The sequence below is a fragment of the Ammospiza nelsoni genome, chromosome 21 (assembly GCF_027579445.1).
Source record: "Ammospiza nelsoni isolate bAmmNel1 chromosome 21, bAmmNel1.pri, whole genome shotgun sequence".
Taxonomy (NCBI): Eukaryota; Metazoa; Chordata; class Aves; order Passeriformes; family Passerellidae; genus Ammospiza; species Ammospiza nelsoni.
Window position 1 is genome coordinate 3,392,181 of NC_080653.1, and position 202,301 is coordinate 3,594,481.

At 43.2% G+C, this 202,301-nt stretch overlaps 1 protein-coding gene across 2 annotated transcripts; it reads left to right on the forward strand.

Annotated features, from left to right (window-relative positions):
- The first annotated feature begins 70,381 nt into the window (after positions 1-70,381).
- CASTOR2 (cytosolic arginine sensor for mTORC1 subunit 2) lies at positions 70,382-193,980 on the forward strand. 2 transcript variants are annotated; one of them, XM_059487081.1, is made up of 10 exons: positions 70,382-70,776; positions 133,445-133,515; positions 181,968-182,161; positions 183,014-183,146; positions 184,408-184,531; positions 185,183-185,293; positions 186,629-186,711; positions 188,297-188,391; positions 193,331-193,372; positions 193,476-193,980. In XM_059487081.1, exons 1-10 carry the CDS (start codon positions 70,664-70,666, stop codon positions 193,563-193,565), a joined length of 1,056 nt encoding a protein of 351 aa, XP_059343064.1. In that variant the 5' UTR covers positions 70,382-70,663; the 3' UTR covers positions 193,566-193,980. The 2 variants fall into 2 exon arrangements, with proteins under 2 accessions (XP_059343064.1, XP_059343065.1); XM_059487082.1 differs by having other exon boundaries at positions 193,331-193,980.
- The last annotated feature ends 8,321 nt before the right edge of the window (positions 193,981-202,301 follow it).

Consider the following 202,301-nt stretch of genomic DNA (forward strand, 5'->3'; position numbering starts at 1 on the left):
AGGATACACAGGACATCCCACAGACCTCAGAACAGGTTGCTATATGTGCATTTAACTAGAAAAAGTTAAAGGTTGCACAAAAAGTTACTTAAAGAGACATTCTGAAACATTTCAAATGCAACAAAATTAACAGAGACTAAAATTTTATCAGTAAATCCTCACAAACAAAACAGTCTAGAAGAGGGGATAGAAAACCATCAAACTACTTCTTCACTTTAGCAATGCTTGGAGAATGTGAGTGCATTTTCTTTTAAAATGTTGAGCTGCCTAATTGAAATGCAGCTCATGTTACAGCCAGGCTTACTTCTGGATCACTAAGAAATTGGTCCGATTTGGAAATGTCAGGATCTGGTTAGCAATTCAAATGGCCATGGTGGTAATTACGGCTTTTCATGTTCCAGCATGTTGCACTGCATCAAAACTGACACAAATGACTAGTTTTATAATATCACAGAATGGAAATAAATGTCCAAAATGATATGAAAATGTACTAGTAAGAGATTAATAACTGTTATTCTATGAAGAAAGATGGCTCTTTTCTACCAGTATATTTTTTAAAAATGTTCTCTGATAGCATCTCTCCTTGAAGAAAACTGTATTATATTATCACTCACAAGCTATAATCATTTCTGTCAGCACTAGTCAGAATTTTTGACAGAAAAGAGGAGGAGAAATTGAATGGGTTGTGGGGAAAATAGTGCAATCCTATAAATAAGTCCAAAGAGATACCACTTAAAGGTTCCCCTCCAGCATTTTGTTGACTCTCCCAGCCAGCAGACTAGAACATTTCAAGTGTTTTATTTTGATCATAAAGTGGAGGAAGCTTGTGGATAGGGAGCAATGCATCATGAGCCATGTGCACAGCTCTACAATCTGTAGTACCAATGTGTCATTTTGAACTATGGGCCTAAAGCAATATGCATAAGGGAAACTTTTCCTCTTCCTCAGGGAAGAAAAAGGAAGAAAGGTCTTTTGAAGTCTAATACATCCCCAGAAGTCTTACAACATAAAATAAATAAAGCAAGCACTATCTTTAACAGTTCTCTTGTGCAGCAGCCACTGAGTCACTGAGCTGCCCTCCAGCTGTGGAAGGTTAAACAGAGATCAGCACTTGGTACTGCTGCACACCTATTTTGCCATCTGATAGATCACACAACACACCCTCTAGCCATATACATGACTGAGAGCACAATGAACAGGCCAGTGCAACATCATCTCAGGCTGACCTGAGCCTCAGAACGCCCATGCTTTCTCTGCAGTCTTGTATTTTCTTTCCACCTGACTAAGAGGTTGGGTGTCCTGTGTTTATCCATTAATTCATCCATATCCTCCCTCCTGTTCCTTGCAGTGCTGCTGTGTCATGAGGTTTGTACTTGTTCTGAGCAGCATCTACACCACTCCCACAGAACAGGCAGTGATGCCAGAGCTGCAGGTCCCTCAGTATATTACCCCACTGTACCCTGGTCCTGATCCCAGAAGGAACAATTATATCTGTGCTATTCATGCTTCTGGTCTCCCTTGGCCACTCCATCCTCTTAGACCAAGATGGAAGTTCTTGAAATCACCTAGAAAGGGGATCAGAGAGCTGATACAGAGTTGATCACCTTGATCAGATAAACCAGGAGGGGACACGAGGGGAAACTGATGGTTTGACACATTTTGTCCTCAGGTTCACAGGAACATAACACAAAGTGTTCAGAAGTAAGAGTGTTTCCTACCATAACCCTCAGGCCAGATTAAAATCTAACAGCAGTGAACCAGATAAACCAACAGTCAATTGTTAAGGTTAGCAGGTGTCACCAGCACTTAAAGAAAAATATAAAGGTTTCTGCCTTAAGGAATGTCTTAGGTTGCAAATGCAAGTTGTGGCAGGGAGTGTGTGTTCTATTGCCGTCTGTTGGAAGTGGGGCAGTTATCTTCTGTTCATTGGGCCACTTGTTGAAACTAGGTGGGGCAGTTTTCTTTATTTCTTTCTTCTATGACTCATCCTCCGTCCACTGATATCTTCTGTTCATGGCCAGTGAGTATCCCTGATGACTGATAAAATTCCATCATCCCGGGGGAGGAACCAAGCATTCCTATCTGGACAGAATCTGAGGTTTGGAACACCATGAGTAGCCTTATCTACTGAATTCCTAGGGGACAAGAGCTACATAACCACCACTGGACCTTCAGAGGAAGGCCAGACACAAAACACCATAAGAACTTAAACTTCTCTGTTTCTTAAAAAAACCCTCAGAATGTACTAACCAGTGACAACATGGGGGAATTCATTAACTACCATTCTACCAATCAAGCAAATAACATTTTTATCTAGGAAAAAGCCCCACATCTTACACACTCAGCAAACATTTCTAACTCTGCAAACAGGCTGCTTCTATCCAAAAATCAAGGTCTTAGTCTACAGCTGGGATACCTCAACAAAGTGATTGAAAACAAACCCATGGTGCTCTGCATAAGGAATCACACTCATGTTTCACAAGATTATTTAGAGCATTTCTTGTCTTTAGAGCATGGAAAGGAATAAGCAAAAATACTCCAGAGTCATTTTTTGCTGGGATTATTTTGGTGAACAATGAAGCTTATAAATTCACAGTAAAACAGTGAACCAGTGCAGAGACTTAAAATAGATTACAAAGCATCTACAGGCTCTCTAATTCTTCTTCACCAACTTTTTTTTTTTTTGTCTGTTTAATATTGACTTTAAAAAGTAACTACAGGGTTAGCAATGAATCCTTATGGCTTTGTATCAACCTCAATATACACAGCGTTACCTAATACTGCATTACAAATGCAACAAATATGGCATTACACATTTAAGCATGGAAAAAGAAACAAATTGCCTTATGTGAGAGATTATCTTTCTCCTGCAAAGAGCCAAAACCTGAGCTTCCTCATTCAAGCAAACTGTCACACAAGACTGGACCTCAAAGCTGACAGCTGTGCACAGCAGGTGACCTTAGTATTCCCATTATAATTTGTGAGAATATACTCAGATGGCTGCCATGATTACAGAAAAATTAAAAGTTTAAGAAATTAATTTGACATAAAAATAAAATACCTTCTCTAGAGAAGTTAGTTTTGTGTAATGTGAAACCAAGAAAGAAATTCTGAGGCTTAAACTATAAACAGCTGCAAAAAGGGATTTTTTTTCTGTACAGACTTCAGTATAAAAAGGGCCTACCTACTACATGCACAGGCTCCCAAGTGGGAGTTACAAAAAATAATTGTAGAAGTAATTAAAGAAAAAAAGGGCAAATAGACAGATTGCATTCCCAGTAGATGAAGGCTGTCTAACAACTTACAATGAACACGTTTGAAGTCAACTTCAAGTAATATGCTAACAAGAATTAAGTGCATCTGTTTCATGCTCCCTGAGAATAATGTCATCAAAACTGAATTCAAATGTTTCAAACCTACAGAGAGCCTGAGCATGTCTTTGACTAATTAAAATTAACCATGTTACTGAGGTTACAAGCTTACCCCTTTGGACATGAGCAGATCCTTGCTAAGGTCACTTCATCAAGCAAAATAATGAATGTCTGTGTTCAAAAGGCATGAACAATACATTTTTTTAATTAGCATTTTACTGGATTGAGGGAGATTTATGGAGTTATTTGAATTTTGGAAGACCCACAATAGCAGTCCTCAGTCATAATACTATGGAAACATAACAATATGCAATAAAACTTAAGAAAGCAGGTCAACACTTGAACCTTGGCTGAATTATTAATAAGCCTAAAATAGTGTTTGACATCAAACTACTCTATTTTTACTAAGGAGTATCAATTAGCTTTTATTTTATTTAAAATAAGATAAACAGAATAAAGGTAGATTTAATTCTTGTTTGATATCATTGAGGCTGTTGCATCTTCCAAGTTCCTCAAGTAAATTATAGATCTTGTTTTCCTAGGTCAAATGGAAAAGGGAGCAGAGAATTAGAACTGCTGTCTAAACAGAAAGTTCGGGGTAGTGCAACAAGTTCCAAGGCTCTTTTCCAGACTTTATTTTTCTATACTATATAATATAATAAAAATAAATCTTTTATCATATAATATATGATAACTATAAATATATATTTAATCATAGAATATAAAATGGGAAACTAAAATCATGGTACAGAAAATAAAGATTAGGTTTCTTAGACTGCACTGTGCAGAAAACCAGATTAGCGCAGGGAGGGAATGCAGTGGAGGGAAATCCTGATCCCCCAGTACCCTGCTGCACCAGGCAGGAGGTGAGCTCAGCCCAGGTGTGCAGTTTTCAGTCCCTGTGCCACCAGCTCTGCTTTCCTGTGCAATCCCTTCCCTGCTGGGAGGTGCATCTGGGTATCACAGCAATATAAAGAAGAATTTAGGTGAGAAACTGACAGTTTTAAAGGCCATTATTTCCTTTGCAAAGCATAGCAATCCATGCTAAAGTGTTCCCTGTGGGATTTATTCCTGTCTGAACACAGATTTACTCCCTGTGTTCCAACTGCCCACATGACTATAGGCAATTTTATTTTTTAGCATATTGGCATGAGCAAACTCTGAAACATACTAAATGAAAATAATCTTCTTATGTCACAAAATAAAACCCCCCTATTTTACCAGACACTGATCTGATTATTGTCTGAATAAAGCTAATCAGTGTAATTACACAGTTTAAAAGTGCACACTGTGGATCCACAGATCATAACAGACAATACTTCTCTAGGTGTCAGCTGTGCTTCAAATTTGTTAAATTAAAGTTTTATATAAAGATTTTTTTTTTTCAAAAAACCCATTGGCTTCTATTTATTCTTTCAAATTAAATTATATAAATAGAATTGGAAGAAGTTTCTTACCATTTGCTTTCCAATGAGGACATTCCATTAAAAGCTAACAATCTTAAAGATGAAGCAAAGTCATTCCATGTATTGTGGTGCTCCATCAACAAAGGGCTGGATAGGGAAATCCACAGTCCCACTCTATTGCCCTGACAAAGCTGATCAGCAGTTTGCTTGACTATTAAACATGGACCATTATCACTTAATATGACCATTGTCATTTAATATCTTAGCATTAATATGCGAGATTGCCAAAGGGTTCTAATCACAGCAATATCATTCAGGTTTAAAAAAATGAAAAGTATCCCATGAGGTATCCAGCAGCTTTTTAACAATTATTTAAACAAAACCACATCAGAATGCACTACTGTCACTCCCATAGAGACAAGGGTCAGTGCCATAGCCCTCTTCCTTTTATGTCCTGTGACAGACAAAACTTGATTTAAGACTTTCCAGGAATTCAATGTCTATGATCTGGGAATTCCAGCTTTACCTTTACCCAGTTGATCCAGCTCTGAGCTGAAGTATCAGTGATGTTCTCTTGCATACAAGTTCAGCAGCTCTGGGCTGAAAACCACTTTGACATTCCTGGCTTGATATCCCACCCTCAACAAATGCATTTGATGCTCATGTATTGCCTCCTGGCTGCCTGCTGCCACAGCCATCTGTCTGCATGGCACACTGCCTGTGGGCTGGGGGACGTGCCAGCTTTACTGGGGCACAGATGCCAAGAATAGGTGGTCTGAAATGCACAGCCAGCACATTAATTCACTGCCACCTTGTCTCACTGCCCTCTGACCCCCACCTCAAGGAAGGCAAGAGTAGCCATACAAGAAGAGACCAGGAGTCCATCCAGAGTTCTCTCTGATTCCAGACACAGGTCATTAACACGTGCCTTGAAGTGAAACGAGCATCAAGAGCTGAACAATTATGAAATAACCTGCTCATCAAAAGCCTGGAAACATTTCAGCTGTAAACATGCACAAGGGCTAATCTGTAGAAAGTGCTATAAACCCTGGAGTGAACCCTGTCATCTAGAACTGGAAATGCCTCAATGCTGTTAAACATGTAAAGCAAATTAAAGCCACTCCAGCCTTAACTCAGTGCCTTTATTTAATACACAGTTGAAATGATTATGAAACTACCCGTTTCTGTGTTTTCTTATCTCAACAATGGAGAAAAACTTTAAATTGAACTATTTTATTGCCTGAATATGATTAAGAGTGATGTAAATAGTTCTTTTGTACCTTAATTCCTGTGAAAGGTGAAATCTGAAGAATGAATGCTGGTACTTAATTTTCATGCCTGTTCCTGTCTCCCAGACTGTTTGCCATGGGTAGGCAACCAATTTACTGGGGAGGTCCCACAGCCTATGGTGAGGACAAGACACACTCCCACAGCTCCCCCAGCCCATACCAGTTCCCTTAGGTAAGAAGTTGGGTGGACTTCTATGGGATCAGGGAGGACTGTTCACCACTTTTCATTCATGTTTAAGGAGCTGGTGAGGAAAGGAGCAGTGAGGAAGAGGCTGCAGAGTACAGGGATTTAAGGACTTGCCCTGGTGCCAGGTTTCATGCCAGTGCTGAAGCAGCAAGTTACCAGGTAGAGCTTGTTACCCAGTGTGTGCCCATCTGGCTTCCAAACCAGCTGACAGCCAGGCTCTGCACTGCTGGCACAGGCAGAGCAGGGATTAAAAACTAACCTGAAGGCTAATGGCAACAACACAGGACAGATCAAATCACATGGCATTAAAAAGCAAAGTTGATGGAGTTCCAATACACACACGGGGTTCCTCTGAGGAGGTGAGATCCAGCCAGCACATACAAATACAACTGACCTTTTTGGCAGAGAAAAGGTTTTTGTAAATACATTTGATTTCCCCAGTTATATGGCACACAAAGGTGCCAATTTTGAAACACATTTGAGCCCTGAGTACAACACAACTGCTTTCCAGTCCTGAACTAGGCATTCTACCATATTTAGACAAAGCCCTTTTGAAAAAATACTAAAACACCACAGAAACCCAAACATCTCGTTCATATTCTGCTCAGACAGCAGAAATTACTTACCTTCTCTCCACTTTTCCTTATGACTTCATCTTTCTCTCTCCATATCTCTCCTCTGCTCTTCCCACCCCACACTCCTGTACAGCTTTCAGATAACCAAAGACCAGTCATGAAATACAGTCACCTATATTTTTCAAGTCAGCTACAGCAATAGCTGACTGTGCTCCAGAAAAGCACTGACCTGAGCCCAGACTTTAAAATAGCAGTGAGCATAAGTCCCCTGAACTGCATGAAAGTCCAAGTAGATTTACCACAAGAACAGGACAATGCTGAATGCCACCAGCTGAGCTGGCCCCCTTCTTCTGGCAAGAAGGGACAACATTTCAAATGAGAGCATTTCATGTCAAATCACAATCAATTTGGCATTTGCATTATTAGGTGTATAAGCAGACTACACGCACCAGACAAATATCTTTGTGCTCCACGGCAGTTGCCATTATTTATGAATGTATCTCAGCACAGCACTTTGCTGCTTAGAACTGAGCATCACTACCTGGCACTGCTCAAATGTTTCAATAGAAAGAAAATTTCTATGATAATTTATTTGTGACAGCTACAAGAACTGCGAAAAATATAGTTGTAGTTCTAGTCACAAAAAGACATTTCAAGTCTTGCCACAAGAGTTTACAGTTTTGGGCATGGGGCCAGGTGTGCTAACTAACACCAGGCATGTTTCCCACGCTGGAGCTCCCACAGCATCCCTGAGGCTCTGCCTTTCATGCACTCAGGTGCACGCCTCTGCAGAATCTTTTTTTACTGGCAGAAAAGGGATGTGCACGTGCCCTTAGTGAGCAACTGAGCTGTTCTTTAACAGAGAGGGGAAGGCACTGGCACAGCAGTCGCTCTCTTCACCTGCTTTTGACCAATGCATTAGCAGCCAGCAAACGAGAGACTCTGGGATTTTCCCAGGTAGTTCAATAGCTGACCTGGGCTGTGAGCAGGTGAGGTTCACCTAATGCGCAGCCAGTACTAAATTGGACTCTTGAACCTGAGGATGATGAAAGCAAAGCACGGCTTTTGCCCCACAGCCTTCCTCTCAACTCTGCTCCAGGTCCTCTGATGGGACAAATAGAGCTCACCTCACCCCACCTCTCACAAGAGCTCAGTCATGGGAGCTTCACTGGATTTCTATAAAGAGGTGGCAAAACTCCAATACATCCTTCCCTTGCTGACTGCTCAGAAAGCTGTTAGCACACTCTCTGGATCAGAATATTTGTTTCATTCAGTGTATGTGTTGACCTATTTATGTAGCTTTGTCAGCAATATCTGTATTTACTCCCCATTGGAAAACATGAAGAAATGCCAGAATCCTGTGTCATTTCTAGACATGTTTTCTCATATGAAAATCAGACACTTTCTGTCAAGTGATGTTCTTCAGAAGGGCTAGTACTGTGCACACAAAAAGTCCCAAGCAACTTTAACAAGCAGAGTTGCTGGACAAAGTCACAGGTGTTGCAAATTAGGCAGAGGTAAATTACACAGAGCTGCATATGACAGCCTGGTAAGAGAGCAGGCAACTTTACAGAGTGCAGAAGTTACCACTACACTATTCCAAGTCAGATTTTAATTCAGGGTACCCATTGACAACAGAGGGATGAGGGAGGAAAAAGTCACTCAAAAGAACGTATAAAGCCTCTCTGTTCAAAAGGTTTGATAAAGCAATTATTGAAACATGAGCTAAGCCCACCATGTCGTAAGAAGGCCAGCAGCCACCTGCAATTCAACACAAGCAATAGTTAAAATCTGTGCAAAAGCAGATGCTGTGTGCAAGGAGCTTTTGTTGGATCTAGACAGAGCTCCAAATATGACACCCAATTAACAATGGAATAACAGGTACCTAGTAGGACCAAAAATGTGTGTTTCCTCTCTTTCCCAAAAAATAATTTAAAAAAATTTTTAAAAAGAGACAAAACCTGTAAGGCTGAACTGCTCTGTTGCTGCTCAGAGCAGTTGGTATCAGTGCTGCAAACAGGACTGCCAAAAGGCAGCATGACTTAAGGCATTTCCTGCAGATCTGTGTTTTAGAGACCAGAAAGGAGCCCAGAGCCTTGCACAGTGGTGGCAGACTAACACCAAGCAGCAGCTCCCATGTTACCCCTGGAACACCTGTGGGCCCATGACTGCAGCAAACTCATGCTAACAACAGCATCTTTACACTCAAGGATGTGACTTCTGTACTCTATGCTTTTAAATACCTTTGTTCTTTCTTGTACTCATTAGAAATTAGAGACAATTATTAACACCTTTCTTAACTAACTATAAAAATATAATAGAAATAAATTCCAAAGTTTCCACCTAGTATTAATGGAAGCAACCCAAGTGCCACTTCTTAGCACAGTAACCTGCAACAGCTCCTGCCTTCATGTCTTGCTATGATGATTTGGATTTTGCAGCTTTTTCTCCAAGGAAAATTCCTAATATGAAGAGTGGAGAGCTAGCCAAAATTAAAATTCATGTATAATACACAGAAAATGTTCCTTCAAAGTATTATCTCCCGGGATTATTTTTACTTATACACCTCTTTCTTTCTTGTAGAGAATCTGAAAAGTTTAACTAAATACATCCAATCTCACTGGATACATTCAGACTTGAGAATATCATTTCAGTAATCATAAAACCATTAATATTAGAAAAACTGATATTACTACAGTAATACTGTGCTGATATAAGTAATTGCACTTGTTAGCATATAAGCCCCTATAAGAAAGGTCACATTACTATACAAATTGCCTTTAAAAATAAAAATTAAGCTTGTATTCCTCCTTATTATAAGAACAGCACAGGTCATTAGTGCATTTAAAGTGGCTTTAAAATCAAATCAAATTTCCCAGAGTTTTAAATGTTTTCCAGCTTCACCCAGCAATTGAGCAAGAAAGTAAAATTTAGCAACTATAATCACAAGCAACTTCATTAAAACAAATTCCTGTGGCTGGAAAAACCTAGTATAGAAATAAAATACCTAGAAAAAGCCACAATGTAGAGGTAGTAAAATAAATTTCAGGTGCTAGCTTTCATTTTTAAACATACCTAATCTAAAACAGCATGACATTCAAGACAGTAAAAGCTTAAATTCTCTTATTCTTTCAGCTGAAACAAGCTACAGAAATTGGCACAAATTTTACCAACCTTTGGTCTGAAATTATACTACTCTGGAAAGTAAATAATCTTCATTCTGCCACTATATAGTTTCTTAGTTTCATAAATATTCTTCCTAATGTTACCTCCATTTAAAATACATTCCTCTAACAGGCTTTGTTCCCAAAATGATGGCCAAAAACTCATTAAGAATTTTGAACCAATGTGAAGGATTAACAATGAAAATGCATTTGTTTATTCTGTGAGACAGGACATCCATTTATGGCACACATTGACTCTTAAATTCAATGGAAATTTTCTAATTTATATGACAGAAGTAGAAACACATAGCCAAACAGAAATTACCAGCTGAGTTTCTTAAATAAACAAAATCCTTTACTGTTTCTGCTATGGCTTCTCCCCAGATGCCCATCCATTTAGTTTCTTGTTTCAACCAGTCAAAAGTTGGGTTTTTGAGCTGGTTAGTTTTCAACACCATGTAAACTTAATATGTGCTGCCATTGAACAACAAAAGCCTCTTCCAATGACTCTTTCATTTATCTTTAGAACTCAGGAAAACTTGAAGCAGTCTAAACAGAATGAATCATTAGCATTTCCTACTCTAAAGCATCTAAAGAAAGGCATTCTTAGGTCAGAAAACAACAGATAGCCATAAGGGATGCTGTAGATATTCAGGATGTTAGCAGGAATGGCCCCAAAAGTGAGCAGCTCTGTGGCTTCCCAGGGGCCACATCACCACCACTGGTTGTTCTGGGGAATCAAAGTCTGCCTCACCCCAGGAAATGCTCAGTGAATTGTCAGGCAGTGGTTCCACATTGCCATAATCTCTTCTGCATACACAGCTCCATTCTTTACCTTCCTTGGGTCTGCATCTTGATTCTCCATTCTTCTCCAGGAAGAAGATGGTTTAGCTCTTTTGAGGCAGAGTGAGTATTTCATGCCCACATACCCAAACAGATTCCTTAGTTCTGTACAGATGAAGAAAAGTAAAACTACCAGAAGATATTCAGCATTTGTGACAAAAATTCTCATGCTCCATTCAGCCTAACCCATACTGAGGTGCTGGCCAGAACGTAAATGGCTTTAATGTCTTTTAGTTATAAATCAAAGACTACAGCAAAGATCTTCTACCAATTTTTCAGGGCATCTGCTGAGGCTCAGAAGTTGCAAAGAGGCAGATAAGTAAAACAACAAAGGCTTTTAATCCAGCTGAATTACATCAGACTCTGCAATCCCCACAGACTCTTCATATCTAGCATTTCTCATTGAAAAATCAAAATCTAAACATGGATCAAGAGAGAAAAGACATTCTTCAAGGACTTAAAATCAGACCCTAGCTGTAAGTGATTAGGGAACAAAATGTATTTTACACCTCCTGTAACAGGGATAGCCACACATGGTTCTGAGCAGGCCCCAAGTGTGCTCTGGCCATGCTCCAAGCTAGCTGGAAAGCATGGAATTATTAACCTAGCCCTGAGGAGCATCTGACAGCCCTTGTCTTGTGAGCACAGAGTGCCAGCTCAGCTTCAGTGTGAGCATGGCCCATGCCTAACTGCTGGGATGCTGCCAGCATCTAGGAATACTGGACAAATGCATAGCAACAGGGGATACTCCTGGATGGCAAATTTCTCCTCAGCCATTCCAGTAAAACTAGACCTAAAATATACAGCTGGTGTAGAAGGGAGCATGAACTGGCCCCAGGTTACAGCTCTATGGCCATGCTTGTTCTCCTTGAAATCTGAACCACTCTACCTCAACTAATGAAGCAAGGTAAAATGGTAGGTGTTAGGAAAGCACAGCTCCAGACTATTGGCTGCAGAGCCAGGAAAGGACATTCCACACTTCAAAGAAAGAGCTTGGAACACTTTCAGAGTCTACAGAGTGGACAGAAATGAATGCTACTCCATTTTAACAGGGTTTTTGGTTCTATTAGCAAGTATTCTTGGCACTTATTTTTCTTTTCAGATGGAGTTTTATTTTCAGAAACAGGTACCAGAAAGACACACAAATGTTGCTAAGTTTAAGATATTCTTTTGTATCTACACTGCCACTAGGGTAAGTGGTTTCCCCAGGGAAGGAATACCAGCACGGATGTCAGTGCAAGGGAAGGCCAGCTGGTCTCCAAAGTGTGGGCACATTGCAATGCAGTAACAATTCCACAGTGTAATGTACTGCAGTTTAAAAGCAGGCTCCTGAATTTTGGTTACAAATCCTGGGTAGGCAACAAACAGGATGGTACAACCCAAGAGGTTGAACTTGTCAGGGTTAGAGTAGGGCTTGCATGCAACAGCTGAGGATGGGGGAACCACTTCCATCTCTACCACCTCTACAGACAGCAGCAAGAGGGGGGCAAAGCAAGGAAAAGAAAAATCAATCCTAAAAAGCACAGTAGGGTTTGAAAACTTATCCATTCATTTTTACTCAAATAACTGAAAGCATGAGGTTGCTTGATATATTTCTTTAACAAGTAATATGAAAAGAGCAATCAAAACTTCTCACCAAACTGCATGAGCTGCTATCCATGCTGTTATTTGTTTGTTCATTGGAATAAAAGTTCTGTTTCTGAACCCAATTTCTAACAGATGCACTGACTCTAAGTGATGTTTCCCATGATCTTGGTATCAGGATCAAAACAGAGGTAGTCTGAGTACACACACACAAATACAGACAGACCATCAGTAAGCCACACTTACCACTAGCACATGGTGCAGCATGGAAATAATAAATGACACATCAAAGCACTTCCCAGCTGTAAAAGATACTCCTTTTTAATTCATCAGCTCATTCAACTGCCTCTTCGTTAGAGTTGATATTCCATACAAAGTAATCAGAACTCTTTTACTGGACTAAATATGAGCTAATTTGTAGCAATTTGATCCAGAAGATTTTAATAAACACCTTAATATCACCTTTTCTTTTATTAGAAAGCACTTTTATGATAAAAGCAAATTTTTTTGACTTTCAGTAATTCAACATTTGGTCCTAATGCACTTAAATGGAAAAAATACTTAGAGGTTTCGAAAAGCCTAAAATAGAGAAACATCTGCTAAAATTTAGGTGCAGCTGTTTGGTGAAGAGGTCCAACTCTAGAAAAGCCAGTATTGAAAGCTCCTTCTGCAATCAATAAAAAGTCTATTTAAAAAGTCATGGAACAGGGTGAAGTATTTGTTCAGGTTCAAAGTGATTTTGTTTTGTTTTGGTTTTAAAATACTGACATCTTTTGGTCATCAAAACTTGGATGAATTTCTTAATTTAGTGTCAAACAGGTGTTTCAGCCAAAGCCCCAACTAGGCCAAATTCCAACCAGGCCATAGCAAGAATAAAGATCCCCAAAATTGTCTAATTTTTGGTACAGGAGGCCTGTTTTATTTCCTGTTTAGCAACTATTGTCACTTCAATGGTGAACAAAGTCACTTTAACTTAAGCTTTATTACCAGCTTTAGGCTCTTTTAAACAACTCTACACAGATTTGTATGGAAAGCATCTTACACACTATTACTACATTGTTTTCTTATTGGGGGGAAATCTGAATGGCATTTACATAAAAGTCTAATTCATATGAAATTTGTATCATTTTGGCTCAGGCAAGTGTGAATGTAGACTATTACAATCCTTAGCCTCAGTGAGAAAGTAGTGTCTTTCAACGTTGTAGATTTAATTCTTTATTCAAAAACTAAATGAAAGGCACTGATAAATTTCATTTTTTCAGCAATAGCAATAATCACTAAACCTGCACCAGGCAGGTAAGATTCCTGCTGAACAGACATAGACTGTTAAAATGAGAAAGTTCCATTTGCTACTGTACTTAAGAGCTTATGTCTGCCTGCCTAATGCTATCTAGTGCCTGTGAGTGCAGTGCATACAGTACACTGCCTTACACAAACTGGAGAAGAGAATTAAAGGGCTGAATATTAAGAGATGCACTCTTCTGCTAATTACCCAAAAGAATGACTGTAGCAAAGTTAGACTGCTGCATTCCAGACACATAACAAATATTTCTTGTACTTTTTGCATAGCTTCAAATACTCCATAACATTATCGTGTAGTAGTATTGTTTTACAAGAACATGATAAAACTTATATTTCATTTCTGTTTCTGCTGGAGAGGGAACAGGCCAGATTCAAAATGTAATGCACAACCATAATGTTGGTTAGCAGAACCACAAGCTACCAAAAAGATTCAGGTGTGTTTTGATTCATGATAATTCTTGGGTTTGATCTATATCCTGGCTCATTGCATCACACATCACTGTGGACTTCCCACAGTCCTATACTCACCCCAAGTGTCCCTCGTCCTGGAGCACAAGCTCAAAGGACTTTCATCACTTCTAGTACAGTCCCATGTTCATGGTTCTCCTCCAGGGAAATCTTTAGCAGAGAGCTAAAGTTATTAAAGATAAAATATGTATTATTTTGCTGATTTTTTCAGATTACCAGCAATGAGGCAACAATATTCTTTGTATATTTTAATTAGTTGGGTCAAAAGCATATGGCTTGTCAAAGTTAACCTTACTGCTGCACAACATCTCTGTGAGTGCAAACACAAGCCAGAATATCCAAGTGACTTTTAAAAGACTTTTATGGATATTCCACTCTCAAAGGATCCTGGATGAGATCAATGGACACCAATCAAGATCATTATGTATGACCTACCTTGCCCATTTCCTTCCCTTTTTGCCTTTGAGGCTCTTTTAGTGCTCTGAATATCTTTCTGGGGAATTTCATTTAATATCTTGGCAGCACACTCAATTCCTCCTGTCAGATCCTTGAGGCAGTCCTATAAATAAAGGGCAGAATGCTTTATTACTAGAGTCAGCAAAAGAACTGAGCACAGTGATGCCCTTACTCATACACAACGTCATTAAAATGTGCACACTGTTCCTATGGTTCAGAGCGAAGGGAGGCAAGAAATTGCAACCTAATGGTTTGTTCTCTCTACTCCTAGACCTGTGTGCAAGACTCAGTATTGGGAATTCTGCTCCAGATGAGCTACCATCTCTGCCTCCTTTACTTCTCTTGACACAGCCCCACATCTTGCAGGTCTTACATGAACACATGCTTTATTTGTGATTAATGCTGACATGTAATTAGTATCAGCTGCAAACCTGGCACTTCAATTCTCAGCAAACAGCAGCCTGGTAGGAGAGGCAGTGCTGTACTGAGGTTGGAGCTCAGGGCTCCTAATCTACTTTTGCATTTCCAGCTGCCCAAAGCATGCCAGAGACATGGAAGAAGTCACACAGGAACTCCCATTCCACATCCACAGCAACTTCTGCAGCCTGTTGCATTGATCTAAAGTAAAACAGACAGCAGGTCGTTGCTAAATGTACTAATTTAAAACCAGCCTACTTCAAACAGACTTCAAAGTCCTTGCTAGTATTACAGAACAATCCAGTCAGGGATGACTTACAAAAACACATTGCAGCCAGACTCATGACTTTATCATAATGCTCATCTGATTTGTGAGTGCTCTTCCCATGGGCTTATGTGGTAGGGAAGAATTTTACTCTTTTGAAAAAGATATTTCTAACATAAGGAAAGCACTAAAATAGGACCCAAACCTGCCATTTCATTACTCAGTAATTGTAGTCCAACAAACAATAACATCCAAGACTTATACCAGTTTTAAAGAGGGCAAGGGTGCATCAGGAATTCATTTTCCCATTTAAAATTATTACATCGTTTATTAAAAAACTTAAAACTTAATATTGCATAGTAACAAAGTCCAAAAAGCATTAGCAGCATCTTACTCAGGTGCAGGAGCTTTAAAGCAAGCACATTCACCTTACAATTCCCCTTTCTGAGATGCCCAGGGGGAGAAAAGCTAGAACCAAGAGTATCTTCAACACTCCAAGGGGGCACATTATATTAAGAAATTAATTTCAAAATAGTTTATATTTAAGGCTTATAAAACTTCAGCAAAACATGATGACTTTACAGTTAACTGCAAAACTGCATATTATTCATTAGTAGCTGCTTCCAGCAGAGAGAGCAGGGAAGGAGACATGCCCCACTTGCATGAGATTGTAAAGTTATTGTAAAGTTCTCTTGCTACAGGGGAATGTGCCAATTGTCAAATTTCATTCATTTTATAACATAGTACACACATTTTCCCCAAAATGCAGCCTTAGAATGGGCATAAATTCCACTAGGCAGACTCCTTACGGGAAGAACCAACAAAGAAATGAGCTATCCACATGTATAAAGATAGCCAGCATGCACCACTGCCTCTCTAAGGCTCCAGTTTCTGTTGCAAATGAACAGAAAACAGTAACACAGGCCAACTGAGTTACTCTCACCACTACTCCCATCCTCCTGACCTCACATCCTCAACAAAATTGTTAAACTGATGCCCTTCAACAGAATTTTATGGATGAAACACAAGATTCAAGGGACAGTAAGTCCCATATCACAAATTATAACTTGCAAGGGCTTGTGGAAGGCCTCTTTAAAAAACTGCTGGGCTCTTTTCTTGACTCTCATTTCTTGCATGTTCAGCTGCTGATGTTTACAGGGGCTCTCAGCCACTGAGCAGTGAGATGTTATACATGTTATTGCTACAATACCTGATAGGTGGGGTGGGGGCTGGAAGGGAGATAAATTTTTTTCAAAATGAATGTTGTAGAGACCTTTCAAAAGTCTTACAAAACATCTCTTTCAGAGCTACCCTGCATTACCAGAGCAGCACATCTACTTAAAAGGAAAAATAATATAGAGCAGCACATCTACTTAAAAGGAAAATGAATGATCTTTCTTCTTATTCACACTTGTTGCTTTTCTGGATTTTAGTGCTGTTGCACCTCTTAGGCTGAGATGACTCCAACACACACACCCTTCACACAACAAGGCCATCAAAGACAGAATATCAGTGTGAGTATCAGTTTGAGACATCTCATCTACCACACCAGGATTTCTGCACTGTGGTCCACCTTGGGCAATTAAGCTACCACTCAACTCCTACTATAACTCTAACAAATCAAACTTACTTCTCAAATTCAATATTAAACTACACTTCCTTTCTTATTAAAATGCTTACATAAGTGTTGTGGTGTGCTGTAATGTCCCATTTTGGCCTTCCAGGTCATTTCCCCAAGTGTGCCTATACCTCTCTCCCTTCCCCCTTGCCCCCATGCTGAGTGAGTCCTGTCAATCAGGCTTAACATTCCAGCAAGGCGTCGTGTGGTTGGTCAAGTTCAAAGGATGCCCCTATGCCCAGAGGTCATTGGCCTTTCTGGGTGTCATCTTCCCCTGAGACCCTGTCACCTGGTTGGTGGCTCACCTGTACCTCCCCTCCCCCTGTCCCTGAGCTTAAAAAGGTGATCAGACCATGCGGCCGGCATTCTGTTGGAGCAGTTGCTCACGTTCAGACCTCTGTAACCATGGAATAAACCTCTGGACATTAAACCCTCCAGCAGAATCCTCTCCTTTTTCTCTTCACCATCACCTGAAGCTATTCCTCCTGAGGTAAATGGGGTTCCAACAAGCCTGGACTTGTTCAGTGCCCAGCTGCAACCACCAGCAAGCCAAGGTATCTCTGGGGTGATACACCACAGTTGCTGCCTTTGGCCCAGCAGCAAGGGTCAGACTGGCCCAGGCACAATCCAACTGGTAATATTGGGAGCCTTTTTCCAATACATAAGGAAGAAAAAAGGTGCCAAATAGCAAAAATATTGCTGGTGTAGGGCTCCAGCAGATGCAGAACAGTGTGACTTCAGTGATCATTATTCAGTGTTTACTCAATAAAACTCATTCTGTTCAGCTCAATCATTGACTGTCTGAATATATACCATAGCATTCAAATGCTGAATTTTAAATAGTAGGTTTCCATAAGGATTTCACTTGTAACACAACTTCAGCAAAATTCAGCAATAAAGTTCATAAAGACTTAATTTATGCACACAGGCATTTTTTTCACACAGACCCAAAAGAAAGATCTTTTCACTGGACATGTCTTGATGGTACATGGAAACTTCCATTTATCTTGACAACAGCTAAAAATAACAAAGTCCTCAAGGAAAAAAAAGGCTGTAAAATGATTTCTTTAGATTTGTCTGAAAAGCCAACAAAATCATAGAGATACATCAAAACAGCATATACAGCCAAAAAAACTTCAAAGGTTAGTTTAGCAGCACACAATGCAGACATTAATATTTTTTTCTTATCTGTACACACAATTTTATATATATAAGGTTTTATAGTTAAGAATTAAACCAGCAGTGTGGTCAGGTAGGCTGACTTGCATACATACTAAGGAAAAAAGAAAACACTTTTAAAATCACATACATGTGGTTTTAATCACAAGCATGCAATAACATTCCTTGCTGCCTTTGGAACAGGTATCAATGTCAAACTCAGGGCTGGAATGTCATCACTGCTGGCAGGGCACTACTGCCAGGGCACTCATATACGTAGTGGTCCCACTGACACCATCAGGTGTTGTTTATGCATGATTCAAGTCTAAATGTCAAGGCAAAACAGAAGGAGCCAGCAGGAAATACACCATGGAGAAGTGTGAGAAAGATTAGCTACACAGAGAGCACAATTCTCCCCTGCTCTTTCAAGTATTGGGATTTTGGGAGTTCTCCTTTTGTTTGGTTGTGGTTTTTTGGGTTTTTTTTTTTTTTTCTCTTAAGGAAATTTCCCTCATACATGTTAGTAGGAGACAATAATGACTGGATAATAAGGAGAGACAAACGACGTAGTCGCAGCTCAGGGGAGGGGATGCAGCTGGCTGCTCTCTCTTTACCTGGGGTGTCTCATGGGGAGCAGAGATACCCTGAGATTTTTGGACTGAGGAAATGGGATTCAGTGTAGCCCCTATCTCTCATGTTATCTCATCATTTGGAGGACAGAGACACTGTGGTTGCTGTGGGGAGAACTTGGCACACTGCAGGGTTTCATCTCCTGCTGCCTTTCTTCTACCATGAGTACAGTTCTGCTTTTAAGAGCGGCCGCTGCACTGGGACCTTATCAACACCCTACCTTACTAACAAAGGGATTGTCACCTCAGGGGGAAAACCCCAGAATCCCGAGCCTGCCTTTCCCGGCCCTGCTTAGTGCCAAGCTGTACTGCCTCACCCTCACAGCTTCACCGGCACTGCTCCAGGTTTTCACTACACTCAGTCTCGCACCCCCTGCCCACCAAGATCTGTTCCCACTACACCTGTGGAGTTTGTAACATCTCATCTCCCAGCTGTCATTATATTGCAAGAGTTCTATTGTCATTACATTGCAAGGGTTCCATATTGCTAGAGTTTCATACCTCCTTGATGTTTCTTGTAGGCATCTCCTCTAGGCAATGACCCTTCCTTACCCTCACAATAGCCAACTAACTCCAGCTCCCACCAATCCACTCTTTTATAACACTCTTCTTATTGGCTACAGGTGTGGCCTGTTAAGATCAGGCCTGCTCCTAATCTTTAGTAATTGGTTCAGCTGCAACTCTTTGGGGGATAAGATTACATTCTATACCACCTTCATTTACCCATACTGTATCCCCCTACATCTTCCACCCCGGGAATTTTGCTCATTCCTGCCATTTCAGGTAGCTGCTTCCAAGAGTCCTGCTGGGGCACCGGGATCAGCTGCCTAAGGGGTTAGTGAAGTGAAGCCTCTGCTCCATCCCTTCCCATCTTGGCTGCCATTACCGCGTGAGAGAGCTGAGGCCAGGCCCGGCCCACAGCACCCCATGCCGGCCCAGGGGACTCCTCACGCCGCCCTGCCCGCCGAGAGCCAGCAGCACCCCCTGAGCCCGTTCCAGAGCCAGGCTGCTGCTGCCCAGCCCTGCCGTTTTTTCTGCCACTGCTCAGGGTTTTTGCTACACTGTAGCCCACGCTCCTGGCCTGCAGGGACAGCAGGCAGTGCCAGCTCCAGCTGCCGAGCTCCTGCCGCAGCCCAGCTCCGCCATCCAGCCCGGCCGCCATCACCGTGCGGTGCCCGGGCCCGCCCCACAGCGCCCCCTGCCGGCCCGGGGGAGTCCCCGCCCCGTCCTGCCCGCCCGGAGCCAGCAGCGCCCCTGGCGGCCGTGCCCGGAACTGCACCCAGGCCCTTCTCTGCAGTGGGACAAGGCCGGGCTGGGCCTGCGCTACTGCTGTTTGCTTGTTTGTTACACACACATATTCTAGTAAAAGAACTGTTGTTTCCCATGTCCTTGCCTGAAAGCTCCTTAATTTCAAAATTATAATAATTCAGAGGGAAGGGGGTTACATTTTCCATTCCAAAGGAGGCTCCTGCCTTCCTTAGCAGACACCTGCCTCTCAAACCAAGACAGGAAGTTGAACATAAAATTGCACTGTAAACAGGAATGATGAAATGATCCTGATTACAAAAAAAGCTGACATTTAGGCATTAAACATACTTAAGAGAAATTTAAAATTAGACACACTTTCCTACAATATTCATATTTAAATCCTTCCTCAATTTTTTTTAAAATCCTGATTGCCAAGTTTAAAACAAATTTTGCTATACTCTGCTAAGACATGGGCCCTCTGAGAAAGAGAAAGCCAACAAAAATACACTTATATACTTCCCAATTTTTAACATGAGTTTACCTGCACATTACTTTTACTTTCCAAATCTGTATCTACTTAGGTTTTGAACTATTGAACAGCATTAATGAAACAAGTAACTTGTTTGAAAAGACTAGAAATTAGACCTAATTTTAAATATGCACTGGTTTAACAAAACTTTATAATCTGCTCAGGTGTATTACACTTGTGATTTCCTCAGTGTTTCTTTAATGATTCTGGAAGGTAATTCTCTGTTGCACTGCAAACCAGTTTTGTTCACACATTTAAGTTCCCCCACAGTGGAGTGAGCAAGTTATCAAGAGAACTAATTAGCTTGACCTTCTGCTTCCCCACTACTGAGAAATGCACCAAACAGGTCTCTTTTCATGTCTGAGCCTGTCAATTAAAGCTCAGGCGTTCTATTCATTGCATTGTCCTCAAGAATATTTACCACAAGCACAGACTATATAAGGAATGCACTATCCACTTGCCTTTTCACACTGCCAGGTAATAGCTTTGAATTTTCTTCAGAACAATGACCATAAAGAAACTTCCTTCGCAGAAGGCAGCCAAAAACCTTCAGAATTCAGAGTTCCTTAGGCAAAATTTAGAGAGAAAGATGTGTCTGGGAGGAGGAGGAATGGAAAGGGGGCAGTTTGCTACCGTCTCTGAGGTGGGGGCTTTTTCTTGGGAAGTGCAGAATGATTTTGGCTGGGGGTGAGGGGCTGGGCTTGGCCCTGACTCGCTCTTGGGATCAGAGTGGGGAGAGGTGGTGTTTTGGTGCTGGACTGCTGCTGCCCAGAGGATTCGCTACTTCTGAAGAGCTTTTGTCCTGTACTGCTTCGCCTTAATGTGGATGAAGCTTTGCTCACAAAAGCAGTAGCTGAACCTTTTCAACTCCTGACCTCACTGGGAAGGGGTTCCTCATGGAAGGAGAATCACCCAGCTGCTTGTGGCAGCCCATCTGCCACCAGCCAGCCCTGCTGTTTTCTGCCACTACTTCAGGCCTTTTTTGCCACACTTTAACCTGGCATCCCATGTCTGCCCGAAGCCCCACAACTCCTGCCACAGCTCTGGAGTTTTTGCTACACTTTGTTTGCCACCTTGGGTGTGCTCACCTCTGCTGCTCCAGCTTGCTGCTTTGAGGTTCCTGCCACAGCCCATTTCACAACCCGGAGGGGCACCGAGACCGGCTGCCCCAGTGATTTTTTGAAGCAAAGCCCCTTCTGTCTCTCATCCGCCGGCTGCGCCGCCATTACCACGTGAGGGAGCTGAGGTTGGGCCCGCCCCACAGCGGCCCCTGCCAGCAGGGGGGGGAGTCCCTGTCCTGCCCACCCGGAGCCAGCAGCGCCCCTGGTGGCCGTGCCCAGAACTGCACCCAGGGGAAGGGCCCTTCTCTCTGCAGCGGGACAAGGCCGGGCTGGGCCTGCGCTGCTGCTGCTGCTGTTAACTTGTTATAAAGCATGAACAAATGATTCTTCAACTAATTAAAGTTGAAAAGAGGGTACATTTATAACAGCGCTTGACACACGTGTGTCTTGGTTTGGAAAGACAGGAGTCTGCTAAGGAAGGCAGGAGCCTCCCCGGAAATGGAGAATGTAAACCCTCCCCACCCCTCCAAATTGCTATAAATTTTAAATTAAGGGGCTCTCAGGCAAAAAATATAGGAGCAGGAAATAGCAGTTCTTTAACAGTGAAGAAAAATAAAAGGGTAAAATAAACAATGCAGTACACTGGACCAACACTGACAGAATCAGAACACAACCTGACACCCTGTGGGTCAGGGTGTTGGTGGCAGTCCCATTGGAATTGTGGCTCAGCCCTCCTGCAGTGTCAGGGGTGGTTCTGCTGGAGCAGGGATCCTGTAGAGAAGGATGGATTCTTCCTCCAAAGATCCAGTGGAAGAAGAGACTGCTGCTGTTCCTCTGGGGAATCCAGTGGAGAAGCTGTGCTGGTGTTCCAGAATCTCCAGATTGTATCCAGGTAGGAATGCTTGGCTCCTCCCTCTGGGCTCACATCTCACAATGGAATGTTATAGTTCTTATCAGCCATGCAGTGACATTCAATAGCTGTTATCAGCAATGTCCCCTCCAGAGGGAGGTGTGATTGTGGTCACTCAAAGAGAGAGATAAGGCAAACTGCCCACTTGACAAAGGTAATCTGCCATACAGATGATAATAGAATACTCTTGCCTTGCAGTCTGGAACAATGTGGAATAATTTCCATAAACTCCTATAAACTCCTGCTCTCTATTTATCCAGAAAAGGTTTTACATCATTAGATGGCTTCCAGGACACTTTCTATGATGCCCATTACATAAACATTAGTTCTCACCTAATATTATAATTAGTTGAATATCCATTACGGCTGTGCAATTGTCCTCTCTAATTGGGTTTGTGGGCTCTGGAGAGGAAGATATCTTTCTCACGGTAAAATCTTCAGCCATGTCAAGTTGGCAGGGCTCCTTGATTTGCTGCTGACAGCCTGAACCTCCTCTCATTCTTAGAACCCAGTGGTATTTATGGTTCCTGCACTCTTACAATACTTCATCTATCAGCTGTCATTCCCAACCTGGTTTCACTTATCCCCACCTGGTTTCACAGTATATATTCTTTGCTAACTACATTTCTAACTTAACCCCATAATTCATTTAAGCTCTTAATTAAAATGCATATAATTTTCACTATCTTAGTTGCATTCCTTGCTTAACCCCTTGACTCAGTTTTACACACATATTCTAGTAAAAGGACTGTTATTTGCTTTCCCATGTCTTTGCTTGAAACCCTGTAATTTCAAAGTTATAATGATTTGGAGGGAAGGGAGGTTCCAGCCTTCCTTGGCAGGCACCTGTCTTTCAAACCAACACAGGACTCAGATAGTAATGGACCATACAGAGACTCTCAAAAGACTAATCATATCCCAATTTATTAGGAAATTCAATAATTGCTGCATTTGAATGAACTATAAATCCTCATTTCCCTATAAATCCTCATTTCCCCAGGACTCTAATAGCAGTCTTTTTGCAAATATAAGCCCTGAACTTATCCATTCAACCTCCTTTTACAAGTAAAGCAAGTCAGAAGATAAACCATCAAAATGAAAGGCAAAGACCTGAGGAATAAAAGGAGCGGGGACCCTGCTGTAAATCACCCCTCATGTTATGCATAGAACCTTATAATAGCTGAGGTTACAGGGGAATTGCAGGGGAATTAATTGAAGAAGGTTATTTTGGAGAAAAAACAAGTGTTGTCTGCATTTTTTCTACTTTAAAATAACCCTTAAGACACATACGTGAAATTCAAGCAAATTGATCACAGAAAATGGATTTTAAGACCTAATATAAGGCCTTAGCTTCCCATTGCACAGCTTCAGGTAAATACATTCATCACATCTTCCAGACATACCCTTACAAATAAATCCAACAACAGATCTTGACATTTACACTGCATAGGGACTGTCTAGATCTGCTTGATTCAAAACTCTCCACCTATTTCATCCTTGGTATGCAGAACACTCCCATTTAGCAGCCCAGATTACTCTCTTCATAAATGTGAAATTGAACTGCAGAGAATCAAAGGATCAGCCCTCCAAAGAGACTTGCTTCTTGCACTGAAGAGCAGCACAGATCCCTAAGCCATTCTCACCTGTGTCATCCATCACAGTGAAGGAGGATTTTAAGCTCATCAAATGCCTCATGGAGAAAGTCAGCATATACCAGTGGTGTTCACACAACACTCACACTAAGCTAAATGTTGTCTAAATTACCTTTTTCAGAAGAAGGTGCATCTTACTTTTGCTGCAGGAGTGCATTTTCCTCTTTTAGAGTTCAAGCACCTGACATCTTTGTGAGCTGTCCACTTGAAAATCTTTCTACTGACAGCCAGTCAGCTATCATTCTTGTGTCTGAAACACAGCTGACATAAAATGAAGTGACATTCCTCTCTTACCCAATGCCCCAGTGATCACAGATGTGTCCAAGATGAAAGAAGTCCAATTTCAGTTTCCTCTTCTGCTTGAAGGAGGGTCAAGCTTGCACCTTTTACTATTCTACCAGCCAGGAAACCTCAGAGCCTGGGAACTCACAGTCAGTCCTGGGCAGAGAATGATGCAAACTGAAGTGGGAGACAGACAGGTGAGGGAAATAAATTCTCAGTAGAATTTATTCTAATGAATTTTAGGGCTAATTTTAGGGGCTGAGTCTTTAAAGCCCATTAGAAGAACATCATGCAAAACTAACTCATTTCTATAAATCTGCACCTATATTACTTCCTGAGAGAAAAAAGGTTAATCAGTTTCCAGAAGCTTTTGGCATCAGTGAGTTTTAGATGATCAGCTATTAATTGCTGTTCAGTAAGAATACAATACAGTAAGAATACAACAAACCTTGGACAATAATATCAGGCATGAGAATTCAACTGGTGTTCAAACAGCTGAATTAGGAATGATGTCTTGTGGGTAAAGCATGGCCTGCAAACTTAAGTCTTTCCTAATTCTGTCTTACACTGTTTTAAAACTCAGGGTGGCCATCAGTTCCTCCTTCTCAGACCATTTCCCCAGATGATAAATGGAGATAAACATAACTCTGTTATAGCATGCTTTGAGAGCTACATAACAGTAAGATTACATTAGTATAAAAATCAACACCTCACAGTAGCTGACACTCCATCAAAGCATTGGTAAAGAATCACTGCACTTCAATTTAAAATAAAACAAAACCAGGTGGTTTGCAAAGTGAGTAACTACTAGCTTCGCATCTTGTTTTCTCAGTGTTTTTATAACAATCATAAAATCTGTTAGTCCAACTTGTCTGTTTTCTAATTTTCAAAATGAGAACAGACTCCAGCATTTGCTCTGGGGCACCCAGGAACTGATGCTGACTGCCCGGGTCCACAGCAGTACACTAAAAACTCTAAAGCAACCCTGAGCCCTTAAACACTTTTTTTTTCTATTATCAAAGTGACAAAAACCAAATCTTCTTTACCTTACAGAAGAAAGTAGTTCCTAGATGGGAAAAACACAACCCAGAATGTTCTTGTTGTATAATTAGAATGTAATATCTTAGAGAAACGTGTGACAAGGATACCTGTCATGACATGATGCAGCTCCCTCATGGACATTATCCACACCATCTAATGAGAAGGGACAGCCAGGATGGAGGTCAGGATGCTGGCAGCTGATGTGTTTGACAGACAACTGCATTCACATGGCCCTGTGCAAGTTAACAGGAGGGAAGTTTTACTCTGACAGTGCTCAACCATTTTAAACTAGAATTATTTTGCAGTATTTGTATGATCCAACAGGAAAGAAACAAAATATAATCTAAAAGCAACTTTGAGATTATAGTACCCATAACACTAACTACATAATTGAATGGAAAAACTAATTTGTTTATTACAACAATATTTCTTTCTTTGTAACATAAATTAAGCATATTTTTTGGCAGCTCTCTCTTGCTAGGAACAATTTTTTTACTGATGAACCTGCTAATTTTAAGGGCTGAGGCTTTAGAGCCCATTCAAAGAACATCATCAACACATTTTGTTTTTTAAGGCAGGGAAAAGAAATGTTAAGCAAGCTGCCATTCCCATTTTTCAAAATAAATCTTTTTCTCTCTCCCACAGTTATATATAAAATTAATTTCAGAAGTCACTTCTGATTTAGATGGCTGTGGAAGCAGTCACAAACCCACAGCACACTTAAAGACATTTCTGCAGCACCTCCTCATGCTGCTGAGTCTGCATGCATCTAAGCCAGGACAGCAGAGGAATTCCAAGTGCCATTATGCTGCAAAGGCAAAATGTGCTTTGCTTCCCCGGATACAGATTGCTATTCATATTGCCAAAGCGCCCTGAGAACAGGACTCTATATATCTCTAGGCAGAACATTTCTTGAATATTTACCACCTAAACAGAGATCAGCAAAACTAGAGCTAAGGAGCTGAGAGAAACCTCCACCAGGGCTCACTCAGGGTCTCCAGTGCACCTGTGAAAGATATAAGTGCAGCTAAGGGACACCGTTCTGTATTTCCTCTCCCCTTGGACAGTGTTTTTTATACAACTTGGTATCCTTCTGAAATATAACACAGATACAGTGTTAATTTTTTTTTTCATATATTTGTGGAGAAATGGCTTTAATTAAAAAAAATCTTTGCCTTTGGAAGTGTATATCAATACACATCAATACTTGCATGTATTTTAGCCATCTCCTTTTAATAACAAATGGGGAAGTGCAGTGGAAATCAAATTCTTGTCATTTGAAGGTCTGGGTCAAAAAAAAGTAGGTTTCTCCATTGTAATTTCACAATTTTTGTGTATGTAGGCGGACTTCCTGAAAATATGAAGCATTTCTCTGCAAGTCCTTGGGTCAAAAAGGTTCAATGAGGCATTGAAATTTATCAGGTACTTTTAAAAAGCAATTTCCTAGGTATTTATGGAGCTCCTGCCTAAGAACACACACACTTCTGTTATTTTGGCACATTATAAAATCATCTAGCTCCAGTACTTCAGTTAGTTATTGACTTTACACCAACTAAACTTTATTATCACTATTTGTTCATGACTCACATCTTTACAAAAAAAAAAGCCAGAAACATAAATAATACAGTTTCATGCTAACAATATAATAATTTATTCACCAATTAGTCACTGATGAAAACCAGAAGAAAAATACTCATTAGCACTTCAGTGCCCAATTTCAACCTGAAATAAAACAGTTCTCAGGCATCTCAGAAGCTGTATTTTAACAGAAGCCATAATTTTTGCCAGCAGCTCTATAAAAGGTGACACTTCCATCCATATTGTCCTCCAATGTAGCAGCCCAAACAAAAAACTACAATAATATAACAGATATTCCTTGCACCTTCTCCTCTTTCCCTCTTTATTGGGCAGGCAGGGTCTGGTTTGTCTTGAATAAATTTTGGAGCAAAGCAAGTGTGGAGATGCCAGCTGGCTTTGTCCTTGCACCAAGAACAGTTGTTTACACCACACCTTCCCTCCGTGCTGAGCAAATCCTGAGCATCAGGACCCTGGCAAAGCTTTCTTCTGCTGCATTCCTTTGGTTTTGATGCCTCGAGAGGCTCCCTAGAACAGAGGGAATAAAAGAATAAAGCAGGGATTTATTGAAAGGCCTTCAAGGATGCACCTTGGGCAGTAAAAGAGCCTGGCCATGGCTTGTTTTCAGTCTGTGAGCACTGGGAATGTATCATGTGAAAGGGAGCCTACATCCATATTTCATAAGTAATAATCAGTGAAATTAAATACAATTTTCCATATTGATACATAACACAGAATTGCTCAATTTGCAGAGCATTAAAATCTTATTTTCAGCATAGCTAGGAGAGGGTAGGAAAGAAATCAGGCCCTCCATCAGCATGGTCAAAAGCCCCAGAAATCACTGCCTGTCCTGAAAGTGAGCTTGCATAGCCTGTTCATCAAGATACTAGTGTTACTGAAACATTAGTGAGCACACTTGTGTGCTTAACTAGGCATTTCCTCATCTGGAGCAAGAGTCAGAGCTGCTGAAACCACCTCACTTCCTCTGAAATCAACAAATTCCTAAGAAATGAAGAGGATTTGAGCACCTGAACACCAGGTGAGCTCTGGCCTCAGTTTCACAGTTTTGTAAAGAGCTAAGGTGGCAGCCTGAGCAACTGTTTCATAACAAGAGGAATCTTAAAACCTTTTTTTTTAAGCATATTGGGTCTTTTTATCATGCAAGCAGTCATTTCCTGCTTGGGGACAGTCTCCAGTCCAACACATTTCCCAGTCTCCAACACAACACATGTTTTCCCAGCTTGTTCTGTATTTATTCTTTCTGGCTCCCTTGGCCAAATGCACAGCAATTTCACCAGAAATTGGTCAGACCTTCAATATCAAAAGTGGACTTATTTGCATATTTGCTTTCCTTCTGCATCAGAGAAAAAGTTAAAAACACAAGAAAAAGCATAGGAGAAGCCTCTGTCTAAATGCTCCTGGGTAAGACACAAACATGGAAAATATGAAATCCAATCTCCCTTGCTGCTTTCACCCATTTGAAGCAGAGTTTTGAACCAGCTTTTCCAAGCATTTGAGCAAGACTGCTGGCCTAGCAGCTATTGCCCTAAGTTGGATATTCTTTTTCAATAGGGAAAAACTACCAACAGATAAAGCCAAAACCAAATCCTCTCAACTCTAAAGCCTTCCTTGCCCAATCTTTCATGATCCTAGAGACTGCTTAGCTTTAAAATCACCATCACGTTCTTGTAATAGTTACATTCCACATGCAACAGATATGCACTACACTCCTCCAACCATGGCACTGCCACATGAGTGATCTTATCAGCTCTGCAGCAGTGTACTGTCCTCTGTCACATCCATTTCCACTGCACTTCTGTCTATTGATCCATTCAAAGACTGTTCCTTCTGTAGAAGAAAAAAGCCTTTTTTTCTGGCTTAGAGTAGCTAGTTCATCTAGGACACTAACAGGAAAAACTTCAAGCCACCTATTATATGCAAGTGATTTGTCTCCATAAAACAGACCTAGTGCAATGGATTGCCCCAATGTTCATTTTCTCTACACCTCTTCTAATCAGTCAAGTCAGAGGGTGCAAAGCACGTCTAAATGTGGCAGGTAAAAACAAAGAAAGGCCACATAGCAGAGGAGGCTAAGATAAATTGCATATTTACAGGAAGAATAAAGAACAAACTCCTGTGAAGAGAATGTGAAGGCATGGAAAAAAGTGATCAGTGCCTTGCAGATCACACTTGAAGAGTCATTTTCAGTTTGCTTACACAAGATCTAAAGCACTGCAAGTACGTGCAGAGTCACCACAGGCAATGGAAAGTTCACAGTGTTTTCAAAGACTGTCACTCAGGCAGGACATCAGTTACAGGGCACTGGTAAAACTTGAGTAATAAGCTCCAGGAAGATGACATGTTCAAAGGTATTAAGATGGCAGTTTTAGGCACAACCATCCTTCACATAGATCTCTGCCACCAAGGGATATTTATTAGAACTTTCAGTGTGATTGCAACAATATGTAAATTGGACTGCTGAAATGAGGATATATGGTGATGATGTATGGTAGGAGTCATCAACTAAAGATTGGAAGTGGGGATGAAAAAATGATGTGATTACTGTGGTCAGGCATTCTGAAGGTCTTGGTTTAACAGACTGAGCAAGATGTACTACATCAGAAAAGCCCTCTAGAATAAAGTTGCTCAGTAATAATAATAAAGTGACTGTCTTAAGTATTGAACTATGGAGTACAGTATATCAAAGCCACGTTATTATAGAAACAGAGACACAAAAAAGACATAAAAAATAGATGAGTTGTATGGTCTTGTTGACAATATTTTGTTAATATAGATTCTGCAAGCAGTAAAATTTATGAAAAATATCAGATTCCTCTACTAAATGGTCTCTGTTTCATCTGCATTGCTGTTCAGATGTGAAGAGTTTTTTAAAATGAGGAAGTGATTATACATTTGAGAAAAAATGTTAGATAAATAGAACTACACTAAGAGACCAATGGTCTCTGTTTATTTATTCTTTTAAAACAATTTTTCCTTTAGTCTTGTATGAGGAAAACAAGCAGAGTTCTTTTACAAAGCAAGTCCACATTCACATTATTAAGAGTAAAGATCTACTTTGTGTGAGAAAGCATGTTTACTGTCCTTCAGATTTTAATGGGGATGAAATACATGAAGTGACACCCATCCAGGAACTATCAGATCTTCTCAAGTCAATAGTCAGACACCTTAACAAACCTCTGTCTTCATAAAGTGCCAACAACTCTGTGGTGGTGTTCGCAGGGGTCCCAGGATGAGGGAAGAGATGAGAATCTTGACTCCATGCTTCAGAATGCTGATTTATTATTTTATTACATATATTATATTAAACGAAAATGATATATTAAAACTATACTAAAAGAATAGAAGAAAGGTTTTAATCAGAAGGCTAGCAAGGAAAGGAATGGAATGATAATAAAATCGTGTGACTGCTCACAGCCTCAACACCGCTGGCTGTTAGGTCATCAAGTAAAAACAATTTCACATGCTGGGTAAACAATCCTCCAAATCACATTCCAAAGCAGCAAAACATGGAGAAACTGAAGCTTCTCAGCTTCTCAGGAGAAAAGATCCTGGCAAAAGGATTGTTCATAAAATATGTCTGTGACACTGCTCTTCTTCAGAATGCCCTCAAAATCACCTCTGATACCTCATCCCTGTGCATCTGGCATCATGCACAAGACAAGCCCTGGCCACCACTGTCATACTTGTACATGAACAGGACTCACACTGAGCACAAGGTGCCACAGAGCAACGTGCTGAACAGGACAGACACTTAACTGCAGGTGAAATTAACAGCCAGGAAACTGTAATTGCAAGGAAACTGCACTGTAAAAATCCAGTGAGCGTTACAAAACAGATATAGTATAGATTACAGAGTTCACATCTTGTAGAAACAAGTCACTTTACAGACAAGAACAAATCTTCGGAAAGAGGAAGAGGTATGGTGGAGTTCTATCATGTGATGGTGTTCACAGGGGTCTGAGGATGAGGGAAGAGATGAGGATCTGACTCCATGTTTCAGAAGGCTTCATTTGTTATTTTATGATATATATTATATTAAAATGATACTAAAAGAATAGAAGAAAAGGTTTCATCAGAAGGCTGGCTAAGAATAGAATGGGAAAGAATGATAACAAAGGTTTGTGGCTTGGACTCTCTGTCCGAGCCAGCTGACTGGCATAAGTCAAATAAATCAATTATAGTGGTGAATTACCTTCCAGATCTTCTCAAGACAGACATAGAGAATTCAATCCAGATTAGGCAACTGTAAAACTACCCCTGGATTTGGTATTTCTTAGTGACATTTGGCATAACTAACCTCAGCATAATACAGGTTAAAAAGTAACTTGTTCTATGCAGAGGTCCCTTGGAGGGCCATATTCACACAGCCTAAATTACACTCAAGTCCCTGTACTTTATATTTTCTAAAAGCACACTGTGGTTTGATAACTTATTTCAGTCCCATGAGTTGTCTTTTCCAGCAGCTGCTCCATCAATGGATCTGTCATCACTGACAAAACACAAGGAACTTAAGGGATTTTAAATCCATCTCTTGATAAAGTTACATGATGAGATTTCTGAGATCATCTTTTAAACACAATGGGCAATGACTACTGCTGCACTACTGCCTACCTGCCTTTCCAGAGTCTTCAAGAAATGCCTTTTTAAAAGATTTCTTAGAATAACTGTCATCAAAAAGAAAGATGCATAACTGCATATTCCCTTTAAAACACAAGCAGAACCTGAACTCTCTTGATGCTGAGATCTCTGCAGTGAATCTACTGTAGTATAGCAGGTTTATCTGTTGCATCCTAGGCCTGAATGAGGAGGAAAAAAAAATAATGATAATCAGCACCCTCATCTTCAATCAGCAGCATGTTCCAAGATCACAGGATCTGAAATTCAAATGATCAAGAGGCCATTAGAGACAGTACAGATTTAGTAGATATATGTTCATCCTAGTCTTATTGGGATGGGGGGACTCACCAGGGGAAGGAGGAGGAAATACAGAAGTGTTAATTCCAAATAAATAGAAAATTGAATATATTTGACCATATTCATCCTTTCACAGAATAGTTATGTGTCCCACTAAAAGTATACTTACTAACCAGTCTTTAATGTTCATGTGGGCAAAAAATACTGACAATAAATATTCCCCATCCAGCTCTAACTTTAATGACTGCTATTTACATCAATAATTTTGCTTATAGGATGAGAAGCTACTCCAGAGTTCTCTCCCTGTAGACAAACCTTTACAAGATTTTCCATTCCACGTGGACTGGTCATACATTCTCCTCCAAGGGAAAAAGCCTCCAAAATGCCTTTGCTGCCCACACTAGCATCAGAACTGAAAAGAGTGATCTTGCAGTACAGACTGCAATGTGACCTCTCCAAACCAAAAATCTATTCCTCTTCAAAGGGCATTTCTAACACTTACTGCTGCAAAGACATGAACATAATCCTTATCCATAAAACCATTCAACAAACACCTATATATATATTTCCAAACAACTAGAAGAAAATTCTAGGAATTCCTTTAATTTCCATATGTAGTCATCAATGATCAGTGTCATAAAGATCAAAAAACATACTTTTCAACTGAAATTGGACTAAAATGTTCCATCTGCAGGCTTTGGGACTGTGTTGTCACAGTCACATCACATTATTTCCATCAAAACAGCTGGAGGTTTCCAGTGTAGGAAGAAATTATTATGAAAAGTGTCAATGTGTCACACTGTGATTAACTTCACATTATAGCATTTGACAAGTAGCCAGCTCTAAGTCTCCACCAAGAAAAAGGGAAATGGAGAGACAACACACATGCAAGTCACAAGAGAAAATAACAGTTCACCCACTGCTGTGTGAGCAGATTTTGACATTGCTGACTGATGCCACAGTTGTGAAACACTTCTGGAGTTTAATAGTTTTGGTAAAAGGGTCTTCATGCATGAACAAACACAGTTTGCCTTGTCCTGACAGTGCATGTACAAAAGGTGTCTGTCTAAAACAACATGCTCTGTAATTATATCTTCAATGAATGCTGCAAGTATTTTAGGAGGTAGCAGTCACAATTCATGGCAGGGATGAGAGAAAATTTCCCACCTGCCAAATGCACAACAAAGAAACAGAGTTACTGTGACACCTTTCAGACCTAAAAGGCTCAGTTTAATGACAGTGGTAGGTACAAAGGACTACACACATCCCTGAAATTCCTGGACCAGTGACTTCCCAGGGTATGTCCTCACAAAGAAACAAAGGTGTGGTAATAGCCTCAAGCAGGTGTATTTCTTTGGTTTATTATGGTAAATTATGGTTTTATCTACTCCATTAACCCATGTCATCTGACCAGCTGTGTTAGAAAACAATAAAGCAAAAGACAAGACAATAACAAGACAACAACCTGGCTACACATTGTCTAAAACAATCACAGGTGCCTTCATCTACATCCTCCCCCCATTTTTGGGAAATTCAGGCACACAGAGCTCCCAAGCCCTCAAGCTCAGAGACAGAGATGGACACAGTGTTTGACTTGGAGAAGGCTTCAAGCTTTAGAATAGAATAGAGAAACAGACACAAAATAAGAATAAAGATTTGATGTTTAAGCAGAAATATGTTTTAAGCAAGTAGATATAGGCCTCATATAAGTGGACACATATACTAAGCAAGACAGTAGAAGATTTTAGAGATTAACAATAGAACTTGTAGAGTTGATAAAAAGAAGATACAGTAATAAGTTTCTGTAGAGTTATATGATTGGGTACAAAAAGATGCATTGCAGTAAATCATGCAAAATACAGCAATTAGCAATTGGGTATGAAGATGCTAGTGAGCTTTGTGGAAGCACATGATTGGACAAGAAATTTATAAAAGACATTGTAACTAGAATTATAACAGTTTTCTGATGCAAGGCTTCTAATGTGATAACTTTGGATGTAACAACCTTACAGTCTCACCCTTCCATTAGACTGATTTTGCAATTAACCATCTTTTGAACACCTCATCAGGCCATCCCATCCTTCTGTATCCCAGACAAGCAGGCACATTCTGCTCAGTCCAGAGCATGCTGAGTCTGACTGTCCTTTGGAGGCACAGCCAGAGCCTTGGTGCCTTTGTTCCAGAGCCTGCTGTGCAGTGTCAGGAGGCCCTTGGCTCCTGCCAAAGCCTGCACACCCCAGTGAATTGTTGTGGATGTGCCAGTTCAGTCAGAGACAGATTGTCGTGGTTTGATGCTGGCTCAATGCCAGTGCCCCCATAAAGATATATTATCCCTTGACCACAGCCTCCCAAAAAACTCACTTCCTTATCAAAAAGGACACAGAAACAGGTCACTTTCAGAAACAGGTCACTTTCCCAGGCATCATCCTGGGGAAGTTGTGTGAAGCTCAGAGAAAAGAATTAAAACAATTCTTATCTTAATCTCTACACCTGTGTTTGCGAACATGCAGAATGTTTGTATGTGGTGTTTATGGAAAGAGACTCACAAGAAGGTGTTGTTCCTAATTAAGGGTGTGAGAGGTGTTGTTAAGAACCAATCAGATTCTGGGTGAACAATCCTGTCTATAAACATCTGTAGTTTCCTAACAAAGCTCACTTTTGTGCCTACTAATGACAGGAGTTAATGTCGCTTTTCTTCAGCCTAACTCAACAGTGTCAAACCCTTCTCTGGTTCACAGCTCCAAACTGCTGACTCAGAACACCCACACAGGTCCTGGGCCAAAAAACAAAGCTCTGAGGGGAGTTTTCTTTTCAGGAAACTGCATAACTCAGACTGCACACCAAAGAATGCCAGGCACGAGTAGCACAAACTACTCCACAGCCTGGAGTGCCAGGATCTCATTTTTCCATTTCACTTGGCACTAGGAGCACCATGCTATCAATTTTGAAGGTAATAATTTGTGAAAGTATTTGGAGGGGAAGCAAAAAAGCAACTTAGGGGACTTCATCAAAAAGAACTGGAATACTTTTAAGCTGGAGTCAAGACAAGGAAATGATACAAAACATATGAGATCCCAAATCCTAATTTCACTTCTAGCAGGCATCTCCTGTTTGTACAGTCTATTCTGCAGCTACTCATGGTTTATTAAATTAATGGAAACTCTGAGCTTTAGCATATGTTTAATAGCTACAGTGTGCTTTTTTGAGCAATGATATTACTTTCCTACTGTATAGAAAAATACACATGGATGCATTTATGTATGTCAAAAATACCCATGCAGGCTTTGATATTAAACAACAACACATATCATCCTTGGTCAAACAGTACGTTAGGCTGTAGTTAACAATGTAGAGGTAAGCTGGTTCCTCAGAACCTAGAAGAATTCCAAAAAACAAACAAACAAACAAACAAAAACAAAACAAACAAACAAAACCAAACCAAACTAAGCAGAAACCCAAAAAAAACCCCAAACAACAACAACAAAAATCAGTTACAAGGAAGACATTCCTCCACAATTAATCAAAACCCAATAGGCCACTGGTCCTTCCACAGTATGGCTGTAACATCAGTCCATAACCCAGATGTCCCTCATACTCACACAGCTGGAAAGATGTGTGGAACACAGCAGGACAAGGGGAAATTTTTCACCTGTGTTTCAGTCAAAAAATTGTCACTAACTAGACTAGGCAGGTTTTGGCTAACACTCAGTGATAACACCCAAGACAAGAAATCCAAGTTCTAATCCTCAATATGTGCCACCCAGAAGGATGAGGCTGACATCATTTGCACATTTGGAAGGTGCTACATATTGAAATGAATAAAGTTGTTTCCAGCGCACCAAAAGCACTGCAGAAATTTAATTCCTTACTCTAAAAGTACAGGTACAGGGTAATCACAGGTGTTTTTTAACTGTGGGTTTGCATCCAAAACAGCTGTATCCACAATCTGTAGTGAATTAGTGTTCCCCAGTGGCAGGAATGCTGGGCAGGTACGTGTTGCACACTCAGACATGGGAACACCATTGTCCTAGGGTAACGTTGTGATGCTTGTATCCCCATTCATGTTGGATATGCTGGATATCATGTTCTGTGCCTTCAAGACTGGCTCTGAAGAGTGAAAGTTTTGTTTTCGTTTCTTATCAGCCAGTCCCCCACGGCTGGCGGACACACAGACAGAGCAGTGCATGGTGCTGCTTTTGCTTTTTTGCTTTTGCTCTCTAGCTCTCGCTTCTGCTTTGCTTCTGCTTGCTCTTGCTTTTGCTCATTAGCTAGTTTAGCTAAACAGTCCAAATTTCTTCCTCAACTGTTTCTCCTTTCCCTTTTTTGGGAAACCTGCTCCGGGCTGGGCCCTGGGAACACCGAGAGTTTGCACCTTGTGGCTGCAGCAGCTGCCCCAGCACAGGAGGGACTGAGAACAGAGCGACCACCCCCAGAGAGACTTTGTGTATTTGTCATCTTTGTCAGAGCAGTGACAGAGTGGTGGCATCTGGTATTGTTCATTCTGTGTGCTGGGGGTGCTGTGCCTGTTAAATAAACAGGTTCTTTCCACTTCTCTCCAAGGAATCCTTCCCAAACTTGTTGTGGGGAGGGGCTGTGTGGCTTTGCTTTCTGGAGGGGGCCCTTTGGAGGTTTTCTCCCAAATTTGCCCTAAACCAGGACAACCATCCTGTCCCCCTCCCATATTACATGCAGCGAAGGCATAACATTGTACCAGGACACAGGACAGGCACAGAGGGGCAGGGTCAGAGCAGCACACCAGGGAAAAGCAGCTCTGTGGCAGTGAGGCATGCTCACATATGGCTCCTCCTGTGAGCCAAGAGTGACACCTGCTGGGATCCAGGCTGGCCTCACCTCGGGGCTAAGGAGAGTCCAGTTAGTGTGGGAACCCAGGAAATTCCTCTGGCTGCCCTGCAGGACTCGAGACCCTGCCCAGGGGGCTCAGAGACCTTGGCACAGAGCCCAAGACCCCTGTGCCTTTGATTCAGCCCTTGGAAAAAACAATTACTAACCTTTATATGAAGAATTACAAGCCACGAAAGTTTAAGTAGAATGATAATGAATTTATCACAGGGTGAAAAATAGATTTTTGGGGCTTTTAGAATGGGGGTTCAGGGGGCAAGATGGAGGAATCTGGGCATGTCCTGCCTTTCTTGTTCTTCTTCTTCTTCTTGGCCTCCATCTTCTGCTGTGATGGTGGCACTGACAGATTGGTTTAGAGTAGAAGCTCACTGTCTAACATAGGTGATAGGTATTGGAAAGTAATTGTAAATATTGTACGTGTAGTTTTCAGTATAAAAAGTTAACACTGCCCTGGGGGCAGGCAGAGTGCCTGGACTGCCTTGTTGAGCAGACCTCGGCCGGACAGGAGAAAAAAATGTATAGATAAGAAACAATAAACAACCTTGAGAATGAGAAATGAAGAGCTCTGACTCCTTCTTCAAGTGCCAGGCTGGGAAAAGAGACTTTCTAACACATCTCAGGGTCACTGTGACCAGCACAGAACCCGAGAGGCCAGGAGAGCCCTAAGTGACAGCACTGAGAGCCTGAGCTCCTCCTGCACACACACACACACACACACCCCACTGCCTACATCCAGAGGAATCCACACACTCAGGAGGCTTCTAGACCAGCTACGCCACATCACACAACTCAGCAATGGCACACCACACCAAAACTGCAGCAAAAAGGAGCAGTCAGTGTTTGTGTAAGGAATAAAGGACAACTGAGTCCACTTCAGAGCAGTGAAGGGGACAAGAAGCAGAGATTGAAAGGTCAAAGGCATTCACTGCCATCCTTCCACCTGTCCCAGATGACTTTCAGGGACAGTGATACCACCCTAGAAGTGAAACAGAGAACATTGCTGCAAGGAAAATAAAAACTGCTGGAATTTTCCTCACTGAAAATGACATGTCTGTGATCAACACAGTGCCAGTCTTGAGAAAAGGTTACAAGAAGTTCAATATCCACATCTGCTCTGAAGATTTCTAGAAAGATCAGCAAAGAAAAATCATTTTGTGCAGTAAGTAACAGAGAATTAGGTTTATATTGTATTGTGACTGAGTGTTCCTTATCCTTAGATCTCAACCTGGGCTAGCTCTACAGTGCAGCTCCTGGGTGCCTCTGTGGGCCCTGCAGTTAACACAGGCTTTGCAGTGGCACGAGGGTTAGTGAACACAATTTAACTAACACTGTGAACTTACTCCCTGCCATTTTCCTACAGCATCAACCTCTAACTGATTCTGTTCTCTGTGTTTTTGAGGTTGGAGATCCCAGACTGAAACTCAGGCCTGAGCATTTCCCATTCCATTCCACCCCATCCACTCCCAGATATCAGGGAAAAATAGGAGTTGGGGAAAGGGGGAAATAAAGTAACATCCAAGAAAAAAAACCTCAGCTTTGCATTCTGCTGCTCGAACTTCATCTGCTCAAAATAATAGAGCATTGCTGCCACCTTGTGCTTTGAGAGATGTCTGCAATCAAGGGGTTTCTTTCATGTCTTACTTTTTTAAACCACTAAACCAGAGCTGCTCCTTACATCGGCACATTGAGGACAGAGGGTGAGCAAAGCCCCCGTGTCCCCACAAAGGGGGGACGTTGCCTTTCACCAGAGAGCCCAGCCCAAAGCACAGAGCTGCCTCCCCTCCCTTCCAAGGACAAGGGCACAGCCAGAGCAGGAGGCTCCCAGGGCCCTTCAGCTGCAGACACAGCATCCACAGGGCCAGGCATCCCCAGCCCCCTTCACCAAAGGCACCAATGATTTGGTGTGGTGGTGTTACAGGGGTCCCAGGATGAGGGAAGAGACGAGGATCTGACTCCATGTTTCAGAAGGCTGATTTAATATTATATTATATATATTATGTTAAAACTATACTGAAAGAATAGAAGAAAGGATTTCATCAGAAGGCTAGCTAAGAATAGAAAAAGAATGATAACAAAGGTTTGTGACTGACCGAGACAGTCCAAGGCAGACGGACTGTGATTGGCCATTGATTAGAAACATTCACATGAGACCAATCACAGATGCACCTGTTGCATTCCACAGCAGCAGATAACCATTGTTTACATTTTGTTCCTGAGGCTTCTCAGCTTCTCAGAAGGAAAAATCTTAAGAAGACAATTTTCATAAAAATATGTCTGCAACAAGAAATTTATTTCCTCTTTGATATTCCAAATTGGGTCTAGCAATAGGAGAAGGTCAGAGTTTGGGCAAGCAAGGTCAGTGCAGACATGGCTCAGATCCAGCCCAGCTCTGCTGTTTTGCCCTCACTTCAGTTAAAGGCAGTCACCAGCAGGACAATTCCTCAACATGCTCACTGAGGAAGATCCTGCAGCTGTTCCCAGTCCAGAAGTTGTTCTGACAGGACCTACAGACAGTCTTTGTGTCTGGAGAAAAACCCAGCATTGCAGCCCAGCCCATCCTCTGTGCGCACACAGAGCAGATGTATTCTGACAGCCACTCACGACAGCAGCTTGGCTCTTCCCTGCAGCTGTCAGCACTCGTTGTTGTAGTGTGGAGCCCCCAGTTCAGTCCTGGAGTGAGAGCCAAATCCATGGCTGCAGCACAGATCCTGTGGAAATACCAGCACACAGTCAGTGGTCTGAAAAGTGAATGTTTTGCTCAGATATATCCAGGGCAGGCATAGTGGTTGGACCTCTCCAGTACAGACCACAGTGCAATATTTGAAAGAAAAATTATAATTTTATCCTTGCCACCTGCAAAGGAGCAACACTGACAAAGCAGTGGCACCTCTGACACAGAAATATCCTACCTGATACACAATTTTGCTGTGCTACAAGCTCCAGCTTACTTTTTTCATTACAGACTTCAGTTTTATTATGTAACTACATAGGTCCTGTTCAGGTAGGTCATTCTGAGCTTAAATAACACATTTGTCTCCTACAATGGGACAGGAGTAATGGATATTATTTTAGTTATGGATTAAGGGTGCTAATAGAATACTTCATCTAATCCTGTTTTCTAAGCAGCGTGGCTACTTACAGTCTCAAAATTAACTGTGTCATCAGAGTGGTTTCATACAGCACCAGGCTCCTCCTGGTTTGATTCCAATGTCACAGATGTTGTGGTTAACATCCACCACTGATAATCTGATTAATCCTGCCCTGAGTGGTACTGAACACACTAGGAATTAATTACCATCAGAGGGGTGAAAGGCTGAAGGTGTTTGGAATTTAAATTTGGCATGTTTGTACAAATAAATCAGAGATAAACGAATACATCAAAATACCTTAGTGCTTGAAATTGATTTGCTTCTGTAGAAAAGAAATTAAATTCTGGATACAAACCAGTAAGCACCAACAGACATAATACAGATTTTCATTACAAGAAAGGCAACAACTTCTGCTTTCCCATTTCAATTACCGTCATAAATTCAAGAACAGCTACTTGAATACAATCCTTAACTCCTATTGAGTAGTATGGGATACAGGAGCAAACATTTTATCAGTTGGTGTTACTGGGGGTACAACTGGGGAAAAGTGCTCAATTCTGCACAGCTGTTCCTTGTCTGAATTGTCCCCTAAATATATGGGTCACACTGTGATCCCTGTAACTTTAATGTACCACTCCAATCATTTCTGTCACAGAGAAATGGTGGGAAATTGTCCATCCCAAAGCATGTGGACAGTAAGATGAATAAATTGCAATGACTGACGTGGTACCAGTTGACACAGAGATCACAGGGCAGTCACCAACTTCTGTCAGGCTGGGTTCCCTTGAGTTTCAGCCAGCAATGAGGAGTTAAAGCCACTCCCAGCCCTTCAGAAAAGCCATTCAGTGTGAGGATGTACCTTAGCCCTAGGCCCTGGAAATCTTCCTATCAGAAGCAAAGAACTGAACCCAGTATTTCTCACAGAAATGCACTGAAGTACACTATATAGCAATATAGTGTATAGCAAATCTACTTCCTCACATCAAACTTGGAATGGAAAACAAAGGTTTTCTGGACCATGGTATTGCATGCTGTAGATCAGGGAGAGGACCCACAAAGAGACCAGTAATTTATACATGCCAGGCTGTCAGTCTCTGCACAGAATAAAACACAGGAATGAAGCTGGTCAGGGCACTTGGGAGGCCACACTTCTAACATTATTTCATCAGTTGCTATAAAATTCAGTAGTTTTCCAGCACACTCCATCTTCAGCAGATGAGCTGTCCTGGTGCAGCTCAGCACCAGCCCAATGTGCACAGCATGCTCACTGAGAATAATGAGAGACCTTCTTAGGCAAAGGATTTCAAGGTACTTGTAGACCCCACCTTCCATCATCAGCACAAAGAGAACCTGCTGCAGATAGGTAACAATAACAAATTATTTACTGTTCCAATTTTATATTTGGCCTAATTTAACAGCAAATATACAAACACAGCAGGATCATGCACTCAGGCACCACCCCTTCCATGGGCAACCTCTTAATTTCATAACCAACTTTTGTCCCATTGACCTCATTTAAACACATAGAAGTACTCAGGAAGAGAGCTACAGTCTGAGTGCAGTGTTCTAGCCCTTCACTGAGGCTATCAAACAATCTGCTAGAAGAGGGTAGAACCTGCAGAAAAACAAATTACATTCCAAAAAAGAGAAAAATAAATACAACACACTCTGAATTCTTGCAGTCTCGGGTTGCTGTTGATAATTGCTGCCCTGAGATGTGCAGGATGTCTCTGCTTCGGCCCACGCGGCTGAAGAATGAGTTTGGACTTTTCACTTTTCGGTCTTGAGGTTGTTTATTAATTCTTATCTATAAAATTTTCTTTCTGCCCAGCCGAGGTCTGCTCAGCAGGGCAGCCATAGGCACTCTTTGTGTTGTCCTTTTATACTACAAAATATGTATAACATATTTGCACTTAATTTTCAATACCCATCACCTATGTTAGACAGTGCACTTCTACTCTAGACCAATCCCAAAGTGCCAACATCACAGCAGAAAATGGAGAACAAGAAGAAGAAGAAAGGCTGGACACGCTTAAGTTCTTCTATCTTGTCTTCATAACTCTCATACCAAAAATCTTAAAATCTACATTTTCACCTTATGATAATTTTATTATTATGCTATTTAAACTTCTGTGACTTTCAGGTCCTCATACAAAGCTGGCAACTTGCTCCAAGGGTCAAAATCAAATCCCCAGGTGTTCTGGGCTGTGTGCCAGGGTCTCTGAGCCCCCTGACGGGGTCCTCAGCAGCTCTGGACACCCAGAGGGATGCACTGAGTTCCAAAATTGCAGCACCAGCATCATTTTGCTTCAGTCAGAGCTTAAAAGCCTCACCTCAAAAGCTACTTTCATCTTTCAGAAAATGCATTTTAAAAAACCCCAACAAACTAACAAAGCCTGCATAGCACTGCCCAGCCCTGCATCCCACAACCCCCCAGAGATTTAACCCCCCATGGTACTTGCAGGCAGCTGTCTGTCTGTCCTTCCATTAGGGCCATAATCCCAGCAACAGCCAGGCTGGATGAAGCTGCTCCTGGACATAAACTGCAAACTGCTCCAGGAGTGAAAGGACACTGAGGGCGTGTCTGCTGTCACTACATCAATTCCTCCCAGTTCTCACTCCTGTAGCAAGCACATCTCTTCACATGAGGACTTCATCCCTGACCCAACCTGCATTACTACAGGTAGAAGCCACAAACTAAAGCTCAAAAACTTCTGTTTCTGATCTATCTTCAAGTCAGATAAATACAACAGCAGAATTTCACTTAAGCTTTTCTTCTAGCTGCAGCGATCTGAGGAGCAAAATACAGCATTAATCTGTCCAGTCCAGACCTGCTTTCAAACACATATTTCCTTCACACTTCAATCCATACAGCCATGGCTAATAACACTCATACATCAGCAATTTCCTTCCTGTGGTTCTCACTCCTCTGGGGGCAGGGAGGGAGACCACAAACTATTTGAGAGATATCCACAGAGTGTCTGAGAAAACCTGGTTTCTGCACACCTTACAGGAAACCACTTATGGGCCCATAAAATTTTAGAGGAGAGGCTCCAAGAACCACTACTGTCCACTGTGATATTCCAATGATAGAGAAATCTCTGATTTATGACCTCAAACCCCCACATTATTTTACCAGCTTTGCCCCTTCAGCATAGCAACAGACAGGATTTGTCACTGTTGTGGGCCTCAGTCTCTTTACTAAACTAAGGGGGGGGAAATTGCATTTTTTTTAAAGATCTAAGATTAAGTAAATGTTATTTAAAAGGTATATGTTGCTACTGTTCTGCCTTTAAAGTTCACCTCTGTAAATCTCTTCAGTACATCAGATGAATTGAATTCCTGAGTCTCCTGTAATCAAACCCTGGAGCTCAGCACTGGAAGCCACACATTTACGTGGAACTATCCCGTTTGCCGACATAGAAATAATTGTTGTGAGGTTGGTTTAGTGTTTCCACACTGGGGGCAGAACACCACGATACAGCGTAAATATTAATGTAGTTGGTGACAGTTACATGTTCTGTGTTTGCAGCAATTGACATACAAATCACACAAAACAGGATCACATAAAAACAGAGCAGGGACAGAATGCAGAAATCATTGGTCAGCGGAGCAGGGGAACCATTATGACACCATTAAGGCAAAGCTTCCCAAGCAGATTTGTCCTGTCAACACAGGGACAGAAAGAGATGATTGCATATCATCAGCAGAAATGATTATGTCAGCAGAAATATTCAGTTGCTCCCAGCTGTTGGGCAGAATTTATCAATGATATAAACCTTGCATACCTTCAAGGATGCCTTGCTAGTTCAGGTCTTGAAGGATGTTGTTTCTTCAAGTAAATTTGCTAATTTATTATTAAGATCTTGTTGAAGAACCAACAAGCCATTGTGCTAGCTAGTGTCCAAACACAGATTTTTTAACATTACTCCTGTTTCAGCAAGCATACAATCACTGGTATTATATTATATTATATTATATTATATTATATTATATTATATTATATTATATTGCACTATACTATACTATAGTGTGTGTTTATCATACACAATTCTTTCATGTTTCATGACCTGGCTTTTACATGGCTTTGCTTTAAAAATTTCTACTGCTTCCTGGAAGAATCCCACAGAAGAGCTTTTATATATGCTTATGACTTTTAAAAATGCATGACTTCATTAGAAGAAGTCCCAATTCTAGTCTGTAGAAACATGACCCAAAATCAGTTAAAAATCAGTGGGAGCTTCCCATGAGTAGTCTGGGCCTGGAAAAGCCTTTACCAGTCATCTAACCTTCATTATGCTACACACAATTTCTACAACAAATGAATCCTCCTGGCACTGTCTTATCTCTTGTGTTTCTTCAATTTCTACCTTTCTGAAAGCTTCTTTTGCTTTTAAATATAAAGGTAAAAATCTGGTTTGACCTCATTCTCTCCAGAAAGGAGACTGGACAGGCTATCAGCACCAATCATGTTTATGTCCTTCCCCTACCCATTGCCTTAGCTGCTGCTTCCCACAGGGCAAGGAGCTAATTTCCCAGTTTTGCTCAAATCAGTGGTTTTAGTGCACAAAGCTCTGACTGAGCCTCTCAGGGTGAGCAGGACACAGGTCACAAGTTGCCTGAGCTGTGAGCTCTCAGGTGTCACGCACTGGGCAGAGCCCATCTTCCCAAAATTCTGGGGTGTACCTGTTCACACAGGCAAACCCAGCAGGATTCCTGCAGACAGAAATATGCATCCTGAGCAAAACTTTTAAAAGAGTGGCACTACAACTCCCATCCTAAACATTTAGGCTAACTTTGGCAAGCTATTCAAGATCTCCAGTGGTAGAGTGCTCTGCCTTTCCAAATAATATAATTTGCAGCTCTGCTATGCCTCCCACAGCTGTGAGCAGGGCCACAAAGGTGCTTATGCTGTTCTAGCTACTCTCTTAAGGGAAACAAAGAGGAAAAAATTACTACTTGAAAAACAGCAAGCCTGTATAATGCTTTCAGGGAATGTTTGCACTTAAGCCTCACCTTTGTTCTTACCCTGCAGTAGAAACAGTACTTACAGTTTAAAACACTTCATTCAGCATAGAAACTTGAAGCCAACCTCTTTCAAATGCATATTAGTGTGAAGGGCTTCACCTGGCCATGGCATTGTGAAAGCTGTGGGTTATGCAAAACCATTCTAGCTTGGCGCCAGAGGGGTTAGTGCCCAGGGTTATTGCCCAGGCAGCCTGCTGTTAACTCCAGGCTGTTTCCCCAAACACTGATGTAGCTACACACAGCTATACACACCTATAGGTTATCAGGGTCAGAGAATTTGAAGTAAAAGTCATTGATGTCACACCATTCTGACCATGGTGTTCCCTCTGCCTGAACCTGACCCTCAGAAAGCTCTATTGATTAACATCAGGGGTTGACCTGCAAATCTATTACATATCTATTGTACATCTCTGATACTGCCTGGGTAATCTTCACGTGTATCAGAACAGCTATCATTGTTTAAATTGTTAGATTGAAACTCCTATCCCTAAAGCCAGACAATTGAATGTGGTGGTTCTTTTTTATTTTCTCTCTCAGTACAAAATGTTTGTTAGTCACTTTAGCATAATACACCTTTAAAAATATTTCTAAGCCCCTCCTCGATGTCATTTGCAGGGAGCATTAATTTACTTCGCTGCTTTGATGCTTTCTTTTTTTTTCTTTATCAATTAGCAAAGCATTCTAGGTCCTGGCCTCCACAGACATAGAGTGGCAGTCAAGAAGCTTCAAAGTTGCACTCCTTTATTAAAAGAGTTTTGCATTACATTATTTTGTTTTTGAAGTGCAAGGGATGTTTGTATTATGTTGCTATAAGTTATGTTTTGTCATCCTTAGGCAGACCAGGCTTCTCTGTGAATAGCACTGGTGACATCAGTGACATAAGTGAAATATTGACTGCCTGGGTTATCAGTGGGGGAAATCTGACCTTAGGACTTCATTGTTCTATTCTTCATCCATATGAAGCAGTAAAATTTCAGTTCTCATTTCCAAGTATTATATAGCCATGGAAAATTGAAAGTAACAAATATCAAGCCATGTACAGACTAGGGAAGAGCTTGCTGGGTCACCTGCTCTGTCATCATCTTCCAGAGCAGAATCATCGCTCTTTTAATCAGAAAACATGGAACATGGTCCAGGTTCTACAAATATCTTCTGCAGGTAGCTATCAGAGACAGAGCTCCTCAGATGTTTGTGGCATTTCTAGTTCAGAATTCTGTCTGTTTTGCCTCAGTTTACTGTCAAATATACTATGGCAATCACTTGGTGTTTCTTAAGATAAAAGTCTTGTGCTATTCTGAGGCAAAGCTGGAAATGCTCTGGCAAGCACTCACCTTGGGGCTGGCTCAGTGCAGCAGAAGCAAGGAGACTGTGAGCAGTGTGAGAGGAGGGATTGCCGCCTGGACATTTTACACTCACACAACTCCATGGGCACAGCTTCCCAGTGCTGGATGTGCAGCACAGGGGCCACGGAACCGCACAACGGTTTGGGTTGGAGGGACCTCAAATCTCATCCCATCCCACCCCCTGCCAGGGACACCATGGGCAGGAACACACATGGGCAGGAACAGACATGGGCAGGAACACGCATGGGCAGGAACACGCATGGGCAGGAACAGACATGGGCAGGAACACGCATGGGCAGGAACACACATGGGCAGGAACACGCATGGGCAGGAACAGACATGGGCAGGAACAGACATGGGCAGGAACACCATGGGCAGGCCCATCTGCAGCAGCCCTGGAGCTGCAGAGGAAAACTCCCCCCTTGTGCAGGATCCCTGCTGCAGCAGAGCCACAGCTGGCACTGCAGGAGGGCTGAGCCCCCCTGGGATGGGGCTGGGACCCACCCTGACACACAGGGGCAGGGACTGCTCTCACTCTGGCAGCAATTTGGGTTTTTTTGTTGTTTGTGCTATTGCATTTGTATTTTTAATTTTCCTAGTAAAGAACTGTTATTCCTAATCCCATATCTTTGCCTGAGACCCCTTAATTTCACTGTCTGACCTTCAGCTTGGGTGGTCTGAGCAGTCTGCCTCGCTCTGTCAGTGTGTGGGGGCTCTGCAGTGCAGGGTTCTGCTCGTGTTTATCCCTGAGACCAAGGGAGTGCATTAGTGAGGCTGCAGGCACAGGGCTGGCTAATAATGCTCCTTCTGCTGGTGAGGGAGTCAGTGACTCCAAAGGGATCGTGTCTGTTGACAGAGAGCACATCTGGCTGCCATGTAGCCCTGCACTCCAGAGGTCTAATCCTGTCCTGATTTACTCCCCATCAGGGTCGTGGCTGTAACTCTTCCAGATGTGCCACAGGTTGGTAAATATAATTCTTTTATCAGTGACTAAATTTGGACAGAACTTGGTCTTCTGTATGTGCTCGTAGATATAATTTAACTTCAGTGATACATTTGGATTTAGGAGGCTAATTATAAATACTTGATCTGTGCCTAAACCTGTAACATCAGTGTTCCTTGACCAGAATACACAACAATTAGAATATGGCTGCCCAAGTCCCTTGCTTTATTTAAATCAGTGGGTTTTTTTCTTACAACATTCAGTTTCTTGGATAGAACAGTTGATATCTATGTGAGTGTGTATATGAATGTCTCTATAAAGAAGAAGAATAATGATAAGTTTTGATTACCTTCATGCTCTTTCACAGTGTTGAATGTCAGGAGTGTATAGTGTATAGAACCAGAGTCTGGAACTTTATCTCATTTGTAAACAGTTTTTTTTGGAAGGTTTGCCACTATCTGTTCTTGTTTTTTGGAGTGATGCAATCCATTTTAGACTTTCTTGTGCCTATGATAGAGTAGCAGTATAAACCATACTTCAAAGAAAATAGTCACAGGTTGATAGCTCTTGTAAGCATTTATAAAATCCCTTTTTTCCACCTTTAGATGGCTCAGATAGGTATGGATGGTTCTGGTACTAAATTTTTAATTAATTACATATTTAATCTGTGTCATCAATAAATCTAATTTTTTATGGTAACTTAATTGTTTCTTCTTTTTATGGATGCTTCTCCAAGACAAAGAAGAAAATGTATCTAGCACATATTGTAGGAGCTACAGTGAAAGTTGCATATCTATTTTTTTACCTTACTATAGCTGATTTCTGTGTACTTCCTTAACCAGTTTAACATATTTATTATCAATAAGCTTTTGTTACATTTTGCTCTTCATGTATGAATTCGCAGCTTCCATCCCACCACTTCCTGACAGGCCAGGAAATCAGGTGAAAATGTGATGGACTTCTTCAAGGGCAAGGAGAGGGCAGAAAATGTAGTGGCTGTTGAATTTAGCAAAAGCATTCTGGTAAATGTATTCAACTTGCTGATATGTTTTCATATTGTATTTTGATAGAATTCCTATTTATTTCCCTTTGGTACCACAGGGTGCATTGTGCAGTAGCTGTGCAGTCAGGTAGCTTGCAGGCTCACTGCTCTTCTGTGTGTCCTGAATGTAAAAGAGATTTAATGGAACTGATCTAGTAAGCATGATCCAAAGGAATGAGAATAAAATTTGTTGTCATAGAATTCTGAGTTTATATTTAGATTATGACAATTATTAACTTTCTTATTCGTTTTCTGCCTGTAAAATTGTTATTTTCGTTTATACCTTTCTAACAAAAGGTGTGATTTGCTTAATTACTACACTGAACATGACAGCTGCTAACATGGATGTTGAATCATTAATTCTCTAATTGTAGCTTTCTTTAGAATTTCAGAGGGATCTCAAATTTGAAAAATTACCTTTTTATTTATTTTGAGGAATATTCCAGTAAGGCTGCAATATTTTCTTTCTGTTTCTTGTTTTGTTTGTTTTTGTAAAATGTCATCAATTCACAAGTGTTTTGTAACTAACGTCTCCACTGTAATTTCCTTATGCTGAACAGACTCATTCCTCAAATACCAGGCTCATTAAGCTCATGAAGTAGCTTAAAATACATAGTTAGCTACTTTGAAAGTAATAAACACACTCTGGAAGATTCAAAGCTTTTTCATTTACCTATTCACTTTTGTCAGCAGCACTTTGCTCCCTTTGTTTGTTTTCTCCCTTTATCCATTGTTCTGAAGCTGTGTAGAGAGGCTGAAAATAGTGACAAGCTTTATCAACTGAACAGCACCTAATGCACCAAAGATCTTTTTCCACAGTTCAGTAAGTTGTAAGGCTACAAGTTATAGATAAGGGGTCAGATGACTGTTCAAAATTATGAAGAAGGGGTCTAGGTTTTGAAGTGGGTCTAGGTTTTCTTTCTGCTACTTGGAATTCAGTTGTTTTAACTGCTCAACTCAGCACCTCTCCTCATGCAGGACACCAAAATGCAAAATTGCCCTTCTGCTGGCAGCATGGCTGGCTAAATAACTGTTCCAATTTGTTTCAGGGAGTGCAGTCCTTCAGGCACAGCCTGCTCCAGTGTGGGTCCCTCATAGGGTCACAGGTCCTACCAGGAAACCTCTCTTCATGGATCCACAAACCCTGCTCAGAGCCTCCTTCAGGCACCTCCGTGCTCTGGCCTGGCATCTGTGGATCTGTGCCCCCCATGTTCTCCAGGAGCTGCACATGGATCTGTGCCCCCCATGCCCTCCATGCCCACACATGGATCTGTGCCCCCCATGTTCTCCAGGAGCTGCACATGGATCTGTGCCCCCCATGCCCTCCAAGCCCACACATGGATCTGTGCCCCCCATGTTCTCCAGGAGCTGCACATGGATCTGTGCCCCCCATGGTTGCACATGGATCTGTGCCCTCCATGGCTGTACATGGATCTGTGCCCCCCATGCCCTCCATGCCCACACCTGGATCTGTGCCCCCCATGCCCCTCATGGCTGCACATGGATCTGTGCCCCCCATGGTTGCACATGGATCTGTGCCCTCCATGGCTGCACGTGGATCTGTGCCCCCCATGCCCTCCATGCCCACACCTGGATCTGTGCCCCCCATGCCCTCCATGGCTGCAGGGCACAGCTGCCTGTCCATGGGCTGCACCAGGGGAATCTCAGCTCTGGCACCTGGAGCAGATCCTGTGCCTCCTCCTGCACTGCGCTCCCACATATTCTCACTCCTGCCCTCTCTGGCTGCAGATACAACTGCTCAATTACTTTCTCTCTTCCTTCTTAAATACGTTATCCCAGAGGTGTTACTGCTGTCACTGATGGATTTGACCTTGTCCAGTGACCTGTCCATCTCTGAGACAGATGCCATTGGCTGTTGGACATGGGGAAGCTTCCAGCAGCTTTTCACAGAATCCACCCCTGTAACTCCCCTGCTACCAAACCCAGCCATGCAAACCCCATACATTGACTTCCTATGCATGTTGTTTCTAAGATTTCAGGGGTCACACATTGAATTGTGGTTGAAGTTGCATGTGCAGATTGTGGTTTTTTCGATTATCACCACTCTAGGAACCATTTTCCCTTCCTAAGTGATGTGTGAACTCTTTTTTTGACAAGTACGTTCTACAAATTGGAGAAAGGGAAGCACCATGTCATGATTGAACATTGTTTAAAGTATTTTTGTAACCTGTCCTCATTAACTGAAAAGGTATTGAAAGGCTGTATTGCCCTTTTTGGAGTGGGAGCTAATCATGTCTTCTGTAGGTGTCTATTCCGGCAGGAGAACAATTTAAAAGTGAAGGTTTAGGTAAATGTATTCCCAATTGGTACTTGATTTATTTGCCTCATACAAGCAGATGAGGACCTGGAGCTTGGCTTGGTTGAGTTGTTTGTACACACCCATGCTGCTTTTTGCTTTCTGATGCAGCACAGGCAGCATCTTCCCAATCATACTGTTGCTGTCTGTAAGCACCTGATAAGAAGGAGGAAGCACTAGCAGATAAGATGGAAGCTGACACAATTTTCAGCCTCAAGCATTTGAAAGGGCAGCTGATTCTTACATTGAAAATGGGGTGCTATTTTCTTGTAATACCCTGTTGGAGAGGGAGAGCCTTGGGAATAAAATGTTTCTCTCTTTGCTCTTCAGTGCACTTCCTTGCACAAAATACTGAAGTTAGAATCTTGAGCTTTATTTGCTATGCTTAAGCTTCAGTTTAAGGACTGAAAACAATGTATTTTCATATCATTTACTAAGAGATTAGGCTGTCTGAGTATTTAGCTTGTTAAAATTATTTTTTTTTAGAATAAGAGGTTGCTCAGCCAAGTGGAGGGCAAATGGGCATTTTCCCAATAAAGTTTTGTGTGCATAGCCAGGAATAGCAGATTTGGGCTATGGAACCCCGTGGTCTGCTTTACTGTTGAGTGTTCCTGACCACCAGAAAGAGGGTGTGAGGGCAGCCCCTGGTTAAACAAGGCACAAAGCAATGGGACACACACACATGACATGCTCCAGTGTTTTGAAAAGACAAAGAGCAAAGCAAAGTCAATAAGCAATCTGTCCTCTTGCAGTTCAGCATGTTGCAGGAGAAATTGTTTGTTTTCCCTCTTAATTCAGTCTGTTAAGGGATATCCAGTTAAACATGGGTGGTGCTGCAAGCCCCAAGGTCAGTGTAACAAAATATTTTAGTATCACTGAGGCCCATGAACCCTTCCAGAAATGCCTGCTGATGTTGTTATTTGTAAGCTTAGGAAAAATTGTTAGGTCAGCAGACGTTGGCTACATAGCCTGTTCTCTTTAGTGCCAGCAGTCACTGTCAGTCTATCAACAGAAGGATGATCTACTCACAGGGGTATGAGAACCTGCACTAGCTCAAGGGTAATTGCTTTCCAGGTGCCTGACACAAACCACCAACCAGCCCGTTGTTCTGCATAGCACAAACACAAGAATACAAAATGTTCTTTGTGCTTCCTTCTGTTCCCTCTGTGTTGCCTCCAAAGCTCCAGTGGAGGAAGCAGCAGGGCAGGCACTTCTCAGCTGCCAGGGTATGACAAGCATTGCAGATGGCAAAAATAGTGCTGGGCTTCTGGAGCTGTGCCTGAGATGGGTTCACAGGCTGTGATGTGTCTGGCTGATAATTCTGGGACAGTCCCTGAATAAACTTTACTCTTGTCCTGAAGAGAACATCTATCTGAGAATCTACTACAGTTTGTGTAAACCAGAACAAATTCCAGCTTTCTGTTTTAAAATAAATAAAAACAAATTTGGGGCAGGCCCACCAGAGAATATGGCTGTGCTATTTGTGTCTAGAAGCTGAGATAGCAGTGTTCCACCACTTTAGTACATTTAGGTGTGAGAACAGAACTCCCTTCCCAGGTTCCAAAGAGGAAACAGTTTCTGCCTCTTTAAAAATATGTTAATCAGTTTATTGCAGAATATGTTGATGAAACTGTCTCTAAAGCAGTTAACTGCATGAAGGAGACTTCATCACCTATTTTGAGACTTTAATATGTATTTCTATTGCATATTGGAGAAAGAATCAAAACAAAAAAGTATGCCTGAGTACCAATTAAGATGTGCTATGAATTCTCTTTGCAAAGCAGTGAGAATGCTGTAATCACACTTTAAAAAAAAAAGTCAAAACTGTGATGAAGTATAAAATCTAAAAATATTTTGTATTAGATACCAGAAAATATTATTTAAATCCTACAAACAATTTTGCCATATTTTCTTCACTGGACATACACCTTGATTTCTAATTAAATATGTTCCCAGTAAATCCTGGGTTTATGGAGCATTTACAGTGACCTCAAGCATCCTATTTTTTGAGGGGGTTATGTTAAGCCTTCTGAAAATTCTTGTATTTCATGGCCACCTTCTCAAATAGCTCTTCAGTTGCTGGACAGTTCATCTGACAGCTTTGGGCAGGTGCTTCAATTCATGTGTTTGGCAGACTTCAGGCACATGCTAAGTCCCTCTAATACTGGGAAAGCTTTAAGAACAGTGAGCACATGCCTGAACACACTTATAGAGGAAAGAGATAACTATTACTGCCACAGTTTTGGGCCACTTCTTGGCCAGATGCTTCTGCTGATCCTTTGGAATGGCAGGAGAGCCACTGGTGTGCAGAGTCCGGAGCCACAGCTGGAAGTTTGGCTTACAAACAAAGCAGTTTGTAATGCCAGCTCTGGCTCAGGTGCTAAGAGGTGATGATGTGCATCTGCTCTGGGGCCAGCACAGAGATGATATTCCTGGCAGAGTTCAAGGGAGGACACTGAGGATTGTCACATTGTCCCTGGCCTTGGGCTGAGAGATAAGGCTCACCTTGCTTTTTGGTGTCTGCCTCTGGTGCCTCCTTCCTTTGATGCCTGTGGTATTGGTTTTGCTAATTTTGGGGAAGCTTATCTCCTACGTGGAAAAAACCTGTTTGTGTAAAAGGGTCTGTAATGAAAGACGAGTGCAATCATTGCAGGCTGGTACATTTGCACATTTGAAGGTTAATTCATGTACTGCACTCAGACACAGCCAAATATCCATGAGAGATGATTCTGATTTTAAAAATAGACTGATTACAAAGCAAACAACTGAATAGAGATGAAACAGTGAAAGTCCACCTGATTCCAATACTATGAAATTGTCAATGACACAGGGAATCTCCTGCCAACTTAACTATTCCTTTTCTTGTAGAAAGTGACAGAAACAGTTTTTGCAGCATTGGATATAGGCTTTAACAGTGTGCTGACAACTAAAACAGGGGTCTAAATCAGTTCTCTATGTCTTAGTCCCCTTTGTTTTTTGGTTTTTGTTGTTTGTTTTTTTTTTTTCTGGAAGTGAAACTTGTGTGTCAAAGCTTGAAAAACTAGAATATGGACAAGTAACACAATTTCATGCATGTCTTGGGTGTTGTTCCAATGGTACTTCCTTAAGGCTTGCCATCAGAAAACAGAGGGCTGTATGTTGTACAAAACAACATGTACAAAACAACATGTAGCACACCAGGGGAGAGAACAAACCCCTTGCAAGTGCTTGTACACATGTCTGTATGTAGGGCATATCTGTGGAACACTGACCTTCTCGTGCCTCTGCAAAGTACTGGCAGTTCTGCTGCTGTGTTTCCTCTTTTGCTGCTGGCTGTGTGAGCTTGCAGCAGCGTGGCCTGGCTGCAGCTTTGTAGTCTGTGCGCTGGGAGCTAAACACTGGTCCCAGGAATACAACTTGGCCTTGAGAGTGCCCAGTAGATTTAGCCAGCATCATAAATGCAATGCCAGAGTTCTGTATTTCCTTCTAAATATAGCTTTCATGAGGCTGGTGGGACATGTATTTTGTTTTTACATTTGTAGATGATATAATCTCAACAGAGGGATTTTTTCAAACTAGATATTGCATTTGCCCAGATCCTGTGTCCATCACTTACAAAGATAATATTACCCTTTGCAATCAGGTGCACGTGACTGCAGAGGTGGGGATGCAGCCTGGCTGGTATTGTGCCTGGAGCAGAGAGTTTCCCTGGGAACACTGGCTTTGGTCAATGTTGGATTTTTGTCGACAGGAGCATGTGTAGGATATATGCTTTGTGCAGGAAGGGAAAGGAAGGGTATTTGTTCTTCAGCTATGTTACTTTGTGTGTGATGTTTTTCCTCATATGGTCTTTTCAGCAATAGAATTCACTCCCTTCTTGTTCTAGATTATTGCCTTTCAGTATTTGATGACACGAGCCTGAGGCCCCAGGCAAATGGGAGGAGAGGCAAGATTGGAAGCAATGGAATGAGGGATTGGTAAATGGTCTTGGATTTATTGGGCTCCTGTCCTACCTTATCTTTTTGTTATCTAGTAGTGAGTATCTAGCAGATCAGGCTGGGAGAAAACCCACCATGACCCTCTGCAGGCAAATGCTGACATCTGTCTTGAAAGAAAGGTGTTTATGCATAAATATCAATGCCAAAAGGACACCAAACCTGTGGTTATTTGTCTCACTGAAGCCTTCCTCTGCTGCTGTTGGAACAAGGCTGAGTGTTTGCCCTGCACAGCATCTCTGCTGATCCATCCACGTCTCCACTCACACCTTTCCAAAACAGACACACTTCATGGAAGGGTGAGTTTGACCCACAACAATCATTTGCATCAGCATTAGTAGGAAAAATCTTGTTACACAGGAAAACACATGCTTTTAACTTTAGCAGGATCTTGTTTGTTGCAGAAATGACCACAAGTTAGTTTTTGACTAGGGTTGTTTTCGCCCAATAAAAGATGAAAGAATCTGACCGGCTCCAATTTGAGTGGTGTTAGAAACAGTAATTTATTTTACTGTGGTTGAAGAAATTAAATAACTGATTTTCCTGATTGCTCCTTTATAGAAATTATAATCTTTAAGGCCTGTCCCTAAGAAAAGCTGAACTTATACATTCAATAGGAGTGGGCACATAGCAATTCCTGAAGTGTATTCCTAACATGCTTTCTAAGGCAAACATAGCAGATCATGGAAGCAACTGCATTCCCACTGTTGTCCATGGCCGTATGTGTCTGCTCTGTTCATTTCATGGACATGCATGCTTTTCTTCCCTTCTCTTTTTAATGAACAGCAGAGTATAATGTGTAACCCTTGTCAGTTCTGAGCTGTAGAGCTGAAAGGAGCCTTGTTTATAAGGTGTCCTAGCTGTGTAAGAGGGAAAGTTATCTCTTCACAGATGAATGGAAGTGATAAACATAAGGTCTGAAAGGTAACCTGGATGATATTTTACAATTTTCCAGGTCATAAGCATGGAAAATAGTATAATGCATTATTGAATCAGTTTTAGTGGAGACTTCTCATCATGAAAATGTAATCAAGCTATTCTTTTTGTGGCAGCTCAGTGCTATAATCGTGGCATACTCCATTGATGAGTAGGATCTCAAGATTCAGAATGTGCTTCCTGCTCAAATTCTTGGGGGAGAGAACACAACTTCATACACAGTCATGCTCTAAGGAAAGAATTCAACTCATCAGCATGTTCTGTCAATGCAGATGCAGGACAGGATAATGTGGGAGGGGGAAAGCCACTTAATGTGCTCCTCTTGTGTTCCTGTTGAAGAGCATGCAGAAGGACATTGCAGTAACAAGTGGAAATGAAGCAGCCTACTTTGTTCTGACCTGATTTGTGAAGGGCATGGGTTGTTCTGTTGTCTTTTGGAGAGGAACACACTCTCTGTGCTTCCTTTGAGGTTTCCAGAGTGAGTCATGAAGGAGAAGTACCCAGGTGGCTCTGAGTACATACCTGTCTCCTGTCTCTAGCACTCTTCAGCACTCTTGCATATAATTCCAGGCTTACAGATAGCAAAAGGATTTTCCTTCTTGAGAGGTTATTGAAATTAATTCATCACAAATTTCTTATTGAAATGTCTGTGTTGTAAAATAATAATTCATTCAAATCTAACCTTTTTTTTTTTTAGGAGAAGGCTTGTTCTGAGCCTATCACATTTTTTCTTTTACAATGATTTTTACAGGAAAGGTTTTGACATTGAAACATCTGCTTTGAACATTCTTTTATAATTTGTAGTATTTGAAACACAAATGGGAACTTAAACTGCAAAAAAAAAAAAAGACAAAATGAATAGTTGCAATGAAACAATGAAGTTTATATTTTTGTTCTAATTTACATGGGGAAAATATTTTTGGAAACATCCCATTCATATAGGTTTGGAAGAGTGTTTCTTATTATACTCTAAAATAATAAAGGGCTAGGGAAATACCTAGTTGAAAATAAATGAACAGAACAAAATAATAATTAATTTCTGCTCTTTGTAGAAGGATTATAAATCCTGATATCCTTGCATTAGCATATGGTGTCACATTTTACCTTTCTCAGGACTATGAGAGTCCCTACTTGTGTTTGTCCTCACTATGTTTCTGTCCATGTATGAACTTTACAGGTGAATTCTGCACACCTCAATCAAAATTCCATGGAGATTCCAACTTGGTAAAGATCACAGGGTCAATGCTAAGGATTGCTTGCTGCTACTCTGCAGTAAATATGTTTTTGTCATCCAATTGCAGATGCAGCTTTTGCACTAAGTGCTAGACCAGCAGAGCAGGAAACAGCACCTTGATTATTTGTGATATCATAAGGGCAAGCTGGGTTAATAAGGAAGTCATCTGTAAATTGGAAAAGCACAGTACAAGAAAACCTGAAATTACTACAGAAAATCATTGGTCTTTTCTTTAAATCTCTTATCATTGTTTGCACATAGCATACTGGTGGTTACAGAACAAGTATGAAAATCAGAGCTGCTGTAAATTAGTGCTATCCACCGAAGTCTGGTGCAGTTGTACTGTCTTACATGTACCTGCTTTCAAAGAGAGGCTTGCACAAAAGTTACCATATCATAGAAGTGACAGTGATGCTATCCTGGCTGCCTGAATTTGTTCCTCTTGCTACTGGAGCAGATAAAAGCAGATGTAATATACAGACTATGGAAGGCAGCCTGCATTCTGTTTATTCAACACTTTATCAATCCCATTCTCTCCAGGTAGATTCCATATAAAGGAGAAACCTAAAAACCAAACCAAACCAACCAACCAACAAAACCAAACTAACAAAAAATTCCTTGTAATAATTTCTTATAGCTAACAGCAAAGACACAACTTGAAGGTCCATTTTTTCTCTTCTGAGTGATAAAAATAAAAAAACCCCAACACTCTAGCTTTCCATTAGTGGCCTAAATTATTATTTCTCCTCAGTATCAAGCCATTTATGTTCACAGAATTTGAGTTTCTGGCAAGCCTGTGCTGCTAGCAACACATCTTTCTCATAAAGAATTTCTGCTTCTGGATTTGTCAACAACAGTGTAATAGGAATATTCCTCTTGACTACCAGATAAAGTCATCTGTGATCAGCTAGTCTGTGCATGTATTTTAATTTGTCGTGGATATTTTTGTGTATCCAAGGAAATGTTTAGACTGAAATTGGGAAGAAACAGATTTAAAAGGCTGTAAATCTGTGTCAAAGAGTGTAAATACAGAGATGACAAGTGTGCCAAAATCTGATTCCAAAGTCTGACTGAGTCAAGTCTTACAAGATTATATTGTGGATCTTTCTGCTATCATTAGTCAAAAGCTATAACCAAGCCATAACTTCCTACAATGTCTATGCATATTTAGACTGGATTATCTGAGCAATTGGAACACTTAGCATTTGCATGGAAAAGTCTTGTGAAGCAATGGAAAAATAATTAAAAATCGGTGATTGGCATCAAACTGACATTCAGAATCCCTATTTTAGGTTAAATAATTTCTTGATGCTATTTGGGGAGATAGATTTGCTATTCCCTTTCTACATATACCTTTATACACCTAGGACAGTACCAACCCTGGTGTGTGCACATTGCTGATGGAATCATGGTCACCTTGTCAGTCAGAAGTGGGAATGTGGATGCTGGAAGTCTCTGTGCTAACAGATCCTGTGACAGGGGGCAATCTCTGTGTTACTTACTCTTCTAGTCACAGCAGATTTCCATTGATGCTTTGGCAAAGAGCCCCTTCCTCCCACCAAGTGGCTCTTGAATATTTTTTGCCTTGAGTTTTACAGCTCAAAAACCTGACAGGAAACACCTCTGGGGACCAAGTGTCTCTGCCAACCTTTCTTTTTCTAATTGCTGAGAAGATTGGTGGCACAGCAGCATGCTCTAACTCTTCTCAATGCTCTCTACATGGCTAATGCATGGCTCATTGCTGCTTTCTCCCTGGGCAATTGCCTCTGGAGTGGCTTATACATCAGCAAACTCTTAAGTACAAGGCATTATCACTTGTTGTTGCCACAACAGAAAATGAGGTACATTAAAAAGTCAGTCACAAAATACCAATCCACAAATAAACCTTTTTTTGGACCAGCAAAAGGACTTAAGGTGAGATAATGTCATGGTTTTTGTGATGGTGTTCACAGGGATCTTAGGATGAGGGAAGAGACGAGAATGTTGACTCCATGTTCCAGAAGGCTTGATTTATTATTTTATGATATATATGATATTAAAACTATACTAAAAGAATAGAAGAAAGGATTTCATCACAAGGCTAGCTAAGAATAGAAAAAGGAATGATAACAAAGGCTTGTGACTGACCAAGACAATCCAGACAGCTGGACTGTGACTGGCCATTAATTAGAAACAACCACATGGCCCAATCACAGATGCACCTGTTGCATTCCACAGCAGCAGACAATCATTGTTTACATTTTGTTCCTGAGGCTTCTCAGCTTCTCAGGAGAAAAAATCCTAAGGAAAGGATTTTTCAGAAAATATCATGGCTACAGTTTTTGAAATAGCTGTGGTTCAGCTCTTAATCCTAACTGTAGTCATGGGTCATGGTGGCTGTGACTCACAGTTAGTTTGTGGACAGGCCTTCCTTATTGCTTAGAATCTCAATTAATTTATGCTCAACTGTATTCCAGCAAGTAGTGTCTGTAAGACTTTGCCTATATCCTGTTTCCATGGCTTGTGGCTTCCAAAAAAATCAACCAAAAATTTTAAAATTGCATGTTCTTTGGTAGCATATATATTTTTTTTTTCAAAAGGCAATTCTTTCATTTGTGTTTTGTCTAAGTTTGATAGGGACTTGAAGCTAGATGAGGATGCTGCCTTGGAAATACAGAATGAGGGAGAGGCACAGCTCTTTTCAGACTCAGGACAACCACAGTGAAACATGCATTACCTGCCTTGAGCAAGGCACCACAGTGCAGTACACTGAGCTCCTCAGCCCTGGTCCCAACAGTAACAGCTCCCAAGCAGCCATGAGTATGGACAAGAGCACACCCAGGCTGAGCTCACTAAGAATTTGCCAAGCAGCTGAGCTGTGTTTTAAAAGTCCTTGGCATATAAAGGGTCTGAGATCTCTGGGAAAGGATTTAAACAATGCAGTTGCTTGTGACAGCATAGAAAGATTCAAGAACCAGAAAGGGCCTTTCTGTCTTCCCTCTGGCTTAAAAGAAAAAATTACCTGCAGTTAGATTATTGGAAACAAAGTCTTACTGTAGCCACATCATTTAAAAGGAATATCTGGCACTTTTAGGCAGACTTTTAGGGCTCTTAAACATCATCAGAAAACACAGTTTCCCTAGTCAGGAAGCCCAGCTTGCCCCTTGTTCCAATGATTTGTTGAAATGGTGCTGACAATGAAGTGTTGCATGCAAGGAGATCCAGTCTCAGGCTGGGGGGGTAGAGAGCAATGAAGGGTCTCTCATTTTAAGTCTTATCCTTCTAAAGACTTTAAATCTTAATCTTTCTAAATGTAGTGCTATCACAAGGCTTACAAGGTTTTGTCCTTGTTTAGTTTTCTTTAGCCAAAATAATTATCAATCCCTGGTGTGAGTGCAATTATATCATTTGTGTTAAAACTAGAGAGTGGAAACAGAGTGATATTTCATAAAAAGTTTGGTGACTTTTGTCTTTTTGCTTATTCTCTTCTTGAAAAAGAAGAACAAAGTGCCTAAACCTACCTTTTGTAGAAAGAGGAACCAATTCCGTTCCCATGTAGCAGGAGGGCCAGGTTCAAACACTTCTTCTAAATCTGGCCTTCTGCACTAAAGAGGCTGCCCTTTCTGGGTTGGGCTTGTCTGTCTGTCTGTCTGTCTGTGCTGGTGCAGAAGGACCCCAGAATGGATGCTGGATCTGCCTGGTCTTGCCCAGCAACTGCACTGTGAACAGAAGAACATCTTCCAGCTAATATTTTGTTAAGATGACAGTTTTCCATAGAAAGCTTTTGTTTTCAACAAATGAACACTTTCCAATGGAGAATTTTGCCAAAGAAATTCCCCAAGTATTCAGTTGTGGTTGTGATGGCTCCTCAGTAGGGGGAGTTCTGGTATGCTTTGTCAGAGGTTCCTGTCCAAGAATTAGGAGAACAAGATAAAGTGCTTCCATGACTGTGGTTGGTTATGAGGAAGGGGTAAAAACCTCTTGGATTTCAGCTCCTCCTTAGGCTTCATCATCTCCTGCTCTTCTTTGTCTTTGCACGTTCCTGAGTTAAACAAATACTGTGTAGTATTTGTTCCATTATCATTTCCCCTTGGGACAAATTACTCCAGTGCAGAGACCTTTCTGTTATTTAGCCCAGGCAGTGAAATATTCTTGTGACTATATTGCCTTCCCTTCAATTAATCTATTTGTTCTGCAAACATGGAAGCAAATTTTGTGTTATTTCTGCCTCAGAAGTTTATCCCATTTCTAGCTCTGCCCAAGAAGCACATCATAAACTCAATGCCTACTCACTCCACTTAAAGAATAAGAAATTAATATGAGTTTTAGGGGAAGGGAGGTAGAGGACTGTAGTTAGTGCAGAGAACTGAGAAGGTTTAGTCTTCAGGTACAAGCAGATTAGGAAGCAGGTAGCTGTCTGGAGACTCTCTTCTTGGTGTGACGCTGTACTTTGTTTTCCTTTTCTGTTTCTACAAGTCATGAACAGCAATGCAAAAAAAGTTAAGAGTAATTTCTTGCAGAGGTTTTTCTCTAGAACAATGTTTGCCCCTTTGTGAAAACAGGCTACTAGAAAAAAAAATCAGTTGCCAATGCAGTAAATGGCTTTCACTGTCCATCCACCAGATTGCCAGACCCTCCCCTTTCAGCCAGAGCTGACCTCCTGTTTATTTTCCAGGCCTTGTGTATAGTATGAAGAATGGGTTTTCTTCACACAGTATTGAGTGCATCTCACTTCTCCCCACCCATCCCCCTCTGCACTCTCTGCCCTCCCTCCTTGTTAGACATGATTACATGTTGTTTGGCCTCATTCCATTTAGGTTACTTTGCTGTATCATCCTGTATTTGTGTGCAGCAGAACAGCTCCAAAGATCTCCCAGTTTGAAGCAAATGATAGAGGAGGCAGAGTTCATTAAAATAAATAACAGCATAGCGTGAAACACAGCCTTGAAGTAATCAAAACTGAGATTTGAAAAGTGACTCTGAGTGTAAAGAAGTGTGTTACATGCTGGCTGATACAGGCAGCAATGGGACCTTGAAAACAGCCAGCTTTATAAGCACTAGTCAAACCTCTCAGCTCTCAAGACAAAGATATAAGAAGTTATAACAGGGGGAGAGAAAACAGTTGTAAAGGGGATATGTGTGACCATATTAAAAACCAGTGTGCCTGAATTTCTCCTTTGATCCCTAAAGCTGGGATTCTTCATGTTATGCTGTTGTTTTTTATTTGTGGCCAGTGGCAGAGGAAAACCATGACTAACCTAGCAGTGAACTGTTTCTTATACAGCAAACTTTCTACAGAGATAAATGCAGTTGACTCTGCCTCCTTCTACCTGCCTCCCTGTGTGTCTTGCTATCCCATTTCTTTAGACTGTTTTCAGTGTTTGTAATGTTCCATTTCAAAATATTTCAGTGTTTTTTACCCTGCTGTCTAACAGACTTTGTTCTTTAATTCATCTTTACTTCTTCAGGGCACTCAGATTATTACTACTAAAATTTTCCTCTTAAGATAAAGACTGAGTGGTTTAGAAGAATCTGAGTTTTTCTACATGTTAGACTCTAGACTGGGTGCCGCAGGAGGGGCTACAAAAATGTTTTGTCCTTACATTCTGCCATGAGTTACTCTGTGAACAGGATTCAAGGCAAGATGGTCCAGTTCTACAGCTCATTATGTTCATCACTGCATTTCTTTCAGCAGCTCCTCCCTTGCAGCATCTATGAACCTACAAATATGATGTATTATCCAAGTATAAAGTATTCCTATGTCACCATGGTGGAACACACAATATGAAGAAGGGAAAACACATTTCTAGTTCTCTGCAGAGGTATCCTATTGATAGATATATTTATAGGGTTCTTGCACTTGAAAATTGGAACCTAAAACTGTCATACATGATTCCCAAGTGTACAGAAGTGGGTCTGGTGTAGGCAAATATGGGTACATTTTGTAATTGTTATTTGTTTCAATGTCTCTTTAGTATATCCTTCGTTTTGGTCTTGGTCTGTGTCTACTATTAAACTTCATGAAGTGCATGAGAACAGTTGTGCATGGTGCTGTAGCCTGTTTTCAAGGGATAACAATAGATTAAAAACTTAATGCTGGTACGAAAGGCAAGAGGAGGAGAGTGTTTTCAAGCATTTGCTGGAATTTTCTGTCTGGAATCAAAAGGGCTGAGATATTTAAAAGAAGACCCATGTTAAAAACGATGAGAACAAATGGATTTTATCTTCTAAATCACTGCAGGAGGGCTCATTTGTATCAAAGCAACCATCTAAAAAAGACCCTGCTGAAGAAGACAAACAGGAGGGAATGGATGTTGATAAAGTGCTGGAGGAAATGGAGGTGGTTAGACAGACTAGGCTGCTTCCCTGTTAGAACTTCTGCCAAGAGACGCCTGGACATGCTGGCTCAGGCTTGCTGTCTTTTACAGACAAATGACCAACAGGCCTTACTTTGTCCAAGCAAAGCCACCTTGTCCAACTGTGATTCCTGCCTGCTTGCCTCAGCTTCTCCTAGAGGGCAGGCTGTAAAGTGGATTTAAAATATTCAGTTTTGTCCTCTTTGTTGAACTTCTACCACAGGAGCTCCCTGCCAGTCCTGCGGCCAGACAAAAGCTTTGACCAGCACAGCAAATGTGTAGGAATTAGTCTCTTAGGGCAGGCTGCAGCTTCTAAAGCCAGCTTCAACAGCAGCAAATGCACTGCCACAGCCAAAAACTCCCTAGAGAGGAAAGAGCATGGTGTTCCAGGCCCACAAAGTCAGAAGTCCACAGGATTTATCCAGAGGTTGTATTGACCAGCAGATTCAGGGGGTCTTCAAGTGGCAATGACAAGACCCTATGAGCTCAACTTAGCTACACCAGTTGTAAAAGAAGTGTATGTAGTAGTAGTCTGGTATATGTATGTAGTCTGGTCAGAAGTATATGTATGTAGTCTGGTCAGAAATGCACTGACTTCTGTGCACATAAAGTTACTCCATAAATATTTGGGCAAATAAGGCCTTCTCACCATTGAGATATGGGATGTAGTTTATTGAGAATGCAAGGGGCAAGGGGATTTTTCCATATAGAGAGGATTTTTCCATATGGCATTTCATGTGGAAATAAATCTTGTGAATCCCATGATTCAGCAGAGCATAAATGATTCTGTCCTGTACAATCAGATCTTTCCAGAGTGTATACACCTGTTTCTGGAAAATACTAATGGTTTACAGATTGGACTGGTCTTTAGCTATCCTCAAGCCACTGTGGAGCCCTACCTGGTCACATAGCAGACTGTGAGATATGCACCATGTTCTTCTGTGGGAGGTACAACAAAGGCCATTGAACAAGATACTGATCTATGCTTTCTCATGAAATTGAAATCTTGTCCCCACCAGCAGATGCCTTCTTGCAGAAAATGCACTGTCCACTGCCTCCTGAACACCGGTCTCTCTTACAGCACTGGGTTTCTATAGAGCAGTGACAGTGTTTATTTGGTTTGGTGCAAAATGGTGCAGTTAAGAGGGGAGCTGTGGATAAATCTCAAATCCTTAATTTGTGGATCATTAACTCTGCACTGTAACCCTTGGGAGACAAGGTCACCTGCTTCATGGGCTGGGAAGGTGCTTTTGCAAATAAGGGTGTTTGTTCAACACTGCTGATCCCTGCTGATCTGTTATAAAAGCCATGTTAGTTATTGTATTCATATGTTATGTACAGTCATGTGATGCTTGAGGCCTGAAATACATTCAGGCAGTCAGAAGAGATAAGGCAGGCTGCAATCTGGCTTTCTTCCCTGAGGTTTGCAGAATGTATTTGCAGATGTGTTGATCTTCAGGACGCTGGCAGTCTGGGGCTGGCAGGGGGGAGGGAGTATTTTCTTCAACTGCTTATTTCAGTATCAGAAGTAAATGAGAGGATGAGGTCATCTTTAACACCTCCTAGTAGCTGTGAAGTTGTCTTTCCCACATCCTGAGCCATGCTTTCTCAGTTTTGTATCAACAGTGATTGTCAGCATTCATAAAGTGGACATGACCTTAGTAACTTCATCTGGAACTGTGTAGAGATAATGAGCTGGAGTGGGTCTGCTTCAATAATGCTTATTGCAGCAAAAAGGTGTAAGTAGCTCACCTGATCAACAAACCAGTGGGATCAGCATCTTAGCTGGGAAACTACCAGCTTCTGTCTCATGTGATGTTTTAGTTCAGCAGCACACACATTACTTTTCCTCCTTCTGTTACTCATCATTTTACCTTCTAGACTTTGAATGTTTCCAGCAAAGCCAAGGTTCAACCTCTTAATGCATCCAAGTGTTAAATGAAAATGAGGGCTTCAGAGGAGTGGCTGTACCCAAGTAATCTCCAAGGACAGGGACAAGCTTTGCCAGACATTATTTAAGAGAAGGAAGAATTGAATAAAAATACCAAGACCAGATATTTATGCTTGGCTTCTCACAGGCTAAAGCTGAGTAAATATTGCTTACCTGAGAGGGGGGCAGTACAAACCTGCCACTTCATGGTATATGAATTTTGGCAAGGTACTTTTGTGGTTGGTGGGTCCTACATCTGGGAGTTGCTATGTCCAGCTACACATGACAGGTACATGCAACTTCATCCCTTCTATCCAGAGGCTATGTGACACTATTACAAGTGCCAAAGCTTCCTTTCCCCAGGCCAGAACTGGGAGTCCCATTGTTTTCTGTTCCAGGGCAGGAGCTGTGAGGCATCACCAAAGCATAGAACACAGGTGGGGCAGTTGTGACATTTTGTCTCCCCTGACCAAGCTGTTTAGTTGGACAATCTCCATTTGCAAGCTGGTGTGTGAATGTTTAATGGAGCTCTCTGGAGCTGCTCAGGTAAGGGGTAATGTGGCTTTGTGCACAGGCAGAGCTGCCTCTGCACATTCTTTGTCTCACTCAGCTCTCCTCCAGGACTTGGGCTCTCCGATGAAGCACAGCACAGTCTCATCTGCACCCCTGCTACCTGCTCAGCCCACTTTGTACCTCAACAGTAAACTAGTCTTTATTATCTTATTTGATAGTTGAATAAAATGCTTTGAAACACTGGCATATTAACTGCAATCAAGTTTTGAAAGGTCTCTGGTTGCTGGAAAGAAATTAGTCTGATAAATCGCTCTTTTTAATAAATGAGTATTTTTCCATAAGCAAGCTCAGAAACTGTCATTTGAGAAGCTTTTCCCCTCCCCGTTTTTTATTTTCATTTTAATATATTACACATTATTGTTCTTAAAGAACTGATTTTTTTTGCCTTAAGAGATTAACTGTCACTGAAGTATAAGCAGCTTGTAAACCCATCCTGTCTGTCTGCCTCAGCCAACCTTGTAGTGGTCTCATGATCAAGCAGTGGCCTATGAATTGTACTCCCAAAATTATGATAACTAATGGTGTGACCTGGGATCACTGCCTGCCTTGCTGTGCCTTTGTTTACCTGTTTGCCTAAAGAAGCATTACCATCCCAGGGTCGAAAAGGCCTGTTAAACTTCAGCAAGGAGCTCCCAGATAATTATAGTTACTAAGTAACTTCCACCTCAGAGCAAACTGGTTGAGGCTGCTAAGAAATGTTGTGGCTTCCCTTTTGGTCAAAATCAGCAACTGACCTGAAGGTACCTCTCTCAAACCTTTAAACTTTTGAGTCTGCACTCAAAAGTACAGCTTAGGAGCTGGAACAAATTGGTGTATCCCTCATGTGCTGGGTCTGAAAGGGACCCCAGAAATGCACACTGACCCTGATTTCACACCACAGCTACAGATGTGCTAAGAACTTAATATGCTCTGTCTGCTAAAGAAAAGCAAATGCTAGTACAAACAACTGTGACACTGGATTCATCTTGCCTTGGGCATATTTATCCAGGGTATTGCCATTACATCATTCACATTAGGCTTTTATTATCTACTATTTTAGGTCTTAGCAGCTGTTAAAAGCTCTAGTCAGAGGTCAAGATGCTGTTGAACTTCAGATCTTTTTGAAAGAAGAGCATAATTCTACCAACAACAATGTTAGATTTGCAGCAGTGCAATGTCATACAAATAACAAAAGATAATTTAATCTAATTTTTTTAAATGAGGTTTAATTGCCAAAAAGTTATATACGGCATGCTAAATTACATCTGGAAAAGGCTACCATAACTTCATCTTTGAGAACTAAATAAAGTAATTTTGGGCTTTTTCATTATATCAGAAAAGACTAAAAATTCTTCAAGAACAATTTCCATCATCTAAATAAAATAATACTGAAATATCTGCTGTAGTTTGTGGTAACTGCATAAAACATGATGACACTATTCTCCTTTATTTTTCCTCTGTGTGCAGTGCTGACCTTCATGAACTGTTCGTCACAGTGTGTAATTACATTCCTTTCACCTAAACTATTTCTACATATTTTCAATTTCTATTTGCCAAAGCTGATTGTTGTGGAGTGTTTCAGTGTGGTTCCAATGCAAATTGCATGCAGACTCTTGGGTGGTGAACTTCAGTGTACTTTATAAGAAATTTTGCTCAAAATGCAGACTCAGAAGAGCAGAATCTCCCAGAGAACTGTTGGTGAACTGTGCCTTGGTTGCCACTGAGAGAAATGCTCAAGGCAAAAATGCAGCCCATCTCTTTGAGCTCATAAAATAATCCATTCCTTCTGAGAACCTCACTTCCAGATAAACAGTGCTCCAGGGCAAGCAGGAGATGGCTCTTGCACTACTCATCAGTTAGAAGGTCCTTGTGATCATGAGCAGAAGCCAGGATATCTGAGAAGTCCCTGTAGGTCCAAGTACAGTCTCCATTTATTACTGGAGGAACCCCAACACCTCTGGCCTCAAGGCTTCAACCTCAAACTCTGCTTGGTGTTATGGGTGGTATCTGACCCAGAGCACTTAGAAATCTCATCTACTTACGACTTATGCTTACAATCCAGGCAGGAGATGACTCAAAGAGCCTGGTGAGATTTGTTTTGCTGCTATCTAAGAGCCTGGTGAGATTTGTTTTGCTGCTATCTCCTCTGCCTGTGTTCTTGTCCAAGCTCCCCATTCCTGAGCTCTGCCTGCCCAGCATGTGCTGTGGTAACTGACACTGCGTGGGCAGGGAATGAGTTTTGGTTTTAGCAAAAATGGGCAGTTACATCATCTTGCACAACAGGTCCTTGCTCTGTGCCTGGCCTGGGCCAACTGAGTCCTCCCAAGCTGCAAAAATATGGCAAACTTGAAATTGCAGTAATCAAAAATATTATACTATGTTATGTATACTAACAACACATTCTAGGCTGCTCCCTGCATAGAATCTCCCAGATGTACCTGGCAACAAGGGAGAGAGAGATTTGAATACTAATGTCAGCTGGAGGAGGGGACCCTTATTAGTATTTTGGCTAATTGCCAGGTTGCCTGCTCTTGAAAAATTTGCCTGTGCTGAGCTAGACATATTTTTCATGTGTAGAAAATTTTATTGAGTGTTTGTAGGGCTTTATATTTTTCTAATGCTTCCTATAGTCAGCTGTGTGAAGGGTCACAGTAGCCATGAGGTCAGAGCTTCTAGGCCAAAGGCCTTTAGGCCTTCTTTGGGAGACTTGGAAAACTGTAGCAGCTGAACAGGCCCAGAAGACATTACAATTTTGGAGAGTACCAGATGTAAACTCACAAAATGAAGAAGTATTTTTATGATTTGTGGGCCCGGGGGGGTGGGTTTTTTTTGATTATTCTTTTGCTTGTTTGCTTGATGTTTTTTTTTTTTTTTTAGTAAATACAGATGACTAACTCAGGGCCTCCTTTTCTCCTTCCCTGCAGGCAGAACAAAGTCTCTGATGAGTTGCTTGTTCAAAAGGTTCCCACTGATTTCACCTTTGGGTCTGTTCTAACTTTCTCATTGTTTCATGCAAGCATTTTCTGTGGTAATTAATCTGTAATAGCATAATCCCTGGTAGCCTTCCTGGAGTGTCTGGACTCTTTGGGTACAGAAAGCTCTGCTGGGGGGCAACAGATTTTTCTCTATTTGGGAAGGGAAAGAGTTGATGTTGTGAATGGTGTCCTGACTATGATGGAAAAATCTCTCAAAACAGGAAAGTTTTGCAGCATTTGCTATAAATGATTCAGGCTACATTTGTCTGATTTCCTCTGGAAGATCCCAACAACCAAGATGGTGTGTATGTATTTTGTCCCTGGCTGCTTCCTTCTGGACTCTGTGGTCTGCATTGTCCCAGAGGAACACAGGTATGTGTCTCTGTGATATGTAGATGCAGTTCCAGGCATTTTTTGTAGCTGGGCACAGACACATTCAGAGCTTTCAATTGGCAGTGGAAGCAGATTAAAAATCCTCTTCAGCTTCATAAATACAATGCCTAGAGTCATCTGAACTGTGAGGCCATGAAGGAAAACTAGTTTTTTTAAGGCTTTTTAAAAATGAAGTAGAGATTTGATACTTTATGTTGGTTTCATTTCCTCTAAAGGATTTTGACAAACTATGAATATGAATGCCTCAAATTTCATGTTTTCCCTTTTTGGATATAGCAAAATTAAGACGGCCTTTCAGTAGTATGGCCACAGACAGAGGAAGAACAGACATGTCCAGGAGAAAAATACAGCCATCCCATGGGAATGAACAGAACAGAAAGGGCTTGGTAATCCTAGTTTTGGGAGCTTATCTCCAGACAAGGGATTTCTGCCACACGACAAACCCTAAAAAACTTTAATTACAACTGCAGAAGCAGTCGTAGTGGAGAGAAGTCACTTGGAGTGGGGCTTGGCTGCCTGAGCTCTCATCTTGGGCCCTTGGACACATGCCATGACTAAGTTTTCCTGTTGTAGAACAGAAAGGTTTCTCTTGATGGTCTTCATAAAGCTTATTTGAAATCTTTTGGTGAAAAGGGCCATAGTGACTGGGTGCTGGTGGCGTGTTCACGGCAGAATCAGCGTGATGTGAAGTCAGAAGGACCCTTGAACAGAACCTGAACCAGTTTTATTGCGTAAGCCCTGCTTTATGAATACCTGAGGCTGAATTTAACTGCTGTTGGTCAGTGTGGTGTCAGTGGTGCAGCACAGAGATGCTCACACTGCACCCCAGAGCAATCCCATTGCTGGGACTGGCTTGGAGGCCCAGTCCTTGCTACCGCAATTCAGCCCCTTGTGCTGAGGAGTGGGGCAGGAATAGGGACAAACAGGCTGCTCATCTTTCCATCCGTTCATCTTCCATTCCAACCATTCATCCTTCCAGCTTCACCCTTCCAGCACTACAGCACACACAGGGCTGGTTTTATGTTATTGACATCTCTGTATTCCCTCTGTAACACACATGCAAAGTGAATGGGATTTTCTCACACTATTTCACCGCACCGTGAAACAGACAAGGATTTCCCATCTGCCACGTGAAGGAATTAACAAGGTACGATTTGAGTATTTCCCTGCTGTTAGTGAAACTTGTAAAGTTCTCCTTCCTGCTAGTTTTTGGCTTGTGAAAGATCTTCCAGCAAGCTAAGTACAAAGAAAATTAAACAAACCAAAACAACAGCGTTGATTCTCGCTTTAATGCTTTATTTATTTTTTTTTAAATGAGCGGTCGCAGCCGCCCCTGAGGGCGGGTGGGGTGTGGGGCCGGGCGGGCGCCCTCAGGGGCGGGGCGTCGGCGGCGCGGACTCCAAGTCCCGGCATGCCGCGGGGCGCGGCGCATGCGCGCCGGGCCGGGCTTGAGTGGCAAGTTGTTTGTTCCAGCGAGCACCAGCTGCTCGGCACTCCGGGCTCCGCTGCTCCGCTCCGCGCCCCGCCGGCCTCCCCGCCGCTCCAACTTTTGCACCCTCTGCTCCCTCATCCCCTTCTCCTGCCCTCGGAGCTGGGAAGGGACAGACGGAAGCGGGGAGGGGAAAAAGGAAAAAAGAAAAAAAAATAAGAAGGCACCGACAATAACAGCCCCCCCCTCCCCCTCCCCATTCAAAAACACAACATAAACCCCAGGGATAGATGAACTACAAATGAGAAAGAGGAAAAGATGGAACTGCACATCCTAGAGCACAGGCTCAGAGTGGCCAGCATAGCCAAGGAGAGCATCCAGTTGTTTACCTATGGATTAATCAAACTTGCTTTCCTGTCCTCTAAGACGAGGTAGGTGCTGGGGATGGGGCAGCGGGGGAGGGGGTGTCCCCCTTGCGGGGGGACAGTGCTGGGGGCCGATCCCCCTCGCTGCGAGAGGACTGGGTGCTGGCAGGGCACCCTCCTTCCCTCCGAGGGGCTGGAGTGGGGGGCACTGCCTTGCGAGTGAGCAGGGCAACCCCCTAGGTAAGGGGGTGGGTTGGAAAGGGGGTTGATGGCTGCCCTCCTCCTTGGGGAAAAAAAAATAAAGCAGAGTTCTGGGATGGAGGAGGGGGACAGCGTTGGGGTGGGGGTCACCCTCCTTGCTGCCAAGGGTGCTGGGGTGGGTGATGGCACCCTCCTGCAGTAACTCAGGCTGCTGGGTCAGGGGGAATGTAAATAACCCTCAGGGATTTTGGTGGGGAGAGGGCGGGGGGGTGATGAGACCACCTGCGTGTTCCCGACGCACACCCCCCATCCCAGGACGGGGAGCTGGTGCTGAGGGTCGGCGCTGGAGCTCAGGGTGTCCCCGGGCAGCTGTGGGGCGGCCCCGGGGCTCCTGCCCGCTGCCCGGCCGGGCCGGCCGATGAATGGGAGCAGGTGGGGGCCCGGCCGGGCCGGCCGCAGGCTCGGGGCGCCCGCCGGACAACAAAGGCAACAACAGCAGCCCGAGCAGCAGCAGCAGCAGGACTGTGCTGGGGTTTTTCCCCTCTCTCACTCTCTGTTTTTATTGGGGTTTGGGGTTTTTTGGGTTTTTTTTTTTTTTTTTTTTTTTGGTTATTTTTTTTCCCCCAGGATTGTTGTTCCTCGCAGCGCTTACAAAAAGAGCGGCTCCTCCACAGGCGGGTTTGTTTAAAAGGAGCTTTTCCAGCGCTGCCAAATTGGGGGATGCATGCCCTGCACTTAAATATTGTGCTGTAAGTCGTTTGGATTGTGATAGCTTTCAGGAAAAATAATATCACAGTGGAAGGCACTGAAGGCACTGTAAGAATTATTATTTTTTTATTTTATTTATAAAAAAATACTGTGGCCCGTTTGTTGGATGTACGTAAGGTGCTAGGCCCTTTTGCACAAAACAACTTGAATTGCAATTGCAGATTCTTCTGTCTTCACTTAGTTTGTTGACTTCACGCTATTCAGAAAAAGAAATGGGAATGTAAATAACACAATTCAAACTCTTCTTGTTTTTCCTGGCTGATAATTAGTATTTCAGTTTTCTCCCCACTTACATTCTTGTGTTAAGGTGGGAAATTTTCTTTGGCAGTAGGAAAATAATGAATAGATATTTAAGAAATAGAAAGCAAATTAATTCGTTTTATTTCAGACTGTAATTCAATGCTCTCTGTTTAAATGCTTACAGATGAATGGACCCATTTGTGGTGTAATTTGATTACAGCCCTTTATCTCAAACTTCATGCCTTGAAATTTCACTCTGATTTGGGGCTTGTCCCATTTGGCTTTCTACTAACATTGTTTGCAGTGTAAAGTATATCAGCACCTTGTTTACTCCTGTCCCTGAATATTCCTTGGGGCATTAAAGGGTCCTCAGTCTTAAGCTTCTATTTTTATGTGTTGTTTCATTGTAATTGAAAGTTGCTGCTGATTTTTTGAAGGTCTTGTTGCTTCCTCTCCCATGCTTAAAATGTCAGTTTTACTGTCAACAATGAAGTCTTTAATCTGTCACTCTTAATGCATAGATTGGAGTTTCTTGGGGCTTTTTCTGTTTGTTTGGGATTTTAAAATTTTTATTTATTTTTATTTTTTAAACTTTCAGGGATGGCCCTGTTGTCTTTTTGTTTCACGTTACAGTTCATGTTTTCAATGTTAGAGAGCTGTGAAAGGGTCAGGGCAGTAAGATAACCCCTTTGGGGCTTATCCAGCATTTGGGGTGCAGCACCTGACAGTTTTGTATTGCCTCTGGTTGCTGTGTTGTCTTTTTACATACACACCTTGAGTATCAATCTTTCCTTACCTTCCATGGAACCTCACTGACCAGGAACAACAGATGTTTGTGGAATGATTTGTTGGCATGGGGAACTTCTCTTTATTTCCCTTTTGTTAATTTTGTTATTTTTGCAGCCGGCAGAGATGCAGGGGAATCTTGTTTGTGTCATTCTTGAGACAGCTGACAGCACTGAAACGCTTTCTCCTGAGTGCTGCTGCATGCCCTGTGGCAAACAAGGTCCCTGCCCCACAGATCTTCTCTGATCAACACCATGTGTATAAGAAAGATGAGGGTCTCTGGGAGATGTAACTCATTATAAATTTATGACCCCACAGTTTCTCTCTCCTCCTCCTTAAAAAAGTAAATATGCTCAAAATTCAACAACTTTTTATAAGGGTGAAAGACAAATCTCCTGTCCCACACAGCCCATGTGCAAAGAACCCCTCAGGGGAGTGAAAGAAGGAGGTGGTCCACATCCCTGCTAATCTGTTCTGAGGAGATAGCAAAGATAACAGTTACTACATCACCTACATCTTTCCCAGTGAGACTTTAAACAGAGTTTTACTCGTGCTGCAAGGCTGCCAGTAAGAAGTAATGATTTGTAGGATAGATATGATCCAAAGGGGTGACAATGACATCATCAGTATTCTTATGTTAGTCATGCAAGAAACCAGGGTTTTTACACAGCCTCCTGTGAGAAGTCATTTGGAGGGTCTCTTTCATGTTGTCATCCATCAGGGAAAAGGGCTGGAACAGTTATTTTTTTAATCTTGAACATTTTTCATAATCCCCTAGGGAAGGAAAAGTAACAAATCTCCCTTTTTATTTGGCCTTTTGCCACACTCTCACACTCTTGCCCTTGTTCGTGACACAAGTGTTTTAATTTAGCTTCTGTTACAATAGCAATATTTTCTGGTACAGAGAACAGCAGTTTTGAGGCTGTTCTGATGGCCAGAAGCAAGACAGCAGCTAACATGGTGAAGAGGTGAGACCAGCAGTGAATGAAATAATGGGCTGGACTGAGCTAAAAGGAAAATACTCTTAATCATAACTTTAAATTAGGCATGAGGTATTTTATGCAAAGTTGCATTAAGAGAGGTCGTTTAGGAATAAATAATAGTGGAACTGCTAAGCAGTTACACTGAGGACTGTGCTCTTGGTGTTCTGCTTTTGTCAGTGCAGGCCCACTGATTCCAGCAGGCTCTGCCAGGCACCCCAGTGGAGGAGTGATCTGTGTCGTTTTTAGTGGCATACTAAAGATTTGCATGTGTCTAATGTTTTGCTATTGCTGTCATCACCATTCTGGTGTTTTATTGATTGTGTTGGTTAGAGCATGGTGCTGATAGCACCAGGATTGGGGCTTCAGCCCTCATACAAGCCACTCACCTCAGAGTTGGATTTGATAATCTTTGTGAGTCCCTTCCAGCTCAGCATATTGAGTCTCTGTGTCTGGCTTGAATGTTCCTTAGTGCCAAGGATTCTCACCTATTCAGAAGCTGGGCAGTGTTTATGCATGTAAATATAACAACTGTGTGTGGCTTCACCATTGCATTGTTTTGCTTTTGGATGTGCCTTTGTAAATGCTGGTTCTCTGGGGCAGAGAGCTGTGCTCATCTGAAGACTCCTGCCTTCATCTCCCCGTGTGCTGCAAAATGAGCAGCTTCCCTCACACCAAAGTTAAGTGTCTCTGCTTCCTTGGTTAAACTGTCTCATGCTGCTGGGAGAGGTGCCACAAGTAACCTGCTGGAGGGCTTGATACAAATACTGTTCTGCTACATTCCTGGCTTGATTCCCCCCCCCACCTAAATTGCAAAATACTTTATAACAGCAACCAGCAAGGAAAAGTTCTGGGTTCTGCACCTGGTTTAGGGCACCCTGGGTGTGGGTACAGCCTTGGGAAGGAGATGCTGGACAGCAGCACCACACAGAGGGCCCTGGGGGTCCTGCTTGGTGCCAGTGGGATCAGAGCCAGCAGTGCCCTGCGGCCAGCAGGGCCATCCCTGTCCTGGGGCTCCAGGGCCAGCAGGGCCAGCCAGGCCATGAGGGGATTGTGCTGCTCTGCTCTGGGGGCCTCACCTCGAGTGCTGTGTGCAGGTTTGGGCAGCACAGTGTGAGAAGAAATCAAACTGTGAGAGAGAGTGTAAAGGAGGCCATGGGGACAGTGAGGCCATGAGGGGAAGCCGTGTGAGGAGCTGCTGAGGGCCCTGGGGCTGGGCAGCTGCAGAAGAGGAGCCTGAGGGGACTCACTGCAGTCTGCAGCTCCCTGGTGAGGGGAACAGGAGGGCCAGACACTGATCTCTGCTTGGTGTGACACTGATGGCACCTGAGGGATGGCCTGGAGCTGTGTGAGGGAGGTTAAGGCTGGATGGTAGAAACAGGTTCTTCCCCCAGAAGATGATACCAGTTGGAATGGCAGTGATTATAGTGGTAGATGTAAAGTATGCTTGGGTGTCAGCATCTGTTCCTGCTGTGAATATGTGGTGAGCTCAGAGGATAAAGCCCAGGAACCCGATGGACAGTATAGGTCATACTATTCCTATGTAGCCAAATGGTTCTTTTTTTCCCTGTGTAGTTAGTTATGACATGAGAGATGATTCCAAATCCTGGCAGGATTAAGATGTAGACTTCTGGATGACCAGAGAATCAGAAAAGGTGTGGTTATAGAACTGGGTCTCCTCCTCCTGCAGGGTCGAAGAATGTGATATTGAGGTTGTTACACAAAGGAGTATTGTGATTCCTGCAGCAAGGACTGGGAGGGACAGGAGTAGGAGCACTGTGGTGATTAGGACTGATGAAATAGTGGGGTTTAGGTGGCTGGGCACTGAACAGGCTGCCCAGGGCAGTGCTCACAGCACCAAGGCTGGCAGAGCTCCAGGAGTGTTTGGCCTATGTCACAGACATCTTTTATGAGAAATCCTTTCCTTAGGATTTTTCCTCCTGAGAAGCTGAGAGGCCTCAGGAACAAAATGTAAACAATGATTATCTGCTGCTGTGGAATGCAACAGGTGCATCTGTGATTGGTCTCATGTGGTTGTTTGTAATTAATGGCCAATCACAGTCAGCTGGCTCAGACTCTGTCCAAGCCACAAACCTTTGTTATCATTCTTTCTTTTTCTATTCTTAGCTAGCCTTCTAATGAAATCCTTTCTTCTATTCTTTTAGTATAGTTTTAATATAATATATATCATAAAATAATATATCAAACCTTCTGAAACATGGAGTCAGATCCTCATCTCTTCCCTCATCCTGGGACCCCTGTGAACACCATCACAGGCCAATGCTCAGGCACATGGTGTGACTCTTAGGGATGGGGCTGTGCTGGGCCAGGAGTTGGACTCAGTGACCCTTGTGGGTCCCTTCCAATTCAGCAAATTCTGTGATTCCTTTTAGGAGTTAAATCTGCATGGAGGACAGTTTGGAATAATGCATGCATTGAGGCACCAGTGCATGCAATAGATGGTAGAAAGGTGAGCCTACCCTTGTCTTTGGAGAGTATATAAAAATATATGGAGAGTCCAGGAAAATAAAGTGGGGTCTGGGTTCTTGCAAGCACTGAGTCTATGTCATGTAGTTAGCCTGATTTCTGGGTAATGCTTTAGTAGATCCCTGAACATCTGGACTCAATGCTAACAAGTTATGTTTCCTGTCTAGTCCAGTACCTAATCTAAAGATTTGGTGGTAAGCAGTGAAGTGGTTGAGGGAGAAAGGTATTATTTAAATTGTAAAGCTATTAAATTATAAATAGAATAAAGTTGAGCAGTTAGTTTGCTCACAGGGCTGGGTGTTTAAATGACCTAATTGTAGGTCATGTGTCAATTGTAGGTCATCACAAATTTTAAAATCTCTGAGGGTTTTTTGATACTCTTTGGTTTGAGATGATCATGATTTCTCAATGCTGAAGAGAAGGAAGAAGTTCTGCATGAGTAAAGGATGAGACCCTGGTCACCTGAAATGTTTAAATGCAGCCATTCCAAAAGCATCTGTCACTCTGGGTTCTTTTTCAAGATGCTCCAGTTTATATTGGTGACTTGACACAGAATTACAGAGATTTTGCAAGCTTACAGGTTTGGCACTACACACAGATGGCTGTCCATGTGAATGGGATGATTCCCAGAGAAGCTGGATGGGATGTAGTGATCCCACTACAATGGGATGCTTGGAGGCAGAAAGTATTCCTAGTGTGGAGAAGTCATTAAAATTATTCATTCCAATAAAAATGTAGTAAGAAGTAAATGAGGATAAAATGTACAGAATAAGTTGGATTTTCTTTGGGTTGTGAGCAAAAAATAAAACTAGGTTTGTTGTCTTTAAGTTTTCGGTGGTATTTCTGGTAATCTGTCCATTTTGCTTAGTAATAACTGACACCTCTACTTATGAACAGTGTGCTGTTGCTATTAATATAAGTGTTTCTCATTCCCTGATCACTTGTTTACTGCATAGGTGTCCTGAAATTGGAGATACTGTAATAAAAAGTCTATTTTGAACTTCAGAATATAATAGGACAAACAAGTGCTTAAAATGTATCTGTGCATCATTTGAGGACATTGAGATCAGCAGTCTGTTTCCTTTGGTATGAACTCAGACAAACACATGTTGTTTATGCCCTTATATGAGAAACAGATCGGCCTGCAACACTGCATGATTATCTGGCAAAGCCAAGTTACTCCTATCATTAAAACCTTTTTTTTTTCTGGTCCCTCATGGCTCCTGCCATCCTGTGCATCCCAGGAAAACCACTGAGTAAAGGCTTTTGCCAGTTATAAGATTATATCTACTCATCTAAAACATGTTGCTCATGTTTCCTTTTGTTGTGGCAAAAACTCCCAAATGCCTTGAATATTTTATTTTCTGGGTATGTGTATATGTGTGTGATATCTGAGGTGTGGGGACTTCTTTTTCAGTGTGATTTGGTGACCATCTGTTACAGAAGGAGTGAGTGCTGGTGTCCAGACACCACGGGAGGCTGCAGTGATGGGAAGCCTCGTGGCTAAAGCTGCCTGCCCGCCCTTCCCCAGAGCACTCTGCTGCCCTGTTTGTGTCACCATGGGCATTTATGGTGCTCAACCTGCTGGTGGATGTTCAGGATGAGTAGAGCTAGTGAGAATCAGCTAACTGAGTAGGTGGAGAGAACAGAATTTGCTTGTTTGGGCTAAGAAAATATATTAAGATGGTTAATTGTGGATGTCATCAGTTTGTGTTCAAGGCTGCTGGGCTGTGAGAGCATTCTGCAGTGTTTGGACATGTTAAACCTTGGAAGGAGCAGGATTCCTTCCTGATGGTCTCTTACTGCTTATCTACAAATGTTATTTTTTCCCTTTATTTTCTGCTTCTGGCTCATGGTTTACCAGTGGGGCACTGCCTGATTTTCTCTTTCTTTGCCTGGCAGTTCTGTCATGCAGTCAGTCCTCAACCTACCATGTGGTCCCATCAGGCTGAGGCTGATGCCAAGTCAGAAACTGACAGGAGTGCTTAGAAACTAAATGAGATTCAAAAGGTGGAATGGAAGTACTAGATCAAACCCAGAGTGTAACGCTGGGCAGCACTGTGTGCTGGAGAAATGTTGATTTAGATACTGTACTTTTAAAATAAATAGATATTTGCCTGTAATTTGTAGTGGGATAGTTGTTTGTCCTTATTTCCCATGTTTCAGTTCATTGGGAAAGCTGTCACATAGATGAGATGCATCATCTGTGGATAAGGTACAACATCAGTTATGTAAAAAAAACAAACATCAATGGTTCCTGCTCATATCGAGCTGAGAAACAGAAAGATGAAAAAAAAATTCCTCTTTTGCCATGTAACTCATTAAAGATCCCCTCAGATGAATGTTTTTTTTATTACTTTGAGGTGAATGTCAGTATTTAAATTAAAATGTGGCTTTTATCAGTTAGATGCTCTTCCTGCAAGCTGCTGCTGGTGTGCTTCAGCAGTAGAGCCAGTGCAGGTCTGTTATTGGAAAGTATGAATACTGTGCATTTGTCATCCAGAAGTAACAGCTGAATTGTTCATTAACACAACAGTTTGAATCCACAGTCTACCCCTCTACTGAATTATAACTTAAATTATAATAAATAACTTATCTCTATTTGATAGCTGAATTCTTTGACAATGCCTTGGTCATTCTCTATAAACATGTCTTTCCACTGATTTTTTTTTTAAATCTGTTTAGCACACCAGCTCATTTATCCAACACATATCTTCTTAGTCATCCTGCATGTTAGAGTTTTAATATATTTGGATAAAGGCTCCAATTTCTTTTCTCACCAGAAACAGTATGGATTTGTTCCTTTGTTTACTGCCAACTCAAGAGTAAACTCCAGCTCTGATCTGCTGGTAAAGGAAGAATTATCCAACAGGAATGTGAGGAAATATTTCCATTCATTACAGTTCAGAATCAGCAGAGTAAAGCCTCTGAGCTGCTGTTAGCATTTCAAAGTAAAAAGATCTCTCCTCCCCACCTTCAACTCATCTGAGTTTTGTGTAGATGAGATACATTTGTTAAGAAAGAAAACAACAGGCAAAAGTGTTCTATTATGACACAAAAGAAATGAAGACTTATTAAGCCAGTTCCATTACTATAGAAGCCCTTGTTAGTCCCAGATGTACTACACAAAGTTTTACTGTGCTCACCATTGAAACAGAGAATCTGATCTCATTTTTGTGGTCTGATATATAATAAACATTATGTACTGGTTATTAATGTTTTATTTTCACATCTAAAGAAATGCAGTGAGCACCAAAACTTTCTCACCAACCAGAACAACCTTACTTTGGTCTGTTAAGTGTGGCTTACTGGAGATTAAAATAAAAAGCCTACTTCTGATCTGCAGCCTACTTTAGGAAGCTCCCAGCAGTAATACCAGAGATACCAGATCTGCCAGCAGATACCAGAGCTGCTGTTAGCACAGAGTTGGCATGTGGAAGAGGAGAGTGGCAAGTTTGCTTGGTGGCAGAAAATCATCCACTCATCCTTTGGGGACCTCTGAGGTATGCTTTTGTGGGAATGCCTGGGTAGGCAAAGTGATTTTTTTGCAATTTTGTTGTCTGGTTATTGTTTGGTAATGTGATGGAATAAATGTTTTTTTAGATACTTATGCTGCTTATGGCCAGTAATTGTAGAGAGATGTAGGCTGTTGTTGATGGTAAGCTGTCCTTGACCCAAATTTTTTCAATACAAATTGTTTATAAAGTAGGAACTAAACCCTCTCAGGAGTGTGAATGTATGTTTGGCTGAGATGTAGCTGTAAAGGAGAAGTTCATCTTTTCCTGTGAAGTTTTAGCGTTCCTATTATAGAGGATACTAGAGATGGCATAAGGTGGGCCTGTTTAGCAGTAAAATGCAGCCTTTAAGTCTTGTGCAAAGTACTCAAATAGATGAATTTTAAAAGTTGATACTGGGAGAATTTCTGAACCTGAGAGGAGAAAATTTACAAGTTTCAACATGGGTGGAACAGTTAAAAATGTATGTGTGACTCTCCCTGACTTTTTCTGTTCAGACTTTTTAAGAATGTTACACGAAGAGAATCCGGGTAATGATATGCACTGGTTTTAGCAGTATCTGAATATTTATCCTAGTTCTGTGATTAAAGATCAGTATTCAGCCCTTTTTTATGCCATGCATGTTTTTACAGGGTGAGTTGGTGGAAGTTGATAAGTCTGAGACCTTGACTGAAATGGCCCATGTTAATCTTGCTTAACATTTGTAGTTTTTATTTCTTTTCCTAAAGAAAGATTGACTCTTTTCCCTTGATAACCTCTAAGGCACTCACTTGCAAATAAATGTATTCTTGGCAGGAATAAAAAAAGGTAGCTCTTAATATTGAGAAGGATATACTCTGCATGCATCTAAGCAACTGTATACATTTACATAGATTTACTTAGTCTTTATTTTTGTGCTTTTTTGAAAATGATAGATGACTTATCATGATTAGTCTTTCAGTTGTGATCTTTTTCAAGCTGCTTTTGGGTGGGAATTGGAGTTTGTAACATGGAAAGCAAACATTTTCATTTGCTCTTTTTAAACTACAACACAGCATTAAATGTGCTAAGTATTTAGGAAAGAAAATCTCAGCTTATTTTGTGTTTATAACTAAGCAGTGTAACATGACCTGTACTAAACAAATGAAGCCAGAGGTGACTTGAGACTGTGCTTGGCAAGACATTGGAGCTGGGAGGGCTCAGCCTTCCACACCTACTTCTTATTTGCAGGCTGGAAGAAGAAAACCAAATTTACTTGCCTTTTCAGTTCCTAATTTGTTTCCCAACCTGGAATTAACTAGTGATCATTTTGAACTAAACTGAGTAATTGAAATTAGGAAAATATTCACCCATCTTATGGAAGATAATATGCTGTCAAAATCTGGTGTGTTGGATAAGTGGACTGGTTACAGTGGCTTTGTCAGTGACTTCTCCTCAGCCGATGTGTTTAAATTTGCTTTGGAGTTTGGAGCAGCAAACATATTTTGAGAAATGTTGTTTAAATTATCTCACACCTAAGATAATATTGTCTCTGCAAAAATTTTTTTGATTTCAGGTATCTTTATATCAGATGAGCTAATGTTAAAATAAAATTGTGCTCTTAATTTTTTTCATCAAACTACATGGTTGCAGAAGGGTGGTGTTTCACTTTCACTGCAAATTGCAGGCAATTTATGACATACTGAGATGATGTGCTGTGAGTTGCATGTTATTACCCATTTGGCATTTTTGTAAACCAGGCAGAGTTTTGTTGTGTGTATTTTGTTTGCATCTGCTGAGCCAGCGAGGTGTGAAACCAACCACACACTTGTGGCTCAGCCTCTCTTGAGCTTCCTGCAGGTGAGTGTGGTTTGGGGATGGTTTTCTGCTGTGAGTGGTGGGACTGTGTGCTTTGCAATGGTTCCATCTCACAAATTAAGTGGTCACAAATTGACATAGATTGTTTGTTAAGAGATTTTTCTTCAGGTAAAATGCCAGCAATGTAGAATGGTTATAGCAATTTTTTTGCAAACAAAATCAATGCTTCATTATGGAAAATAAAATGGATTAAGTAGCTGCATTGCAGACAAGGTACAGATGTGCAAAACAACTGGAATCCTAAGGAACACAGCATCATTTTTAACAGAGATTTTGTTTCTCAGTGATTGTTTTCTTGTCAGTACACCTGACATACGGTGTAACAATATTTTGATGACTGCCAGAAACTACTTTGTTACACCAGTTTGATGCTGGCTAAACACAGAATAGTAAGCAAGAATTTGGTTTGACCAGAGCAGGCTTTAGGTTTAATGGGGAGAAAAATGAAGGGAGGTGATAAATGCTATGGCTCATGACTGCCTGGGAGCCTCATGTGGGACTCAGGGTTAATACAGCAGTGGAGCCTCAAGCTTTTTGTGCAGTTTTCAGTCCAAGCCTGGTACATTGTCACAAACATAGAAAACAGCAAATCCTCACAGAATGGGTGAGGTCAAGCAGGATCTCTGAAGATCAGGTAGCCCAGCCCCCAGCTCAAGGCAGAGGCTGCTCAGGCAGCTTGCTCAGGATTTTGTCCATTGGGATCTTGTGCTTAAAGCCATGCATGGAGCTTTGCTCTCTGCTCTCTTAACATGTTGTTGACCTTATTCACATGGTAATGCTTTGCTCCATTTGGCATTACTTTGACACAGCATTATAATGTGTGATTTAATGTCTCATCTCAGCATGACCAAGTGTTTCTTAAACTTAAAAGTGAAACTGTGCAGCCTCTTGGTTATGGAGAGAACTGTTGGTATGAATGAGGCTGTTTGCTGTAGTAGTTCATTGGTGCTTTGTGAACATTTCAGGTGAAACTGTTTATTGCCTTTAAACTGAGAAAAACTAGCTGAAACAAACTAGATGCCAAAAAATTCCATAGCTTGGGTAGAGCAAAGCTTGCCTTGGGAAAGGGCATGTACTCACTTCTGTGCTGGTGCAGACAACTTAATTACAATTTGTAATGATGTTGGATAGATGCACAAGGGTAATGAAGCTACTGCTACCCAAGCCCTCTACGCAGAAGTTTCATTTGTGTCCTTGAGCTAAGTAAGGGAAAGTATTAGAATGCCATGAACTCCAGATGTGACTCAGTTTGACTTTAAGTGCAGCATTGTGTGCTGCATGCCCTGCAGTAAATGTGGTGCTTTGGTTATTATGCAATTTCTGAAATTCCACTGTCAGAGTGGCCATGTGATGGAGCCTCACTGTAGGGAAGTGTTTTCTCTGTACTCTTCCTATTGCCATCAAGTTACTCTAAGCTTTTCTGAGTGGTTCTTACTATTCCTGTACATACAATCATGCTGTTGGCTTTATGCCTTATCACATTACCCAGCCCAGTGCTGTATTCCAGGGACTCCTAAGGTTTCATCCCAGTTTGTTTGTAGGAAAAGCCTCATGGCTGAGGAAGGGTAAGTTTATAAGGCAAAGGTTTGCATGGAATCACTGAGCTATCCCCTGGTAGCTCTTATGCTGTGACAGGCCAGAAATACTTCTTGTTTGCACAGGAGTGTGAAATCAGGCCAGAATGATTAATGTAAATGTAAATTTATGTGTCCTGTACCCGTTTGAATGGCTTTGTTCATTCACATGGTGTTTGAATTGTAATTTTAGGCAATGATTTAAATATGAAGTAGTCCTGAAACAATACAGTTGCCTATTGGCTTTTCAGGATCTTGTGAAGCAGTGTATTTTGAATGGCTATCTCATTATAAAGGTGATAACAACATAACTATTGGTAGCAGGAAAAAAAAAAAAAAGAACAAAGTCAGAAATGCTAAATAATATGTGCATGTATAAGTTACATGCTTAGTGTAAAATTTGTGTCCAAGATGTCCATGAGGAGACGTTTGAAATTAATTTTCTTCTATGTTTACAGAAGCATTGAGGCTTAAAACTGGTACATAATTGGCTGTTAATCCATTTTTTATAGCCTTCCATGGCAAGTTACTGCTGTTTATCTCTTTTTGAGATTTCCTACTGCCATAACCATGTGCTTTTCTTAGAGATGAGTGGATGGCCACACTACATGAAATCTATCATAAAGATAGGATCTGTTTTTAGGTGCAGCCTCTCTTGGCTGGATAACTTAGGGTGTACTTGGAGCATCATAGCAAAGCAGTTGATGAAATTCCTGTCCCTGATTCAACAGTTTCCATCTCCAGTGTTTTGGAAGTTGCTGTTAACTTGTTGAGTGTGTCCAAGTTCAGGAGAGAAAAAAATAAACAAACATCAGACCCCCTACACTTTGAAGCCACCTCATTTTGTTTATGTTTATAGTACAGACTCACAGTTGGAGTAGTGTGGCTATGAACTGGTTAATTCAGAGTTGGAGTGGAAATTATTGACTTGTTAACCTGTTTTACTAAGGAGAATGAATGGTCAGATGATTAGATCTTGTAAGGAGAAAAACTATTTATTTATATGGGTATAAGGTGTGTGACTAGCAATGGTGTTAACCTTTCTTCAAAACTATAGGGGAGACTATCTATTTGTGTTACTAGTATCCCACTTTGAATATTACATTTTCTCACTTTCTGTTTTTATAGTAATCATTTTTCCCTCTTACTTGGGTTTGAAAAGATTCAGTGACAGGAGCAGTTCCTGGATTCAAAACAGACTGATGCTCATACTTTTTCCTAGGCCTGTTAAAACATCCTTCTGGTTATATATTCCTTGCAGGATCAGCACAGCAAAAAAGGACATGAAAGAATTTCATCTGCTCCTTAAGTGAGCCTTGCATAAAACAAAGTTTAAAATTAATTAGGGCTTAGCTCTTAAGCTCTTGTCAAATCTTCTCATTGTCAGGTTTTCTTCCCACTTAAAGCTCACTTTATATCAAATCAGTGTGAGGTACATGATAATACTTTCAGAATCACCTAAGTTCCATTAAAAAAACCAAACACCTGGGTACCCCAAGGGTCATTGGGAGCCAGCAAGGCTTGAACTCCAAAATGGTTGTTGCTATTTGAGGGGGGAGATGCTTAAGGGCTTTAAAAATTTTGCCTCCTGCTCAGACTAGCTGGTAACTTTCAGGACAGGAGTAAAGTAAAAATGCACCAAAGGGAAGGAGAGGCTTAGTGTGGCTGCTCATGTGGGCAAGAGTGAAGATAAACTTCTGAGAATCAGTATAGGGGGTTAAAAATGGGGATCTCTGTTCTTCTCTCATAGCCAGGTGGGCTGTGGGCTGGCTTCACTCCATGTCTCCAGCAGCATCTGGCCCTGTGCTGCCCCAGCAGTGCTCCCTGCAATCCCTGGCCCCCAGTGGGTGCTCCAGGGTCGCCCACACAGCGTGTGTCAGCTGCACCCCTGGGAGCTGGGCAGAAGCTCTGCCTTCCTGTGCAGAGGAGGGAACTGAAGTACATAGAAGGTGAGTGCCCTACTGTCCTGGATTAGGGCAAATCTGGGAGAAAAACCTCTAAAAGGGTTCCTCTAGAAAGCAGATTCAACTGGTTTGAGAAAATATTTCCTTAGAGGAAAGGTAAACAAAACCTGTTTATTTAACAGGCAAAGCATTCACCAGCACAAAAAAACTGAACAATATTAAACAATAGAACCTTGCTGTTCTGAAGAGATGGCAAATTCAGAAAGTGCTTGTAGCTCAGTCTCTTATCAGTCCCTCCTGCACTGGAAAATGCCTCGTCCTGGCCCTGGTGGGCCACAGGTGTGAGCTCCCAGTGTTTTTCTAGGTTTTCAGTCCACAGCAGGTTTGAACAGGTCCAAGAAAAAGAAAAGCCACAGTCCAGGGCACTTCACTGCCTCAGCTAGCTAAAAAAACTAACTAAAAAGCAAAGGAGAGCTCTGTCCCGCTGTCTGTCCATGCTGCAGACAGCACAGTCCAGGAGAAGGAGTGCAGGGGAGCAAGTGCAGTGTCTGAAAACAAACTGTGCTTCTTCTCTTCCCCCCTTCACTCTCAGAACCAGCCTTAAAGGTGCAAAACTTAATATCCAGCATAAACAGAACAGACAACTGGGGATACAAGCATCATTTAGGCAACCCAGGATTCTTACCCATCTCGCTCAGCAGGTCTGCAGTAGCACCTCACTCTTGTTCTCCACATCCTGCAGAGGGTTCACCACTAGGACCACCCCTTTGTTGTAGGACAGATGAAGGCCATGTTTTCAGCCCATGTGTGTATTAGCCACTTTGAAGTCCTTGTCATTCAGCTGCTGCTGTCTTTTGTGTTTTTTTTCTTCCTAGTTTTGGTAGGCTCATTAATGGAGGTGTTCTGTGTTGTCTCTCCTTGTACCTTGAGAGAGCAATGTGAGTTAGAATATGTCTGTACAATCTTCCAGTAGTAACAGCAGTGTTCCTGAAACTCACAAAGAAAACCACCAGAAATGTACTCATATAGGCCACATTTATGTGTATTTAAATGTGGCATTTAAATACACATAAACACATATATATGTATGTATACATATGAACATGAGTGCATTATGTCTGTAGCTGTATACATGTGTCATTCCAAAGTCAGAGTTCTCTTGAAATGGAAATTGCCTCTGTTAGAAAGTAGAGGTAGCTCCTGCTGACAAATAAAACCACATGTTTTTAGGAGCTCTAATAGTTGTGCTGCAGGACAGAGAATGCCTCTCTCCCACTCTCCTTCAGACAACAGCTGCCACAGTGAAGCCTGAATATGAAGAATACATTTTTCTGTGCCTGTATCCTGGGCTCTGGAAAGACTGAACATTTCAGAACAATAGCAGAATGTGGAGCTGCCAGCAGGCAGTCTGAGTGGACAAGTATAATCATGCACCACTCAGCTTTCAAGGAAATTACAGTTAGTGCACTGACTTGCTCATAATAGCGATCCATTGTTTGGCTTAATAACTTATCAGCTCTCCAGGAGCCAGCTAGTGATCACTGTCATCATACACTGCTAATCATTCTGTTCTTAAATTATCCCAAGATGAACTAAGGACCCATCACATCACCTATTAACCAGCAAACTGAGTGCACTATAATTTTTTTTTTTTTAAGCTAGAAGGAATGATATTGCCTACCTTTTTTCTTTTCTTGTTTAGTCGTTATCTTTGTCATATGTAATTGTGCCTGTAGGTTTTTTTTCTAATGTCTGGTTGAAAGGACATTGTCAAATTGTGTTGGGATACTTTTAGATAGAGTTTATGTTAAATTGTGAGGTTTTTTTGTGGCAACTACTAGGGAACTGAATCGGAAACCTGCTTTTTAAGGAGCATTTGGTTTTCATAATGCATTTTTGGCACGGGGTGATTTTTTTTTTACGGTGCTTTTCTGTAGTACCTGGGTCCCTGTCAATCATTAGTAAGTGTAGCTTGAGAATTCCCCTCTTTATGGGTGAAGAGTGATTATCCCTCTTAGACAAATGTAGAATTTAGGCACAGGAGGATAGCATGATTTACCCAGAGCCGTGCAGGGAGCTGTAGAAGAGCAGGAAGGAGAAGGAAGCTGGAGGAGAAGTCCTGATCCCAGGAGGCCTTATGTCATGCTGAATACATTCTGCCTTCTTACTGAGGGTTATTTGTGAGTTCTGAGCTGCCAGCACTGAAGGAGCCCTGGAATATTTCTTCTGAAGGAAGAGTGGCCACAGCCTCATTTGCAGAATTGATATGAAAGATCCTAGAATGGTGCAAAGTACCAAACCTGTTGGGACACCTTTTTGTGGTTAGGAGTGCACAGACATGCGAGTCACGTGAGCAGATCTCCAACCTGTTCCATGCTCAGGACTGAAATGGGAGTTTGTGAAAAGGGGAGGGAAAACAGATGCACGTGCCCAACTGAAATAGGCTCCTTGCTGTTGTGAATAGTGCAGGCAGCTGTGCCATAGCTTCTCCTGATCTCAGGAATTGTGCAAACTGTGGGGTCAGCTGTTTTTATTAGACCAGAACAAGTACACCAGGATTTAAATTAAACCTTGAGCATTTCTGTGGTTTTCTTTAAATTTTCATGGCTCCTGTGTCTGTCTTGCAAAGACAATTGTATCTCTTGATCACGGATGACTAGAATTAAAATAAGAACCCTTCTGCTCCAAGGGTCCTTTTTTCTATTGCCTGGCACATCTGTGTCTCGTGAAATGTCATGTTTCATGTTTTGAGAAGATGCTGTCTCTATGTGAGAAAACACTCATATTGTCAATAGTCTAACTCAAATTATGTAGGGTTTTGTATATTGTATTGAAAAACATAGATCCAGCCTTGGTTAATAAACAGAAAAGATCAGGATGTTACAAAATGGAGATCTCTACAGAGACTAACCTTTGCATGTACTTCAAATGCATCACCTCCTTTTGGCAGCAAGGAGTGAAAAAAATGCTGAGTAGGTATGTCATGTCCCCAAGGGAAGTTCTGTAATAAGGAAATACCTGAAGCTTACAGGTGTGGCTTTCTATTTTCCATGAAAGTATTTCCCACTTCTGCAGGAGTTTACCATCTTTCTTTGAAAACAGTTGTTCAGGTTGCAAGTCTGTCCTGTTTTATTGGCTTTATTTGCTGTAGGGCCAACAATTGGCATTCAGCCCAAACTCCAGGGTTGTACCAGTTCAGTGTATTTTGCACTGTACAAAGTTGAAAAGCATTGCCAGATGAAAAAATAGAATTGAATTGGAAAGCCTAAAACCTCCTGTGCCAACCTGTTCTTTAATACAACACAATGGCTGTGCAATGATTTACTTTACTGTGTGTTTTGAAATGTGCCTGACTTGGTAGTTATGCTTGACCAGAGCTTTCTCTTGCAAGGAGTATTTCTTTCTTTGCCCTGTCTACAGATACAGGAGTGGAAATGTCAATATTCAAGGCAATGATTTTGTTACAAATCTGCTTGGGATGCCCTGATAACCCAGTTCTCTGCATAGCAGAGTCAACAAGTTTCTATGTGTTGATGTTGGTGAGTTAGAGCCCAGGCTGAAATATTCATGTTGGAGGGAATGTTTCTGTAAAACCCTGTTAATGCAAATTGGACATCAATATGCTTGAGGTTTCTGGGAAAATACCCTTTTTTGCTTAGCATGCCATGCATTGGGATCCTTGGATAATTTGTGTTTTTCATTCATATTAAAGTCAGGTCTTGATTATCTGTGGTCAAATGTGTGAATACTGAAAATCCTGTACTAAGAGGACAAAACATCCCATTTGGATCTAGATGAGCAGACTAAAAGCAACATGGCATTTTGCTGTTGGTTTCTCAGCCTGGGAGAATCAGCAAGTGACAGGATTACTGATGGTTCTTTCCCCAGCATCACATTCCAGACTCATATTTCTGCTTTCTGCTGCTTTAACTTTTATTTTTCCAAGGCTCTCCCATCCCTTTGTTCTCCTGGCTCGCTGGTGTTTATAGTGCTCCCATCTTTTTGCAGGTCCACCATGGTTTGAAGCCATTGTTTGTTGTCAAGTGTCAATGTGAAGATGCTGGTGCTTGGTTTGGTAGTTACCTAAGCCTTGCTCTGTTACCTCTTCCTCTTTTATTGCTCCTCTGTGGCTGTGAGATTCTGTTCAATGCTGGTTTGTTGAAGAAAAAAAGTCCATGGTGGCTCTGTGCCATCATTTCAAAGAACAACTATTCAGCAGGCTCTTGATGGAAAGGTTTAAGAAGAAATTATTTTGCTCCTTGGGCATGAAAATGCTGGTTAAGAGTGTAACTGGCTCAGGATCTCCTTTGCTGTGGGAGTCTGGCCAGAGAGAAATTTTTACTCCCTTTAAGCCATGGGTCTGCACCTTCAGTAGGCTTTTTCATGGGTATTTTGTTTGTCTGTGCTGCTCAGGAGGATGCTGTGATGTCTCACACAGAGGATAGCCCTCTGTGCATCAGAGCAGCTCTCAGGCTGCTCAGCAATACTGGACTGCCATGCTGGGAGGGTGAGGATGCATGGCAGAAAGGGTGCAAGGGCCTAAGAAAACCTGCATGTAAATTTTGGGGCTGGGCTGAGATTTTATTTTATTTTAATTATTTTTATTTTATTTTGTTTTTATTATTTTTATTTTATTTTTATTTTTATTAATTTTTTTAATTTTTATTATTTTATTATTTTTATTTTGGTTTTATTAATTTATTTTATTTTAGATTTTTATTATTTTAGATTTTTTTTTTTTTATTTTTATTTTTAATTATTTTTATTATTATTTTATTTATTTTATTTTTTTAATTCATGGAAGGAAACATCTTCTCTAGACATCTGTTATTTAAACCCAGGTAAAGAGATCAGTTCCTGCAGTACAGATGACAGTAGGGTTGACATCTTTATACTGCCATTGTAGGAAAGTCTGAACTTTGCTACTGCTCAAATAATTGTGGTAAAATCATCCAGTCATTTTATCTTCACCAAATGTTGGCCTCATTTTGGAGGCAAAGATTTGATAAAGATTATATTACTGGATCTTGGCTCATTTTGGAGCTTCTTTTTGTCCTTTTTTCAGGTACCTGTATGGTTGCTATACAGGTTTATTGTAATCCAGGCAATACTCTCAGTTGAGGAAGAAGTTAACAGGAGCATGGCCCAATACTGGATGGTTTCTTATAGGCAGTGAGCAAGCTAAGCCTGTAAAACAGGAGAAATCTTTAGTCAGTCACAAGCAGTGGCCACACTGACATTAATGTATTTGGAAATGACAGACTTTGTACCTCTCTCTTGATAGAATCAAGTGTTACTTGCTTTTTCCAGTACACTTGGGTTCAGTTGTTCAAGTAGAAGATGCTGCCCAGTGTTCACACAGCTCTAGAATGAAGCCTCACACACCAACTGAAACTCCACAGCATTTGTAGCACTTTGCTTTTTGCAGCCTCAGTCAAAAATGAAGCTTATTTTACACAAATCCAGTAAATTACACTTCAGCTTTTCTTAGGACAGGTCAGCAGTGATTTGCTTGGAAACCTTGGCATACTGTTGAATTTCTGCTCTAGTGAATGCTTGCCTATGATTTAATCTAAAAGATTCCCTTCCCCTTCTTCCCCTGCCATTTATTCACCTCAGCACAAAATTGTTACTTTGGCACTGTGTGAGTGGATTCCCATGCAGGTAACACCCTTCCCCACAGAGTGAGTGCCCTGGCACTGGGGCTTCCCAGAAAATCTGTCAAAACTGCTTCACCTTGCCCTTCATACCTTCACTATGTCTAACATTGCTATTAAACCAGTAGTAAACTTCAGTCCAGGCTTGCACAGTGACAGATTTGAAGCAACAAGCTCAGTAATGTTACTTTTGGTATTTTTACCCATGTGTTCACATGGAGCCTCCTCCTGAAGTGTTTCTGGCCTCCCCAGTCTGCAGATCACTGGCTGGGAGTGTGTTTCCTTCTTGATGAATTATAGAAAATCAGTGTCAAATTGCACCAAACTAGTGAATGTAAGGCCTGCATCCAAAATTGGGAAGTGTCTTTGTGGAAGACTGGCTTCAGTGGAATTATCTGATATTCCAGTTAACTGGTTCATTGCTGGCTTTCTCAGAAACCCATAATATCCCTTGGTGATTTTCTTTCAAAATTACTCTGGTTTTCTTGGTCTGAGTAGTTGGTCCTTAAGTAAACCAAGTGCTTGGAGTTTTGGGGATTTTATTTACTCATTTTCAGATTACAATTTTGGTTCCTTCACTGGCTGTTTGTCTCTAGCTCACTGCCTTTTGAAAGAATCTGCAGATTTTGTACTGATGCTTCCTCAATCTGTTGCCACTCAGTCCTTGTCTTGTACTTGTTTCAACTTATCATAACTGTTCTCCTGGCTCCCTCAAGCCCTGCAGAGCCTTGTTAAGTCAGAGTGTGTGGGAGATGGTTTTATATATTTTTGTTGTTGAGGGAATCTCATTTTGAGTCCTTTATCTTTTATATCTCAGGCGTTGGAGGTATTTGGTTCTTCCCAAAATGTGGTGTTCTGAAGAAGTGCTCAGCTGGCTGAGCCTTTGCTGCTGAAGCACTGAGGTTGTTGGATATGGCTGAGCAGTGTTCTTGGGGCAGGGACTGTGCAAGAGGCTGGGAACTTGAAATACATGTGTAGGACTGTGGGCAAGATCAATGCCATGATAAAACTTACACCAAAGTCACCATCTTGACTCAGGATTACTAAATCTGTTTTCAGAAGGTTGAGCTATATAATGAAAAAGTGTTTAATCTTCTCTCTTTCTGTCTCTCTCCCTCCTGTTCTTTCACACACACACAGGCACACAATCATCTTTTTCATTCTTCTTTCTCTTTAGTCTGCAGAAGGCAAATTCCTGCAGCATTCCTGGCATAAGGAAGGAAGCTGATAAGGCTGGTGTGTAATGCTGAAGCAGGAGCTGAAGGCACAGCTGTTTAATAGTTTCCAGCACAGGGCTCTTGCATTTTAGCTGGGGGAAGATTCCTGAGTGAAGCCTCTCAAGGGCACTGTGTCCTCCTGCTGCATCCAGGTCCAGTTGTGTGCTGAGTGCCCTCTTTGGGAGAAGGCAGGGTTGTTGTGTAGTGACTACAGCACCAGGAACCAGGATTCCTAGCTTCTATTCTTAGCTCAGCAACCAATTTGTTGTAAAGCCTTTGGCAAATCATTCAGGCCTAATCCTGCATATACAGCAACCCCCAACAAAGTCCTTTCTGTTTTTCACTGGGGACAGAGGATCAGCTTCTTAACTTCTCCTTTCTCACACTCCAGAGGACTGGTGAATTGAAAAATATGCAAGAAAGTGTGATAATTTGTTTGTGTTTATGAAGCAGTGACATGGGCATCACTGTGTGATGTGTGTGATCTTGCATCCATAAAGGGAGATTGATTGATTGCTGTTATCAGCTGGATCTCTGGAGCTCAGGATTTTTGGCCTCTCTCATCAGAATACAATTTTACATGATTATAGAGGATAATGCTGGAAATGCCTCTGCACTGTCCAGATGGCAGGGTCAATGTAGCGTGGACCTTGCTGAATTGCTTTGTGTGCCAGGATAAGTGCTGCTGCTTTTCTCTCTTTATGCTGCTGGCACAGCTAGAAATTGAGGAATTCTATGACTGTTGATAAATTCTGCAAGATGGAAATTAATACCTGCTTTTATTGATCTCAAATTAATTCCCCATCCTTTTGCAAAGGTGAATGGCAATGCTCATTTTATCTGTGGTACTTTTGCTTCAAAATAATCTGAGCTGCAATCTGAATATGAAATGGTGTAAAAAAAAAAAATTCCAGGCTCGGAGTTTATTTCAGGAGTGCCTTGTAAGATAAAAGGGCATAACAAAAAGGTACTTTAATCTGCAGCTTCCTTGCCTTTACATCTGGCTGTGCTGTATTTTGTAGTGTGTGTGGTTCTGGTATCTGCTGAGTGCAGCATCTTGCTCTGCTGATTTGTGTAAGGCTTTATTTGCCTGCTGCAGGGACAGAGGTGGATTAATCTATAGAGCTGTCGGCAGAAATCCTTTAGTAGGCTTTTGAGGGGAGAGCAGCTTGAAGAAAACACAACTTGATTTTTGTGTCAGTTGAATTTTTGATAATATTACAGTAAGTGTGGTCTCTTTGTAAGCTTAGTTCTGAAAACACAGAGCCTGCTAGGGGATTTTTTTAGGTAGGTAATGTTTTAGTGTAGTGCTCTTGCCTGTGAAGAGACAGGGCTGTCCCTGAGCTCACAGATATTTGACAAACAGGGCTTAAAAGTAGGCTGAATAAATTATTTAGTTAAAATAACAAACAGAAGAGCAGAAATATTACCTTCTGTGCCACTTGGGCTGGGACAACATTCTTCTTTCCTCAGTGAATGAAAATATTATCCTGTCTTCCACAGCAAGTCATTTCTGGGAGCTGGAGGGGCAATGGTGCAAAGAGCACAGGTAGCCCATAGTCCAGTTTGTTGGGAGCCACATGCCTGTACCTTTAAATATGCATATTAATTTGCTGGTGTATTACAGGTTTTCTGTTGTCTCTGTCTGCATTTGATTGCAGTAAACTGGAGCTGTCACCAGTGCTAGTGACTCCTGGTCCTCCTGGAACGTCCCCAGGGGATGCACCTGCCAGTGCCCATGTCCCACCCCGTGCTGAGTTCTCTGAGATTGATGCACTGGGGCTGGGTCCGTGTGGTGGTGTTCACAGGGGTCTTAGGATGAGGGAAGAGACAAGGATCTGGCTCCATGTTTCAGAAGGCTTGAGTTATTATTTTATGATATATATTATATTAAAAGTGTACTAAAAGAATAGAAGAAAGGATTTCATCAGAAGGCTAGCTAAGAATAGAAAAAGAAAGAATGAATAACAAAAGCTTGTGTCTCAGACAGAGAGTCTGAGCCAGCTCACTGTGATTGGCCATTAATTAGAAACAACCAACATGGGCCAATCACAGATGCACCTGTTGCATTCCACAGCAGCAGATAATCATTGTTTACATTTTGTTCCTGAGGCCTCCCAGCTTCTCAGGAGGAAAAATCCTAAAGAAAGGATTTTTCAGAAAATATCGTGGCCACAGGTCTGTGGCCCCCCAAATGATGATAACAACACCACCACCATCTGTCATACTGGTTTTGGCAGTCACTGCATGGTTGTGATTTGGAGCCCTGGTTCACCAGTCTCCTGTACTTTAAAGAGATTCTCCTCATATTGTTCTAATGCTTATCCAAATGTATTTTCTCTTCCTGAAAATATAGGCATCTTTTGCTTTCCTGTCTGCTCTGTCCCTCTCAGTTGCTGGAGCCCTCCTGCCTTGAAGGGGAAGGCTGTCTGAAGGAATTTGCTGCAGTTCTGCCTGAGGGCACCAGCACCCCTGAGGGCAAGGCATGGGATAAGTTTTGGATTTTGGGGTAAGCTGGCTGGTTTGCCGACTTGGGAGGACTTGGAACTAATTGTGAGCTTTCAGTTTTCTTCCCACCTCCTTGGTAGAGAGGGTGGCAGCCCTGTGTACTTCTCACCAGGAAAGAGCAGGAAGGCTCATCCATAACAAAACTGGCATGAGGAAAGGGGTCAGGAAAAAAACCTCTGCTCTGCTTCTCCAAGTGCTGCACTGGACCAGCATCTCAAGATGATCCCAGTGTTGACTAAGTTGTGCACTGGCTGGCCTTAGTATTTTATTACAATACTAATGGAGGCTCTTTTTCCTCCTTTCTACACTGCTAGTTTTTTCCCATTAGTTTTACTAAGGTTCCAGCCATAAAGCAGTTTTTTGGTCATTTTGTGTTAATCTCCTTCTGTTGACACTAGAGCATTGTGTGATTTAGGGCTTTGTTTTCAGCCATGATATGAAGGCTAATTACTTCCTTCTGGCATCCTCTCAGTAAGAAGGCATGGGACTTAATCTTTCAAAAAGAGAAAAGCAAGGAAAAAATTTTAAATGCCTAGAAGTGTTTGGTAAGTCCCTACATTTGAATTTATTCTTCATAATGTAATGACAACAAAACATTAGGAGCTGAGCTGTGAACTCCATAGCTCTGTCTGTGTGGACACAATTTTCTATTTAGTTGTTTGTCCTCACTGGGTATAATTTTGCAATTGCAATTTAACCTGTGCCTCAGGATGTTCAGTAATGAGGGGTATGGTATGGATATTTATTGTTTATATAAAAGTATGTATTTGTCTTGTTTCAGCCTTGCTTTGATTATCCATTATCTTCTAGATAATTAAATTGTATATTTTCTCCCTGTCTCTTTCTTCATATTCTCTCTTGCCTTAATTTGATAAGAGAGGGAGGAACTACATCAGGAAACTTTGGAGCAGGAGATTTTTTTCGGTGGAAAAGTGTGTGATAGTGTTTCACAGAGATTCCAACCTAAAGGCAAGCTGCTGTGCAGGATGGGAATAAAAAGATTATTGATCCTCACCAAATGCCACTTCAATACAGCCAACAGAACATCAGCTCTTGGGTTCACTCATGTAACAGAACACTGACGAGGCTGAAAGGAATCATATTGCACTTCTGAGTAAAGCACTTGTTGAACTCTTAGATAAAATTTCTACATGGTCTAGGCAGTAAGGATTGGAGCCATGCATTAGAAAATGCAGTACTCCACAATGCAGTGTAAATCCCAGACAGTTTGGGAATGTCTCTCTGTAATCAAGAGTCTTGATGGGAAGGTAAGCTTTTATAAAAGCTTGATGTTTGTTAATGGTTGGTTTTGCTCAAGGGTCAGCATGGGGTGTTCCCAACATCCCCAGTTCATCAGGCTGCCTCAGGCCATGCAAAACTTCAGCACAGCAGTCACTCCATTGAAATGTTATTAGCTACATTTATGGTTAAGTAACTTGATAAATTGGGAATGCAAATTGTCAGTAGGGACTGGGGAAGTGTTCCCCAAGTCTCTCATCAGCCCATGACCCCTTTGGCAGAAAAAAACTCAGGTGATTCCTTTGAAGGTGATTGTGTGGGATTCAAAGACAATAAACCCAGCAAATTTACTTTATAAGCAACCAAGCTCTATAAAGCATCACAAAGAACAGCTTTTTGTCCCTGGGATCACCACAAAGCTGCCTCAGGCTGGTTTGTATAGTGCAGGATGTGGGAATGAAGTACTGTTTTGCTTAAATGCTCACAAATAACATAACAGAAATTCAAATTAATTTAAATCTCTCCTACGGAGTGTGAAATCACGGCTGTCTGAACCACTCTAAATACTTGAAATAGAGGGATTACAATTTCATAAATGTTTCACAGAGATCTTAACTTTTTGAAAGTGCTTATGATATTTCTCAAGACTTTTTCAACAAGATACATAAAGAATATATTAAAAACCAATAATGCTGTGTGCCTACAAGCTTTGTACCAAGGGAGATTTCACAATCTGCACACACCTGTGGCTATTTTTCACGTATTAAAAAATTCAAAATAAGCATTTTTCATTCAGATCAAGTATACATATATTGTCCAAAAATGCCATTAATTTTGAAGTCTTGATATAGACATTAAAAAAAATAGAGCTGTTTTTATTTTTGTTCTAATGTAAGCTTCTTCAGCTACACAGGCATTGTATTTATTTTGCTTTTTCTGTTCAAGTGCCTAACATACATATCCTTGGGCTTCATATGGTTATTTCTATAAGCTTTAAGAAAGGATCAGTGACTGTAAAGGAAATCATCAGTCCTGAATTTTATTGCAAGTGGAATCGCAAACAGTGTCATATATACCTCGACAGTCATAAGCTGGAAATTTAAAGAAAATATATAGAAATTACTGGTTTTTAAAGTTTGATGAGTGTCTAACTGTATCTTCAACTCTGACTTAGTGACTGAGCCTGTTCAAGGCTTCTCAGATGACTCTCAGGCAGGGTTTTGGGTTTTGGTTGCACTGCTGAGGAGCAAATCTTGCTGAATTCCCAGTGAGGGGCTGCTCTGTTCAGCATCCCCCTGAGCAGCCCTGGCACAGCTCTACTGACTTCACAAATGTCATTGCATAGTGTCACTTGTGTTGGAGACAGTATTGAAATGCAGGCTTGTGCTGAGGGATCTGCATGGGATTCTCTTCTGCTTTGAAATTTATCCATATTTGGCCATTCAGGTTGTAAAAGTTTGTGCTTTTAAGAAGAAAGGTGCAGTAAGAGGAAGAAGCAGCACAGCACAACATGGACAAGTGCTGATGGCATCTGCTCAACAGCCAGGGACTTGCCAGGGGCCAGATGGAAAGAATGTGATGTAGTGGCTTGGTTGGAGTTATTGTCCAAGTGTGTAAGGTCAGGGCTGCACAACAGCCAGGCACTGAGAAAACACTGCTCAGGGACCTCTCACAGCTGGCCAGCTGTTTTAGAAGTGGTGTTACCACAGCCTCTGAATAGAAATAGTTGTCAAACAAAGAGTGGTTAAGCTGTGGAACACATGCATGAGGTAGGTGTTGGCTGGACATTCCATTTTCAGCACCAACATGCCCAAATCCCCATGAGGCTGGGCCTTAAGAAACAGGAAGACTGGTTTTAAAAAGCAAGTTCCTTCTGTGCTTAGTATCCAGGCTTTCAGTTTAGATTTGTCTGCAAACAAGCCTAAGCCTATTTATTTAATTATTTGATTAGTTTTGTCTTTCATAATCATGTTATTTGAGGTAGAGATTTGGAGAAAATATAATTGCTTTGTTAACCATGTTGCAATTATTGATAGTTCAGGGTTATGCAGAAAGCTAAATGGGGGGAGAGGTTTGCCTCAAAGCTGCAGTACCTTAGAGTTCCTGACCTTTCTAGCTTCATGGAAATCACTCATCTGAATGTGGTTCCATGCCTTTGCAGAAAAAAAGTTCTTCCTTTTCTTAAGCTCCTTCCCATTGCTTTCTCCACTGCCCAAAAGATGTTGATTTTTGTGGTGATCCCAGGGGCTAAAAGTCCTTGGTTTTCAACATTGGATATTTAAAAAATAGGTACAGAGAGCAGCTCCCTTTTCTCAAAAGTGAGCAGTTGTCTACATGCCCTCTCCGCAGGCAGATCCTTTGCAATGAATTGTGAAAAAGAACTGGGCTGCTTATTTAATTATTACAGCATATAATCAACTTCCATTTTTTTGGAGTATTTCATTGGCTTTTAAGAGATCTTTGCAGATCACTTGCACTTGTGGAGTTTTGCGGGGTCATTAGGGATGGTTTGTTTGGTTTTGTTTTGTTTGGTGGGGATTTTCCGTGTCTTTCTGATTTTGGTTTTTGTTTCTTGTTCTGCCACACTGAAGTGTGATAAGGAACTTTGGGCCTGATTTGGGAGAGGTGGTCCCAGCCCTAAAGTACTTGTGCAGGGTACTAAGGCCTGTTCTTAGCAGTTTTGGTGAGGAGATACAGTGTTCATGGAAACTACCTTTCCAAATTACATTTATTTCCTAAAAAGTGTATTTGGAATGTTTTTATGGTCTGGTGTGCTGGTCTTGACTGGGATAGGATTCGTTTTCTTCACAGCAGCTGGTACAGGACCCTGTTTTGGATTTCTGCTGGAAACAGTGATGATAACTCAAGGATGTTTTCATTACTCTGAGCAGTGTTTGTACAGAGCCAAGGCTTTTTCTGCTTTTCACCCACCAGTGAGGAGGCTGGGGGTGCACAAGGAGTTGAGGAGGATACAGCCAGGACAGCTGACCCCAGGGCCATCCCAGAGGGTATGGTGTCCTGCTCAGCATACAGAGCAGGGGGAAGAAGGGAGGGGTGGACATTCAGAGTGATGGCATTTGCTTTTCCAAGTCACCTTTACACGAGATAGTTTAAATCTGTCCTGGGAATGCCCAAACATTTGCTTGAGATAGGAAATGGGAATGAATTCTTTGGTTTGCTTTCCTTTTCTTGTCTGTGTGCCTTTGGCTTTCACTATTAAACTGTCTTCATCTCAGCCCATGAGTTTTGTCTTTTACCCTTCCAGTTCCCTTCCCCATCCCACTGTGGGGGGAGGAAGCAAGCAGCTGTGTGGGGCTGCATTGCTCTCCAGGGTTAAACCATGAAACTTGGGTGGATTTTGATGAAAAGTTGTTAATCCTCAAGCTTGTTTTCAATTTTCACTTGTTAGCTTATGCAAACAGGCCAGTTCAGACAGAGGAATAAAATCATCATGTCCCTTTACCTTGCTGAACTGAGATACAAAAAAAAAGCTTACTGAGCCTTTTCATGTGCAATAATTTCCTTATTGTTAGCATCTCAAGAAAGTTAAATCCCCAGTTCCTGACACAAGCACTTTTGACTTGCTGGGTTTGTTGGAAAAGCTCCACTTTGGGCCCAGGCAGCTCTGTGAGTACAGGCAGAGACATGCACCCAGTGAGTTGGGACAGGGAAGCTCTGCTCTGCACTTCTGCACCTTCCCCAGGGCTCTGTTTGCTCCTGCAGCAGCACAAGTTTGCAGTTGGAAAAACCTGCAAGTGAACATCTAGCAGTGGTTAAATCCAACAAAACTGCAGGAAATACCCTGGCATGTGAGCTCATCAGATTATACTGATTAATTCTTTTTTGTTTCCTGTTGAAGTGCTTCCCAGGGCATGTTGCATACAAAGGTGTATCAAACAAATCTCTTGAGCTTTCTGTATTTTCAGAGTCAGGGAACTCTGTTTTCAGCCTTCAGCAAGTTTTCTTAGTAGCTGGGGTAAGAAGTGGGGCTAACACTGGACTGTGCTTGCCCATCCTGTGGTGGGATCACTCTGCACTTGCAGCATGAGCCCCCTGGCTCCATCCCAAGTGTTACTCTTGTGAGCTTATATTTGGGGTGAGGGTGAGCTTTACAAGGCCCTGAGAAGGTCCCTCAAGCATTGCTGCATCAGAAGAGGGCTGGGGGAAGGTGCCTGGCTGCCATCACTGCCTGAGTGGCTCAGTTTGCTGCCAGATAACCTGGTCCAAGGCATCCAGACTGCTGAGTCTGGAATTCTGTGTTTTCTGCCTTTACTGTGATGCCTGTGCTGTTCTCTGGCTTTGGTTCTGGGGATTTGTGGAATTTTTTGGTTCTTTTATTTTTCTCCGTAATTTCAAATCAGAAGAGTTTTGACACCTCCAAATCGTTCACAAAAAGAAGTTTTTTACCCATAAATTAAACGAACTCTCCAAAATATTTCTCACCAAGGAATTTAGAGCCTACTACAGTGAATCCAGTTTCATTGGTGGGATTTTCAAAGGTCTGAGATCAGTCCTTTGAAAGTCCTTCAGTAAGGACTGAGCCCTTACTGCTCAGGTCTGCAGCCTGTCCTCCCTGTCCTCTGAAACTGGAAAACCTGGTGGGAAACTCTCTTGTTACCAAGTAGAGCTAATCATTAATTAGCAGGGGATGAAGTACACCTAACAATCTGCTCTGCCAGATGGATGCTTCAATGTTAATTTATGCTCTCAAAATAACTGGACATAGATATGCTCCATACCATGGCCTAAATCTTGCTTTTGTTGAATTCAGTGGTAAAAAGGATGTTGGCTTTAGTGATCCAAGTGCATATTTCTTTAAGAAGAATGTATTTTGGCATCAAACTGTAACAGTAAAAATGAAATTAATAAAAGCTGTCCAGAGCAGTGGACTTTACCTTCTTACACAGGGGCACGTTGGTGAAAAGATGACGTTTTGTTTTTATCTCCCTAGAGCATTTCTGTTATCTGAATGCCAAGAAATGAGTAATTTGGTTTGGTTTTGATTTTTCTGTTTTGTTCCTATGAATAACTTATGTGACTTGTTGGAACTAAGGCCTAGTCTTGGAAAAGTTAAACTGTATGTTGCTTTCTCTTTGAAAGCCTCGTGAAGGAGACCAAAAGAAAAAAAAAGCAGTTAAGTTAAAAAAAGTTTTGATGATGGCTTATTCTACCACACTTAATTTTAAATTAAGAAGAGTTACTACAAATTTCCTTCCAAATTTTTCTTCTGTTCTTTCATTTTGTTGGGATTTTTCTTGCAAGAGCTCTGGATCCTATCATTAGTTCATCCACATTTTGCAAAAGGCAGTGGATTTGTTCTGCCATGCTCATGCAAGGAGCCAGGTATTTACTAAAGGTATTATTTGTAAAGCTGGGGAAGAGAGAGGCCTTGGAGGATGGAAGAAATTTGAATTTTCTGCTTTTGTGTTTTTCATTGAAATTCAAAATATTGATGACACATCTTACCAGTTTTTAACAATAAAAATAAGCTTTCTACACTGACCTTTAGCTTTAGTGTCCAGATGAATCTGATAGTTATTTACAGGATAAATTGTTTAATCAAAAAGCCAATTCAAATCTCTGTTAGTATCCTTTAAAAATAAAGCACTCTGTGGTACACACAGACTGACCTCACAAGCTTCAATTCTATTTTCAGGGCTCAACCAAAACATTCAATTACTTTTACCTTTGTGATACTGTGAGGATTGTTTTTAATTAAATGAAGTGTTTTAGCATGCTCTAATTGGTTTTTTAGCAAATGTGTTTAACATTTAGTAGAGAGGGGCTGGTTCTGGGAGCAAGACAATGTTGTGTTGCCTCATTTATCTGAGAGCTGGGTAAATATTCCTTGAGGAACAGGGAGGGAGAAGTTATTGGTGATTTCCCTCTTACTACAGCCATGTGCAAATCCCAGAATGAAGTGCCTGAAGTGCAGGGAGGAGGTGATGTGTACAGGTTAAATGGTCTGAGCCTCACTTGTGCTGTAGGAGCAGCTCATTCCCACAGAAAGCAGAGGCTGGATCTGAGCAAGTGTTGACCTTGACTGACACCAAGTACCCATCTATCTGCTCTACTGCTCACCTTCCCAGCTGTGCTGGGGAGAGAAAATAAGCTGCAAAACAACTCATAGGTTGAGATAAGGCTAAAAGTGAAAGTTTGCATGTGCACAAGCCAAGAGTAAAATCAGTGTTATTCCCTACTTTGCATCAACAAGCCCCTTCTGGGGAAGCAGGGCTTCATCACACGTGGTGGTAACTTGGAGAGACAAACATCTTAAATAATGAATGTCCCCCCGCTTCCTCCTCCTTTTCTTAGCTGTTATATCTGAGCTAATGTTGTATGGTCTGGAATATCCCTTTGGTTAAATTGGGACAGCTGGCCTGGTTGTGTCACCCCCAGGATTTTACCCAGCCACAGCCCCTTGTTGGTGGGGTGTCTTGGTTTGGAAAGACAGGAATCTGCTAAGGAAGGCAGGAGCCTCCCCTGAAATGGAGAATGTAAACCCTCTACACCCCTCCAAATTGCTATAAATTTTAAATTAAGGGGCTCTCAGGCAAAAAATATGGGAGCAGGAATAACAGTTCTTTACTAGGGAAAAAAAAAAAAGGATAAAATAAACAGTGCAGTACACTGGAACAGCACTGACAGAGTCAGAACCCAACCTGACACCCTGTGGGTCAGGGTGTTGGCAGCAGTCCCATTGGAATTGTGGCTCAGCCCTCCTGCAGTGTCAGGGGTGGTTCTGCTGGAGCAGGGATCCTGTAGAGAAGGATGGATTCTTCCTCTGAAGATCCAGTGGGAGAAGAGGCAGCTGCTGTTCCTCTGGGGAATCCAGTGGAGAAGCCGTGCTGGTGTCTCAAAACCTCTGGATTATATCTGGGTAGGAATGCTTGGCTCCTCCCCCTGGGCTCACATCTCCCAATGGGATGCTGTAGTTCTTATCAGCCATGCAGTGACATTCAATAGCTGTTATCAGCAGATGTCCCCTCCCGAGGAAGGTGTGAATGTGGTCACTCAGAGAGATAAGGCAAACTGCCCACTTGACAAAAGATAATCTGCCATACAGATGGCAATGGAAAACATCCTGCATTGCAATCTTCAACAGGGGGACTGTTGGGGAGACAACACTGATGCTGTGCTCAGCAGCAGCCCAAACCCTGGTGTGTCACCAGCACGTGTCCACCACCCAGTGCACAACACTGTGGGGGCTGCTCTGGGAAAATGAGCTCCATCTCAGCCAGACCTAATACAGCAAGCCATTAGTTCAGTTCACTCTTATTCCCTGATGTACTCTCAGCCCAGTTTTGAGGTTACACTGAAGCCTGAATATACATTTCCCTGAAAAAACATGCCATAAATAATAAACTATTTCTTCACCAAAACATCACAAAGAGTTCTGTTTGAAAACAAGATTTTTAAAACAAGGCAGTGGATGAACTTAAGGGGAGTCAAAGCTACCGGAGAGCAACAACCTCTACTGAACTCTTCCTGCCAGGCCTGTGCAGTCTGGCATGGCCCAAAAATCAGGCCTGGGCCATACAGTGACTGAGCTCCCTTCAAGGGGTATTTCCAATGTAAGGGAGTCAGACCAGAGAACAGTGCTTGGCCCTTTCCTTACCACAATACATGTGACCCAGAGTGGGGTGAGGAAATCTGGGTTTTCTTACCATGGTGTAGCTTTCAGGATACTTGAAAAGGGTTCTCCCAGTAGGCTTGGTGTTAGTGTAGAGGATGGGGTAAAACTGTCATGGTTTAGGATTGGTATTTCCCAATTTAGTGCTCCCACTGAGACTCCAAACCATGTTCCCACTGAGTTGCTCACACCCTTCTCCTTCCCTTTAATGTAATGAAGAGGAGAATTGGAGGCATGAAAGTAAAGATTACAGGTTAGAACAATTTACTGGAAACAGCAGCGAGATAAGAAAATGAACAGTAACAGCAGCAGTACTATGACAGAGGGTACAGCAGAGGCAAATGATTCACCTGGAAAAGCCCCAGCAGCAGATTCCTCTGCCACAAGACTCCCTTCCCCCAGCCCTTGGCAGTGGGTTGGTGTAGAATAACCTCCAGAATAACCTGGAGTCCTGGCCATGCCCTCTCCTGGCTACTGCAAAAATTGACCCTATCCTGGCCAGAACCAGGACCAACTGTCTGAGGAGAAGCTTAATCCGAGGAGATGTGAAGGTGTTGGGAAAAGGAGGCTACACAGCAATAGATGAAAGTGTGACAAAATCTGGGAAAATGAGGCATGCTCACTTAATCTTGCAGTTATAATGGGATTTCCTTCCCCCTCAGAGTAAGCATTGAGATTTGCAGAGAGCATGGAGGTCTGGATCAGAGCAGAGCCATAGCTAGGCACTTTGATACTGAAATCAACTCCTTTATTTATTCAAAAATCAGAGTTGACTGTGGGTTAATCCTACCCCTCATCTCTTGCTTGCTGCAGGATTTTCCTTTTCTTCTCTCCTGCTTCCTATTGACTTTTAATCTGTCTCCCAGTCTGATTAGGAAGGTGTGGGGCTGAGATGTGACTGTTCTTGCATCCCATGCATCTCAACAGACTGAGAGAGACCTGCTGAAATATAGGATGAGGTCTCCAAAAGGGATGCCTTCAATTATCTGTATTACAAGCACCATTTCAGGGAAGGAGAAGAAGGGAATAAGGATCTGTTTGTGATCACGAATTTTCCATGTTGGCCTGTCCTATTTTGCTTGCAAGTGGGAAATCTACCCTTATTTGACAATGCTGCATTCAGGGGCGACTGAATATGATCCTTCTCCCTCCATGTGAGCCAAAGACATTTAAACAGAGTATGTAACTAGGTGGTGTATTAAATTTATGGTTAGTAGCTCCCAAAAACTCCAAAGAAGCTAAAAGAAGCTTGTTCATGATTTATTTTGTAGGGCAGGCTGAAGAATAGTTGAGTGCCCTGGTTTAGGGCAAATCTGGGAGGAAAATTCCAAAGGAGTCCCTCTAGAAAAACAGATTCAAGTGAACTGTTCAGCCCCTCCCCAAACTGGTTTGGGAAAAGGTTTCCTTGGAGAAAAAGTGGAAAAAACTGTTTATTTAACAAGCATAAAAAATAATAATATTAAACAATAAAACCTCTTGCTGTTCTGAAGAGATGGCAAATTCAGAAAGTCCTTGTAGCTCAGTCTCTTATCAGTCCCTCCTGGGCTGGAAAATGCCTCGTCCTGGCCCTGGTGGGCCACAGGTGTGAGCTCCCAGTGTTTTTCTAGGTTTTCAGTCCACAGCAGGTTTGAACAGGTCCAAGAAAAAGAAAAGCCACAGTCCAGGGCACTTCACTGCCTCAGCTGGCTAAAAAAACTAACTAAAAAGCAAAGGAGAGCTCTGTCCCACTGTCTGTCCATGCTGCAGACAGCACAGTCCAGGGGAAGGAGTGCAGGGGAGCAAGTGCAGTGTCTGAAAACAAACTGTGCTTCTTCTCTTCCCCCCTTCATTCTCAGAACCAGCCTTAAAGGTGTAAAACTTAACATCCAGCATAAACAGAACAGACAACTGGGATACAAGCATCATAAAGTCACCCCAGGACAGTGAGAGATGTTGACATTAATATTTTGAGAGGTATGGTTAAACTGGTGTTTATAGCTACCTAGTGCCAACTTGCTTGATGAAAACTATGCAAGATTTCCAAGAGTATCAGGAAACCAAGGTTGGGAGAGGAAAAGGGAGCCAGCCCCCTTTTTATAGATGAAATTGCAAGAAGATTTGAGTTACTGTGCAGTTGTATTTGTTACTGGGGACAGTGGCGTGGTGTGAAGTGTAAGCAGACAGATGCATTGCAGATGACAGCTGGAAGTCTCTGACTGACTGAGTGACATCTCGATAATATTAAGAAGTGATCCCATCCTTTTGCTATGGTGTTATGTTATCTGGTTCCCAGACCAGGCAGTCTGTAGCAGTTTTGCTTAGTGCACAGTCCTTCAAAGCAGCGTGCAGCCCTCTGATCTGCTGCAGACTGTGCAAGGGGAAAGCAGGCTGTGTGCATTGAATCACTGAGTGCTTTATGGTGTTCCTATCACTGTGGATTAGAGTGCAGCTTTTGGAAGAGCCCCAGTAAAAACAAATACTGTATTTGAGACATAATCAGTGACTGTAGCAACATTGCTTAAGTATGTAACAACATATCTATGGGTGGGGGAGTGAGAATTACATGGTTCAGTCGCAGCACAGGTAGGAAAAATTGCTCTCTTTATGTGTCTTCTCTGTGGCTCAGCTGGGATTTATTGTCATAACTAAATAATTTTGTACCAAAAAGTAGCCATTTTCTCCCACTGTAGCTTTAAATACTGATTTGGAGGTGGGAAGGCAGCACTGAGATGCCTGTGGCTCTGTCATGCCCATGATTTCTTTCAGCACAGGAGGCAGAGTCCCTGGCATAGTCTGGAGTGCAGCATCCCCTCTGCTCCCAGCAGCAGACTCTGATGCTCTCTGTCCACCAGCAAAAGCTGGGACACTTGCAGCATTCCCTGGAGTGGAAATTGGACTCCTGTTTTCCCTCTTTTAAAATTTTTATTTCCATAATAGTAGATGTACTTAGTGGAAACAAACCTGTGAGAGATTGGAGGTGTCTGTGTTGCCTTCCTGGAGGGAGCAGCTGCCTTGGCACAAGGAGCTTGTCTGGGCTGGATGAAGAAATGGTGGTGGCAACAGCTGGGCTTTGTTTTTGGGCTATAAACAAGGACTTGCAAGTAGGTTGTAAAGGGAGGTTTGGGTTAGTCTTTGAGCTGAGGCGTGGTTTCTGCACTTTAGTTTCAGTACTGCCACAGCTGCTTCACAGATTTTTAAGAGCAACAGCCCTTCTTCAGGCAGTGAAAATCTTCTTGAAGCCAAGTAGTGGTATTTTTGGCCTTAATTTCTCTGATTCCTTTTCCTATCCACAAAGCAGGATAAATGAGCTGCTATCTTTACCCTTTCCTGCTGAGGCTGTCTAGATAAGAAGTTTGCTAGTGGTACAGTAATGGTTTTGTGGGGCACTTCTCCCAGTTTGTCAGGTTGTAGTCCTCCAACCTTAGAGCTTATGGATTGAAACTGGTGGAGGGATCTTCCAATACCATAAAAATGCTCTGATGTGAGGGTGCTGATGTGATTGTAACTTTTGCATCTATTCCCTGATCAGCAAGCCAAGCAGGCAGCTGCCTTCAGGACAGGGTTCTTGCAGTATTGCTGATGTCCCTGGTTGGTTATATATTTATTTGTGTGTTTTCTTTCTAATTATGCTGATATTTACTGCTCAGCAGCTGCAGTCTGAGGAGGAGAGTGGTAAGTGCTGGCTGTGCAGCTGACACCAGCCTTGTGCCTTGGCTGTGTGTCAGCAAAGGCCTCTTGCCAGCTGGGCTAGAGCTGTGTGGCCTTGGCCTTCACTTGGCCAAAAGGTTGTTTGGAGTTACCCACTAGATAACACCCTGAAACTGCACCAGAAAAGAAAAAAAAATAAAATAAAAGGGTTGTCTGATTTCTGTGGCAAATGACTGAGAATTTGTGGTCGGGGCTTCCCTGAGGATTGGGATCTGCCCTAGTGAAAAACCCCCACAAAATGAATGTTTGGGCAGTTCTGGGTAGGTGATACTGTCCTGATTCCTGGTCCTGAATTGCCTGTTGTGTGTCAATATGTGTTCTGTAGTTTTCTCACATCTGTTTCTGAGCAATTCTGGATGTGCTGGTTTTATGGAACCTGCTAGGTGCCCTGTGTGGGAGAGCATCAGAAAATGGTCTTGAGAAATTTTCTTGTCCAGAATCCTTCATTATCCATGTCCTGAGACCTAGCTCCAGTGTGATACTGGCACTAAAAGAGACCTGGACTGAGGGATGAAATGGTCTTCTGGACCTTATGCTATAAATTTCAGAAATCTTTTAACAATTTATCGCTCTTTTGATTCTGCAGTAAAGCCTGCTTTTTTTTTTAAATGAACAAAAATATAAAGTCTCATGACACTGTTTCTACGGGTCACTGTCCCAGTTCAGGAGCTCTTGAATTTACTTGATAGCTGCTTCCCATTTCCATTTCTGCTGCTGGCTGATATTTACAAACGAACGAGACGGAAAAACCTATCTTTTTTAACCATTTTCTCAAAACCCTCTAACTTTATAAATCCCAACAATTTCCAGTGGCAGGATCATGGTTAGGAGCATTGTACTCTGTATAACAGATATGAGAATGAAGGGGTGGGATGTCTGAGTTGAGCTCAGATGTGGCATCTAGGATAATGTTAAACCTGACTCTCAACTGGTCTCTGGAAGGTTTTACACCAGTTTTCATGTGGGAAGATGAAAGTGATGAGGTTAAGGACAATTCACACCTGTTTGCTTCAGGGAGATGTGAAGATCTATTTGTAAAATCCATTTTCAGACAGTGCATGCCCTGAATTGCTGAGTGTCAGGAAGTGATGGAGACAGGCTGCTGCAAGGCCTGCTGCAGGATGCTGCATTGTTATTGAGGAATAATTGTTATTGGGGAGGATGAGGTGTCTGCATTTGGAGCCCCATTTTTCCCTGGCAACAACAGACGCAAATTATTCCCTGCTCTGGTGATTGCAGCCTGTTTGCCAGCACAGAGCTTTGTGCTGAAATCTTTGGGCTGGCATGCAGTAATTGGTTGGTTTTTAATTTTTTCCTTTTTTAAACAGCACTTCAAATGGTGCAGCTTTGCCATGGGGTTATAATTACATAAGCCATAGAAATGTACTTCAATGACCAGTCAAATGGGTTTGTTTTTTCCAGTAGTTTAAGCTTGGCATTTTTTAAGTTGTTGAAGGAATAGAATTGAAATTCATTGGGGAGTTTAATTTCATCAAGCCCTCTATAGCTTCATGCTTTTGCGGTGTCTTTGTGCATTTGGGCTGCCTGTAAATGGCTCATTCACTTTCATAAAGGAATTAACACAACTGTGCGGCTGTGTAAGGAGCCAGTCCCCAATCCCTGCCCCATGCTGCTCAGCTTGCCCAAGTTTATTGACATAAACACGCAGAAGTGGCCTCTAAGCATTTCAGCTGGTAGAAAAGTTTTATATTTTATTAATTTTACTGTAGTCCTTTATTCTACTTTTGAGCATAGACAGACACCTGAGGTCTAACATGGTACAGAAGGTTTTAGTGGCTGCTCTGGGGATGCTCCTGCCACTGACTGTTGCTGGGGGGTGGCTGCTGCCTTGCAGCCCTGTCAGGCTTTATGGTCAGCAAGAAACTTGCTTGCTTTTTGTCACTTCAGGAATTTTCAGCTCTGTAGGCTTGCCTGCTGGTTCTGTAAGTGTCAGCTTAATCTGGGGTCTGCCCCTGTGGGATCTCAGCACCTCAGGACTGAGGTGCAGAGTGACCGAGACACCCTTGGGGGGCTCGGGAGTCCTGGAATGTTGCCAGAAGTGTCTGGTGGCTGGACTTTGATCCTACAAGGGAGACGACACCTGTATGAGGATGGGAGGATTTCACTGGGGTAAATGGTGAAGGGATAAGTTAATTAGAGTGTAAGACACAGGGTTTAGGATTTCTGTACAGGGGGGTCTAAAGAAGTAAGATGGAGGAATTGGGGCGTGTCCTCTTCTTCTTCTTCTTCTTCTTCTTCTTGGCCCCCATCTTCTGTGGTGATGTTGGCACTTTGGGATTGGTTATTACTAAAAGTGCACTGGTTAATAAAGGTAAAAGGCATTGGGGAAAATTGATAAATATTGTATACGTAACTTCGAGTATAAAGATAGGTGACTGCCCCAGGGGCTCGCAGTGTGCTCATGGCTGGCTTGCTGTGCAGATCTCTGTCGGGCCAAGAGAAAATCTTTTAGATAAACAATTAATAAACACCGAGAACGAGAAAAGATCTGGAGCCTCTTCTTGTCCTTTGAAGCGCGGGCTGTCCAAGGCCACCCCGGGCCTTTCCAGGTCACCTAAACAGAAAAACCCGGCATGCCCCCAGCTTAATGTGGAGGGCTTAGCCAAAAAACAGTGCTTTGCAAGGCAGAGTCCTCTACAAGCAGTGCTTGTCCCCTGCTACATCCCCTTTCCTGCCCAGCCCTGGGTTCTCCTCCATGTGTGCCCTGTCAGCCCCTCTGATTTACCTTCCCTCCTAACATGGGACTTGTGGAGCCTGATGATGCTTTCTGGCACTGGGAAACTGAGAGGGAGGAGCCAGGGGACTTGTACTTGTTAGATGTGGCAGGCCTCCTCCACGGGGATTTCTATAACCAGCAAATCCGGGGAGGAGTTAAAGCCCTGCTCGCCTGATGTGGAGACATGAACGAGCAGGAACCTTCTCCAGCAGCTCCTGCTCTGCGGAACGCGCTGCCTGCACATTGCAGCCTGAACAGAGACCTGCTGCCTGGCCCTGGGTGGCTGTGCTGGATTTTGGGGTGGTGGCTCTGGAGCTGGGGTGCTCCTGGCGGTGCTGCCTCGGCTGCCGCGCTCCGTGCGCGCTCACCGCCATCCCCATGGAAACGCAGCCGCTCTTCCCTCTGTGCATGGCACTGCCTAACCGGGATTTCCATGCTTTTGGCAGTCTTGTTCCTTAAAGCAGGGACTTTAGCTGTGAAAGGTGAGCATGTGGGGAAGGAGCTGGTTACAGGTTGCTTTAATTCTTTCACTTGTGGGCTTCAGGTACTCAGTTTTCACTCTGGCCCCTTGCAAGTGGGGAGGGAGAAGGATGGACACTGTCAGTGGGTTCAGTTCTGCTCCACAGACTGAGCTGCAGGCTTGGGGGAAGGGTTACTGTGTTACCATGTGAGTTTTTATGCATAAGTTGGGCTTTTGAGTGATTCTAAGAATTATTCTCTGGTTTGACTGAATTGGTTCTCACTGCTTTCTTCATTGTCTGCCATCTCTGCAATTCCTCACTTAAAAATTCCAGGCTGATGGGCTGTTAGCATGGGCTGAGGCCAGCAGGACATACAGGCTTCTCTGCCTTTTCTTTAATTAAACTTCAGCATCTTCTGATTGTTTTCTTGTGATTGTGCTCCACTTTGTTGAACCCATCTTTGACAAGGCTCAGCCTGTTCAGTTTGCACCAGAACTTCTGTACTTGTTGGCAGTGTCATAATGCCAGTCCTTCTCAGACTTTTTTTCTGAGGCAGATGTGAAAGGAGCTCACAGAGCAGAGATTGGCCTAAGATCACACAAGAAAACCTGGAATAATACTGCAGGCAGCTTTGAATTCTCAGCTTTGATCTGTAAAACCTGGTGGGGGAAGTCTCTTCTTGTAAGGGTAAGTGCATCAAGGGCAGTTCAGAGAATAAAGTATTTCTGTTCTGATGACCATATAAACACATTATATTTCAGGCTTGGGGATGCTACAGACTCTTCAGATTCTTGTCACCTCAAAAGATCCAACTGTTGTGTGTCTGCTGTAGCTGCAATCACAGAGTAAAGTGATTTTAGAAAAATGTTTTGTTTAAGCACTCTAGCAAAACTGTCTTCTGGGTCTGTGCAGAGCAGAGAGGAAATTTGAGGGGGATATGCAATACCTTGAAGTTTTTTGCTTACTTAGTAACTTAGGCTTGATTTCCACATCTGAGATATAGGAAAAAAATTAATGAAATACTTGGAGATGGTTGATGGTAGAGGGAAGGACTTGTCAAGCAGCCTTTTCCTCTGTAAAGTAAAATCTCCCTGTCAGTTACAGGGAGATCTGTTGCACTGTTTAGAATAATGCTGCAGTTAAATCATGTTTATGATGAGCCCTGGGAGACCAGGGACATGAACACAGTGAAACTGCTCCTCTGTTCCATTCTCTGCACAAGATTATTTGGGAATGTTGATAACCAGGGGGATCCCTGGCCACCCATAGCTGGCTTACAGTGTGGCTTTGTGCTGTGTGGCTTTATCTACTGGAATGTTTGAAATCAGGAATAAAGTTCTAACTTGTGAATGTTCAAATTACCACTGAGTTAGCACTGAAACACTGAGCAGGTTGTTCCCTACCGAGGTGCTGAGCCATTGCAGCTCCAGCTGCCTGCAACAGGAATTACCAGAAGCTCAGCAGTTTGGAAGCTGCTGAACGACTTGCAAGCAGATGCAGATGACTGTTTCTCAGCAGTGAAGTTGAGAATACTGGCCTGAATTTCCATAGCAAAGGAATATAAATAAATAGCAAGAAATTAAACAGGATGGAGAGAGGAAGAAGTTCATGACAGCCATAAATGTTATGAGAAATTAACTCTTTCTTCATAGCTGTTTTTAGAGTAGCAAATCAGCCAGTGTAACCTGGCAGTGGTGTTAAATCTCTCATGGTGATTTGATGCCTGGGAGTTGAGTGAGGCTGGCTAGTAGCTTGGTGTTGCATTGATCTGATTTGATGGGATTGTTCCAGCCCAGTCAATCACAAGCTTTTGCTTCTGATCTACCCCCATGTCCCAGTTCTGGCCAGGACAGGGTTGATTTGTGCAGTGGGAAGGAAGGGGCATGGTGAGCACCTGGAGGGTCTGGCAGCAGTCAGGTGTTGCTGGGCTCTGGGTGGTGACTGAATTGCAGGTGAAGCACCCATGTCCCTTGTACCCTGTTATTAATATTGTTGCTGCTCATTTCCTTACTTCACTTCTGTTTTCAGTAATTTTTTCTTACCTTAGCCCTCGATCTTTATGTTTTGTGCCTCTAATTCTTCTCTCCAGCCCCTGCAGTATTAGGGGAGAGGTGTGAGCAAGCAGTGCATGGTTTGGAGTGTTTCAGTGGGAACACTAAGTTGGAGAATACCATTCCTAAAATACAGCACCCCACCTCCACAATGGCCTAATCCTCTTCTCATTTTGACAAAATTCTTGTTCTTCATATGCACAATAAAGTTACAGAGAATATATCCTTTCTTACCTTTGTGTTATCCTGCAGGAACTGCAGGTTGAGTTTGCAGTAGGGAACAGGGAGAGACTCCCAACTTTTGTTCCCTTGTGTCAGACAGGACTTTCCCTGTTGAATTCACCCAGACCACAGATCTGCAGAAAACATGTTGTTATCTGAAGTGGGGCAGTTCTGATCTTGTAGGGCAGAGTGAGCCTTTCTCACTGTAAAAAGTAATAGGGTTTTTTTTTTATTTGCAAACTGCTTTGCTACTGCCCTGCTGGGGCTGCCATGTGTGCCAACACAGTGCCAGGTATGAGCAAGCAGAACACCTGGAGTTTTAGGGAGCACTGCCTGCTCCTGGCATATCTGAGGGAGAAAGTGTCTAGGTGAGCACTTGATAGTATAATAGGCATTGTTCTGAAGCAGCAGTGTCTTTAGAAATGCCACAATATATGCCTTATTTTCCTCTTCTTTTGAAAGCTGCGTGGTGGACAATTGGATGTATTGGGAGGACAAGACAATGATTCTCAGTGTGGAGGCAAAGTCTGGCACTACGCTGAGGTACAATAGGGCATTATAATTTCTATTTTAAAATGCAATAGTTAAATTTTAAAGCCATAACTGAATATACTTGTAAATGTTTACTGCATCTACTGCCATTATCTTTTCTCCACTTCTTGTTTGTTTTTTTGCCCACTGCTCTGCTTTTTGCACACAAGTGCATAATTCTCCCTGCTGGCTTTTTGTCAGCACATACAGCTGTGAGTTGACCTGCACATCAATCTTCTCTTACCTAGGGAAATACTTCAGCTCATGTAGATCTGCTCCTTCCATCAAGAGAGCCATCCTCTTCATAGATCTTCAGGTCATTTAAAAGAAAAAAATATCTTCAAGCACTTTTCCAGAATCTTCACTGCTAATTGATTGCTCCCTCTGGGAATTATTTGGTAAACTATAAAAGCAGAGCTGTGAACATGGAAATGCTTATGGGTGTTCAAGCACAGGAATGGGTTCATTGTTCCATGGGGACATGGTACCATTTGCTCTCTCCCCTCCTTGCTCTTTCAGTAAATTTTTCTTTTCTGGTGTGAGATAAGAATTAGAGCTGTTGAACCAGACTGGGTTCTAGTTGAATACAAACAAGAAGCAATTTTCTGCACATACAAACAGAAATTGGCATCCTGGTTTTGATTAGTGGAGTAATGCTTCAGGACCCTTCTCCACACCTGTGAAGTCTAGCTGAGCTGCCTCATTTAAAAAGGGCTTTTTTCTTTTTTTAAATAGCATGTGATTACATAAAAACTTCATCTGTTTTTAGATACATCAGCATCAAGGCAGTCATTTGATAATCAGAAAACCATACAAATCTGATAGCATGGCACAACAGCAAATTGCTGTTGTTTGGTGGAAGTGTAGTGGGGAGCTTTGCTTTCACTGCTGCTCCCTCAGTTCTGTGCCAGCAATTTCTCAGTTGTTGGGACAGGCTGGAAGCTGTCTGAACACACAAGGGAATGTGAATAAAATGCCAGCAGTCTCTGTGATTAAGTGGATATCTTTGTATTTAGTTCTTGTTTAATAATACACCAAGGCTGTGCTTCTCTTGAATCTTCTCTATGTGTTGAAATTATCTGATGCCTAAAATATGACCCTTTATGTGTAATTTTGCTTTTGTGTTTGTAACAGGAGTTAAGTTGGGGACAGTATTTGGTCCAAACTGGTGGGCTGACCTATGTCTCACCTTTTATTTCTTTTTCTGGCAGCTGAGGCAATTGATATTATGGAAGTTGGTAATAATATTTGAAGCATGCTTGGAAATATCTGATAAGTGACTTCATTCTTTTGATAAAGGAGTGAGGCAGAGAAAAGCAGAGCTTAGTGTAAAGTTTATTAAATGGCAGAGCACGTTTAATCTTCCCACCCCACAAATTGAAGCCAGAATCCAGCATCTGTAATCACCAATGTCCCCACATCATCACTAAAAACTGATTTGTCTTTGCCACAGCAGATTGTTTTTTTCTTTCTCAGATGGACATAATGGGTTGTTTGTTCTTTCTCCTTGGACAGCTGAATAATAAGTGCACAAACCACCTTCCTCTGTGCTCCAAAATCATGGAAATCAGCAAGTTGCACAGCTACCCTTTTTGTTATTATTGTAGCATGCTGTAAGGGCTAATATTCATTAATATGCAATGGCAACTGCTTGTGTTTGAGATAAAGTATTCTACAACTTCCAGTTAAATGGCAGATGAACATAAAGTTGCATTTTGAGGGGCAGGTATGTGAACACTTAGAGCATGTTCATGAGCTGTCATATGCCCACTGTTGAGCACTTCTCTCCTTATCTCTTTCCCCATATCTTGCCTTCAGTGCACTTCATTTTATTGAACTTTAAGGATGATTGAAAACTTCATGAGAACTAAATTAAAGTCTTGAATAGATAGGTTGTCAGAAACTACTACCTGAGTTGTAGTAGTAGCAGCAGAACCAATAATGGGTTGCTGCACAACGCATATGTTTTATGTTTTCTGGCTTTTCTCCACTATTTTAGTGCTTTGCTACCCTTCACATTTACCCCTTGAGAACAAGAGCTCTCACACACACTAAAGCATCTTAAAATGGAAGAACACCTTTCTTGACCTTTTTTTTCTTTACTAGAGCCACAGGACTTTGTTTCAGAGAATTCAGCACCTGTATGTGCAGTTGCTTTCCCACACTTGAGGTTCTGCTTTATAAGTTTTGGTCTTGATGTCGAAATATGAGGGTGTGTAGGAGAGAGATCAGCCAGGACAATGTCTCCTTTTAGCCCTCAAAACCCATATTTGGAGGACTGGTGTTGCTGAAACTGCTGTGAGACTGTATTTTTCTCTGAGGTACACAGCTTAAAAGATAAAGCTTAAGAGATAAGTGAAACTTGAAATAAATGTGTGCTGGTGCATTGGGCAGTAAAAGAGAATGCTGGCCTCTGTTGACGAAGCAGATCACACAGCCCCTGTGTTATCCAAGGGGTGAAACATGTCCCTTACTAAGCAAAAACCTTTTCTCTTCTTCAAGGTTCCTTGTCCCTGGTGTTTCTTTTTATTGTTTGTGTTTTTTCTATACAAATACCTTAGAAAAAAGTCGCTGTAAGCTGTGAGTTGTGTCCTCTCCAAAGCCAGCAAAGTAGCAGGATAAACCAGTGAGACTGATTTGGCTGGTTCCTCATGATCAGTTGTACATGTAATTCCAAAAGGCTTGAGTTCACAATATTGCCCGTACATGGTGCAGAGTGCCCTTCCTTGGGATTCTGGATTTTACTAAATGGCTGGTTGGATACAAAGGCTGAAAAACTAGTAAAAGCAGGAAAATTCTAAATCTTGCATTAGTTTGACTGATCTTTGTAGTGGTGCAGATGTGAATTTACATAGAAAGTTTATCTAAGACAGAAGTAAATTCTTTTCTTAGAAGGATGAGTGAAATTTTCCTTACCTGTTCTTACCTACTCTGGAGTGGAATTGCTCACGATGAACATGAGTGCTGAGGGAAAACTAACAGTACTAGATTCAGTCATGTCTTTAAATAAACTTAAAAACAAAACTGTTAGCTTCATAACTTATATTTAGCATGACCATTTAGTCCATCTTGAATATATCAGAAGTCAGTGCAGAGGAATGAATAAGAAACCATAGCACAAATTAGTGCAGGATGACATTGTTCCATGTGTAACATGAAAGCATTTGGCACCATGAGCTCATTTTGATCTCACTTGTTGTGTCTTCTGCCTCCTACCAGCTTAGAAAAGAGCTGGAGCTGTGCCTTAATGAGATTAACTCAACAGGAATGATCTGTGCTTTACTCAGAGTTTATCAAGTGTATTTAACTTTCATGAAAGCAAGGATTGGTTAGATGTTTTCCTCACCTACTGCCTCTGCTCAGTGATTCATTGGGTCTAAAAATTATAACAGCTCCAGTGAAGTCCCTTCTCACCTTACTGAGGAAGAGATCCCATGGTACAGTGGCACCTTGGATGGAAAGCAGAAGTTCCCTGTGCTTACAGAGACTTGGCACCCATGTGTGAAGGAGCTCAGTTCATTTTGGTTACCCATAGGGATCTGAGAGGTACTGAAGTGCCTGACTCCTTTTCCACTTCTCTTGAAGCAGGGGGTCCTTTGGAAACCTCACAGTAATCAGCCCTGCCTACCTTTGAAAGTTGGGCTGCTGAATTTTACTGTGGAAGTTGGCTGGTAAGCAATAGTGGAGAAGTCCTGCCATGAGAAGCAGCAGCTCTAAGTTGATTTTTTCCTTCCATCAGTGACTAATATATACCATCCCCCAGTCTGATTTCTAGGAGGTTCTCCTCAAGCCTTGTTTGCTTGGTGCCTTACAGCTAATACACAGTGCTGAAACCTGAAATTAGTTCAGCTGTGTCAGGGCTAGCAGATAGCCATTTCCTAGGAGAAGATACTGAGCACTCTGTACAGGTTTTGCAGTGTGGTGAAAATCCAGGTTAGCAGAAACAGCCAAAAGTGAAGGCTGAATTATATCAGATTCCTGAGTCATCAGCTATTGATGCAGAAGATCCTGCTACGCTTTTGTTGTGATGCTGCTAAGGAGCATTTCCAGCCCTCTGGGCAAAGACATCAAAGGATGGTGAAGATAAAAAGAGACCACTGTTGACTTTGAGAAAAATGTTCTATTTATACAGGCAGATGTTGAAGTAACTGAAAACTTTAGGGCTGCTTTAATGAAAGTTTGGTAGTCCTCAGCCTCCAAAAACTCGTACTCAGGTTTGCTTTCTTTCCTCCAAAATCATAGAGCTGGCTTTTGTGCCCCTGGTTCTCAGCAGAGGAAGGTTTTCCAGAATGAATGAGAGCAAAGCAAGGCCTGCTGTGACCTGGCAGGGCAGGAGGGTTGGCTGAGCCATGTCCATTGCCAGAGGTGCCCCTCAGTCGTGGCAGTCTCTTTCTCACATGCACATCTGGGCTCCTGATATATGGGCTGCTGTGTTTGGGTCAGGTCTGATTCTCTTCTGGGGTGGTCCCCAGCTCATGCTCTGGCACAGCTCTCTTCCACCAGTACTCCATGTGCTCTTCCCTTGGCTGGTGACACTCACTGTTGGGTTTAAGAGCATCTTCAGACAATTAATATAAAGAAACACCACAGCTTTATGTGGGATTTCTAAACCAGGCAAGATTCTGTCTCACAAGGCCTATCCAGGCTGTACTTGTCTGTTGAAAATGAACAGCCAAACCAGTAAAGGTGGTTTTGCCCTTGCTTTCTCTTGTAGTGAGATTCTCTGGAGTCTAGCATGGTGTGAGCTCTGAGGTTTCCTCAGTGGTGCATTCTTGACAGGCTGGATGGATGGGCTTAGTCCAACAACATGAAGTTTAACAAATCCAAGTGCCAGTCCTGCATTTTGGCTACAATAACCCCTGCAATGCTCAAGGCTGGGGATGGTGTGGCTGGACAGTGCCCAGGCAGAAAGGGACCTGGGGGTGCTGCTCAACAGCGACTGAACGTGAGCCAGCAGAGTGCCCTGGTGGCCAAGAAGGCCAATGGCTCCTGGCCTGGATCAGGAATGGTGTGGCCAGCAGGAGCAGGGAGCTCATTCTGCCCCTGCACTGGGCACTGCTGAGGGCACACCTGAGTGCTGTGTCCAGCTCTGGCCCCTCAGCTTGGGAAGGACATGGAGGGGCTGGAGCACATCAGAAGGAAGGAACACCTTGGTGTGTGACCCTGGATCATGTTCAGCTGCTAGAGCACACTGACAGCTTCTCCAAATGCCTCCTGGGCATCTGAACCCTCTGTTGAGGTTAACATGGGGAATATCGTTATAGGGAAGACAGAAATTAAAAATTCACATTCCCAAAACATTCCCGTCATTGTGCCAGATCAGCAGGAGCCAGCAGTGCACAGACATTCCTGTCACCCCTGTCTCTGCTCCATCATGGACCAGACTCTTGATTCCACACTCATAGGAAACAGCACCTAAATCCATGGGTGAAATTGCAGCTTATGGTGCAAAATGCTCTTTGGGCAATTTGATGTGATAGGATTTGACTGCTTTGTACGTCAGAGGATCATTCTGCAATTCATGGAACTGCTTCTTCTAGCAGTGGAGCAAAAAGGCAAAGAATTTACTGGCAAACAAATGAATGGTAACTTCCCTCTCTTGGATTTATTCAGTTCTTTGAGGTACAAATGTGTTCTTGATGGCCAGAGAAATCAGTCATTCTGCATTAGGAAGCTTGGTTGATGTCTTGAGCAGGCCTTTATGAAGCTCTGTGTAAGTGGTTTTAGAAACAACTTAGAGGGAAAAATAGGATGTGGTTTAACACAGAAGCACTTAATTATGTTTTTATGTTGCTACTTAAAATTTTAATTGTGAGTATGTGAAAATGTATTATTTCATATGTGAAAATAAGTTCCTTCATCCCTCCAAAACACCCCTGGTGTGACATTAATCACTGCCATACTACTGTGACTTGTACTACACCTGAATTTTAATCATTGTATTGTTATGTTCCAATTTGATATCTCTCTTGGTGTCACAAGATCAGATGTGTTTAATTATGGAACAGGATCCTGCTGAGGTTTACACATAGAGCATGCCCCAAGGACGTTGTATCTGAGCTGTGTGTTGGCTCGCCTTCCTTAGCAGCCTCCATCATCTGTGCAGCTTCCCAGCCCCACAGGGAATGTGCTGAGGAAGGAAGGGCTGCTCAGCAGTGTGACAGTGGTCATAGGGGTTTTTGGATGAGGGAAGAGATGAGGATCTGACTCCATGTTTCAGAAGGCTTGATTTATTATTTTATGATATATATTATATTAAAACTATATTAAAAGAATAGAAGAAAGGATTTCCTCATAAGGCTAGCTAAGAATAGAATAGGAAAGAATGATAACAAAGGCTCTGTCTCAAACTCTCTGTCCAAGCCAGCTGGCTGTGATTGGCCATTAATTAGAAACAACCACATGAGACCAATCACAGATGCATCTGTTGCATTCCACAGCAGCAGATAATCAATGTTTACATTTTGTTCATGAGGCCTCCCAGCTTCTCAGGAGAAAAAATCCTAAGGAAAAGATTTTTCATAAAAGATGTCTGTGACACAGCAGAGCTTGAGGAGTGGGAAAAGGTGCATCAGAGTGGGGCCAAACAGACTAGGATTGTGTATTGAGATATTCTGCATCAAGAATAATTGCAGACACTTGGGATTTGGACTAAGATGGACAATACTGGAGTCTGAGGTGTTGTCTGTGATAATGCACTGGAATAGCAAAGGAAACTCTCAGCTTGGCAGCTGGGCACACTGTCACAGCCCAGTGAGAAGGCTTTTTAGCTCCTAACCTTCCAGTGAGATTTGAATCTTGGCACCGAGTGAAGGAGACCTTGTGCAATAACCACTGGATTTCCTAATGCCTTGTCTGTTGCTCCCCCTCTTGATCTAAGAGCTTTGAAGATCAGAGACTCATTTATGATTGTTTTCTGTTCTTTGAGCAGCTTTCACCCCCTCACTTCTTTTTCAAAACCCTCCATGTTGTTTATTTACTGATATATGCAAGCAGGAAATTAAAATGGTGACTTAGCAAATTATTTCTGCCAGAACAAAGCCTGCAGACTGTATCTCCAAGCATAAGCTTGACAATAAAGCCTTGCACTCAGCAAAACAGAAGCTGTCTATATTGAAAGAAGAGATCCTCTCTTTCCCAGGCTGTCCTGCACTCTCTGTTCCAAGTCCTGGTTTCAGACAGTTTTTGTACAAATCCTCCAATTGCTCTCTCAAATACAAACAGCTCAGGCAGCAGTTGTTTGCAGAAACCTCCTGGAACTGCTGCTGGAGACTCTGCTTACTGGAAGTGAGATCCTGCTGGAGACCTCTGCACCATGTCAGACTAAATTAGATGTAGATCCCTAGTTATGCTGTAAGTCTTATTCATATTCATCCTCTCTACAGGACTGAATCTTATTGTTCAGGTCATTATTTCCTTTGCCAGCTTTTTTGCTGTTGCTGGATTGTTCTGTGGATGGAGCTGGCAGGGTACTGTGGTCCTGCTGTCCTGTGGCCCTGTGCTTTTCTCTCCCTGCAATGAGTGTGCAGGCAATACCTGTGTGTTTGTTTCTGTTGTTTTGCACTGTGAAAAAAGTCAAATATTTGCTTGAAAGTGAAGTCTCATACATTGCTGAAAGCTGTGCTCCCTGTATCCTCAGCATAGTTTAAAAATATTCTTTAACTGTTTATTCCCCCAGAGAACTTATCAGAAGAGCAGTAAATGTTAAGACCTGTCTGGGCTGTGTGAGGCCACAGTGAATATCTACTTTTGTGCTCTTTTGTAAAGATGAGATGCAATAAAACCTGATATTGATACTGACTTTTTTTAGAAAGTGCTTTGAGGTCTTGTGAAAAGCAGCAAATAGAAGCCAGGTGGAATTGTGCCTAAGAGTCTTTTCACCTCCCTGTCAGGTCCACTCACAGCCTACCTAAAGAATTTGTGTTCTTTAGTTGTTATTCCATCTGTTACTGTCTTAATTCAACATTTTACTTAGTTTTCTATGTTTTTCTAGGGTATTAAGTGTTTTCTGTGACCTAAATATATTTTTAAGATAGAACTTCCTGAAAGTAAGACAGGGAGAACTCACTGAGAGAAGCCCTGTGGAGAAGGACTTGGAGTGGATGAAAAGCTGGGCATGAGCCAACAATGTGCAGATGCAGCCCAGTTAGCCAACCATGTCCTAGGCTGAATCAAGAAAGTGGACAACAGGTCAAGGATTCTCCCCCTCTCATGGGTGTACCTGGAGTGCTGTGTCCAGGTCTGGGCATAGGAGTTATTAGAGAGGGTCCAGAGGAGGCCACGGAGATGCTCCAAGGGCTGGAGCCAGGCTGGCAGAGCTGGGGGTGCTCACCTGGAGAGGAGAAGGCTCCAGGGACACCTCAGAGCCCCTGCCAGGGCCTGAAGTGGAATGCCCTTTATAAAAAAAGAGGTATTTTTTTATATGGGCAGGTAGGGATAGGACAAGAGGAACTAGTTTTAAACTAAAAGAGGAGAGATTTGAAGGTCTTTTCCAAGCCAAACCATTCTCTCATCCTGTGCTGCTAATCACTGGTATTTGCTGGCCCTGGAGATGGGAGAACTGTACTAGGTGAGTCAGGCTATGAGTTTGCACTTTACATTGTGCCTTACACTACCCAAAGTCCAGGGCTGCATCTCATCTGAAGTTTTGTCATTTATTCGGATTGTGGTTTGTCAGTAAAACAAACTTTTCACTGGAGTCTTTATGAAGCATTAAACAAAATTTAGGGTATTCACCCAGATGAATCAATAAATAAGCTTTTTTCCTATGATCATGCTTTGATGGGTTTTGAAATAACAATGACAGAAAGGACTCCTACAGGCAAGGAATGAGAGCCCTGGTCTGAAGCTGTAAAGAATGTTTGAAATCCTGACTTCAGTGGAAACAGATTGTTGACATACTTCAACCATGTCCCTCAGTTCACAGGGCAGTGTTTTTCCTTAGATCTATAGATTCTTATTTTCCACTTTGCTTATGTATATAAGGATCTTTATCCAGAAAAAAAGAATTGGCACAAGAGGAGCTTCCTTTTACTTCATTACACAGGTCTGTTATCCTGGAATCCTATATTGATAAAGTAATTCAGTTTAAAAGTACAGAACCGAGGTGGCAGAAGAACCTTTTACATTATGGACTCAGCTTCCTGAAGTTTTGACTTGTTTTCTTTCTGAACTGTTGATGTTGAATGCTTGAGCTCTTGGATGCCTGAGCTGGTTGCATTTTTCCACAGCAGGAGAACAGCTCTGAACCCCTTCAGAGCTTTTCAGCCCAGGCAGTGTGGCATGGGCATGCAGGTGTCACAGTGCTAGACATGTCTGGAAGTATCTTATCTTCTCTTTTTTGTGTCATCTGATAGTTTCACATCTTTATTGATGAAAATTAAAGCAACATCTGACAGCATATTTTCTGTTGTGTCCACTTGCCCCCTTTTCAGGTTGGAAGGAAAAAGGAAGTCAGAGCATTTCCAGCCATGGAAATGGTGTTGGCATTGCCCAGCATTACCCTTGTTTGTTTTTTGTGGGCCTCAACACAGCTGCACACAGAGGAAGATCCAAGATCATTACTCACTAAGTTCTCATACTTTGGAGGTGTCTTTTGCCTCATATTGTTCTGAGAGTATTTGTTCTTCCCCAAACCTTTACAAAAGGAAGATCATGTAGTTTTGTTATTTTGCTGTTGATCTCACAATTTTCATTTTCTATAAATCTTTGACAGCTGTTATTTTGTTGCTTTAATTTTCTCAATCTATTTTGATACTTATCCTGCACAGCACTTGGTGAGGACAGGACAAAAGTACATGACTGCAGCCTGCTGGGCCTTCACAAGGCCTGGTCATTTTGCAATCTTTGGCTGTTTCCAGAGAAGGTGTTTAGGGACTCTGTTGGTTACTGAAGCGTCTCTTCCCTTTTCTCATTCTCCCCTTTTCTGTGGTAATGCAGGCAATGCAGTAAGACATAAAATTAAGTGGGGATTAGAATTTCATGAGAAGTGGTATTTTAAATGGAGCTGCACTTGATTCATTTATGCTTTAAAGGAAAGAGTATAAGGCAAGGGAAGATCTGCTAGTTAAAATACTAAAATTTGCCAGGGGCATGGCATTTCCTTTAACTTCCAAGATACCTATCCAGTCAAAGATGAGTGGAAGTAGATGTTGTCTGTTCCCTCAGGGTCTCACTTCGAGCTGTCTTAGTTTCATGCTACTTCTGCTTGTGGAAAGTTTGTCAGAGCATTATAAATGTGTTGGATTGGTTCCCATAGACTTGAAATGCCTCTTTACAACGTAAGCGGACCACTGCCGTTCAGGTGCTTTTTTAGTTTGACTAAGATGACAGTACTGATTTCTGATAGTTGGAACCATAAACTGTTACTGAAATGCTCACTGTTTTTCCTGATACAGTTCTGCCATGCCCCCCACCCCCTTCCCCAGCACAATTAATATTGTGTCTTGGTTTTAAAAGACAGGTGTGTGCTAAGGAAGGCAGGAACTTCGCTTGGAATGGAGACTGACTCCCTCCAAATTATTATAACTTTGAAATTAAGGAGCTTTCAGGCAGAGATACAGAAAAAGGAGTAACAGTTCTTTACTAGTGTGTATGCATACAACAAGGCAAACAACAACAATGGCAGCAACAACAAACAAACAAAACAAAAACAACAACAAAAAAGAAAATAAATTAAAAAAAAAAAAAACTAACCAAAACCAAAAAGCAGAAAACCCAATAAAGTCTCTTTACTGCTCTTTAAGTGCTTCCCCTGGGTGCAGTTCCGGGCACGGCCGCCAGGGGCGCTGCTGGCTCCGGGTGGGCAGGGCGGGGCGGGGACTCCCCCGGGCCGGCAGGGGGCGCTGTGGGGCGGGCCCGGGCACCGCACGGTGATGGCGGCCGGGCTGGATGGCGGAGCTGGGCTGCGGCAGGAGCTCCGCAGCTGGAGCTGGCACTGCCTGCTGTCCCTGCAGGCCAGGAGTGTGGGCTACAGTGTAGCAAAAACCCTGAGCAGTGGCAGAAAAAACGGCAGGGCTGGGCAGCAGCAGCCTGGCTCCTGAACGGGCTCAGGGAACCCCTGAGGCACCCCCTCAGGTTTCCCCTGAGGCACCCCACAGACAGTGACAGTCCCTTTTTAGTGAGGCAGGGCCTTGATAAGGTACAATGGCCACTCTTATGAGCAGAGCTGCACTCATGGTAGAAGAAAGCAGGCAGAACCCCACAGTTGTGGGGAACTCCCCCCAGCCAGCCCAGCCTGTCTCCCATATGGATGCAGAGAGAAACAGAGCCAGCAGCTGCCCCAACCCCTTCTTTCCCAGCCCAGTTCTCCCAGTATCTCTGAAGGAAAGTAACCCTCAGGTAAGAGTGTAGCCAGGTGCCCTCCTCCCCTGAGCTTGGCAACTTATTTTGTCTCTCCAAAGTACCCAGTCATTATTGTCTCTTAGCAACAAAATGGGAGAAAATTCCCTAAGAGAAAGAAACAAAAGGAAAACTCCTAAACCCCACATCTTGGTTGAAAAAACAGCTGTTTTCTCATCACCAAGCAAACTGAACAGCCTTACAAAGCATGTTCCTAAAGCACACTTCTGTGGGATTTGCTCTCTAGAAACATTTACCCTTCATTGTGGTGTGTGCTGCACAGAGAGCATGAGAGTTCTTGTGCTGAAACTCTGCAAGGATCAAAAGCCAAATATGAAGGCACTGCAGCCACTTAAATCAGCCAACAAACACATCCCAAATGTCAGAACATGGCCTGGGAATGGGTAACTCCCTTAATTTCTGGAGACTTCTGGAGCATTGATTTGAGGCCCTGATTGGAGCTGCTTTTGAGTTCATGTGACTTCTCTCACACTGGGGGTTCTGCCGGGGTCTGAGCCAGACCCAGCAATGCTCAGTCCTATGGAGTGTTTTTCAGAGTGGGGAAGCAACAAGGAACATCTGTGGGATGGTGCTGGCCCCGACACTGATTTTGACCCAAACAGTGACCCACTCTGCATTATCATTTATGATATATATACTTCTGCAGGAGCTCTGGCTTTTGTTTTGGGTGTTGATTTGGCATCTGGATTTTAGGAACAATATTCCAAAACTGCAGAATTCCATCTGAGCCATGTAATGCTGATTTGCTGAATAATCTTATGTTTTCCTTGGGGCTGATAGGCCTGGGAAGAAGTTTTATGCTTCTGCCTTTACTATGAGCTTTTCCTTTGCTCATAGTAAAGTGTGAAGAGACCAGTTTATAAAGAGTGACTTAGAAGAGCATTGTTAAAAAACCTGACATTTTCAAGGCTAAAACTTTGTGGATAGTCAATACTGACTGACTTAAAAAACTTTAAAATTCTTGAAATGCATTTTCCATTTTGCTTATGTTTATAGGGATCTTTTTCCAGAAAAAAAAAAGAATTGGCACAAGAGGAGCTTCCTTTTACTTTATTAACAAAGGAAGCAAATGAAGCTTCCTTTTGGTGCCTCTGGGAGCTGTAGATTTGGTTAACTACAGGTTTATGGAAAGCTGGGTACAGGCACATTTACAACACTGTTTTGTACATAATATGAGCTAGAATATACAGAAATACTAAATATCACTGGGCTGGGTAGTTTCCATCTTGAACAGGACTCAAAAGCAGAGCCTAGGAGAATGAAAATAGTCAGAGGTTGCTTGTGCTATAAAGGTGTCCTTAGTCGTACAAAAAGCTGAAACTTCTCTCTGAACTTGAAGGAAAGTTGGTGGAACTCTGTTTTTTAATTTTTTATTCAGGCTCCTAAATTTTTAATGTGCCTTAAATTTGGGGTTGACATGCAGCCTCACAGTATTCATCCTCAGATTGATGTGGGGTGTTGGACCTGCTTGCAAGTGGAAGTTCTTTGAAAATGAGGAGGCCTGAAATGTGTTTCTCCTGCCTCTCCATTCCCATGGAGGATGGCTTGCTGAATCTCCTCCTCCCTCTTTAATTCCCCCAGCACACATGTTCTCAATTACTGCCTGCATTGAAGCTGCAAACATTTCTTGAACATCTAACTTTCTATACTGAGTATTGGAAATATATTTTAGCAGTTTGTGGGAGAACTGTTATGTCCCATGCTGGGAAAATTGTGTTTATGGTTCCTGTAGGAAAACAAGTCCACAACAGATTTTCTGTTTCTTCATCCTTCTTGGGGTAATATTGTAAGAACCTCTTACCCCCAATGCATTGAGCATGGGTTGCTCCCATCTTTGAAATAAAAAGCATATGCTCTGCAGTCTGTGTTTTTCATTGCTGTCCACAAAATAATCACTGGTTTTTGGCTGATCACAATAATAGCTGCTATGAACCCCAAATATATGAGTTTGCATGTACAGCAGCATTACATTTGATGAAAACTCAATTGTTGGAAGGATTTTAAAGTCGATAATTGCAGCAGAGAGCATTAAAGGAGTGAGAGTATAATGCCTGATTTGGAAGGGAAAAGGAAATGGGAGTTAGTCTTTTTCTCAGTGTGTGCATTGTTCTGATAGGATAATCCTTCAGGATCCAGGTGGTGTCATGTGTCCACAAGCCTTTGTTGTACATTAAATCATACTTTATTTTCAGCTGTAAACCTTAGGACCCACACCCACATCTGTAACATGTTTCTCAGTTCAGATTTTGGGTCGCAGAAGAGAATTTTGTGGTTAAGGAAAATGCAGTGTTGTACTCCACCTCTCTCTTGTGCTGAAAATTGTTTCAACTCTGACAGTGATCAGGGGATAGATAGTGTTACTGCTGTACAGACAAAGTTTTTAAAGCACAGTTACCTTCTGCTTAAATAAATTATAGGCTTGTTCAAATGGAAAAAATTACTTTTGCATCTCATCTGTGACTAAGTTGACTCACAATAGAGGGGCCCCTGAGAATGCCTGCACACAGGGATAGCAAAGAGAGAAGAGGAAAAGGTGTGTCTGGATCAATTAGTTAATTGTTAGATAATGAATACTCTTTACCTTTGCACACAAACTAAACCTCTTTTTCATTTACTTCAGAGATTTGCTGACAGCATTCTCTCCCAAAGCAAGGAGCTCTTGCCATTTGATGTAAACACTCATTGACTCTCTGTGGAGATTTGAAAAATTGCTTTCCTGTCATTAACAATGATAAATCTGTAAACAATATTGTTAAAGATGCTGGGGGGGTGGGCATCAAACCAAGGGGAACAGATTAAAGGAATTTAAGAAGTGATGTACACTTTTAGTTATGCTCTGTCCAGGCAGCACTGTACAATGCATCAAATGTAGTTTCATGAAAATTATTTGTATAATTCTTGATGAAATTAAAGGATTTAGGGGTTTTTGCTATTGTTCTGCTGCTTGTCCTGGGGTGATGTTGCACCAACTGAGGCCCTGCTGTTTCTGATGTGTTGCTTTAAAAAATGCTGGAGGAACAACAGCAATAAAACATGAGCAAAGTGCCTGAGATGCTCATTTAATTCCCATTAGCACAATAAATGTGAATATGATGAGGTTTGTTTTGGTTTTATATCCCTGTGCTTCTCCACAGGGATGGTTTAGATCTGTATCAGAAATGGAAGCTGAGTCATAGGTTGGCCAGGAGGACCAGAATGGAGCAAGGCATTTGATCTGAGTTTCTGGAGCTCACAATGTAACTCTGGCAATTTTGGAGGGAGGTGTTTTTTATTGGCAGTCTGTTGGTTTTTTTAAGTGGATAGGAGTCTTGCTTCGTTGTCCAATTTGTAAATCCAAAGACCTTGCACTCTATATTAGCAGACTGAAATAATTCCTGATGTAATTTATGGATTTACCTGAAAGAGAGAGAGCTTTCCTGCCTGCCCTGCAGGCTTGGGTCAGAGCAATGGCCGTAACTCCCCTGCTTGCCCAGGGCAGTGTTCCTGCAGCCACGGGCACTGGATCCTGTAACCCAGGGGCTGTGCTGCTGCCTGCCTCAGCACTGGAGCTCCCATCCCCGCAGGGACAGAGGCTGGGAGCAGAAGCAGTTGCAGGGATCTGGCTTAGCAATGGCAGCCTGTCCTGCAGCTGTCCTCACATAGCTGCCTGTAATGACTGGAGGAACATGTTATCTAAGGTAACTTTATCTTTTGGATATTTCTGTTACAGGCAGCTCTCCTGTCTCTTGGGTCTGAGGGCTGTGACACTGTTCATGCTTCAAGTGTCTTCATCCCCTCTCATATTTATTTGCTCCTGATAATTTTTTTCTGGAGGAGGAGAAGGATGGAAAAGCTTTTAAATAACAGGGTTTATGTTCTCAGAGAAGAATGTGCTGAGAGGCCTTGCGAGCAGTTTTCTGTTCTCCCCCCAGGTGTGCCAGGCTAAGAGGATGTGTCTTTGTCTTTCCTGCATGTTAACAGTTATTATGGTTCCCACAAGTGTCCAAGCTGCTCCCACCTCAGTAAATTGCCCAGAGTTTGCATTTCTTGGCATCCCCATTAAAGCTGGAAGTTGGTTCCTACCCCAGATCATTGCTTATAAGGGGTGTTTGCTGTTACTTCTGGCAATCCTGTGGTTTGCAGACTAAACTCCAGCTCTGGAGCCCCCAGCTGCATCCCCTGCCTGCTGTATGAGTGACCAAATTTCAGCTCCACAGCCCAATTCCACTTGAGTTTCTTCTGAAGGAAATAGTAGGTCAGTGTAGCATAGACAGCACCTCAGCAATCTTAGGATGGCCATGGCTGGTCCATGTTTAAGGCTTTTGCTGTCCCTTGATGCTGGCAATGCTGTGCTGCTCTGGTTCCTGAAGACACTCATGGCCTGCTGCAGATGATATGTGTGTCTGCATTTTCTCTTGTGCTATGGTTCACCTTCTGTCTAAGCTTGCCTTAAATTCACTTTATCCTAGTATTGAGGTTCCAGGTATTTCATTTTGACATAAAGAGCAGCAGATGATTTTCTTAGCAGTCTCCTGGCTTTGTGGAGCTGCACAGCACCGTGATAGTGTCCTGCAGCTCTGCACTGCACTGGCAGGAGCTGCAGAAATGTCTCCAGTGGGGAAGTCTTCAGAGGCAGTAGGAGGGATGATGTTGGTTTTGATCCTCTTGAAGGGACCTCTAGTACCCATTTACAGAAGTGAGCATGGAGTACTGTGGCCAGAACTAGAGGGGCCCTGCCTCCAGGCAGGTGGAGGACAGGGACAATCAGATCTGCTGGACTGTGTGGATCTGTGGCACATCAGAGCCACAAGCACATACAGCTTTAGTTGACACTGCTGCACAGTGCACCCTGATCCCACCCAGATATGTAGGGGCAGAATCCAGCTCCATTTCTGCAGTGACAGGAGGATCTCAACTCTGCTGGAAGCTGAAGTGAGCCTGACTGGAAATGAATGGCAAAACCAGCCCATTGTGCCTGGCCCAGAGAGCCCCTGTGTCCTTGGCATAGATGGCCTCAGGAGAGGGTATTTCAAGGACCCAAAAGGGCATTGTTGGGCTTTTGGGGGAGCTGCTGTGGAGACAGAGGAAATTGGGCTGAATACTTTCCTGGTCTCTCAGAGGACCTTTCTGCAGTAGGACTGCAGAGGGTGAAGAGCAACAGGTAGTGATCACTACCACACCAGTGCTCTGACAGCAGCACTGCACCTGCTGGGACTGTGGGATCCCATCCATGGGATGAGTGGAGAACTGGAGAGTCAGGGAGTGCTCAGCAGGACTTGCCCATCCTTCAGTGGTGCTCTACAACCTCTATGTCATTAACAGCACAGGTGTCCTTCACTGTTTTCCAAATATGTCTCACAAGATGTTGCATTGAATCTTCCTCTTGTCATTATTTATAAACTGCAAAAAGGATCACCAAGAATTAGACGATTAGCATGTGTCTTAATCTGTGATAAGAATATATATTGTCATGATAACATACAGAGTGAAACGTACAAATCCCTCCTCATCTCAAATGGGAAGACAGCCTGGAACAAATCCCAACAAATTATGTCTTCCATATTCACACAGATTAACTTGCTGCTACTGCTTCTAAATTTCTATTCCGTTCAACTGCTTCTTTGCAGACTTCTGTGTTGCTTCCAGACTTTGCATCTGACTTCCTTGAATGGCATTTATCCATGGTTTCCTACATGTGGGGAGACCAGCTGCCCACATGCTGCTGGAATGAATCTTTTCCGTAGGGCAAACAGTTTTGTAACTCTTTACCCTGCTGAGATAACAATTAATTAAGCAGTTTCTTTATAAATAAGGAGGTAGGACTTGTGGTCCTCATTAAAGACCATTGTCTATACTGAACTTTCAGATGACCCACACCATTATTCCCAGAAACTTGTGCTGTGTGTGTGACCCAGAACAAACAGAAGCCACATTCATCCCAGTATTACCACTCTTGTGATCTCAGCAGACCTAGGAGACCAAATGTCTGGAGGAGACACTTCTGGTGTGGACCTGCAAGCACAGCCAGGCACTCCACTTCCCTGCTCACTTCTCCCCTGGAGACTGGAGCAATGTTTGCAAACTGAAATGATGCTGTTGCTGCATCCCGTAGGCACTTCCCTGCTCTGTGCAAGCTTGAGGATTTCTTCCATACACAGTGTAAGCTTTGCAGTTTCAAAGATCTAATCTAATAATAGATTGGTCTACATTTGTGGCATTGCCAGAAAAAGGCATATGTTGTCAGGCAGTCAAAGTCAGCAACAGTGCTTCAGTGGAAATGTGCTTAAACACTGAGAAGGCAGAAATCCAAAATAATCCATCCAAGGCTTGGCTATTAGGAAACTAAAAATACTGTCTTCCTACATATAGGCTTTCCACATGTACTTAGAGAAATACTGTTTGTCTGATGGCTCAAAATTATTAAAGGGTAATTCTTTTCCTTTCTTGGCTTTGGTGTGATAATGGAAGATGCAGTTGGCATTCAGCTTATCGAATACTCGTTTAAGAGGAAATAGAAATTATTGAAATAACTCCAATGGAAGAGGCATGTGTAGTGTAATGTGGGAGAGAGAGATGACATTGAGTTCCTTTTTCCTATCACACAAGGTTTGCAATTCCAATTTTTCATGTCTAGATTTCCTCTGGGAAAAGAATGTATCATTGGCTTGAACTAAATGAATGTATACCACAAGAACCACTGGTCTTCTCTGTGCTGGTGAAAGACTTCACTTTTAAATTCAGATGGCTCTGTGGTCCTGACCTTTTACAGAACTGCAATGAGTTGGGGATTGGGCTTTGAGGTGGTATATGAAGATATGAGGTTTTGACATGAGTTCTGAGGCAGCAATTATGGGATTTCATGTGTATATATCCCTTAAATATCAGCATATTTAGATGTGTGGCCAGGAACTGGCATCTGTCACAATCATTCTTCTGCTAAGGTCAGTGTGTGCACACAGACACTTATTACTGTTCTAGTAAAAAATTCTTCCATAAATGCCATCGCAGATCAGGAAAGGTTAGGTTTTTAATATTAATGTTTTCTCCTTTAGGACCTCTAGTTTCTCAGCATGCATGTGACTCAGTCAAACAAAGAGTTTTATTTCAGTGACTTCTTCTCTAGGGAATTCACCCACTGCAACAAATACTTCTGCCTGCTAGTACCCACCTGAAGCAGCATCCCAGAAGTCCTTTTTGCCCAGCTTGTATTATCCCTTGCACTGGTAGCAGCCTCCTGCAATTTAGAAGTGATGGAAAAAAAATTGAGCTGCTACTATTTTCTGCTTCTTTTGGCACTATTCCTGGAGAGAGTTGAGTTGGTAAATGTGGCTGTCACAGCAGCTATTACCAATGACACAAAATAATTAAGTTGTGGTTTCTGTTGTGGTGGGGCCATGTCTGTATTTTATAATGCTATGTCCGTGCTAGGAAGGAGTGTTCTGCTTGATTGTTGTGATGGATGCTTCCAGGAAAACAGGACAGGTCTCTAAAGGCAGGTTGTCTAATGCTTTCCATGTACATGAAATCCTGTTTGGTTACATGGCAGCCCACTAATTGAACTGTGTGTTGTTTCCTCTCAGTTTTCTGATGAGGTGATGAGGAGGGCAGCATCCATCTCATTTTTCTTCCTGTTGCTTTTGGAGGGGATAGCTGCTATGTTTGTTCTTTTCAGCCAGTCAGAAGAATGCTGAAGCCAGGTTTTTATCTGATTCTTTATGAAGTGAATGCTTTCATTTTTTGATGTCTTGAGCCACCAATATGGGATTCCAGACTTTCAGAAGTCTTGAAGACTTTTGGACACAGATGCTCAGCAGTGCTGAGAAGCCTTGGCAGTCCCTGGTTCTTTAATCCTGCTGAACTGTGCTTCATGCAGAAATTACACTGTGAAGATGCTGTAAAATTTGGGGGCCTGGAGAACAATCTCTTTCTTCTCTCTTTGTTTTTAAATACTGGACTTTTTCTAGTATTTAAAATATTTTCTGTATGTTGTCTCAGATAAATTTGAGAGTATTGTAGTGTAACTGTGAAATCCTGCTCTGTGGTTCTTAGAGACACATGCTCTTCCTGCTGCACCTAATTTAGAGGGAATAATTTTCCCCGGTCTTAGGCAACAAGCACAGTCAGTCCATGTGCTCTGGCATTCTCCTGGAGGGGCAGGGAGCCCTGTGGGTGTTGAGGATGCTGGCCAGACTGTGCTGATGCTCTGCTGAAGGTGAACATGAGCTTGCAAAATGTCATGCTGACCTTCCTGCCATTGCTGGGAACCAGCTAGATAGAAACTGGGTTTTTTCAGTAGATGTTGATGTACATATGTCGGTGTGTCAGGGAAAAAAAAAACCTTTTCAGCTATATGTGGTGTTAAGCCTTAAGGCTGAAGCTTTTTTTGTTTGTGTGTCTGCAGTGGAAGAATCCCATGTCACATTGGATTTGTGTCTCCTGTTAGAGGTGACATTGTGTTAAATGGTGAAGGAGCTGGGGGTGCTGCACTGCACATGGCCTGTGATGCCAGAAGATGGAGCAGAACAGAGGCCACAGGGGTTGGGCAGGGGGACAGCTCAGCTTTGTGTCCATTGGCTTGATGGCTGCCACCACTCTTCTGCACCAGGAGCACCCCAGGAAGGGGAGAGGACCAGCACAGGAAATTGGGAAAAAGCCAAAAACCTCTGAAGGAGCAAAGAAGAGATACTGGGGCTTGGTTTAGAGGATAGATGTCCAACCTTGATAAGGCAGGAAACTTCAGTGGGCAAAGAGGTGCATGTGTGAACCATGGAAATGCTTTTGGAGGGTGCTGGAGTGAGCAGTCAGTGAGCAAAGTTCTTTGCTCTGTGTCAGTGCAACACAGCAGGTCCTGGATGTGGTGGGAAGCCTTAAGGGATATGGTAATTAAGAAAAGTAACTAAGAACTAAGTAATAAAAACAATAAGAGTTTTACCAGCTTCATTATGCATAGGCAGGCAGCAGGGAATATGGGTCACACAGTTTGAGCTACCCAGAAATAAAATCCAGGTCTGTTAATGCCTCAGGCCTCTCCATAAACATCAGACCGTGACTCTTTCCTTCAGCACAGCTTGGATGGGAAAGGATTTCCATTTTAGGTGGAAGATGAGGCTCTGCTCAGTCCAGGTGCTAATCATGTTCTCCTGCTGTTTGCCTTTGCCAGGTGCAAGTTCTTCAGCCTCACAGAAACCCCTGAGGACTACACCATCATTGTGGATGAAGAGGGCTTCCTGGGTAAGTGTCAGCACGTGCCACTTCTGTATCCAGCATGGGGTGGATGAGGAAAACATGTCATCTCACTGAGACTGTAAACCAAAATGTTTGTAAAACAAGTCTGTTTGTAAGTGCTGGTAGTGCAGCTCTGAAAGGTGCTTTGATCACTTAAGCACACTGTCTCTGCTACCATGCTGTACAAGGCAATTCAGACATGGAATATGAATGTATTTGAACACTGGGAGAGGATCACACACGAGTCTTAAAGAGTAGTTAAAGCAGATTTGAAAAAGCAAAACCCTCTGCATACAACTGCATTAAAATGAGCTGGCCTGTGTCCCCAAGCCTCCATAAGTATACCACATCTTGCATTTCCAGCTTCTGTGAACCCCTGTCTTTGAAAGGAGCACTTCAATAGTTTGTATCATCTCTGCAGCCAGCACAATGCTGTGGAGTTTGGGCTCCTTTGGCTCATCTGTGTAAGCTGTGATTTATCCCCCTTTCCTACACCCAGCTCTCCCTGTACTAAGTGTGCCATCTTTGCCTGAAGGGGTCAATGGTGGAGTTGGTTGTGTGTCACAGAAGGTGGCTGGCATGTGCTTGAGAGCTGCAGATTCTTGGCATTGTGCAAGAGCTGATGTAGAGAATGGTTTGGCTTTGTAAATGGAAATAGTTTGTAATAACCTTTATCATGTGTGGAGGTTTTGTTTGTAACTGTGTTATTGAGGTGAGGGAATGAGGAAGTGTTGGGCAGCTGTTGTTATTTTTGTTCAGTTACTCCTTCTGTGTTTGGAATTAAAAGTCAGAGAAAATTCGTTAAAGTATGAAAAAAGAGGATTTCATTCCTGAATAGGAATTAACTCTTGAGAACCTTCTTGTGATACTGTAATATTCAATGGTTTTGTAATATCCAAACTACAAGGAGAAAATTGGAAACTACATCATCTTTATTTAGTACAGAGTTCTGTGATCAGTAACCTTGCTGAAGTTGCTCCTTTTCTGCTTCAGGAATACTCACAAACATGATAGTGCAAACTACATTTTAGACCAGTACAGTGGTACCTAAACATTTTAGTAAATTAATTACTAAACTGAGAATGCTGAATAGATCTTTACAGCTGTATCTGTTTATAATTTGGGAGCTTTGAGGTTTGATTGAAAGTCTATGCCATGTACTTTTGATCCCAGAAGAGGTGACAGAGGGTTCTGCTACCAGAGTGTCCCTTGTTGTATTTTTTAAGGGGCATATGCACAAGAATTTTACTACCAGTGGTAGTGTCAGCTTTATTGTTATCTGTGGCAACTGAAGAAAATCAATTCTAATTTGGTTTTGCCATGATAGTAGGATGCAGAGCCTCCCTCTAACAGTTTCATTTTAAGTGAAGGTTCACTAAAGGAGGAGAAAGTTTCTGGGTTATTTTTCAAGGGGCACAGCACATGGCACAACAAGAAACCCAGGGAGTCTCATTCTTAGGAGGGAGTCTGTGTTACTGAACCTGCAGGTGGGATGTGCCAGGTGGATGCCCCTCTCCAGCATCATGCCTGTGTCTGACATCCATGGCACTCATTTCTCTGCCCACTTGGCATGACATAGGTTTTTCAATTCAGTCATTGGTGACAAGTTGAATTGCAACCACCCCTGTAGAGCCTCCAGCAGCCACACTGCTGTTTATCTCTCTGAGGTTATTCTAGCTTGAAACAAAGGTGAGCTCAAGCAGTTGTCTGGCTCACGCATACTGAGGGCCTGTTGCACTGTGCACCATTGGTTGTGCTCTGAGCAAATCCCAGCTCTGGCACCACCACTGTCCTCAAGAAACTGCATGTCCCAGGTTGTCTCTGTGAACCAGGCAGTGCTGCTGCAATTCAAAGTCCTCTCTGGATCTTCTGTTGCCTTGGCTCTCTCTGCCACCTGAGCTTGATGCTGAAAGTCACAGTGCCCATGTACCTTCCTGTGGCTGTGGTTTGGGCACAGAACATCCCTGGTTTTTTCAAATATACCACATGCAGCTGGGCTGCTAAAGCAGGGCTTTGCAGGAGACAAGATCAACTTCCAGGCAGTGAATGGGAAGGAGGGAGAATGCTAATGCCACCCTCTGCTACAGGTGTGCAAGCCAGGTGCAAACCCAACCTGCAGTAGTGTCACAGAGCTGCTGGCTTCATCACCTTTTGTGTGCTTTCCCTTGTAAGTGATGATCTATCTGCTGGTGAGATCTGTATACACCACATCCTGTTACCCCTCCTGCCACAGCCCCCATATCCTTTGGGTTTGTGTCCAGCCCATGTTCTTCTTTATGAATTGTCAGGACTACATCCAAAGCTTCATCTCAGGGTTAGCCCTCTGTGCAGTTCCATCCCTGCTCCTCAATTCTGTGTGGTGTAAGCTTTTCATAGTCTGGAGAAGTCCAGGAGAAGTCACAGTCTAGCTAGAAATGTCTCAGCAAGAGAAAGTTCACTTTGTACAGCCTGTAATCAGCACATGGGCTTGAACAGAATCAAAATCTCTGAGTTGCACCATCCCACCTTTTTACAAAACAGTACCAATTCCGTCTGCCTCGAGTGCATCAGCTGCCTCTTGTCCTGAGTAGTGAAGTGCCAAATTCAGCTCAAGAATTACAGGGTAGATTTGCACCTTTGATGAGCAGTTCAGACAGCAAATCCAGCAGTAAATGACTTCCTTTTTCTTTCCAGGTAACTTTTTTTCTTGCAGTGCTTAACAAACTCAGTGCAAGTCTCTGAAGGATAGGTTTTTCTGTGTGGGAAATGAGAATCTTTCTTTCTCAGGCACCTGTATGAATTTCTGCTGCAGCAGCAATGAGAAAGTTCTGCTAGCTGGCATCTTCCATGTTAGCCAGGCCCTCTCTCCTGCACATCACAAATACCACTGATGGGAAAAGAGCAGGCTGAAGAAATACCAGCATTTCCATCAATCCTTGAGGTTAACACTAAAAACATACTGACATGCAGTGATCATTCTTAAATATTTTGTCAAAAAATAATCCTTAGCCTTGTTGCACTGAGAGCAGCAAGTTGGGCTAGTAAAGCAGTAGTTCTTTTTTCTCCCCAGAAAATGTCCACAGTGCAAAGCTGTAACCTGCTTAAGCATTCATTGTGCTGAAAGGGAATGGCTACAGCCTAATTCTTGGCTTTAATTCCCTGGTGGTGAGGTGGGGATTATATTTGCACAGAACCTTGTTTGTTCCAGTGGCTGTTTCTTGGGCTTTGGCCTGCTAATGAGAAAGAATTTTATTCAGCAAATAACCCAGGGAGCTGTGCACAGAAGCTCTTTTCCTGGATACTGAGATGAACTAGGGGGAGAAGTTTGACCATGGGCCCTCCTTCATGAAGACAAATGTCTCGGCTAGTGGGGTGCTTGGATAGCCATGCATAGTCCTGGCATTTATCCCCCTGCTGCACAGCCAGCACATGGCAGAAAGGTGGAGTGGCTGCTGCTCCCTAAAATACAGCAATATTTGTTTGGCTGGTTTGCTTTTTTCTCCTAGGTTTGGCTGAAAGCAGGAGCTGTTTGTGCATGGGCAGGTACACCATGGCCCCATGTTCTGTGCATGGTCTGTTCCTTTTTCAGAGAGCAGCAAGGACAAACTCACTGTCTCTGGGAAGCTGCATGAGCAGAGCTCCTAGCCTGTGGTCTTGCTGATTCCAGTCTCTGTTCATCAAAACTTTTAGCTTTTACACACTGAATTGAATCACATGCCATCACACCTGGAGGTAGCCATCATCTTGGAAACTCTGTACACACTGGGAGCAGCTGCATAAAAGGGCCTGGGACAGTCTGTCACCCAGGTGAAGCTGTCCTGAAGATGGATTATTGTAAAGCAATGTGTTGCTAACATTTTCAAGGTGAGGTTACTGGCTTCCCAGCCTTGGCACTGGGTTGGTGTCCCTTGTGTGCCATCTCTCATGTATGCAGTGAACTTTGAAGATATTGAAAAGGAAATCAAGTGCTAGGGTCAAGGGAGGAGTGAATCACTGATTTTCAGATTGGTAAACATGCATATTCTAGGTTCAGGGAAATTTGGGGTGAGGGAAACACATCACCTTCATGTACTCTGGTCTTTTTTCTCCTAGAACTGGTAAGCCCATGTCATGTAGATTATTGCAGTCAGCAGACCTTAGGTCCTGGCTGATCTCTTCTGGATCAGAACCAGAGAGGAAAAGCCATTTCAATACTGAAGCAGCAGTGAGAAACATCCTTCTGAGGAGCAGATCCACTGTGTGAACACAGAACAAGTCTCTTGGTCTCCTCACACTGAGGCTCATCTGCAAGATGGGCATGACAGTCCTTCCTTAAACCTTCTTTGGCTGCCTAATATGGCTAGTAACTTCTCTAAGGCCAGAAATCCATTCATTGACACATTTTCTAGGAGGAGATTCTTAGTCTCAGCTCATACTTCACAATAAATTGCCCAGTACATTAAAAATAATGGAACTATTTGAACTAACTCAGCTAGTTATAGTGGCAGAAAAAAATTTCATTCTAATAAGAAAAGGATAAAAATGAAAAAATCATCTTGCTGGCAGTGCTTTGTTTTGATAACCATCATCCTCAGACCTTGGATTCAGGACCATCACATACTTTAGTACCACACTGAGTTCCTATTTCAATAACATCAAAATTTTAAATTGCTTTCAGTGTCCTCTCTCCTTTTTGTATATAAACTGGGTGAGAAAACAGCTTATAAATAAGTCAGTCCAAGCCCAGAGCCCATCTAGCTAGGAGCAATCTTTATTTCAAGTTACAGAGGGAAGCAAGCTAATAATTGCATCTGGTTTTCTGAATATTCCTTCAATAACTATTTTTATTTTATTTTTGATTGCCCAGTGACTAGGCCTTTGTATCTGAGGCACAGTGGCATGAGTTGCTTGCTGGCATTTATAGTGTTAGATTCCTCCCCCGGATGGCCAGGAGTGCCTGTGGTTGCTAGGCAGAATGTGTTTTTCTCTACTAAACACTTGTACAATCACTCTCTTCTCATCTCTGTATTGGCTAGACTATGCTTTGTCTGGGGTTTTTAGGTTTTTAAATAATGTTGTATTAATATGACCTAAATTCAGATTGAAACGTGGGGATTTGATTATTGCCTTATTAGAAATATGTGCTCGGTTAGGGAGGCTTTTCCTGCAATGCATCTCTGCTGATATAGATCAATAAACATTTTGGGTTTCTGTGATTATGTGGGATTTCTGCCCTCTCCCAAGAGGCAGTAGGTTTTGGTGGTTAAAGCTTTTGGGGGAAGGGAGGAAAATGAGAAATAAATAATATTGCAAGGTCTGCTTTGCGTCACATGGGGAAAGGAACACTTCTTCTCAGAGCTTGTATGTGAGTGGGTTTGCAGATTTTGACAGCATATATTATTCCTTATGTTTGTAACCTGCCACATAAAGTCTTTTGGTTCAGTTTCTCTGCTCACTCCTATTTAAAGAAGTACTGCATAAATAATACATATTTTTCACTGTTTCCTCCAGCAGATGGGTGTGTATTGATATCTATTTTTGTTTCACAGCCTGTGGTGAGAAAGCCAAGACTTCTCTTCCTGAACCACTTGACTGGCCATGATTTCTTCCTTTAAATTTATTACATCTTGGCTGCTTCCTAGTACTTTCCTAAGTCCAAGATAAATGAGCAGATAGATACCAGAGCTCATTTTTATCAACCCTTCTCATAAATGCAGGACCTACAAAGCTTTTCTGACTGAAACAATGGAACAATTCATTCAAATTTTAAGTTCTTCTCTAAGATCAGGATGCAGCTCAACAGAAAAGTAGCAGCCCTCATTTTTTTAACAGAGAGCATTTGACCATCTACTTGTTCTTCCACTGGTGCATTTCTGTTTTTTTCTGAAGGGTGGGCTTAAGGGGATAGGGTGGCTTGCCTTGCTTGTATTGGAGTCTGCCAGCTATGAGGAGACATGCCAGGATGCTAAATGTGCAAGGAAGGGCCAAGGCTGAACACATGCTCTAAGAACTTTTGAAGCATTTATATATTGTAAGTGCTGCTAAGACTGTGATTTCTCATCTTTCCCTACTTTTTAAGTGAATTTTATATGGAGCACTGTGAGAGATGGGTAAGTGCTGTTGCCCCCTGTCAAAGGCTGAGAAGTAAAGCACAAGGAAAGCTGAGAAATCAGTGGTACAATCAGCAGAATGAGCCCCTTTTCCCATGGCTGAAAACACTCAGCCATCAGTTCCCAATCTTTGCTAACTGTGAATGTACTTTACATTTAAACCCTACTTTTCTCAAGTTCACAACCTGGACAAGGAAGTGGATTTCCTCCACCTTGGCATCTCATAAATGCTATGGCCTCAGTCTAGAAATGGAATCTTCAGTAACCCATGGAAAAAACAGTCTGTCATCTTCTGCAAACAGAGAAAATATCTCTTTTGTGATAATCATTGCAAAATTCCAGTGTGCAGCACTCCCCAGGGCTGGTCTCTGGGTGGGTTTGCCAAATATTGTTATGAGTGCAGGAGATGCCTCAGGTTTCCTAAGGATCAGCAGTCATTCATCAAGGTGAGAAAATTTCTGTTCCTGACAGGCTTGGAGGATTCTCCTGATCAAGTGAGATTGGAAAATTAAACAAACTTAAATCTATCTGTACCCAGAGAGAGACTCTCAGGCCCAAAATCAGCTATGTTTTCTCCTGGTACCAGTGATCAGTCTTTCCAGCTTTCCAGGCACAAAATCTCCAGAACTAATGATGGATCAAGGGTAACTCATAACTCCAGTGCAATGTGTCTAATTGTTTGGTTTTCACTAGAATCAGTTGAAATCCTTCTGTCTGACTCTAGAAATGCAGACTGATGCATGTGCAAACCAGAAGTTCTCTTTTGAAGAGAATTTGCTTGATGCTTTGAGCTAGTTCTTGTGCACTTAAAACAAAGGGGGGATGTGGTCATGGGAGGTCCTCAGGACAAGGTGAGAGATGAGAATTTGACTTCATGTTCTCAGAAGGCTGATATATTATATCTATATTATATTATATCTATATTATATTATATTATATCTATATTATATTATATCTATATTATATTATATCTATATTATATTATATTATATTATATTATATTATATTATATTATATTATATTATATTATATTATATTATATTATATTATATTATATTATATTATATTATATTATATTATATTATATTATATTATATTATATTATATTATATTATATTATATTATATTATATTGATACATCAGAAGGCTGAACAAGAATGATAATGAAAGCTCGTGACTGACTCCTCAGAGTCCAACAGAGCTGATGGTAATTGGTCATTAATTAAAAACAATTCACATGGAACCCATCAAAGATGCACCTGTTGGTAAATGATCTCCAGACCACATTCCCAAGCAATCAGATAATTGTTGTTTTCATTCTTTTCTGAGGCCTCTCAACTTCCCAGGAGAAAATCCTGGGCAAAGGGATTTTTCAGAAAATAGCATGGTGACAGTTCTTTGATGCAGTATTAAGCTGATGGTGACACATTGGCCAACCATGATCTTCTTCAGACTTTAGGACTGATAATCACAGTCTAGCTTTCCTTTGTGGAAGGGCTTCTCCAGGGCAAGTAAGCCTTTCTCTAGTGAGCAGCTTTGCTGTTGCCATCACAAGGTGAAGGCACAGGGAACCATTCAGAGCACTCTGGTGAAGCTCATAGGTCTGCTGCAGGCTTTTCTGTTTCACCTTGGACAAGTCTCTCACTGTGTCTCAGTTTCCTCATCTTAGAAACGGAGATAATCCAATTAAACCACCTCATAATAGGTCTTGTAAAGATTAATTAGTAAACATGTGGAAATGCTTTGATAATGTGACAGGCAAAGGCCATTGTAAATAATAACTGAAGGAGTTTCTGTCCCTCAGGATTCCCTTTTACAATGGGTGCACTTGCAGCCTAAGGAACAAATCAGGTCTGTAGTGGAACAGAGTACAGATTATGGCAGGAAAAAATACCCTTTATGGGGAAAGTTACATAATCTTTTAGAAATCTCATATTTCAGCTTTTAATCTTGCACAGGATTAATACTCACAACATCAAGGTTACAGTCATACAGTTAGGAATTTAGTGGCTCCATCTTCAAGTCTTGTTTGAAATGTAATTATTTGCTCTATGCTGTCAGTCCAGTGAAATCTTGTCTGAAATAGTCTTTAAAAAAAAAAGGAAAAAAAAAGAATAAAATGTTGGGGGTTTTTTGTTGTTTTATTTAAAAATGCAGAAGGAAATTGTAAATGTGAGCCCAACTGCATTGGTTCTTCTTTTGATATTCCTTTTATTTCTGTGGGTGTGGCTTTTCAGTGGAACCCTCCACCTGTGTCCCCTTGGTGGCAGTGACCAGAGCTGTCCCCATTGCCTCTGACTGTCTGGGCTGGGTCCTCTCCACCCCTGGCTTGCAGAGTCTGTGAGCAAAGCCTTTGCCAGGAGTTTTTGAAACACGGAAAGTTTTGTCAGGAAGTGGGAAATCTGCTGATTTCTGCAGTTCCTGTTACTGGACTGTCAGAGACAAAACCCTCAGTTCTTTTGGGCTGTGGATTCCATTTGCTCATGGAGCAGGAGGAGCAGAGGCTGCCATGGCAGTGCTTTCCTGGCTGGGAGCAAAAAGCCATGGTTGACACGTTGGGAAGGACCCAGCTCTTGATCATAGCACAGAGATGGCACTCAGGAAACAATGCTGCACAGGACAAATGCACCCACAGCCATGCTGTGAGCACATCTTGAGCCAAACTTTTAATCTTCATTGCTTGTCAGTAAAGGAAGAAGCCAATTTTTGTTCCCTTCTTCATTCTCATGAGCAAATGTCAGCTTTTGGAGATTGAATCTGGTTTTAATTTTCCAGGTTTGCTCATTATTAGTGCTGTGCTATCCTGTGAAGAGGAAGAAAGACAGCAGCCTGATTTCCTGAAAACTGCCCAGAGCCTAACCTGGATTTGTCCTCCCAACCCAACTCTCCAGTGAGAGTAGACATAATGATTATTTTTGGAATCTACCTTCCCATGTTCCACATTTTTAGCCAAACATAATAATGATGCTTTGTTTGTGGAGTGTATCCATACTTCCTCTCTTATGAGACCTCTGTGAGGTAAAAATTATTCTCTCCCACATATGAGGAAACTGATAAAAAGGAGACCAAATTACTTGTTTCAGGTCACATACATACTCTGTGGGACAAATCAGATTTTGCCTTAACTGGAAGCCCAAACTGACTTATCTACTTATCTGCACTTCAAAATCAGACTTTATTTACCACTGTATTGCAATGACCTGAATATCTGTTCTGAGACAGTGCTGTGAAATTGTCATTTCCTCATGATCCTCCAGGTCATCTTTAGGGAGTCTGTCATCCCTCTGTGTCCATGGCCAGGTGGGAGCTGTGCTGACACATTAGAACAGCTTTTGTTTATAGACTTGACTTTCCTGTGCAATACCTTTTATTGCTGGGTCAGTGTCTGGCCTGGCAAAACTTTGTCTCTTTCTCTTCAACTCAGACTTTGATATAAGTCTGAGTTTTTTGGTTTTTGCAGCAGAAATTACAAGTAGAAGGAGGCTACCAGAAACAGATTTTCCCAGGTGGGCATTTTTGTGCATTTGACAGACTGCACCAATCTCACTGGAATGCACTTCTCCTTTTTGTTTAATTCTTAAAAATTCTTAACCAGCTTAGTTTTTAGATTGCTGACAAAGTTTCAAGTTACAAGGATTGTAAGAGGAGAAGAAATTGAAATGAGATGAAAGCAGGGATTTCTGTATAAGCATTTCCTTTTATCAGTCCTTGGTTGCTTTCTTAGTAGACACTTGTAATGGAGCTCTTTCCTCAGGAGGTGCTGCTGCTTTCAGTGGAGAGAAGGCAGCCTTGTGATATATGGATTTGCAAGTTCAGCCCCTCAAGAAGGACCAGTGTTTGTTATCCTATGGCCTGATTGAAAATGATAGTTGCATGCCCTAGTTAAATGTTGAGTCCCTTGGAAAGCAGAGGGGATGCTTGTCAGAGTCAGGATTTCAGAGCTGGGCTATGTGTTTGTGCAGCTTTATTTAATTCCAAGTTACCCTTGGGTTATTTAATTTCCTGACAGCTGCAAAAACAGTGTTCTCAGATAACAATGGTTTCTAATTAGGCAATATGCCCTAAAATGGTAGAATGTTTTATTTTGACCATGACACTGATGTTTTGTATGCAGCTGGAGGATGAGAAAGTCGAGCAAGTTGGACTTGCAGCTTCCTCTGGCAGAGCTGTGTCTCCTGTGATCCCCAGTGAATAATGCTAAAGGCATGGCCTCTCCTCTGTTCCTGCACTTCAAACACCTCTCATTGTTTTGGGCTGTGTCATCAGTAAATCTGCCTTTCAGCTGGAACCACCTTCCAGAAATATGTTTCATCAGCACAGCAGGACTGGCATGACTTGCATAGCTGAGGCTACAGAGCATTCCAGGGTGAAGAAAGCAGGTGAGATTTACCTGTAGCTGAGGATTTTAGCTTTTTTGGGCATTTTGTTACACTGCATAGCTGCCCAAGTGTGGCTTTTATGGCTCATGCACCTAGTACAAAATCAGTGATAGAAATAAACGTACAAGTCAACTATTCTTCAAAATCACTTATTCAGTTTAGAGTGTTAGCATAAAATTATCTTAATTAGATCCTGACATGATTTGTGCTTGTGGAAGGTTTATGCTTTGGGCTGTGCTATTTGATGATCTCTAAATTCCCTCCTGTGACAGCAAAAAGTGGCTGTTGGCAGGTCTGTCACCTCCTTTAGTTCTTAGACATCACTTGAAGTCTTGAATCTAAAGGAAAACAGGTAATTTTGTTTGCTGTTTTGCTCCCTATTTTAATTCTTTTCCAGAGCTCACAACTCTGACAATTCCCATACCACTTCTTACCATTGCTGAACTTTTAAGTTCATTGTTTAAGATCCTGCTCATATAACAATGATGCAGAATTGCGCCTCTCATAAATCAAATGCCTTCTTAAAAGTTTTGCAACTTAATTAGGGGTTTGCTGACCTGAGTCAGAGTTTATCCCTGCCTTTCAGCTGAGCACTATTTATCATGTCCTGTACCACTGACCAGGCACTCTTTGGATGGTTTCTGTTTGGATTCTCTTTAGCCATTTGCTTTTAGGTGCCTGATCCTGCTTAGATACCATAATACAATGAAAGAGAGATTACTGCATCAACTACAGTGTAAATAACAGTGAAAAATTATTCTCTGTAATAATCTGGCCTTACCCAGTTCTTTTGAGATGCTGGTGTCTTTGAAAGAGCTGTGGGTGTTGGCTCAGATTGGCTGGTGGCTATATGAGCAGTGTGTAAGGAGGGTGATCTCACACCTCTGTGTGAGATCAGCAGGGATGGGAGATGAGCAGGAAGTTTTTATTCTTCTTCCCCCTCTACAGTTTCCTACCAGTCAATACCTGAGGGATTCCTAAATTACAGGTTGAATCTGCATTACCATAAATTAGTTACCATTTAGTCAGTATACCAATCCACCACAGAGTTGTCTAACCCCTTATGATGCCTCTTCATTCTTTTGGTCTCCATGGCATCCTCTGTCAGCACTCTGATAATTTCACTGGGTTTCAGGTGTCTGTTTGCACTCCAGTCTGTGGTCTGACTCAGTTCTCCTCCCAACAGTTCTTAAGGATCTTTGAGCATCAACTTGTTGTTTCTCAAAGAATTATCCACAGTATCTCCAAGACTCTTAGGAAAGAGGATAAACAGAGCCATAATAAAAAATACAAAATAACAAAGGTTGTGCCAGGTTATCCTGCAGATGTTCTTCCATGGAGAACTGACTACTTATTGTTATTTTTCTTAAAAGTCCAGTGGAAGATCATAACTTTCTAAGACAAATTCTGCCTTTTGATGAGCTGTTTCACAATGTATCTTCCTTTAAAATCCTATATGTGACAGCTGTATTACAGTTATAGTACGCTTAACAGAAAATATCCAGTAGATTTTCTCGTGGTAGAGAAGAATAAAATCCTAAAATAAGAACAATTTATCCCCAGAAGACAAATCAAAAGAATTTACAATATGTTTGGGTTCATACCTCCCTCTGTCTTTCCCCCTCCCTCTCTCTATGAATGTCCTTATGAGTTGAATCATATAGTATAAAATCCTAAATCCTGACTAGAATCAAAGTTAGGTGTAAGATGCAATGTGCTTCTTCAGAGATGCAGTTAGCTTCCTTCAGAGTAGCATAAAAACTCAGGTTTATTTTCCTTCATAATCCTTCTCCAAGATTTCTGCACACCATGTAGGCACAGTGGCAAACACGTTCCCAGTTCTGCTTGTCCATTTTGCTTCTGCGTTTGCTCTCTCTGGGATTTCCATCACCATGTTCTACCAAAACATTCTCATGTTTATTTTACAAGTTTTACCAATCCCTCTTCAGTTCCAACTTCCGTACTTCCACATTTATTGAATCTTTACAGTTGGAAAGAACTGTATCTCCACAGTCACAGTCTGCATTTCTGCATTTACTGTTTGAGTTGGTTTTGGAGTACATTAAATTGAAGAGGTTGATAAAATGTGAGAGGTGACTTCTCAAGGACTGGCAGCCTCAGCAGCACTGGCATTGTGGCTCACAAGCCCTTGGAGGGTCCCAGAAATCTGATTTCTTTACCTTTGTGTCTTTCACATTGCTGAGCAGATTGCAAGCACTCTGTAACTGTTAACCTCTGGAGCTCTGCTGAAGTAACTGTATCTGTGAGGGATTTATTTCACAGTTGTTTTCTTCTGCTTCCCTGGGCTTGGTTAAGATGTTTATTTACTGAAACACTTTGAGCTGAACTTGTGTACTTAGGAGTTGCCAATTTAAATATATGTGTGTGTGTTTGTGTGTCTGTGTATGTATGTGTGTGTGTGTGTATATATATATATATATATATATATATATATATATATGCCTGTGTATGTTAGTGTATATACCTATATTTATATATATTTATTCAGGGATAGAGAAAATGTTTTAGAGAAATCATTTTTGGCTCTTCTTTTTTAGAAACCTGTCCTTAAACTCTACCTTAAAACTGAAAAATATGTTGGATTTTCACTACATAATATATTTCACTATAAAATATGTTGGATTTTTCACTGCCAGGACTATACCAAGTTTTTCTGTAGCTGGCAAGTTAAAAAAGCAGCTCACACGTGGGCACTGACATCCATAAGTGAGGCAAGCCCAGGAGAGCAGGGAATCCTCAGGAGCTTGATGACAAGTTGTGTTCTGACCTCTTGAGTTCTGTTGTTGTACTGCTGACATCCTCAGGTTTTAAGTTTGGTGAATTAAATGTTTTGTTTTGTTTCTTTTAAAAGAATTAAGCTTTTGGAGAAGTGGGATGAGAATCTATGTGGACCATCATGTGGATAAACCTCTGTTGGGTGCCTGTTTTTGCATTTTAGCCAGTGAACAAAAATAAAGTAGCCTCTTAAACAAGCTCTGTGCTGTTTGCAGCAGACAGGAGTGCCTGCTCTGATGGATGTTTACCATGGTTTTTCATGCTCTAAATAGAGCAGATAGAATTTTTCTGCCAAAATTCATTTTTAGAATTTATATCAACAAATTCTTGACCTAGATGAGTGCTCCCAACATGCCACAATGTGCCTGGTTTTAGTGGCTTGTATGTACCTTTCTTTACAAGGAAATGTATTTATGTATCCAAGAATCAAGGACAATCCGTGAAAGCTTCTCAGATTGTCTCAGATTACCACCCATTTGGATGAAAGGAAACCACAAACTGAAACCAGTTTGCTTTCAAAAAAGCAATCTGTGTATCTCATAAACATGAAGTTCAAAGGAACTGCAGAGTGTACTTCACCAACCCCAAAGGAAAATACCCTTGAGAACAGGAGGTTTAATAGCTCTTTGTGGAGTAATGATGCATCTTTAAGTCATTTGCACCCTCTTAATTTTAAGCATATTGAGCTGAGTTTCAGCAAGCCCCTTGTGCCTGAACATGGCTTCAGTCTCCAAAAGATGAAGACCCCTTCCTGTCCTGCCCCATTGTCTTGGTTTGGAAAGACAGGAGTCTGCTAAGGAAGGCAGGAGCCTCCCCTGAAATAGAGAATGTAAACCCTCCCCACCCCTCCCAATTGCTATAAATTTTAAATTAAGGGGCTCTCAGGCAAAAATATGGGAGCAGGAAATAACAGTTCTTTAATAGGGAAGAAAAAAATAAATTATAAAATAAACAATGCAGTACACTAGAACAACACTGACAGAGTCAGAACCCAACCTGACACCCTGTGGGTCAGGCTGTTGGCAGCAGTGCCATTGGAATTGTGGCTCAGCCCTCCTGCAGTGTCAGGGGTGGTTCTGCTGGAGCAGGGATCCTGTAGAGAAGGATGGATTCTTCCTCTGAAGATCCAGTGGAAGAAGAGGCAGCTGCTGTTCCTCTGGAGAATCCAGTGGAGAAGCCATGCTGGTGTCTCAAAACCTCTGGATTATATCTGGATAGGAATGCTTGGCTCCTCCCTCTGGGCTCACATCTCCCAATGGGATGCTGTAGTTCTTACAGCCATGCAGTGACATTCAATAGCTGTTATCAGCAATGTCCCCTCCCGAGGAAGGTGTGAATGTGGTCACTCAGAGAGAGAGATAAGGCAAACTGCCCACTTGGCAAAGGTAATCTGCCATACAGATGGTAATGGAAAACAACTTGCACTGCAATCTTCAACACCCATAGAAGTGAGGAAAGGCAGGTGGATGAGGCTGTCTCTTCACAGGGGAGGAGGAGGGCATGAGCAGATGTCTTCTCCACACAGGAGTGTCCTTGGGTGTCTTGGTGTCACTTGGTTTCTGTGACAAAGGGCATTGATGTTCTGTTGGCAGTGTAGAACACTGGGTTTGGAGCAGGGCTGCTCTATACATGGCACAAGGCATGGCTGGGGTACTCCTTGCAGAACATGCAGTGTTTCAGATGGTATTTGTCACTAATTCTCAGTCCTTACCCAGCTCCTCTAAAAAGTCACTTCAGCTGAGAAGTTTCTGGAGGGAAATTTACTGAGGAAAAATCCAGCCTGTTCTATAGAGATTCCTGTGCTTGAGTTCAGTAGGCTTTTGATGGACTCTTCCAGACTGGGGCACTTTTGTTGTCAGTTTTGATTAGTTGGGCTCCTGGCATAAGGTGCAGTTTGCTTCCTTGTTTGAAAATGGAAAAGTGATGCTTTGAAGGCACTCAGTGGAAAATTGGGTAAAGAATTAAATACAGCTTTTCATCTGCTGCTTTATGTAGGCTTGAATTTTTTGTTTCTTTTGTTTTTCCTGCAGTGAGCTCAAGGCAGCTCCATGACTGGGTCTCCTAACCTCTGCCACAGGATAAAAATTGACAGTCATGTGGTCCAGGAAGCAAAAATCTGAAAGGCTCTTGTGTGTTTACCAAGTCTTTTTTTCCAAGCTGCTATTGCATCTCAGAGATTCTAGGTGGCAAGAAAGGTTTGAACAAAAATGCACAATGTCCTTATTGCCAAGATGAGCAGAAGGCAGAGAAGCTTTATGTGACCAATTTCCCCTACAGTAAAGGACATCATTACTGATCTGTGTGTGACTAAGTTCAGTGACACTAGTGACAATAGTGACAATAATATAATTTTTACAGTGGACAGATATACAGTAATCTATTGGTTTTCTCCCAGCTTCTTTATTCAATTCTAACATTTTAGCTACTCATGGATTAGAGAGTAAGACTGATTTGGCTTTTTTTCCTTTGGGGTGGGTGAAATAAGGCATCTCCTTGTCAATAAAGGCTTAATTTCATGTGATCTTCTCCAGCTGGGTGAAATAGTGGAGTAAGAGCTGGAGTCACTGATATACTCTGTGTGAGTAGTGCATCCACTGAAAACACATCATGCTTAGCAGGTTGGGAAGCACTTAATAAGGAGAAGGCACTTGTACTCAGAAATGAGAGAGTGAAATTGCGTAGAAAATTCTGTCAGCTAATGATCTGAAAAATATTTTGCAAAGGCTATTTTCTACCCTTACTTCTAACACATCTTACACTTTAATAGCCTGAACAACTGGAGAATCACACACATTAATGTCACAGTTCACTTGGGACAATTTGTTTTGCAAGATAATGAACTGTGTCAGCAAAAGTTTAGCACTTGCTCTAGGTGGGGCTGACAGTTCAGCTTTCTGGTAGCTTTGTCAGTAAAATGCCCATGGTCTGACTAAATCTCTGTGAAATTTGGTAACCTGGGAGGAGTTTGTCATCGCTTTCTTCAAGTATTTTTTATGTTGTTTAAGGCATTCTCAGGAGTAGCTTGGAAGGAAATAGGGCAAAATACTGACAATAGATTTTTTTTAAGAGCTCCAGTCCTCTCATGCCTTGGCAGCAGAGGTGTCTTTGTGTGAGAAGGTACCTTCACCTCATTAAATCATTCAGCCCAGGTGGAGTTTTTCAGCCACAGAGTCAGGAGTGACATCCAGCCTGGTGGGTTTTTTGCAGTCTGTAGTGCAGCTCATGCTGGCAGAGGATGCTGTACCCCTGGTTGTGGGGGAGGCCTCAATGGTGCAGTTGGGAGCAGAGATCCTTGGGAGTGTTCAGGAGCAGGGGAGGTTTCTGACCTTGGTGTTACCCTAAGGAAGAAGCAGAAGAAAGGTATAAATAGTTATTCTGAGATTGTAGGGGACAAATCTGTGAGAGTGATGGAGATGTGGACAGGGGATAGATCAAGAGTCAGGGAAGACAGGGTAAGCACTTAAGATCAGTGGGGAAGACAAGAAGAGACAAAAAAGAGTAAAGATGGACACAGCAACAAGGAGAATAAGAGATGATGCAGTTTGAGCTGTACTAGAGGGTCACTGGGTGGAGAGGAGGAACAGGCTGTGGTTGTTGGGTTTGTGGGCAAGCACAAAGTGGCCACCTAGAGCCCTTGCTCCTTGCATTGCCCACAGGGATGCTCAAGGCAGCAAGTGCCTGCCAGACAAGCAGTGTCTGTCATTCAGATGAGCTCAGGGCAGTGGAAAAGGCCAGCTACATTTTCAGTGCATTTCAGGAGGATGGGCTGGCTCTAAAGCAGCAGCATGTGCAGCAGGCCATGAAGCTCTGATACAATTGCAGTTTTTCAGCAGCTTTCAGTGCCCAAGATGGTAGTTGTACTGGTTTTGTTTCTGAGCATTTTGTTTAACTATTACTAAAAGTGCCTGTGGTTATTAAAAAACTCAGTTTGCCTGTGCTAATTTACCTCTGTTGTATGTGCATCATTGCAGGCTGCTGCTTTGAGCTCTGTTACAGTGCCCAGAGCTTTGGCACTGGGGTGGCACCTGGCTGAGTGGTGAATGTGGCTGGGGCAGCAGACAGCCCTGTCCTTCCCACTGGGAGAAGCTGGAGACTAAATAAAGCAAATGGCAGGAATAGAAATACTGGTTTCATGATATATTGGATTGTGTCCCTGCCTGTGACAACCTCTGTTTGGCAGCTCCCACCTGCAGAGCACTCAGTATTGCACCACTTTAAACATTTTCACGTGTAAAATAAATCCTCAGTTACCGTGCTAAAGTGGTTGAGTAGAGCAGGCTGCAGGATGATGATTTGTGAGTTGTGAGCAAGGAACCACCATTTTCAGCACCAGGTGCTAAATGGGTCTTTAACCTTCATTGTGGGGCTGGGGCACATGCATTAGCACTTCACTGGTTTGCAGCATTGCAGGATGAGCTGCTCCCACTGGGGACTGACCAGTGCTGTGGAGCACAATCCCTGACTGATGATGAATGTATTGCTTTCCAAGCATAGGTAATAGCTCCTCAATTCCTGTCATGGGATCTGCATAAACTGACCCTGTGGAGAAAATGTACAGGTAATGTCCAGCTATACTGAGAAGGATCACGCTTTTCATCAAGGGCACATGTATAGGGAAGGAAGTTATAAAAGCTTAATGAACAAATAAGTAGTTTATTGATTATTAACTCAAGTGCAGATTGCTTTTATGTGTTTGCAGGACCATCTATGCCACACTTGGGAGAGACTGGGCTGCAACAACCCCATCTTCAGTGTTTTCTTGCTCTCTTTCATCTTTAGGATCAGTTGGGGGTTTTGGGAGTCATCTCTAACTGTGTCTGGTTCAGAGGTCTGGATTTGTTTACTCTAAGGAAGAGGTCACACGAGTCCAGTACAAACACAGTGTCTTTGTTCTGTGAGATGCTTCTCTTCTGTGCCCTCTTTCATACCCTGCTGTCCCATGGCATTTCACAACCTGTCCCATGGCATTTCACAACAACAGTGGGGCACAGCAGAGCTGAAAAATTATCTATCCTTTGGTTTCTAGGACCCAAGCTCTGGAGGTCCAGTTCCAATTCTTACAAATTAGAGGTTGGCTGTGTCAAGGCAGCACTTTGGGAACAGAATTGGGAGGACAGTCTGAAGGCAAGAGTGTGAGCTGAAGGCATGCTGAGGTGTGAGGTTGCTGCTGGGGCTGTGGCATGATCCAGTTTTAAGTTATTAGAAATGCATTTGCCCAAATTAAGGTGCAAACAAGACCATATGCCAAGGTTAGTAGTATTTTTATTTAATATTAAATAAAGGGGTTTATTTAATAGTATATATGAGAGAGAAGAAAAGAGAAAAAGGAAGAGAAATAAGTAGAAAAGAGGTGGGGGAACAGAAGGAAACACAGAATAAAGAAAGTATCACCATTCCTTGGATCCCAAAGATGTTCCATTGATCCACTCCAGCTGGTCATCTTGGTGGTGAAGGTCCCCCAAAAAGCTCAGAATCTGATGGATTCATGTATATTCAGGCCAAGTGGAAATGCCCCAGCACATCTCCCAGGGCAGGTACCAGGCTCTTGCAGCAGATTCTGGATCTGTTGCATCATTTTGCATCACATGCAGTTCTGTGGTGCAAAGCCTCAGGAATGAGTCTGGGGAGTGCTTTGGGGGTCTTTGATGGGTTATGATGCCCCCTCCTCTGCCTCTCACTTGAATGTCCCATGGATGTGGCCTGTGGGGTTGGGGTTCCAGAGCTGGCCCAGTTTGTGTAAGGGAGGATGGGAGTTCAGTGCCTCTGACCAGAGGTGACACCATGCACCCAAAACCTCCTTCTCCCCACTCCATCTCATGGGGAGGCTGTGTAAACCTGGCTTCTGTGGGCTCCCCCACCCCAAACCCAGCCAGAGATGATTCTCAGTGCAGCTGCTGGGTTTGGCTTCTTGTGGATGCATTCCTTTCCCTCAGCCTTGTTTGTTTCTCCCTAGACCTGAACTGATTGAACAATAGTGTCCCCTTTATCTTATCTAGGCAGCTTAACTTACAGTCCAAAGTTTCAGTCAGGATCTTCAAGGAGGCTTCTGTGGTTGTAGCATCTTTGTACAGTTTTTGCTATAGTGGGTTAAACTCCTCCATAACGGTGTTAAAGGCATGAGCCATTGTGGTGATGTGTGCTGGGGTCCCAGGATGAGGGAAGAGATGAGAATCTTGATTCCATGTTTCAGAAGGCTGATTTATTATTTTATTATATATATTATATTAAAAGAAAATGATATATTAAAACTATACTAAAAGAATAGAAAAAAGGATTTATTCAGAAGGCTAGAAAAGAATGGAAGGATAATAAAATCTTGTAACTGCTCACAGCCTCGACACAGGTGGCTGTCATTGGTCATCAAGTGAAAACAACTCACATGGGCCAATCAAAGATGCACCTGTTACATTCCACAGCAGCAGGAATTATTGTAATTATTGTTTACATTTCATTTCTGAGGCCTCTCAGCTTCTCAGGAAAAAATTCCTAGCAAAATTTTTTTTCAAAAAATATGTCCATGACAAACCATTTCAGTCCCTGAGAGCTGTGTGTCTGTCTGCCCATGGACTGACCAGCTCAGGAGAGGGTAAAGCTGGGAGCAGGGTGTTTGTCTGCATCACTTAGAGCTCCTTCTCTGGGACATCCATCATCTCTCTCAGTCAGTTCCTGCAGAATTTGTGTTTATTCTGAAGATGTCTGGTTTATTTCTTTACTTAAGAGCTTGTGCTGTGTTTCTGCTAAGCTCTGTCATGGGACTGACTTTTGCTTTTGATTGCCTGCAATGTACAGTGAAGTTCCACTTCACACTTCTTGGATTATGTCTGCAGAAATGAATTTAAACTATTCTTGTTTCTACTTATCTTCTTTGCTCTCCTTTGCTTCTCATGCTCTGAAAGCAGCCAGAATGTGTTTTTGCTTATATCCATGGTCTCTCTGGATTAGATGGAAATGTAAACTCATGGAGGCAAGAAACACCTTTGGAAACAAGTGCAGGGCCCTTTGGAGTATGGCTGTTTCTGCTCCATTTGCTGCAAGTGATCAGTAAAAACTTAGATTAAAAACTTAGGTCATGCAGGCATTTAAAACCAAACTGCATGTTATATGAGCCCACTGTCAGCTGGTGAGGCATGCTGAACATCTTCATGCTGCTTTTCTGCTTGGTCTTTTTTTTTTTTTTTTTTTTAATAATTAGCACCTCACCTTCCTCTGCAGGGTTTTCTTTTCCCCATCTGGTCCTGCAGGGTGGGCAGACAGAAGCCAAGCCACAGTGGTGCTTCTGGCTCAACAATTGGCCCTTCCAGGCACCCTTTGGGCTGTGCTTTGTCCTGCTCAAGGGTCTTGAGGAGCTGCAGAAGTGGCTGTGGGGTTGAACCCCCACCATCACTGTCAGGGAGGGGAGTGGTGGCTCTGACAGAGCAGAGGAGTGAGAGCTGCCTGTTCCCACTGGGGCCAGCTCTGCTCCATCAGGGCTCCTGTCCTGGCCTTCATGCTGCAGGGCTTCTGCACCTTTTAAGTGGTTACTGCTTTGGCAGAGTTTAGATGAGCACTGCTTGCCCATTTTCTTTCATACAGACTAATCTGAAAAACCTTTTAGCTGGTGGTATTTTCCATTATAGAATGGTTTGTGTTGGAAGGAAAAGATCATCTTGTTCCTCTGTTTCTCCCTCTTTCTAAACATTTGCATTTCTGTTGATGAGGATTTGCAGTAATGCAGACACCTCTTGATGCATTCCAGGATAGAGTAAACACTCTGTGGGAGAAGTTCTTTGCTTATAACTAATCATTTATTCCCCTAATTTGAATGGAAAGCAACATTTTACTTATCTTTTTAAACTGTCAGCTTAATTCTGTGTTTGTTACCAATGTAAACTCTTGTCTCTGGAGCATTCTGGGCAATTTGCAAACAGAGAAGTTACACATATTGTGCTCAGCACAAGTAGGCAGGGGCCACTGGGTTGATGAAATGTCAGTTCTCCTTACCCAGGCCAGGCAGATTTTGGCATACCTGGAGTTGCAGGTGATGTTAATGCAGTCTGAGATGCTGCTAGCAGTCTGCATCATGGATTGTGCAATACATGGAATCAATAGGCTATTAAAGAGGCTGCAGGCTCTCTGCTGCTGGGTGATTTCAGATAATGCATTAAATACAGCTGGGAGTGATAAGACTAATTACCATAGACTGGCTGTATTTTACCTGAAGATCTTTCAGCTGTGGGGTTTCTTTGTTTGCATGGTGTATATTACAGATGTACACAGCTCTCATCACCAGACAGAGCCAGCACTCACTCTGTGAGTGTACGAAGGAGGTGGTTATGCCCTGCAGATTCTGTTGTAAAAGCCAGGCAGGAATTAGGAGCAGGGCCTTCGAGCTGGAGAGCTGGGATCCAGTGAGATGCTTTGCAAGATGATCTGTGGCAAACACTGGTCCCAGCCCCCAAAGCTGGTATTCTGTGCCCCAAATGGAGCTCCTCTTTGCTGGAGGTTGTTTAAAAATACATGTCAGTGAAACAGAGCTCACAGGCCTCCTTGGCAGAGAGCCCATAGCTAATCACTAGAGATTTCACAGTGAAGTTTTTCTGAGTGTCTGTTTGATTAATGGTTCATATTTTGCTGATCTGAGACTTTTTTATTTTATTCTTAAATTTAATACATATTACTTATATGACTTAAATATGTTTTAATTCCATCTTAAATCAGTGGAACAATCTTTACAGTGGAGTTGGCTTTTTTTTTTTGCACAGCAGCAGCAGCATGTTTGCAGAGGCTCGTGCTTGGACATGCAGCTGGTTAGTAGGATTCTTCACAATCCCGTTGTATGCACTTCCCTGGAAGTCTCTTAAAAGTAAGAAACCAAAGAGCTCAGAAACACCATGGAGCTGAACCTCAGTGCATTATGCCTCAAGGCTATGAGGGATAACCCTGCTGCTCTCCCAGGAGAGAGGTTTGGTATGTCAGGCTGTCGCAAAGGTATGTGCAGAGAGGCTGGGTGGGAACGGGAATGCATGTTTGGGTCCACTGAGATGACCTTGCAAAGTCCAGCTGGTTTCCCTTGGCCAAAATTTGAGTATGTCAGAGGGAAACTTGATTTTTACAAGTTCACACAGTCTGTATGCTGCTCCTTTCCTTTTAAGTTAAACATCCTTTTCTTTCCCCCAGGCAGGAAAGCCCCGGGTGCGCTCCCATTGTGGCAGCGCTGTGGGGACAGGCTGTGTGTGGCTGGCTGTGCTCCCCCTGTCTGGGGACAGGCTGTGTGTGGCTGCCTGTGCTCCCCTGTGTGGGGACAGGCTGTGTGTGCTGCCTGTGCTCCCCCTGTGTGGGGACAGGCTGTGTGTGGCTGTGCTCCCCCTGTGTGGGGACAGGCTGTGTGTGGCTGGCTGTGCTCCCCCTGTCTGGGGACAGGCTGTGTGTGCTGCCTGTGCTCCCCTGTGTGGGGACAGGCTGTGTGTGGCTGTGCTCCCCCTGTGTGGGGACAGGCTGTGTGTGGCTGCCTGTGCTCCCCTTGTGTGGGGACAGGCTGTGTGTGGCTGTGCTCTCCCTGTCTGGGGACAGGCTGTGTGTGGCTGTGCTCCCCCTGTGTGGGTACAGGCTGTGTGTGGCTGTGCTCCCCTGTCTGGGTACAGGCTGTGTGTGGCTGTGCTCCCCATGTCTGGGGACAGGCTGTGTGTGGCTGTGCTCCCCATGTCTGGGGACAGGCTGTGTGTGGCTGTCTGTGCTCCCCCTGTCTGGGGACAGGCTGTGTGTGGCTGTGCTCCCCTGTCTGGGGACAGGCTGTGTGTGGCTGTGCTCCCCTGTCTGGGGACAGGCTGTGTGTGGCTGTGCTCCCCTGTCTGGGGACAGGCTGTGTGCTGCCACTCTGGCACCAGGGCTGCAGCAGCGAGTGCAGCCGGTGTTGGATAAACAGTGCCCCTCCATCTGTTCAGCTGTGCATTCCTCAGGATGCCTTTTCCCCCTGCTTTGCACACATGCACCAGGAAGGCACTGCTGTCCAAGTACAGCCGTGCCCAAGGGTTCATTAACAGGGGATTTAGCAGTTGTGCCATGTTTGCCTGCAGGGCTTTGATCTTGAGAAGGGCACTCAGCAGCAACACCAGTGCTGCCATATCAAGGGCCTTTGTCCCAAGCACCTGGGGCTGGAGGATTAGCAGGGAGGAGCCTTGAAATGAACCAGGAGTTTTTCTCCTAAAAATATGAATCTTTGTCTCAGTTAAATGTGTTTGCTATTTTTCAGTGCTACAAGTGATCAGTTATTGTAAAATCCCTAAGCAGTTTGTATTGAAGAGAAATCTGTGACAAATGCAAGTAAACCTACTGCTTTTGGCACTTGTTTCTCTTAATATTTTCAGTTCTGAATGACAAATGGACTGTATTCTTTGTAGTTAGCACGGACTACTTGCAGAAGTCTCATGCATTCATGCCTTCACAGCTCTAAACAACCTCTCAAGCCAGCTTTTCCAGCAAATTTCCTCTTCCTGTGGTTAATGGTTGAAGATCATAATAGCTAGGTGGCAGAAGTCCCCAAAACAAGGCAGTATTCTCTATGTAATAATATATCTTAGTACATTTGTTAAGTTTTTGTATGCTATTCCTTCTCCCCTACCTGCACTACTTCAGTCCAGCTCTAACACTGTTATACCAGCTAATTCATTTTCATGTCTTTGCTTGCTCTTTGTCCTGCTTTCTTGGGTTTTTGCTCATGTTCACAGGAGCAGCCCTGCCAGGCTGTGCTTCCACAGGGACTGCAATCACTGCCTACAGAGCACTGCTGTCAGTAGTGGGGTCTGCTCTGTGCTGCAATAGCTTTTAAAGCCTGCAAGTCTCTCTGAGCTGACATAGTGCTCTCCAAGTGACTGCATTTATTTTTTCTTTCTCCACCTTCCCAGGGTTGTTTTTTTTTCCTGTGTGTGACACCAGTGAAGTGCACAGCACACTGCCTTCCCATCTAGGTAGTCCACGGTTTGGTTTATTTATAGGTCAGGAGAGCATGAGTGGCATTTCCAGGTTTAGGGAGGTGGAAGAGAAAAACAACAGAAGGGAGCAGCTTGCTAGTAAAGAAGAGATTATTTGTCAGATTATGTCTCTTGCTCTTCCTGGAATCAGCTCATTTGTTTGCGAGGACCAGCATGAGAAAGGCAGAAGTCCTTTTCCTTTGTCAGGAAATCTCTGTGCTGGGATTACAGCAGCACACAGGGCCCTTGCCTAAACCTAAGGGGTGACATGATATGGGAGCTTGTGGTGTGCCACTGAACTGATTTTATTTCTGCCTTCAGAGGCAGAGTGCCTGCTTTGGCTCTCTTTAGGTTCAGAGATAGGAAGTGTAGGGAAGGAAATATTTCTGGCTTCTGGAAACTTTCTTCTCTTTTTTTATGTAGCACATAGTCTGCAAGCAAAAGCCTTTGTTGCTCTGCCAGTATGGCTGTTAAGAAGAAAAGATAAAAATATGCCAAAAAAGATTTTTAAAGGAGCACCAACAGGCAATGATCTTACCAGCAGATTAAAAAAATCCTTCTGTTTTTCCTCAGCATCTCTTATGTAGTGCTTCCCCCCCACCCTCTTATTTTTGTCTTCTGAACTCTCACTGTGAGATAGAAAAAAAACAATATTGAGAAATTTAGTGTCTGCACAGAAGCACAGCCTGTCCCTTTAAACTACAGAGAAGCCTTAGTGGAATTTCTATTCTGGGAATAGTTAATTCTGTTTGAGGTTGGGCAAGAGAGAAGTGCTCACAGGCTTAGTAGCAATATTTTTACTCCATTTGTTTTTTCTCTTAAGGATTTGCCTGCCTCATTTGATGGAAAGTGCATTTATTGATCAATCCTCCACTAAGGAGAAGATCTTGGAGAAAAAGAGGGTGAGAGAAAGAAAGAAAAACAACCAAACAAAAAGCCAAAAGACAGTATTTGTAGCTCTAGTGCTGTTATGTAATAGCCATTATGTAATGTCTGTTGGTGCCAACTAAAAATATACTGGAAGATAACTTCCAATTCATTGAAGCATTTAACTAGCATCATCCCAGGGTTTCTGGTTCTGGATTCAACCCCTTCTGCAGATGTTGTAAAGAGCTTACAAGTCCCCTAGGTAGCACAACGACCCATTCTGTCTTTTATCCTTCTTCTTGTCCACTCTTGATTTCTTTCTTACAACTGGAGTTTTAGAAACGGTAAATCCCTCTTCAGGTCACCTCTCTGCATACCCCACTGACCATGCCATTGGTCCATAGAGCCTCCCTCTATGCTTTGTTCAGCTGAGCTTTAAATGTCTATGGCAGAGCCTGGGTTTCAGGAGAAGCTGAGCGTAAAGCGTAGCAGGGATTAGATTTTGCAGCAGGCATTCAAAACTTGACAGCTTCATAGGTAATGTTTTACAGGAGGTTGTTCTCCTGTAGCTGAGCTGCAGCTAAAAGTGCCTTGCCTTTTCCATCCTTAAGCTTCTCCCTGAACTGCAACCATGCCCAAATGCTCAGTGCAGCTACAGTTGCAGAAATGGGCACCCCAAGACACCCACAGCTGGCTCTGGTGTGATGCAGAGCAAGGTTTGCCCTTCCTCTCCGAAGCACAATGTCTGTGCAGAACCTGGAGTGCCATTTCCTGGGGCAGCCCAGACTGGGCAGTGCTGCAGGATGGAAATGCCTTGGCCAGGGCTTGAGGGCCGTGGCAGCCTCTTTGGGGAGGGAAGTAGACATCAGCTGTGATGCCCTACACAGCTGTGGTCCCCTTGACACAAGAGAACATGACAGGCTGCTGAAAGTGACCCAAGGAGGAGCAGCAGGGAGGTGACCCAGACATCAGCACTGAGCTGCATCACTGAAAGGGACCCAGCAAGGTTTCTTGATTTGGACAACAGAAGTCTAAATAGTGCTGGCTGAAAAAGTCATGAGCAAAAAACCTCTTTATAGCCAGGATTTCAGCCTGCACAGAGCGTTACAATATTGTAAATAACATGATGTATCACAGAATTGTGTGAGTGCTGTAATTAAAGCCTTGTGGTAGTGCTGGGGGAGGGTAGTAGACATATTATCACCAGAGATGAAGCTGAGCTGTGGTTGACTTCACACAAAGGGATTCAGAAAGTGGGGTTTAGACTCCCATCTTGTGCTGTAGTTGATGTAAAACGTTGCCATTTCTGTTTGTCATTATTGAGAAGTCATGGTACTGTTCTGTACCTAAGCACTGGGACTGTGCAATGGCATAAATCTATATTCAGGTTTGTTACTGCAGTAGATACATCCTGTTAATGAACAATGGCCAAGGACACTAATAGCTCCATTGCAGGCATAACAGGTGAGGAGGGAACTGTCCAAGCCCTCCAGAGTCACTGTTTCAATCCCCAATGGGATCAGCAGGGGGTTTTATTTTTCAGAAGAGCAAAGGCTTAGTATGTCTTCAAGACTTACTTCAAGACAAGTCTTGAAATATTTGTTTTGCATCAGTTTACACAAGAAACATCTTGCAGTTGCATCAACACAAGCATTATGTGCATCAAGCAACATGTTTTGTTCTTGAAGGTGCAGAAGAAGTCATTAGTACCTATCATAGTTATTGTTGTTGCTATTGCTTTATTACAGCATGAGAATGAAGTGAAAGTGCATGTAAGTCCTAGTTAAACTCAATTTCTTCTGCAGGAACAGAAACAGGGAACCAGTGGTGCTCTGTAGCATGCACTGGCTACGTGTCAGCTGCAATGACAAGGGCAGTCATGTTGTGTCAAGTTTTAATAAGGGAGAAATCCTCATAAGTAGAACTAAGATTTTATCCAACTAGTAGTTTTGTCTGCTTGCTTTTAACTGAAATAGCCTAATTTCTGCCACATGAATGTGCTTCAAATCCTAGCTCCTGGTCACATGCAGGAAGCCTTTCTGCTGGAAGATGCCTATGTAGGAATGGTAGTGGGTTTTGGGTGAAAGCAGTGGATCAGGACATAGAAATCCTATCATGTGTGATCAGATGTTGTGTGTTGATGCTTGTCTCTGGTAGTTTTTGAGTGATGTGGATGCTTACTCAAAACTACAGCAAATTAGCTGAGTGATAATTGTTTAGCACTCTGGGATACAGATTAGGACTCTACAGACTCAGGTTAGCGTGATTTGTGTTCTGTGGGGTAAGATAGAGTGCACATTGCTTGTTCCTTTGTTCGTGTGAAGACAGGGAGAGAGTCTATACAAAAGCTTTTTACTGAGGTGTGTGTGAATAGAAACCACTCTCAATTTCCTTGTGTTTAGGATCCCAAGTAGCAGACACTTGGAGAAGAAACAGGTAAAAGCTGTGGAAAAAAGAGGCAGTGGGTTTACTGCTGCCTTGCTGGTCCAGCCAAGCACAGTTAGAGCAATACACTGACTTTGGTCCACTTCCCTTGGTGACAACAGCAGCATAATAATTGAAGACAGGACCATAAATCTTTTAGTGGCAGGAAAAAGCTGGAGGTCTGAAACATTGAATAGGGAACAAGATCCACTGTCCTGCACATGCTCTCCTGTGGGAAATGCACAGGGGCAGCCAGCATGGAGCAGATCCTGGACCATTGGCTGTCCTTGGAAAGCTGGAAACCATTGCACTGCAGGTCCTCAGTGTGCTTTAAATGGGGCCAGTTTGGGGGGTTGGCTCTGCTACATCATGGTTTTATATTCTTATGGACAAGATGTGTTGAGGAAGGCATTCATTACATTCTGAATAGGCACAAATAAACCAGGGAGTACTGTATCAGTGATATTGTTGTGTGGGATTGTTATCAGTGTTTTCACTGTTGCATCTGGAAGCTCTGACCAGCTCTTTGATTGGAAATCAGCTGAGTTTGTTATTGTGCCTATGTTTAAACTGTACTTTCCTTTAAATGTCTTTAGTCTACATCTTGCATTAAAAATCCACAATTTTATGGCCAGAAGATGCCCTGGCTGTTCCTCCTGTACAACTGTTTCCTCACCAAATATGCCATAGCAATTAAATCACCCCCTGCAGTGACCTGCATATCTTTAAGCATTTAAATTACTTCTGTAAATTAAGCTTTTAGGATTAGTCATTGTAGATTTGCAGCATCATTGGTGTGTTGCCAAGGACCCCAGTTTTGTCACCATGACTACTACCACAGGCTTACTGAGAAACACAAACTGCAGGGAAGTTTATTCATGTGCCAGAATGTGAGTGAGTGATGGATGATGTTTCACCCACCACAGCCAGAGGAGCACCTGGGTGTTTATATCCAGGTGGGCCTCCAGAGGGGAGAAGATGCTGTTACCCTCCAGGGAAAATCACTATCATACTTATTTCTTACATTTTCACTTGTGTGTGTTCAATAAATAGTGTGCTTGGAGAAGATTGGTACCTACTCTCAGAAATGCTCTTACCCTGTGGGGATTATCCTTTCCCAGGAAAGGCAGTGCTCACCATGGGGTGTGAAGTTGCAGGAGAGCTGATCCTGTGATGAAGTAATTGCAATGATCAAATCTCCTGGTACTGCCTAGTGAGATGAAGTGTCTCATTTGGGAGATTGTTTGGTACTCTTCCATTGTTTGAAAATTCATCCCTGTAGCTCTCCTCCACCTTCTCCCACAGCATCTCCTTCAATATCTCATATCTCCTTGGATATAACATGTATCCATGAGTTTACCTGGGAGATCTTGAAGAGAATCTACATTTGGTAGCATAATCTGGTGTATTTTTTCCTATAATGTTGATATTCATGACTCTTTCTCATGTAGTTGTGTCTTGTTCCTCATCACCTGATTTATTTCATAATGGCTCAGGACCAAAGTTGTCCTGGCTGAACCTCCTGTCTCCTGGTACATGTCCTGGACTCTTCTATTGAATCCTTCAAGAAAACAATGCCAGAAATCATCAGTACACTAGCACTTCATGGAAGGGTCCAAGTTTTGAAATGTCTTACAGAGTCCTTGGAGGGAGAAGGAAATCCAGGGAATGGTTCTTAGCTCCCTATCAGCTCTGTAGCACTTTGTCCTGCTCCAGGCAGGAGTGCTGATAAACAGGCTGCCCAGCAGCATGCTCCATGCCAGGCAGGAGCAAAGCCCTTCTCAGAGTGTTTTTCTTCATGCATGAATCTGCCTCTTCCAGCTCCTCCCATCGCCTCTCACAAGAGCTCCTCACAGCTCTTGTAGCTGAGCATCTCTCTAAGGGTGGCTGCCCTGTCTGAATGTGGGATCCTCCCTGTGCTGTTCCACCAGCTCTGGGCTGCCAGCTTGCCATCTTGGCATCAATGCCTGAGTGGGTTTTTTGTTTTTCAAAGAGATTCTTTGAATTCAAAACATAGCAAATTCCTGGTGGAGGCAGCTGATGGATTATGCTCTGTGAGTGCTCTGTGCCTGGGACTTGCTCTTCTGTGATCCTTCCCTGACCTTCCAGCAACAGTGCCAAAAACCTCTGTTGTGGGTTACAGATCAGAAATGCATAAATAGAATGAACCAATTTGCTGGGGTCAAAAAGGGGACAAATGCTTCTGATGCCAGCTCACATGTGTGGCCTGAAGACAAACTGTCCTACAAGGCAGCTACTCCCTGAAAACGGGGCTGGTCAGGAGGAGAGCATAGCTGTGTGCTTACGTGTTCTCTGGAGGAGCATTGTCTGGTGATGAACACAACTATGTGACATGTTTTTGTGCTAGCAGACCAACACGACCCAACTGCTTCTTCCATTTAGGAGGTTTCCCACTTCAACCATTCTGGTTTACCTCTAATTTCCCACAAATAAGCTGTCAGGTTCTTTACCACTCCCATTCCCCTAAATAAAACTGCTTTTGTAGGGTATTTTCACCTATGCAGTAAAGTGCTTGTTCTGAGCTCTGTGTGGGTGTTGGGGTTTAGGAGTTCTCCTTTTGGTTTTTTTTCCTCTTAGAGAATTTTCTCCCATTTTTTGTTGCTAAGAGACGATAACAACCAGGTAATTCAGAGAGATAAAAAAGTTTGCCCAGGAAGGCTGTGGCTGGCTGCCCTCTTAGCTGGGGGTTGCTTATGGAGGGGCAGAGGTACAATGAGAATTGGGCTGGGAAAGGTGGTTGGATGGAGTTCCCTGTTGTCATTATAGTGCAAGAGTTCTATTGTTACATTGTAAGGGTTCCATATTGCTTGATTTTTTACCTCCTTGATGCTTCTTGTAGGCAGCTCCTCCAGGCACTGACTCTTCCTTGTCCTCACAGCAGCCAACTGACTGCAGTCCCCTCAACCACCCAATGCACGCTTTTATAACACTCTTCTGATTGGCTACAGCTGTGGCTTGTTAACATCAGGCCTGTTCCCAGTCTCTAATAATTGGCTCAGCTGTGACTCTTTACAGGGTAAGATTACATTCTATACTACCTTTATTTACTTATGCTTATCCCCCTACAGCTCCCAGCCTACTCTTGTTTTCTCAGCATCCACAGGGGAGACAGGCTGGGGTGACTGTGGGGAGAGTTCCCACCACTGTGGGCTTCTGTCTGCTTTCTTCTACCATGAGTGCAGCTCTGCTCATAAGAGTGGCCATTGTACCTTATCAATGCCCTGCCTCACTAAAAAGGGACTATCACTGTCTGTGGGGTGCCTCAGGTGATCCCTGAGCCCGTTCCAGAGCCAGGCTGCTGCTGCCCAGCCCTGCCGTTTTTTCTGCCACTGCTCAGGGATTTTGCTACACTGTAGCCCACACTCCTGGCCTGCAGGGACAGCAGGCAGTGCCAGCTCCAGCTGCCGAGCTCCTGCCGCAGCCCAGCTCCGCCATCCAGCCCGGCCGCCATCACCGTGCGGTGCCCGGGCCCGCCCCACAGCGCCCCCTGCCGGCCCGGGGGAGTCCCCGCCCCGCCCTGCCCGCCCGGAGCCAGCAGCGCCCCTGGCGGCCGTGCCCGGAACTGCACCCAGGGGAAGGGCCCTGCTCTGCAGCGGGACAAGGCCAGGCTGGGCCTGCGCTGCTGCTGCTGTTGGCTTGTTTGTTATACACACATATTTCAGTAAAAGAACTGTTGTTTCCCATATCTTTGCCTGAAACTCCCCTTAATTTCAAAGTTATAATAATTCAGAGGAAAAGGGGTCATGTTTTCCATTCCAAGAAGGCTCCTGCTTTCCAATGGCAGTCCCTTTCCATATTTGTATTTATCTTGGCTGTTCTGGAGAAACGGGAAAAATACACTTCCACTTGGAACCAAGATGGTTCCACTCAGAACCATCTTGATATAAGTGAATTTTGTGCCTGTTTCTTCCAAGACTATTTGCACTGATCCCAGGGTGGAAATAAAGATGTAAAATCCTGAGCTGTCATAACCCTGTTTGGGTGAACTGGCTGCCTCCAAAGTACACTGCCTGGTGTTGAAAGCATCCCATTTTTAATTACTACTAATGCTGCTATTTTTGATGGCACTTACCACTGGCTTACTCAAAAGCCTGGCTGTCTCAGGAACACCAGTGTTATCCATAGACAATGCAGAGAGGACTCAGGTTTTGCCAAGCCTCATCCAGCTATGCAGAGACAAGAAGAAACCCTTCTGTGTCCTGTTTGCTTCATTTTCAGCTAACTCGTCTATGCTGGTTGGTTTTTCCATGGTTTCTAGCCTATGCTCCACCTCCATCTCTCTGTATCCTTATGAAGGAAGTTCTGTGATGAAATGTTAATGTTCAGATTCCTGCTGTGAGCAGCAGCGCTCACATCCTGCTGTATAATGTTCCTTGTCATGGGCTGCAGTGCTTAGTGCCTGGGCCAGGCTCCCTTCCCTTCCCTTCCCTTCCCTTCCCTTCCCTTCCCTTCCCTTCCCTTCCCTTCCCTTCCCTTCCCTTCCCTTCCCTTCCCTTCCCTTCCCTTCCCTTCCCTTCCCTTCCCTTCCCTTCCCCTCTGCAGGCCCTGTCCCAGCTCTGGCTGTGCTGGGCACTGCTCCTGCCTTCCCCCCTCCCAGCATAAATGCCTGGTGTGCTCTATCTCTCAAGGTCCTTATCAGCTCCAGCTTTGTTTACTTGCATAATTCTCTCAGTGCCTTATCAGATGAGCATGATTTCAAAGTGTTAAGAGCATCAGTGCCTCTAACAGTTTTGCAGTAGCTTGCCTTGGGCTCAGATTAGATGCAGATGTAATAATAATAGAAAATTGAATAATAAAAAATTTCTGTTGGGTAGAGATGCTTCTCTTCCTGGATTAATAATAGAAGCATGGAGACCTGTTGGAGAGGAGCAGGGTTTTCTCATGTGGTTTAATCCTAGCTGTGTCTCTGATACCTGTTTTATGGGTTCATGCTCAGGAGCAGTGCAGAAAGCCCCCATGTCCCATAGCAAAGGTCACATGTACTTCCCCAGCACATGAAGAGAAGGGGATTCCTTCTTGTCCCTGTGGCTGGGTAACAAGGCTCACCTGAGCAATGCCTCATTTCTTCTGGATGTTTGGAGATGTGTAAAGAAGGGCTGTGAAAGAGGTCACAATGGAACCAGCCACCATCATCCCTGCTTTCCTCCCTCCTCTGAGAGCAGCAGCAAGGCATGCTGCTATGTCAGCACATAGGAAAGAATGAGCTCTTCCTGTTCTGAACACTGCCAGGAATAATCAAACCAGTATCTTCAAAACATCCCAAATGACAAAGGTATGTGTGCTGCTGCAGACCATGGTTGGAGATGCCACCCAGCCTCTGTGGGGATGCTCACTCCTCTGAAGGGAGCTGGTCCTGAGCCTGCTCACAGACCTGGAGCCAGCCCTCACCAAGCTGATGCCTGCCTGAAGTGTTGAGTGGCCAGTTTGCACCTTGTGCCCTCCCACCTCACATGAGAGGATCTGTTTACAGAGCACTTCTGCCTTGCTTGGAGTGCTAGGTGCAGCAGAAAACAGGCTTATGGTGTAACTAGGGAGATACCTTTATTTGTAGACAGAAAAAGTGTGCTCTGCTTTCCATGTTCAGGCCATATACCCATTCCTCAGCCCCTCCAGCTCCCTCTGTCCCCCATTTGCCTGGTTTTAAAAGCATCCAACAGCCAGCACTCACGCTGTAGCTTGGGCTCAGGCAGCACCAGGTGTTGACTTTTCTACCCAGAAAAATTTATTGTCATTCCTACTTGCTCTCACCCTTCCCTCACCATCTCCCTTTAAATTTCCACCCCTTGGCTTGCTGAATAATTTGAAGGTGCTAATTGCCCCGCACTGCAGCTGATCCATTGATCTGGAACACAAACAGTCTCAAGGTAATTTTCCGTCTGAGCCAGGCTGGGGCTTGCGCAAGTGCTGATGTTTGTTTCCTTGTCTTTTAATTTCCTGCAAAGAAAAGCTTTTGTGTTGCTCTCAGTAAGATTCCTGTGCCTCTGCCTCAGCCAGAAGCTGCTCTCTAAGGCCACGTGGGGCTGGAGGAAATTGGCACTAACAGTACCCGGTTCTGTGGGTGGAAATGGATAATCCTGCTCTGTCATATTGTGTCCCTCTATCAAAACTCTCAGCCTAGTCCCTGAGGTATCAGGTGGCTTCTTTGCTCATCTTCAGTCCTGCATTTGGGACAGACTGGGAGCAACTCAGACTCTTTGTCCAGTTATAAAAATACTTGTTTGGCTCGATAAATACTTGGGGGCAGAGGTTGCTGGGGTTGCACTGTGAGGATTCAGACATCCCTGTCTGTAACAGGTGACCACAAAATCCAGCACTGGGTCACTGCTGGCCACTGGGAAGTGCATCCTGCACAGCAGAGAGTTAATTTTGCTGGATATTGCTTCCAGCAGCCTCAGCAGAAGCTGTGCCTTTGCAGGGTTTGATCCGAGGGGCGGGGGTGTGGGATGATGTAATGTTACCAACTCCCTGCACTGGTGGGAGGAGGTGAGGTAAAAAAAACCTCATCTGCATTCATTTCTCTCTCCAGCTTGTATGCACTGGTTCAATTTACCTGGAAGACATGTTTTTGTGTTTTTAAATGAAATCAGTGGTTGTTTTTCTTACCCAGGGTAAGGCTGGTGTGGAGAGCAGGATGGGGTTAAAGGGAGCACTGCTCAGGTGCTGGCAGGGCTGCACCTGCAGGAACCTCCAGAGCAGGGGGGGATGAGCTTTGCAACCCCATCTCTGCAGGCAGTCTTGTCTGCAGGTGCTGTGTGTGTAACTAGAAACAAGGAGCAGTTGTCTACCCCTGAATCATAAGGAGATTTTGAAAAATGTAACCCCTGTCTTCCTTCAGAAAAGCAGCCCCTTCACAGACTCAGATAAATTGCCCATGCCTCTGACCCCTTTGGGCGAAATGCTGCAGGCTGAGAGGGAAGGGAAGGGAAGGGAAGGGAAGGGAAGGGAAGGGAAGGGAAGGGAAGGGAAGGGAAGGGAATGTCTAAGGTGGCAGGTAACCAGGCAGAGGGCTGGGAGGGAAGAGGGAGTCAGTAGTCATTATTAATCCAGGAAGAGAAGCATCTCTACCCAAACAGGAATTTTCTATTATTCAATTTTCTATTATTATTATATCTGAATCCAAGGCAAATTATTGGTAGATCCTGTCCCTTGTTTTGGCAGGAGGGGAAGGAAGGTTCAATCCTGCTAGCATCTCCCACCATGCCTTTGAAGGGGTGCTGGCTGGAGTGACTCAGTCATTGCTCTAAGGATTTCTTTTATAGAAAAGGAGAATCTGCCTGAGTGAGTGTGTGCAGCTCTTACAGCTGTATGCTTGGCTTTTCAGAAGTGGCAGGTTGATGACACCTCAGGAATAATTTGATACCTCCCAGCCAAGGAAAGATTTTCCCAGTTCAAATACTACTGAATATCCCCTCTGTCCATCCCCAAATTCACAGAGAGTAGGAGAAGGGGAGTAGAAAGACATCTCACAAATTGGAAACTGAGCTGATGTGAATACTTTTCCCATCACCACCCCAAGTCACCTGCATGCCTGGCAGTGTCAGGGGATGGGAACACATCAGAGCTCAGCTGCAGCTGGGAAGGATCTTGGTATTTTATGATGATGGGCTCAGATGACAGGAAGACAACAAGTGTAATTCTTGTGGTGGTGATGGGTTGGGTAGGCAGCACTCCCAGATTTCTCTGAGACTTGCATGACTTACAGACATGCAAATATGTCTGCACTGTCCTGAAAGTCCCTTTTGAAGTGATGTAATTATTTGGGTGGTGCTATGGATCTATTCTGTAGTTTTAGAGCAAGAAGGGAACCCCAGAGAAATGGAGCTGTAATGGATGTCTGTCACTGGGCACTGTTGGAGCTGCCTCTGCTTGACTCTGTGTGCTGGGTGAGAGTTGTGTATCCAGAACATCTCCAGCAGGGAAGTCTTCTCCTCCACATCCTTTAACTGGGCCAAGGGTAGGCAAGCATTTAGCAAAACATGGGATCTTCCTGTTCCAAACAGTGACAGGAATAATCAGACCGGTATCTTCAAAACATCCCAAATGACAAAGGTTGTGTGCTGCTGCAGACCATGGTTGCAGATGGCCACCTGTTGAAAGCGAAGGGAGACGACCCATCCTTTGATCAGCATCGAACTCCAATTTATTGATCCAACATGCACATTTTTATAGTGGTGTTAATTAAGCTTATACATATTACAAAACCCGAGCTCATCATTGGTCACAGATTACACATTAACCCCTCCCTTTGCTTTCAATACCGTGGTTTGTTATTGAAACCAAGATTTGTGTTCTCACCCTGATATGAATGGTTCTCAAAACCTCCATGTCTGTTCCCAAAACAGCCAAGGACAGAATGTTTACCTGTTATGAGAAGACTGCCTGAGAACTTAGCTGTTTACAGAAACAGGCTGTGAGAATTTGCTCCTCACAGCTGCCTTTTACTTTTCCATCAGCTGTATATGATTATGGCATGTCTGAACAAAACTCTATAAGCCATTTCTGAGCAAAATTCTCCAACAGCCACCCAGCCCCAGTGAGGACGCTCACTCCTCTGAAGGGAGCATGATGTTTTCATGGAAAGTTAATGACTGTTAAAAATGGCATTTCTTCCTCTTTCCCTGCCTGAGGCCTGCCTGTGGTTCTGGAGTGACCCAGGATGTGCACAGGACCCTCAGTGAGGCAGAACACAGGAGCAGCAGCACTTCCAGGAGCAGCAGTTTGTGTACCCACCAGCACACAGCTGCACCTGACTTTTCTGCTTGCTGCAAGCTTCATGTCAGTCCCAGGTGAAGGAGTACAGGAAGGCTTCCACAAGGCCGGGAGAAAATTACAACAGCAGCAAAACCCCTGCCAAACCCCATGCATACACTGATTGGGTATTAAATACTTGCGCCAGGGCGGGGAAAGGAATGGGCACATGAGTTCTTGTGGGTATTCAGAGATTTGTTCTGGGTGCCTCTGGTGAATCAGCTGCAGCTGCAGCAGGTCTGGCAGATATGTAGAACTTGCCACTGCTTGGGTATTGGGTCAGTGCAGGACAGGCAGAGACTCTGGGTGGTGTTTGTGGCCTCTGCCTGTGGCAGTGCAGCACTTGGTGGTTGTTGAACTCAGCTCTTTGTCAACACAGGGATGCTGATTCTTTGCTTCAAGGTGGGGAAGGTGAGGTTTGGAGGAATATATGCTGATTTTAAAGGAAGTACGTTGTGTCTCACATGGCTGAATAGCTGTCTCCTGCAAGGGGAACTTGCATTGCAAACATATTCTTTTCCCCTTGGGAAATTCTGGCTTTTCTTTGATCCAGCTGCTGTCCAGATGAAGACCAAAGGAGTCACTTGTTTTGGGTTTAGGTGGGAGCCTAATGAAGAAAGAGGAACTGCTTGGATTTCTGCAGCCATTGCTGGTTTTCCCACTTCAGAGGGATAGCAGAGGCAAGGACACCCCTCACCTCACTGCCACGGGCCCTGCTGGGGATGGCTCTGAGGTGCCACCCTGCTGCAGACACAGAGGCTTTGGAAAACAGCATTAAATGGAAATACCAGCACACAAGCAAAGCAGAACTGCTTCCTTTAGGTACACAAGGGTGGCTGGCCAGATCACACCTCCTGAACTTTATTTTGGCTGTTTTTGTAACACCCAGGAGCCACAATGCTCTGTGATGCCAATATTTCACATAGTTATTTAGTGCAGGAGATGAGGACTCTGCAACCAAATATTTAATGTGAAAGGGAAGCACAGGAATGGGAGAGGATGTGGTTTGTCAAGATCACCTCACAAAATAGTGACAGAGTAAGACAGGTAAGTCAGTAATAAGCCAAAAAATGCTTATAATGTATTGTAATTAAGAAATAGTGGGTTTCTGATTGTAATAGCCCAAATTATAACATCTGTATTGTCTCACCCTTTACCTGAGACTGAAAATAGAAGCTTTTTAAATGCCTCTCAGCTAATCTCTAAGTCAAAAAAGGGCTTAATCCAACAGTTCTTGTGGGGCCACCCCTCAGTTACAGACTCACAGCATCCACTTGCGGCCATTGCCACTGCCCCAACATTCCTGCACGTGGATTGTGTCTGTCTGACAGGGACAAGGCACCTGTGAAACAGCCTGCAGCTCTACTTAAACATCAAGCCAGAATCCAGCTGGGCAAGCAATCTAAAAAAGTCTGGAAGAAAGAGAAAAAAGCTGCACAGAAATGGTGCATTTATAAATGCAGCACATTTCTTGCCTCTGCTTCCTACAGTCAGCAAGAGCAGCAGAGTATTAATCTGGCTATTGCTGCTTTTTGCTTTCACAACACATCCCAGCAATAACATTCACTGTATTTTAGCTCTCCTCCAGAAATGGACTTTTGAGTTTCCTCTGCTTGCCTGTATTCAGGCAGGAGAGGATCCTGAAGAGTTTATTTTAGATAAAAGTCACTGCTTTGTCCAGTCCCAGTGGTGTGCCAGGCATATTGGATTCTGGAACTATCCCAAATTCATGTCTGCACCCTTAACTGAGGAGCAGGGATGGGGATGAGCAGGGAACTCCAGAGGTGTAAATAGATCAGTCAGCCACATGGCGTCAACTCTGCTCTGTACAAATATAGCTGAGGACATGCTGAGCAGAAAAAATCATTTCAATCAGCACATGCTCCTTTGCCAGCTCTGCAGCCAGCATAAATACATTCCCACTTCTGCTGCTTTGAGCAGATTAGCTACTAAACTTTCTAGGACAGTGCCACACCTCAGGATCTACCTCATCCCATTCCTCAGAATCTGTGAAGGCTGTGTGTCCATGCCAGCAGAGTGAGGATTCTGTAACATCTGCTGAGAAAGTGGTGCCTGTGTTCCCACACAGGTCAAGAGAAGCAGCTCCACAGTGTCCTCCTCCTTCATCCCAGGGCATAGACATTGTGCCTGGGATGTCTTTGCAGCTGTACCATTAGTGGTAAAAATACAGATTTCTCCATCTTTGACCGTGACACCTCCAGTGCTTTCGTGTCAGACTTTCCTATCTCATGCAGATATGTGGGCAGATGTAGAGCAGTGGAGCTTTACAGTGTAGTCTCCCTTCCCTAAATTTTTTTATAAAGCCCTTGCTGAGGAGCTGCTGGATCAGAGTGGCTGCAGAAACACAGAAATAGTTGTGATCTGGGGGGTATTGGATGGGACAGCTTAGGAGAAGTAGGTACTTTACATTAAAAGTTTCCATCTGTTTCAGAATATTCACTTGCCCCTGCAGATTGTATGGGCAGTTAAGCTGATACAGTGTCAGCTGTAGCTGCTGAGGTGGCTGTAAATACCCAGGATTAAATCCCTTGATGTGTCTAGTTAGGAGTCATTTCTCTCTCTCTTTGAGAACAGGGCTTGAAAAAATTCCCTGAGTGACCTCAGTGCTCTTTGAAGCAGATTTTTGAGTCCACTAATTTTTATAAAATAAAAGTGGCATGAATGTGGTTATCATTTCTCTCCAGTAATGGGCTCAGAGGACTCCCTTGTATGTGGCTGTAACAGTGGTTTCCATTAAATGCACATAAGACCCAGAGTACATGTGTAATTCCCTGTGTGTGTAATTTGTCCTATTCACATGAATAGTTGAAATTTCAAGCTGGTTATTGTACTGGGTAGAGCTTGTATTGAATTGTCAGGACAACATGAGAAAATTGCACTGGGTACATTCACCCATTCTAGTGTAATCCATAAATGACCTTTAGAGTTAATTACTCCATAAATTGAAAGAAAATCTGTAACAGCAGACAAGGAGTAGTACAAGATAAATGTCATGCAGGAAGTGAGGGAAGATGCACTGCTAGAAATTGCTTTGGGAACACTCCTAGGAGGTGTGGGCTTGGGGAGGGCTGCTCTGCACTGGAGGCAGCTGCTCAGACCTCAGAGTGGGGCTTGGACAGCTCAGGGTGCTGGCTTTTTCCTAGAGTGCATTCTTGCTTCTTACTTTTTTTCATTTTCTCTCTCTTCCTCTGCCTGTTTGTCTTTTATGGTCTTGATAGTGGAAATTAAGAGACCTTTGCCTTTCAAACCTACCTGATTATCCCTGGAATAGCACTAGCACAAACAGCTGCCTCCCTCAGAGACAAAGCAAAGATGCTCAGAGAGGTCAGAACAAAACTTCCCAGTCCCTCCCATTCTGAGCTGTTTTTAGACATTCAGATCTTTGTGCAGGAATTTTCCATGCTGCTTTGTGTTAGCTGTGAAATGCTTCAGTTGTGGGGTGTATTTAAACCTCTGCTGAGCGGCTCAGCTGGTGCCTGAGAGCAAGGTTTAGAAGAAATAGGGGATTGGTACCCACTTTATGGGTAGGAAACTGAGGCACAGAAACATTGAGGCCAGATATATAAAATGTCAAGCTGTTACTTCCTCACTGCAGAGTGTGTGAGTTTATGAACTTAACAATGTTCTTTTGACAGTTGTGTGAGTGGGATAAAAGCTAAATAGGAAAATGAGATGACAGCTTTCACAGCTTCCCTGTTGAGGGTATTTGGAATAAAAAAACCCTCTCAGTTTTGCATGCTCTGTTAGGAGAAGGTGTCAGAAATACAGAAGCATACAGTTAGAGGTGGCAAGGGTCCCTGGCTGTGGATCCAGTTCTGCAGAGATGCCCAGGTACATCAAGAGCAAATCTGAGATGCTCAAAGAGCAAAAAAGACACAGAAATTGAAGTTTGAATCTACTAATTTTTATAAAATAAAGAATGTGATTGTCTTTCCCTCCAGCAAAGGGCTTAGAGGACTCCCTTGTCTTCTGTCCCTGTTGCTGTGATCCTGGAGAAACCTGCTGTCACATTTGCTGGTGGCACTTATTATCTAATGAAGGTGTGGAGCTTTAAAAATCCCCACTGTGCCCTGGCTGTCTCGCTGCTGGCTCTGTGTGTGAGCCTGAGCACCCTGCAGGCAGAGATGTGCTGGAGGCACTGCACTCCTCGTGCTCAGGTCCTGTTTGCAGGGCCAAATCCCGTCCCTGCCTCTGGCACAGCCTCTCTTGCTGCCCAGAGGTGCTGGATGCCCCATCCCTGGGCACAGTCAGGGCTTGCTTGGACAGGGCTTGAAGCAAACTGCTCTGGTTGGAGACATCTCTACCTGTTGGAACCCTGAGAATTTTAAACTTTCTGTGCTTGAAGGCACAGACCCACAAGGGAACACTGCATTTGACCTGTGGCTGTGGAGAAGCCTTCCAAAATTGATTGATAGCACTGGGATTATGGGTGTGGAGTTGGTTAGAAGGGTGTAATATCATAGGGTGGAAAACTTAGAGTTTGGGATTTTAGAATATAGAAATAAATATGAAGCAAGATGGAGCTTTTACAGTGGAGACTGCTTGTTCTTCTTTACCTCCTTCTTTCTTCTTCTTCACCTCTTCTTCCTTCTTTTTCATGGGTTTGGGTGATGTTTTGTAAATGGACAGAAAAGTCTGCATTGCAGCTCTGGGATCAGTTATTGGGTTAAAAGGGAAGATAATCCAGGTGTCCTTTCTTAATTGCATGGTTAGTCTTAAAAGAACTCGTAACAAGAGGTTGCCATTTTGTGCTTTGCTCATGAAAGGCTGCTGAACTCACAGTAGTGAGAGTGTTTTACTGATAAGAAATAATAAACACCTGAGTCTGAACATGAACTGCCATCTCAAGTGCCTTCAATCCCGACCCAGAGAAACCAACACCTACCCAACGCAGGAAGGTTGCACTGGATGGTTTGTGAGAGTCCCTTCCCACCCAAACCATTCTCTGATCACCAGTATTATTGTCGCCTGAGGAAGCTGACAGCTGACCAAACCATTAGCATAAAAGGAAAAAATAGCAGAAGCTGCTTGGTCATGGGTGTGCTGACTTCTCCCCAGAATGATCTCAAGCTTGTTGGCCTGTGAGATGATTTCAGCTGGATTGGAGCTGTGGGATTTTCTTCCTCCTCCTGTGCACATAAGCAGTAACTATTTGGACCTAATAACCATGTTCCTCAGCTGAAAACTAAGTGATGAGCTTCATTGTTACTGACATATTTTATGAAAATCCTTTCTCTAGGATTTTTCTCCTGCAAAGCTGAGAAGCCTCAGAAAAGAAATGTAAACAATAATTATTTGATAACAGTAGAATGTAGTTTGGAGATGGTTTACCAACAGGTGCATCTTTGATTGGTCTCATGTAAGTTGTTTTTACTAGATGACCAATCATGGTCTAGCTGTGTCAAGGCTGTGAGTAGTCACAATTTTTTATTATAATTTTTTTCTAGCCTTCTGATGAAATCCTTTCTCTTTCTTTAGTGTAAATATAATATAATATAATATAATATAATATAATATAATATAATATAATATAATATAATATAATATAATATAATATAATATAATATAATGTTCCTTCTGAAAAATTGAGTGAAGATTCTCATCTCTTCTCTCACCCTAAAAACCCTCATCTTGTTCGGACTGTGCTTAGATCCCAAGTCCCTTGGTGTGGGAATGCTCTGTGGCACTCAGATCAAACTCACACCAAGAGCTTTCCACCTCTCTCTGCTGCAAGCTTCCCGTGGGATCTTGCTTACAATTTATGTGGCAGCAAAAATCTTTGCTCACAGTCATTAAGTGTACAGCTAGCAGCCTGTGTTTTGAGGCCAAAAGAGAGGCTGTTTGCATCCTCTGGGAAGTCCTGATTTGCAGTGTAACATCCCCAGGATGTTTATGCTGCCCTGTGGGCTCCTGTGGAGGAAGCACAGTGCTGGTTCACCGGCTTTCCATGCAGCAGAGCAAAATGTTGGTGGTCACCAGTTGTGGTGTTTGAGGGTCCCCAGGATGAGGTGAGAGATGAGAATTGACTCCAAGTTCTCAGAAGGCTGATATGATATGATGATATGATTATATGATATGATATACTAAAACTATACTAAACAATGAGAAAGGCTACATCAGAAGGCTTAACAAGAATGATAATAAAAACCTGTGACAGACTCAGAGAGTCCGACACAGCTGGCTGTGATTGATCATTAATTAAAAACAATTCACATGGAACCAATCAATGATGCACCTGTTGGTAAACAATCTCCAGACCACATTCCAAGCAATCAGATAGTTATTGTTTACATTTCTTTTCTGAGGCTTCTCAGCTTCTCAGGAGAAAAATCCTAGTGAAAGAATTTTCATAAAATATGTCAGTGACAGCAAAGCATTCTGCAGGAAGCACTTCCAAAGTATTAGGGACCAGAACACACAAAGCTGGCCATTGGACCAGCTTTAGGGCTCCTTCTGGATTTTAGCACACTATGAGAACTGATAGATAAATAAATATCTTTATCCTGCTTTAACTCCTTTCACACAGCTTCCTGGAAGTGAGAAACAGAATACTCAATTTCACAACATTAAAAGAATATTCACTTTGCCTGATTTCTCAAAAGAAACGAGATTCAGGTGTTATCTTCCACCCACTCTCCCCTCAGGATTTTGAGCTCATATGTCCAGTTTCCACAGTGCCTGAAAGAATAAAAATTTCCTGAAATGTTTCTTGAGCAGAGATATCCAGGTCAAATGAGTTTTTTATGCAGATATCAGGGGAAACACACCAACTGGGTACTGGGCCTGGGCATGCCAGCTCCCTGCTGATGTTGGGGCATGGCAGCACCCACCTGCTGCACCCATGGCCTCTCCATCTCCTCCAGTGTGGTGCTGCTGAGAACTTGGAAAGATGCCTCAGCTTTGGATCAGGCTTTACAACCTCAGATAATCCCTCACTTAATTTGAAGATGGGATTTTAAAATGCGGAGTAATGTGGGGAGTGGGAAGAGAACCCCTTAATGAACATAAAGATCCTATTGAATATATATATACATATAAACGGTGTTGCCACTTGGTGGCATTGGGCAATAGCTCTCCTAGTTTATCATGACTTCTGCAGTTGGCAGCATTTATATTTTTAATGACTTACTACTGGCAGCTCTTATATTTTTAATGACTTATTATTGGGGTCCTGTTATTGCAGGAGCCTTTTCCTCTATCTTTTTAGTGCAAGCCAGACTCTCCCTGCCATTTTTGCAGAGGGAAGCTATAACAAGTGAAATAATTACAGTGTAAGGTTTCTAAAGCCAGAACACTGATCAGAAAGTCGGCAATAATTTTTAATTTCATTATTTCTTAATATTTGGAGTTAACTGTGGCTGGAAATGTAAGTCTCATAATGATGAATCAAATGAGCAATTGCTTCATTCAGAGTACCAGAAGAAACCAGGGAGTGGCAGAGCACTCTGCTGTAATGTAAAAGTTTCTGTACTGAGTGAAGATAAATGCTTAGGAGGTGATCCAACATACCACACCAAAGGAGAAAACCAGCTGAGGGTCTTCATTTCTGTCCAAGCACTATGATAAGTCCATGATTTATCTACACTTTCACTTGGAAGCTGAGAGGTGTCTGATTGCTGTAAAGTTGTAAGAGTCCATAGAAAACAATTCAGCGTCTTTGTGTGGGGAAGGGAATTAGCAGGGTGCAGTACAGGACTCACCCAACTCTTGGTGTGGGTAGGTGAAATACATTTCTGTTGTGGAACTGTGCATTTTTCAGTTATTTCCACCTTAGCTATAACCTTATCATGAGAAATATGAACCCATTTAAACTAGGTACAGAAAAGGAAAAAAGTTCTGGTGATGTTGCCCTTTCTCAGAGCATTTTGCACATTTTCCAGTGTTCTTTCAGAGAGGTAGGGCTCTCTCCCAGTGCTGTGCGTCCTGCTATGCAGGGTGTTTGAAACTGAGGGGTCTTCAGGGTGGAAAATGTAGGCAGAAATAATGTTATTTTTCTAATGCTGTGCAAACTGGCAGCAAACTGACAATCAGACTGACTCTGGTCAGGGTTGTAAACCTGGAGATCTTCCTTCCCTGCTCTCTGTGACTTCCTTGGCTGCTTGCAAAGACCCATGAGCTGCAATCTCACCATCATCCCAGCATCCTCCCAAGGATATTTTAGGAGCAGCAGCTCACAGTATTTACAGCATTGCATAATGCTCCAGCAGCAGCAATTCAATCCTATTTGGGATTCAGCCAGTGTTTGTTGTCATCATTGGAAATGGTATTGATTACTGGAGCTCAGGAGCCAATTATGGCCACTGTGATACTCAGCACCTCACATCCCAGGGTGATGTGCTGGGGAGACTCCTCTACTTCAGCTGTGGCTGCCAGTGAGGCTCTGGACAGGCTGCACACCTTGTAAATCATCTGTGCTGTGAATAAGCAGTTACTCACATCCTAAATGTTATGGGACATGCTGGGTGGGTTTGGTTTGCACAGGGCCTGGCATTAGTTTGGTACCTGTGCCAATGGAGAGCAGCCCCACAGGCTTTTGGAGACCAGCAGCACTTGGTACCCAGTGTTGCATTGCCAGGGAAAATCATCCTGGACTATCACACTGATCATTTGTTGTTGAGGCTAGTGGTGTTCCATGCCAGAGACCATGGATGGAATACCAGCCTGAGTCTGGAATCCTGCTCTTCCAGACTGTGGTAGGTGTCATGTTGGACAGCAAATGATGGTTATGGAGCCTGCAGGCAGCTGAGCTGCTCCTGGTGCCTTCTGCAAAACCAGAACAATCTTAAGGCTTCATCCCAATGAAAGGTCAAAATGAAAACCCTGATTATAATAAACAAAGCCCAAATCTCTGACCTTTTAGAGGTCTTTCTCAGCCAGAGTTGAGATGTTCCCCACGATCAGAAGTGGGAGTGACTGCACTCTGATAAACCAAGAGGATCCTGAGAGCCCAGCAGAGAGATTTCTGCTCAATGGAAGGACAAGGGATGTGGCCATGCTGAAGCTGTGGGGGCCTGGAGCTCTGTTCTCCTGTGGGGAAAGTGGTGGTGATGGAATTGAATTCCATCCATTCCAATGCAGTTGGTCCTGGAATGTGGCAATTCCTCATTTTGCTCTTTGTTTATTACCTTATTCTGCCTGAGTCTGTGCTAATGTTACAACTGGTGTTCTCAGCTCTCTTTGGGCTTACAGCATTCAACAGCTTCCTGGGCAAAGCACCATCCCACATGCCTTATTTATTGCTATTTAGATGAATTTGGTGAGCCTTCAGCTAAGGTTTGTTTCATTAAAATTTGGGCTGTACTTTTCTATCTGGCTGCCTGGTAGAAACAGTGTCCAAAATTGGTATTTCAATCACTTCCTATATATTTTTTCCAAGTTAATTGAATCATGAGAAGCAGGTTACTTATGCAAATGCAATGGCCTTGTCATACTTCATAGGGCCTGTTAAACACATCAACCCAGAAATTATTAACACTTCCCAGTAGTTACAAAGAGCAATGAGCAAAAGCCTTCCTTCCCCCTGAGGAAGAGCTTGATGAGGTCTTCTTGGGGCAGCTCATCCAGCACAGCTGCTGCTGGAGTGGAATGGGATAATGCCTCTGTCCACCACAAAATACTGCATCTTCCATCACATCCCTGGCCCAAAATTGTGTTTAAACTGGTATTTGATGAATTGCAGTCCTTATCACCTGTACAAAGCAGGAATATCACCTCCTGTGTGTATAGAGCAGGGAATGAGCTGTGATCTCCCTGCCATTAGAGGAGTGAGTCATTAGTGGGCTTGGGCACACCTGGATGTGCCTGCTGCAGGTGGGATCCCTTGGTGAGAACAGGACCCTGGCACATTTGTAGCTCAGCAGAAGTTGTTTTGAGCTCCAGCTTCTCCATGGCAGATGATGCAGAAAGCTTGGGTTTGGAGGTGATGCAAAAAACTGATGAGAAAATGGTATTTTGCTGCAATAATTTGCTTCAAGCACCTTGCACAGATCTCTCTGACATAACATACTGTTGATTAATGCACAAACTTACCTCCTCTCCCTGGTGTCTAGTTTTCATTCCACATAAGCTCTGATTATTAAAAAAGAAACATTGGTTTATGAAGCTAAACATCAAAATGCAGAAGCAGAACCCTCAGTGTCCCCACTGTTTGCAGTGTGTATGCTCAGGGTTGTTTTCATGCTACACACAATTGAGGTTATTGAAGAGAGCAAAATGTGTTTGTTATTCAGATCATTTTGGGTTTGCAGTGCTGTCAGTGTCTCAGGGAAGGGATGCCTGAGGATTCAGAGAGGGTGAGGTTAGGAATTTATTACAGGGTGTCTGGGGCTGTACAGAAACAGCTCCTAAAGGTCTCATTGAAGGAGAAAGAAAGGATTGAGGAGCCAGGAGTGTGTGGACATGGAGAAATCCACACTTGCCTAAAGTGTCAGAGTGCTACTGCAGGAGCAGCAATGCTGGGCTCTGTGATTTTGGATTCCTGGGCTGCATCTCACCTCTGAGCTGAGTGCTGGTCTCCCCTGGCACCTCTGCTGTGGCCTTGCTGGCTGGATCTGCATCTGAAATCAAGTTCCTTACCCCAAGTTGATTTAGCTGAGATTATGCATTTGTTACTCTGGATCTGAACTGTTTATGTCTATAATTTATCCCCCAAAAAATAAAAAACCCAGAGAATCCTAGAGCAGTGTATGCCTTCATTCCAGAGTCTGCATCTGCTTTTCTGGGCTGTTAATGTATTAAGAATTCTTTAAAACTGTTAATAATTTGTATTAAATTGTTTAGCTGCAGATTTTTTACTACTTAACCATAACAGATTAGAAGCAAATGGAATGGGCTTATTCTTAGTATTTTCCATTTCCAAAGTAATTTGTGTTATCTTTGCATTATTATTGCTTACTTTGTAATCCCTAGTGTATGTGTTACACCATCCATCCCTTGCAGAGCTGTGTGGTTCTTCTGCTTTAGAGATGGAGGCAGGAGCCCACAGATGCACAGGGTGCCTGCTCTGCATCTTCAAAGACCAGGGATAGTGCCCAGGCTGCTCTGCCAACCTCCATCTCCAGTGCAGGAGTACAAAATCTGGGTTTGGATTTGAGTGGGAAAATGGAAACAAAAGAGGCCAGAACAGCTTGAGTAAAATGCTTGGAGAAATTGTATGATAGAGATTTAAGTCCAAGACCACTGTGCTGCTTTGAAAACTAAACCACCTGGAGAATCCTCATGGAATTACCTTGAGAGAGATTTCAGGTTGGAGTTACAATTTAATAGAAAGATTGCAATAAATGCAATGATACAGAGAAGAATGGCACAAAGAGTACAGCCTGGCACCCTGTTGGTCAGGGTGCTGATCACAGTCCTGTCAAATGATGGTTGCAGGCAAAAGCCATGTGCCTGTGGAAGTTCTGATCCTCCTCTGGATCCATCCAGTGGTGGTGGTGATGTTGAGATTCTGTAGCTCAGGTTGAGGCAGGAATGCTCAGTACCTCCCCCAAGGTGGGGAGCTTCACAATGGAATGTAATAGTGTGAGTCATAGGATGTTTTGGGGATTTCTTGATGGTTAAGTTACAACTCCTATTCTGGTGGTGCCCATTGTGGTCCATTAGCAGAGATTACCCACTGCAGGCTGGGTGTGACTGTGCTGGTGCTTCTCCAAAGGGGAGTTACCACAGCTGAGCGGTTGGTGTGAGGAGAAACACTACCCTGCCTTGAAGGGTTTGCTTCTTCTCCCTTATCTAATTTAACAGCCAGCTTGTGGCCTGGGGTGTCAGGTGAGGGATGGGCAGCTCCTGCAATGAACAGTTTGTCAGGAATGATGTGGAGGGGAGTAGAATACACAGTTTGTTTAGACCCACATTGTCACTCTCCTTTTGTAACCACACAACCATCACAGGCTGTTTCCCCTTGGGAAGGTCAACAGAATTGGTCACTGGCATCCAAGTGAATTGCTGAGTTCTCTGTGTTGTCCTTGGCAATCTGTGTGAATCCTGCCATGGAAATTGATGTAATCAGCACATGAAGGAGTGTCACAGTATGAACCTGTGGAGCAGCATGGTAGGGCCAGGAGGTTGGGATAAGTGGGCTCATCTCACTGCTTGCACTGAGGTCTGTGCTAAGCACATACTGGCACATGGTGGACCTGGCTCTCTCTGCCTCTAAAACAAACTTCTGTCTTCCCCTTGTGTCTCTGCAGAGCTTCCTTCCTCGGAACACTTGAGCGTGGCCGATGCAACATGGCTTGCCCTCAACGTGGTGTCTGGTGGAGGAGGCTTCTCCAGCTCCCAGCCCATCGGAGTGACCAAAATTGCCAAGTCAGTCATAGCACCCCTAGCTGACCAAAACATCTCAGTGTTCATGCTCTCCACCTATCAGACGGACTTCATCCTGGTAAGAGCACATGAGGGGACCAGGCAGAGTTATTGCCACCAGATCAAAATTCAGTTGGGCAATTCTGGGAACAAGTTATCTGTCAACTGACAATTGACAGTTGTCAGACTTGACAGTTCTGTTGAGTTGTCTGGGTGTGGCAGAAGTACCAAAGTCTGCTTTCCCCAGAGCTCTGTTCCTTGTAGTTAGGCCCTCTGACATCTCAGGAGCTTTTGCCATGGGATGAAGCATTTGTTGTCATGGCTTGTCTGGTGTCTAATGAATGCTGAGCCCACCCAACAGTTCTCTCCTGGAATGGAGATACTGGCAGCACTTCCCACCATCACCCAGATATTGGTTTTCTGAATGTTAGAAGAACGTAGTGTCTGCTGTCAGGTTGGCTGATGATGGCCAAGAGGCTCTAAAGTTGTTTTGGTTATAGACAGACAGACTTTCTGTCTCACACACGTGTGTGTGTGCCTGCACACAGGGCATACCCTTATTTCCTGAGGAAACAAGACTGAAGAACAGGCAGCGCTGAGCTGTTACAGGAAAAGAGGAGAAGCATCTCCCACTTAGAAATCTCCACATTCTTTTTACAGTCCTAAAAGCACTCTAGTGCTTAATCCTACTGATACTGCCAGTGATATCACCCAGTGTGCTTCTCCTAAGATACACCTAAATGGTAACTCAAGCAGGAGTCGTGTCCACTTTGCTGTGACCTAAAAGTGTGTACCCTCCACTGCAGGGTTTTGTCATTTCTGGTGCATATCCAGATAATACCATAATACAAGATATCCAGATAACACCATAATACTAGATATCCAGAAGATTCCATAACACCATGCCCAGATGATGCTGTTGTCCCCTCAGGTGCGCGAGCGAGACCTGCCCTTCGTGATGCACACGCTGGCTGCCGAGTTCACCATCCTCAGAGTAGTGAATGGGGAGACAGTGGCTGCTGATGACTTTGGGGTAACAAATGGATTTGTCAAACCAAAACTAGGTAAGCACCAGCTTGCCAGGGATTTGGTCTCCCTGACACATGGGGTGGAAGTTCTGTCTCCTAGCTTCTTTCAGCATTTCAATGAATATTTCCTTAAGACTGCAATCTTACCAGCCTCTCTTAGTACAACCAAAGATTTGAGTAGGTTCTTAACTTTCTAAGCAGTGCTAGTAAGTTTGGCTGAATTTTGGCCTTTTAATGCTAGTTTTTCTAGAGAAGACATGCCTTTGGTAGGACAGAAGGTTAAAGTACAGTTTGTTGCAGTTGCAAAAATAATGTTGTGTGTAGCCCATATTTCCATGCCTCAACATTCCAAAAGAAAATGGCTTCTCTAAAAACTTATTTAAGTATTGCAGTGATGCACAGAGAAGATTGTTTTTCAACTTTTACACTTCAGTGCCAGTGAGGATCAAGGGCACAGTGAGCCCAGGGCTGTACAGAACCTTAGGATGTTTGCAGGCTAAAGGAGCAAGTATTAAGCCAAAGGGCACAATCAGGAAAAAGAACAACTTATATACATATGCTTGCCTACAGACATGTGTGTAATTTTTTTCCCATAACCAGACAAAGCAGGGATCAGTTATTATGAAGTGCCACTCAGTTTCATCACTCAAGAGCTAAACAATCACCTTCTTTAAGAAAATGAATCTTAAAGAAAAAAAGCATCAGGAAAGAGCACATTTAACACATGTTGATAATGCACCAGCCCACAGTTTGCTGTGTTGGTCTGTTGGTTGCATGCCAAAATGCTGGCTGCTTCTCAGCCACTGGCTTCAATCTGCTAGATAAACTGCTGCATGGCAGCTAGGTTTTAATTTTCAAGATATTATGGCAAAATAGGTCCCCAGAAATGAGGGAAAATAGGATGGACTGCCAGCAACCACAGCCTTCCATAGCCCTGCCTTTTAATGGTGGAAACCTGCATTTTTTTCCATTTTCCAGTTTCTCTTGGTCCCTCCTTTAGCTTGCTCCTCATGTCGTGTAGATGCACCCAATGGCCTGAAAGCCCCTCAGAGCTGGGCAGGGTATGCAGGGTGACACCACCCTGTGCCTTAGGGAGACCAGCACAGGAGCAAATCATCCACAGGCCCCTCATTCCCTGTCTGAGAGCCAGCAGGGCTTCAGCAGTGAGGCACTGCCTTACAAATACTGTCAGCTTTCTCTGTGACCCTTGCCAGGGCATGGATAGCACAGCTGATGGGACAGGAGCCTGCTGCAGATGTGGCTTCATATCTCTGTGTGTCTGTGTTGTCTCTTTCAGTTCAGAGGCCTGTCATTCATCCTCTCTCCAGCCCAAGTAATATGTTCTGTGTCACCAGCCTGGATCCAGATACCCTTCCCACTGTTGCCACACTCCTGATGGATGTCATGTTTTACTCCAATGGGTAGGTCCTGCAGGGAGATGGGCTTCCAGGAGAGGTGTGGAGCATCTGGAGGCACAGACTGCAGGTCCTGCAGGGAGATGGGCTTCCAGGAGAGGTGTGGAGTGTCTGGAGGCACAGATTGCTCCTCTGGGGTGCCAGAGGATCCACAGGGATTTGCTGTGGCCTTGTGTTGCTCCAGTGCTCTGCACTGAGGAAGGGAGGGAGGTTTCACAGGCCCAAGAGTGTTGTCCTGACAGGTGGAAGCCAAGCAGGTGATTGAGGGTGCCCAAAGACATCTGCTGGCTTTGGAAAGCTGAGCTTTTTCAGAGTGAGGGTGACAGCAGCCATGTGGTCAGTGTGCTGCATGTCCACACAGGGTCAGAGCATGCACAGCTGGCTGGATTGCTGCCCCTTGGTGCCCATGGCTCCTGGCCCACAGCTCCTTGTGAGGGGACCTTGAGGCGGGGATGGAGAGTTTTGTCAGTTGTGGGGACTGGATCGTTTCCCACCTGCAAAATAAAAAAATAAAATCAGTATAATACAACAGAACTCAATGTCACTTCCCTAAGTCAATATAAGAACATTTCTGGTTTCACTGGCTATATCTGCTTTAAAAACCCATTTTTGTGCTCTTCTAGCCACAGCTAATGTAGTTCTCTTCTGTTTCTTCAGAGTAAAAGACTCAGTGGTGGGCAATGAAGACTCGGGACATATTCGCTTTTTCTCCTTTTCTCTCATTGAGGGTTACATCTCCCTGGTCATGGATGTCCAGACACAGCAGAGGTGAGTCTTGATCTTAGAAAAAGACCTTTAAAATGGGATGTTCTCTAAGGAGCAGGAAGCAGCTTAGACTCCTCCACGTTAATTATTTGGACAGTCTTATATGGGTGTCATGGGCCTGTACACCCATTCACTTTTCTGAGTAAAATCTGGCATTTTAGTTCCAGTGCCTAAATTTTAGACTGGTCTGTCCAAGCCCTCAGTGAAATCACAAATCAATGTGATCTAGGGTTATCTCACTTTCAAAAGAGGAATACTGGAGCAAAGTGATTTTTGCACTTCTATTCTGTTACTCATTAGCTGTGCTTGTAAGAGCAAAACCCAAAAGGAAAACCTGGTGCAGGTGTTTGTATTTTCCTGCTAAAGGCCAAAATCAGGGTGGGGATGTCAGTGATGCTGTCCTCCTGCTTTGCTTTTACACATGGATGGGCTTGGTTCAGTCTTGTTAAGATGATAATGTCCCAAGTCATCATTGGCAATGGGAGCCCATGGCTTGTTTGTCCAACAAGGAAGGAACCAACTGCTGAGCAGTCAGCCTCTGTGTGTGTGTCTGTGCTTCTGTAGCTGTGCAGCACAGCAGGCTCTCAGGTCTGGAGGGGTGCTGTACTCAGCAGTGCTTAAATTTGCTTTTGACATGCAGTGCAGTTTGGGTTTGGTTCTTGGGGATAAGTCCCCTGCCCCAGGGACTTTTTTTCAAAGTAATAAATCGCCCTCCTAAAAGTTTCTTTGACCTTACTGGAGTAAACCTTTGTCTGTCTTAAGAGGAGCCAGAGTGCTGGAGCTTCAGCCTGGGCTGTGGGAAATCTGGGGAGCCAATTCTCCTCTCTCCCAGGCTGCCTGCTTCACCTTGGGCAGCGCTCTGAGCCTCAAGTCTCCTTCTCCCTGCTAAGAAATTGAGACCTCTGCAGTGGTCCCAGGATGGGATGGAAGAAAGCCCTGAAGGTGCTCAGACACAAACCCAGTGGTCACTGTCCACATTCCTGAGAGCAGCCATGGAAACATAATCCATCCCTAGGTGTTTCCAGATGCAGCTCAAATCAAACCTTCACAGTTTCAACATTTGTAAAGCTGGGACTCAGCCTGTTACAGATTTTTTCCTTGCCTCTCTGGGTACCTATGCCCACCTCCAGCAGGAATTGCTGATTTGCCACAGGATACCTGGGGGATCAGGCAGGTGCCCCACCTGCCTTGAGTTTTCCAGTTTGCCCAAGCTACACCCTGTTATTGTTGGCTTCAAACATCTCAAGGATGCAGGAAGAGCAGATCCCCCACAGGCAGAATCTGACACACTGCTGTGCTTCAATTGCTATGTTTGGTGTTCCTTTTTTTTTTTTACAGATTTCCTAATAATTTGTTGTTTACAAGTGCATCTGGTGAGCTCTGGAAGATGGTGAGGATTGGTGGGCAGCCTCTTGGCTTTGGTAAGTGACACTTGGAGGATCAGTTGCTGTGTGGGCAGGCAGTCACCTCAGGCCCTTCAAGGAGTATGGAAAAATCCATCTGAGGCTGATGCTTTTAAGAGCCAGCAGCTTAACATGACTTTGTGAGCTGAGATTTTCAAATAGAAGCCTCACTCCTATTAAATGTTAAATCAAATGTCAAACTATTTGATAGTTTGACTTCTGAATATACTCCTAAAAGTGCTACATGCTACAGTTCCAGCTGCACTGCATGCATCTACTGGACTTTGGGGTGGCTACAGCTGGGGCTTTGGTTAAAGAGAAAAACTGGACTAAAAGTTGGCATGGGAGTTCATTGTAGATTACTGAAATCAGTGCTCAGAAAGCAGTGTCATACTCCAGTGCAGTGCTTGGGTAATTCTGTGATTCCAGTAGACTTTTTATAGATCTATAGCAGCCCAAGTGGAAGCCTTGTTCACAGATGTGTTTCACATCCAGTCCTGCACATGTTTTCTCTACTCAAAAGAATACTGGTCCTAAGTAGCACAGAGAAAATGCTTCATGCCTGCAGGAGTGTTCTTGCTATTTCTATGTCCCCTGCAATTTTAAGGGTCTGATTTGAATAATGCAACAAAGGCCTGATCTTCAGGAAATGCAATGGCTCCTTCCTGGGGGCTCTGAACCACTTAGAAAATACAAACTTCAAGAGCATTTCTGAAAAACATTGGGCCAGTTTTGTATTTAATTGCAACTTGTACACCAGACCACCAAAAGTGGAAGAAGGAAATTTTCTTTTTACGTATCTTTGAGGAAAATATATAGAAATAGCATGATATGTCATTGATAGCACATCAGGACATTGACCAGGCCCCTAAATATTTGATGTTTAAATATGTTAATTTCAAATCAAGTTCAAATATTGAATTTGAATGAGTAAAATTCCAGCTTTCACTGTGTGAAATCCTGCTTCAGGGGCTGTGGTGGGCTGTAGCCCAGGAACCATGTGTCCAGGCTGACTAATGGGTCAGCATCTCCTCCTTCAGTTGCAGGGCCAAGTGTTCAATAACAGAAAAATGGATGTTAAAGATATAAGGGGCTGGGTTTTGTGCTTTCTTGTTGAACATTGTTCAGTGCCTTTCTTTGGACCTCTAAATCATTCCAGTTCTACTGGTTTTGTGCCTTTGGAAAATGTTTTTCTCTGTAGCAAAAAGAAGGTTATAAAACTAAATGTGCAATGTATTGTTGTGGCCCAAAAACTCGATTCTGTGAGAAAAAACACATTTTATTACAGAGATTCCTTCTGATTGGAGTTTGTGAAGACAAACTTCTCCATATATTTTGTTGTGGCCCAAAAGCTTGATTCTGTGAGAAAGAATACATTTTATTGCAGAGATTCTTTCTAATTGGAGTTTGTGAAGACAAACTTCATATGTTTTATTGTGGCCCAAAACCTCGATTCTGTGAGAAAAAACACATTTTATTACAGAGATTCCTTCTGATTGGAGTTTGTGAAGACAAACTTCTCCATATGTAGGCATGGAGCTGGTGATCTCTGAGACTTTTACAAGCCCCTGCAGACAATGTTTGATGTTTTCTCTCCCCACAGATGAATGTGGAATTGTCGCTCAGATTTCTGAGCCTTTGGCTGCTGCTGACATCCCAGCCTACTACATCAGTACTTTTAAGTTTGATCACGCCTTGGTGAGTATGAAAACAGCTTCTCTGTAGTAGGGGAGATCTTTTCTTAGGAGAAAACGTTATGAGAATGTAATTTCTCATCTGGATAGCTCGTTGGAGTGCCTTTGCTCCAGCCCAGCAAATTCCTGTCTTCTCCTGGCTGTCCCTGCCCTGGGTGAGAGGCTCCTGAACCAAGCCTGGCCCTACCCAAGGCAAAGCTGTGTTAGTGAGTGTTGCTCTCAGTCCTTACCTGCAGTGATGGAAACTTCACACCCTCCCTGAGCACCTTCTTCCACTGCATCTGTATCTTCTAATAGAAACAGCCACAAACCCTTCCAAAAGTAGTTGCAGGCTCCAGACCCTCAGGTGATTCCTTAGGTGCTTCCTTGCCCTTAAGGAAGGGCCATCACAGGTGCCTTTGTGTGTTGGGAACTTTCTGGACAGTCCACCAGTAGCAGACCCCTGCCTTCATCTCTTGGTGTCTGCCCTGTCCTAACCTTTGCTTTCTCAGACCCATCTCTTAGCTCTGCTGTCCCTGCATCTTCCTGGTTTGTGATAAACAAGCAAGAATTGCCAGCACAGCAGGAGAAGGTGATTTTGGAGCAGATAAGGTTGTTCCCGTGGTTGTTCTCATGAGTGCCCATCAGCAGTTGCAGCACAGTTATCAACATGAGAGTCTTGCCATCCTTGGAGAATTCTCTTCATTTTTTGTACTGATATTTCTAAGCCTACCTCTGCTCTTCCTTTGTAGAGAAGACACCCTGAAAAATGAGGAATTTCCCTAGAAAGGGAAAATGCAATGCCTATAGCCATAAATGGGATGACATTTTTCTTGGAACCCATTTCCCCAATCCTGAAGGAGGGAGTCAGCTGCTTTATACTATTCCTTTTTTTTCTTAAATGTGCCCTTTACTGCATTATACTTCTCTTTCCATTACTTGGAAATTCGCTATTGAGGTCCTGCCTTTGACCTGTAAAAGCTCTAGTGAGATCAGAGCAGGTTTGGGGATTTTATAATGACTTTGTTTTTGCACAGTTGGTGTGAACCATTCACAGCTGATGGATCATGTGTGTAAAGAGTAAAAGTAAATATTATTTCAGATAGCAAAGGTCAGAGTGCTATATATGTTTGTCTTATATTTTTTAATATTAACTGTGCTGATAAGATAAGCTAATAAAACACCATTTAAAAATCAATACTGTTAGCTTTGCCTCCCATTTCTGCCCATTGTGTTGCCCCAGGTGTGCACTTGCTGTGCAGAGCACAAGGTGCAGAGTGCTTCTACATGTCAAGCCATATCGTGAGAGCTCAGCCCTATCAGCTAAAATAGATCTGTAGCTGAAAACTTAAACCACACAATTGCAATGACTCTGCAGGCAGCTCCACCTTCTCAGAGTGCTCATCCTGCTGCCTCCAGCCCCACAGATCCTGCTCCCAGCAGCTGGCAGGGTGTGGGGGCCATGCAGGTCTGCAGGTCTTCCTCACTCAAAGCAATATTTCAATGTTTTATTTTGCTACTTACCATTTTCTTTATGTATGGTTTTAAAAGCCTTTTCACCTGGACAGTGCTGTTCCAGTTGTCAAACCCTTCCATCCTTTGGAAGGTTCAGGCATTTTTTGCCTGACTTTGCTCTGGGTGTGCTGGCTGGGCTGGATGCTTGTTGCTCTAAGGTGGTTTTGTTGGCCAAGATCCTGACCTATATTTTGTCATGTTTTTCTTATGTTTACTACCCAGATACTTTGACTTCTAGTGACATTCCTTGAGGAGTAAATGTATCTTGAACCCTTTCTCTAAATTCTCCCTTTCTTTATTTAAGGTTGTTCAGTACCTGTTGTCAGCGATTTAGAGCACTGTATAAAAAATGTGCTGTTCCCTTTGGTTTGATATTTTTTCTCTTGTGCATCTTAAGGTGGTTTTTGTTACTTATTTTTTATTTGACCTGGGTGTAATACTCAGATCTTCCTGCCATGCTGTAGCTGTAGATGTTTGCCCTGGTAATCAGGACTTGTGCTAGAGACAAAATTCCTTTGGGAGACAATGTTGAGATGGGAACCTCCAGGTCTCTGGTGTGTGCCCTGGGTGATGCAGGGCCAAGCTGGACAGAATCATGGTCACCAGCTCCCTCTAGAGAGAACAGGGAAGGAGAGTTGCCTTTCCAGGTACTCCGCTCTTGCTGCCTCATGTTCACGGGTGTCTTGCTCTGTTTCACCAGCATTTTGCTTCTGAAGAGGCTGGAGCTGTGTCTGGGATGTAATTTGGAGCTTTGGTTCTCCCTTCCTGGTCAATGCTTTGTTCTGCACTCCACCTGAGAAGGGAGCACAGTGCACCAGCTGCCTTGGACAGGGGTCATTTCCTGGGGGCAGGGAGAGGGAGAACTCTACTCCTCCCCTGGTGGCAAACTAGGATGGGTCCTACAAATCAAAACTGTTTGCACATCTGTCCTGGAGAAAACTTTTGTGGGGTGATTGATATAATTTCTGTGCTGTTAGGGAGTCAGGAATTTTGCCTGAGTGAAGGAGCCCTGTGTTTCATGAAGGAGATGGGTCTGTGCAGGTCAAAGCAGCTGCCCAAAGCTGGCCAGAGCTGCCTCCTCCTGCTTCTGGCCAGTGCTCAGGAATCAGACAGAGAGACCCACTGGGCATCACTGGGGCTGGCTGTGGTTAAACACATGGACAACTATGTCTTTTCTCATTATCTTATGTAGAGGAAAAGTCAAACAGCTCCTTGCACTGCAGTGTTCAGTGTGCTGGGAAAATGATGAAGGGGAGGCAGTGGAGAGTCCTGCCTCAAAGTCCTGTTCCCTATGGAGGAGGTGTCCTGGAGTTTTCCTTCTAAACCAGAAGAGTTTGCTGGATGCTTGTTTTAAGATGATTTTCTTCCTTTCCAAATTACTTCTGTTCTCACATCATCAGAGTTGACTGCTGTTATTCCATCTTCCTATTGGAGAATTGAACGTTTTTCTTGTTATTTCTCATGGGCTTTTTTCTCAGTTTTGGTAAAAACCTCATAGAAAGACACAACCAGTTGTATTTCCACTGTCTGAGCTCTTGAGAGTGTCCAGTGAATCCAGGTATTGTAGTCTTGGCCTTAAATACCTTGTAGAGGAGACAGTTCCTTCTTCAATTTACTTGATATGAATTTTATTGGCTTCTTGCAGAAACTTAGGGATAATTTATTTTTCTCTCAGTCCTCTTTCCACTTTTCAAGAGCTGCCAGTGTCTTGGAGTTTATGTAGAGTTCAGACACACTTTTTCTGCCAGATGTAACTTTACTTTTGATGTTCTTTTCTGCCAGTGACAGTCACTCTGAGATATTTTGCATCTTCTGTTACAAGAGGTTTTGTTTTTCTTGCAGTAAGCATGAAAAGTCATCATTAATAATACAGATTTCTATGGTTAAATCTCCTCACAAGGCTGGATAAGAAAGCACCACAAACAGACTGGTAGCTCCCTTCCTCTTTTGATGGGTGTGTTCTCCTGTCACCCTCCATGGCCTTCCCATCCCCACCTGGAGGTCCCAAACCTGTAGGGTGCCCCAAGAGCCTCATGGAGCCCTCAGCAAATCCATCAGCACCTGGCATGAGTCAGCTCCTGGCTGCAAGTGCTTCACCAGCAAAGGGAAGGGAAAGGAGGGGACAGGAAGAGCAGAGAGTATTGGAATAATACCAATATGGATGGACAGGACGTGCCTGAGCTTGTCTGGCCCTGCTGCTGATCCAAACAGTGGCACTGTGCTGTTTCACCACACAGACACTTTTGGCTGGCTGAGTGTGTGGTGTTTCACCCCACAGACCCTTTTGGCCTGGCTGGGTGTGTGGTGTTTCACCCCACAGACACTTTGGGCTGGCTGGGTGTGTGGTGTTTCACCCCACAGACACTTTGGGCTGGCTGGGTGCTGCAGCTGGGCCCGTGGGGACAAGTCCAGGCCTGCAGGAGCTCTGGTGGTGCTGGGATGGAGCTTCCCCCCATAACAGAGGCTGCTCCTCAGGTTTCCCTCTGGCAGAGAATCTTTAAGGGGATGGTGAAGGAAAGGAGTTGGTTCTGATGGAGGGTTTGGATCCAGAGCTTTATTTTGGCCCTCAGGCCTCTGAATGCAGCACCAGCTCCAACAGAACTCCCTGAGCCCGTGGTTGCTGCTCCTTTAACCCCGGGGAGAGGGGCAGGGAAGGGGCAGGGAGCCATAACCAGGTACAGGAGGGGAGGGACAAAGGGACAAAGGACACCTGGATGGCCCAATGCCCCCCAGGGGTAGAGGGCATCCTTTGGATCTGCCAATCACTCAGTGCCCTTCTGGAATGCCAGGACTGACAGACAGTGCTGGGAGGGGTCAGGGAGGGGAAAGGAGAGGGGACTGACACACCTGGGAGGGAATTATCAGGGGAGGGACCCGAGGTTTCTGAAGCAAACCCTGACATCACACCGCAACATCAGAGAAAGAGAAACCCCAACATAGTTGGCTTCCCACCATCCCTCACACAACAGCAAACCCTCAGCATCTCTCAGTGTTTGCTCTGGGGGTACCATGGGTGAGAAGGGATGTCCTTGTACATGGAGCCCTTTCTCAGTGAACTTCAGGTGTAAGCAAAAACCAGCAAAGTGTAAGAAAATAAAGATAGTGTAGAAAGTAATCTCACCCCTAAGGAGTTGCAGCTGGGCCAATTATCAATGATTAGGAGCAGGCCTGACTTTAACAGGCCACAGCTGTAACCAGTGAGAAGAAGATGCTATAAAAGAGTGGAATGCCTGGGTGAGGGGGAACTGGAGTCAGTTGGCTGCTTTGTGAAGAAGAAAGAGTCAGTGCTCTGAGGAGCTGCCCACAAGAAAACACCAACAAGGTGTGAAACTTTTGTGACAGCAGACAACAGTGTGGAACCCAGGGACTGGTCTGGCTTTGTCTCCTGCCTCTCTTTTCCTTGTCACCCCTTTTGCTGGAACATGACCTTTCTTTTTGTTTTCTTGCAGGTACCTGAAGAAAATATAAATGGTGTGGTCAATGCACTCCAAGTCAGTCAAGCTGAAAAGCATTAGAAATCTTCTGAGCTGGTTCCAGATGCTTTTTATTATTCTAATAATAATAATTATTATTATTATTCTTTTTTTCTCACAGTATTTCTTGAAAAATCTGATTACAGAGAGTGACATGAAAAGAGACTGTGGAAAGTTGAGCAGAAACAGCTCCAATAAGCCTTTGTTTTAATTATTATTATTATTATTGTTATTATTATTATTATTATTGTTATTTTATTAAATTTATGAATGAGGGGCAGGAGGAAAGGGAGTTTGTATGGTTTCCTGATGTTCAGCTCCGAGGTGAAGTGAGCCCTGGCTGTGCCCTGTGTGGAAGGAGCTGCCTGGGGACACCCAAGGACACCCAGCACCGATGGCCGTGGGCCAAGAGCAGATGGACAGACTGCTGCCTCAGAGAGCCCTGAAAACCAGAACAGTGAAATATGGAATTAAACAGAAAAGATCTGGCATAGTACTGGCTTGTCTCCTTGCATCAGACTTCTGAGGACTGTCCATCACTGCCTGTGTTAAGATAGGATGCAAAGGGTTCTGTTTCCTCTAACAGAACAATTTGGTGTTGAAAAAGAGGAAAATATCCAATTGTTTGACATTTCCCCTTTTTATTTCTCCCTGCAGTCAAAGCCTGGCTGCTCTGAGAAAGTCTGGGCAGGGGGAGCCCAGCTCTTGGCAGTGGTGTCACCCAGACTTGTGTCTGCATTGAAACTTGGCTGCTTTGGGTCAATTTTTTCCAGTCCCTCCCTCACTTCTCCAAGTATTCTCCTGCCCTGCTCCAGGAGTGCTGTTGTCCCCTTACCCCCCATCAGAGCCTTCCCCCAGCCCTTGTTGTTCCTCAGGGCCAGCAAGAGGAGGAAGGGCTCTTTTCTCCTCTCCCCTCAGGCTTTTCCCATCCACTGTGCACTCATGGGGAAATAAAGGATTGCCCAGGGTCCCTGGGTAGCTGCTCTTGCACATCCAGGCCCCCTTGGCCAAGAGCCACAGCTCTGCCAGGGCCAGGAGGTGCCTGAGTCCTGTGGGGACACTCCTGCAGTTTTTCATCACACAGGTGGAAATTGCTGCTGCTGCCTGGGGAAAGCAGAGTGGTGCTGAAGACCTGCTGGCATCTGGTCCTGCACAGAAGGTGATGGGGCTTTTCCCATGGGGAAGCAGCAGTGTGTTCTCTTGTGGCTTGTACCACAACTGAGGGCCAGCAGGAGCCTGGCACTAAGGCCCACGGTGGCACCTGTGTCCTGGTGGGAGCACTGTGCGGGACAGCAGAGAGCAGTGCTGGGACAGAAGTGTTACCCAGGTGTGGGTGCAGCACTCTGCCCACTGTGCCCACGCATCAAGGGCTGCTGAGAGGAGGAGCTGCCTGCAGAGGACCTTGCTGCTGTGACTGCCAGCCCCTGCTTATCTTGAATTTCTTACCTTCTTCCACTTCAAGCCTGACATAAAGAATTTGCCGATCTTGCTGTTTTCCTGCGGGCTTTCCAGCCATGCTTCAGAGACAGCCCCTGGCAGGATTTCCCTGAGGCTGTGCCATATCCAGCTGTGAGCCAGGGGTTTGCACTCATCTGGAGGCAGTAAGCAAAGCAAGCAGCTGGGATCATGCCATGGGCATGGATTTACTGGTGTGTAGGACAAGCAAACACAGACAGACAGAGCTGCTTGGTTAGTTCTGCATTCACTGTGCTGGAGGGCCAAGCAGTTACAGTTTCTGATGCTGCTGGATTCAAACTCGGAGTTTCAAATCTGATTTTTCACCATTGGGATGTTTTGTGGTATCTAGACAAGGAGTCAGAGCATCCATGGGAAAAAGCAAGGATGAGTTTCCTTGGCCCTACTGGAGCTGCAGCATCCCTGCTGAGGAGCACTGAAGCACACATTCAGTGCTTTACCAAGCAGGATGTCCTGCTGTTCCTTACGTGGGTTTTCAGAATTGTCGCATGATATGTTTATATCCACTCCAGATTTCTGGGCTAAAGGTTCATTCTAGATGTGGCTCTGTGCATCTCTGCGTGTTTGTTTGGAAAGGACACAGCCACGGGCTGTCACAGAGTGCTGGAGGTGTTTGCTGTGGCTCTGCCCAGTGCTGAGGGCACTGAGCTGGGCTGGCAGCAAGGCCAGTGGTGACTTCTCAGCCCAGATGTTGTCAGGGTTTCTCCTTGGGGTGGCAGATTGGCAGCATGGCTGGGGCAAGGGATGTTGAGTTGCTGTGCAGCTGCTGAGTTGAGCCTGAGCCTTTGCTGTGTGCAGGGACGGTGCCACCATGCCAGAGTCATCAGGACAGGTTTTCCTTCTGCTCTGGGTTCTGCCAGCCTTTGGGAAATGCCAGTTTTGGCATCAGAGTTCCAGGCGTTGCTGTGCATGTGCTGGTGCTGCTTCCAAAGGACTTCAGCATGGATAGGAGGGAATTAACTTGAAACAAGCAACAACTTTACTGAGCCTTAAATGAAAGCAAAAAAAAAAGGGTTGATTTTCTAACATTGCACTCAGGCTATTTTAGAGGCTAAAATTTAAATTTTTTTCCCAAGGTAATCAGTCTTATATTTGTGAAATCTGTAGAAAGCTCTGGTATTTCAAATCTTCCAAAGGAAGGTTGATGTCCCAGCATAGGAGAGTTGGCCTGAAAAATTCACAGGATGTAAAATGCCATTGAGGGACTCTGATGCTGCCACTGTCCTTGGCTTCACCTTCTTATTTCCTTTTATCTTTGTTTCCTGACATCCAAGAAAATTGTTTCAGACAACTTTCCTTTTAGTATCCCTTTGATATTTTTTTGGTGGGAACTGGGATACTCCAAATGTGGCCATCATTGGTAGAACCTTGTCCCTGTGCCAGCCTGAAGTCAGGATCAGTGCAAGCTTGCACAGCAGTGCTGGATATCAGACCTGCTCTGCAGGAAGGGCTCTGGAGGGGCTTTGTTAAATATTTTCATAGTAATAATAATCCCACCACACTATTGAGAGCCCAGTGCTGAGTGAACCCAAATAGGGGAGGGCTTTTAAAGCTGCTCCACAGCTCCCACTCTCTCAGCACCCAGCCCCAGGGGTGGAGAAGAAGTTGAAGAGTCTTTTCCTACTTTTAAAGGAAGAGTCTTTTTCTCCTTATGATAATCTGAGTATCTCTGGCATTTTGCTGTTCAGTACTGAGGGGATAAAGCAGGAACATGTCTCAGTGGACACCCTTGGCTGGGTGCCTGGATTACCTGCAGCTGCCATGGCTGCTCTAATGAGAGATTGCCTCAATGCTGCAGGGCCCTCCCTGTGCCCTCTCTCCTCTGGTTGCACAAAATTCACCAAACAGCAAAATGCAGAAGTGTTTCCAGCCCTGCAGGAAAGGGTAGGCAGGGGAAGGGAGCATGGCCTTCATGCATCCTCCTTTCTCCAAGGCCTTTATTTTCTTAGCAGCCTCAACCTTTCCAAGCTGTTATTAAATAGAATTTTGTCTTTGTCCCTCAACCCAATTAGAATTTGACTACAAATTCCTTTCTACTGAGCAAGTGTGTGTGTATATATATATACACACATATTGTTTCCATAGAAATCCATAGTGTGTCTCTATTGCACACCTATAAATACCCATGTTTTTCTGTAGAGATGTGTCCTGTACATGGTGTGGGCACTCACACACATGTACAGACTATGTGTGCATACTCTGGGCACACACCCTTGTGTGGGCATCTATGTAGTGAGTAGGGTATACACCACATTTATTCACCATATATTTTTAATTCAAGTAATGTGCAATATGAGTATTAGTTCCACTCTTGCTTTTTCTCTCCATATGTTAAGTGAAGAGCAGCAGTGGAGTTGACCTGAAGTAAAGCTGGGGTTCCTCTCCTGGCAGGGAGCAGCACTGGATTTCCCTCCCTGATTCAGAAAATTCTGAGAATTCTGTTCCTCTCCAGTTTGGTGCCTCAAGCACAGAGGCTGTAGGAAATCCACTCCTTTTTCTTTCTGTATGTTTTAGCTGCTGCCCTAAATTGCCTCAGCCTGTGAGTAGGGCTGGTCTGTTTGCAGCCCTGTTTCCTGCAGCTGGGGAAACCTGGAGGAGGCTCTGGGGTGGCCTGGGCTGGGCAGCAGCACCCCTTCCAAGCTGCCTCCTGGTGCCCTTCCCCAGCATCTCTGCAAGAGTTGATTTCCTGCTGGGTTTCTCTGCAGTGGCAGCCCATGGCTGGTGCAGGGCTCTGGTATTTGTTGGGGAATTCACATTTGTTGGCCTGTGAGGAGCTGAAATCAGTGGTTTATTTTTAAACAGAAGGAAGTGTTGAAGGATCTTTTCCTGTTAAAAGCAGAAGAGGCTGCTTGAACCCAGTCACTGGTTGGGTTCTGTGGCCAGAGGAGTTCTTCCCATACTTTTGGGTTTCCCCATCCATACACCCACAGAACTGTTCAAGAGCACCAGGTTGTCCAAACTCCTGAATTTAGGGGTCAGCAATGTGAATAGGAGGTGCTGGTCCTGCACTGGTGCAGTTGCTGTTCACTGAGCACAAGTGTTCTCTCAGCACTGGATAATTGGTATTTTCTGTTACTGAAAAGGGAGAAATTCTTTGTTTGCTGAATTCATTGCTGCTAATTCCTGAAAGAAGGAGTCCCCAGCAGCATTCTGTAAAGGACAAGAAGTCATTTTCTGATGAGGATTTCTTCTCTCTCTGTTCCTTTGACTGTTGTGGACATCTCCAGTAAGCAGCTTAAGGCATCTCACTTACCTGTTCCAGTCCTGCCTGCAAACACTGGATTGGCTTAAACTTTTATTTATCTGCAGGAGAGTAGAACCCAGTAATCCTTTGCCCATAGTATTTACACATTGTAGCATGCACTGGGGTGTATTTACATTGGCTGAAATGTGCAAACCTGCCTCCAGATTTCCAAACCTTCTCCCCATGAGTGCATCTGTCTGTCTGTCTGCACCCTGCTGTATGTGAGGGGCCAGCAATATCCCTCAGGCATCCTGGCAGCACTGAACTGGTGTGGAAACAGTCTGCACATCCTCAGCAAGGCTGTGGGACCTTCCCAGGCTCCCTGCAAGGGAAATACTTCACTGTGAAAATAATCTTGGGTTACTCTGCTTTCCTTGGCCTCCTTTATTTAATCCTTATGAAGCACAGCTGGGTTGAACTACCAGCTCCAGTTAGCAAAGGTGAGGGGAATAAAGGGGTTCTGCAGTGAGAGACGTGCCCTGGATGCTGATCAGCACATCCTGGCTGCAGCAGAGCAGCCTCTGCAGTTGCTCTGCTGAGCACAGAGCCATGCACAGCCCCTGTTGTATGAAGGGGAAATGGATGAAGTGTCAAAGTACATTCTCATTTTAGGGTATGAATTTTAGGGTTCAGCACCTCTCTGGAACATATATAAGCCAAGATCCTTTCTTGGTCTCTCTAGACAGCCCTGGTCATTTCAGGTTCAAAGCCTGGAATGAATTAACAAATAATTACATGGAACAGCTTCCCCCTGCTCCATAATTCTCTTGCAGCCATGACCTCTGCTTCTGCATGCCCTGAGTTTGCAGAGGGAACACAAACCCCTGGCACCTCCTCCCAGCTGGGAGTGCCCAGTTTTGAGGCCAAGGTGAAGGCAGTGGCAGAGGGACGGCAGCTCCTCCCCTGCACAGCTCCAGTATGGCCACAGCCAGCCCAGCTCAGCCTTGTCCAGCTGTGTGGGGCAGGACAGTTGTAAAACAGCGGTTCAGTGCCCTGGGATCCCTTGGGGTTTTGGTTTCATCCATTTTTAGCTTTCTGCAAATATCTGTAAATGAACTGTGGGTGGATTTTGGAGCAGGCATGGATAGAGATGCACATCAGGCATCAGGCAGGATTGAGATTTTTGATTTATGTTTGAGAGCAGAGCAGGAGCATGTCATGCCCCCTGTCCAGCCCTGTCCTCTGCCTGTGGGGAATGGAGAGCTGGCCAGGTGCCATGTCCCTCTCTAGGCAGACCCAGTGGTTTTACCAGGGTCCTCCCAACCCTAAAATTTTGATTATGCCAAAACCAGGGCTCCTTTCACCCTTCACTTTGCAGGGGCTGGTTTCTTCTTCCCTCCTTGTGTGGCTGTGCCAGAGGCAGTGTCTGTTGCACAGCTCCTGTGGGAAGATGCCACTGGAGGCTGCAGTTCAGAGTCACCCTGCTCTGGCTGGCTTTCTGCTTCTATTTCAGCATCCTGAGGATTTAAACCAGCTTTCTGTAGTTACAGGAATAAGCTTGAGGATTCCTACTCCGTTTGTTACTTGAAAAACATTTTACAGGTACCTGATTCCTTGTGGGAATGCTGCTTGAAGCACCCACTTGCCAGGTTGCTGCTGTGAGCATTAATTGCTCCTTTGGGCCCCAAAAGAAGAATTCAGCCCCATTTCCAGCTAAAGGCTGAAGCAGCCCCAGGGTCAGGCTTGCAGGATGCTGCTCTGGGCCAGATCACAGGGGAGAGACAGCCCCAGTAAACTCAGAGCTCCCTCATCCTGCTGCCTGCACAGAGCCATTCTCATCAGCTGGAAGGGAATTTCCATTCTGCCAAAGAAAAGCAGCAGTCCCCTCTGTGGATTTGTGGTCAGTGGCAAAAGCAGGAGTGTTTGCCATGTGGGACATTGAAAGAAGGAGCCAGGGATTCATACAGAGCACAGGAGAAAAAAAATCTACAGCCTTTGTTGCAGCTGTTTCTTGCAATGATTTCTAATGCCAGCTTTGGATGGGGTTGAGTTTTTGAGATCACTGGAATTACCTGAAGAGCTGGTGCTGCTCTTACAACTGTGGGACATGGCCTCTAGGCAGGACCAACCTGCACAGAGAGCAGGACCCTTCCCAGCAGGGCTCAGCCCTGGGGCATGGATGTTCCCTGCAGCAGGACAGACAGACAGACAGGCTACTGAACCAGGGCTGCTCTTGAAGAAATCCCTGAGTTTTAACATTTCCTTGCTGGGAGCAAACCTCTGTTTTCCTGGCCTTGTGTGTCAGTCAGTTGGTGCTGATGCAGGAAGTTCAGAGTATGAAGGAGGGGGGTCTGCAGGAGGAGGAGCCCATTTCTCCTTCACCTTTAGGAACTGTCTGGTTCAGCTCAATGACCTCAGCCCTCTTTTAGTTGTATCATGGAATTAAACAGGAGTCATGTCCTTGTTCTCCCCCAAACCCCACCTACCCATGTGCCAGTGCTTCCTTCCTTCCTTCAGGTCTATATTTGTTCTCCAATTGCAAACTGTTCCAGTGACACCATGGCAGAAAATCAGCATCCCAGGGCAGTCTCCTCTGGGTTCTTCTGGTTGGCTGTTGGTAATAATGTGAGAACTGCATCCAAGTGCCATTAGAGCCCAGGTTAATGCCTGGAAATGCACGGGGTGCCTCTTTCCAGCCCAGGACTATGGTGTCACAGCCAGCAGCGTTGTGTCCCCTGTCCCTGCTCCTGTGGCCAGGCATTGTTATCCCTCCCCTGTGTGGGGACTTTGACTTTGGGGCTTGTGGGACACGAAGGGTGTGGGACATGAGGAGCAGGGTGTTCATTTTAGCACAGCAGCAGCCACGTTTCCAGCCAGTGCATCCTCCTGCACAGTGACACAGAGGGGACACTTCTCCTGCTGACCCAGGCACCAGGACAGCCATGGCTCTTGGACAGGCAGAAGAGGCTGCCAGGCAGTAACTCACAGTAGGATGAACCTACAGAAACTCTGTTCCAGCCTTTGGAAGAGCCTGTCTCCTTCCCTTACTGTTAACTCCTTGTTTAACCCATTCCCCCCTTGTTTCCATGAGAATTAGAGGGTGGGTGATCACTTCAATTTGCTTGACATGTTCACCTGCCCCCAGCACCCAGCAGCTCCTGCTGGGATCTGGTTCTTGGTGCCCCAGGGCCCAGGGAGCACCCGCGGCCCCCTTGCAGTGAGCCTGGCACAGCCTGGCACTGCCAGGTAGGCTCCTGCTGTGTGAGCAGCCTCAAGGGTGAGTTCTGGGGGAGCACTGCACAGAGGGAGGTTGAGCCTCATTCCCCCCTCAGTGCTCAGGGCACATTTTTGGTTTGGTTCCTCTGGGCTCAGCTTCACAAGCCCCCAGCCCTGCAGGGTCACAGCCCCAGCACTGCTCCAGTTCAGGGCTGGTTACAAGGGGCTGGCACAGCACCACTTTATTAGAGCCTGAGTGGCTTGAGCAAGTCTGAGCATTTATCTCCTTCTCCCCTTTGTAAGGACTCCAAAGGAGCCCAGATTCCTTCCAGATACCTACACAACACTAACCCAAATTTCTAGGGCTGCCAAGACAGCAGAGATGCTCCTGGTGCAGAAGCTACCCAGCCTGGATCAGGGTCTGTCTCTCATCCCTGACCACTTAGAACAGCTGTGCTGGCCAGCCTGGGGAGGAACCATGAATCTTGAGGACTTTTTAATTTAATTTAATAAGTTATTTATGTATCATTTGCTCTGTAAGTGAAATAGCACTTTTGGCCTCAGACACACACCAAACAGGCTGAAGTGGGGCTGGGAACCCCAAACTCTTGCAGCCTCTCCTCCCTGCTCACCTCTCAGAAACCCCACACAGCCTTTCACTGGGGAGGGTAGGAAAAAAAGTGTATTTATTTCCTTTTAATTACCAGATCTGATGTAAACAGACAGGGTGGGGGAATCCTGCACATGGAGGAGCCTTTGGTGCAGCTCCTGCTCTGGGCTGCAGCCATGGAAAGGCTGCTTGCACCTGCCATGGGCTCAGTGGGGCCAGTGTGGGTGGCAGTTCCTGCAAGCCTGGGGGCACAAGAGGTGACAGGGGACCCTGAATGCACCAGCTGCCTCCATGCCCTCTGCACAAGGGGGGATGTTCCACCAGCAGGCACAGGGAGTGGTGGCAGCAGCTTGGGATCATGCACTGGACATTGTGTGGAGCTGAGCAGTGGCTGCTTTGCTTTCCCAGCAAGTGCACATGCTGCTTGTCTTTGCTGGTCTTATGCTGAAAAGCTGAGATTC

Bases quoted from the DNA above. Each gene is read 5' to 3' on its own strand.
- CASTOR2 (XM_059487081.1), top strand. From the start codon at position 70,664: ATGGAACTGCACATCCTAGAGCACAGGCTCAGAGTGGCCAGCATAGCC. The intron at 183,147-184,407 runs GTAAGCACCAGC...TGTCTCTTTCAG, and splicing joins ATTTGTCAAACCAAAACTAG to TTCAGAGGCCTGTCATTCAT. The intron at 188,392-193,330 runs GTGAGTATGAAA...GTTTTCTTGCAG, and splicing joins TTAAGTTTGATCACGCCTTG to GTACCTGAAGAAAATATAAA.